This window comes from Podarcis filfolensis (assembly GCF_964270895.1).
Source record: "Podarcis filfolensis genome assembly, chromosome: 4".
Classification (NCBI taxonomy): domain Eukaryota; kingdom Metazoa; phylum Chordata; class Lepidosauria; order Squamata; family Lacertidae; genus Podarcis; species Podarcis filfolensis.
Genome location: NC_139607.1, coordinates 34,504,454 through 34,774,232, shown reverse-complemented (window position 1 = coordinate 34,774,232; position 269,779 = coordinate 34,504,454). Strand labels below are relative to the sequence as shown.

General features: G+C 41.5%; 3 protein-coding genes across 10 annotated transcripts; 1 reads left to right on the top strand and 2 right to left on the bottom strand.

Annotated features, from left to right (window-relative positions):
• Positions 1 to 2,133: 2,133 nt before the first annotated feature.
• Positions 2,134 to 23,552, bottom strand: XG (Xg glycoprotein (Xg blood group)). Of its 3 annotated transcripts, none has more exons than XM_083611113.1 (11): positions 23,390 to 23,552; positions 22,673 to 22,873; positions 10,802 to 10,840; positions 9,096 to 9,137; positions 8,678 to 8,743; positions 7,974 to 8,012; positions 6,963 to 7,031; positions 6,232 to 6,288; positions 5,365 to 5,403; positions 4,551 to 4,670; positions 2,134 to 3,487 (listed from the first exon to the last, which is right to left on the bottom strand). In XM_083611113.1, exons 2-11 carry the CDS (start codon positions 22,728 to 22,730, stop codon positions 3,471 to 3,473), a joined length of 546 nt encoding a protein of 181 aa, XP_083467239.1. In that variant the 5' UTR covers positions 22,731 to 22,873; positions 23,390 to 23,552; the 3' UTR covers positions 2,134 to 3,470. The 3 variants fall into 3 exon arrangements, with proteins under 3 accessions (XP_083467239.1, XP_083467240.1, XP_083467238.1); XM_083611114.1 differs by lacking the exon at positions 23,390 to 23,552 and adding an exon at positions 19,280 to 19,486 and having other exon boundaries at positions 22,673 to 23,121; XM_083611112.1 differs by lacking the exon at positions 23,390 to 23,552 and having other exon boundaries at positions 22,673 to 23,113.
• Positions 23,553 to 26,489: 2,937 nt separating this feature from the next.
• CD99 (CD99 molecule (Xg blood group)) lies at positions 26,490 to 59,974 on the bottom strand. 3 transcript variants are annotated; one of them, XM_083611108.1, is made up of 11 exons: positions 59,661 to 59,974; positions 45,946 to 45,978; positions 44,800 to 44,853; positions 42,600 to 42,635; positions 41,036 to 41,107; positions 40,234 to 40,287; positions 37,334 to 37,357; positions 35,521 to 35,550; positions 32,553 to 32,663; positions 32,227 to 32,280; positions 26,490 to 29,161 (listed from the first exon to the last, which is right to left on the bottom strand). In XM_083611108.1, exons 1-11 carry the CDS (start codon positions 59,722 to 59,724, stop codon positions 29,133 to 29,135), a joined length of 561 nt encoding a protein of 186 aa, XP_083467234.1. In that variant the 5' UTR covers positions 59,725 to 59,974; the 3' UTR covers positions 26,490 to 29,132. The 3 variants fall into 3 exon arrangements, with proteins under 3 accessions (XP_083467234.1, XP_083467235.1, XP_083467236.1); XM_083611109.1 differs by lacking the exon at positions 37,334 to 37,357; XM_083611110.1 differs by lacking the exons at positions 44,800 to 44,853; positions 45,946 to 45,978; positions 59,661 to 59,974 and adding an exon at positions 43,535 to 43,641.
• A 32,609-nt stretch (positions 59,975 to 92,583) lies between these two features.
• Positions 92,584 to 218,053, top strand: ZBED1 (zinc finger BED-type containing 1; the record flags this gene model as incomplete). Of its 4 annotated transcripts, XM_083610680.1 has the most annotated exons (7): positions 123,786 to 124,025; positions 147,964 to 148,071; positions 152,993 to 153,061; positions 185,822 to 185,923; positions 194,349 to 194,556; positions 206,365 to 206,572; positions 217,581 to 218,053. In XM_083610680.1, the coding sequence occupies exons 1-7, from the start codon at positions 123,911 to 123,913 to the stop codon at positions 217,767 to 217,769; spliced, it is 999 nt and encodes a 332-aa protein (XP_083466806.1). In that variant the 5' UTR covers positions 123,786 to 123,910. The 4 variants fall into 4 exon arrangements, 3 of the variants coding, with proteins under 3 accessions (XP_083466804.1, XP_083466805.1, XP_083466806.1); XR_014547226.1 differs by lacking the exons at positions 123,786 to 124,025; positions 147,964 to 148,071; positions 152,993 to 153,061; ... (2 more) ...; positions 206,365 to 206,572; positions 217,581 to 218,053 and adding exons at positions 92,584 to 93,871; positions 99,633 to 99,737; positions 100,213 to 100,370; positions 100,597 to 100,657; positions 113,139 to 113,313; XM_083610678.1 differs by lacking the exons at positions 123,786 to 124,025; positions 147,964 to 148,071; positions 152,993 to 153,061; ... (2 more) ...; positions 206,365 to 206,572; positions 217,581 to 218,053 and adding exons at positions 92,705 to 93,871; positions 129,779 to 131,918.
• Positions 218,054 to 269,779: the final 51,726 nt, after the last annotated feature.

Sequence of the window (269,779 nt, the reverse complement as noted above, 5' to 3'; positions counted from 1 at the left end):
AAAAGATTTATATGCCGCTGAAGAAAAAGCAGTGAGCACAGGGGTGCCAAGTTGAATAAAATAGGGGGATTGCAGAATCGATCACAAGACGCGCTGCGCCGCGCACACCCCATTTGAATGGCAGTGCCCATCAACTTGGGCGGGGAGCAGCCCTTCAAATAAATTTATTTTTGTTGAAAGGGCCTCGGCCCCTAGGAGTTGGCTCCTGTGGGTGTGCATAATCGATACAATACGAAACGACAATCAAAAGATTTTAGAAACAAGTCGACGTCATGAAATTATCCGAATAAGTCAAGATAGGGAGGGTTGGAGCTCCTGGACCCTTTGTTGGTTCGTCTTTTCTCATTCCCATCCCTAGTTAAATCGCTCTCCCTAGTCTTGCCTTTGGCGGGGACGGCCTCGTTAAAAATGATCGTTGTGAGTTGCTAGAGTTGGCACTCTTTAGGGTTCACGTGTTCTGCCTCTTGTATGCATCAAAGAGAGAGAGAGAGACTGCGTAACACTGAGGGGGAAGCTACGTGGATGGATGGGGAGGGCAGAGAGAAACTATGTTAGAGTATAAAAAACATAAAATACTTGATAACAAGAAGAAGGGGCCATATTGGAGTCAGTGTGGCGTAGTAGTTAGTGTGTTGGGCTAACCCTGGAGCACCAGGATTCAAATCTCTGCTCAGCCATGAGTCCCAGAGGGTGACCTTGGGCCAGTCTCTAAGTCAGTCTGCCTCTTAATCTCACTTACCTCACAGAGATGTGGGGATCAGAGGCATACCTAGCCTTCCCTGCGCCATTGGAAAGGAGATACATTGAAGTGCATGGACGGATATAAATGTCATAATAACAACCCCAAAGGTAGAGAAGAGGGGGTTAACTTTCCTCTCCCTGTCAAAAGCTTTCCTGGCTGCTGTTTGCCTTGAGGGGAGAGTGAGGTGGTTGCCTCAGCAATATATTATGGGTGTCATGAAAAGGCAGCAAAATGTTAGTTATTTAATGTAGTGTATGGCAGTATTTTTAAGCCACAGATAGGGAGAAATGTGCATGCGGTTTTTTCCTTCTGTCTCGACTGGTTGGGCTGCATTGACACAACAGTTTATTCCATTTCCCTGACATTGCACATTATATTTTAGCTTCCACATGACATAAAGGCCTTTTCTGGAAATCTAGTGGAATCTTGTGAAAATTTAGCACTCATCATCATATTAATTGGCAGTGGTGGGGTGTGTGTGTGTGTGTTTGATCTGCAAAATGGAGTGAGGGAGAAATGGTTAAATTCCCCTCCCCAGGGAATAAGGCCCAAATCTGAATTTAGATTCTCCTTCACCTCAATATGGCTGTCTTTAAGCAAAGGAAAGAATGAGGCTCCACCATGAAGCCTGGGCATATCACATACTGCAGCTCCTGAGCCGTACGCTTCATATAGTAAGGATTTTTGCTATCAGATTTCTCTTACATCTCTGCTTGTTGCCTTCAGGCAATACCTGGCCAGAGTTCCTGTGCTTACTTGAGAAAGGAATGTTAATAACCCACAATATTCAAGTGGTGTGTCTCCATGGGAACTAATTGTTAGAAGATTGCTTCCTGACACTGAGAAAGGGTTGTGGGGCACATATTTTCCCCTCCCAGATAAGAATGATGGAATCTTGGTTTGTGCATGGAAAGAAATAATAGAAAGGGTGGTTGGTTTTGAATCCAGAGAAGAACACAAAGGGCACTTCCAGACTGTCACCGTTTGACAATTTCAGGTTTCACAGTTACATTTAAACTCTCATGCAACAAACGTGTGCCCCCGCTGCTCTGAGAAGTGAGCATAACAACATTTAAAGACAATTACAGTATCTGACAAGGGCAATCTAGCCATTGCAAAATAAATTTATATAGCAAAGGAAGTACTTAAGAACATAGCAATTGAACCTTGGTATGAGAATTGGGGTGCTACAACTGCTCACCCTTTTGATGAAATATTGTAGGGTATGAACTTAAGTATCAAAACAAACAGATAAGGAACGGCTTCTAAGGCACAATGCAAACACCTGGCCTCACTTTAGATGGGCTGGGCTTGTTTATTCTGAGAATACTTTTTTGAAATATGGCTGAAGACCACACACAAAGGATTCCATTTCAGACTCTCTCTCTCTCTTTTACTTTTAATGTGCAGCATATTAATATATTTAAATACTTATTCCATTACAATAGTTCTTCATTTGGCACAATTGTTCACGTGCAGTTTAGGACAGAAAGGAAAACAACAAGAACATAATCCCCCCCCCCATAAATTCTGCAAATAATAGACAACTGATACACTAACAAAGATGGTCATGAGAAATCATTATGTATTAAAAATAGACAGAAAAGTCAGGGGTAGGGAAAAATCCCACCACCACTTTTAAATACAATATCCCTAAGCCAGAAACCCTTGAGCCCAGCTAGTTGCCTTGCGGATACTAGTAGAGTTTTTAACACTGCACAATGCACAATTCATTTTTTTTTATCATACCAGACTGAATCCAGATGGGAATGTGTATTCAGAAACATGTTTATTTGTTCATGTGGATCCACATATCTGATTGAGGGTTATTACTTGCGAGTGAAACCAATGTCTTTCATATCTCACAGATACCAATAGATTGAATTAATGAATTAAAGACTCGCTACCCTGTCCTTCCAGACAATTTACTAAAATCAGAAACCTCAAGAAAGTAACATTAGCAACCAAAATAGATCTAAAAAGCAGATTTTACTAAAAAGCAGAAGAAAATAGAATAGCCTTTGCCAAGTACTTAAGAGCATGCCACCAACAGTTAGATCTGGGGAGGTCATTCCATTGCCAGGGCAGCACAACCAAGAAAGCCTCATAGCCAGTTGTTATTCACTGAATATCTGGTGCTGGAAACTCCAAGACCAGGGTCTCCGTTATTGATTCTAATACACAGACAGGTTTATTGGGAATGCAGTTTTGTACATGCTCTGGATCTGATGCTTCATTTACTGACAAGGACATCTGCTGCTAAATAAAATATTACCAAAATACTTTAAAAATGCATTAGACTCATCCAAATAATGAGTAATGTCTGAACTGAGATAAATCACTTCATATTGCCATTACAAATATTTATTGATATTCTGATTGTCAGTGGCAAATAAACCTGCGTATTGCTCAAAGCTACCTCCAGGGTAGCGACCATGTTCCAATTACTCCCTGAGTAAAACAGAAAATATAGTTGAAAGACTTCCCCCCCCTACAAAGTATGACATTTAGAAACATTTTGTGTCATATTAATGAATAACTCTCATGTAGTTGTGTTCAATTAATTAGTCTCTAGCTTTGAAATATTGGTTAACAGTTTTCACTCAAGGAAAATGCCATATTACTGAAAACCTCAATGGGAGAATTTAAACATAAATGTAACATAGTGCGTGAGAGTTTATAGATGATCTTCTGGAGGTCAATATTTCTCAGTTGGTTTCTTGATGGTTTAGACAACTGCCCCACCTAAAATGAAAGATGTCATATCAATTTAAAATAGAGGCATGCATTACCCAAAGTGCAGTGCAATGCAAATACACTAACTAGGGAGAAAACCCCGTTGAACACAAGGGGACTTGCTTCCAAATAAAGACAAATGCAGAGGATTATGCTGCAAGCCCTTATAATTTGGTGAAATCCATGCACAGAACAGAGCCTATATGCTCAAAGGAACCATGAGTTTGTGTAACCACTGGTTTATCAAACTTTTACATGGCAATTGTATCTGCTGTGACTGCACTGGTAATTCTTCCAGTAAACCTGTCAAGTGTGCATTCCTAAACACAAGGGATATGCAGTGCTCTTTTTTTTCTTAAAAAAATGTTTAGGGGTACTCTAATTTTCCTACTCATATTGAAATACTGCCCCTCCATGCGTACCCCTGTGTCCCCTCAGAAAAAAAAGCACCGGGGATATGCAATTGTGAGCTTCCTAATTCATGTCCTTGAACACTTAATAACTTTATTTCATGTGTGTTTATGATTCCAGCCTTAATGCAGCTTAGAAATCTGGCATGATAGAAGTTGAAACCAGAAAGATTTATTCTAAATGTTAAATAGTATTTCTCAGCTGTAGTGTTTCTACTTTTGTAGAAAAGAATGCACTTTCCCCCACTCTCTTGAGTCTCTAGTTCTGGTATGGGTAATGCAGGGATTATTCTTCCCACCTCTGTTTGCTTGGAGAGTCAGATATCCCCAGTTATTCGGGAAGAGTCCAGAGTTCAATGTTAGAGCACACGCCTTGCATACCTAACATTCTGGGTTTAGGAATGTGACTCTCTGACAGTAGAGGTGGGAAATGCCTTAAAAAGAGTTGACAGAGTAAATAGTAAAAGGCTAAACTAGAGGTGGGCAGAAGGAATCTAGCAATAAATCTCTGGGTGAATTGAAGTAGATTGGCAAGAACAAAGAATCTCTAACTCATCTCTTCAGTTTTGAATTTTCATTGCAAGTGGTTTCATCCATTAGAACCATGATTATTTTTTAGTTCATCATAGCAAATATGTAACTCTTACTACAGTTATTCTTACCTCTCGGTTTAAAACAGTATCTCTTTTTCTTGTAAGCAGTGTAGCCCGCTATCGCCCCACAGGCTAACAGCACAACTGCAATCACAACAGGAGATGAAATCTGAGCTGCCGAACTATCCACTAGAGAGAAGGGGAGGAAACACATATTTCTCTTCTGAAATATACGAATATTCTGTTTTAAGTATAGAAACTGAACCAGCACACTATGGTAGTTTCACACATGTATATTTTAAAAATTATAATAATCCGTGTCAGGGTGGTCTAATATTGTTTGTTTACTTTAAGAAAGAGAGATCTGAGTAGAACTGCTCAAAATCACAATAAATGAAGCAATGACTGACTACCAGGCTTTGGGAAGGAGGTGTGAGGATCTGACAGAGTCTTAGAGCCCTCATACCTCCTTCCCAAACCCAGTATCTGCCAGTGAGGGCTGGGGGGCATCAAATGTTACCAAGGGCTACCAGAAAAGGCCGTGAGGGCCACATGCAGACCTCCCTGAATTAGAAGGGAAAGCAGCTACACAGGCCACCAACTGGAGCATGCTCTTGATCCATGTTGGGGACATAAATGGCTCCATCCACAGATAACGCCTTCACCTGACTGCTGCTTACTTCAAACCGCAACTCCAGGGGCAAATAAATGCCTGAGGCTGGGAAAGTGATTTTCAGCAGATGGGGGACCTCCAGCTACTTTTTATTTGAAATGAACATGGCCAGTTTAAGGCTGCTTTTTAAAAGCCCATTTATCGAAAAATGTACTTTGCTCCATAATATACTTCAACAATTTTTTTAAAAAAACTGTATGCTAGCCTTACCAGTGTTGCCACCTTGATTTGAAATGTGCTCGTTGCCCCCTGAAATGAGAGACAGCAACAAAAACATGATTTTGGGGGGAAGAGAAATAGAGAAATGTTAAAACCACACCAAGCTATTTAGCAAGATTTGGTTAAAAATACTCTGCTACAGTTATGCCAGTTATTAGGATGTTAGCTTAACCTTTTGTGCTTTCATTCTGTATCAGCAGTAAGAATAAGGATAATACATACTCCTCGGTCAATTACAACTTTTTGTAAACTCTTTGGCAGGACATTAATGTGGACATTAAGATGTTGCTAGGCCCCAACACAGGGACGCGGGTGGCGCTGTGGGTTAAACCACAGAGCCTAGGACTTGCTGATCAGAAGGTCGGCGGTTTGAATCCCTACGACGGGGTGAGCTCCCATTGTTCGGTCCCTGCTCCTGCCAACCTAGCAGTTCGGAAGCACGTCAACGTGCAAGTAGATAAATAGGTACCGCTCTGGCGGGAAGGTAAACAGCGTTTCTGTGTGCTGCTCTGGTTCGCCAGAAGCGGCTTAGTCATGCTGGCCACATGACCCGGAAGCTGTATGCCAGCTCCCTCGGCCAATAAAGCGAGATGAGCGCCGCAACCCCAGAGTCGGTCATGACTGGACCTAATGGTCAGGGGTCCCTTTACCTTTACCTAGGCCCCAACACAGATCAGCCTCAGCCACTAGGCTAAGGATGAGTTGAAGTCCAACAATATCTGGAAGGCCACAGTTTTCCCATCTCTAGTCTATGAATTTCTAAGAGTGCAGCTAAAATAATGCTGATGATATGTTGCTATGATATGTTGAGAGGAGGACTGTGAACCAGTGTGAAGGACCTGAATCACTCTAGGTTACCTGCTGGTCCTGGAGGTGGAGGTCTCCCATCGTTGAGATCCAAATCATTGAAATCACCTACAAATAATTAAAATTATGGTATTAGTCCTTTTCTCCAAAGTATCCTTCCCAGCTTTTGCCAGGATGAATGCTAATATTTTGCAAACATCTTTATTGGCTCAAAGGCAGTAACCTGCCTTCGGTCTATATCAACACCAGGGTTTCCCAAACTTAGGTCTCCAAATGTTTTGGACTACAACTTCCATCATCCCTAGCTAGCAGGACCAGTGGTCAAGGGTGATGGGAATTGTAGTCCAAAAACAGCTGGAGACCCAAGCTTGGGAAACCCTGATCTAGAGCTAGATATAAGAAATGAGCTAGCTTTAACCTCAAAGCATTCAGCTGGAGTCTGTTCAAAATCTACAATACTTAGCAGTCAGACAGACAGAAAATTGCTGTTCTAACAACAACAAAAATAGTACAACAATATATTTTCAAAAAGCACATATACTGTGAGATATGTGCTGTTTTTGCAGAATGACTCTGGTCTTCCCCAACCTGATCTATTCCAGATGTTTTGAACTACAACCCCCATCAGTTACCCCTCCAATAGCCTTAAGTGTGTCTCAAGACAGATCTCCTTATAATCACATCAGTCACTTTGCTCCTAAACTCAGTCATAATTATCAAAATATATAGGCAACTAATTGCTTGTTAAACAGCCTTTTGCATTTACCACAAATTATGCTTACCAGAATTAATATGGCTTCCTGGCTGTGGACGTGGACGAGGGTATGGCTGAGGGTTCGGAGGAGGACCATCTAGAAATGACAGGTACAATTTGAAGAAATGAAAAATCAAAACAAGGCATAGAAATCTTACTTGCTTGCTTTAGCTTTTGCTGGGCTTTTGTTCTAGAAATGCCTTGGTTTCCATCTTGAAAGGTTGAGCCTAACTGGTTTTACAAGGTTTCCCTTTCCTTTTTTAAAGTTTAGTTTAGTTAAAATCAGTCCTGATGATTATTCCTTTTTTAAAAGTTCACATAAATATCTGTGTTATGTTACAAAAACACAATATTGGACCATTGTGCTAAGGAAAAAAATGGCCAATTTACTTGTGTTCTGTTGATGCTTCTGTGTCGGTAGTGAGAGCACAGATGTGGTAACCACAAGAAGCTCATGCACCCATTATTCTTTGCAAATGGTATGGATGAAAAGTGCAAAACACACTAAGAAGCAAGAGTCTCAAACTTTTTCAATAGGGGATGCAACATATGAGTCTTCTGATGCAACGCATATTTAAGGCTGTAATCCTATGCACCTTGCCTGAGAATAAGGACTACTGAGCATAGTATGATTCCCAAGTAAACATTCCTAGGATTATAATATCTTGCTTGTATGGTGGTGCAAGGCCTACATACCTTCGTAAATTAACTACTCCATTTTTCTGTATTGCATCCTAAATATACCTGAAACTAGACTGAAGGTATTTTGTCAATTTTAATGTTGACCCTGATTTCGCCATCACAATGAGTTCATAAATTCATAGAATGCACATGCGAAAGGGCTAAAGTCTGATTCATAACCCTGTTAATACAGATTACATGGATTTAAATGAGTAATGCAGAATGTGTTTAGATGAATTTAAGTTAAATTAGCATTATGAGTTTAAACCCAACTAATCAGAGTTCATTGATTTGTGGATTTGGCTGAAAAAAATATGAAAAGATTACTGCAAAATGTAGGAGATGGACAAATACTTACCACCAGCACCTAGGGCATCTCCTAAGTGAAAGTCGGGATCTAAAAGAAATAAAAATATATTACAAATGGATGAGCATTATCAATGTAGATAAAATACCAGTTTTCAACAATGAATGAAAGCATTAAAATAGAAAACAAATATGAACAGTTATAACAGCCATCCCATGTCTACACCCAAACATTTCATCCCATCGTTTATAATCCATTAATTTTTCCATTATAATTTGGATATATAATGGATTCCATTAAATCCATTATAATTTTTTTAATCTAAAATTGGATAGGGATCCTACAGCCCTTCAGATATTATTGAACTTCAACTCCCATCAGCCACAGCCATCAATGGTCAGTGATGATGGGAATTGTCCTACAACATAAGGAATGCCACAGGTCCCCATTCCTTAGGCTAAAGTTTACTCTCTCTCTCTCTATATATATATATAGACACACACACACACACACACACACACACACACACACAACTACAACAGTACACAGTGTATTTCAGGGCTGATCTGATCCAGTCAGTCATGTTAAGAGAACATTTCCAAAAAAAATCTCATAATAACAGGGAAAACTTAGGATAAAACTTAGAAAAATACTAATCTAACGAATTTCCAAAACATTTATGCTTATATAACTCTAATTATCAGAAATAAACACTCTTTTTTTTTTTAGATTTTAAAAGTGAAAATAATTCTTACCATTGTTTCCGTTGCCACCTCCGTGTGGTCTAAGGTCAGGATACAGCTTAGGTCTGGAGTTGCCATCTATTAAACATTTCAAGAAGTGTATCCATGAAGAAAAACAAAATGGAAATCAGAATTAATGCTCCTTTTAAAAATCTGTATCCGGTCTTAACTATTAAATTTTAAATCTGCCTCATTAACAATGTAAATAATTCATTTCATTATTCCCTTGGCCACCTGAATGTGGTTCATATATTTTTATTTCCTTAGCAAGAGCATTGTTTTGACTTCCTTAATTTAAGGCAAGGGTCACTAGCCTTTATAGCCCATGAAACATATTTGAAGTTTTGGGAAAGTGCCTGATCACCAGACACAAAATGTCTACCACATCTAAAAGAGCATAAAAAGAGGGAGTATAATTATAGCAACTCACCCACTGAAGGCTTTTTGGTAGCTGGAGGAGGCTTTGGGGTACCTAACACGATTAAAATTAAAGTTAGTGCATCATACAGCTTATCAAAAGCAGGGGCAACTTGATATTATGTTTCTCAATCCAAGTGAGAAGATTAAGGTTGAAATTCTATACTTATTTAGCTGCAGGGCAGCACTTTCTTCTTTCACCTCAGGTGGCAAAATGGGACACACCACTCCTGACCTGTATATACGTTGCATTGTGATATACGATTGGCCTTTTCTTTCAAAGCAGGGGTTGGAAAGTCCAGACTTGAGGGCCAAATGTAGCCACCTAAGCCCCTCAGGGACTCTTCCCTGTTCCATGCCATCCTTATGCACTCTCACCTGACTGGAAGGTGTCCTTCTTGAACTGCAATACAGTGGTACCTTGGGTTAAGAACTTAATTCGTTCTGGAGGTCCGTTCTTAACCTGAAATTGTTCTTAACCTGAGATACTACTTTAGCTAATGGGGCCTCCTGCTGCCACTGCATCACCACCACACGATTTCTGTTCTCATCCTGAAGCAAAGCTCTTAACCCAAGGTACTATTTCTGGGTTAGCGGAGTCTGTAACCTATAGCGTCTGTAACCTGAAGCGTCTGTAATCCGAGGTACCACTGTAATGCCTCTTGCTTGCTGGGATGGAAGATGGAGGAGGTGTGTGTGTGTGTGTGTGTGTGTGTGTGTGTGTGTGTTAGAAACTTCTGACTTTTACATGGCTGAAATGTAGCCTGCCATGTAAGATTATCTTAAGTATTACGTTTGCCCAATTTTGCCTCAGGCCCCTTCTGCCACAGCGCCCAGGTGGTTCCCCATGCAGGAATGTGGTCCCTGGACTGAAGATGATGTTCCCACCCTTGCTTTAAAGTAGAAGGAACTCCCAATGGCCCCTCTAGATTTATATTTTGTCATCTCCCTTCTCCCAGATAGCAAGTAGCTGATGCTGGATACCCTTGATCCAATCAAGAAGAATCACACTTCATGGCTGGTAAAATTATGTTTAAAATGAAGAATTATTGGGCCAATATCCAACTGCATCTTCTGTAAATCCTCCTCCAAACTCTACTCCTGGGTAAAGAAGGTGCCATCCAGAACCCCAAACTCATTATTTGAGTTTCCTTGTGCTAAAAAAAGTTTGCTATTTAGATAGAAAGACGAGTTTCTAAAAAACAACAACCCCAAAAACAACAACAACATGTACACACAATGACATCTGTTGAAGGATTCTGGGAGGATTATGCATATGTGGTTCTCTGCATAGGTTCTTGTGTGGGAAGGAATAGCAAGGACAAATAGTTTAGGAAAAGTTAGGATATGCATAATTTACATACATGCTCCTTTGAATCCTAGATTTGGGTTTCGCTTTTGGTTGTGACCAGAAGAGGGAGATCTCCACCAAATCATATTAAACATGTTCTGCCTCTTTTTAAAATTTCTTTTAAAAATAAAAACAAGAATAAAAATAAAAATGACTAATCTTGAACTGCAGCATTTGTTTACTTCTTTTAGATCCTTTTGTTAATTGTGTGTTTTGTTTCTTCAGAAAATCTACCCAGGATTCCACATTTATTTCTGTACAATGATGTCCAGTTTTGCCATTGACTTAAGCTGAAAGAGGAGTCACTTCAGTTTGATGTGTAGATAAAAAACAAAATAATATTCAATTTTTTCCCCCAGGAATCTTACCTTTGTCAAGAGCATCCGCTAAGTCAAAGTCATCATTGCCTATCAAAAGAACACAATAATTTTGAAAGATATTGTAACAGAATGGAAAGTTTCAATCTGCCTTGTCTCCTCAGAATATCTGCCAAGGATTCTGGCCTGCTATAACAGCATGATGGCAGACGTGTAGCCTGAGCTTTATATAAAATTTGAAAGATTGTGGTTGCTCTGAGTTAAACTAGTCTGGAAGGAACCCAAAATGAACTTTCCCCTCCCCAACTTGATATTAGTAAAATTTATTTTCTATTCTGTTCCTAATGATTCCCATCATGGAATGTGCCTTCTTCCACAGCTGTTGCACTCAGGTCCCCTGGAAGATGGCATGACTGATGCAGTTGGCCCATTTGATTCAAAACAGGAACTCTCAGAAATGAAACATAATGATCTCATTTACAGAATCACACTAGCTTAATTCATCAGAATGAGCATGAAACATGTGATACAGCCTCTAGAGTCTAGAAAACAGTTTGCTGCAACTCAAAAAAGCTTGTTTACAAATTCCCAAAGTAAGCTTAATGGAAGTGTTTGAAAACAAGTATTTTGGTTTGCAGGTATTGTTTCCCTCCCAAAACAAAAAGGATGTTTTCAATGGTGCCATGATGCCAATGTGCCATCAAGATTTCTTCCTGAAGTCTTGAATTCTCTCCTCCTGTTGCATGGTGGCAAACCTCTTGAAACTAAAGGGACTTTCATAAACTGTGAATATTGGATAGTAGAAGATTATACCTGGCATCTTAAGATATGCTTAAGATATCCAATCAGGTATATTATAACTGTTTGCTCAGCACAGAGTTCAACTATGGAACTCACTCTCAGGGGAGGCAGTAATTCTGGTTTTGTCCCCATTCTCCTCTCTGCTGAACCCTACAACAGCAACACTGATACTAAGATGGAGGAAGGAAATAGTGCCACCCACTGAACTGGTTGTAGACAAGTGATGGTTGCCTGAAGGCAAACTGCAATTGTTCTACTAGACTGAAATTGTGAGGTTGTGTTCTGTTGGTGAAGCAGGCAAGCAAACAAGCAGGGATTTGAGGAGTTTCTGGGCCAGGATGGTGAAAACTGGGGGTGCCATACAAATTAGAAAGAACCGTTTAAACTTGGGCCCAAAGCAGAACTGACAAGTGCAATAGAAATGATTAATAATAATATGGATGCGGTGACATTGTTTCATTAAGACCTCTTCCTGTCTGTGCTCTAGTTAATCTGTAGTCTTTCCATCACTCTGCAAGTTAAGCAAATGAGGCATTAGGAAAGACAAAGCACTGTAGCACATAGGAAATGTGAAACGGTGAAATAATTCCACTTTAAGTGCCAATAGAACTGCAGCAGTATAAAATCTGATTGATGTATTCACATAACATTGAGGGGGAAGCAGAATCAAAATTGCTTTTAGCATAGCTACAGTTGCTGTGCAGATCAGGAGACAGCTACTAAAAAACAAACAAAACAAAGCTGCTACACTGAAAAACTTTACATTGTTTCTGATCAGAGTTGTGATGGCACTTTTTCCTAGCTTTGGTTTTTTTTTGCGATGGGGTGGGATTCTCTAGAGCCTATGCATTTATAATTCTGGATTGAATCTGAGGCTGAGTACATACCACATATTTAAAGTGCATCTTCCACCCTACAAAGAATCTTGAAAACTGTCATTTGCTTAAGGTGCTGGGAACCGTTGCTCTGTGAGAAGAAAACTACAGTCCCCATAATTATCAGATGGGGGTACTTTCAATGTATTGTGTGTATGTAGTCTTACATTCATTTTGGATCTGGAAAAATCAACAAGAAGTGACGTTTCTCATCCATTCTTACTTAATAACAATGTCTTCTGAATTGGGAAGAAGCCCAATTCAGTGACAAATTCATCTCTCCACACCACTTTTTTTTTTAATACCGTGAGTAGTTCACAGTCTCTTGGAAGTTGGACAGCCCTGCCATATATAAACAAATTTTAGATTTTAGTTGCTTTTCAGTGCCCAGCAAATGCCTGCTGTTGAGGGGAAAATGTTGATGTATCAATGTGCTAAAAGCCACACAGTGTTGTGAATAAATGTTCCGATATATTTTGTGCATGTGTGGTGAAATCACAGGGCCACAGGGTAAGAAATGGCACCTTGAGTTAAGTCAGAAAGTAGTGAACCACACTATGCATCGGGTATGTGTCAGAACCACAGTGCTTCAATAACAATCAGCCATAATAACCAACAACCATGCCAGCTCCTTAACTGTTCCTCTGAATCTGCCTCTAGAAAATATAATGTTAGGACAGTCTAATAAACTGATCTGGATGCTGAAGTAGTAAGATGTTATTGGATGCCCAAGACCCATCAGTCTTGATCAGCATGGCCAGTGATCAGTGGTGATGGGAGTTGTAGTCCAATACAGTGGCGTGCAGTGAAATTTTTCACAGGAGAATAGTTAGGGCCAGAGGCACAAGCTTGCAAGGGTAACCAATGCTCACCTTGGACATTGCAACATCCTGACACCGTGTGCATGAGCATTGTGCCCCCCTCCCTAGACTAGGCAGAAGCTTCACGAGCTTTGGGAAGGAGACACCAGAGGAACATTTAGGGGATTAGCCTAGTTCCCCTAGTCCACTGACGGCACACCACTGGTCCAATAACTTCTGGAGGACCACAGGATTCCCATACCCACCCTAGAGCATCCTTAGATTCCACTGACAAGCCATTAAATGCCTGAGGTCTGGGATCATTCAGTAAATCCCAGTGTGGTGATGCAAGGACAGATTACACTAGAAGCTGCAGGTGATGTCATCAATGTAAAAGGCCATAGGTCAGTAGTAGGCCATTTGCTTTGCATGCAAAGAAGGTCTCAGGCTCAATCCCATACCTGAATGGCATCTCCAGGTAGGGCTGAGAATGACCAGCATGTGAACCCTAGAGAGCTGCTGTCAGTGTAGACCATACTGAGCTGGATAGACCAATGGGTCTATTAAGTATAAGGTAGCTTCCAGTGCTCCTAATTCAAATGCTTGGAGTCATGCAGACAGTGAAAATGGATTGGTAAAAATAGTCCTTTTCCGATAACAACAGACAATCTCACCAAAAACATCTACTCTGTGGAACATCTGTACATACCCAAACAGCAGAGCGCCAGTTTCTTTTTATTGCACTGCTTTGTTCCAACAAATCTGTGTTGAACAGCGGATGAATATTTTGAAAAGCCAGCAATATATTCTGTCTAAAGGGAAACTCATACCCTCCAACAGTTCACCAATTACAATAGGGACGTCCCATTCCATAATGATAACTTTACTATTTATATGCCACACATCTTACTGGGTTGCCCCAGCTACTCTGAGCAGCTTCCAACATATATATTAACAAATAATAATAATTTTTTTTTAATTCCCTTCAGATGGCTCAAAGGTTGGATAACTCCACACCCTCCAACATTTCTCCAATGAAAATAGAGACATCCTTAGGAAAAGTTGGACTTTCCGGGATCAAATCAGAAACCAGGACAGTTTATTTAAATCAGGGGTGTCCCTGGAAAATTAGGACAATTGGAGGGCCTGGAAACTATCCTGAAAATCTGGCAACATGAGTAGGGTTGCTTTCTAATGACAAAAAATGGAACATGGGCAGCTTCAGTGAATGAAAAATGGGTAATCATTCTCCTCTCCAGTGATTTTTGCTCTGGAGTATCCGTATTTTAAAACTGGAGGAAATAGGATGTGATAAGTGACTTCCTGGATGACACAAGCACCTCATTACTCAGTTCCCTCTAGACACTGTTATCGAGGCAATTTGCATGGCAATCTCAATAGGTACCTCATTACTGGCTTTTGAGCGGTTCTGCAGTTGGAGTGCAGGAAAATGCAACTTTGTGAGGAAAATGGCTATGTTGACACAGAAGATAGAGGCATGCAGGGCACTCAAAGAAGAATCACACACATACATTCATGGTTTGGGGGAGCAAAGTCTATTATTAGGGCATCAATGATTTAATTCATGCTATATTGAATTTTAATATACTGTGATTAACAGCCGGAGGAGATAATGAAGCAGAAGGAAAAAAACAGAGAGCAACCACAGTCTCTCAGTATCCTTGCTGCAGTATGAAATTGTATCCTTTGTCTTATCTAAGAGTGAGAATTGCAAGGGAATATAGAAATAAATTCTGGGGAAACAGGTGGCCCTTTATGCAATATTGTCAATAAAATAATTACCTCCCACAAAAGCAAATTCAGGTAGGTTTTGAGTTTTTATAAAAGAAATGTTGTAATTTTCTGCTAAGTTCTATTTACTTGTGGAATATTATGATCTGAAGGTTTTTAAAAATAAAAAACAGTTTTGTTGATCATTGTTAATAATGGATATATATATATATATATATATATATATATATATATATGAATAGTATCCTTTATAGCACCACCAAAGTCTGCTTTGTTCATTTTGTTCAGGAGAGTCACTACAAAGAAGCAATGATAGATGATGATAGATAGATGATGATAGATAGATGATAGATAGATAGATGATAGATAGATAAGAAAAATGACATTGCAATGGGGGTATGGTGCAATCCTGCATTATTTCTCTTTCTTTCATAGCTTTATCTGTGGGCAAGCGCACACAAAAATGTCACACTTTAAAAACAGCTTCAAGCTGCACAGGTAGCAGGATCTGTGACATCACAGGTATTATCAACAGTCAAAGAACAACCAACTGCATTTCTGTTACTGAAACGTAGAATGGCAGGCCTTTGACCCTTCCTGTTTTGCGGTCTCTCCCCCACTTTAGCTCCTCATTATTTGCTTAGAAGTTACAGAAGCACAGACTTGGAAGGGACTATGGGCCTCATCAAATCCAACCTCGTATTCATGCAGGAACCTTGTAACATATCCAATCATGGAAATGGTTTCAGCTGGGTGCGTTTTCCTAAAATGAGCATGTACTACGGACAGGGAAAACAGGTTGATCAGCAGCATTGTCAACAGCCACTTAAGACAGTGGCTCATAAGCCAAGGGAAGAGAAGACAATGATAAAGAAGAGTGAAAGAGGTGGCTTATGATTCAGAGGCCATGACTAATTTCCAAGAGGATGGCAGGCACAGACTCATGAACATGTCCCTTCCTCACCAGCAGGTTGTCAACATGACTCATCATCTTGAAGCCAAGAGGTGAGATTGGCATTCATGATGACGTTTAAATGACACTTAAAGATTGGGACTTTGAGAGAAAGGTGTGGAACATGTGACTGCAGTCCTCATGTCAGCTTTTTAGTGCCCTAGATGTGTATTTGATACTGTGCTTGAAGCAGAGTCTAGTTTGGACCAAGGATAATGGATATCCAGATGTAGATAGATAATGAAATAATGTAGATAGATAATGAAATAGTTTCCAAAGCAATCAGGATACAGCAAGCAGGGCTATCAGGTATATGTGGACCTGAAACAGAGGGTTGACAGGACTTCACTGTGGAGCATGGACTATTTGGAAATAATCTAGTCCTATGTTTGGCCTTGGGGACCTGACATTTTAGGGAACGGTGGGCACTCAAGTCAAGTGCAAATCAGTAGTATCAAAAAGAAGTATTGGTAATGAGGTTTCACTACAAATAGTCCCTCAAGAGGAGATCACGGAAATCCTAAAGCAGACTATGGAGTCTGACATAGGAGCAATATACATTATTATTATTAGTCGTCGTCATCGTATAATACCACCCTTCATCCAAAGATCTCAGGGCAGTTCACAACATAAAAATACAACTGTTGAATTGAATATGTCCTATAAAATACACCATTCAATATTCAGGCTGCATTTGAAAACTGAAGTCTTACAAAGTGTCATGAACAGGCAACTCCCCGTCTAATTTTTTTGTAGAACAAGAAAGTCCACATACCAAACTTAATGAGACACTGTGGATTATCATTCTTCACCTACTCGGATGAACTTTCTTCTTCTCTGGAAGACTGTCATCCTTTCAGTCATTCATTAGTTATGTGATAAACTGAAAAGCTTGTCCAGCACACCAGTTTTCAGGCAATTATCATTCATTTCAGAAAAATTGGACTAACTTTTGTAAATTAGGACTGTTAGCATTAATGAATTAAGTTTTAATATGCATGAGTCAGAAAAACAGCTTGTTCAATAATGCTCAAGACGAAACACTAGATCAGGAGTTTCCAAGCCACCTAATAGAGCTGTATGGATAATGCACCTATATTAATACAAATATCACTTTTTTTGGCAAGAACTTGCATTCCTCTCTCTTCTCATTCTGGTAAAGACTTTCACTTGCAATTCAGAGTTTGCAAAGAGAATCTGTTCATTGCAGGCCTTGGGTTGTTTCTGCTTCCATAGTTTGTAATAGCAAAGCCATGCCTAGGCCTATAATCTTGCTGGATTTTTACTCCTGCCTCTGCCCTCTCCCTCCACTGCATGCAAAAATAAAAATGCAAACTCATGAGATTACCTACAGATGATTGGTACTATTGGAAGTCTGAACTCATTACATTATGTATTTAAAAAGCTTGTTGGTGCTTTTTTAAAAAAATGAAAATGAAAATATAGCAGTACTGATTATAATGCTAATAAGCAGCTTCCAGATTGCAGTAAAAGGGCTTGACGTTTTAAAAAAAATGCAAAATGAATATGACCAAGTTGTACAATCCTCTTTTGTAAGCATTCTTTTTACCCAAATGTGTAATTTAAAGGTCTAATAATTACAGCTGAATACACTTCCGTTAAGTAGACTTTCTAACAGAAAGAGGTGGCCACCTCAGGAAGCTGATGTTGGGTATAATGGAAAGGCAGCAAAGGGTTCTCTCCTGCCCCCTGCCCCCTTAATGTATCATTTTTATGTGTTATTGCTTGTGGGATTTTCTGCCTCAAGGTGCCAAAATAATGTGGCCAGCCTTGGGTAAGGTTCACCATGACTAGAGATAAGACATTTTGCCGCCTGAAGCAGAGCAACAAATTCTTCCTTAAGTTGCATACACACCATACATTTAAAGCACATTCTCCCCACCCCCAGCAAAAAACATGGGAACTCTAGTTTATTCCTCACAGGGCTGTAAGTCCAGCCATTTAACAAACTACAGTTCCCAGAATTCTTTTGAAGGAGGGCATTTTCTTTAAATTGTTATACATTCTTAAAATGTATGTATGCAGCCTCAGTGAAAGAAGGTTCTGGACTTACTCCCAAATATGTGTTGATGGGAGTTCAGCTTAAATTAGGGTTACCACACAACCAGAATTTCTGGAATACTGCAGCTGCAAGCAGTGTCCGGGTGGAAATCAGGAAAAAGTTCAACTACTTTTCTGTCCAGATGTTAACTTTTTCAAATATGGCAACCCCAGCTTAAATAAGACCAAATATTGTGTTTGCCGATGTGCTTCGTGATAATGTTCTGGTCCAATGAAAAAGTTAACACCACATGATACAAAGAACCACAGCTGGTTGATGTTTACATCTTAGAGCTATATAGCTGGAAAATGGCTCCTTTGTTGGAAATGAACTGCAAAATAATGAAAATAATATTTGTTGTTGTTGTTTATAATCCAAAGAAATGACCGGGCCACATCACTTATGTATATCTCTTACAGAACTGAGCATTCTAATTATTATTAATTTTAGATGCCCCTGCTCTAACCAGAGGCGGCGCTTGCTGCTCTGGCACCCGGAGCGGCACAAATACTGTGCACCCAGGGGCGGGGCCATGGGGGCGGGGTGAGCATTCCAGGGGGCACCACGGCAAGTGTCCCAGGGGGCGAGCTGCCCATGGGGGGTGTAGCGAGCCACCCATGGCGGGCTGTTTCCTGGGCGGGGGGGAGGGAGACACGCTGCTGTGCTAGCAGCCTTCCTCCCTTCCCTCTTCCTTTTGACAGCTCAGGGGAGGCTCGCCCCCCCCCCCAGAAGCAGCCCAGGAGCAGGGGGCAATGGCGTGTCACCTGCCCACACTCCCAAGCTTCCTCCAAGCTGTCAAAATGAAGGGGAGAAGGCCGCTGATAAAGTGTAGCAGCTTTGCCCCTTCCCCTGACGGCTTGGGGTAGGCTTCGGAGTCGCAGGCAGGTGGCTTACCGAATGTCACCCCCCCTCAGTGATGACACCCAGGATGGGGCCCACCACCACCTCCCTTTCCTCCACCCCTGGCTCTAACTATCATAGACATGTGTTTGAAAGTTTATTTTTCCTTATTGGAGAAATACGTACGTACCAGGGGAAATAGAAGCCTTATTAAAATCTGAATCTTCTAACCTGTTTGAATTATCTTATTCAGTCATTTTCTTTTCTAGCCATCCCCAGGATTTTATTTACTTAACAACATTTACAGACTGCTGTTCAAGTGAAGCTTATTCAGAAGGCAGCTTGCAACAACTTAAAATACTTTTTTAAAAGCTCCTACATAAAAGCTATCGTTAAAACAACAAACATGCAAACTGCATACAAGCAAAAGTAAGAAACTGCCATTACCCTTAAATGCCAAGTGGAATGAAATAATCTTCAGATGTCCACTGAAGGTGACCATAGGGCATCTTTGGGGATATTAATCCACAACTCTGGAACCAATAGAGAAAAAGACCTGCTCCTCGGGGATGATCTCAACCATCTCACCTTCCTAAAGGAGGGAAGCTGGAGCAGGCTCTTAGCTCACAAGAGCCTGAAGGCCCTGGTGGCTTCCTATGCAATTACTCCCTGATACACCCAGAATGCAGAGGTCTGTAAACAAACTGTTTGCCAATATGGATGTTTTAGATGTATTTTCACCAGCTTATGAGTGTCAAGAGATGGGGAGCTATGTTCTGTACCAGCTGTTGCTTCAGAACAATTGTCAAGAGCAGCCCAATGGGTTTAAACCAATGTGGAGATCACAGAGGTAGGAATGTGGGCAAATCTCTTCCAGCAGCAGGAGGTGGAGCTGGCAAAGTAATATGTTGCGTACGGGGCACTCTTGTCCACATCTACCATCTGATGGTTGGAAGAGCACCACCACCCACCCCAAAGTTTTAGAGAGAGAGAGAGAGAGAGAGAGAGAGAGAGAGAGAGAATCTGTATCTTTTCATCCTAGGCATAAAATGCAGGAAGGACCACATCATCAACAAATTACGAGCCTATTGGGGCTTAATGCTTCATTGACCACCCCATGCCAGATGTGAAAATAGCCACAAGGCGGGACCGGATGGACTGACTTCCAGATACTATAGATCCTTGAAGGATTGGATAGTGCAACCTCTGAAGGAAGTCTGCAATGAGATTTTGGAAGGGAAAAAGGCACCAGAATCGTGGAAAGAGGCCTACATTACACTTATACCGAAAACAGAGACTGAAAAGACTCAACTTAAAAACTACCGTCCCATATCCTTATTAAATGTGGATTACAAAAACTTTGCTGACATTTTAGCCAAGAGATTGAAAAGAGTATTGATTGAAGAGATACATAAGGACCAAGCGGGCTTTCTGCCGGGAAGACACATATCTGACAATTTGAGGAATGTAACTGACATTTTGGAAAAGCTAGATGTGGATATAAATACTAAAGCTGTTCTGATATTTGTGGACGCGAAGAAAGCCTTTGACAACATTTCTTGGAGTTTTATGAAGAAGAATCTACAGGGTATGGGGGTAGGCCAAGGTTCTGAAAACGGTATAGGTGCAATATACTCTGAACAAAAGGCCAAATTAATTGTAAATAATGTGGTTACGGAACAATTTAAGATTGAAAAAGGGACACGACAAGGATGCCCAATTTCCCCTTTACTTTTTATATCGGTCCTGGAGGTTTTGCTGAACATGATTAGAAGGGACCGGTTGGTTAAAGGTATACAGGTCGGAGCCAAACAGTATAAACTGAGAGCTTTTGCAGATGATCTAGTTTTGACGTTACAGGAGCCAGAATCTAGTACTAAAAGAGTTTTAGAACTAATTCAAGAATTTGGTCAGGTGGCAGGATTTAAATTGAATAAGACCAAAACTAAGGTTTTAGAGAAAAATATGACATTGTTTGAAAAAGAGAAATTTCAGAATGAAACAGGTCTGTCTGTGGTGAGGAAGGTGAAATATCTGGGGATTAATATGACATCTAAAAATGGGAACTTATTTAAAAATAACTATGAGAAATGCTGGTCAGAAGTGAAAAAAGATCTCGAAACATGGTCAAATTTGAAGCTTTCCTTGATGGGTCGAATAGCAGCTATAAAGATGAATGTATTGCCTAAAATGTTGTTTTTGTTTCAAACATTACAAATTGTGGACAAGATGGAATGTTTTAAGAAGTGGCAGAAAGATATTTCTAAATTTGTCTGGCAGGGCAAGAAGCCTAGGATAAAATATAAGATTTTGACTGACGCAAAAGAAAGGGGTGGCTTCGCCCTGCCAGACTTCAGACTCTATTATGAGTCAGCAGCATTCTGCTGGTTGAAAGACTGGCTGCTTCTTGAAAACACAGACATTTTGGATTTAGAAGGTTTTAACAATGTGTTTGGATGGCATGCATATTTGTGGTATGACAAGGTTAAAGCTCATAAAGCGTTTAAGAATCACATCGTTAGGAGATCTCTGTTTAATGTTTGGACTAGATATAAGGATTTACTGGAAAACAAAACCCCAAGGTGGTTGTCACCAATGGAAGCGAAAGCTCAGAAAAAACTCAATATGGAGGCCAGTTGGCCAAAATATTGGGAAATTTTGGAGCAAGAAGGAGATAGACTGAAATTGCAGAGTTTTGAGAAATTAAAAAACAAAGTCCGAGACTGGTTACATTATTTTCAGATAAGGGAGGCATACAATTTGGACAGGAAAATTGGCTTCCAGGTGGAAAAATCTAAATTAGAAACAGAAGTGCTAGAACCTAAAACTAAGATTATGTCAAAAATGTATAACTTGCTGCTGAAATGGAATACACAGGATGAAACGGTTAAGTCAGCTATGATTAAATGGGCACAAGATCTTGGACATAACATCATGTTTGCTGATTAGGAACAGTTATGGACCACAGGTATGAAATTCACGGCATGTAATGCCTTAAGAGAGAATATTATGAAAATGATATACAGGTGGTACATAACCCCAGTCAAGCTTGCAAAAATATATCATTTGCCCGATAATAAATGCTGGAAATGTAAGGAAGTGGAAGGTACATTTTTTCACCTATGGTGGACGTGCCCAAAGATCAAGGCCTTTTGGGAAATGATTTATAATGAAATGAAAAAGATATTTAAGTATACTTTCCTGAAAAAACCAGAGGCTTTCCTCTTGGGTATAGTCGGCCATTTGGTGCCAAAGAAGGACAGAATCTTTTTCATGTATGCTACAACGGCAGCAAGAATACTTATTGCAAAGCACTGGAAGACTCAAGATTTACCCACTCTGGAAGAATGGCAGATGAAGTTGATTGACTGTATGGGACTGGCAGAAATGACCGGCAGAATCCGCGACCAGGGAGAAAAGTCAGCAGAAGAAGATTGGAAGAAATTTAAGGAATATCTACAGAAATATTATAAAATTAATGAACTTTGAAAAGATGTTGGTTTGAACTTTGGTGGTCTCCAGCTGTTATGATAAAGACAATGGGGATCATAATTGTTTCTGTTACTAAATTTAAAAAAAAAAAGTTGAGTGGAAAATAAGGTGATATTTTAAAAGGAATGTTAAGAGATTAGGATTTGCTGAATTAACAAATTGAACTAGAGAACAAGAAGGGGAGGTATGAGGAAGTCAAAGAAACATGTGACTGAAAATTGTTATTGAAACTGAATTGTTTTTAATATTTTTCTTTTTCTTTTTCTTTTTGTCTTTATATAAAATTGGAAAATTTAATAAATATTCATTTAAAAAAAAAAAAAGAAAATAGCCACAAGGGCTTCTTACCTGTGACCGTGAGCAGAAAGCAACCTGCACACAAAAGGGCAGCTGCCAACTTCACCATGGCCTTGCTTGTCTTCCTTTTGTCTGAAGTGGATAAAGGAGTCACAGCTCTACAGTTCCTTTCCTTGTTTCGTTAAGAAGAAAGACCCCCACGCAGATGATGACTGTATACTCCCATGAACCGCTTGTGGTCTCGCAGGTGTCCTACCAAGAAGCCCACGTCACACGCAGGAGAAAAGGTTTGGAAGGCATCAAAAGCTGATCGCAAAGTATCTCAAACAAACACTTGGCAGCTGCATTATACAACACCCACATCTGCATCCATTCACCTATGAGCAAGAGGCATGTAGATTCAGGAAAAGGGAGGGATCAGCTGTTTGCAGCCAGTCAAAAAGCACAAATTAAGGCTTTCCCCAGTTCACCTCCCTTCCCACAGAGAAGACACTCAGCGTTCGGAAATAATTGTCATATGATTAAGCAGCCAAGCAGGGTGTGGCATAAGTATGCATTATGCTAATCCCCAGCAGAAGGAAAATGTCTGTGAAGTAAGCTCAACCAACTTGTTGTAAAATCACCAGAGAGCTGTGGGTCACATCTTTGCTTTGCAGAGAATGAGTGCAAAGCGTCAAGGAGGATCCTCTTGTTGAATTCCCCATCTGTTATTACAATAGTTCAGACAGAGAAAGGATGGAACGAAAGCCCAAACTATACACAGGCTACCTGTAAACAAGCTGTCAAAACATGTCCTGGCCATCTGTAGGTGTTGCACCGCAAGAACTTGAAAAGCTCCCTGATTGAAAGCTTGGTTCACTCAGCTGCTCATGAATCATAAGATTCAACTGGAAAAAAGGGAGCAGAGTTTCTTCACATTTTGACTAGCAGCAGAGCTTGCATGTGACAAAGCACAGAACAAGAAATAACTTGGAATTAACATGCTGCAAAACAGCAACTTAAGTTGCACATTATACAGCCAACCATTTAGTGCCAAGATGCAGGGTGATCATGTAAGATTAGTTTTGAGTAGGCATGAGTAGTTTTGGCAGGCTTATGCTTTCCGATAATGCCGCCCTCTTTAAAAGATCAACAGTGCTGAATATACTGCTGTGGAGAGTCAAGCCATGTTTGTCTTCAGTGCATTTTATGACTATATATATATATATATAGACATAAACATATAGACACCCCCACAGTCTTTCCTGCAAGGAAATCAATGCTGAGATACATATTTCTCCCCATTTTATCTTCACAGTAACCCTGCGAGGTAGGCTAGGTGGACAGATAGGACTGGCTTAAGATCATAAAGGTAGCTACAATCCAAGGCCACTAGCCATGTGTGATCACCTGGGACTCGGGCTTGGAACCAGAGGAGACTCAGTCTGCACCGGATCCTTTGCCTCAGGCATTATCTGAGGCCTGATCCTGAAGAGTCCCAGTCTGCACAGGTTCCCCTGCAACAAACACCAGCTGGGCTGAGTCAGGAGCCTGAGCCAGCCCTGGCTCCAGATGCGGGGATTACCTCATTGCCTTCAGCTGGGCCATCACTTACAGCTGCTCTACTACCAGTTTGGTCAGGGGAGGCTGAGGCGGCCCCTGGGTTTAGTAACCCACCAATGTCTCCCGCTGCAAGAGACTAAGGTCTAAGAGAAGGAGCGACCTGAGTACTCACAGGAGGAGTGCTCGCCTTCTGGCGAAACAGGGAGGTGAGTCACCAGGGGATCAGGACCAGCCACTACCCTGACAAAAAGGCTGTTGGACCTTGCCCCACGTTGCGGGAGCAACATTGCTGTATGTTAGATCCTGCCTGAGATTCTGTACCTGTCCTTGCCTGGTTTCCTGCCTTGTGTCCTGCCTTGGCCCTGTTGGACTGACTCCCAGTGGAACCTTCGGATTCTGGACAGGTCCTGGACTGCATTTCATGGGTTACCCCCGGGCCCAGCACATCATGATGGCTGCGTACTACTTTCAGGATCAGAGGAAGTATCTGTATACTACTTCAGAACCTGCATTTCTGTACACATTACTTGTCTAGAGATAGGCATTGAAAAATTCAGAGAAGGGTGGATTTCGAGGCTGATTTTGTTTTGGTTCATGTAATGTTTCAGAAAGTGTGAATTAGGGTTAGGGTATCAGCTTTGAATGTGATCTGAATCCATTTTCTTCTCCATCCCTACTCACTACTTTTTCAAACAAATGGCAGAATCCAGAACGCCCATTTTTGGCACAGGCACATTTTTGTGCATGGAGTGATGGAGAGGGGGGGAAAGGGCTGTTCCAGGATCCTCAGCCCTGGGCCTGGTCTCCCAAACTATTATCTTTCTGGGGCTCTTCTACCTGGGACACTCGTGTTGTATTGGTCAACTTGCAGTGGGCAACAGAATGAGAAAGCAGCCAGTCACAGGCAGGTATTGAAGTGTGTGCCTCTCTGATCTACAAATAGAAAATAAACTGATACTTCACAACCCAAGAGGGGACCAGAGTTTAACTAAGATTGGTGTTTATTTTGTAAATAATGAGTGTGTGCCTACTTTCCATGACTGACACAGATTCCAGATTTGGAATCAAGTTGGCATACAACCATTACTTTCGATCATAGCATAAACACAGCCCTGCTTATGTTCAGTGACAATTTTTCCTGGCTGGCAACTTGTTGCTGTTTACATCAGGGCAAGGCTTTGAGGTGAATAAAGATAGAGGAGGGAACACTGGCTTTCTTCCTTACTTCATTCATGCTCAAAGGTCAAGGAACAGGCCATGGGTTCTTTAATTACCTTCCTAAGTCACTGCGGTGAGAGAAACAACTGAAACTTTGGCAGAGCTCTCCTGATACAACCCCTCCCTAATGCTCCCTCAAAGACTGGCAAAATGGCACTAACTTCCTCAGATGCTCATGCCCACCTGTGAATCGTAAGTCCAAGGGTGTGAACAGATGGCACATGATGCCACAGACTTGCCGTAGCTATGCTAAGTCTGTTTCTGGATTAGATGCTGTAGACTTGTGAACATTGCCTTGAGCACCCATGGAAGAATTGTAGGGGGTATCAATAAAATAAGGTTATCAGTCCAGGTTGCTAAAGGGGAGAACTATATTCACTATAAACCTATGAAAAGGTGTAATAGAGCCCCATCTCTTCACCGTGGCTTTTGAAAGCTATGATGGAGGCTATACTAAGGTCCTCTTGCTTACTCCTAGCTTACTGGCATCCTTCCAAAGCTAGTCCAGATATTCACCTAATTTAAAACTAAACCAGGTCATCATCAGTTATTGTGTGCAGAGGAGGGCAACTAAGATGATCAAGGGTCTGGAAGCCAAGCCTTATGAGGAACGGTTGAAGAAGCTGGGTATTCTTAACCTAGAAAAGAGGAGACTGAGGGGAGATATGATAGCCATATTCAAATATCTAAAGTGTTGTCACATGGAAGATGAAGCAAGCTTGCTTTCTATTGCTCTTGGGGGGGGTAGGACTCAAACCAATGGCTTCAAGTTACTAGAAAGGAGATTCATACTAAATACCAGGAAGAACTTTCTGACAATAAGAGCTGTTCAACAGTGGAATGGTCTCCCTTGGGAAGTTGTGAACTCTCCTTCTTTGGAGGTTTTTAAGCAGAGTTTGGGTGGCCATCTGCCTTGGATGCTTTAGCTGAGATTCCTGCATTGCAGGGGTTTGGATGAGACGACCCTTGGTGTCCCTTCCAAGTCTACAATTCTATGTTTGTTGACAAGCCACTTATATTTTCTTGGTTTTCAATCCCAAAGCCTCTGCTAAAATCATACAGCCGTTTTGTCTAGACCCCCTTAAAAACATACAGACAAGCAAAAAAGTTTTAGGTTTTGTTGATTTTTATTTTAAAAAAAGATCACAAGTATTATGTCTTAATTACCAAATTCCTAGAAGTTCTTGCAATCTAAGGAGCCACAACACTAATTCACAACCTGTGGTCCCCCAGATGTTGCTGGACTCCAACTCCCATCAGTGCCAGCCAGAATGGCCAATAGTCAACGAAGATGGCAGTTGTAGTCCGGCAATCTCTGCAGAAGCAAAGGCCCACCATCCTTACTCTACTTGAAGTTTAGCACACTCAAACAGCTACTGTTTTAAGTCATTTTATCACATAGTACACATGAAATAAGATGGGATGAAATAAAACAATGATTTCCATTAGAAATTAATGGCCTGATTGTATGTCTGTTTATTCAGAAACAAGCCCCACTGACCTCAATATAGTTTACTTCCAAATACATATAGGAGTGCAGCCAATTTTATGCACACGTCATTGTGAAGTAAGCTGTCCTGAGTTCTATGGAGCATTAGATAAAATATGCAAAGGTGTGGGGGTAATGGGCACAAAATTCAGACTCTGCTGTTTAGGAATGACACAGAAACATCTTTAGAAATCAGCAGCATTCCAATATTAAGCTTAGCATTGCTTGTAGTTTACAAAATGATTATTTTCCTTTTTAAAAAAGTATTGCCACTTTGCAAGTTTTATTCAGTGGCACATATTGCCTCAAAATGCAATATTCTTATTAGGTTAACTGATGCACATTTGCTGTGGAGCATGTGCCTAGCTCAGTTTATAATACGATGAAGAACTGATCTTGAGTTCTGTGTGCATTAAAAATGGAAACAAATTTAAGCACCCATGCTCCACACGTGTGGCTAGCTACCATCTAGTTTCTAGTTTAAGTAAGAACATGGCATCCAATATTGTTTTGATTACGAGAGTCATGCATACAGAAATCATATTCTATGCAATAACTTTGATTTTACATTGGCACAATGCTTAGTTAGAAAGTATCTGAGTTCCAAAAAATTATGCTCATTGCATGATTTAGCTGGTTAAATTTTTGCTGTCAGCTTGTGCCAAACATTTACCACAATCTTAAAACTGAAATCATGTAGACAGGAATTTATTTAGATCCAATGAAAACAATCCATTTTCATGCTCCCAGTGACCATTATCAAGCCTTTCTGCACCTTAAGTGGAATACAGAGTGCTCAGTTCATATTATTCTGATCAATTACCTACTACTGTATTAATGGCACTTCAAGGTATGCAGCTAAAGGCATCTGCAATTGGTCAAACAAGCCTTGTTGGAAGCCATTTACTGAAAAATATAGCTAAGTGGTCACAAGAATGTCAACTTTTTTTGTAAATACGAAACAAGAGGAAGCAGGGCACTTGTGAATAATAAAGAGGTAAATCCCATAGTCAGAGGCACATGCTATCACTGAGTTTTAAATTGCAATTGCATTTGCTAAATTATTTTTTGGTATTCTTGTAGAAAACAACTCCAGCTCGGAGACAGTGGCTGGTTGAGTTATACATGATATGCTTATGCAGCTGCACAGCTTTACTGTGCCCTCCCCTTCCACCCCCAAAATTCCACACTTCATTTCAATATAATACAGTGGTACCTCAGGTTACAAACACTTCGGGTTACAAACTCTGCTAACCTGGAAGTAGTTGCTCCGGGTTGCGAACTTTGCCCCAAGATGAGAACGGAATCGCACGGCGGCAGCAGGACCCATTAGTGAAAGCCCGCCTCAGGTTAAGAACGGTTTCAGGTTAAGAACGGACCTCCAGAACGAATTAAGTTCATAACCCGAGTACCACTGTATTGTTATTTTGCATTCAAAAGGCCCCAGGTGTAACATGTATACTAGATAGGACTTGCTCTGAGTGAGAATAAGTAGCAAGGCAATGCAAATAGCACCTCCACCTCCTATGCAATCATTGTAAAGGCAAAGGTACAATTATCAGAGATGCTCCAAAAGAGACATTAGATCTTAATCACTTATTCAAAGGCAAATACATGTACATATAAAAACCTATTGCTCACATTCTAAGATGACAAAAAAAGCAAAAGCCAGGATAAGGTTATGCAGTTTTTAAATAGTTGGCGTCTCTAGGGACAAGGAAGTTTAGCCCTATGTGTAGCATAGGCCTGAAGGCTATGCTTAACTTCTATCCATTTGGCAGATGGTTGTGATATATTCTTATGGGGGACAAGTAAGGTGCTGCATTTTAGGGCATGAACATGAAGAGGGCAAACATTTATTCCATTCCCAACAACTGAGTGGCAGGTGCAGCCCACCTATTGGCATTTAACCAGTATACATTAAAATCATCTCCTCTGTTAAGGTTCTTGCCATAATGCAAAATATGAGTCTTCGGACAAAAGCAACAGTTTCCAACAAATACAAATTTGTTTTAAAGCCAGGAATCAGCAAGTATGCAACTTTGAACTTCAAAGGGTAAACCACAGATACAAGTACTTAGATTTGTTAAAACGTCCATTCTCCCTTTCAAAAGACATTTTCAACAGGACTATTTTCACTCTACTTTGCAACTTCGTTTTTTTTTTTTTTTTTTTTTGCTGCTTGAAATGTGTGGTATTTTTTCAGGGAAATACGCAGGTTCTCTGTCCAGTTTTCTGGCCTTCGCTTAATCTTAAATGATGCTACTGTTTCTGCAAAAGTGTGCGTTGAACTAAAAAGGAAAAAAGAGAAACAGATTAGAGTATTCAAAGATTACTTCCTGAAGTCAGTAAAAAAGTGTGTTTAAGTACAAAGGCTGCTGCTAAAACTTCTTACAGCCCATGCCTAAGCATGCCTATTCAAAAGCCCCAAAACAGGACCTATGGGAACTTCTTTCCTAGTAGTGAAGCATTTTGTCACCACTGCAATCTAGAAGGTGAAGGGCTTTTTGAAGATGGGCAATACATTAGTCCTCTGTCATCCTAAACCCCAAAAGCCCTGAAAGCCCTCTCAGCAGTTAACAGCCATGCACTTTGGAGATGGAGAAAAATTATCTGATCATTATGAACACAAACAAAAGAAAAAGTTGCTGTCTTGTGCTCTCTTTTATAGGAAGCTTCTTTGTTCCATGCAGCAATTCACCAGCAAAGTTAATCTTTCCTGCTTCCAGCTTGTTTCAGTTCTGTCCAAATTCTATTAAAGTTTCCCTAAAGCCAAGTCCTGCTAAGCTTTGCTTTATTGGCCTAATCTATGGACCAACAATAAGGGGCAGCTGTCAGACATCCAACATTCCACTACCATGACTACTAGCTGATTATTGTTGATACCTTTTTTGCCAATTGAAGTTGCAATACTAAACACACTTTCTAGGGAGTAAACTCCACGGGAGACAGTGGCACTTACTTCTCAGTAGACAGGCATCAGACTGTGCTGCGCACCAATTGCTTCAGCTTCAGCCTTGTAATCTTCAGGTTAAACACATATCCCTCATCATAATTCATATTCCCCTCCCTTTTTTGCTGCAACTGTTTCTTACACTTTTACTTTAGGATTACTTAGGATTCATAATTTTGATTAAGCACCAAAATACAATTAAAAAATAAAGTAGGCATGTAAGCAGGGGGCGAAAATAACCTAAAACACACATATGCATACCAGATATTTTTGTAGGACATCCCAAAAGTTGTTGAGCTATTTTTAGACAAGCCTAAGATCCAGGACAAAGTCCCCCCCCCCCAGACGTCAATTCCACCTTTGAAATCACGGTAATGTGAGAGGGAACCCAGACGTATGGCAGCCCTAATTTATGGGTGTTTCCATAATTCCATAATTTAGCAGGCTGGAGACATCTTGATATGAAAGACTTATTTAAAGGGTAGCACTCTCCACTATTTTATGCATTTTTATTTAGCTGGATGCTTATAGTGTTTAGTGGGTTCTTTTCATCACTGTAATTTTTAGAGATATTTTTGTGAGCTGATAATGTCATTGCTTTTATGCTACAAGTCACTTCATGTGCACTGCAGAGAATGAGCTAGACATCTTATAAACAAACCTGCTCCCCACCCCCATTTTATCCCTTGGTATTGAAGGGTTTCTGATGCAGTAACATCTCATTTCCGACAAAACACGTGTGTGTGTCTGTGTCCCCTGGCATGCACACATTCCAACACACACTTGTACGCAGAGCCCAACAGAAGCAGGATGGATCATCTGTCATTGTATTGGTCTAGATTACACCTGAAATGACTGTACAACGTAGGAAGACTTCAGCTGGCACTGAAAGATTAAGTCAGTGCCAGCCAAATCTCAAGAGTGGTGAGAGTTCCACTACTGGGCGGCTATGGCTGAGAAGGTAATAGTGACAAGATGGGGAAAACCTGAACTGTATGTTTCTGTTATTAAAAGTCATTCCCTGCTACTGCTGGCAAAGGTCTTAGCTCACTCACAGAGCATATGCTATTCAGGAAGTCCCAGGTCCAACCCCTTGCATCTCCAGGTATGGCTAGGAAAGATTGCCTTCTCAAACTCCAGAGCACCACCAATAGTCAGTAGCAGTAGCACATTACGCTCAACCAACCAGATCATTAATAAATGTTTCCAGCTCAATGCAATTATTTGGCAACATTTATCTTCAAAAGAAACTCTAGAAAACCTGCCATCTGAAGGTAAAGCATTGAAGAGGACTAATAAATAGCTCTTCTATCTTTTATGTACTGGCAAGCAAGTAAGATGTACAATTATTAAGGACATATTTAATGATAAGCTACACGGCAAATACCGAATGTGGCAACTCTTGCAAAACCATGGGTGGTGTTCAATGCTAGGCCTACTCAGGGTAGACCCATTGAAGTGAATGCACATGACTTAGGAACTCAAATGTGAATGGGTCTACTTTGACTAGAACTTAGCTGAAAACAACCCCACATCTTTTATTCTCTGTTTAACTATTTTGCTCTAAACAACAAATAGAGGATACAACACATTTTTAGCATTAGCTATCTTTTCCAAGATGACACATGAGATTCTACTAGCTCCGCAAATGAAACAGAGTTGGAGGTGGCAGACGAACAATTTTGGAGCCGATAATGAAGAAAACACACCCACTTAATGAGCCAAGCCCAACCTCCAAATTGAGGGCATTTAGATATGTAGGAAACTCTCTGTTTGTGCGGAGGCTGCATTCTGGGTCACTACACACATAGGTGGAGTGTGTGCAAGTCTGCCCCACCCCATTCCAACCCTGCCATGCCCACTCCAGATCTGAAAACGGCGTACAAATTGAATGTGCACAAAATGGTCAGTGCCTTTATCTCCATATGGTACAATGGTACATATGGCCAATAAATAAAGCTAATAAAAGGATTAGCAAGGAAGACAAAGTTAAGTGAAAACAAGAGTTGTTTGAAGGCATGTTAAGAAGAGAAGAAGAGTTTGGATTTGATATCCCGCTTTATCACTCCCCTTCAGGAGTCTCAAAGCGGCTAACATTCTCCTTTCCCTTCCTCCCCCACAACAAACACTCTGTGAGGTGAGTGAGGCTGAGAGACTTCAGAGAAGTGTGACTAGCCCAAAGTCACCCAGCAGCTGCATGTGGAGGAGCGGAGACGCTACCCCGGTTCCCCAGATTACGAATCTACCGCTCTTAACCACTACACCACACTGGCTCTTCAGTCCAGCCTTGGTTGTTGTCTTGATGAGAGACCATGCAGAATTCCATATATAAAGCCACTCTGAAACATCTCAAGTATGCAAAGAATCATACTCAGTTCTGTTTTCATAAAGAAGATTCCTTACCAGGTGGTTCAGAATGTGCTCCTTGTTGATTCTGCATATTAACATTTTCTTCATCTGTAGATACAAACATAATTTAGATACATTTATACTTCACATAGATAATTCAGCTCACACACATCACCTAATGCCCAGTGTGGGCGCATTTCAAACTTAAAGCCTCCAATTACACTGGGAAATACAATTCTAATACAGTCATAATGCATATTATGGAGACGCGCTCTCTCTCGTGCACGCACAAACAAGATTCCTCATGTCACTGGTTAGGCTAATAGAAACATTAAAGGCAACATATGAAAAGCAAAAAGAAACTCAATATAAAAACTTACCACTTGCTTTGAAGCAGAGCTTTTTCTTCTGGTAGGCTACAAAGCTTGACACAGCCCCAGCTACTGCTACAAGTACTGAGCTAATAATTCCAGCTAACATTCCTGGATTTTCTGTGAAAAGGTAGAAAGCAGGCTTAATCTGACCCACTTCTCAAAAGCCATATAAATAAAAATAACAGAGAAAGCATTTTTAAGAGCAATTTAATGACACCAGAGAATATGCACTTGGAAGAAATCACTGTATTCAATAGTGTTTGCTCCCTTTTCTTTAAAAGACACCCACTCACAGCTTTCAAATAATGCAAATTTTGAAATAACTGTTACATTTCATAATGTTTGTGACTGCTTGATTGTGTATTTAATACCCAGTAGTACTTCCTAAGGCAGGAAGATCTCCAGCTCCAATTACTCAGCTATTATGCTGTGAACCACCCTGAATTCTATGGACAAAGAACTGTATACAAATTTAATAAATAAAATATTTTTTTTAAAAAGCTGCATTAGAATAAATGCTAATTCTTCCATTTAAAATCCAAGCTAGATATTGTGAAATGTAGGTTTCCAACATCGATATCATTGGCTTCTAGCTGAAAAATCCATATTCTTAAAGAAGTCCATGGTGAGTTCAGGCATGGCAGAAAGGAAGAACACCCAAGTATTCAAACCAGTCATTACAGTGGTACCTCTAGATACGAACGGGATCCGTTCCGGAGCCCCGTTCGCATCTAGAGGTAAACGTAACTAGCGACGGCACGTCTGCGCACGCACGCACTGCTTTTCGCCGCTTCTGCGCATGCGCGTGATGTCATTTTGAGCGTCTGCACATGCGCAAGCGGCGAAACCCGGAAGTAACGCGCTCCGTTACTTCCGGGTTGCCGAGGAGCGCAACTCAAACACGCTCAACTCAAAGCATATTTAACCTGAGGTATGACTGTACTTCACAGGCTCACACATAAAATTATGTGTGAATTATGTATGGAAAAGATGGATACAGGTAGGTTTTTCTCTCTCACACACACCACTAGAACTCATGGACATCAACACAGCTCAATGTCAGAAGATTCAGGACAAACAGTGATGACCTCCAACTTGAATGGCCGGAAGAGAAGATAAAGACAAATTCATGGAGGATATATTTGTCACTGGCTACTAGCCACTCTGTCTCCATGGTTGGAGGCAGTATGCTTCTGAATACCATTTGCTGAAAAGTGCAGGAGGGGAGCGTTCTCTAATGCTCTCGGGATGTGCTTGGAGGCATCTCATAGGTATCTGGTTAGTCAATGTGAGAGCACAATGATGAATTAGATGGGCCACTGGCCTGATCCAGCAGAGCAATTGCTGTGTTCTTACGCTACAACTCACTGCTGTCCAATCTGCTTCCAGAGGAAGCAATGGCTCAGCGATTGTCAGATCTGATAAGGGATGCTTGCTCATGAGAAGTTTCAAGGAAGTGTATAGAAAGGAGAACAGATGGAATGAAAGGGGAACAGATGGCTAGACTTCCTCCCAGAAGTAATGACAAATCCGAGAGCTTCAGCAGAAATTTGAAGGGTCATCAATTTTCTGTTTCCTTACAAAAAGCTCAAACAATGCTCAAAGGGGGAGGGCTGAATCATATAGTGACAACAGGTTCCTGCCAACTGTGAGGAATGATAGGATGGATGCAAATCAAATTATATTTTTAAAAAAACCTAAGGCTTTTGCTTACAAACCTCACCCACCCTGTTGCCACCCACTCTTCACCAACTCCCTACCCTACCTACCCACCACGTTGCCTAAGCCCCCCTACCCAACTCACCCCAATCCCAAGCCTTTTTTAAAGAAGTGAGGAGGGGCTTCACACAATGGCTTGCTAAACCATTGTGTGAAGCACCTGTTCCCCAATGTCAAACCTCACTGCAGCCATGTTTAGTCATCATAACTGGGCTGCCTGTCACCCACACTGCTTGTTTGCTTGCCTGCCTGCCGGCTGCTCTTCACACTGGAGTTGACAGGGCCACCATAAACTGCATCATGACTACAGCTTTGCATTTTTATATATAAACAGAAAGAAATTTAAGACCATGTTATTTTGTGTATATGTGAGTCTTTTACAATGTGATTGCTTTCTCTTAAAACAAAAGTAGGATGCCTGTTGAACTCCAAAACCCATCAGAACCAGGCAGGATGGCCATCATGGGAGTCGTAGTGCAAGTTGTAGGCTGGAGAACCACATCTTGTCCATCCCTATCTTAAAGAATAGATTAATATTAAATTATCAGAATATAGTCCTACAGTTAGCAACTAAATGAATTGACGCCTCTGATAAGAGTTACATAAAGTTTTTCTATGTAAAAGAAAAAGTATTATTGTTTCAGAAAAATGAATACTATCTAGCAAACTTGAGTAGTATTCAACTAACTATTACTCAGAGTAGGCCCACTGAAATTAATGAATAGGACTAAATAAAGTCCATTAGTTTCAATGATCCTACTCTGAGTAAATGAAGCCACCCACAGGCATTTCATGTTTGCCTGATTAAATTTTACTTCCAGTCTGCCCAACAGCTATTAGATCTGTTTTGACCCATCATTGAGATTTTGCCATTTGTACTGTAATCCTAAACACTAGGAGTGGCTAACCCACATATCATATGTGGACACTAAAATGGTTTTGTGCCCCCTTCTCAACTGTAATTAAAAAAATAATAATTAGGTACATTGCATGTGAGAAGCCAACAACCCTGGGTGACTGTGATGTGTGAACATGGTCATTTTGGACTTTGCTTTAGTCAAACATTGTGCTCCCCCTTGGATATGATTTAATATCACAGTAAGATGTCATTTGTAATAGTTCTGTCCCACAACTGACCTGATGAACCAGAACACACACAGCAAGGATAAAACATATAAATCGCTGCAGCACAAAGGTTAACTTTTAGGGATGAGTTAAGAATCCAAAGTGCCATTAAAAAACCTCACAAGCTTACCTTCCGCTTTGCCACCAGAGTCCGAGCCACCTATGAAAACACTTTGTTAGAATATGCTTTGCAAACAGTAGCTCTTTATTCCCCCTTATGATGCAACTGCAGTAAAAAGTGTTCTACTTTCCAATTCAAATATTAGCAGAGTAAAAGATGGTCAGAAGGATTCTTGTATTAACAAATAAGCAGTATATGAAGGGCCAGTGCTATTACCAAGATAAATATTTACATCTAAATCTGAAGCCACTTCATATATTGTTCCTTCTTCTGCTCAATTATGAATAGCGATCAAAGGCAAGGTGCATATTATTAATCACTGAAAGATATAAATAGTGTGGTACACTTTTTCAAAGTCGGCTGCTGCTCCTTGTCAGAAATGCTTACCCAAAGGTACTCTATCACTTATCCCTAAAGGGCTTTGACTTTGGAATGATCTCTGCCTCAGGTTACCTCTGTCCCCTTCATTGTTGAGAGACAGCAACTGAAGACTTTATAGATCACACAGAACTTTCGAAATTGTTGTTGTTTCATTGCCACATCAGAAATTTCTGGGTTGGTGTTTCAATGATGGTTATTCTCTAAATATTTTAGTTTGGCTTGCATTTCATTTCCAGATGTATTTTGCTGTTTATCTTTGTGCTGGGCATGGCCTAAGACTCCCAGAAGGCAGGGCGATTCTCCCTCCCCCCTTTTTATAAGCCTTTCAGAGTTCCTTGGAAGAGATACTTAGAATATTACCTTTCAACAATTAGCTGTAACCCTTTTAGTTTCCAGATAGAAGTGCTGTACTATGAAATACTCTGGATATGAGCAGTTAAGTCAGAGGGAAATGATACACAACAACCTTCTGAGAACGCTGAATGCAATCACATAACTGCCCTTCCCAATATGTGAGTGGGAGTGGGAGTGGGAGGGAAAGAAATGTAAAAGTGTTGTTAGTGCTGCACTACTTCTGTATAAAAGTGAGATGGCAGCAGAGAGGATAGTCAGACTAGAGCCGCAATATTATTACACAGGTCTACACCAACTGTTTCTACTGCTGATGTACTGAAGATACTGTGAAAAGGTAGCAGTCTGAATTCATCTTGGTCCCTTGCTTATTGTTCTACATCTGCAGATTAACCTCACCTAATACATCCCTTGGTATCTGACCAGACATGATGGACCATCTCCTCACTCTACCTGCAGTCTTGCCAATCCTTTTGTTTGTGTTTGTTTTACCCATGACTGGCTCATCAATATCCATAGATGCGTCTTCTGTTTTTCTTATTACAGTCGTACCTTGGTTCTCAAACAGAATGTGTTCCGGAACAGTTCAAAAACCAAGGTGCGGATTCAGATTGGCTACAGGAGCGTCAGACATTCAGCTTCCAAAAATAGTTCAAAAACCAGAACACTCACTTCCAGGTTTAGATTGTTCAGGAGCCACTTTGTTTCAGGAGCCAAGGCATTTGAGATCCAAGGTATGACTGTAATCATATTTCTATCACACTGAGGTCCAGAACTACAAGCAATTGCTCTCTTGCCTTGTTTTGAGTTAGGCTATCCTTAAAATAAATTTGCTTTGATAAAAGGTATTAAGGACTGCCTGTGCAATTAAACTGGATTGTTTTCTTGTTTTTCTTTTTAGAACCTTGCGTGCCTTCAAGTAGCTCACAAACCTATGGAAAGCATATGATGAGCAGTATCACCAAGACTTGCAAGGGACTTGCAAGTTACAAGTAAAACAACAATGTAACAAGGACATGTGTGCTATAACCTACAGCAGTTGCAAAGGTCTTGCTACATGGAAAAGCAAACATTGGCACAGCTCACATACCTGAAGAAGGATTAGAAGCACGGCCTACATTAAGAAAGAAAAATTGTGCATAACAGCGTGAGAAGCAAAATCAACATAAATTATTCTTAGAAAAGTAACTGAGAAATTATGAGTAAGTTAGCTGTGCACAAAGTTAGCATCAATTAGCTGTGCATAGAACACATGCAGACATAACCAATTACAACTATGTGTTTGCACTTCTTTACTTAAAATGTAGAATAACGTTCAAACTATCAGAGTCTTCTGCATGAGCCTTGCAAAACCAGCCCCAGATCAAAACTCAAAGATTATTCAGCCATTTATCATGCTCAATCAAGGTGATTCATGCATTTATCATGCATGATCATTTAAGTGTGTCCTATCTATGAAGGACCTTCACAGGGAGTTTCAAGGAGCATGTAGACAAATCTGAGCAGTACAAGTGCCACCACTACAGACACTCACTTGTGCCATTAGTTCCTTGAATGGTTAGAACAGAAAACTAAAACTATTAAATAAAAAGTCAATGTTATTAACTGTGTTATGTTAAGAGTTTCTGTCTGGTCAGGAATGCTGAAACCGCTATTATGTACAAAGGGGTATAGAAAAGTAGATTCCCAAAGCTGTCATTTCAGGACTGGAAACTAATTCAACAGATACTGGGTCCAGGGCCAGCAGGGGAACAGATTCTTGAGTTTCATTTCTTTAAAAAGCAAGCCTTTAGTCCTTGCAGAACAAAAGTTAATAAAGCACAATGTGCAGGCAGTATACTAAGCAATTGGTTTGCAAGATATGAGCCTGCTTCCATTTTCAGTGTTTTAGCCAATAACCAAGATTGTCAAGTGCTATAAGGAAATTTAGAGTTATACATGTCCCGAGAAGACCCAGTAATAGCTTCAGAATGAAGCAGGAAGTCCTTTCTCCACAGAAGCAATTTTTGGGTGTTCCCTGGTTTGAGTGCAATTTCATTTCCCCCTCTACATTCGGACAACTGAGAAAGACTTCCTGGTTCACTCTGAAGCTGTTTTTATTCCATCGTCCCTAATAGAAAAGTGATTGTGGCTTTGAGAAAAAATTAAGAAATTCAAGAGTTTAGTGTTGCTGTGACTGAACTGTAGTTTGTCCACTCCAAAGCAAAAGGAATTTGCAAATATGAGCATTCATGCTCTTTCAACTCGGGGTTAATTTCATGCAAAAACTATTAACAATAATAATTCATCATTAGTATATTTATATTACAAAGTGGGCTTTTCATGGTAAAGAAAGCACGAGCTATATCAGCTGTGTTGCTATACTAATATTGGCGGTGGGGGCTAAGAGAAAGTAATGTATGAAAACCTGAAGCCACTTCATATAGTTGATGGTATCAAAAGCTGCTAAGAGATGAAGCAGAAGTAACAGAGTCACACACCCACTGTCTCTTTCTTGACCAGGGCAACCAAGGCTGATTCAGTTCTGAAACCAGGTCTGAAACTCAGATCGCAGCAGATCCAGGTAATCAGCCTCATCCAGGAATGCCTGCAGTGGCTCCACTACCACCTTCTCAGCCATATTTGCAAAGAAAGGGATGTTGATGATTTGCCTATAGTCACTATATTCTGCTGGATTCAGAGCAGGCTGTTTAAGAAAATATGCATCATTGTGTCTTTAAGAGTAGTGGGAGGCATGTGATTACAACAATGAGGCACTGACCACATCCGGGACCAATTCGGTCGCTCCACTCCAACTGACAGGCTCTAACCAGCACTGGCAGTATCCTGTCTACATCATCAGACCAAATTAACTGGAATCGATCCCACAACACTGGATCCAACAATGTTGTGTTATCGACATTTGGGCTGGCAATGCCACAACAGGATAGCTGGCCAACTTTATCCTCAAAGTGTTTAGCCAATTGGTTACAGAAAAGGCACCATGTGCTCCAGAGGTCCACCCTACCCCCTGGTCAGGAGTGATCAACCTCCAGACCATACAGAACAACTCTGCTGGTTGGCTTCTCAAGGATGTGATGCAGATATTGGAGTAGGATCTCTTCGCTGCCCCCACAGCTTTGTGGTAGTTCTGATTGCTCTGGAGCAAGATTTACACTGCTTATGCTCCTGTCCCCACCCAGGCAACCACAGCTGCTCAATAAACCAAGGATGTATAGTTGAGCATTTGCCATGGCTATACTTTTACAAGCTTTCTCAACTCCCAACCTGTTTTTAGACATTTCCTGTTTCAGAAATTAATTAATAGCACATTGAATAGAAATGTTACTAAAATCTTTTTTTAAAAAAGTTGTAATTAACTTACTTTCAGATGCCTGTCCCTGGAAACCATGTATTTATGCACAAAGTTTTCAGTGTCGTTGCCCCTAACCCCCACCCCCTCAGCATCGAAGGGAAACATCTGTAAGAGATGGGGAACACGTGGCCTTCTAGCCATTGTAGGACTCCAGGTCCCATCAGCCCCAAGATCAGGAATGATGGGATTGTAGTCCTATATCACCTGGAGAGATGCAAGTTCCCAAGCCCATCTCAAAATACCTACAGGTATTCTAATCAAGATGATTTCCAAGTAAAATGTTGAGTTTCTGTAAGCACCAAAGCTAAGATCACAGCACAATCCATCTTTTTAGTTTGTCCCACACACCACACCCCCAAATAAAACATTTCAACTTATTTTGGCTAGTAGAAAACTGTTAAAAATGTTTAAATTAATATTTTAAAAAGGTTTGCTTAGTTAATGCAAGTCAATCCAGCTAAATTAAATCTCAACTGATTTAGGGAAACATATTATTATTATTATTATTATTATTATTATTATTATTATTATTATTATTGGACCAGAGAACCCCCATCATAATCCCTCAGTATTATAAAAAAACACAAATGTGACATATCTAAGTATATTTATAACAGTTTGCACTAGAAACTTACCTTTTGGTGGATCGGGGGGTGCCTGACCATCATTTAAATCCAAATCACTAAAATCTTTGAAAAGAGAATATTTGTTAGAATGAAGTCTTCTAAAAACCCACAACATATATTTCCTATGGCAATCTGTACACTATGGTGTTTGTGGCACTTTTCCAGGGACCATGAATATAGCTACAATCCCAAGCATGTTTACCATGAAGAAAAGCCCACATAATTCAGCTAAGCTGGTTATGGAGAACGTGTAAGACTCACATTGAGTTGCTCAAGAGGGGCAAGTGAACAGCCATGCTAGTGCCATTTTGTGAAACATGTTGGCATCAAGCACCCATGTGCATGATGGCATCACTCTCCACCTACAGTGCCTTACATTACATATATCCTTTATAAATTTCTCCATGTCTCCTGCAAAAGGTCTGGTGCAGTAGCTCACTAAATGAGCTCTAACCAGGTTCACAAATCACTTCAAGTTCTGGTTAAAACTAAACCAGAATCAATGCTGATATAAAGCTCCATTATATTACTGCTGACAAAGGAAGGAAGTGAGAATGAGAGGGGGAAAGAGAGAGTGCATGTGCCTGCAGCCCACACCATATCCCTTAGCTATGGGTACGCCATCAGCAATGTTATATCAGCACTGAGCTGTAAATCTTGCAGATGGTGAACTATAAAGATCTGAAGATTCACCGAAGCACAGATGAAAGTTATCACCTCTCTTCTTTAATCTCATATTAGATTCTAGTTTACTGACCATAACTGATACTGTCAGGCTACGCTCTGAAGTAATATTTCTAGAGAAGCTTACCACCGGTATTGCCATGACTTCCAGGATTTGGCTGAGGTGGTGCTGGTGGTTCTGGCTTCTTGGGGTCATCAACTAACAGAGAGAGAGAGAGAGAAAGAGATAACAAACTTCAAAATATGAGAAGTAGAAAATACCTTGATAGTCTGATTTTGTAGGAATGGTATCCCATTTTCCTTGCTTCTTAGGTAGAATTATGTACTTGACAAGCCCATCCACAATGGTAAAACTTGGAATCTAGCTTAAAGCCAATACCACAGCTGTGTGTACATGACATCCTGGCATGCTCTCAGGTTATTCCATCACTTTCTTGTTCAGCAGCTTTCATACCCTCAGAAACCCATCCAAATTTAAGGAGGGGTTTGGCACAGGGCTATTAGGATCTGGGAAACCAGGGTTCAAATCTTCACTCAGCCATGGAACTGATTAGGTGATCTTGGGCCTGTCTCTCAGCAAAATGTATCTCACAGCATTGTTGTGAGAATAAAATGGGGATGGGGAGAACTATTTAGAAGACCCTAAGCTCCTTGGGGAGGAGTTGTTCCAGACCAAGCAGGATAAATAACTTCGCCTCTCTTCCCTCAAGTTTCTTTTGGTACAGGAGTAAAGGCAGCTCAATAAGCCACTGTAATATACATATTACTTCCCCGCAGTCACTAAGAATGTCACCTGCCAACTCCCCCAAATTATAAATGTATCCAGGTGAGGGATGTATAGATTACCCGCAGTGACTAAAGAATGCATACACAGAGCAAGGGAAAGGCAAACACAAACAGCATCTGTAGTGCTGGGTCAGATGCCTGAAATTGGTGCCTCAAGGTATTTTGGACTGCAACTCCCATCACCCCTAGCCAGCATGACCAATGGTCAGGGATGATGGGACTAGCATTCTTGCAACATCTGGCAAAGGTTTTTATAGTGTGCAAAGTGTGACTGTAGACTATCTTGCAGCACCATTTCCTAAAATCTGCGGAAGATGGAAAAGGCAATTCTCTGGCCGATTTTAAGTAAACTGTTTGATGCAACTGTACAGTTGGGATACTGCTTTGTCCATTATATTTGCTTATGCTGCTCAACTGGGATAGGGAAGCTCTGGCTCTTGGGCCAGTCTTGCCACATGAGGCCATTTTTTCCCCAAAACCACAGCCACCTACCTATCTGGGAGGGTGACATCAGCTGCTGAGGGAGCTGGAAGAGTTCAATTTAGCTGCAAGTGCCACTTCCTCACAGGCAAGTGGTGTGTGCAGCCAAAGCAGCAGGATTTAACTGCCACTCAACAGTTGATAAGCCGAGTTTAAATCCTGCTCAGACCCCTGCAGAAAGCAGCACTGAAATCTCAACTCATCAGCATCTTGCCGGATGCTGCTTCAAAGCACAACACAGGGCTGTTTGAAAGCCTTTTGCAAACAGCTTCACACTGCTCTTTAAAACCTTAGGTTTGCAGAGGTCTGAAGTGCTATTTGTACAAAGGACTTTCAAAGATCCTCGTGCTATTGTCTTTGAATTTGCGACTGTCTTCAAAAACAACATACAAACTAGACTTGCATGGAGTGCAGACAATACTTACCAAAGGCATCTTCCAAGTTAAAGCCATCATCATCATCTAAACAGGGAAGACAACACAGTTGTAATCTTTCTCCCAGAAATGAAATACTCCAAGTAAAACGATTTAGATTTTATTATTATTATTATTGATAATAGTAAGTGACACACACACCGGGGGGGGGGGGGCGCTTCACAATGTATGTAGAACCCTATTTAAATTGGGTACTCATGGTCAATGTCAGGGGTTGCCAATGAAATATTATAGGTTAAAATGATTGATATTTTATAAAGCAGAAAGGATGGTACTCAATAAAGTAGATTCACTAGCACGAAGATTAAAACTAGCCCAATGAGATATCCCACTGCATGTACCTTGCACTGTCCCCGAATTTGCTCTGAAGGGTTGGGGGAACTTCCAGAACAGATTTAGGGAGTACACAGGGAGGAGGGGGAGGAACACATTCTGTTGCGCAATGAGAAACTTTGGAACAGTTATTAGTACTTCATGCTTTCCCCTCTGTAAATGGTCTGGCAAGGCTATGTCCCCATGGCATGCCCTGACTCTAGGCCCAATATCTTGGAAATCACACCTCTGTTGGTGACACGTGTTCACATTCATGTACACATGTAGTCAAGGATGCATTATTTGGATGTTTGTCCTGCCCTATACGTAGCCTGAAGTGGGTTGCATTATTAGACCCTATATGCATGAATTATCAGTGTTATGGAAAGTTCACTCACACATCGGGCAAAAAACAAAGCAAAACATTGGACTAAGGCAAATTTGGCATCTACTTGTCTTGTACTCAGCAGAGCGCACTCCTCCATTGTTTCCGGAGACGGAGGGATGACAACTCATGACACACAATGCCATTTATAACCCAAACCTAGTCACGTACACTGAAAAATAAATGTATAGGAATAGCAAGTCAATGTTCTGATTACTCTTATACCCACTTTGTGTTGGCTTTTTGTTAGGTGGAATCGGCTTCTGTGTTACATCTGTTGGATCTGCCATATTAAAAACACACAGGGCTTAATATCACTTGAATGACTAGTTACCAGGGGGTAGTTGCTAGGACTGATTAGTGATTCAGCATTTTAGGTGTACACACACACAAACAAACTGGACAGAGCTGCCAAGTTAAAGCCATCATCACCTAAACAGGGAAGACAACACGGTTGTAATTTTTCTCCCAGAAATGAAATATTTCAGGTAAAACGATTTAGATTTTTAAAAAATGATAACAGTAAGTGACACACATGGGGCGGGTGTTTTCACAATGCACATAGAACCCTATTTGAATTGGGCACTCATGGGGTTGCCAATGAAATACTATAGGTTAAAATGATTGATATTTTAAAGCAGAAAGGATGGTACTCAATAAAATAGTTTCACTAGCACCAATAATAAAACTAGCCCAATGAGACTTCCCACCAGATGTACCTTGCACTGTCCCTGATTTTGCTCTGAAGCATTGGAGGAACTTTCAGAACAGATTTAGGGAGCACACCGGAGAGGGGGGCGCTCCAGCACAGCATAGTAGCTCCCTAGCAGCCCACCCACTTAATCTGCCGTAACATATGGCAACAGCAATTGTTCTTGCCTGTTTTTATCTCTCTGTTCAAAGAACTACTTGAGTAGAGTGGTTGGTCCAGGCAGGAAGGTGTTCAAGCAGCATTTGCACGTATATCTTTACCCACTGACCCCTTTTCAATTTTGTAACCAATGCTTTTATTTTTCACCCAAATGGAAGTCTGTGTTCTGCTGCAATTTCCCCTCCGTAAATAGTCTGGAAAGGCCATGTCCCCATGGCATGACCTGACTCTAGGCCCAATATCTTGGAAATCACACCTTTGATGGTGACACATGTTCACATTCATGTACACATGTAGTCAAGGATGCATTATTTGGATGTTTGTCCTGCCCTATACGTAGCCTGAAGTGGGCTGCATTATTAGACCCTATGTGCATGAATTATCAGTGTTATGGAAAGTTCGCTCACACATCGGGCAAAAAACAAAGCAAAACATTGGACTAAGGCAAATTTAGCATCTACTTGTCTTATACTCATCAGAGCACACTCCTCCATTGTTTTCTGAGACGGATGGATGACAACTCATGACATACAATGCCATTTATAACCCAAACCTAGTCATGTACACTGAAAAATAATTGTATAGGAATAGAAAATCAATGTTCTGATTACTCTTATACTCACGTTGTGTTGGCTTTTTGTTAGGTGGAATCGGCTTCTGTGTTACATCTTCAGGATCTGCCATATTAAAAACACACAGGGCTTAGTATAACTTCAATGACCAGTTACCAAAGGGGGCACTTGTTAGGACTGATTCAGCATTACACACACACACACACACACACAAACAGACAAACAAACAAACAAACTGGACAGGGCTGCACTTATTTTTGCTGGTAAGATAGTTGCTTGACTGCATTTTTATTCTTACTAGACCTCACCCAGGATGTTTTCCAAAGGGTGGGTAACATATATTCATTATTTTTAAAAATACACAAAGAAACCAGATACAAGGTGCGAGCCTTTGCTGCTCATTTGCACAATGAGTAAAGTAGAGCTGTGCCAAACCCTAAACTGGTCATCCGAAGGGGGTAGGAGGCAAAGCAAAGTTTGTGCCAAAGCAGGGGGTGGGGAATGGAAGGTAGGAATTCACTTTGGACAGTGCACATGGTCAAGCTTTAAAGACCACACCCTTGTGTGGGTGTGGGTGTGCATGGGGGGGCGTGAACTGAAAGAGCTGCTTAGGTTCCCACAAGGGATTTGTGCTAGCTCAGAATAAATGTTTTCACCTGGGTGTGGGGGGTTGAATACCAAACTATATTTGCAATTCCCATCACTTTCAAAAGCAGTTGGGCAAGAGGCTACTGCTCCCCCAGCCCATGTGCCAGCATGTCTAAAGCCCCTTAGGCTCACATAACTGAGTAGAGGTGTGCACTGACCATAAGATTTGGTTCAGCCTCAAATTCATCTGAATCCAGTGTACACCCTGGTAATTAGTTTTCCAGCTCTCTTGAATATATAGTGCTGTGCTGGTATGTTAATCACAGCTCAATCTCATGGCACTGCAGATTTTTACATTAAAGTAATTTAACATTTCCTCCCCCTCCTACCCTCAATTCTACATTATCCACCTTGTTTAAAATTATTGGGCTCTATAAATCAGGATTATCCCTCTTGATTCATCAAACTGAGATAATGCAGCATGATGCATCTGAAGCTAAGACAGGGTTAAGATCCGATTTAGACTAAAATCTACATCACAATATCATGGTTACTATAAAACCCATTAAATATTCTTAAGTTTACTTCATTAGGTTGTAGTTAACTTACCGCCAAATGCATCTGCCAAGTCAAAATCTTGTCCTGTAAAATTAAAATATTTGCTTATTTATAAATATATTTGTATGCCTCTAGTCAAAGGAAAAAATAAGTCCAGTAGCGGAAGACTCTGGGGTTACGGCATTCATCTCGCTTTACTGGCCAAGGGAGCCGGCATTTGTCTGCAGACAGCTTCCGAGTCATGTGGCCAGCATGACTAAGCCACTTCTGGTGAACCACAGCAGCACACGGAAACGCCGTTTTACCTTCCTGCCAGAGTGGTACCTATTTATCTACTTGCACTTTGACGTGCTCTCGAACTGCTAGGTTGGCAGTAGCTGGGACCGAGCAATGGGAGCTCACCCCGTTGCGGGCCCTAGGCTCTGTGATTTAGACCACAGCACTACCCACGTCCCATAGCCGCCATACATACATACAATAAAAACAACATAAATATTTAAAATCAGAGATCATCAATAGTTTCTTAATTGCTTGCACAAACTTGGTGACATAGAACTTTTTCCAGCACATGTTTAAAGGTTAAAACAAAAGGTGACTGCTAGGTCTCTGTTGGAAAAGCATTACACAGGCTCAGTTTCCTGTCACTGTTAGATTAACCTCACCCACTTGGGGAACAACCAGTGGTGGTCCTGCAGATGGTCTTAGTGATTTGGCTGGGATACAAGGCTTCAGATGGTCCTAACATGGGCCTAAGTTGTTCGGGGCTTGATAATGCATAGACCGTAAACCTGTCTTGGTAGCAGCCACTGTGGGTGTTATACAAATGGTTTTTCATGTTGTCAACCACATGCCCCCATCAGCAGTCTGGCCACCACATTCTGCACCACCTGAAGTATCTGAACCAGAATACAAATTCTCATCTTCTCCTTCCTTGTTAGCACCAATATATCCGGCAGTTTAATCTTGCCAGATGGGCTGAAGGACAGCCAATAAATTGTATGGTAAACCCAAAAACAAAACTGCAAATCTTGTGATATACGAAACCAGTGGTAATAAAGAGTCTTCCCTACGGTGTAGACCTATAAAGGGCTATTGGCCAAGACTGTGTCCAGAGGCAGTTTACCTCTAAATGCCAGGTACTGGTTTCCTTTCATATCCTGCTTGTAAGCTTCTTGGAAGCACCCACTAGAAACAGAACACTAAACTAGATGACTCCTCAGTCCGTTTCCTTAAGATTGTTTATATCTAGTTGCATAGATATGCCCTATGTCACATACAAGGGGTCACCAATGTAGCATCTGTGTATACATATGTGCCCATAGCAGCTTTCGTTGCCCCCCCCCCCGTCCCTTCCACTGAAATTAAGCTTGAAAGAAGCATTTTGTTGTAGCCAGAAGAACTGGCTGCAATGTGTGCTTAGTTGTGGTGTGTGTTGCCCGTGACAGTATCTTCAGGCTGCAAATGAATCCAAGGTTGGCAGGCTCTGCCACATGCAAAAGAACAGTCTAAGGAAAAAATGGTCACTGCAGGGCGATTATAACAAAACACAAGAGCTTGTCCAATTAACTTTTCCATTCTTCCATTTCTTAACATGATTGAAGAGGCATTACAAGCTTGCCAAACACATATCCCTCGGCATCTATCAACAGTACCCTTGTACCCCCAAACTTGTCTATTTCCCTTGGGTAGAACTATGGGTTTTCAGAAGGTTCTCAATAGCAGCGCAATAGATATGCTCCCTCAACATCACCCTGCAAAGCTGGAACAGCAGGTGCTAATGCTTTGTGACCTGAGTGATCACAATTTTCTTTAAGACAGGATGCCATCAGTCTTCTCGTACCTGCTCAGGGATTGTGTTCTCCCCAAAGCCCTGAACTTGGTGTTTAAAGGATACATGTGTCCACCCTACATGACTTCTGGGCAAGTTGTCTTTCAATCCTGCACCCAAAACTAATCCATGGATAAGTGCATGACCGCATTCATGCTGGACCTGCCCCACCCTACAGCAACTACTACTTCCAGTGTTCAATTCCACCACGCATGAGGAAAATGAAATGGAGTCTAATAATGAGATGATCCAAAAGGCAGCAGCTTCTGCTCTAGCCTTATATGGATATCGCTGGCTGTGACATATTAATGTTTTTTATTGCTGTTATTATGATAGCGATTGTTTTAAACCATTGTTTTAAATGGCTGTAAGCGGGTGTCCAAAAATATTGTGTTCTGAATGGTAGTTAATAAATCCATTAAATATAATAATATAAAGGCCTGCTGATGAAAGCAGCAGGAATCAGTACAGTGGATGGATTAACACATTATCCATTTTTATTTTCAGCCATAGACAGTCAATTAGGGTGCAGGTATGTGTGAAAAACCATTAGCATGTTGATAAGGTGCCTTGTTTTTGGTGGGTTTTCTCCTCCAACTCAAAACTAATGTTTAAAAACACATACGGTAACTTATTTCCTGTCCGGTTACCAATAGAGTTTTATCAGGAAAGAAAGTGCTGAGTGGGATGAAAGTTCTGTTCTGATATTGGCAGATATAGCTTGCTAAACAACTATAAAGTGTGACTAAACAGCTCAACACCATTCAATTAAAAATAACATGGTTCCCAACTTTTCTTAAAAAATTGAAAGAACTTCTAAAAATCAGAAAGATGGTTGTGTTCACAGAAGGATCCCTTACACCCATGGAGAAGAGTCAGGATCCAGCCCAATGAGATCAACACCAATGAAAACATTGTGCCACCTTTTCAATAAACAAAAGCAAGCGTCCATTTCAAATGACTGGAGGGGGGTAATATTTAACCTCTCCCTCCTGCCGCCTTGCATTTTGATCATTTTTATTGTTGCGATTTTCTCAGAGTTTCATTTGTCATCTGCAATCCATTTAGCAACAGAGGCACACCAAAACCACTGGGTATGGGATTTCAGAACGATGAAGTGGGGGACACCCTCCCCGCTAAAATGAATAACAGACTGGAATGCTTTTGCCATATCACCTCTGCAAAACAGCTCAATAGAGAGATCTGGACATTTGGACACCTTTAAAGCAGAGGGACTGGCATACAAGCATGACTCATATGAGAATAACTGACAGCTTGCAACAGCATGAGTCATCTCGTGCTACGCAGAAATCTGTGGGCTACCCGATGAGGCAAAAACCCTGGCAGGATGTTTACACGTGCTGCCAAGCAGCCCTTTATAATTAGCTCTGCAGCAACATACCACGAAGTTGGGAAGAGTCGACGCTGCACTGCAGATTCAAGAAAGTGTACACCACACAGACTGCTTCTATCAGCACACTGCTCCAAGCTAAAAAGCTGCTGTTGTACTAATTTTCTGTCCAAGGAAAAAGTTATCTCAAAGCCCTTTTTAAGATGCAAGGGATCAAAAATGTACTGTCCGAATAGCTTTAAGTTAGGAATTGCCAAGCTTAGGAGACAAAGCTTTTTCATAGATTCAAGTACTACAACCGCAACTGCATCTACATGCTTTCCTATGAATCTGAAATCCCATGCCTCTGCTACTTCACTTTCCCTGTTTTTAACAAGTTACCATGCTGCCAGCTGCTTTTGGGTCTACACTAGGCTCCTTCCCACCCACCAAATCACTAAACTAATCTGTGTTACTTCATTCTACTGTGTCTTTCAGCAGTTCGAATCACTGCCTTTCAGGCCTTTTTTAAAGGAGGAGCCCAGCTGGGACAAATGCTTAACTTTCCACACATACATACACACAGCAAGTTGCTCTGCAAGACCACCTTCTGGGTTGGGATCATGAAAACATATCCCCTTTTTACCAGAAATCATTCCCCCTTTGGCATGCTGGCAGTTCACTTTACTGCAGAGGGTGAGGGGCGGTGAATGTGGGGGTGAAACATTTAATCCCTTGTCCACACTGGCCTGATCCAGATTGGGGCCTCATGCTGTTTTTTTGTGTAGCGACCAGTACTAAAAGCACCTTTTTTGGGGGGGGGGAGAAGCATGATTAACTTAATGTGTCCCCCTTCCAATGATCAGTTTCTTTTCCCAATAAGGCAATAACACTAGCCAGTGAAAATTTACCCCAGGTATTTTGGGGTTGTCCTGTTTTGATCAGCATATTAATCAGCATAGTCCATTAACCCCTTTCTCCCTTCCTGCCACATCTCTAGGTAACCATTAGCTCAGCTGATATGATGGCTGGGGACACAGCCATTATCTTAAGTTACAGCCCCAGGCAATAGAGGTAAAGAATACTTACTAGCTCAGCTGTAAGACAAACTTTATATTAGATATATGGAGAAGGAATGCTGTACTTTCCAAGTGAATGTAACATCTAAGTATAAATGGCTGCTCTCCATCTCAAAATATAGATGACAATCATTTGTTTAAAGTCAAACAATGGCTGCCATGGTCCCGACTGCCCAATATCAGAAGAAAGTAGAAGTTCCATGAGTTGCTCAATGGGAAATGAAATGCTGGTCTCTTGAAATGTCTTAAATTCAGCTATTTGATGGAGGGTAAAAAGAAATGTGCAGTGTAACACATACCATACGGAATATTTTTTATGAACTAGCAGACAATATGAACTAGATGAACCAATGATCTGACTCAGTATAAGACAGCTTCTTGCACTCCTGTTGACTGTTGCCAGTGTTAGGAAAGAGATTGCAATTTGCAAAAGTGGCTAAAGGGGTCAGTAAGTACCACTGACAGATAATTAATGTGTTTGCACAACTTAAAGAGTCTCTTTGTGTGGGGAGTGGTATTTGGTGGGGGGGGGGGAATCACTGCTTTGAACTGTGAACAGCAAGTAGCCTTCCGGGCCTTGGGTTAGCTTTTCCAAAGTTAGAAGTGCCAATGCCACAGTCTGTCAGCCATGAACTTATTTTAAATAGTTTGTACATCTCCCTTCCTCCTAAGAATGTTTAACTGCCTTGGCTAGACATAAGCAGTAAGGGAGCAGCCCAGATCACCCAGAGAAGTGTACTCCAAAAGAGGAAAGGGCACCACCAAAAAGACCTTCCATGGAAAATCAATTCTCAGGCAGGGTTCTATGGAGAAGGGCACCACCTAGTCTTGAAAAGCCATGTAAGGCTTTTTATATGTCAGAACCAACACTTTGAATTGCACACAGACAGATACAGGCAGCTGATGCAGTTGACACAAAAGGAGGAGGTATACTGAGTCCTATATAAACTAACTTCTAACATAACATAGTGTAAAATGTAAGAGCCCCACTGGAACATAACCAAGGTCCACCTTACCTAACATTCTGTTCGCACAGTGGCAAATCAGAAGCATAGCACCATGAGCACTGAACACTGAACCATTACTAAATGCATTGTTGTGACTGGGTTAAGAGCATAGTACTTCTTTTGGAATACAGTTAGCTGTTCAAGAATCCTATCCTTAAGACTTTTCTGATACTTTAATGCAAGGCTAAACTTTCATAAATTAACACTTGCACCTCCCACAAAAAAATGAAGGCCATGAGGCATGCCAGACTGATTTGACTTATTCATCTGTAGAAATACTACCCAAAATTGATTGCAACCAAGACCTTGACAACAAGATTTGGGATTTCCCTTGTCTCACTGAGACTCATGATGCAATTTCCAGGTGGAAAAATCAAAACTGGAGACAGAATTACTAGAATCCAAAACTAAGAACTTGTCAAAAATGTATAACTTGCTGTTGGAATGGAATACACAGGATGAAATAGTTAAATCAGCTATGATCAAGTGGGCACAAGATATTGGTCATAACATTATGTTTGAGGACTGGGAACGGTTGTGGACCACCGGTATAAAATTTATGGCATGTAATGCCTTGAAAGAAAATATTATGAAAATGATTTATAGGTGGTACATGACTCCAGTCAAGCTCGCAAAAATTTACCACTTGTCTGATAATAAGTGTTGGAAATGTAAAGAGACTGAAGGTACATTCTTTCACCTTTGGTGGACATGCCCAAGGATCAAGGCTTTCTGGGAAATGATTTATAATGAAATGAAAAAGGTATTTAAATATACCTTTCTGAAGAAACCAGAGGCCTTTCTCCTGGGTATGGTCGGCCAATTGGTGCCAAAGAAGGACAGAACATTTTTTATGTATGCTACAACAGCAGCAAGAATACTCATTGCAAAGTATTGGAAGACACAAGATCTACCCACCGTGGAAGAATGGCAGATGAAAGTGATAGACTATATGGGACTGGCAGAAATGACTGGCAGAATTCGAGACCAGGGAAAAGAGACGGCGGAAGAAGATTGGAAGAAATTTAAGGACTATCTTAAGAAACATTGTAAAATTATTGAAGGCTAGAACGATGTTGATTCAGAAATTAAGGGGTTAAAAGCTGTAATGATTATGTGATTAAGAAAAGAAAGGCTAAAAATTATATAGAAATTAGGGGAAGGATTTGCTGAATTGACTTAATTAGAGAATGGAATACAGAAAGGGGAGGTATGAGGAGGTCGGGAAAGTAAGTTTTATGAATATAAGGGATGGAAATTATACTTGTTTTGTATGTGTTCTGTTTGGATTGTATGTATTTTTATTGTTTTTGTTTTATTGTTCTGTTTTTTTCTGTTTTATATAAATTCCTAAACCTTAATAAATATATTATAAAAAAAGAGACTCATGATGCAATACATACTTTCGTATGGAAGGGGAATAACGCTGTCTCAAATGATTACCTTCAGCCTATAGTTTCTTTCCAATTTCCCCAGTATATATTTATACTCCAATAATTTAGTAATATTGATGGGAGTGCAAAATTTTCTGCAGAAAATTGTCCATTGCAAAAGTTTTATTTATTTACTAAATTTATATACCACCCTATACCCGAAGGTCTCAGGGTGGTTCACAGAACAAAATCAGAATATAAAACCACAAAATATATAATCAAAATAAAAACAACCTAATAACCCACCTTGCAAAAAAACCTCCACATTTTAAAAGGGCATAGGATGTCAATCAAATCAACCAAAGGCCTGGTTAAAAAGGAACGTTCTTGCCTGGCGCCTAAAAGTGTATAATGAAGGTGCCAGGCGAACTTCCCTGGGGAGTGCATTCCACAGATGGGGGAGCCACTGCAGAGAAGGCCCATTCTCATGTTGCCACCCTACAGATCTCTCGAGTTAATTGGTAACAAAGAATGGGTGCCAATTGTAGATGCATTATTAGGCAAACTTGGTCATTTCAAAGGAGCTCTTTTGGGCTTTGTATACCAAATAAGGGCAAAACATGCATGCTAACTAGATCAGTATTAGGGCACCAGCAATTTTTCCACTACAAATTATTTATATTTGCACTGATTATTTTCAAGAAAACCTACACCACCATGTTGTAGTTAACAGGAATGTATCAAATAGTTTCACTTCTGTTAATGGAAGAAGCTTCCAGCCATGGAAGGAAAACAGAGGCCCAGCTATTCCACAAGTCAACAGAGTATCTTCAAATCAAATCTGTAACTGTATCACTACAATCAGTTAAGAATGCAATAGGTTCCCAATTCTATCTTGCTGGATGTTTTTTTAATCTTTACAATGTTTATTGCATTGTGTGAGTGCCCCGTCTTCCATGATGTCATGGAAGCCAAGGTTTCCCAAGTACTGACAAAATCCAGACCTTCTTAGCTTCTCCAAGAAGCTGCATCATGTGCCCTCCTCAGACAGACGCACAGAAAGATGCAGCACCTAAGATTATGCCCAGGCTTTTAACATGGCAGTCTTACCCACACTGGAGTGTGATAAAGTTTCATTCTGGGTAACACCAATGTATATCTGCAGACAGCACTTAATGCAAAGCTTGTGCTCATTGTTGACTGTAAAGCTCAGTGTTGATTGCCTCTCTCTTTATTTTCTTTCACCTGCCATCATCATCCATTGCTTCCTTCCCCCCTGGAAATGGGCTATATTCCTTGCACAAGTGGGGGAAAGGAATGAAGAGCGAGCAGGTGGACCATTTGCAATCCACAGGATAAACATACCCAGTAAACACAAAGCTGCTGGCAAAAGTTCAAGGTTTATTCAATAAGGGTTGAGGGAAACAAACATCTGGAATGAATTGCCTAACAGCTTGTCTTCCAACAAAGATGCTGTTCCTCCTTTTTGTTCTTTTGACAGCAGTTTTGTAGGGGAAGACCCTATACTTAAAGCAGCTAATGCACTGCTGTTGCCTTGTGAGCTTACAATAGCTGCATTTATGCTTTCATTTGCCTGTTCTATGGACAGGCGGCTGGATTAATTTAATTGCTGTATTTTTAGGATTTTACTACAATACATATTATTGCATGTTGCCAGTTCAGTAAAAAGGTAACGGTAAAGGGACCCCTGACTGTTTGGTCCAGTCGTGAACGACTCTGGGGTTGCGGCGCTCATCTTGCTTTACTGGCCGAGGGAGCCGGCGTACAGCTTCCGGGTCATGTGGCCAGCATGACTAAGCCGCTTCTGGCGAACCAGAGCAGCGCACGGAAACGCCATTTACCTTCCCGCCAGAGTGGTACCTATTTATCTACTTGCACTTTAACGTGCTTTCGAACTGCTAGGTGGGCAGGATGCCAGTTCAGTACTAACATATTCATACCCTGCTCCTCTTCTTTTATCCCCAGAACAATAAACATAAAATACAATAATGCTAATATTTCTGCTAAGCTGTCCTGTTTTAAACATCCCTGCACCTATAAGATCCCCACTTGCTAGCATAATTGGAACCTTATGCATAACCAGGTGGGCAATAGCTAAATGGTAAGGCAATCTCTAGTAGGACAAGCAGCTCACACAGTAATTCTATGACGTGGGGCCACAGCTCAGCGGCAGAACAAACTCTGCAGGCAAAAGCTTTCAGGTTCAATCCTTGGAGTTTCCAGGCAGGGTTGGAAATGTCCCCATTCTGAAAACTTGGGTGAGCCATTGTGGGTCAGTGTAGGCCAGGGATGGGGGAACCTCATGCGTGGGGACTAAATGCAACTCCCCAAGCCTCTCAGGACTCTCCCCAGGCCAGCCCCCAGCAGCCATGCTTGCTGTCCATTTCAAGTGCTTTTGCCTGGCTGAAATAAGTCCTTGAACCAATGCCTCTTGCTGGACTGAATGGAGAAGTGTGTGCAAAACCCAGGCATTTTGTTGCTGGAATACACCCTACTGTACGAAGGCAAGAGTCATCTCCATTGCTCTGCCTCTTTTGCCTCTGCTCCTGGCCACTGCTGGCATGCAGCCCCCAGAAGGCTGCCACGAGGGTATGAAGTCCTTGGGCTGAGAAAATTCCCCACCACTGGTGTAAGGTAAAGGTAAAGGTACCCCTGCCCGTACGGGCCAGTCTTGACAGACTCTAGGGTTGTGCGCTCATCTCACTCTAGAGGCCGGGAGCCAGCGCTGTCCGCAGACACTTCCGGGTCACGTGGCCAGCGTGACAAGCTGCATCTGGCGAGCCAGTGCAGCACACGGAAACGCTGTTTACCTTCCCGCTGGTAAGCGGTCCCTATTTATCTACTTGCACCCGGGTGTGCTTTCGAACTGCTAGGTTGGCAGGTGCTGGGACCGAGCAACGGGAGCGCACCCTGCCGCAGGGATTCGAACCGCCGACCTTTCGATCGGCAAGCCCTAGGTGCTGAGGCTTTTACCCACAGCGCCACCCGCGTCCCGCGGTATTATAGAGAGAGGTATATTCCTGTACTTAGGTTTTACCCACAGTGCCACCCGCGTCCCGCTACCACTGGTGTAGGCATAGGCAATAGATAGATGGACTAGAGCTCTGACACAGTAGAAGGCGTGCTTTCCATGTTCCTAACTGCTCCTATTAATCATTGCATTCGGTCTCCTATTAATCATTGCTTGGCCTCACTCCTAATTGGGGATTTTGCCTACAGAAGCAATAGGCAATCATCTAGGACAACTTTCACAACAGCTGCTCTCTATTCCCCCATGTTTCACTTGTAATACTGTAGCCTCATGAATAGCACAAAAAGTCTCTCAAAGTATACAGAGGAAGTGCTGCATCTTGCCTGTGCTTATGCAGCATGCACATGCACTGGCAGGTTACCAGCTGACAAATATTATTTTATACTTGCCCATTGTTGCAAGGAGAAGTGAGAAAACATTTAATTGCAAAACAATATGTGTACAAATTACTTCCCTGCCAACCTGCATACTACTGTAGGGCTCTGTTGTTTGATAGTTGGTAAGGAAATGATTAATATGCCTAACGTAAGTGAACAGTCATAACAGTTCCAGTGAGGTGGCTTGCTCAGAGTGGTACATGTCACACAGAAGTTGGATCCAAGTACAGTACTTACATGTGTGCAAGTCAGTTCTAAAATTGTTTATTGGAAAACTATAATGCTCTCTTTAGGAGCAGGAAGATGAATAGTTTGGGCCAAGAAAGACTGTAAAGTTCAAGGCAGCCATCCCAAGCATATTACCCAGATACAGGTACCATTGAAATCTAGATTTATGTCCAAATAAACTTGTTTAGGTGGTGGATAATAAACTATGGTATTAAACTTTTTTAAGGCATCTAATAGAGTAAGGATTCCCTATGTTCTCCTAACAAAAAGTAAATGCATTTTTAAAACTTGGTCCTGTCACAGAGAACTATGCTGTAGTCAAAACGTTGTGTAGCTAGCTACGCTGCCTAAAATGGGAATTTATCTGGGCCAGAATTCCAAAATGGAAAGGCATTCAAGGAAAGCTATTTCCCTGTCTGGTTAAACTTAATGCAATTAGAGCAAAACAACTGCACTGCTCAACTTGTTATACATTCAACTTCAACATCGCTCAGCTGCAATGTTCAAGGAGTGCTTTTGGTCAAGTCAGTAGAATATTTTAGACTAACCTAACTCAGTGGGTTGTTCTAAGGCTAAAACTGAACATGATGCAAAGAGGAGGAGGCGTGTGATAGAACATTTTAACCCTTTGCTCTCTGATGCTTTTTCACCTCCACTCACACAGAGTGGTGCAGCAACCCCCTCCAGCGCCTGGGGCAGACCACAGTTGCTGAGTTTGTTTAGGGCAGTCACCGACTTCAGGGATGGGAAGTGGTTCCACCCCACTGCAGCACCCGAAATGCCCAGGAACTGCTGTGCTACCTTCATGCTCTCCCGAGTCACAGAATCCAATTCCCTCCCCCCCCAACTATGCTACTGTCCACACATTGCTGCTTGTAGTTCATGGGTGTGGGGGGGAGGGAGACAGAATAAATGAAGCTAAACACAGCTCTGGGACAATTTGCAGGTGTGCAAAAGCAGTAGAATGGAAAGGGTTAAAATGTTCCCCCCTCTCCCACAGGGCATTGCAGCTTGAGAGACTACTTTAGATAACAAAAAGAAAGAAAAACATCATGTGCAGCCTGAGCAATAACCAGTGCTCTGATCTCCAAGGAAGAAAGTCCTGTTACAAATGGTTTTTAAAAAATAATGATGATGATGATGATGATGATGACAATGATGATAGAATGATATGCTGTAGAGAAGACAATTTTGTTCTTCCAGTACATCAGGGCTGCTTCAGACAAAGATAACCACTTAAGTGTGAATATATTGTCATATCTAAATAGAACCACATACAAGACCAAAACAATTGTAAGCATACAAGACCAAAACAATTGTACGCATCCTTCACCTATGGGTGTGCACATGGTTTTTTTCCAGAAACTGTGGTGATTCCGTGGGGTGGGGGGAATGTCCCCAGATGTCACCAAAGGATGGAATTCTAGCATCATGTGCATCCCCCCTCCCAATTATTGAGTCACATAAAGGGCAATTCCCATCCTCATAATAAATATCTTCCAAAGAAGTCAGCTCAAACAATGTGACTAGCAGTCACAGTTAGTCCATAACTCAGGCTTCCTCAACCTCGGCCCTCCAGATGTTTTTGGCCTACAACTCCCATGATCCCTAGCTAGCAGGATCAGTGGTCAGGGATGATGGGAATTGTAGTCTCAAAAACATCTGGAGGGCCGAGGTTGAGGAAGCCTGCCTTAACTGGACCCGTTGTATGTTAATAGTCTGCTAATAATACTGCATTTTCTATACTCGTGGAATGGTTATTCCATAGCCATGGAAAATCCTCCTTCAGTACCTCTGTCACTATTCAACAATAACATAACTAAGCCAAAAGCAGACATAGGTTGCAATCCTAAATGCACCTATTATGGAGCAAGGCCCCCTGAACTCAGTGAGTCTTCCCCCTAAGTAAACCTATATAGGGGTGCACTCTATATTGCCTTTCCCCCAGTGAAAATATACAAGTCCAAAGAATATTAGGTTGCAGTTAAGCCTACCCCATAAAAGTATAATAGATTTCAAGGCTACCTTCCTATTTGTTTAGGATGTTAATTCAGTGGCAAATAAATAAATCAGAGTCTGGCACAACCAGACAACAGGAAGAATGAATTTCCACAAACATCCTCCAGTTCACACTTTACCCTAAGTTCCCACCCAGCCACCTTCCTCAGTACCATTCGCTCTGCATTGGGATAGGCACTACCAAGTTTATAGTACCAGGTTCTTAAACAACTGGAAAAAGGCTCCACACAAAGACCTGTGGGCATGTCTAACAGGGAAGTGAAGCCAGAAAACACATACTTATCTAAGATCTTAACAGTGACATCTCTTTTGAATGTAGACATGATGCAGGCAGAATTCCCTCTCCTTTCAGAGCAAGCTTAAGGAGAATAATTCCACAATATTAGGACAACACCTGGGTAGCCAGGATTTTTGTTGGGGGGGAGAGACCTTTGTTGGGGGGAGCAGGCCTATTGCGTGGCGGGGAAAACCTCAGTTAGCTATATATTTTTATTTCTATTGATTTTGGGGGGCAGCTGCCCCTCCCTGACCCCCCTTGGCTATGTCCATGGGCTGCCCCCATACTTGAGGGGGCCAGGGCTCCCCAAGTTGATGGGCACTGCCATTCAAATGGTGTGGGTGTGCCCCACCATGTGATTGATTGGGCGGGGCAGGGTTTACCTCCCCCCCCCCCAATATTTTATTCAACCTGGCATCCCTGTGGGTGTGATCCTGTCCATGTGGCCTAAAGATAAACCATCAGCATATTCTTCTTGGAAGTGTGTCCCAGACTCTAATGTTTAATTGGGTTTTTATTATTATTATTGCCCACTATGTTTTCAGTTATTCTTATTTTATCTGCCTTGTGTCCCTATCAGGGGAAAAGGCAGGGTGTCCCTAAATACATAACAAAAACAACTTGCTTACAGCCCAATTTGGGTCAAACGCCTGTCACCCCGTTGCGATTCCCACTGCCCCCACCCCAAAAAAGAAATCCTTCTAGGATCCATTTGAGCAGTGATTTTTTTTCTGGAAAAAAATGTTTAGGGGTAGTCTCATTTGGACTCCAGAAAACCACCATTTTATAGTTCGAATCGGGAAAAATAAATGCGGTAAATGGACAAAAAGACAAAAAAACCCACAAAAAATTTAGGGGTATGCGTACCCCCAGAAAAAAAAGCCCTGCATCTGAGCCGGGGACTCTTTTGGTAAGCCGAGCCTTCGAAGAAGAGGATGTCTTCGAGGATGTGCAGAGGGGCTTCCCTTCGCCCGCTCCTCGAGGCTGGCAGCACAAAGGCGGCGGGGAGCGGCGCTGCGGCGGGCAGGGGTGGGCGTCCCTTCGGCGCCTCCCGTCGGGGCGCGGCTGCTGCTGCTCCCCTTTTCCTGCCTCTCTCCCGGAGCCTTTGTTCGAGCTGGGGGAGAGAGGGACGGGCAGCGCCCCGCGTCGAAGGCTAGAGGCGCGCGAGGGGGAAAGGGCCGAGCAGCGCTCCTTACCTCGGCCGCGTCCCGCCAGCAGCACCAGCGCGGCGAAAGGCACCAGGAGGGCGAGTCTCGTCATGGTCCCGCCGCCGTCGACAGCTGCTGCTGCCGCCCGCCGAGACTTGAGGCGAACTTCGCGGCGCTCCCAATCCCTGCTCGGGTCCTTTCCTTGTTTCTCCCCCACTCCCCTCAGAGGATGGCGCGAGCGACCCCGTTTCCCGCGAGCTCCCTTCCTCGCCCTCTCCGCTTCAGCTGCAAAACAAGCGGCCCGCAACTTGCAGCCCCGCAGCCAAAAAGGGGACTCGGACGGCGCTTGCTTCGAGACCCGCCCCCAGGAGAAGGGCGGCCAATGCGGAGTGGGCGCCGAGCGCCGGCAGCCAATGGAAGGAGAGGCGAGGGAGAGCACCGCCCACCCCGGTGGCCAGGAGAAGACACCAGCGTTGAGTCATGCCCCGAAGTAATAGGAAACCCGCGGGCAGCCGCCGGCTCGGGTGTGGCGCAGCTGGGCTTTCTTCCATCTGCGAAGGGAGCCGTGTGTGGAATCGCAGGCCTGCTGCTCAGATCACAGCGGAAGGGGCCCGGATTTGGCTAGAGATTTGGCTAAACGGAGAGTTTGGCAGGGCTGAGGTGGGCAGGCCAACGGGGTCATCTTGTGTCCGCATGTGGCGGAAGGGATGCCTGGGAGATCCCGCCGTTGGCTTTCGGAGAGGCTCGGGTTTAAATCCGCCCTTATCTCCAGAGTTCACACGCGCAGCCTGAAATGTTGGCCTGATGATAAACTTGGGAGCAGAGAACCACGTGCGCGATCTTCAGCTGGTTGTCGGAAATGCAAGATATAAATGCAATACATATGATAAGCCATTGCTTGCTCTCTGGATGTTGTGAGGGCAGGCCAGCCTTATATATGTTGTAGCCAACAGACCCATCGAATCGAATGGACATGGCTAACTTAGGGTCAATTATTTCAGTGGGTCTACACTGACCCACTCCATTTAGTTGGACACAACCCTTTGAGACAACCTAGTAGTGTTAGATCTGTGAGGGATGCTTCACACAAGCCAGACATCTTATCAAGTGAGGATGCTTGAACCTCTTCTGGCAGGTTACCTCTGGCTAATATAATAACACAGACTGCACATGCATAGATCAGAGGTGCTGTCTTAGTAAAAACAGGTATGGGGAATTTGTCCTTCAGATGCGGCTAGACCACAACCCCATCATCTCTGAGTACTGACCATTCTGACTGGGGATGATGAAAGTTACGAGTTCGGCAACACCCGGAGGGCCAAAAGTTCCCTAGCTCTGGAACAGGAAGAAAAAAAAGCTGGTCAAATTTGGTCTTAATTTATGGAGTGGTTGCTAGTGAGCATAGCAAAGTATTGTTGCCTGGTAGGCATCATGTCTTTGAATAGCACTGAGCTATTTATTTTATTTCATAAAATTTATACATCACTTGATTGTAAAAAATAAAATAAAGCCTCAGGCTATGGCCTCCCCTCTGCACAAACAAGGTGCAGATATTTTATACTATAGAAAGTTACAAATATTAAGTTCCCTCATAAATTGAACTTCAAAAATGATTATTTAGTGGTTACTCAAGGTTTGATTTCTCCAGCTCCAGGAGAACACTGGTATTATGGGTGGGTGGTGTTTTTGTTTGCGCTTAACAATTAAAATAATTCCAGAGTTATTTGTCACCAGCTAAGTTTACTGGACTGTTACACTCTGACCCAACCTTTCTCCCCTGTTGGAAAGCATTATGCAGAGATTGTGCCAGCGTTATTCAAGGATCTCCCTTTCCGTACTATGGATTTAAAACATTGTTTTGTTTGGCAAAAGGCAGGCCCATGTGTTTTATTGCCATATTATTTAATGGGTTTATTTGCCAAAATTTGTTTCCCACCCTTCCTCCCGAAGGACCGCAGGACAGCAAACACACCCACAATTAAAAATGAAAAAACTCTCTAAAACAGTTGAAACATTCTAAAACAACAACAGTTACAGTTAATATGATCATTACATACATGTCTGCCTTTCCGAAGAACAAACAGACTCTTATATCAGCTTGTTTGGGAGACCTAGGGAGGATAAGACTATCAATGACAACTAGCCATGATGGAAATGTTTTTCCTCCATAGCTGGAGACACTAATGCTTCTGAATACTAGTTGGTGGAAACCACTAAAGGGGAAGAGTTTGCTTATGCCTGAATTCTGCTCGCAGTTTTCCCACAGGAAAAAAGGAGGCTGAACTAGATGGACCATTGCCCTGATCCATCAGGCTCTACTTATGTTCGTATTGGGAGGAAAATAGAATGGGAGTTAAGTTTGTATCAGAAATGGCGAACCATGTAGTCATACACAGTGTTTAAACAGCGTGTTTCCAAAACTTGGCACAATGGAATTTAAGCCATGGAAGGAACAACTCAGCATTAACTACTGAGCTGCAATGAATCACTTGGTATGACTAAATATCACATTGTTGTCATTTGTTTTCGTCAATCTTCAGCATTTTTTTTACAGTTAATATTGTATGAAAAAAGTGCCAAGCTGTTGGTAGTTCCTGAAACAATTTTTGTTTTCTCCTATGAAACCTGGATGCATTTCTAAATCACTTTAATATTAGTCACCCTTTTCACCATCTTCTTTTTCTCTTACATCAAGGACACATTTCATTACCACATTCAGTGGTATCCTAGTCCAGAACAGTCTCAGCTAACAGATTCCTCACGAACATGTCACATGAAGCTAAGATGGGCTTTTAAGTACTGTAGCTACTTGCTTATTTGCCTGCGGTGATTAGAATCCGTTCCAGGTAACCAGGCAAGCAAACAGAAAGGGAGCTGTTTTAGTTATTGTTCAAGCCATTGATTGTGCCCACAATCAACACAAATTGTTTATTTATTTAATAAATGAATCCAAGGTAAGTTCAACTCTTTCCATACAAAATGGTCCCCAAGTTTTGGAACATCCTGTCATGCTAACTAGGCTATTCAATTGCTCAGGTCTATCTCCCTCACTCATACACCTTCATCCTCCTTCACACACCTTCTGAGACAATTGTGCTGCCATAATCAGAGTCAAAATAAACTCGTCTGCACCTGCTCTCCGTCTCCTTCCTGCAGGACCTACTCCACTGAGAGTGACTGAAAGCAGTGGTTTCCTACCCTAGAGAACTGAGATCCAGGAGGAAAGAGTCAAGCAAAGTTGCTCAGTGGTTGCATCATGGCAGCAGTAATGGCAACAGAGCTGATAAACATCCTGGAAGAATGGGGGAAGGGATTTTTGGGGGGAAGAAGGTAAAGGAAGTGCCTTTGCCATACGGGAAGAAGCATCCACTAGGGCTTTGACAACCCTTCAAAATGTCAGGAGAGAGCGGGAATGGCACAAAATATTCACAAATATGAGTGAATGGTCTTCACAACAGAAGCTGTATCCACACTAACCTGTTTGTAGCACAGAAACTGATCTTGGTATGCAGCCATCCACAACAACACTGGGCAAGTGTGGGTACACCCCACATTACCAGAATTGCATAAAACTGTTTTCTGATAGACACACTGCAGGGTAATGCAGCAATTTTTATTTCCAGAATAAAACCAGTTTCTCAAGAAGTACTTTTCAGGGGCAAAAGAAATGTGTGCAATAGATCTCTAGATTGTGTGTGGAATACACGCACAAGCTCCTGTGACTTCCTTTAAGACAGCTTTGTGTGTCTCAGAGAATCAGTTGCCCGTTAGCTCCACAGGAGATACCATATCAAATCTATACTACCTATCAGTTTTTACAATGTTCAGTATAATCTAATTTGTCAGAGCTTATCTTTGGTAAAATTCTCCACCCTGCTAAAGTTTCAGAGGGTCATTGCTATAACAGAAAAGGTCAGGTGACAATGTGGAAGCGGAGCTTCTCAGTGATAGCAGCCGCCCTCTGGAATGCTCTCCTTCAGGTAATCTGTGAGGCAAAGACAGTAGTGACCTGTAATCGTCTCTTTAAAATGTCTATATTTACCCAAGCTTTCGTGGACTCTTGACTCTTAATTTCCCATGTTTTGGATTCTGCATCGCTCAGTCTTATTTATGATATGTAGCAGCATTTTGTTTTTTATTCAGTTTTTAGAAAATGTTATTGAATGTTGTACTTTTATTGGGCAGTATTCAGCTAAATAATTCTGCTGTGGAAAAATGGGAAAATTCCAAAACAGATGGAGTGGAGGAGAAATCTTTGTGCTGACAGAATGATTTTCTTAGCACTACTCTGAATACAACCCATTGTTTTTAAGTAAACTGCCTAGAGATTTCTATTACAGTAAGTGGGATAAACGTTTTATAAATAAATCTTGTTGCAGCCAAATATTAGATTCCATGCATTGTTGGATACTCTGTGTCTGAGCCCGTCAGATGCTGATTTAAAGATTTGTAAATGTTACCTCATCATGCCAGCATAACACTTTAGGTGTCAATATGCAGACTGTGTGGCTTGGATGTGATTGCCTTCCAAGTCCTTGAACCTACATAGGCACCATTAACTTTAAGCTAGCAATTTGCCTTCTTGCTACTTGCTACATAAAGGTAAAGGTAAAGGGACCCCTGACAGTTAGGTCCAGTCGTGACCGACTCTGGGGTTGCAGCGCTCATCTCACTTTATTGGCCAAGGGAGCCAGCGTACAGCTTCTAGGTCATGTGGCCAGCATGACTAAGCCGCTTCTGGCGAACCAGAGCAGTGCACGGAAACACCATTTACCTTCCCGCTGGAGCGGTACCTATTTATCTACTTGCACTTTGACATGCTTTCAAACTGCTAGGTTGGCGGGAGCTGGGATCGAGCAACAGGAGCTCCCCCCCTCGCGGGGATTTGAACCGCCAACCTTCTGATCGGCAAATCCTAGGCTCTGTGGTTTAACCCACAGCGCCACCCGCGTCCCACTTGCTACATACACTGGTGTTAATGTGTCTTCTACAAGACCCCCAGTCTGGAGAAAGATACAATCTCCTGTTTTGCCCAGTACCTGAGCCACCTGCTCTCCTTTCATAGATAGGTATGATACCTATGTAGTGCTTCTGGCAGGCAGGACATCTAGCTGCCCATCCCATGAAAGGGTAGAAGACAAAAAAGTTATCACTTCTGTAAGATGCTCTCTGAAGCAGCAGAAGCTTCCCTTTGCAGGGAAGCACAGGCATTTTAAATCCCAAAGACTAAATTGGAAAACAGCTGTCAGGAAAAGGAAACAATACCTGTATTCTTGTCCCCAGCTTGCTTTGAACTTTAGGGATGCATACAAATTCTGGCTGTGTTGAAGTGATGTCTTTGTGGATGAGCGAGGGAGTACAAGTTTATTCTGTGAGCCAGTTTAGGGGGAAACAGACTGAAAAGGGTAGCCTTCAGCCTTCAGGAGCAAGTGTGGGTTCCCTGTCCCAGCCTTGAAGAGCACATGATGGATAAATAAAACAACAAAACAGAGTTTGGAATCCCTTTGGATGAATGTGTGTTGGCTGCCAAACAGTGCATGTTTGCTGCTGAGTGGGTGTATGTATGGAAACAACCAGCACTGAAGCCTCGGTAGTTTTACTAACTTGCTGCCAAGCTAATAGGCTGTCTGCCTATTAAATGTAGCTCTCCGACTTCTCAAACTGTTGCCAACATTGTTGTATTTTCACTTAGCAACAGCTCGTGGGGTGGGGTGGCCATGGTGTGGGACTTGAAATACTGTACTGCTTAGCTGGAGAATGGAAGAACAGCAGGAAATGATTTATCACCACACACAGAGAGAGAGAGGAAAATGACAGTATTGTTAAGTAACCATTTATTTCCTGTATTTTTCTGTTTTCATTTCCTTGACAAAGACAAAGGGGGGAAAAACTCTTTTGACTTTGAGAATTACAATTTCTGTTAAAGATGTGAAAATACATATCTACAAACAGAATTTCATTCATGTAATGGCTTGAAGCATTCCCAATTAGTTTTGGTCTTTTCCTTCAATGAAATGTGCTAGCATTACCAAATTGGCATCCTCCTTCATGCCAGTGAAACGCAGTGGATGAATGGTTTTGGATGTGGTGGAAATCTGAGTTGCGCATCTATTCCTCCCCCCCCCCCCCAGCTTCCTGAAGCTATCGAAGAGGATGTTAGATTGTGCTCCTGGTGCTCATTGCTGAAAAATAGATGTGTTGCATTAAAGCCAAATACACTGCGCAGCCAACTGGGGCAAAGCAGCAGTTGTAGTATTCCTTGGGGAATGTTCTTATCCTGATGATTGTTCAGGGTAATGTAACTCCAAGCTCAAGTGCCTTGTGAGAAGATTTTAATTTGCAGGAGTATTCCCACATGCCACTATCATGAAAACAGTTATAACATGGAAAAGGATTTAACTCTTGCAGTTTAATTTAACTCTTAATCTCAGGGCCGCGGGCTCAAGCTTTACATTGGGCCAAAAGATTACTGCATTGAAAGGGGTTGAGCTAGATGGACCTAATGGGCCCTTCCAACTCTGCAATTCTATGGAAAACAAACAAATCAGAAATGCAAGAGTAGATCAGCACATCAGTGTCTAAATGGAAAAGTAGATGTGTCTGCTTCCAATTCTGGGTGGATGATGTGATTTTATACCCTCATGACACTACAGTACCTTCCTGTTTACTGGTTTGTTTTGTTTCGTTTTCCTCTTGGGAAGATTTTTCAAACTTGTCCTTTGTGGGGGCCCATTTGCACTCCCTTTCTCTTTACCACCGTCCATTACCCACCTACCGGTGGGATACTAAGCGTCTCTGAAAATATTTGAGTAGCAGCTATTAAACACAAACACACAGACACACACATACACATAGATCCATCGACATCGCAACATAAAAGTACAATGAAGATGGCTGTGCAGTGCCAACCCTATCTCAAAGAATGCCGAGAAGAGCGGATTACATCTGCTTAGTTAAAGGTTGCAGGTGAAAGGTAAAAGATCATGTCCCACCTCTTCCTAAAGCTGCAACAGAGAATCTGTGGTCTTGCCAGGGACTGGCAGGCCATTAGTGAGTGTGTACCAGGGGCAGGGATGAGGGTGGCGCTGTGGGTTAAACCACAGAGCCTAGGACTTGCCGATCAGAAGGTCAGCGGTTCAAATCCCCATGGCAGGGTGAGCTCCCGTTGCTCGGTCCCTGCTCCTGCCCACCTAGCAGTTTGAAAGCACCTCAAAGTGCAAGTAGATAAATAGGTACCACTCCACCAGGAAGGTAAATGGTGTTTCCGTGCGCTGCTCTGGTTCGCCAGAAGTGGCTTAGTCATGCTGGCCACATGACCCGGAAGGTGTACGCCGGCTCCCTCGGCCAATAAAGCGAGATGAGCGTCGCAATCCCAGAGTCGGCCACGACTGGACCTAATGGTCAGGGGTCCCTTTACCTTTACCTTTGCCAGGGGCAGGGGCAGGGGGTCTGGAGTCCCTCTTGGGAGAGGGGGTGAGTGATTTGTGGGGAACTGTACCAGCTAGGAGGCAAGAGTCAGAGGCAGGGGAAACTTCAGCACTGGAGGGTGGAGCACAGGATGGGTCACAAGAAAAGGAGGAAGAAGCAGGTCAGGCAAGTGAAGGGCCACGTGCTTCCCCACCCTCTCCTGCTGCACTGTCTCCCAGAACCAGGAGGGAATTGAAAAGAGATGTGCAGAGAAAGTTTCCATGTAGGCTCAGTCTTGAGCTGCATGCATGCAACCTGTTGGGGGAAGGTATTTAAGCTGGTGGAAGGTGGGCAGCCCCCTGTTAGAATCACAGAGTTGGAAGGGACCCTGAGGGTCATCTAGTCCAACCCCCTGCAATGCAGGAATCTTTTGCCCAGCAGGGTCTTGAACTCACAACCCTGAGATTGAGTTGCATGGGCTACCAGCTGAGCTATCCCAGGTATTGTAACTGCTGCAACTGCTCCCTAAAGAACAGACCTGGGAATCGCTGCCTAGCCAATGGGTTGGTCTGTGTATATATCCAGAGCTGTAGAAACGACTGTTAAGGGTTATCTTTGACAATAAATAATTATCTGCCCTACGCATTCCTTGGCTGGGAACCACCCTTGACAAGTCTCCTGGATGCTGTTGGGCACATGGGCAATGGTCAGAGATGACAGGAGTTGTAGGTCAGTAAGATCTGGAGGGCACAGGATGGGGAAGATAATGCAGAATGTTGGAGGGCCAACCTGTTCTAAAGCTAATGGGGGGAAAACTGTGTTTGTCTCAAATCTTGTCGTATCCAAGGTTGTATACATGCCATACATTTAAAGCACATTCTCCCTGCCCCACTCCAAATCCTGGGAGCTGCAGTTTACTCATTCACAATGCTACAATTCCCAGCGCCCTTAACAAATTATAGTTCTCATGATTCTTGGGGGGAGGGGTGCAGCCCAAGACAGCAACGTTGCCACATCAGTTTTATGTGTGGGTTTCTTTTCATTTAAGCAAACAAAGATAAAGTGCGATCTGAAGGTTATAGAACCTTCATTTGAGTTTTTCTTGTAATGATTTTGTTGCGTTCCCCTGCCTCAAGATCATAGACGTAGCAAGGCACAAAGGACTGAATGCAAATCGCTGCATTGTTCAGCTTGAAGGAGAAATACAGCCCCATGCCTGCTGACCTTTTCTGTCCACATTACACTAGGCAGTAATGATAAGCAGTAAAGATCATTACTAAAACAACCCTGGGGCTTTCTTTTCTTTTCCACACAATTGTTACCCAAAGCAAGATAAAGTGTATAAAGAAAAATACAGATTGTGTACATTCCTGGAACATCAAACTGCTACCGAGTTTGAATAGCAAGCATAACCACAATTGTACAAAATGCTCCAGATGGCTGATCTGTGATTTTTTTAATCCATCGACTTCAGTGCGGAAACTAGCCAACCATGGTGATCAAAGTCACATTAATCTGGTCATTAGTTCATGACTCATACATATATTCTGTTATATATTTTTTATATTATCCGAAATTGTGTTTTGGAAAAAAAATGACATCAGCAGGCAGCAATGAAAAGCCATTTGAGAGAGAGAGAGAGAGAGAGAGAGAGAGAGAGAGATTTGCATTAAAAACAGATTGCTTTTTTTTCCAAGTGCTACTCAGTCTTCTGCCTATACCTTATTCCCCTTAACTCCTTTCTCAGCATGCTTGTGATAACTAGCAACCTGCCTGTCACTGTGCTTTGAAATTCTTTAGCGGAGCACAGCCCAAGGTGGGATTTCCCAAAGAAAATCTGTCCATGTTTAAGTAACTTAAAATTAATCAACAACTGTCCACCCCTTGAACCAATTTCCTCCCATTTCAGCTAAGACTGAGGTGTGGCCACCTTGTCTCAGGTGTATACGAACAACCAAGTCTTCTATCATTTCAGTTCAGTTCATTGCCCTCACAGATGTGACTCATTGGTTTTGAATTTTCCTGCCTTCTTTCTGTTCTGTACACCTCTCCCCAGCTTCTGCCAGGGTGGAGTAAGAAGGGAAACAAGCTCACTTCATACATTGCATGCTGTTCCATTCACAGAGCAACATTGTGCACTGAGTTTTCTGTGCTGTGATAGGGGAGTTTTAACTTGCGGTAAATATTAATGAAAAGCAAAATCTAGATTATATCAAGGCACAACAACCAAAGTATAATCATCTTACAGCTATACAAGTTGTCAGATTCCCGAAACTATCTTCTTTTTCTTGACAGATGTGCCAGGTTTTCAAAGACCGCTGCTCTCGTACCAGTGAAATCATGAGCAGATATGATCAGAAATGCCAAATGAAGCTGAATTTATTTATCCAGGGTTAGATTCAGGGTTAGGTTGAGTCCATGCCATTGCCAAGCAGAAGGGCTGAAGGCAGGTGGATGTCAGTACTGTTTAAAACTGTTGACAATGATGAAAAAGATTTGATCTGAAATACATACCCACGGTTGGTAAGAAAATATGATCCTGCTCTTCCCATACAAAGGACAGGATGAGGACTGATCCTGATGCCTCAGGCACATAGCAATGAACCTTTTTGAGGCTGGGAATTGCATTCACTTTTCAGCAACATTCCAAGGGCCGCATGCCTGAGGTGGGGAGGGCCAGAGGCAAATGTGGGCAATGATAAAGCTTCCTTGACATGCTCTCTGTCTATGGCCTTGTGCAGCAGATAATGGGATAGGGGTTCTTAGTGTCTCTCATCCATTTAGTTATTGTTGCACAACGTGTAGCAACGCTACATCACTTACTCTTGCAGATCAACTCTCTAAGATTTCCATCTTTGAAGCCCCATTAATTTCCTTTGAAAAAGCAAGCAAGCAAGGCTATCTTCCATACAGATATTCACGGTTTCAGACAGGGTGCATGTGATCGCCTGGCATCTGAGAAACCTGTGGCATTTTATGAAGATGCCAGCAGCATGATATTTCAAGAAGGTCTAAAAAGGAAACTTTGGAATCATTTCACATTTGTCAGTAAGCTTAATTAAATGTCACCTATCCATTGGCTCACATTATCTTTGCAAGACATCTACTTTAAAAAAACAACATTACAGGCTTTCCCACAGTACATTTTAATATATTTTTCTTGACCATTTCTTTATTCATACAATCTATATCTGATTATGTGTGTGTGCATGCACAGAACTAGTGAGATTTGTTTGTTTGTTTGTTTGTTTCATATACTGCCCTTCATCCGAAGATCACAGGGCATAAAACAACATAAAAATACAAAATGAGGACACAAAATACACAATAAAATAAAAGCAAATAAAAACCAATCACCCCCTTCCACAAGCACATTTCATTTTATTTAGTGAATGCCAAAGATAACCATAAAGAATGTACCTATGACCCAATAGACCCAATAGTGTTTTCATTGGACATACTTCATTATTTTACAGTGGTACCTCAGGTTAAGAATTTAATTTGTTCTGGAGGTCCATTCTTAACCTGAAACTGTTCTTAACCTGAGGTACCACTTTAGCTAATGGGGCCTCCCGCTGCCACTGCGTCACCACTGCACGATTTCTGTTCTCATCCTGGAGCAAAGTTCTTAACCCAAGGTACTATTTCTGGGTTAGCGGAGTCTGTAACCTGAAGCGTCTGTAACCTGAGGTACCACTGTATAGGGATTGTACGATGATGCACTATGGCAGCACAAATGAGGGCTACCAACCTTGATGTAATGTTAATTGCATGACAAATGAATATGTACATTTTAGTTATGGAAACATGAGTTACAGGGAACCCTGAGCAGCCTTGGGACAATGGGGTTATGGGAAGTGGAACCTCCCACAGTGCCATCTAAAATTCCCACTTAGAAGCTGCTATCTGCAATTCAAGGGATACCTTCGCTGGTGCCAGTGGATGCTTCCTTAGAAAAGCCAATAGAAGCTTATTATGGAAATGGTTGTCTGCATTGCAACAGGGAGAGAAGGATGTCAATTTCTCCTCTGCCTTGGGCAGACTGGTGCTGAATCTCACCTAAATACTGGTGACAGGACACTATTATCTGGGTCAACTAGGGACACAGGGCATGTCACCTGACAGAAGCAGCTCTGTCCTCTACCACCAAACGACACCACAGCCCAGCCCAGCCCAGCCCAGCCCCAAGCTCAATGGCAGGTACACTTTTCTGTGAACACTAGATGCGGGCAATACACCAGTGTACTTTCTCTATATGGAGATGAAACACTATAAAGAGAAGAAGTAGAAATTTTATTGAATATGAAGCATCTTACTTTCAGAGTTAATATAAATTATAGATGCATCTTTAGACGTAATATTAATTGACATGACATGCTACCACAACGTGGTTTATAATGAAGTCAAAAAAGATAACAAGAATACATAATACTTGCAAAATAGCAAAGTCCTTAAAATTCACATTTCCAGAACTCTTGGCAACTCATTGAATAGGAATGTACTCTGCCGCTGCAACTAATCCATTTATCTTATCAGGATTCTTTTCCAAATGCCTGTGGGAAAAGGTGTGTCTTTAACCAGCCACCTCAAGCTATAAACTTTTTCTAAGAAAATTTATGGCATTTCAACTCAAATGCAAATAAGATCCCCTACTTTCTTGCTGTGAAATGAGCAAACTCATCCAAAATGTGGGAAGAGGCGTATTGGGGTTTTTTGTTGCTATGCTGTGCATTTTTGTGTCTTTATATTAGAAGCTGCCCTGTGATTCTCAGATGAAGGGGAGTATAAAGGTAAAGGTAAAGGGACCCCTGACCGTTAAGTCCAGTTGTGGCTGACTCTGGGGTTGCGGCGCTCATCTCACTTTATTGGCTGAGGGAGCCAGCTTCCAGCTTCCGGGTCATGTGGTCAGCATGACTAAGCCGCTTCTGGCGAACCAGAGCAATGCATGGAAACGCTGTTTACCTTCCCGTCGGAGCGGGATTGAGCATGTTTCGTCATGGTTCAAACAGTGTTTAGTGCTTTCTGTGCACTCATCATTACATGAGCTTTTCTACTTCAAAAACAAAACACAAAAATGGTGAAAAACCAAGCTTCTTGTCTCATTGTTTAGAGATTTATTAGAATCCTTGCAAGTACCCAAGAGCCAAACAAAAATGACCAGATGCCGTCCACTCCACTGAGATCATTAGTAGCCAGGAGTTGAATGAAGTGCAAGCTATCCCTGTTTATTATTCTTTGCTTCCCCCTTCTGGAAACTGATAGTGCCTGACTTTGTCATCTGCACTGTTAGTTCATAACTAGTCTTCCTGCAAGTTTTGTCAGTGGTAGTTGTTTCTGTTTCAAAAATACAATCCTTTTTGGAATGCACCCATTGTCTTACATGGATATCTCCTATCAACAGTGCTAGTGCAATATTCAGCTACTGATAATTTATTATTGTGCTATGGAGGCTGATCCAGTAATGGTTAAAACCATTATTCATGAACTTTTGAGTTCATGAGCTTGGACAGTGATCCTCAATCACTAAATTGAAATTATAACCACTCTAATACATATAATAGTTTCTGACTTGCATTCCACCTCCTCTTCTTGGGGAGCTTGCAATCCACACACTTAAGCTGCAAACCTAAGCATCTGGGATGACTAAACTATAGTTCTCCGTATCCTATTGGACTACATCATCATTAACCATTGGCTGCGGTGGCTGGGGCTGATGGGAGTCCAACAACATCACAGCCATATTTGCTATGTACAGTCATACCTCATGTTACAGACGCTTCAGGTTACGTGTTTTCTGGTTGCGGACCACAGGAAACCCGGAAGTACCAGAACGGGTTATTTCCGGGTTTCGCCGCTCAGGCATGCGCAGTAACGCTAAATCACGCTGGCACCTGCGCAGACATGGCGCTTCAGGATGTGAACGCTGCGGGTTGTAGACGTGCCTCCGTCACAGATTACATCCACAACCCGAGGTTCCACTGTATATGATTTGCAATGTACATGCATACAATTTCACTATAATTCCTTTAAATTGAAGGACTTTTTGGTATCTTTAGCCATTCTAAACTAAGATAGGATGGGACTGTAAGAGTCACTTTTCTATCTGCGCTTTCTCATAAATAAACTCTGTGGGACACATTTGCATGAAAACCTAAATCAAAAATCCTGACTCAATGAGCCAGAGATTGTCCAAATGGCATGGAGCCCCTCTGAAGCAGCTAAAGAAGGCAAGATTCAGCACTTAACCATAATATCTCAAAACAAGTTGAGATATTAAGCCCATTTCAAACCATGGCTTCATATCCTGGATTTTGTTTTAAAGTAATTAGTCATAGTTTCTAGAACGCACACATACAAGTACCCTGTACTTAAGTGCTGAATCCTGGTTTGTTCAGCTGCCCACATGAAGCGAGAAATGGAGGAAGTACCCTTGAACTTGTCACCATTCCAATGTGCTCTGTTTCGAATGAACCCAATTTATGGTGTTCACACTAGTTTTTAAAGCCCAAATGACTTAAACCCCAAATATCTGAGAGACTACTTCCTTCCCTACTGACCCTCTCAGGTGTTACGCTCTTCATAGTTCCACCACCCACACAAATTTGGGTTGGAGGTGACCTGGGAAAGGTCCCTCCTCACAGAGGTGTGTCTAGTACTTTTTCACTATACAGTTTTTGTTGAATGCTGAAGACATGCCTCTTCATCCTTGCCTTTGACAACTGAGATGTGTGTTTTTTTTTCAGGACCCACCCTACTCTTGTGACTGAAAATCATTTTAACTGTTTTTAATATTGAAATTGAAATTGTGGCAACCCATCCTGGGGCCCGCAGGTGAAAGGCAGGTAACAAGTGTGGGTAATAATAACTGCAATTATATTGTCATTGTATTTGCAGTTCTAATTCTGTTTAAGAGTGTTATATAATTTTATTTTATTTTTTGTAGGGGGGAATAGTGTTTGTATGTGAAAAAACTGTTAGCTTATCAAGCCTACTCACATGCCACATCATGACAACTAACATTCATGCTTTTTAAAAAGAAATCTATGTTTTGCCCTTGGGCTAGATCTGATATTTAATTCTCAGTCTTCCTAATATCCACCACCACCCCCCCCCCAGTATTTCAGTCTAATTAAAACAACACATGAATGTTTAATCTGATTTTTAGCTAAGTAGTTCTGACACTAGAAGCCACCCCTAGAAATATGTTGCTTCCAGTCTGCTAATAAACACCAGAAAATTTATCAAAATAAGGGCTGTGTTTCACTTTGGACCCAATTAACGCACAGTGTAATGGAATACATACATCACAGCCAGCGCATTTAAAAACAACATTATTTCTGGTTGTGTGCTTGACCTTGTGCTCATTTTAATAAATGGCATATGTATGACCTTGAGACCTAATCTGCAGCAAACATATTCTCAAATCTGATTTCACAAAGAACACATGGAAAGTGGAACATCAATATTAAGGGACATTTTTTACTCGGAATGTAATGGGGAAGCATTGGTAATTAGGGTGTGGGGTGCGTATGAAGACTTTGTGAGAGAATAGTTCATTAACAGAGGCAGCTATCCAGACAAGCAAAGGGGGGAGGAGAGATATTTGAAGAAATTCAAGGAGCAGATTCTAAGGGCTGGAGCACCTGTCAGTTTCAGTTCTCCTGTTTTTCATTTTTCTATTTTCAAATTCAGTATTCTACATTTTGCAGCAAATTCATCAGCGTTTTAGTGTGAATTTTTCCTAATAGAAATAACACATTTTATATGCACATAATTTTATGTGGACACATTTTTGCACAGTTTCCCCTAATATATATGCACCAATATATTTTTACAAACACTTCCCTTAATATATGCATTTTTATTTGTAAACATTGGTTGGTTGGAGAACTACATCACAAAATTCAGATAAGTGCAGATTTTGAAGGATAGCTGTGTTTCATTCTGTTTGCTTCAGCTTTTAATGTGTACTGAATTGAATTTCTCCTCAAGCCCTACTAGTCAGTAGAAGAAGCCCATTAAAGGCAGCATCCATATGAGACTCTAACATAATTAAGACTTAAATTTGAAAGGGGGTACGGCATTTTTAAAACTGCACCGTACGAGGAGAAGGAAAGCCAATAAACTAATCCCAAGGAAACCTACAATACAACAACAGACATGAAATCATTGATGCGAGCAATGAGGGTTGAGAAAGGAGATATAGCAGGGGGAAAGCCCAAACAAACTACTTGCTGGATAACAAAACCGTTTTTGTCATTTTGTGCTCCACGAAACAGAGATGCTCATATTTAATTTTTAGATGTTTGAGAATGTATGTGGTGATTTGTGAGGCCCAATGTTTTGTTGTAAACATCTCCACGCCTGTGGAAAACTGACTGTCAGCCTAAATCTTTCCCTGATGTGCTGTTTAGTATGGTGTGCTGTTGTTTTAAACATGAGGAGGCATTCAAACAAGTGAAGCGTTTCATTCCCAGGAGGGAAATACCATGCAACTTTTATTTTTCTGAATGCCTAATTCAGCTGTCGTTTTCAGTAATTACTATAGGAATGAACAACAATATGATCAAACTTGCCTGGTATGGGTGAATGAGATAAAGCTTTTATTTTTATACTTGCATGCCACTCTTCCTCCAGGGAGTTCGGAATAACTTGCCTTGAGTTCTCAGAAGGCCTCCTATCTAGTCTGCTTAATTTAAGCCACAGAACAGTGTTTTGTGTACACTTAAAGGAATATACTTGATGTATCCCATCAAGAAAGGCTATGTTAACTGAATGCTATAGAACAACGCATCAATCACGATCAACGGGTAGATCCTGTGATGAATTCTGGTTGATCGCCACCCGCCCTCCGCTGGAGATGTTGGGAGAGGCTATTTTGATGCTGTGGGCGTGCCCACACCTGCCCACCTGCCCTGCACCCATCCCTGCCCCCTTGGGGGAAGCAGCCAGCGCCTGCCCACCCTGCACCCGGGGAAACACCTGTCTCCCACCCTGCACCCATTCCTGTCCACTCTGGGGAAGCATCCAGCACCCGTTCACCCTCCACCCATCCCTCGGTGGTAGATCACTGCCAGTTTTTATATTGGATCATGGATCACAGTCAACTTCAAGTTGGACAGGCCTGCTATAGAACTTTTAATGTATGTAAGTCACAAGCAGAGTTTGCCACTCTGGGGAAATTCCTGGAGATCAAACGTCTACATGCAGTTTTATCCCACTAAATGATAGTTAGAATTCACCGACCCAATTCCACCCCCTTCTATTTGCCTTTAAACAGCAAGTCCAGAGTGGGGAGTGGGGGGGGGTCTTCCTAGACAACCACTCATTCTCTGGGGCCATTTCTGTCATCCTCCTAAGCTTGGCATGTGACATCACATGGTGCACCGAGGCCCACTGGGGCCCGCCATGCTGTGTGATGTCATGCACACGCTGCACCAAGTTGCATCGCACCATGTGATGTCATGGGTGTGACATCATGGATGTGGGGCAGAACCTGGCACATCAGCCTGTGAGGAATCCTCAGTGAATCTTACCTTTCTTTTCCTAGCTTCCTTTCCTTAAGTTCCCCCCTTCTGACTTTATTGGAGATTAATATGGTGGAATATTTCTGATTTAGTTCATTGTTTCCCCTCTCCTTCTGCTCCCGCCTCTCTCACACACACTTGCTCACATTCAGACACCTCATTCCAATACAGCAACAATTTCTGTCAGGCTAAATTTAGACTACTTCTTCTACTCAGGAAAAATAAATAAATCAAAAATTAGTACTACTTTGTTCAAGGAGATGTGGTGCGTCAAAATTAATCTTCTGCTTTTATTATGGCAAATGATTTTTTTAAAAAAAGGTTGGGGAGGAAAGGAAGAAGCTGAAAGGATAAATATATTGTTGCAGAGAGAATGCTTTTATATAGATTATAGTACTCAATCCACTGTAATGCTTTATTAAAGTTATTTATAGACATTTCGCATTTCTCTGAAATGTAACTCTGCAAGGGTCATGGAATGTATGAGCTTTCTTTTCACCTGCTTCTGATGAAAATGGCCACTTTCAATCTCTTTGGATTAATAAAATATGCTTTTTTTATTTATGAAAACTGTAATATACATTAACCCAGAAAAAAAAATGTTTGCAGTTCAAAGGTTCTCCATTAGTAGCCCTGGAAATTGCCATTTTTTTGTTGGCCTACTGCTCTGTAGCGATGTGTTTAGTAGGTGGTGGTAGATAAATTGGTCAATTGGCCACACTGGCTGGTAGATGTGTTAGGAGTTATGATGTAGCTGAGGTTTGGTGATCACCCTTCAGCACCTTCAGACCTGAAACCTGCCTTCAAGGTCTGTGGAATTTGATTGATGGCGAGGGGATGCCTTTGGGGCCAACCTGTAACAAGCGCCTGGAGTTCTGGGACCCCAAGCGGGGCTGGAGCAGAAAGAACTCCCTTCTTTCCTGAAAGTGTGGGGCTTAAGGGAATGAGTAGAAGACCTGGCCCTTGACAGGGTTGGCTCAACCTCTGTGTGGTTCTTAGTTAGATCCCACACTTTGTTCCCTTTATGCAAATCATTTTGGGGTTTAACTGTTTAAATAAGTGTGGCCCAGCTCACTCAGCCTTTTGCATCTTGCCGCTTGTGGTCGCAAACAAGGCACCCATATCATCCATACCTTGTCAAACCATGGCTGCTAGCCTCAAACATCATAGGAGAGTTCTAGAAGATAAAGAAGGGGAAGAAAAATAATCAAACATCACTGCCTTTAACACATTTAAATGGGTGTCATTCCATGGTGGGTGATGCTGATGGAATTCTAGCCATTTCAAGTGCACTAGCATAATCCCCTAACATTGAGAGGCTGTGCTGGTGTAGTTGAGATTACACGGATGCAAAGTCGCTCACACAGAGGACTACTCACAGGGAATGGTGCCCAAATGCTGCCACTTTGAAGTAGTCTTCTTGCTCCTATTCTGACGTATGAATCTACCAGCTCCACCTGGTACGCAGGCTAAGACCCTACCTGCCCGTGGATTGTCTTGCCAGAGTGGAGCATGCTCTAGTTATCTCCCACTTGGACTACTGCAATGCGCTCTACGTGGGGCTACCTTTGAAGGTGACCTGGAAACTGCAATTAATCCAGAATGTGGCAGCTAGACTGGAGACTGGGAGTGGCTGCCGGGACCGCATAACACCGGTCCTGAGAGATCTGCATTGGCTCCCAGTACGTTTCCAAGCACAATTCAAAGTGTTGGTTCTGACCTTTAAAGCCCTAAACGGCCTCGGTCCTGTATACCTGAAGGAGCGTCTCCACCCCCATCATTTAGCCCGGACACTGAGATCCAGTGCCGAGGGCCTTCTGGCGGTTCCCTCATTGTGAGAAGTGAGGTTACAGGGAACCAGACAGAGGGCCTTCTTGGTAGTGGCGCCCACCCTGTGGAACACCCTTCCTTCAGATGTGAAGGAAATAAGCAGCTATCCTATCTTTAAAAGACATCTGAAGGCAGCCCTGTTCAGAGAAGTTTTTAATATTTAATGCTGTACTGTTTTTAACACTTGATTGGGAGCCGCCCAGAGTGGCTGGGGAAACTCAGCCAGATGGGTGAGGTATAAATAATAAATTATTATTATTATTATGAATTGCACCTCGGATCTATTTCTGCAGTTTTTATGAAGCTAGTTTTATGACGCTAGTCCTTACAGCCTCTCCTTGTGAGAGCTCTACATCTTTCATTCAGGAGCTTTATTGATATGAGGAAGCAAATTAAGATAGGTAGCTAGTTCTCCCCTTCTTTCTTATGTTTTACAGATGCATGAACTCTTTTTTGTGTATACAGGTATTTAGAAATAAGCAGTGATGCCTAGATCTCAACCTGTGCACAGACTGAGATGTTCTGAAAGGACTGATTTGGATGTTCAAAAGAAGCTGGGATTTAGAGTTGTGAGTCAGTCATGCTGTTAAATTAATTCTTCAAATGTGATGTTCAAAGCGGAAAATTGTAAATATCAGTTGCTATGTTAGAACTTATAACAAGAAAGAATATTATGGTTGTTCAGCTGTCATGCCATCATAGTTGTCAGACTCTTTTTGAGGGGAGAATGAAGTTTTACTTGTTTAATGGTGTTGCTGCTGGGTTTCATTTCCCCCCTTCTCTTTAAAATTTTGTAAGATTTTTTTAAAAAATGAAATTGTTTGTGAGGAAATCCATGTACATGTGAGCTTCATGTGCTGCTGGCTAGAGCATCCTGTTAGGCTGTTCTGGCAATTTCATTTATTACCACAGCTGCATAGTTGCCTCAGGAAATGCAGCCGTTTATGGCAATGCCATGCAGCTGTTACAACGTACAGAAGTCTTTTTGGAGGCTACTAACATTGGCACAGACACTTCCTATGAAACAAAGTCAAGCCTCACGTGCTGATTAATATGCCCTGCAGGTGACAAGTACAAGTGGTTTTTGAAACCCTTGCTGCTTCTAAATTAGCCTAAATTCATTTCTGGGCTAAAATCTGGCCACAGGTGAGATCATGTGTTTCTGCTTCTCATGTTATGATAAATCCAATTGTGTGCAAATAGGCTAGTCAGCACCCAGGAGCTTTCAGCCAACGTCCTCTTCCGCAGTGTAATTCATTGTTCAAAGTGCTTCCTTATTTGCTTCTGTGGTGCTGAACTGGTACTGAAAAAGACTGGCTCGTTGCTACCCCCTCAATTTTTGTTTCTGCCTGAATTTAAGGTCAAAGCACCCTTTGCAGTTTGCAGTGTGTGGGGATGTTCCAGAAGCTGAAGCTGTAAACATTAATTAAATCGGTCAATGCCACCTTTGAGAGTGAAGCACAACTATCACTGGCAACTCTCTAGTCCTCCTCCATTTACAATATAAATCCTACAAATAAAAAGTTCTAAGAAGAAGAAAAGCCTTGGCAGGCATATTCCTATTAATCCCATTAGGTGGAGCTATTAGATAAGTCAATCAAGGGAGGAAACTCCTACAGTCTAGAAAAATACTGTGTTTTCCTTTCAAAGATGATTCCCTTGCAATGCCATCTCTAGAATGCTTAATTTGATATGACTCCTATCTCTTTCCCATTGCCAGTTTTTCATTAGATTAATATAAAGTTACAAGGGAGCCACACTATAAAGAAGCCATTCATGTCTCCATTTTGGGAAAGATAACCACAGAAACAGCAGACCAGCTCTCATAAAAAATTCAGAAGCAAAAGAGTCAAAATAACCTTTGGCGAAAGAAAGAAAGATTATACAAACATGCCATAAGGTTATTAAAGTCATTCATAACAAGCTGATCAAGTGGGAAATTTCCGCTTTCAAATCATGCAGTGAAAACATCAAAGTAATATCTCTAATTTATCTCATCTAATGCGGTAAGAAGACATTTTTAAGGCACAAAATTGGAATCAGGTGCCCAATTATCTCACAGGAAAAGCGAATACAGAACAGCTGTTTATCTTGTCATGTAATAAGTAAAACTAAGGGAACTCTCTGTGAAATTAATATAGGTTATAAAATGAGTCAATTATTATTTTTTTGCAGAAAACACCTGGGAATTTCTTTTTTATTTGATGGGACTATGGCCAGCAACAGCGTTATATAAAAACAACAGGCAATTTGATGCACAAAAAAATCAATTGTAACTAAGGATATCAGGCTGGGCATTTCTTATGTTCCACATGTACAACATGAGACTGTTAATCTCAAGGTCATGGGTTCAAGCCCCAGGTTTGGCAAAAGATCCCTTCATTGTAGGGGATTGGACTAGTTGATCCTTGTGGTCCCTTCCAACTCTACAATTCCACGATTCTGTGTAAGGCCTGACTTTCTTAGCAACAGACCATTAACACTAGACAGTACACTGTAATTTTTGGCCCCATTGAGGTCAATGGAATATCTTCCCAGGTAAGGGTATATAGGATTTAAGACCTGAGTGTCTAGCACAAGTGAATGGGCAGAGCAGTCACAGGACCAGAGAGATTCTGTTATTATGTCACCACACTCAGGACCGAATTTAGGTTTTTTGAGGCCCTAAGCTACTGAAGGTAATGAGGCCCTTTATATGTCCAGCTGTCCTTTGTCAACAACAAGTTGTCACTGTTTTTTGTGTTGAATATATGCTATATGGTAATTTATGGACCTAATAGGTATCTAAAGCCATTTGCACATAACAAAAGATGTATTTTATCAAAGTAATTGGTGAACTGAAATACAATTAAGAAGTAGTATATTAATAGTGAAATAATTATTAAGCTCTAACTTAAAATGATTGGGGCCCCATTACCAACATCATAGGAGCCTACATAACACAAAACACTGTTGCTGTATGTAGGTTTTATTTTATTTGTATTTTATCTTATATTTTGGAAATGTACATTCAGGTTTTTTTCCCTTTAATTTTTTTGGGGGGACCCCAAGAGAGCGGGACCCTAAGCTATAGCTTGTTTAGCTTATATGTAAATCCGGCACTGACCACTCTATAACCAGATAGGGACAGATGGATGGAAAGGCTTTCTTCTGTTTTAGCACGCACAAATACACACACACACACCACTTCTTCTCCATCTCCTCCAGAGTTTGCCATCTGAGGTATGAGCCTGAAGGAGAGAACGACAGTTCTCATGGTCATGGCAATTCTAGCTTCTGAAACTGTCTGAAACTGTCCACTGAAACTGTCCACTGGTATGGAATACTGGGTATGCAATGCATCTTCTGTGCAGAAAATGAAAGATCATATTGGTTGGGGAAACATCACAGGGGCAAGCGCTACAGAGCAATTACTTAACCACCTGCTGCATTGCAATGCCCTTGTTGTAGGGATGTGTCATTTCCCCAGCACTCAGTCTGTGAGAATTAGTTGCCAGGGAAATCTTCCCCTTCTCTTCTCTACCCCAGCATAGCTGTCAACTTTCTCCTTTTCTTGCGAGGAATCCTATTCGGAATAAGGGAATTTCCCTTAAAAAAGGAAAAACGTTGACAGCTATGTACCCCAGCCCCCCAAACTTGCATGTGCTTCCCTTTCTTCTTTTTTATTTATGTACTGTTTCCATGGCTGTGCTTTTCCTCTCTCCAGCTGAAGGGTATAATTCTATTCTATTTAAGTGTTAAAGTGGATTGCCACGTAGACTAGAGAAGCTGGAAGGATCCTGAGCACCACTCCAAAGCTTCCTTGAGCACATGGGACTTACTTGCACGGTTTGACCTAAAGCAGTAGCAATCATCATTTTTTTTCTGCTGGGAGGCGACAGCTTTCCCCAGAAGCTTAGCAAACAAACATTTGAGCATGTTTGGTGAAATGGTTCGGCAATGGTTCCTAGAAGATGCTACACCTTGTTTAAAGAGAATGACTAACTTAATTTAATCACTTCAAGTGTGAGAAAAGCCTATTAGTTTTATCTTTGCTGTATGCAAATGTAACACTTTCATAATGGTTCTATTTTCAGCAGAGCTTAGTCTCTCTGGATTTAATTTAGCCTGGGTGAGAAAAATCTGATCACTTCATGACCATTGGTGTAGCTTGTTTGGGAGTGCTTTTGTTCTAATTTTCAATAGGATGAGCATTGCTCCATGTCTGTGATAATGCCTTTTGTGGACATGGATATGTTGAAAATTGCTGTCGTCCATCTGTTCCCTTGTACTCACAGTAAATACAGTCTCGGTTGCTGTGTATTTTTCTCCAGTGTCATAGATGCTATGCTTTTGAATTCCAGTTGCTGTAAATGAGCCAGTGCCAAGTCTGACTGGCTGCTGGAACTGGGCCTGTGCTCATGCCTTGTTTGTAGGCTTCAAAGAGAAGTACAGTTGCTCACTGTGAAAATAGGATGCTGGACTAGATGATCCACTGCCTTGATCCAGGTGAGCTCGTATGTGCTTATGTTCAAAGATTGTAAACCTCCAGGCAAGGCTACTGTCCTCTTTTACCTAATGGCAGAATCAAGTTCTTTGGACTTCTTTTCTTCAACTTTTCCTCCTCTGCAGAAAATATTACTTCCCTAAGGAAGCAAATGTGTGCTGTAATCCCATCCATTGGCACATAAAGGTAAAGGGACCCCTGACCGTTAGGTCCAGTCACGGACGACTCTGGGGTTGTGGCGCTCATCTCGCTTTATTGGCTGAGGGAGCCGGCGTACAGCTTCCGGGTCATGCGGCCAGCATGACTAAGCCGCTTCTGGTGAACCAGAGCAGCGCACGGAAACGCCGTTTACCTTCCCGGTGGAGCGGTACCTATTTATCTACTTGCACTTCGTGCTTTCGAACTGTTAGGTTGGCAGGAGCAGGGACCAAGCAACAGGAGCTCACCCCGTCGCGGGGATTCAAACTGCCGACCTTCTGATCGGCAAGCCCTAGGCTCTGTGGTTTAACCCACAGCACCACTTGCGTCCCCTCCATTGGCACATAAGTTATTATTATTATGGAGATGGAAGATGGAGCATGCTTGTTTTCTTCTGCTCCAGTGGGTAGGACCCAAACCCATGGATTCAAGCTACAAGAAAGGAGATTCTGACTAAACATTAGGAGGAACTTTCTGACAGTAAGAGTGTTAGACAGTGGAATGGACTCCCTCAAAAGATAATGGGCTCTCTTTCCTTGCAGGTTTTTAAGCAGAGGTTGGATCTGTCATGGATGCTTTAGCTGTGGTTCCTGCATTGCAGGGGATTAGATGGAATAACACTTGGGGTCCCTTCCAACTCTTTGATTCTATGAACAAAATATAGATTGCATGGTGTTCTATAGGTAGAAGCTAGAAGCATTTACATTAAGGTTACCAGACGTCCCCATTTCCCATGGACAGCAACTGGATTTACAAATCAGTCCCCATACAAAATCAATTGAAGTTGGAAAGTGTCCCCAGATTCATTAAAAAAAAATCTGGTAACCTTAATTTACATATAAGTAGCAGTCACTTGGTTTCCGGTGTAAAGTGTTGTTTATATCAATATTAATCAGATAGAGGCACTGTGGTGTCCAGAATGTAACTTTGCTGTTTCGGCTGATCTAGGCACTGTCTGAGGGTAGGGTAACATTTTAAAGGGACTGGTTTTTTCCTTTGGGTCCAGATGATGAAGATGTCATTGCTACATCTCAGGTAGAGGACAGGCTTTGGGGCATAGGAGCTGAAGAAACATTTTTCTCCGTCAGCTAGGAATATGTATGGATGCTATGGAGCCATGCAGATATCTATGGCAATGTCATTGGCCTGAAAGCACAGACTGCCCACAAATGCCTGGAAAGCTTCCCAGTGACTCCAAAGTTGACTTGTCATCTTAATTCAAGCGCCTCTGAATGATTTGCCTATCTACATCATGTCTATTGTCTGTGTTTTTCAGTCACTGAACATGCTCATCTGTTGTTCTGGCACATTCCCAAAGATAAGGGGAAATGAGTGCTCACCCTAAATTAGTTTAACTTTTTGAAAGATTAAAACTTTGCAGCTTCTATTTTTGGGAAATGGATATTTGTTCCTCCTCCATACTCACCTGTGTCCATTCTGATAGAGGCTACTAAATCTTCCTAATTGTTCCCTTGTTGATATACTTCTAGTTTCACCATGCTGTAAGTCAAACCTATATGCTTCCCGTATTAAGAAATTAACCTTTCTATATCTTTTGTTGCAGTCTTTTTCTCTCTCAGCCCACATCCCTAGAGCAATATTAAAATAGCAACACTGGGCTAAGTTTCAGAGCTGGCTCAAACCATACTTTCTCAACCACAATACCCCTCTGCAATATGGGTATGCTAGTGATGGCTCTTGTTTGCAGTGTATTTTTTAATGTTTACATACTCAGGGTGGGAAATGATATTATGCATGAAATTAATCTAGAGTTAGAAAGCACATGTCTTTGCTGCTACCATTTACTTTTGGGTGGACATGCCATAGCCCAGTCATAGATGTACAAAATCCTGGATTTCCAATTGTTTTATCTGGTAAAGATCACTTATCTACCAGGGAAGATTAAAAAAAACCCTTTAAAATACATGTAAATTATTATTGGAATGGCATATTAAAGATGAGGAGGTAAAATCGGTAATGATACATTGGGCTAAATATATTGGACATAATATACAGTTAGAAGAATGGGAGATGTTACAGCATGCGGTACACTTAAAGAAAATGTTATGAAAATGATGATTTATCACCAGTTAAACTGGCCAAGAAAATGTTATGAAAATGATGATTTATCACCAGTTAAACTGGCCAAAACGTATAGAACAAAAAATGAATGTTGGAAATGTAAGGAAAAGGAAGGTACTTTTTTCCATATGTGGTGGACATGTAAAGAGGTAAAAGCTTTCTGGGAAATGATATATAAAATAAGCTAAAGAAAATGTTTAAAAAAGACTTTTGTTTAAAAACCAGAAGCTTTTTTATTGGGTATAGTGGTTAGAAAGATACCGAGACAAGAGAAAAAAATTGTTCTTATATGAAACAACTGCGGCAAGAATTTTGTTAGCCCAAAGATGGAAACAACAGGAGTTACCAACAAAAGAAGAGTGGTAGAAGTTGATGGACTTTGCAGAACTGGCAAAACTGATGGGAAGAATCCAGAACCAGCGAGACCAACCATTCCAAAAGGACTGGAACAAATTTATATTATATTTAAAAGATAACTGTAAGCAATTAACATCATTAGCAGGGTTATCTGAAGATTTGTAAGATGAAACTGCTACCTATTCAAGTTGAGTAATATAATATTTTAGGTAACGACATAACAAGGATAGGAAACAAAGTGAAATGTAAAGATGCAAAGTTTAATTTTGTAAACCATCAGATGGAAAGGAGGGAAGTCTTTAGGCTCAGATGAGCCAAAGAGATAAAATAAGAGGATATGATGTTACGTAATGTGATTATATAAATAAAAATCATTTTTTATTAAAAACAACAACTTCAAAATAAGGCAAGGAGCTGTTTCAAAGTAAACCAAATAGTACCAATGGTCTGTATTTGGACAATAAATAAATAAAAATTAGTGGCCAGGGGTGCCATGCCAACTTGAATAAAATATTGGGGGAGCCCAGGTAAGCCTCACCTGGCATAATCAATCACAAGACGTGGCACATACACACCATTTGAATGGCAATGCCCACAACTTGGGGAGCCACCACCCCCTCAAATATATGCACTAGAAATTCCTTTTCAGTTTTTGTGAACCAGAAATCCTCTTCTCTGGACAAGGGGCTTCCTGAGTCATTTTGAGATATTTTTCCTTGGACTTGTAGGACTCCAAATCTCTCTACAGCACTCATCAATCACATCTCTGACTAAACTAAAAGGTGTGAGCAGCAATTGCATTGAGTGGTGCTGTTTATTCTGCAAGGACTAAAGACGTACTTTTTAAAAACATGAAAGCTCATGGTCTGGGGGTCCAACTGGAACTGGGCCCAGTGCAGCAGTACCCAATGTACCCCCTTTCAGCTGCCCTGTTTCTACTACAGTGGTACCTCCGTTACTTCTGGGTTGCCGTGGAGCACAACTTGAACGCGCTCATCCCGAAGCACATTCAACCCGAGGTATGACTGTATATGAACATATGTACTAGGGAGGGGGGGAAAGCATTATGAGTATAGGTAACTCTGTATACATGAGTTGTATATACACAAAGGCAAGCATCTCAAGAAGTAGTAAAAAATACACTGAATGGCAACATTCCAATTTTCAGCATGTCTTCATGTAGTGCTGGGGTGAAAGTGGTATCAAGTGGAAAGAAGCCCTAGTTGGTAGAACAGGGGAAAAGAACTGTTTTTTGGACAGTTCTTATTATTTTACATCTTCCATGAATGAGCTCTCACAAGTCCAAGCAAAGTAGTAAAAGTGGCATACTTTGGAATTACTGCTGTAGCCCTGGCAACTGACAATGTCCTAAATTCTGCTGTATATTTCACTTTGGCCTCTACAGGTCTTATCTGGAATAAAACTTTGAATCATGCTGAGTCAAAAGCCCAGGCTGCATTCCCTTAATACTCTGATATAACAGATTACAGAATGTTACCAAGTGTCAGCATGAAGAAAACTGGAGAGCAATGAGAAGTTACTGCTCTTATCTCGCTCTTCCTCATGTAAACATGTGGCAAAATGTCCCCAGCAAAGTGCTGTAGAAATGATTTGTGAGTTTCAGGTCTCCAGCTTGTAATACTTGAGAACCAACAGTTCATGCTTGTTGTATTGGGGGAGGGGGATAATGAATCCCTCTTATGTAAGATACACCACATCCCTAACTACAGCTTTTTCTTTTAAAAATAATAAACCAAGAAATTTCTATAAAAGTTTTATACAGGTAGTATATGACCTCACAAAAAGTAGGTACTGTTTACCAATCGAGTAAAAGGTAAAGGTAAAGGACCCCTGCATGGTTAAGTCCAGTCAAATTTGACTATAGGGTGTGGTACTCATCTCTGCTTTTGGGCCAAGGGAACTGGTGTTTGTCCACAGACAGCTTTCCAGGTCATGTGGCCAGCATGACTACATCGCTTCTGGCCCAATGGAACACAGTGACGGAAACCAGGGTGCATGGAAATGCCACATACCTTCCTGCCACAGCAATACCTATTTATCTACTTGCACTGACGTGCTTTCGAATTGCTAGGTGGGCAGGAGCTTGGACAAAGCAACGGGAGCTCACCCCATTGCGGGGATTCGAACTGCCAACCTTATGATTGGCAAGCTCGAGAGGCTCAGTGGTTTAGACAACAGTGCCACCTGCGCCCCACCAATCAGTAACAAAAGCAATTGGAGAGGGTATGTTGTGGTGGGCACTTACTGTCATATGTGGTGGGGCTGTGACGTGGTTGGTTCATTTTGGAGTATGTATAACAAGGGACATGAAGACAGTACTTTATCTAATTTCAAGGGAGACAGTCTAAGTTTGGTGTACAAAGTTTTGATTATGTACTTGTCAACAGCAGGAAGATTAGCAGCAGCAGAGGAGTGGGAAAACCTTTTATTTCAATACAAATGTAGAGATAACAGGTTCAAAAGTTAGCATTATTAGAGAAACAGATGGTGTAGGTTTGAAAGGCTAAAGGACATCCAAACATGGATGAGTTTGAAGGAATATGGTATATGCTTTTTTTGCATTTACAAATGGGATAACTGCACTTTTCCACATTGTGATGAGACATCTTTCAAGACCTCAGGCATGTATACTAGAAAATGTTTCTGAAAAAGAGACGTGGAAAATTCTTTATTATTTGCTTTTGGACCCGCTTACTTCTGTTGGCTTGGGATCTGTGATGTTCGCTGATATTCATTTCATGTGATAGTCTACTTTGCACTATTTGTAGTGAAAAATCAATGAAAAGCAACATCCCAAACTGAGCCAGCTTCATGGTTTTGTTCTTGACTTTTAAAGTCCTATACAATTTGGGGTCACAATATGTATCAAACCGCCTCCATTGTACAGACTAAGCTGATCTTTAAGAATGTGGTCATTCCACAACCAGCACACTACCACTTCATGACATGAAAGCAATTCTTCTTGGTGAAAGCACCCACTCTCTGAAATACCATCCTTTGGATAATTTGTGAGATGGAGATAGTAATAGCCATAAAAACCTCTTAGAAATGCATACATATCCCAAGCTTTCATGGTCTTTAATTTTGTTTGTTTGTATACTCCATTTCATTTGTGATACACAGTTGCATTTTCTTTTTGTCTAGTTTTCAGGAAATTTTATTGGGAGTTGTTGTTTTTATGTATACCATTTAGATACTTTTGTTAAAGTAAATGGTACAAAAACCTAAATAAATAGATAGCTTGAGGACCTCCTTGGTATACATTCTGCTTCTATGTGGCAACTGATCGCAGCGATGATGAAGATCACAGAAAAAATAATCACCATCATAACTATTCTGATGATAATAACAGCAACGGTGTCGATAACTACTGTAAGAATGTAGAAGAATGCATATTTGCATTTATAAATGCAACTGTATTCTGAAAGACTGCTTAGGCTAAGGAGAGAGGCAAGTCTATTAAAAGGCTAAAAATAAAAGTTTTACAAAATCATCTGAAAATAGAACTTTAAAAAATGTTGTGGGGAGATAATACCCAGAGAATTAATACCGACAATGTACTATTTCAGAAACTAAGAGTCTATGGTGATAGTGGATCATGAGAAATGTATTTTACCTTTAATACCAGTTCTGTGTAGACTCAGAGACGGAAAAGATTCATTGAGTTGTTTTGTCTGTGTTCCCGACTGTGTGAGAGTATGACTTCATTAACTTAAAAGGTCATTTTTCTAGGTGCTTTTGGAAGAAACTGATTTTCTGGATCCATTTCAATGGGAGTTTAGGGCTGGTTTTGGCACAGAAACTGCTTTGGTTGCCCTGTATGATGACCTCTGTTGAGAGAGAGAGAAGGGAGACATGTCCCTGTTAATTCTTCTCAACCTCTCAGTGGCTTTCAATACCATTGACCATGGTATCCTTCTGGAGCAACTGTCCAAACTAGGAGTGGGTGGCACCACTTTTCTATCGTTCCCACAGGATGTTGCCTGGGGAATGCTTTTCAGCCCCCAAGAACCTTCAGTGTGGGGTTCCGCAAGGCTCAATCCTATCCCCCATGTTTAACATCTACATAAAACCACTGAGTGGGGTTATCCAGAGGTTTGGAGTACATTATCAGCAGTATGCTGATGACACTCAGCTCTATTTCTCCTTTACATCTGCAGATGAGGCAATGGAAGTGCTGGACCAGTGTTTTGCCTCGGTAGTGGACTGGATGAGAGACAACAGACTGAAGCTCAATCCAGATAAGACTGAGGCACTGTTAGTGGGTGGTTCCCTAGACCAGATGGGTGGGAGGTCGCCTTGATTGGCTTACACTTCCTTTGAAAGAGCAAGTTCGTAGCTTGGGGGTACTCCTGGACCCTTTGGCTCAGGTGGCCTCAGTGGCCTGGAGTGCCTTCCATCAGCAACTTTATTTAAAATTTTGAATTCTCAATTCCTTTGTAAGTTCTGACTTCTAAAAACATTTCCCTTTTTAAGAAGACCTTTAAAATTCCCTACTCAGTTTTTGTCACCTTATGTTACGATTGGTTAGAGTATGGTGCTAATAGTGCCAAGGTTGCAGGTTCGATTCCCTGCATTGCAGGAGTTTGGATAAGATGCTCTTCAGGGTTGCTTCCAACTCTACAATTCTATGATTTCAGAATATAGGCAGGTGCATTACATTTAGAGAAGAGAAACACCTTTTGTCATAAATGAGAAGAAAAGCAAACAACTTAAAACATTTGGCCCTTATATTGGACAATATATATATATATATATATAGTATACCAACTTATCTGACAGGATGCATGCAGGATCAATATTTCATTTAGTTTGTTTTCCATTCAGCCTGATACAGATATACACATTTTCTTTTATTCGTTTAAACTATTATTCATGGCTCCTGACAAATTTGTCATTTTTGACTATGTATTGCTCACATTTTCTAGTCATGTGGTATATACAGGGATACATCAGAAACAACTGACATTCTGGCTCTTTGCCTTCCTCTCTATATGTAGAGCAAAAATGTCATTGTGAAGCAAAATGTATTTTATGAATAAAATATATGCCACAGACATTGCATTCTTGTCTCCCATCTGTGTGGTTCTCTCTTTCAGAGCTGAAACATAATGTTTTAATCTTGAGTTTCATACAGTGGATTCACACCGCAGAATATCTGGAATTATATCCCTTTACCATATATTGATATTGTGTTTGATCTCATTTGTGTTATCCTGACCTGGCTGCCCTCAGAAGTTTCTAGTCTTGCTTTGTGGGATGCTGGATGTTTCTGTCAAACACACAAAGTATTGTCTGAGTAGCTTAGTTGAGGATACTGACTGCTAAAGTGAAATTATTCTAGCTGTCCTTGCAAAAACCATTGTTGTAAAGGAAGCAAAAGCTTGTTATTTTGTCCTGCACTGGTCAAAGATATCTGGGAGGGGGAGGGGGAGGTGACCTGAAACAGATTGACTTCCCTAAAATTAGTTTTTTCAGCTAGTTCATTGCTTTATTTTCCTATTCTCTACAAAAAGTCATCAGAATGAATCCAATCAGGCTTTATTTATGACAGCTAGCGTCTCTGTCTTTAGATCTGTCTGCATGTGGATGATTCCATAAGTAGGGAATCTGGTAGTGCATTGGCACCCCTGAACCCCAGACCACAAGCAAATGAGCCTTTTCCAACTTAACACAGGTAAAGCTCTACTCTTATGCACACTTACTAATGGATGCAAAATAATAGGGACCCCCAAATAAATATGAATAGGTCCAGGCTGCACAAAAACTGGTATTTGGTACTTCTTCAGCCCACGCCTCAGAATAACAGTTAGGCACCATACTGAGATTTCTGTAACTGCTCCATACAGTGCCTGTTATAAGGTGATAGATAACCTGTATTGCAGCAGGTTTACTATGTGCTTTGTGGAGTATGTTTTGAGGCTTTTGTGCTGGTGCAGAGGAAATCTCAACTACAACCCAAAATGTCTTATTTACCTACCACATATTGCCTGCCTCTTAGGTACAAAAGAAGGTGGCAGCCCTAATACCTAGACTGGGCCTTTGCAGGATCAGATTTCATGGCTTTCCAATGAAGCTGCACTGAAGAACGTTAACGGAGGAGATAGACTGTGGGTTGTTGTTGTTTTTTAAAAATGTTTTTATTCAATCCTTTTTTGGGTGCATCCAGAGCTTCTGTTTTCAAGCCACAGAATCCTTCAAGCAAGTCAGTCAGGTTCAGAGTGGGACGTTACTATTCTAGGCAATAGGGGGTTGGAGGAAAAGAAAAGTGGGAAGAGAGGGGGAAGGAAAAGGGGAAGACATTAACATTTCATTCATTGATATAGTATGTGAGCTTTTGTGTCAGAGTCAGGTAAACAGGTATTTTATTTTTGTTGGGGTGGGAGAGACTAGAGGGCCCAGGAGGTGGTGGGTTGAAGCCATGCCCAGGCTCTGTCTGTGGTGTTTGAGAGAGATCCCAGATGGCTGTTCACACATGCTAGGGTGCAGTGCTTTTTTCTATTAAAAAAATGTGTCTAGGGGTACTCTCATTTTCCTGCTCATATTGAAATACTGCCCCTCAATGAGGCCAAACTTAGGTGCACAAAATGTTTAGGGACATGCGTCCCCCCAGGAAAAAAGCACTGCTAGGGAGCCATTCTCTGCCGCAGTCAACATGTGGCGACTGTGTGTGCGCGCGCGCGCCTAAACTCCACTTGCACGCACGCTCCGCATAAGTGGCAGCCTGACTGTCTCTCCTCGGCGGTCGGAGGTGGTGCCCTTTTCGCCTGCCACTCTCACCTGAGCGTGAACCCCCGTTCTGCCCCCTTGAAAGGAGAGGACAGGACTCTCCACATCTTTTTTGGGAGACCTCAGGCTTCTCAGGGGAGACGTCAGTTAAGCAGGAGGTGGGGGCATGTCCTTTGCAACCCCCCTTTCCCTCACTCCCTCAGCATTTCATACTCCCTTGTAATTACAGTCACAGCACACACACACACATACAGAGTCAATGACAGCCGAGGTTTCCCCGGCTACACTGGCGGTATGAGGGAGAGGAAGGACTAGACGAGGCGCGAGGGGCGGGCGGGAGAGTGGGAAGGAGGCGGGAAAAAGAGCGAAGGCGCGCTGCTGGGCGGAATACTAATCAGGCGGGTCTCGCGTCTGCGGCGAGCCGACTGCCTCCGCTGCAGAAGCGCGCACAGACGCACTCGGAGAAGCGCAGGCGGGGAGCACCGCGGCGGGGCGGCCAGAAGGAACTTCCAGGCGCGCGCCCTCCGCCGCTCGCGCCTCCCAGCCGCCCGCTTTCTGGCGCTGCCCTTTCATGGCTTTCCTCACGGAGCTTCCCAGGAGGAGCCTGGCTTTCCCCACCTGTCCCCATCACCACCTGCGGGCTGTCGCCTCGCCGCCGCCCAACTTTGAAGGCGCTCGCTCGGCAGCAACAGCAGCCGGCGCCCCGCGGCGCGCCGCCTCACCTCAGCCCGCCTCTGACTGAAAGGGCAGAGCATCCTTCTTCTTTCAGCCCGCCAAAACCCACCGAGGAGCCCTCCCGGCGGCGCGCGCGGGGCGCCCATGGCCGCGCCGTTGGGCGGGCTAACTTCTCGCCGCCTGCCCCCTCAGCTCCCCAGCCCCTTCGCTGCGGCCGCGGCTGCCGGAGCGGGCGAGCGCCGGCTGGTGAGAGCCCCGCGGGGTCAGTCCGTCAGCCAGTCCGCCTGCCTCTTCTCCGGGCGCCCTGACGAGGAGGCGGGAGGGAAGCCCGCTCGCCCGGCGCCTCAGCCTCGCGCCCTCGCCTCCTCAGCTTGGCACGAACCAATGCGGAGGCAGCCCAGGTTTTAGCGGGGCTCTTTCAGGCGACGGGGGGACTTCGGTGTGGAGGCTGCCGCCGCCGCCGCCGCCGCCGCCTCCTCTGCGGGAGAGGAGAGCCTGTCTGCACCGTCCTCGGCGGGCTTGTGCCTCACTTCTCCGACGCGGGCTGCCGACTGGCGAGCGAGCTCCTCGGGCGGCTCTGGCGCGGGGGTCATGCAGTCCCTCATCTCCCCGGTGACCAAGGCGATTCTGGTGGCTTTGTTCATCTTCGCCATCCTGCTCATCCTCTATGTGATCCTGTGGTACATCTGCCGCGATGTGGATTGCGACCATGGCATCTGAGCGTCGGCGGCGAGGCTGCTGGGCGAGGAAGGCTGAATAGAGGGGCGCCTTCGGGTCGCCGCACACGGATCGGGGAGGACGGCCAGGGAGGAGGGAAGACGCGAGGCGGGGAAAGGGGAGGAAAAAAAGGGCCAGGAATCGGACCCGAACCTCCCGGAGCCCCTCGAGGAAAACTGCCATCCAAGCTAGCCCGGGATTGACCTTCAGACAGAGATCAGGACGACCCGGTGAGTTTTTCCACGCATCTTGTTTACAAATGGGGGCGAGAAAAGTTCTGAAACAATCATTTCCAGCAGCAGCAAAGGTGGGTTGTTGTTTTATTGAATGGGGGGGGGGACCAAACCTTAACCATGAGAATAGCTGTCTGTCTGATCCTCCAGAAAGCACTGCAGTACCAGGCTGTTTGGGCTGCTGCTTCTCCATACAGTCATCATCACCCTAAGTGTCTGTGTGTAAGGATGGGGGGGGGGGAAGGCACGGATCCCTGGTCAGCTCTTCCTCTACTCGTGTGGTCTCCCGATGGTTTTCCTTGCGGATTTAAATCTGGAGAAAATGCGAAGTAGCCTCTTCGTGTCTGCGCGCCCCCTCTGCATCACCTTACCTGTAATTCAACAAATGGGGAGTTTGGGAGAAGGGGTGTGTGTGCTAAAGAGACATAGAAGTAGATGTCTGATCAGGAGAGGAAGCGTTGGTGGTTGCTGCTGTCTTCTTAAAAAAAAAGTAGGGTTTTAAAATGCACACAGGATCAATGTGTGATTGGGAAGGTGCGAGGCTGCGATCAAGGACTGTTAGGTTGTCTTTGCAGCCCCTAAATTGGTATGCAGGAGGTAGCTGCACTGCTAAACAGACCATAAAGGTAAGCTCGTGTGACAGAAGGAACGAACGCTTTGTGAATTCAAAAGGTGGAAAATCAAGAAAGTAATTGAAAATTAGACCTCATGTGTGCAAGATTCCAAGGGCAGAAAATATGGTTCATGGCATAAACACTTGGGAATGATTTTGCATATTATACATTTCACCTTGCATAGATTTGCATTTTGAAATACCCATTGAAGGTTTGGAGGGGGGTTTGGTGGAGTATTTACTAATTAATGGCAAAAGCATTTGAAATAGTCTTGGGGCTGGGATAAGAGGAATATATATGCATCCTTTTTAGATAATAGCTCTGCATTTAAAACAACTTCCCCACCCCCTAGCTTTTCTGATAGTGGATGAAATCCCATTCCATTAAAATAAATCAGTAGGAAATTTTGCCGTTGAATTAAGTGGGAGGCGGATTGCGCTCAATGTGTTCAATTGCAAAGCCAGTAAATGTGTGTGTTGCTATATTATAAATATCAGTAATGCTATGGGAAGTGCAGTCTGCTCTCTTCTTATATTGCCTGCACAGAGAAGACAGAATGTGGACAGCCTCATAGGAGATTAAAATGATGATGATGACAATGTATCATATTGACCTCGCTTACCCTAGCCTTCTGTAAAATAGTGGCAGGGGAGAATGTAAGACACACTGACTAGATGGAGGTGATCGAACTGAGGTGTCTTTCTGAAATGGAGAGGGGGAGGCAATAAACCTTCAGGCTGTACTGTAGACAGTAGAAGGTCTAGGAATGAGAGCAGAGACTACATGATGTATTCACCCATAATTGGTATATATGCTGTGTGAGACAGATACACTACCTCTGTCTCCCACTGCATATGCACCAATTAAGAGGGACACTATGGGGAAGGGAGACAAGAAGGAAATGGATTTTGTTTTAACCCTCCCCCCTCCATGTACTCAAAGTGCAACTCTGTGATTTGAGATGATGTTGCATTGCATTGCCTCAAGGTGACTTCCTACCCATGGAGCCTTGTTTATATAGTCTGGAAAGAGAGAGAGAGAGAGAGAGAGAGATGCCCTTCTATAGTGATATCCAGTGAATTTTGCTCCTGCTTGCATTGCACCTCAAAGATCTTCTGACATGGCTAGTTGATCAGTCTTGATGTTATTGTTAATGCACTCTACAAACTAATGTGATTACAGCAGCAATGTCATCCATGTTTACATGCCTGGCAACTATATTGCTGAATCCATTTGTTTATCATCTTCTCCTCTCTTTAGCTGAAATGCCTGCTGCTCAGGACTCTGTGAGCAAGTAAAAGGTCACAAGCAGATGTCTAAAACAACTAGACCATTTTTGCTGAAAACTATTCCCTACAACGGTAGGCTTCTTGTGCGTGAACACTATCTAAAATACCACATGATTTTCAGTAAATCTTCAACAAACAACTCTCTCTCTCTCTCTCTCTGGCATCTGAAATGTGATGCACATTTCTTAATAAATAAATAGACTAAATGGACATGCAGTTCATAGGGTTTTTCTCCTGTGCACGTTCACTTCAAAATGAATGGGAGCTACTGAAGAACATGTTGGTGTTTTTGCATTGCTCTTGTTCATTTCAATTAGGGATGTGCATAACAGATTTCTGATGTATTGTGCCTTTGGTGTTGAACCCCATTGCAGGAAGGATAGTAGGGCTAATGTATGTAGAAGAAAATATTTTTCATATATCAAGCTGTTTCACAAAGTGTAAGTTTTATTATATTTCATTTATTCTTGTGGATGAGTGGGTGTGTAAATTCATATACATGACACACGATTAAACAGCATCACATTTGTACAGGTTGTGAAACTGCAGGTTTCTATATGCAGTATGCATACCTCTTATTACTTCAGTACATGCTCAAGTCTCTTTATGTAAGTTACGCAACAGAATAAATATTTGTAACTCGCACTAACTGTACCTCAGCCCTCCAGAAATTTATAGCGTGACACTATGTATAATGAAATATAGGATTTTACTAATTAAAATTGCTGTGCATCACTTAACACCTAACTCCTAAGCAATTACTTGGAAGCAAATTCCAATTAAAATAAATAGAATTTACTGTCCAGGTAAATGCATTTAGGACCATGGTGCTATGATTTTGCAAACCCAGTTCTGTGCAATGTTTCCTTGAAAGTAAATCCATGGAACTCAGTGGGACTTACTCCTGAGTGGATCTACATTGGATCAGGCCATTACTATAAATACACAGCAACTTCAGTTTGCAAATGAATATATCACCTTATATAACTTTTGTATGTAGTAGGGGGGAAACCTCAAATGAAGTTCTGCTTTTTCTCCCTGATACGGAAATGTTGTGAGAATGTATATTTATGCCATTTTAAAGCAGCCTTTGCCAATGTGTCCTGTGATGGCTGGGGTTGATGGGAGTTACACTCCAACAGCGGCTGGAGGGCATCAGGCTGGTGAAGCCTGCTTTAAAGTCTAAGTATATAGTTGTTGCTGTCCCTGGGAACAAGCAACACTTGAGCACCAGTCTCTCTACTTTTCTCTATCATTATTGGGAAGGTGAGTTGGAATCTGGCACCAGCACTTTTTCTATTCACCCCTGACTGAACCATTAAAGAGCATGTTGTTTGAGAGAAGCATACTATTCAGGGTAGATACATTCTCATTTGCGTGCATCTTTTTTTGTAAAATACCAGATGGTGTGTGAACGACTCATGCAATGTCCACCTTATACCAGTTCCTACTTTTTGTCTGTCTTTCTTAGTATTGTATAACAGGTAGTAGCACTCCATAGTCTTAGGCAGAGAGGTCTTTCTCATCACCTATTAACCTGGTCCATTCTACTGGAGATGCCAGGGATTGCACCTGGAACTTCCTGCATGCAATGTTCTTTCCCCTGATAGGTGGGATATTATATCTTAATTGACCAGTCCTTGACATTCCACAAACAACATAAGTGATCTGCTGACATTTCTAGTTTCTGATTTCTCCCAAAGATATAGGGATAAAGTGTTGCACTTATAACAAAGAAAGCAGGGTTCAGGTACAACTTGAGCTAAGAAAGCCATGGCTCAGCTATGAAGTTCCTGAGATAACTTTGCCAGCCTTCATCTCTCAGGGGTCACCCATGCTACTGTTCAATGAGGATAGTAAGTTTCCTGTACCTGCATTAATTCTCCATTGACCACATGACATCCACCTCCAAATCCCTGCCTTTCTACACTTTCTATTCCCTCAGTCCAGATGTTCTCATACCAGGGATACTCCAAAAAAATGAGAGAGCATGAGAAAATATGGACTGAGGGAGGGAGAAGAGTGTAAAGGCAATGATTTTGAGAATATGGATAATAGATAATTAATGGAGGTACAGGAAGTTTACTATCCACATTAAACTACAATATGGATTTGCCCTCAGTCTAACCCTAATTTACAGGGTTGTAGTGACAGTAGGAGTGGGGAGCAGGAGATGCACTTAGCTCATTGGAGGAAAAGTGAGATACAAACATAATTAATTCGAGTAATTGCTAATGATGCTCTCTCTTGTCCCTATATTCTAACAACCATTACTTATAATGGAGACTTTCTTAAGGGCTAACTCCTTTCCTAACAGCTACAGGTAGCCGAGACATGAAACGTGTGTTGGTTTTCCCCATCCTGATTCAGTAAACAGAGGGAGGGAAAAGCTGTATCTGTTGATTTCCCCTCCCCTTTGTCCTGAACCTGTAAAAGGCACAGAAAGTTCAAAACAAAACAAAACCCTGGTAATTCTACAATTCTGTGGTCTGTGCATTGTGGCATGAGCTGCAAATGGAGAGAGAAATTCATTAGATAAGTGCAAAGCAATGTTAGGATTGGGAAATGCTAAAGTAAGCTTTAAAGGCAACTTTCCTAGATTTATGAATATGCAGTGCTAATAATCAGCCTGGCCTCACATGGATGGAAGAGACTTTAGAGGTCATCTAGGCTAGCTCAGTGAAGGTCCTGCCACGCCACTGGTGACTAGGGTCTATTAAAACCAGCAGCCAGAGCCAATGATATCCAGAGCTACCCTGTGACTGGTTGTAAGCAAAATAGCAGAGAAGACTGAGATTGGTGGTTCAGTGCTCCCTTTGCCCTAATGAGCCAGCCTCCACTGCCTACAGCAACCCTGTCAGATTGTTGTCAAGCCTCTGCTTAAACACCCCAAGGAAGGAGCTGCCACCATCTCCCGCAACAGCCTCCCCCACTATTGAACAGCCTTTACCCTAATGTTTAGTTCAAAACTGCTTCCCTGCCATTTCCACCCATTTAAGGTTCATTCCCTGTTCTCTGTTCACCTTTTGCATGACAGCCTGTCAGATATCTGAAGGAAGCTATCATATATTCATCTTCTCTGAAACTCTGCTGTGAGAATGATTAAAGCTTAGGCTCTGAAAATATTAAGCATTTTAGCAGGCATTTCTTGTGGATATATAGTGCTGCTGCTGCTGCTGATATACCAAACCTATGGCACATATTACTTATACATCCACCCACAACTCCACTTTGGACTAACACTAATAATCAAGTAATCAATACTCACAAATAGGAGCGTTTCATACCGGAAATGTGCCTTGCCTTTACCACTTGTGCTTAAAATAGCTAAGTACTTTAGAACTCAATTTTATCCTTCAGTTATGCTGGCAGAGGGATTATCTGTAGGATAGGGAAGAAGCACCACCACCAACAACAACAGGAGAACATGAAACATGCTGCTGTATATCTTGTATACCAGCACAAGTCTGCTGGCCTAGCAGCCAAAATGGGGCAGGGACACTGAGCATGGAGCTGATGTAAGGAAAATTCCTCCCATTCAACTCAGTGAAGAGCAAAACAAAACAAAACTTCCTGTTCCCCTACCAATCTCCTTCCTTTATGAGAGCATGTAAGATATGGTGCAAATCAGCACTCAGTTACAGCATACAGAGAGATCATAAATAAGATAACTGGTACCTAGCATAGACATATATCTTTCAGGCCTCACTCAGATCATGTACACATAGGGGAAACTCTGGTGATGGGAAACATAAAGAAGGTGCACTTTGAACAAACAGGGAGTGTTTCATTAAATTGCCTGTCTCCAGAAGAGACAGAGGGACTTGAGCACATTGCTAACACTTCTCTATCTAGGATCCTAACAGGTACTTCACCTTAGGACTCCAGACAAAAACACCAACCTGCAACTCCCACTACACTGCCACAACTGGAACTGCAAGAACAGAGCACTCCACACAGGTAAGCGAGCTGAGATGGCAGCCATCCTACAAAGTGGAATTCCTGCAACAGTTTCCCCCTCTTTCCGTATGGATGCCTTGCCTATATTGTATTGCAGTAATGCTTGGTTCCCCCAAACAGGCAGGAGCAGTCACTCTCAAAAGCAAACACTCCAATCCAGCCATTACCACTGCTGGCCAAAGATTCGTGAGGTCTTTTGCCTGACAGGAACACATCCTGGGCACACGGAGCAGAATAAGCTGTTCCTCCACACAGAGAGTTGCACTGCAGCCTACCAGGGCGAGTATGGTCTCAGTCACTTCCCTTCCCAAGGTGAAGGAGACTGAGTTCTGGCCAAAAACTCAGATACCCCACTCCCACTCCCTCTTCCTCGTCACTTCATCACAAACACCTACTGTGCACCCACATTCATGAACTCTGTGTTGCAACTGTTACATATTGCTTATTGCTCTCTGTCTTCCCTTGCTCTCCACAGACTGCTGTAAAGGACCTTCTCCCACATTGCATTCCAAGTCGACCAAGAAGGAGGCCCAACCCATCCTTGTTCCTCACTTGCACTAGACAAGCCCACTTGCACTAGACAAGCTCCTGATTCATTGCCAACGCCATGCCAGCTATGCAATACCTAGACAAGTAAGTGTCCTAATGTGGAGCTGGAGCCATGAAAGAAACAGATCCTGCCACCATCCTGCTGACCATTGTGCTGCTTTCTGAGGCACAGGAGCTCTGCTTGGATGACTGGTTGGCAACCCTCTATGTGGTTTCCCTCCCCACCCACTCCTCCTTTATTGAAATGCTGTTCAATAAAGCCTATGATTATGCCACATTCATTTTTCGGTTTTTTGTTTTCCATTGCTAGGGCATAGTGGATTGAAATGCCTTTCCCCTTAGTAGGATTGGGCTTCAGGATGGGACTGAAGGTAGGGAACTGGATGCTATCAGGTCTCAGGTGGGCAGTGGCTCTTTTGGCACTAACAGCAAAGGGTGGGCTGATATAGGACTTCCTGGGCAACCCATGTGCTCCTGGTATACACAACTGAATCTGGAAGTGGTATGTGTGTGTGAGGGGAGACGCCCCATGATGTTTCTGCCTTCTGCCTGCTGCTATGGCTGAGTGGGTTGGGAACTGCTCAGTTGTGTTTGCAACGGGAGTTTGAGTCCAGGAAGGTCTCTTTCATTTGCCTCTGACTTGACTGCTGCTGGCCAAGCAAGCAAAAAATGAGTAGAATTCTATGCTTCTATACCTCCCTGGGGGTACTTCTCTCTCCCCTCCTTCCCTTCCCTAGGAGTTACAGAGTATAGGCTTGCTCTTCCCAGCTGCAATCCTAAACATTTTCCTTCTGAGTACAAGCTTACGATTGCACTGTTACCCTTGAAGGGGGTAGGGCTCTGATTAAGCTCAGTGGCAAAACATACATTGAGCAGAGATAGAGCCTTAGTGAAGCATTTTTAATAAACCTGGACTTCTTGTTATATTGTTGGGTAAGTGTGTGGGTGTGGGTGTGTGCATTTGATGGAAGGTACAAAGCTATTAGGAGGGACTGCTGCTGCAATGGTTGGAGAAATAGGATGTTATTGACTTATTAATGGGATTAAAAAATAATGATGATGATGTTTTAGTTACCAATGAGTAAAAACAAACCTTAAAGAGGTTTTCTGTTTAAGTGTCTTTACATTCAGCTGCAAAAGAAAATGAATCAACACAATTTTCAACTTCTGAGATATTATTTTCTTAAAATGGCTTTCCAGGGGTTTGTGGTCTTCGGGGAGTGAGTACTGAAAAGACTCTAACAAAATCCTATGTCTGAAATTTCACAGATATTTTCTTAACCTTTAATACAAGCTTCTTTTTCCAATGTGTTACATTTCTAGAGTATATTTTGAAAACAAGCAATTTATATATCAATAAAATACCTACTAGTTGTAACACAAAGTAGTTTGGTTTGTTAATAATTGCTGTTTTAAGAGGGTTATACAATGCAGACTTGCGTTGGAGGAATACTGAAGCTACATTTTTGTGAAACAAACAAAAATGCTTTGAATCAGACTCTCAATGTGATACTTGTAGCATTTTAGAACTTTCAGAAATGTAACAGCTTGTTTGCCATGAGCGATGAACCAAATGAGTGGTTTCAATGAATCTGAAGGATTGTATCATATCATGGTGCTTTTAATAGATTTGTACATGTTTATAGAAGTTTATATAGGTTTTAACCTTGGCTGGAGTTTTGTGTGTATTCAGTGTTGCACAGTGCATTTTAAAGAAATCTTTAGGTAGGGAAGGAAGGAACTGAAAATCTCAGTTCCCTTAGTCTCTCATTTTTTTCCCCAAATTAAATTCAGTTAGCCATATTTCTGCAGCAATTTGATTAAAAAAATAATTCTCATGCAAATTCTTCAGTATTTGAGCACAAGTTTCTCCTGACTAATTTGTACACAGTTACGTAACCATTTTTTGTATGATATTTTTCCTAATATGTTCCTTTTTTGCACACACTTTAATATATGCATTTTTATAAGCTTTGCTTCTAGAGCTGCATCACAAAATTTAGATAAGTACAGATTTTGAAAGATACCTCATATTGTTTTGGAAAGTGTGAATTTCATAGCTTCAACTTTCCATGCAAACTGAATCAAATTTATCCCCTATCCCTACCTTTAGGAATAATTGTTGGATCTATTGAAATCATACCCAATTTACAGCCATCACAATCAATGGACTTAAATTGTAGGGTAATCCTAACCATGTCTACTCAGAAATACTATTGAATTCAGTGGTGTTTATTCCCCAATAAGTGGTGTTAGGACTGCAGTCTTAAGTTATTACTAACTTGACCATTGATTTCAGTGGGTCTGCTCTGAGAATTACTTAGTTGCATACAACTCTGAAGTACAAACTGATGTAATAAAAATTAGCAAGTATTTCTCACTGCATAGTTGGCTTTGTGTGAGTTTTATTCAATTTATGGTCTTACCTTACAATTATACACAGGTCCATTGTCTAACACATGTAAACAGCCTTCTGTGTGACTAGTAAATTCATTTTTAGCTTCACAGTGCTAATCCAAGCCCTACTGAACTGACTCCATGGCTGCAATTACCCTTGTTTGTTTTAATCAAGGTTTGTTGAACAAACCATGATGTCTTGTAGATGAACAAAGTAACTACGACTTATTTAAGCTAATTAACATTTTTTTAACCATTTTTGTCTCTGTAGCTTTTGGAGTAAGACATCAAAACAAGCCAGGATTAAGCCATGATAGAAGGTTTGGATGTAATGAGAAACTATGGTTAACATAAACTAAGATTTGTAAGCCGACTTCAAACTACGGTTTCATGTTCTGTTTTGTTGGCCATGAACAAACCATAGTTAGTTGGCATGGGTGAATTCAGATCACAGTTAAGCTAAACAAACCATGGCTTAATGTCACCTGGGAACCAGACCAGTATGTAGGAGATAAGACCTGATCTTACTTACTCTCAGTGATGTTTGTGGCACTCCAGGTGCAAGGAGATCATTTGACTGGAAATGGATCCCTTTATAAAATGGGGCTTCATTGCTCTTTTTAGATTATTTACCTGCTGCTATCTAAAAAGATTAGTCACAATATCCTCAAAAGCTCAGTTACATTTAGGAGCATAATATGTTTATCCTCATAACACTCTCTGGGATGAAGTTTTAGGTTGGTAAATTGTATTGAGACATTCTGACCTAGCAATCTTCATGACTGGAAATAATCTGGATTGCCAACATTAACTACTCTGCACCACATGACCTATACAGTGGTACCTCGGGTTAAGTAGTTAATTTGTTCTGGAGGTCTGTTCTTAACCTGAAAATGATCTTAACCTGAAGCACCACTTTAGCTAATGGGGCCTCCCGCTGCTGCTGCGCTGCCGGAGCACGATTTCTGTTCTCATCCTGAAGCAAAGTTCTTAACCCAAGGTACTATTTCTGGGTTAGCAGAGTCTGTAACCTGAAGCATCTGTAACCTGAAGCGTATGTAACCTGAGGTACCACTGTAGTTCATAGTTCATGACTTGTGAGTTAGAAGTTGTGAACCCAGAGTTCTAATATGCATAGGAGAGTGAAAGTGTGTGTGTGTGTTTTCTTCTCTGTGTGTGCCTTTTTAAAATAGGAAATCAACTATGTATACTCTTCCAGCACATTATTTTGTATTCTTACAAGCCACCTGTTGCCCTAAAATCAACCCACATTGACATCCCAAGTTTCCTATCAGCAGGTGCACTCAGCAATGTCTGCATATTTTGAATTGCATTGACGTAACATTTTCTCAAGTTGTGTTATACTTGTTTTATGTCTCCCTCTGTCACTTCTAAATCAACACTAGCAATGCAATACTATACAAGCCTGCTCAGAAGTAAGTTCCATTGAATACAATTGGTATGTGTATATAGCTAGGACTGCAGCCCAAACATTAGGCCCTAGAGCATCATAGTAATGAGAAGCTTCACAGCAGATGAGTTGAGACAGAAAGAAAGGGAACACAGTATCAGCTGAGGAGCTAGAACAAAAATAAATGCCACTGGAAAAGATACATGGAAACATTGATTTAAGAGACATACAAGAGATGGATTATGCAACAAAAAATTCTCATTATTTACTGTAGAACTATTAAAAAACAGTCATTTGAACTTTAGTTTTTATAAATTCTTTTTTTAATAGAAATTTTGTCTGAAAACAAATCTTAAGGCTGCTTCTTGGAATCTGTGATGTGTCCCTTAGATCTGTGGAAATGAATGACAAACCTAGTGCATACATAATACAGAACATGCAGTTTTTTTCTCCATTTCCACTGTAGGTCATATGTTCATTGAGCCATACATGACAAATATATTTGAGAAATAGACTAACTATACCTACAATAATAATTAAGTAAGGCCTTCATTAATCATGGTCTTTAGGGAAAATAAATTGACACAATTAGCTAACTTGTAGAGCAGATTTCTTTTAAAACCTCTTTTAATTTAATTGCACTTAGAAAGATAACGAGTTATCACTGCCACCCTTATGAGATATGTATATTGAACAAGGATTAAAACGAAGTTGACAATCAGTCGCTGTTTTAATGACTTGTTTTTATTTCATACAGTAATACCATTCTATTAAGCCTAGTGGGGATTTCAGCTAAGTGGGAGGTTAATGGAAACATGACATCAGTGAAGATAAAATACAATGCTGGGAGCATACAGAAAGACACTCACTGGCTTAACTTTACAGCTGAAATAAGTGTTAAGGAATGTGCATTTTGCCACTAATTGCCATAGCAAATCACAACTCTGCATCACCCGCTAAATAGCTGAAGGTTATGCTGAGAAGAATGGAATGGTTATCAGAGTAGATATTCTTTGTTTAAATATAAAAGGGGGCCAGTTATGAGACTGAGAAATGAGATGTTGCTCATTTGCATCCATACAAGGCTTGTAAATTTACTGCCCTTATAGTGGGTACTATAGTGAAGCTTACATTATTTAAAGCGAGAAGATATAGCTGTGGTGCTAAAACTTCCCCTAATCATTATTGACCACCAAATTATTAGATTAATAAGGATATTTTAGATACAATGCTTACTGCCTTTAACATAACCATCTGCTCAGTCTTGACATAATCCTTATCAAAGAGTCCAAGAAAGAAATGGCAGCATGTGGAACCTTAAAAACAAAAACAATAAACTAAATACCTAAATAGCTCTGAAGGCATCTCAGAACATTCAGAGTCATTAGCTTGACATGCATCTGTGCATTGCTATACCTCACTCTTTGTTTTAAGCAATGAAGATATGCTTCAACAGCACTGCAATAAACCTGCTTATGTAACAAAGTACAGTATGCAGGTTAATGCTGCTACTAGATAAGACAGTTCTGTGGTAGTGGTTGTGGTTCATTCCCCTTTATGGAAGGGGAGGAAGAATTTCTTTTCCCAGCAAAGAAGAGCTTGGCATGAAGTTACGTTACAGATATTCTTTCAGATGGAGCATCATGGGAATCATACAGTGCCTTTGAAGAATTGATTATTTATATTTGTAGGAAGGGAAACAGTTTTCTGCACTGAGACTGTTAGTTGCAAGTCAGAAATGGTGCAGATTCAGAATCCAACAGGCTCAGAGCATGTCATCAAACTGTCCTTGCCATCTGTCCTGTTTCAGGTTCCAATATAGCTAATTTTGTAATTATTAATTCTCACTCCTTTTACTTGCAGATACGTACATTCCCAGAAGTAAGTTCCATTGTGCTCAGTGAAATATGCTGTTGGGAGGCCTTTAGAGAACAATCCAGAATATACATCCACAGAATTCATAGTGCATGATCTTTGATTTTAGAAATTTCTTCATAGACTACTTCCTTGAAGCACCTAATGAGAGATTGGCTGAGTACATGGAGTAGGTCTGTGTTTTGTTTCTGAACTATAGTTGTACCCACTTGTGGCATATAATGTAGCTGACTTTGAATCCTGTGTGCTCTCCTATAGACCTGGTTGCTCAATAAGGTACTAGTTCGAATTACTACAGGGGTGGGAGACTGTGGCCCTCCCATTGTTATTGGACTCCTATCAGCCCCAGCTAGCATGGGCAGTTGTCAGGGATAAAGGAACTTGTAGCACAGCAACATCCGTAGGGCCACAGTTTCCCTGACCCTGAACTACCGGTAATAAATTGCATCTCAAGAAAGTTACATTAGTAGAACACACTAAAGCATTCAAATTCACAAGCCTCTTTTTGAAATCATTTTTAGAGTTGCTGCCCACAAATTTATAAAAATAAAGTTTGAAACATACCAATATTTATTTAGTATACTAGAATCGTGATTGGGCCAAATCATGAAAAAAAAGATTCTTTGAAGTTTTGAGCAAAATTGTCAGAGCTTTTTATTATTTAATTTGCTTGGACTGTAAATTAGAAAGCCTAAAAGTTTTAATTGCCTGCTTGTCAAAATTATGAAAAGACTGGGTTTTCTCATTCTTAACATGGGAAGACTGAAAACCTTATAAAATTTTGCAGTGTGTAATCTACATAGATTGTTGTAAATCCTGTCCAAGGCGTTTTTGAACTTGGTAGACTCTGAGGCTTATACATGCTTCATCTTCGTGGACTATCCTGATTTAACACATGCCAACTCCCCTCTTGATGTGTATGGTGCTTAAAAGTGCTTTTCACTGGCTGGATCATGCCACAAGTTCTGCCATTTTGGATATAACAGGAACTCTCATGTTGATAATTGTTGCATCATGCATAGGTAGATCTAGATTTGATCATAGGAAGATGATAAGAACATGTGATTTAAGAATCTGCTCTCTTCTCTGTGGCATCATGATTTGAATTAAACTAGTGAATGGGGTTACCCTGAGAACCAAATTATGTGCTATTCCACCATTTGAAAAGGAATAATTTCTTTGTTATACTCTGTGTATGTATGTATGTATGTATGTATGTATGTATGTATGATTACATAAGTATTACTATGACAAAGCCACAAGGACAGTTGCTAGTGTAGATTCCTTTTTTAAAATTGCCCTTTGTTATTTAGTTTGAAACTGTGAATCAGGAGTCTTGTAAGGCAACTTCGTTTTAAGAAAAACAACACTGCATTATTCATGGCCAAAAGTATCGCAGAGTATGACCTGAAGGTGTGTACGCAGTGTTAGAAACTGAGATATGAAAGCTAGGAGCTAAATGGCACCTTAAACCTAGGTTATGGGCACAACAACATAATGTCTAGGTGCACTTTTTCTAATAACAAGAATACAATGTTGAAAATGAGAGAACTGCAGCTAAAATATTATGTTCATTTTCCACATGGTCTAGTCCTTCCCCTGCTCACCCCCTAATATTCTTAAGAGGGTCTCTTCTCCAGTCTTCAGAGAGTAGCTGAAAGTGGGAAGGCAGAAAAAGCTCCTCCTTTCCTTCCACTCTGCAGTTTTAATCTGAAATCTTAGGCACAGTACTGCGCACAGAGCTCAGAAACTGCTCACACTAATGAAATTCCCTGTCACAAAATGCACCTAGAACAATGGGAGTTGTTCTTCATGTAAGGTCACCTCTACTTTGCTGAAGCTAAACAGATTTAGGTCTGGTCAGTGCTGGACGGATGACCACTTGGGAACCATATGTATTCTGCCTTGTGTTCCAAGATGGAAAAAAGGCAGGATAGAAATGTAAATGGGATGCGGAAGATGCCGTCATCTTTATGCTAGATATTTGCACTGCTGGTGCAAGCATTCTTCATAATTGTAAAGAAAAAAGTTCTACTACCAACCCCACTGCTGTTGTCCATCTTACATATTTATTTACTAGTGCAATCTGCATTGTCTTTTAGCTATTTATTTGCTTTCTTTTAGGCTGGTTTTCATATATGTGTTTCTTTCTTTGTTTATATATTGTAAGGCGCTTTGAGTTACCTTGGTAAAGAAGTAACCAATAAATACAATAAAAAAACCCCATTCGAATTCTTTCTCTGCTTGGGGTAAGTCAATATCTTCCAGCCTAAATGCCACCCTGGGCTCCTTTAGGAGGAAGATCAACATAAAAATCCAATAAGGATAATAACAACAACTAAGCTAGTATTTTATCTTGTTCTTTTTAGAATAATTTTACCACTTCCCATTTACAGATGCTTTCATAGAACAAACTGCAAAGCTGACCTACTGAAATAAAACTATGATAATTAACTTGGGCCTAATATACACATGCATGGACTAACAAGATAGAATTCTGAGGTGTTAATGTGTGGTGTGCTACTTGGGTCTGCAGGTAGGAAAATGCCATTTTAGAATGCCCTAATATTAACAAAGCAAAACTTGCCTGCAAGTACATAATTAGTACATCTGATCGAAAGGTTCCAGTCCACACCTTTGACCATTATACTGGTTTTCTATAGAGCGGAGCATCCAAAATGTGATCTTCATCTGCAGCCTCAAGTGGCACACTTTATTTTATTATCTCAGCATCCTACCATCTTATTCTGCAACAAAAAACCCCTCAATGCAATTAGAAAACCAGAAACGTTTGTATACTGTATAATGCTTCTCTCTGATGTGGTAGTTTTCCGGTCCCCCCCCCTCTTTCACATTCAGAAATGGTATCCCACCCCCAACCTGCAGGCTAAAGAGGTAGTTATTCTACCAGCTCAGCATTCCACCGTCTTATGTGTAGCCTGATACTGTTTCTTTACCATTGCTAAACAAAAAAATCAGTTTGTGGTGTTCACCAAATAATGACCAATGATATCATGCAGGATTTATCTCAACTAGCACCATGCAAGTCAGAAGCTATTTTATATATATGCAGTTGTAAATGTTTTTCTGTTTTAGTTGGCTGTTGCCTCCAGGGTTGCTCCCAACTAGCCCACACTGTACAGTTCCATATGAAGAAGACTCTAGTTTACAGTAACAGAGACATCATGGTGTGTGGGTATGGAGAGAGAGAGAGAGAGAGAGAGAGAGAGAGAGAGAGAGAGAGAGAGAATGGTACATTGCTGCTTTCCTTTACCTTTAACTTGTGAAATACCAGAGGGAATCTTCTCGCCTTCCTCCTTAATTACTTTCCAAAGGGCTCTCTGATTTGTCCAGGAACTGGCCTCTGAGCAGCCACATGTTGCAGCTGCAGCAACACACCCAACATTCCCAGCCCTGTTACCACAAATTATACAAATTATGTTTCCCGCATTTGGGTTGTTCTTCTCCTGCAGGGTGTGGCTGCTGCCACCAATTATAATATTGCAGCTCTGGGAAGATATAGTGGTGCAGTAATAAAACTGCTAGCACATTTACAAAGCTAAGCAGGGTCTGGTATGGTTTCAAATTGGAAGGGTATTGAGATTCCTGCATTGCAGGGAGCTGGACTAGATGACCCTTGTGGTCCCTTCCAACTCTATGATTCTGTGATTCTATATAGGATACTGTTTTTAATGGGAGGTGGTCTATGGTGTCAGCAATACAAGATCAAAGGACATGTGCAAAATATGGGCTAACTTATGTTTTTTTAAAAAAAATCCATAACTTTAAAAAGGAAACAGAGAGAAGGAACCTTCTCTCTTCCAGCCAACTCCCTTTCACACACACGTTCCTTGCTGGATTTGCTCAGACTATTTCTCCCTTCCTCCTCCTAAACAGATTGCCATAGTTTATATTTGGAGCTATAGGCAATAATTTTTCTTCTTCTTTCTTATTGCCCCAAAGTTTAATGTATTTCTAAGTGAGTTATGTCTAAATGAGTTTAGTGAGACTTTGGGCTTGTCCACTTCTGAGCATTAAGTAGCTGTTAATCCCCTCCCCTCCCCTTTGAATTAGAGCAGAGCAGTCCACACCCCCACACAATTGAATTAGTACATGAGGAGCAACTTCTGTCCTTCCCATTCATACAAGTAAGCATGTGGTTTTGTGGTTTTCTCCACCTTCTAATTTGTTGATTCTGTTCTTCCACTTAAGTACCACCAGCGCTTGCCTGCAGTCAGCCGCACATGCACCTTGTTCTTAAGATACTTTCCTCACCCAAGAAATGTGCAAAACCACATGAGCAATTACAAATTTACTTGTGCAGTTTTCTTGTTTGGTGCAAATCTGAGGGATCAAATTAAAAAAAGGCTTGGGTGGTATGCTGCAGAAGAAATTAAAGGAATTGTAAATTCTCGGCACAGATTTTTCAGATTGCTGCCCAATATATTTGGTGTAGAATATTTTTTTAATGCAGTTTGCTTGTGCACTATTCTGGTTTTCTGCAAATCTATGGGATCAAAAGAAAGAAAAAATCCTCCATTCAGGAGCACACTGGAAAAAAGATACAAGCGCAGTCAGAAATGAAAGCGCTGAGGAGGTAAAGGGCATAGAGAGATGAGTAGCAGAAGGTGACAACTGATCCCGAGTACGTTCCCGAGCACAATTCAAAGTGTTGGTGCTGACCTTTTAAGCCCTAAATTGCCTCGGTCCAGTATACCTGAAGGAGCGTCTCCACCCCCATCGTTCTGCCTGGACACTGAGGTCCAGTGCCAAGGGCCTTCTGGTGGTTCCCTCACTGCAAGAAGCCAAATTACAGGGAACCAGGCAGACGGCCTTCTCGATAGTGGCACCAGCCCTGTGGAATGCCATCCCACCAGATGTCAAAGAAAAAAACAACTACCAGACTTTTAGAAGACATCTGAAGGCAGCCCTGTTTAGGGAAGCTTTTAATGTTTAATAGACTATTGTATTTTAATATTCCGTTGAAAGCCGCCCAGAGTGGCTGGGAAAATAAATTATTATTATTATTATCCACCCACTCCAAAACCAATCATGTGTGATCTCCAGTGAAGTGGTTGGGCACCCAGTATCCCCCAAGGGGGAAAACCTTGAGATGATTGCTGTTGTTGTTTTGACACTAATGTAATGTGGACTATGCATATTAGAAGGGAATGCAAACAGCTGCAAATCACAGTGAACTGTGGTGTGGACAAGCCCCATCTCTTATATATATGTGCATAGAGCTGCCCCATTGTACCCTTCAATCCACGTGCCTTAATGGGCACCGGCTGCCACTGGTGCAAAGGGAGGATTGGAGGGACCAGGAAGGAGTACTTGGCCCTGGCATCCACCCCCTGCTTCAAAACAACATGAAGCTGAAGAAAATCATCCAAATCCAGCCATTATGTGGAGTGTTTGACTGGGAAAACCAGAGTTTTAAATCCCTTCTTGGTGGTGCCACTTACAAGTCTCTGTCTCAAAGCTTGGGTTATGCTGAGCATAATGTGGAATAGCTCATGTATGCTAACTTAAGCTATTTTGGGGATGGGGTAAGGCAAGGTAAATGAAATAAATGTTGAACAGGAAGGTGTTACATATGTATTTTTCTACCTATTCTTTGAAAATAACCACAAGGGTCTTAGGTTAGCCTGAAAACACCAATGAATGTAACTGCGTCCCTAAAAGTGCAAATCCTTTTGACTTAGCTAACTAACCCAAATATATAGGATGTGACACTTTCTGTATTAATCGTGGATAAATCCACTTAGGCATACAATGAATGGGTTGCTAACGAGGAAATAACACATATAGTTCTGTCTGACATTCTTCTTAGTTTATATTAAAACTATAATGAAGGTTGTTTACCACCCTAACCAACTTGTGGATATGAAGTGGATAGTAAGATTGATGAGCATAAATGATGCAGCCAACAAGTGTTTTAGTTATGCCTAAAATAAAATAAAATAAAATTGCAAGTGGCTTTAGTTTACCAAGAGCTTTCTGACTTGAAAGGTTGACTCACCACAATATTACATATGATAATCCTAATATCTGACAGTTCTAAAGATGGTGTTAAATGCTTTCTGAGGCCATTTCCTGGGTTTATTTAAGCTGAGAAGCACCTGTTATCTTTAAAAAAAAAGAAATGTCAGCCTGCTTACCTGAAGAAAATAGATAGGGTTTAAAAGAAAAAAAGCACTGAATATGAACAAAGTGAAACTTAAACTATAAGATTCGTTGTGCACTGCTCTCCTGTTGACATATCTTCTTCTATCAATGTACACAGATATTCCCATGGTGTTTGGTATAATTTTGTTTTGATATTTTGTATAAAAGCAGAAAGTGGCTGTTCAGCCGCAGGGGGACATTGATTTCAGGAAGTGTGAAGTGAGTCAATGGCTTGTATTTTATTTCTGAGATTACTAGTTGTTCAGAGATTCCATCTTTTGGAAGAGAAAACTTCGTGGTAGTATCTGTAAAAGGGTATTTTCCATGGAAGCCAGAAGGCATTTCCTGAGAACTGCATGCTAAATCTACACCCCTGTATGTTCTGCTTGCAATGCTGGAATGCTGCACCTAATTATGTGGGTGTAAGCCCCATGGAACTTGATGGGACTTACTTCTGAGTAAGCACATGAACCTCCATTATGTTAATTTTACTCAGGGTGAATATCCATAGTCTTATATTGTGGCTGTTGGCACATGCCCCAAGGAGAGGAGGGAGAGAAGACAGCTAGATGGGGGGGGGGGGTTAGGGAAAAGGACATCAGCATGAAGGACACAAGGGGAAAATAGACCCTGGTGGTGAGATGTATTTTTTTTTTATTTTTTAGTATGTAAACAGGAACAAGTGGGACCTGCACCAAAATGTTGCTGTGTCTCCTCACACCTTATTAGGAATGCTCAGCTAAACGCCATGCTGTCCTCTAGGATGCTATAAACCAATTGACACTCCCATGGCTCCTTGAGGCCACTGACTGGCTCAATCCTCATTAGCCTGTACGTGTTTAAAAATATTTTGTATTTCTAAATACCTTGGAGTTTACTAGAACATGCTTATACCTCTCTATTGTTTCTCAGTTGCCTCATTTCTGTCAACCTACAACCACCTGAGTTTGCTGGTAGGGAATGATAGCCCTCATTTAAGCATATTTTATTAATTTTATTAGATGGTGTTATGTACCAAGTTGAATAGGATCCAAAATGCAGCAGTCTGATTGGTCCTAGAACTAAAGGATCCAGAATGTAGCAGTCTGATTGGTCCACAGGAGCCACCCAATCCCACTCCAGGTGGAAGTGAATCCACAACCTGATTGGCCTACAGGAGAATCCCTGAATTAGCCAATCACGTGGGGCCCATTGTGTAAATAATGTATCAGACATTCTGGGGGAACTTCCATTCCTCCTCACCACTATGAGCTGAATAAAGGGCATGAAATCAACTCTCAACTCCTAGTATATTTCAGATAGCTTGTTCTGTCATTAAGTTAGTATTAGATTAGAGCAAATAAAAATATTTCAAATAAAGTTATTTTTTTGCATTTAGTTAAGTTTTTTATTTGGTTGTGTTGACTTACTATGACATAAAAAATAGAATATGAATGATGTGATCAACAGGCTCCATATATTAGTGATCATAGCAACTGGAAGCACAACTTGACAGCTTTACTCAATAGGCAGCTGAAAATGCACAGTAAGGTGCTGATAGCAAGCAGTGGGAGATATTTCTCAGTGCCTTTCAGGTACAGAAAAATTATTACAGGTGTTTCATAATGTAATTTTGAAACTCCTAACCAAACAAAAACCCACAGGGAATAAAAACCTTACCTACATCTTGCTGTGGAAATATGACTCCCACAATGAAAGTTTGCAGTTGTCTTCAGCACTTCCCTTATTACTGTACGTACCTAAGGGAATATAGCTTTTATGAGGCTCAAAGTGACAATCCTTTCCCAAAGAGGGCAATTACAGTATATTTTTATTTTTAGCAGACTTACACTCTAATCCTAAATATGTTTTCTGGGGATATAAGTGTGACTGATTTCTGTGTCTAAGCAAGCAAGTTTAAAATTGCAGCCAAAATATAAAATGCATCTGTTCTAAAGAAAAGGTTCTTTATATTAGCCTTTGCCTAGGTAAGGCAGCTGTTTGCAAAGCACTTACTCCAGAATGCTTAATATTGGATATTAATATTGAACATATTTCAGGTAACAGGAACAAAATAAAACAGCTTTCTCCACCCTGCCTATCCCAATGGAAGTTTACAGTGTGTGCTTATTGTAAACTTGCAATAGCACTGTGAGAAAATTTGAGATGAAAATAATTTGCGCAAGACTAAAGCTATGAAAGTGATCTTCATGATTAAATCTTGGCCTCCCCTATCCAACACAACATTCTGGTTTATGAAAGGAATGCTACCTCAGGTAATTTATCTCTTTGATAACCAGCAGCTATTGCAAGTGCTACTACCTATGTAACTCTGTTTTCCATTTAACATGGAACGTTTTGTCATATTGGAGTCATTACTGAAGCACAACCTGTAGGACTGGACATGCAGGCTTGGATATTGGAACGAGATCACAACCGCTCTTCACCTAGAGCTGCCTTTGGTGCTGGATTCACTATGTTCTTTTCATTGAGGGTGCTTCCAGAGAGGGGTTTAATATTGCAAACAGGTTGTTCATCTACTGCAAGTAGGCCATTGGCAACAGGTTTTTGTAACTTGCGTGTCAAGACCCTCAAGCCAGCCCCTGTTAAGAATAAAGAAATTCACACTGATGCAGAATTTTGGTTTAAGGTTAATGGGCAAAATTTAGGTCACAACTTTACAGTGGTACCTCGGGTTACAGACGCTTCAGGTTACAGACTGAACTTTACTTCAGAATGAGAACAGAAATTGCACGGTGGTGGCACGGCAGCATCGGGAGGCCCCATTAGTGAGGTACCCCTCAGGTTAAGAACAGTTTCAGGTTAAGAACGGACCTCCAGAACAAATTAAGTTCTTAACCTGAGGTACCACTGTATTGATTACAGCAAATGTGAGCGGTATTGGCGTAGGTATTGGCAAAAGACTATATCAGACTCCTGCCCCCTTTGCAGGAAGTCAGTAAGGGTAAACCACCAAAAGAGGGAGCTGCTTCGGGGGAATCTGCCTGCATCTCCCCCGGTGTTCCCAGAGGCCTGGCATGGCCCTAGCCCCTCAACCGGACTTCGGACAGGATCCAGGCCCCAGATTCCTTTAACAGAATACCCTTGGACAATGGAGGGGCAGGCGATGGCCGACCTCCCTCCCCCACTCATCAATAAGCCCAATGCCTAACCACCAAACCTTACAAAGTTGTGATGATTTCTAAGAGGCAGGCGAAAACCAAAAGGCTAGTGCCAATCTGCCGAATGGAAAAATTCCCAAGACGGGCAACCAACCAAAGTCCAAAGCAAGGCCAGAGGACACCTAAATCAAAGGGAGGGTGGGCGGGTGTTCGGCAGTGCAAAGCAGGTGCTTGGCACACGTTGCAGTGCCACTTTTATACCCCTCATGATCACTTCACTCAAAATGATTGGCCAATAGGCCTGGGGTGATTGTGGTGCCACCCTGGCGTGAGGTTATTGTAATGCTAACAACAGCATACCACCAGCAGTTCACATTGCAGATGCAATGACTGTTAAGCATATAAATTAATATAAGCCTTCCAGATGTCAGCCTGATAGTCCTTTCAGTGCTGCATGAACACGTTAAAAAAAATATTTCCCAGGCATTTTAATGTTAAGAGCTTTTAGTGATTTAGCTGTGCTATATTAATGTTTTGCTGCTGGTGGTTTTATTTATTTTAATTCACATGTACGTTTACTACTTGCTCTCTCTCTCTCTCTTTGGCTTTTTAAAAAAATACCTTTTGTATTTTTAGATTTTCTTGTTAACCACCCAGAGAATTTCAGTTATAGGCAAATATGCAAATACTGCAAATAAATGAATAATAAACAAACAAATGCAAAAATACACGTTGACATCAATAGGACATTTTTCGGAATGTTGATGCTTAAGCTTCTGCTGTGGTTGCAGGGTACCATCTAACATCAATCGGTGGTCCAGTTAACCATCTTCCCCACCCTAGGCATCCCTATCTAATTAATCTTCTGACTTGCTGTTTTTATTCTGGTGCTTACCATGAATGTTTTCTCTTATTTTATTTTTTTGCATATTTTGTCAGCTACTTTTTCAGCTACTTTTTAAAAAAGGAACTTGTTGGGGGAACAAACCAAGTTTCTAACACATTTGATTGGCCTTAGTAGCCTGCTATAAATGTCATTGCCAGAAGACAGACCCTTCCCCACCCCCCCATCCCCATGCAAGTTAAAGGAAGGGGGAATATCTTGTCTCCAAAATTCTGCAGAGATTGTTGCTGCTTTCTGCTTTGAAATACAGCATGAGTACAGGGTTGAGCCTCCCCTGCCCCTTCTTCATGCCAGAGAAGAGTTGAATGTTGATCCCGACTGTTGTGCAGAACTTTGAAGCCACTTGGGACACAGCGAGAGCCTTGCTGCTTTCTCAGTGACTCTAAAAGCTTGCAGTGGATGTGTGAACTTTCCGCCTATTTTTCTCTTACAGTGTGCTTGCCAGAGCGAAAGATAAGTCACCACTGACAATCTGGCAAGTGCACTTGTGGACTACTGGAAACCGAGGCTTAAATCGTTGTTGAATATTATGGAATTATTGAAAATAACCGCAGACATACAATTAAGGTCTCTTTTGTAGCATGAAAAGCCCCAAGGATACATGAGAATAGGACAACCCAATGAAAGACAAATGTTATATCTGTGTCAGCTACATTGCAACATTGGGTATAGAAACATGAAATAGCTAGTCAGGGAGCAAGGGAATATGTGCTAAGTGGTGCCATTATCCAGTGCATTGATCAGGAAAAGGATTAGGAGGTTATTTAGGGAAAAACACTGAAACCTATCAGGCCATTCCACGTAACAATAAAAAAGGCAAACAAGATAATAGCTTATAGAAGAACAAACATAGGCCATGTGAGAAGGAGCACTTCCAGCCTCACCTCCTGTGAAATTTGCAGTGCATTGATGGCTAGTACAGAAGCACACAGTGAGCGCAGAGGCCTTTGCTAATTTAAATACAATTAGATATATGTATTCGATGTAAAGCTGAAAGCTGGCAGAAGTATTGTGGTTGGGTAATCTCAAGTAAGCCATCTGTGGTTAAGTTCCTTGTGTAATGTATAAGAGCCAGGACACACTGTGGGAGTTGAGAGCCCTTCATCCAAATCTTATCGATCTACGTAAGGTTCTCAACCCCTTCATGGATCACTGCCTTGTCGTGGCGAAGGGGCTTGAATAACTCAGAGAAGCTACGAGCTATGCCGTGCAGGGCCACCCAAGACAGACAATCGACTAAACAACAACAAGGTTCTCAAATGTGATCTGGGATATATACTACATTCTTAATACCAGGCAGGACAGAATATCCATAATGCCAATTGGCCTGGAGTAACCCCCACCCTACTTTGACAGCCTGTATGTGTACCCCCCCCCCCCCGCATAGCTCAGTTGGTTAGAGTTTGGTACTGATAACGCCAAGGTTGCAGGTTCAATCCCCGTATGGGAAAGCTGCATATTCCTGCATTGCAGGGGGTTGGACTAGAGGACCCCCAGGGTGCCTTCCAACGCTATGGTTCTATGACTCACGATATATGCGTACACTGGCCTCAATTAACACTGAGCCTGCCCTGTTCTTTTCTATGCCAGGGAGTGCTCCCTATCCTTGTCGCACCGAGTACCTGTTTGTGCAGTGCATTTTCTAGCTCGTAGAAAAAACAGCAGCCCTTAGAGAGGTGAGGCTGTAGCTCCGTTGCAGAACACCAGCTTTGCAGGCAGAAAGTCGCAAGTTCGATCCCTGGCATCTCTAGGTAGAGATGATAACGTCCCCTGTCTGAAACTCTAGAGAGCAGCTGTTTTGTGGTTCCTGGAACCATGCCTTTTGAGATCCTGCTTCATGGTTCCTAGAATCATGGCTTTGTAGAAGTTTCTGTATTAACCATTACCATTGCCCATGCTTTCAACAGCTTCTCTGAACTGCAGCCAATGTGTTTGTTTAAAATAATCTTTAAAAGCATTCATTAGCATGCATTTGATAATCTGGTGAAATGATTCTGCAGAAAATAATATGCAAGATTTCCCCCTTCCCAGCAGGAGTAAATCTTTATGCCTATAAATTAAAAGAGGTTATTATGGAGCTCTCAAAGCTCTGCAAGTCCTGGGTAGCAGCAGAAGATAATTAAAAGGTGAAGGCATCAAAAATTAATTGCAAGACCTCTTTCTCCCTCAAGTGTCATAAATAAATAAATAAATAAATTAGAACTAGAAAGTGTCAAAAATTACATGGAAAAATATGTTGATGGATGCAGTGGGTGAAAAGGACATGCAGTCCCATGATATACACATTCATAGTTAGGTCCAGAGACCCCATATTCTACTACATAGCTGACAGATGTTCTCCAAATAATTGTTCCATATTCAATAAAACACAGCTTCACCTCCATCTGGACTATTATGTATATTGTTATCAGTCATCATCACACAGAATAGCTTGGCTTTCTGAATGAATAGCAACAATACCACATCTGATAGCTAAGGAAAATTTAATGGATGAATAATGTTAGGCAAGCATTTAGAGTATTTTTATTCAGGACTTGTGTGTGTGTTTTCATGCGATTTAGAAAATGGGTAAATGTTGTAGGGAGGAGTACTTCCCTTTAGAGAGCCAGACCTCCAGTCATCCTTGGCCTCTTCCAGGATACTAAAATTGCATTCCCCTTCCACCTAGTTTTCCTTTACAGTCAGCTAGCATTCTGTGTGCACTGAGCATACTCAGTCTACATTGACATGTTTGAGTTCCTACTAACCTTCAGGGTTTATCTGTGTAAGAAACTGCCCGGTCCCATTGATACCTCCCTCTTCTACATGGGTGTTGTTTGGGGTACCTTAGGACCCACACTGTTAGTTCAGTTGTGAAGACTGATGGATGTTGTACTCCAAAAACACCTGGAAGGTTGGGTTGGGTTGGGGAAGGCTGATATATCAGATATGGAGGAAATGGTTATGAATGGTTACGTCTGAACAAAAATGTTGAGTTTTGTTCTCTGAGCTAGCTACATATTGTGCAATTGCATTATTAGTTCAGATTTTTCAGTTACTGTACCATTTCCTCAGGGTGGGTGTAAACGTTTCGGTAAAGGAAGTGGTTTTACTTGAAATGAAATATATCTAGCAAATTGGAGCAAATTGGTTAATATGACACCAATGAAGCATCTTCTGAGCTGTGGCGAAGAAGAACTATATTGGTCTGCTCTTTCACCTTGATTGCTTTCTCTTTTAGTAAAATGCACCCCCCGGCAAATGTCTCTAGATATTAGATCACGCTAACCAATGTGGTGCTGCCCCAATTTTGTTGGACTGCAACTGCCTTCGTCCCAAATCATTGGCCATGATAGTTGGAGCAGCACGAAAACATCTGGAGGCACTGTGAAAGCAATAGCTGGCTTAGATAAATATTGGGCCTTATTCAACTCTCCAGTTCCATTAGTGGAAGCCAATGCAAGGATTCCTGCTGGTGCAACATGACTCCCTCCCACTCTCCCTACAGCTCCCTCCAATCTGCTCTGGCAGGTCAAGAGAAACCCCCAGAACAGCAGGCAAGAGAAGGAAAGGGGAGATCATTTCACTGGTCAAGAAGAAATGCTTGTGCTGATGGAACAATCTCCTTAGTGCTATGTTGAATTCCAACCATTGTCTTCAGGTTCAACTGCCCAAACTGATTTGGTATCATGGAATACTGTGTAAGCACCTGAGGCACAGGTCTTCAGCAAAACAACCATGTAAGCTAAAGACCCTTCTGAGCTTTGTTTGGCCATGTTTGCCAAAAGTCAAGAACCATAGGGAAGAGCAGCAGGAAAAAAATAACCCACTTTCTGGGACTAACCATCCAAAATGGACCTCAGTTGCTGAAAAAAGTGTCCCTGACCCCCAGTTTGGACACCTGTCTCAGAAGGATACAACGTTCAGTGGTACTGGAAATCACTGAGATGTCAAGGGGAATCCAAAAAGGGCACACTCCTCCCAGTGAAGATAATTTTTCAGGGCTACAGAATTAGTTTCCCTCCCAAACTCAGACAGAAAACCACATTGGAATGGTCATCCAGCAGCGCTTGGAGTTAAGGCCAGCACACACTCCAAGATATTGCTTAGAAAGGGCAAACAGTAATTGAAGTCCAGGATTGTCTTTTTAAAGAAGAAATCAGCTTGCACCACTGCCTCTTTTAACACAGCAAGGAGTACACCTTCTCTCAAAGACACATTAGTCACATTTGTGACTCAAATATTTAAACTTCCTTTGGTGGCTTTAATTAGCTGCATGGTGCAAAGATCAAGGACACATATGGTAGCCCGGCCACAAACTTCAAACTTCAAAGTAGATTGTCCACTTTCTTACGTCAAACTACTTAAAAATGTATCTATTCCAATAGGACAAGACTAGCTGCATTCATCTCAAACTCTGCTACAGTCATGGAATCTAAATTGCCATGAATGTGAATGATTGTATTTTCAAAATGTGTTACAAATTGGTCACCATTAGCTACCAAGTTATGTTTGCAATTGCTGTGTGTATGGGTTAGAGGAAGTGTTTTCCTTTAATAATAGAACAACCAAAGAGACATACCGCATGCAATGAAAAACATTCTGCAAATATACAATACCAGTTTTATAATAGAGAGTTTTTGAACAGGAAGATAATTTATTCCATATTGACCCAAACAGTCAAAATTATATTTAAAAAGTAGATCATTCTGGTGTAGAACTATGTGGAATAATAGTACTAACAAAAAGCAGGCAGAAAATGATTCCTTTGTTGCTTTATAAAAAGGGGCTTTTGCTTGTAAGTCACAGAGAAGCCTCTTTACAAAGCATTTTCTCTTAAAACCAATACAAAAGATGCTGTCAGACTTCCAGAGTCCTATGGGGGCATGGCAGTCAGTGCCTATATCACCTTTACTAAAGCAGTTGGACTGATGCATTTCCAGGTACAATTTAAAGTACTCTTTTTGGCCTTTAAAGCACTACACGAGTGTTTCTCAAACAGTGGACTTTGGGCCACCAACCTACAACACCAACCAGTCAAATAATTTATAGTTATAATAAGCCATATCTATAATATGCCAACTTTCCTAGTTTAGGAATACTATATAAGGAAGTTATTATTCTGAGTCAGCCCACTGGTCCATTTAGCTCAATATTGCTTACACCAGAGGCAAGGCATCTTTGCAGCCCAGTGGGCCAGGTTTGACAGGTGGAAGGAGACACCTGCCTGTCAGTCATGTGACATCATGGCATCAGGTGACGATGATACCTCTGAAGCCTCTGAAGCGTATTTCCAAGTTGTTTCTGATTAGCACTGAGAGATATGGCCTTTGAAGTGCATTTCCAAACAGTTGCAGGAAGAAACTGCTTAGAAATGCACTTCAAAGTGAAGGCCACACCTTTACCTGCCTTCCACCTAGCATCAACAACAGTAGTCGTTTCTATAAAGTTTGTAGGCATATAATACAAAAAGTAAAAACCAGAAAACTGGAGTTTCATGAAACTGGGCCCTCACACAGCTCCCGCCATGCATCTGAGCCCGGGGCGGGGGGCTACTAACTGACTCCCTTGAAGACCTTAGTGATCAGGCAGGTATATAAGGGATTAGGTGATTCTTGAGGTATCATGGACTCAAGTTTTTAAGGACCTTGCAAATTAATACAATAACTTTGACCCTGACCCCGTAGCATATGGGCTGCCAGTGCAAACTTTGGAGCACTGGCGTTATGTGCTAGCAACAGGCTGTCTTCATCAACAGTCCAGCCACAGCATTTTCCAGCCTCCAGACCAGGCACAAGGGTAGCCCCACATGGAGCATATCAAAACAATCAAGCCTTGAAGTTATCAGTGCATGGATTACCATGGCTAGACTATCCGTCAAAAAACAGCCATAGTTGATGCACCTGCTGTAGCGAGTGAAAGGCACTCCTAGCTGCTGAGCTTCCCGTAACCCCCTCCTGAACAGGCACCTTGCCAATCTTGTATGCATGGGAACTGGCAATCCACGGTGCTTCCATCTTCCCATGGTTCAAGCTCAGTTTATTAGTCCTCATTCAGTCCCTCACTGTGCTCATACAACAGCCTCCCCTGACTCAAATGCTATGGAGAAGCAGAGCTGTTATGTCAACAGTGTATTGATGACCATTTGCCACCAAACTCCTAGTGACTGCACCCAGTGACTACATATATATGCTTCATATATATATATATATATGGGGAGAAGATTGTACCTTGTGGCACACCATAGTGCAAAGACCATGCAGCTGGAACCCAGTCTCCCAATGCTACTTTCTGGACACAACCCTCTAGGTAGCAGAAAACCACTGTAAAACAGTGCCCCCACAGAGTTGGTACAGAAGGATACCATGGTCCATGGTATCAAAAGTTGTGGAGGTATCAAGAAGCAGAGTTGCATTCTCTCTGGCCCTCTCCTTGATACAGGTGCAGCCCTGCCTTTTTAAGAACAGTAGGCAGCACCTTGTCATACAGTGATGTATCTACCACATTCTGGACCCATCCAGTCAACCCCTCGTGACTGCTTTTCACCAGCTAGGTGAGGCAGGGGTCAAGAGAGCAGGAAGCTGGCTGCATGACTGCAAGAGTCTTGCCCACATCAATTCCTTCTATTTGTTACTAAGTCATAGATTCTACTGAATGAATGCCATGAATGTGTTGTGCTTTGAAGGATGATTTGGGTACCACAGGCACCCTTGATAGATTGAATACAGGGAATAAGAGGAGGCAAATACAATTCTTTTAACTGAAGTTCTTCTTTTCATGGGTTCTTTTAACCAAGCTTTGTCTTCCCAGGTCACCTTATCCAAGGGCAGCAGCAGCAATATATATTCTAGTCAGAGCCCTCCATGCTGGAAGATAATTGCTGTAGATGAGTTGTGAAGGAGCCCGTGAAAACATTTTAACAAGAGGTCTGACACCTTTAAGGGAGAATTGCATTAGAAACACCAGACTTAAAAATAAATACACCCTCCCTCTTGTCCTGCTTGCCTTCCAAGCAGTGGCGTAGCGTGGGGGGTGCAGGGGGGGCGGGCCGCACCGGGCGCAACATCTGGGGTTAGGGCAAATCCATGGGTTAGGGGGCGCAAATCCACGGGTTAGGGGGCGCAAATTACTTGCCTTGCCCCGGGTGCTGACAACCCACGCTACGCCACTGCTTCCAAGTTCCTACTGGGCAGAACTGCAGGCAAATTTGAATGTCAGCGTTGAAAGGTATTTTTCAATCATGCATTTAACCAGCGTTTATTTTATTTTTAAAAATCTACTAGTCTGTCTAGTACTTTTCACCGTAAGGTAGTCAGCAGCTGCTTCCTTTGAATGAGAAATGCGTATTCCAAAGCAAGTGAAAAAGGCGTTATGTTCTCTATTGTTCCACATTCCGGCAAGTGACCTCATTTCACAGCCTAGCTGGCTGAGAGCCCTATTTCAAAGCATGCAAATTCTTACTGCCGAAATTAGCGCGGGGGTAGCAATGGGAAAGTGTATGTAACCTCAGCCCCGCTGCACGCATGGTGTGGAAGGGAGGGTGTAAGGAAGGGGAGAGCGAGAGACCCGGATCGCGAGCAGAAGCGCGCACATGCCCGGAAAAGGACTTCTCCTCCTCCTCCTCTTCCGCTGGGTGTAGCTAGCGAGTGCTCTGAGCCGAGCGCTCCGGAGCCCGGGAGGCGTGTCGCCTGGGCTGCGCCTCCTCCTGCCGAGGGTGGTGACCGGCCTCCTTTCTCCTTCGAGCCGAGAAACAGCACAAGGAAGAGCCGGAGGCGGCGGCCAAAGAGCCATGTCGCTCCTCTCGCTGGCGCTGCCTGCGATACGAGTCTATTGGATCGGCTTCCGCGTCGTGTTGCACCAGCTGCTCCGCCGCCTCCTCCGACCAGGCTGGCCTTTGAAGCCAGGTTAGTAAGGGCTGCGGGTTTCTGGGGTGGAGAGGCTGGTCAAAGAAGCGCCTCGCTCAGCGCCTGCCACCTCGCCAAGTGGCGCGGGTGGCGAAAGGAAAGCGCGCGCGCGACACGAGCTCGCTTTTCTTCCGCCCGGGGCGGCGGCGGAGGCGAGGAAAGGCTTTTTCTTCCAGGGATTATCATTCTGAAAATGGGGAGCCAAGCCAAATTTTTGCTTCCGCGGAAGGAGGGCGCACCTGGGCGCCCGCTTCCGCGGGCTTTGTTTTGTCGCTGCCCGGAGGGGGATCTTCTTTTCTCGGGCCTCACATAGCAGAGCTTTGGCTCGGCCGTGTCAGTGTCCTTACCAAGCCCCACCTGCGGCTCTCGCCCCCCGGAGGCATGCAGATTTCTAGCAAATGCGTACACGCCCCCTTCCAGCCGCAAACCTGTGGCTCCTAGGTTGGACCGACCTGTTATAAGTGCATGCTGTTACAGTTGATAATACAGGTAGTAGGAACCGCGGACAGTGTCAAGGTTCGAAGCTGAATAATACCTAGTACTGTGGGCAGAAAAGGTACGTTGCAGCAGGCGAGGCGACACACCCTGGTCAAGAGGATCACATTGTCCTAGTAAGACCAATGGAAGCAGTAGGCTGTAACTTCTGAGTCAGTGTGTTTAGGCTAGGATTTGTTGGTTATCTAAAGAGAAAAAGCAGATCGTCCCTGCCTAGTGATGCATTTCAGAGTTGCAGTGTGAGGCCGCAGGATCCGGGAAACTACAGAACCTTGGATGGCCACCATCCTCTTAAAAGTAGAGAGTCCATAGCTTTTGAGTTTTCACTTTTCTATCTGTATTTTATGAAGCTGAATACAAACATGCCAATCTGTAAGTAAAGTTTTTTATGTATATTCTGTAACATATTTCAACTGTACCAAGGGGGTGGAGAACCTCTTAAGTTCTAGAATTGTTAACAGTTCAGATGTCATAATGTGTCTTCATTGGATAATGTTGCTCTGTTTTGCTCAATTTCTGATTGCTTTTCATGGTCTGCTTATTTCTTTGAAGCAGACAACAAAAATATAATAAAGTTCACAAGGTAGATGTGACTATTTTTGAGTCGGAAAGTAATGTTTTACTGTAAGAATAGTTAGGGCTAAAAATACATTGGGTTGTCATTCTTGATAGCAGTGTTTTCTTTATGACATGTTATATTAAAACTTTGCAGCTGGAGTGCAAGAACCATTCTTAATTAGTTTGTGCCTGGGTAGGTTAAACAATCCTTATTTTGAATGATGTTTCTGCCCTGATGTGGTACAATTAACCATGCTTAGGCCTGCAGAGATATGCCACATGAGGTCAGCTACTTTCACATGCTAAAGGGACACTGTGTTAAGTCTTATCTTCTGCTTCCTCCTTGCAACAGAACCAGTAGTGTTGAATTCTTCATTTAAATTAATGTTTGATATATAGGATGTAGCTTTCCTTGTGGCTTAATTGCTGACCGTGTGCATAAAAAATTTTTAGCTGTAAAAAGTTCTCACTGTATTTAACTTTTGGTTTACATTTTCAGAAATCTGTCTCATAAGTGCATTTTGATTGCATTTGATGATGCATTAAATGCATTCTGCACCTTTATTTTATATTCTAAACAGGCCGCTAACAGCACAAACCTATGTGTGTTTGTTTGGAAGCAAATCCCACTTAGTTCGTTGGGGCTTATTCAAAGTAAATACATACAGCAGGTGTAGGGAATCTTTGGACCTCCCAATGTTGCTGAATTCTAATTCGGATCATTGACCATGTTTGCTGGGGCTAATGGGAGTTGTAGTTCAGGGCTGAAGGTTCTCCACGCACACCTGGATTACATCCACACCATGCTATTAAAACACTATCATACCACTTTAGTGGTCAGGCTAATTTCTGGGAACTATAGCTCATTAAGGGTGCTGACGTCACAGAGTTGCAGTTCCCAGCACCCTTAAGAAACTACAGTTCCCATGATTCTCCATGACTGTTTAAGTGGTATAAAAGTGCTTAAAGTGTATGTGTGGGTGACCCTAGTGCACAGGATTGCAGCCTAAAGACTTCTTCCTTTTTCATCTGAAAAACATGTCTGCTGGATGTGTAATGTGTGCTTTTGTATGTTGCTTTGTACTGTCCACCATCATTAGACCTAGATATATGAGCTTTCCATGTGGTTTACTTATTGCTAAAATCTACTAGATTTTAAGGCCAAGGGCAGGCGTCGTATCCAAGTCCTAGTATCAGACTTCTGACAACGTGTTGAATTAAGGGTGAGATGGCTGTGCACAACATAAGGACCCAGGACTGACGGCAGCCCATATACTGTACTGATTATCTCATCCCCTTTCCCCACCTATTTGTGGGAATATATATCACCCAGGCAGGTTTATCAACAGATGGAAATGCTATGTTCTATGTTCTGCATTAACCCTCTTCTAGCATTTAGGCATGGGACACTGGTGGTGCTGTGGGTTAAACCACAGAGCCTAGGGCTTGCCGATCAGAAGGTTGTTGGTTCGAATCCCTGCGACGGGGTGAGTTCCCATTGCTCAGTCCCTGCTCCTGCCAACCTAGCAGTTTGAAAGCACGTCAGAGTGCAAGTAGATAAATAGGTACCACTTGGGTGGGAAGGTTTCCGTGCGCTGCTCTGGTTCGCCAGAAGCGGCTTTGTCATGCTGGCCACATGACCCGGAAGCTGTACGCCAGCTCTCTCGGCCAGTAAAGCAAGATGGTCAGGGGTCCCTTTACCTTTACCTAGCATTTAGGCAGATGGTGGAGTTGGTGGCAGCAGCTGACCAAAATAAAGACAGACTTTAATCTTTCCCCCTTCCTTCCCAAACAACCTTCTGCTAATGAAGGTTTTACAATACTAAGTTTACAAGCATCTGCCTGTATCTGTGGGGGTTGTGTTCTGGGTCAAAGGGCACGCCAGCAGAGTGTGCATAAGCCTGCCTGTTATGACCCCACCACACCCCCATTCTGCCCTCTTCTGGGTCCAAAGGGACCCATGCTTTGACAGTCGCACATCAATTGGACTTGCCTAAAATGGTTGCAACATGTATAGTGGCAGGATGAATCCAGGGAACACCTGAACTCTGAATCTATTACTTAGCAGCAGGCTTGCCACATGCCTCTGGATTATTATTTTTTAAATTATTATTGACTTAAAAATATACGGATCAAAATTCTTGTGGATTCTTCATGTATTTTTATTTATGTATTCAAAAACAATTTTTAGTCCACTTCCTCTTGCTTCCAAGCTTCTCTGTATTCCAGGAGAAGGTCTCTAGGCCTCAAACTTCTGGACGTTAGCCCTAAAACTGTGGCACTTGAAACAAAAGTAGATACTGATATGAATCTTCATATCAGTGTTTCTCTCTCTATATATGTAACAATTTGAATCTATATATGTTGCTTCATGTTTTGTTTCCCTTGTCAGTTAGGAGTTGTGAGACAACTTATTGTGGATCTTTTAAGCTGCTGTCTCTTTGGGAATGATGTGGCAGAACAAGATTGGGTCAATAATTTGGTCTGACAGTTTCAAAGCATGGGTATTAATCACAGTAAAGAATGCATCAATTTCTAAGCAGCGAGGTTTAGGTAAGAATTGCTGCTTCTTATTCAGCAGCAACTGTAATTGCAACTCTTTGAAGATTAGTTTAAACCAGCCAGGCACCTTCTTAGGCATCTTAATTTTTTCAGGATTGACTTCTTAAATATTCTTAGCTCATCTCATTAATGAACGTAAATTATGTAAATTTGAATATGTTGAGTAATTAAGTTAAATTCCAAAAATACAGATGTTTGTGGCGCATATTTGAGTGTCTTAGGGGAATGTAAAAGGAGTCAGCATCAGGATATGTAGGCAGACTCTGGTGGCCTGAAGGAGTCTGATAGGCACTCATGAAAGGGGCAGCCAAGAGACTTTCCTGGATGACCTGATACTTATTTGTTATCCCCAAGGGAATTAGTAGGGCACTAATGCAAGGATTCTAGAATTGCTTACATACGCACACACACATATATACATATATACATCACAGTTGCATAGAAAATACAGAAAGATGGCATAGAATATAAAAATCACAATGCAACAATAACAGCAGTAGAAAAAACCAACAACATACCAATAGTTGTATTTTTGTTTATTTAAATTGCAGTGTTTTCAAACACAAAACAAGACAGGAAGAGAAAGGAAGCTGAAGATCTATGGGTGGTGTGTGTTTGTGAAGTCCCACTGAAACAAATTAGATAATGTGAATTATTTAAATTCAGGCAATTGGTTTAGGGTACAAAAAACTATGCATGCAAGAGAAGAGTGTGCATATTCAGAGGTGTCTATAGCTTACAAGACTGAACAGGGCAAGCCACTTTTCTTGCTTGCTGATCTTTTAAATTGGCTTTCTTGTTCAGCTGTGGAGCAACTGCAGTGGTGGTTCTGCCTCCACAAGTTATGTGTAGCTTCTGCCCTATTTATTCAAGATTTTAAGTTGCATTAAACACAGCGTAACATTTGTTTACATATAATCTGGGGGGAAACCTAACTCCATTGACCTAAACTGGGTCCCACTCAATAAATATTCTTTTAAATTATTTGCAAGAGGATGTTGAAATCGAAAGTTACAAACAGTTTGGGTTGCTATAAAATTTGGTAATGTCTGGGGCTGTAGAAGTGCTTAATCCTACCTTATAAATAAATTCACATTTTTAAAGCCCACAAAAATGCCTGCCTGTACAGCCACACATACCTATTTTAATTAACTGTAGTGCACTGATAACCTCAAAGGGAGAGAGAGAAAAGACAACAGTCAACTAATTTACAAAAGCTCCCGTTGAGGCAATTCTTAATCACACAATTGACTGCCCACAGCGAGTATGTACAAACCTGAATTAATTAGGGCTTAAATATTGTCAAGAACTGAGATACTCACTTGCCATGGTGTCTTTCTTCCCATTGGTAAGTGTCATAAATTCCTGACCACCTGTGCTTGGATACGGGGAGGAGAGTTCCTGCAATTACATTGTGCTTTGAAATTGTTATCAGGTCTTATAGAGGTCAGCATGACATAGGTCAGCCTGCTTCTCCTTGGGTCCTCAGCTGGTGATAGACTGCACCTCTCGTAACTACTGACCATTGGCTAAATTGGCTTGGGGTAATGAGACATTTGCAGTCCAACAACATCTGGGACCCAGAGTTGAAGAACACGGAGCAACTCTTACTATCTTCTTAGGCAGAGAACATGGCAGGAAATCATCCTTGACATTTTGCTGTGCTTTGGAAGTGCTCAGAGTGCCATCAGAAACAAGGCCATGCTGGGAGATAAGCTTCCCCTCCTGCAGAGTTGGAGGAAGGAGCATATTTGTGGCAACCCAATTTTTGGTCAGCTGTCAAGGCCATCCAAAATGTTTTGTTCCCTTAGTGTTTTGTCTGCTGAAATGGCATAAGTTGCTTGCGGTAAGGAGAGGAATGCAAGCTAAAACTGAGACCTTTACACTGAGACAATGGCTCTAGTTCCACATACCATGTAACTTTTAGTTTTGGACAAGTCTTCTGTCAACACCCTGAATTTGCCATATGGTGTCCAGATACGTAGGCTGTGGTGTGTCCTACTTGCAGAGTGGGAGCCACCCTCAAACGTATTCAAATAATACTAAGTATATTGTGCTTGTTCACAAAAGCACTGATTTCTCATATTTGATCAGACCTACGCTTTCTCATTTTATGTTTGTTTGCTGCCTTTTATCAGGTGCTCATTAATGAGTGAAGAACCAAAAGGTTGGGACTGTGGCCAAGAAGCAATGGAGAATAAAAGTTTGGAAACTTCCCCGTCAGACCTAAAGTTAGTGGCCCACCCAAGAGCAAAGAGCAAAGTGTGGAAGTACTTTGGCTTTGATACCAATGCGGAAGGATGTATAATGCAGTGGAAGAAAATCTACTGCCGCATTTGCATGGCACAGATAGCCTATTCAGGAAACACGTCCAACCTCTCTTACCACCTTGAAAAGAATCATCCAGACGAGTTTTGCGAGTTTGTGAAAAGCAACACTGAGCAAATGAGGGAGGCCTTTGCCACGGCGTTTTCAAAACTGAAGCCAGAATCGTCTCAGCAGGCTGTTCAGGACACCTTAATTATGAAGGCAGGTCACAGTTACGAGAATAAAAAGCACCAAGAGCTAACATTGGCAGTGATTAGCTTAATATGTGAAGGGTTATATCCTCCTTCCATTGTGGATGAGCCAACCTTCAAGAATCTTTTAAGAACGGCCGACCCCAGATATGAACTTCCTTGTAGAAAGTATTTCTGCACAAAAGCGATTCCTGAAAAATATATGGCTGTCAGGGATGTTGTGCTAAAAGAGCTGACTGATATCCCGTGGTGCGGCATATCATCTGACATGTGGAGAAGCGGGAACCAGAACAGATCCTACGTAACACTGTCAGTTCATTTTCTCAGTAGCGGCGCTTCCAGCTGCCTGGCTGTTAATTCCCGGTGTTTAAAAACATTTGAAGTGCCCGAGGAAAACACCGCAGAGACAATTACGCGAGTACTTTATGAGATATTCATTGAATGGGGGATCAATACAAAAGTTTTTGGTGCTACAACAGATTATGGGAAAGACATTGTGAAAGCTTGCTCTCTTCTTGACATTCCAGTGCAGATGCCTTGCTTAGGGCAAACTTTTAATGCAGGTATACAGCGAGCTTTTCAGCTTCCGAAGCTGTGTGCTTTCCTGTCGAGGTGTCGGAAGCTGGTGGAATATTTTCAGCAGTCTTCAGTAGCCATGTGCATGTTGAGTGAGAAGCAGAAGCAGCAGAACACTCCGCCCTGCATGCTTGTGAGCGATCGTGTTTCCTGGTGGGGAAGCACTCTTGCCATGCTGCAGCGACTCAAGGAGCAGCAGTTCGTAATTGCCGCAGTTCTTGTGGAGGACAGCAATAATCACCACCTGATGCTGGAAGCCAATGAGTGGAATACAATTGAAGGCTTGGTGGACTTGCTCCAGCCGTTCAAACAGGTTGCCGAAATGATGTCTGCTTCCAAATACCCAACAATAAGTATGGTGAAACCTCTCCTTCACATGCTGCTGAACACAACACTAAACATCAAAGAAAATGACTTGAAAGAAATCAGCATGGCAAAGGAAGTGATAGCCAAAGAATTGTCCACAACATACCAGCATGCGCCCGATATAGACATGTTTCTCAACGTTGCAACTTTCCTGGACCCCAGGTACAAGAAACTTCCATTTCTTTCAGCGTTTGAGAGACAGCAGGTTGAAAACAGAGTAGTAGAGGACGCAAAAAGTCTCCTAGAGGAAGAAAAGGAGAACACACTGAGGCCTGAAGAAAAGTTTTTTGCGTTGTCTGAAGAGCCACCAGTGAAAAAAATGGCAATTTCCTCTATCCCTCCTCCTACTAGCGCCATCAATAACATGCTTGCAGAGATATTTTGCCAGACAGGGGGTGCTGAAGACCAAGAGGAGTGGCATGCTCAGATTATTGAGGAGCTGAGTAATTTCAAATCCCAGAAAGTTCTTGGACTAAATGAAGATCCTCTCAAGTGGTGGTCTGACAGGCTAGCTTTATTTCCTGTTTTGCCAAAGGTACTTCAGAAATACTGGTGTATTGTGGCCACAAGGGTTTTCCCTGAACGTCTCTTTGGTTCCTCTGCAAACATTGTTAGTGCTAAGAGAAATCGGTTAGCCCCGGCTCATGTAGATGAACAAATCTTTTTGTATGAGAACTCTCGCAATGGGTCAGAAGCTGAGCCAGAGGAAGAAGATGAAGGTGAATGGGGCTTGGATCAGGAGCACATCACTAGTCTAAGTGACACCACAAATGTAAACAGCAGTTTCTTTAATATGCGAGACAGTGGCTTCATGTAGAAGGAACACTTAATGGTACATTTTCAGAGAAAAGGGTGTTTGTTTTAAGCTGCCATTACCAAAAAATAGTTTCACATGAAGATAGTGTTGTAAATACCAAATGCTTGTAACATAGCTTTGTTTTATGTGTGTGTGTTGTCTTAAATCTTGAGTGCAACATGTGACTCCAAAACACAGAAGTAGGCTTGAGAGTTATTATTGAATTCAAATCCCTATTCAGGCAAAACTTTTAAACATGTTAAATGTCCTCTGTTGTTGTAATTATTGTTGCTATTGCTATTATTTATTGAATTTAGAGCCTGCCCTTCTATCTGATGGAGCTCAGTTCAGCAAACATATCCGTAGTAAAACAATATTTATTTATTTATTAAAAAGAAAAACAGCTAACATAACAACATTCAAAAAATTTACAGGTAAATTTATAGTTACAGGTAAAAAGGTTCTTTCTTCCAGGGATCCCAGGGTTGCAAAGAACAGTATCTGGGTAAACAGGAACATGGATCAAGGCAGCTTGGATAGCTCAGTTGGTTAGAGTGTGGTGCTGATAACGCCAAGGTTGCAAGTTTGATCCCCATATGGGACAGCTGCATGTTCCTGCATTGCAGGGGTTGGACTAGGTGATCCTCAGGATCCCTTCCAACTCTACATTCTATGATTTTCAGATTCCTTCTGCAAGTCAGTAATGACGGAGACAGACCCACCTCACCAGAAAGAACAATTTCGCAAATGGAAAACTACTACTGAAAAGGCCCTGTTGTAGGTCAACACCAACTAGGCAGCCCCATTGTAGAATCTGATGTGGTTGATCCTCAAGAAGGTGTTTATTTAGGTAATTGGGGCCCAAGCCATTTACGGGTTTATATACTGGCACTAACAGCTTGAAATGGGTCTGGTAACTCACTGGAAACCAGCAGCACTTTCAGGACCAGTGATGTTCTGTGTCACTTACTAGCCTAGCAGTCATGTTCTACAGCAGTCCAGACAGGTTACTAGAGCATAGGCAATTGAAGCCAGACTGTCCTAGTCCAAGAGTGGCTGTAGCTTGTGAATCGGCCTAAGCTGGACATCAGCACTCCTATCATAAGAGTCTCTTTAAAGTTGGTGATGTTTCTAAATCCAGGAATACTTTCAGACTACAAGCCTGTTCCTTCAGAGGCAGTGCAGTTCCTCCTAGAACAGGCCACACTCCTAATTTCTGGACATGGGAACCACCACACACAGCATCTCAATTTTACCAGTTTATTGCTGAGCAACAATCTCCTCATAGTAGAAGAAGAAGAGTTTGGATTTGATATCCCGCCTTTCACTCCCCTTCAGGAGTCTCAAAGCGGCTAACATTCTCCTTTCCCTTCCTCCCCCACAACAAACACTCTGTGAGGTGAGTGGGGCTGAGAGACTTCAGAGAAGTGTGACTGGCCCAAGGTCACCCAGCAGCTGCATGTGGAGGAGCGGAGACGCGAACCCGGTTCCCCAGATTACGAGACTACCGCTCTTAACCACTACACCACACTGGCTCTCCAGTACTATCTACTATGAGGAGATTGTTGCTCAGCAATAAACTGATAAAATTTACTACCCTACCTTACAGGTAGTGGAACCACTGAATATAGTACTTCCAACTCCCAGCTCATGGTCAGTGATGTCAAAAGTTGCTAAGGGGTGAAGGTGAAACAACACAGTCACTATCCCCATCTCTCTCCTGATAAAGGTAATCAAGGCTATTCTTGTGTCCAAACCAGATCTGAAACCAGATTGGAATGGATATAGATAATTTGCTTCTGCTTGCTGGCCACTACCCTCTTGGTCAACTTACCTGGGAAGGGAATATTGAGATACTGTAGATTTTCTAAAACCTTTAGAACCAGGTAGGATCTATTAAAGAAGAGTCAAACCTCTACCTATTTTAAGGTGGTGGGATTAACTTCTTCCCACAGTGAGGCCTTCTTTTAGGAATAGGACACACAAGTAAAAATTGTAACTTCTAAGCAATTACTCAGCCCTTCTGCTACAGACAGAAGTAACATGTTGAATGGTCAAGCCTAATAGATGGTTTAACTTCATTGCAGAGCTAATTTGCTGTAGGGATTTGAAGTCTTAAAAGCTTTGATCTGAACGTCCTCAAGTGTTTAAATATTTAAAGTTTTCAAGGTAAGATCAGAACACCAAGGGTTTTTATGGTTTTTTTTTTTTTTAAAGAACCTAATTTAATGGATTGCTTCAAATGTTACTCTCCCCAATAGATTAGTTTCTGTGTTGGAAGCAATATGTGTCCTCTAATATGTTAAATCAAAGATGCTCATGCTTCTATTCTTTTTTGCCCTGATGGATTGTAGTAGAGTCCTGAAACATGTACCTGAATGTGCCCTCAGAGAAAGTGTAGCATGAAATGACTCATTAAGATTTGCTGTACAGATTTGTTGTATTGCTGACGGTCACAGTAAAATATAATGGATCATGAAGTTTGCACATACACAGAAATGTTGAGCATTGTGAATTAAGGAGATGCTTGTTTAATGTCTTCTCCAGTGAACACGTTTAGGATTGGGTGACAACCTGATTCTTTACCTCACTTTCTCCCTTGAAATAAGAGTCAGTCAGTATAACACGCCAACATTGCCAGATTGACTGGTTGGCCAGTGAATGTTGGTCATGATTCAACACGAAATTCAATATAGAATTCAACATGTTTAGGCTTAGCGATTTCAGTGGACTTCAGTATGTTTACCTCTTCGCTGAATAGTTTCCTTTGTATAATATAGTACCCTCATTAAAGGTAAATTAGAGCTCCAATGGAGGCTATATATTTTATGAAATTAAAGGCTTTATTTTTTTTACCAAAGGGCATGCCGGGATGAAACAAGTTTTAACTTGTGCTTGTAAAAATCCTGGCTGGAGGGAGTGGGTGTTACTCTTACCTCCTGCTTCAGACTCCCAAGTTCTGGTTCTGGAATACAATTTTTGCCATGCCTGAACTTGCAATTGCCCTCTTCTGTAACTCTTCTGATTGAAATTCAAGGAGGATTTTTCAAATGTTTTGGAGCTTTATGTTTTGTTTCATACATGTCTAAATGTTGGCTGGATAGAGATGTCATGTTTTACATTATTTAATGTTATAAGAATGGGCTTCAGTGCGCCTTGGGGTCACACACACTCCTTCCCTTTCCTACTTTATGTGTGAGGTGTGGAGATTGAAAGCTTTCACTTTTGGTTTCAAATAAACTGCAGTTTCATATTTTGTCTGAACTTCAAAAGCTGTCTTTCATTCCAACTCTTGCTAGTTTGAAGTAAACCAGAATCAAACTGATTTCAGATGGTTTTGTTTGCTATCCGGAGGAAGGATGAACCACACATTCCTGAGGTTGGATGTAATGGGAAACTGGTTTATTCAAAACAAAATAGATGCTTTCAGTGTTCTCCCATAGGTGTGAAGGAGGAGAAGGAATGAGTAAGTGCATGAGTTCAGGTGGCTCAATCTCAACCATAGTTTTAATGTAATGTCTAAATTTGGCCAATGGTTCTTATTACTATTGAAGCAAAAATTGTCATGTATCGGTCAAAACAGTATGGCTTTAATTTGAGGATACTGATATGTCTAATGCCCATGTACGCTTAATGAGCTTAATTTTATACCACTGTTATTATAAAATTTAAGTTGGAAATGGTCTGATGGTCCTTTTTGCTGAATAGAACATAATATTTATATTGTGATGATTTAATGTGACTGACAGTTGTTTTACCTACAGATGGTTCTTGTAGAGCATTTCTTGGTAAAACTGGTGTACATAAATACATCATTTTGTTTGTATGCCGCCTTTCCATAGGTAAAACCATGCTCAAGGCAGCTTGCAACATGAATATTACAAACACAACAAAAGTGGTCATAAACAATAAAACATGAAACAGTACCCATCCAAATTGAAACAATTTCCACATAAATCACAATAAGATCTAAAATAAAGATACAAATAATAAGAATATCAATAACAGCAACAACCTCCCTGCAACAAAACCCCCGAAGCAATACCCCAACCCAAGAGTCTGTTCAGCAGCCTCAGCTTTTGTAGTTGGAGTCAATCAGGTGGAAAGGCCAGCAAGGTAGGGAGCAAGTATTCTAGGACTCACAGCCAAGATGGTGTATGGTATGAAGTGTAACCATTCATGATAACCTGGTTCCATACAGGTATGTTTCATGTTTGTCGCTTCCTGTTGAGAAACCAGTTAAATGAATTGGCCCTAGTACTTACCATGCTGTAATATGTGGGTAGTAAAACTGCATCCACAAAGTATCTCAAGTCTATTTTATGTGGCCGATGATACCTCCTGAAGCTGCCCCATTTCATTCTTCCCTCTCATGGACAGAATATATAGGTAAGATAAGATCTATAGCTTGCTGTGCCAGTTTAGTATCACAGAATTTGATGTGGCTTCAGCACAGGAGAGAGATTTTGACCACATGACTATTTAGACAATATGGAATTTCTGCCATATTGGAATTACTAAGTAGCTATCTGAGATGGCTTTAAACCTTCAATTATTTTGTAGACATAGATATATAACAATGTTCCGTAGTTCTTTTAGTTAAGCAAATCTTTTATCACTAGCTCTAGTCATATTAAGAGGAGATGAGTAGTTCTATTTTTAAAAAGTTTCTTAAGGATATTGCCAGTGCACTACACACTCTAGTGCAGTGGTTCTTAAACGTCTCTGGACCAAACTTTTTTAGAATAAAAAATTACTGGCTCCATTTATTTTTGGAAAACAAAAACAAAGAAACAACTCCTAGCAGTGCTTGATTTTGAAAGAGCATCCACATTCTGCAAATTTTGATACTATACTACACTGAAATATTTAAATGTTACTTTGATTGTCCTTGAATCTTGCCCCTATGCTTGCCATCGTCTCCAATGTGGCACACCACACCCTTTGAGAACCCCTGCTCTTGTGCTTCCCGGGCTTCTCTATATAACACAGAAAGCAAGACAGAAGAGTTCTGATATTCTATATACCCACACAAATGTTCACAGATGTTGTTGGTTTCCTTGTTGACAATGAACCTTCATGTTCTGTAGTATACCTCCTATGTTGTTGTTGTTTAGTCGTTTAGTCATGTCCGACTCTTCGTGACCCCATGGACCAGAGCACGCCAGGCACTCCTGTCTTCCACTGCCTCCCGCAGTTTGGTCAAACTCATGCTGGTAGCTTCAAGAACACTATCCAACCATCTCGTCCTCTGTCGTCCCCTTCTCCTTGTGCCCTCCATCTCTCCCAACATCAGGGTCTTTTCCAGGGAGACTTCTCTTCTCATGAGGTGGCCAAAGTATTGGAGTCTCAGCTTCAGGATCTGCCCTTCCAGTGAGCACTCAGGGCTGATTTCCTTAAGAATGGATATGTTTGATCTTCTTGCAGTCCATGGGACTCTCTCAAGAGTCTCCTCCAGCACCATAATTCAAAAGCATCAATTTTTCGGCCATCAGCCTTCTTTATGGTCCAGCTCTCACTTCCATACATCACTACTGCTAAAATACATCACTACTGGGAAAAATACCTCCTATACATGAATTTAATTCAATCAATGCAGAAGGTACTTATTTTTAAACCACTATAGTACAGAAGCACCCATTATTGTTTGACTTTACTCATGTAGACACATACAGGGCATAAATTTATGTGTGTATCAGCCATATACAGCTCAAATCAGTAGAACCTTCTGACGCAGCCTGCTGAATATGCTGTCATAGCTTGGGCATTTTTAAATATAGCTTGGCGAATCCCATTTTGGAGCATAGTTTCTAGAAAGTGATCGAAAGCAATATGTCAAAATATTTTGAACTAATAAGCCATTTAACCCATACTGTTCCCACCCCCTTCTGATTCTCAGCTGTTGCAGTGTTGATCAGCTAAAGTCATCAAGGAAGTACCCCATAAAATGGCGATATTAATCTGATTTGAACTTGCTGAATTTTAAATCCATGGAAGCTCAAGATGAAATTTAAACAGCAAATTAGACTTATGCTGTCATAAGCTATATTTGTTCCACCACACCTAAATACAGTAATCAACTTCTACCTACTATCAGTGTTATTCCAGCTACCATGACTGAAAACATGAAATGGTTGGCTATGCCTTTCCCATATCCTGTATTCTGGCCCAGGAAGTAAATTTTGTCAGAGCTGTGGTTGAACTGAAGGTATTTTCCTTTCACACAGCTGACTTCCTTTGCTAGGTGTCATTGGAAGATAGGAAACAGTCTTATATAAAGGTCTGGTCCATGTAACCATACACTGTTTACTGATGAGCTAATACGAGTCAAAGGCTTTGTTCCAACCTGGCTATCAGAAATTACTTAATTGGAGATGCTGGAGACTCAACCTGAGACCTTTTGTTCAAAGCATATGCTCATCCATTGAGCTTAGCCCCTTCAAAAGTTGTATTTCAAAAATTGTAAAAAGAAAACAAAACCCAAAACAAAACAACAATTGTTTCTACTTGCAAAGCTAATTCTGTCTTGTCTTCCTTGCCTTGTATTTTCAAGTGCTTCAAACTCTTCTTTTTTCTAAGTTCATTTCTTTTTTAAAAAAGCCTTTTTTCAGAAAAGGATTTGATTTCATTACCTAAAGAGTTGTTTCTAGAGTTCTTGGGGTGGAAGGGGCATAAATGTGACTTTTCAAAGCGAAATGGAGCATTTGAGGATAGAGATGGATAGAATGGGTTTAAGTGTAGACATTCCACTTGGCCTCATACAATGCATTTCTGGCTTTAAATTTTTTTGGTATCCAAAATAAAATTGTACATGGTTGAAATGACATGTTACTGTGATCAAAACCATCGTAAGTCCTTTCTGTTGTGTGTGATTTATTTGATGTCTTAAGCTCAGACTTAATAAACCCACAGAAAATTTTTCCTGTAATTTTTCAAACAAACAACAATGTTCATTAACATGTTTCTGGAGCTTCCTGATTGAACTATTCCATCTTCAAATTAATGTATTCAGACTAGGTGTGTTAATGGTTTCCCAATGGGGAATCAACTTAAAATATTTCTAAGTAGTACCACTTCCTCTTTCACTGCTCATTGCGCCAGTAAATGTGCTGACTTCTTTGTGTCTATATAAAATGTACTGTCCTATGTGAGGGCACAAGCTTCTGTTCCAGATTTCCATCCTACTTGAGTTGAGAGTGGTCTTCCATGGAAAAAGCAACATTCTGGAAATACTTCATCTCATGTTGTGGGCATATGTTTTCCTGGCTCTGTACCCCACTGGAGTAGTAGTTCGTTCAGAATACAGTTCCGTTACAGCCCAAGGGTTTGCAGCTGATTTTCTTCTTGCCAAAGGACCTCTACATGAACATGATGTGTCTTGCAGGCACAGGTCTGCAAGAAATGTGTGTATGTTTCAGCCAACGAAAGCCTCTCTGTGATGTGTACCTATATCAAAACATTCTCTAAAATATATACAGTGGTACCTCGGGTTACAAACACCTCTGGTTACAAACACTTTGGGTTACAGACTCTGCTAACCCGGAAGTAGTACCTTGGGTTAAGAACTTCACCTCAGGATGAGAACAGAAATCACAATCCTGCGGTGCAGCGGCAGTGGGAGGCCCCATTAGCTAAAGTGGTAACTCGAGTTAAGAACGGTTTCAGGTTAAGAACGGACCTCCGGAATGAATTAAGTTCATAACCAGAGGTACCACTGTACTTGAATTTTCTACGTTCTACAAAGAACTATGAATTTATACCCTGATCTTGAAAGATGTGCGCTTTCCCAGACTGCAATGCCCTTAATGCTGACCACTACACATGAATTTGAAGTGGAGTATCAAAAACATTTTGTGATATTGCAGGAGGAGAGGTGACTGATTAAAAATACCAGACAAGCTGGCAAGGGCGACAGGGATGGGACCCTGGAATTTCTGAACCAATTTGTAAGCTTTAGCAACTCTTTGGAACTTGTGTCAGGTTTAGCAAATATGCTACAGATGCTAGTAACGTGAAACACCCTGTCCCTCCCTGCTCTGAGCCATCGTAGTTTCCTGTCTTTTATATAACTTGTAAAGAAGCTCACCTTGGCACATATTGTAGGGACCGATCTCTTCATTTTGTGTTGTTTGGCCCCTTGAATAGTTAGGAGACGGTTTCATAAGCATGGATCAACCTTCCAACTGGGGTCTGCTGAGTAGAAGTCAGGGGAGTGATGAGTGCACCAAAATTCTTGACTCTAAAGTGCGAAGATATGAAGTGATGTAAATTAGGGAAGCCTGCTGTGTACATACAGCACATAATCAGTCCTTCAGTCTGTCATCAATATATGAGATGAGCCTGATTTTTGAAATTCTAAAAATGCAGCTTTGGAAATTCATTCCATCAGAGAACAAGGTAAAGGTAAAGGGACCCCTGACCATTAGGTCCAGTCGTGACCAACTCTGGGGTTGCGGCGCTCATCTCGCTTTATGGGCCGAGAGAGCCGGCATACAGCTTCCGGGTCATGTGGTCAGCATGACTGAACCGCTTCTGCCGAACCAGAGTAGCGCACGGAAATGCCATTTACCTTCCCGCTGGAGTGGTACCTATTTATCTACTTGCACTTTGACGTGCTTTCGAACTGCTAGGTTGGCAGGAGCAGGGACCGAGCAACGGGAGCTCACCCCGTCACAGGGATTCGAACCGCCAACCTTCTGATTGGCAAGCCCTAGGCTCTGTGGTTTAACCCATAGCGGCATAAATACAGTCTATATTATATTAAGTATATTAACAATGGAAACTAAAAACCCAAGGGTTTCCTGGTATATTATTGTGTATTACATCCTTGTGCTTTTAATTACAAAAAGGGGAATTTCCCCAGCCCTGTCATGGGGTATGCATGTTGCTGAACTACAGTACCATCATCCCTGGCTATTGACTATGCTGGTGGAGGTTGATAGAAATTGGTTGCAGGTCTTTCCCCTGCCCTACAATATACAGAAGAGCTGCTTTCCATTAGTTTCCCTGTTGTTCAGTACAATTGAAATTAGAATAGCAGTATTATAATATTAACATCTTTTTAAATGATTTCTTTTAGTAAAATTGAAAATACTGTTGGGAACTATTATTAAAATAGGAAGCAGTATCCTCTCATAATGCTGTGGTTGGTGTTCAGTGCTAGTGGCTGTTAAATCTTATAATAGATAACGGGTCTGATGCTAAGCTGTCAGGAACTGGTTGGACGCAAAGGAATGGTGGGGGGAAACCTGCTGTGTAACCTCCAAGGGAAGAAGGCTCAGAGCCCAGGGGTTGGTTGGTGGGACAAGTGGAGTGGAAAAGAGAGAAAAGACTGGGAGGAGGTGTCGGAAGCTGAAAAGTTAGCAGGGCTTCGTGAGCTGGGAGAGTCTGTGACAGAGAGCAGTCTAGAATCAGACATAAGCTGAAATGGGAGGCGGAAGGCTAAGAGGCAGAGATGAGTTAGATTTGTGAAGAGGCACAGGTGTTTCTCCTTCCTGCTGTGACAAGCTTCTGATCCCCCTGGTCTCCCAGAACCAGGAGAGTCATAAAGTGGGAGGGGCAAAGACAGGCAGACAGGCACAGTCTCCAACTGCTCGGAAAACACTATGGAGAGAAGATGGGAGGCGGGAACCTTTAGTCTTGGCAACTGCTTCATGGGTGCAAGACCTGAGTTGCTGTGCTCATTAGTCCTGACACTCCTGTGCAGATCCTATTTTGCTAATAAAGAGTTAACTCCAGCTTGCTCAGTGTGATGTACTGCTGGTTTGCTCCTGCCGTAAGATCAGTGATCCCATTGAAACAGTGCCCCTGGTGCCTGCTAATAGAAAGGAGGGGAAGTGATTTTTGCCAATTCCTCCTCCCTCCCCTGCAAAAGAATATTGACTCTAAATATTGAAAAGCCTCCCCCCATTTTTGGGGGTTAGCAGGAGCCTCCACTAGATCAAATGCTTTTATCTTTGTGGATGGGCATCTTTGGATCCAGCCCAGTGAATATTTGTTGAGTGAGTGAAGACTACATACAAAATTTACGTTGGGGAACAGTTTGAAGGCAAAGTGACATTATTGTGTTATGGTGCAGGGTTTGATTCAGACTAAGGGTGGTGTCCATCTTAGCAATTCTACTAGCACAACCACTTTGTGCTGTGCAGTGGGACTTCCACTCCACATGCCCTTAATCTGCTCTAGGTGTTTTGAGGAACCCCAGAACGTATTTAGAGAGTGTTGGGGCAAAGTGAAGGGTTCTGTTATGCTTTCAAAAGTGCTTATGCTAGTAGAAGTGTTTAGTTGGATAGCTCCCAAAGTGACTTGCACTCAAACCCCATTGAAAACAATGTAGAGAGTTAACAAGCTCCAATGAAACCAATGGGATTTATTAGCAACACCCTGTGGCTATAAAATTATTGACTAAACACTGATATTTGAAGGTTATCGCCCCCACCCATAAACCAGCTCTTTTTCCTTTCCTGCACACATTTGTTATATCAAACTTCTGATTTGTGTTTTAATGAAGGTTCACTTCCAAGTGAACTTAATCTTGATTTCTTTTTCATTCTTTCACTTTTGGAATATAATTAAAGTAGCTCTAAACTGATTGTCCAGTTCAGAAGTGAAATGATTGCCTTATCTTCAAGGGTCAAGAACTTCCAGCAGCGTCCAATCACTTTATCAGCAGTCATCTAACTCGTGGTGTTATCTGACTTTTTTAACAAAAGGCCTCATTTTCAGGGTACTTGGAAGTCCTGCTGGCTTATTCAAGATGAGGATGAAGCACACACTACCTGTTAACAGATTTTCTCTTGATTATTACTTTGCATGTCTAAGGGCTAAGACATGGTGAACTTTACATGGATGATGATGTAGCAGGTGATGAGTATTCATTGCTGGTAACTGAAATTCTAAGAATTTAGAAGGCTGACTGAAGTTGGCATATTTCCCACCTCCCCCCACCCCAGAATTGTCAAATAGGGATTCCTGCCAAACTATATTTGGGTTTTCTCTTTCTGGAAGGGAATTCTGGTTGAGCGTTTGAGCTTTCGCCATGTTCAGCAGATGAACAATTTCCAAGGTTTTCCTGTGTTAATTGTTTCTATTCATGTTGCTTACTCAATGTTACGTTGGTTACAAAGGCAGTACAGCAGAGCTTTCCAAACTCTGTGCCACGACATGTCAGTGTGTCGGCTGCGGTGTGTAGGTGTGTTGTGTGAACACTCTCTGTGCTCCTCCTCGGACTGAGAAGGGAGTGGGCAGCCTGCTGGTTTGCTAATAAAACTGAATTACTGTGTCGCGAAATGATGCATGCCTAAAAAGTGTGTCACCAACATGAAAAGCTTGGAAAGCTCAGCAATACAGTGAATTGAGTTGGGGTGTGTCAAAAGAAACCTGTTGACTCAAACAGGTATTGCAGTGAATAACTACTATTATTTTCAAAGCAGCTAAACATTTTTCGGCAGCGTACAGAGATTTTTTAAAAAAAACAAAAACAAGGCAAGCTCATAATCTAATAGAAGCAATACAGAAGGAATAAGGGATGGGAACAGAAGATGAATACAAGCAAATGCAGCTACCAGTTCTAAAATTGCTGTTCCCGTGACTGGCTGGTGAGGAAAGAGAAGGAGACGGCAGTTGGTCACAGCCTCCTCTCTCCTTGATACACACATACTTTGGAGTGGGCTCCTTGCAGATTTGGTCTCAATTCTGAGTGGTGATGTTAATCTGTAAGCTGGACAGCTGTCCTCTTAACAGCAGTGTGCAGTTTATAGGGAACAATTAAGGGATGAAAATTCTTCTGTATCAGCAACCAGACTAGCATGCAACCAGAGACCAAATTGCTGCTTTGCTGTAAACTTTAGTGTACCTATCTACCCTCTGATGCAGCCAGATGGAAATGGCTGTTGAAGGAAATGGGTTCTGGGAGAAGAAAAGCCAGTTCAGAGAACAGGTTTCTCAGTGGCAATCAGCCATAATAACTAAAAACGGGGCCTCTTATTATAGGCAGCATACGTCTGATTATCACATGCTGAGACAAAACCAGGGATGGCTATTTCTAGCACGGCCCGGTTGGGATTGTTCATGGGGCGTATAACTGGGTATTGCTGAAGGCAGAATGTTTGACTAGATGGACTTTAGGTGTCATCAAGCAATGCAGTTCTAATCGGTGGTTGTCAGCTGGAAGTGCCTTCTCCCCTTTCTCTCCTAGGAAGTGGGCGTACACCTGCTACCATCAGCCTGAGCACAGCTGGCTGGGGGACTTAAGACTGACATGACGGCTTGTTTGGGGAGCAGGGCGATGCGAAACTGCAAGGGATTTGTGGGTGGAACAGTGTATGTGCTTACTGCTGTTTTCATTTTTTTAGTCAGCTGGGAAGTGGCTGACCTAGCCAGCTGAGGAAACACACACACACACACACACACACACACACACACACACACACACAGCTGCATTTACTAGTTTACTGTATTTTCTAACACACACACCCATACCTTATTTGCATGTTGAAGCGAATCTGTGATTCAGCAGAGTTCTTGTTTCAAGTGTGCAAATTATGAACCAGGGCAGTTGTGACCATGAGTTGTGCCTTTCTTAAAACCAACAATTGTGCCCCAGAGAGCAATGATATATCAGATATTTGTCAGATAGCCAAAGGTACTTTCCTGTTTGGCCTATCCATCAACAAATACACAACTACATGGAAAATGAAAGTAACCTCAATAACAATTCAGGAGTCTTAGCTCCAAAACCCATGATAACTGGAAGAAATATTTAACTCTACAATTACCAGCTACTATACCCAGTACTGGCATTCAGACCCTGGAGAGTTGACAAAGGGTGAACATTAGCCAGCCCTGGTATAGACAGTGAGGAGAATGTGATAGGTAGGTGAATTGAACCTGCAAGGGAAGTTCTTGATCCATTGCCGTGGTTTTATTTCAAACCTCTTTCAGACTATTTTGGCTGAATTGTGACTTCAGGAAGGTAAGACTTATAGAATTTAGCTTTGCTCAGAGTTGGAATATAAAACCCCCCCCAAGCCAGCTGCTGATGCTCCATCAGTTTTGGAGCAATACAGTTCCTTTAAGTGTATGCAGGAAGCTGCTTGGAGAATTTCTTCTGTTGTTTTGCTCCTTGTATGTCAAAAATGCCAGCAGCCCCCTGCCACTTTCTTGTTCCTCTGATCTTTTGTGCTGTCGTCTAATGCAGCCCATTTTATCTGTTGTTTCAGGGCTGCTCTTGTCTGACATTACAAAGATTTCTCCCAGCTGTTTCCCCTTCCCTTGTTTCATCCTTGCCTTCAAAGGCTATATTGCTTTTTGTTGTGTACACCTGTTTGTTCAATGAGATCAGAGTCCCTCCCCCACAGAATTTAGTACAATTTATGATTTTAAACAAGTAGTATTACCAATAAAATGTATGTAGGTCTTTTTTTCTTTTACCATGTTGACCAGTTTTTCCCCATGTGTGCATGAAGCTTGTGTGTGTGTGTGTGTGTATAATCTTTACAAAACTATAAAATGCTTACAATGATCAGTAACCCAAACCATGGACTTAATGCTTCTTATATTGCCAAATCATTCTGCAATGCGAAGTAAATAAAAATTGACTGTTTTATGGAATGAAGCTGGCTTATAGAATGTGTAATGAGGCCTATTATTGTTATGCTTTTATGGTGTTATGGTGTAATTCCAGGCTAATGAAAAAGAGGGAAGCAAAATTGTTCATGTGTATGTATGTATTGTATGTATGTACCAACCTAGCAGTTCGAAAGCACGTCAAAGTGCAAGTAGATAAATAGGTACCGCGCCGGCGGGAAGGTAAACGGCGTTTCCGTGCGTTGCTCTGGTTCGCCAGAAGCGGCTTAGTCATGCTGGCCACATGACCCGGAAGCTGTACGCCAGCTCCCTTGGCCAATAAAGCAAGATGAGCGCCGCAACCCCAGAGTCGGCCACGAGTGGACCTAATGGTCAGGGGTCCCTTTACCCTTTACCTTTATGTATGTACTGTGTGGTGCTTAAATAGGATATTAATTTCTAAATCAGTATTAACCTTCCAAAACTTAGAAAATATTTTAAATTATTTTTGTTTTATTTATTAGTTTGTAAACTTTTTATACTGCCTTTTCTCCTCAGATCTCAAAGCAATGTAGATGGCAGTTACCTTATATTATTAGCATAACAATACTGTGAGGAAATTTAGGGCATTCAGTTAGATTCATGGTTTACAGTACTTAGAATGTGAACCTTGGTTTTGCACATTTACACCCAGCTTTGTGTGGACAGGTGGAGTCCCCCCAGTCCCAGGCGACCCCTGAGTGGAATAATGACTCAAGACAACATGCTATTGGATTAAAATTGGCCATAAGATTCGCCTTCTGTTGTGTGGGCAGGGCGGTCCCTCCCCCTACCTGGCTGATCCCCTGGCAACATCTCCCCAGGTGGGATTGGGCGATTGGCTGAGGTAGACAGAGACCTCCAGGTATCCAGCCTGGGGAGGGCGAAGCCAGCCCGTACTACCGGATGCCGAACTGGGATCTGGGGGCTGTGCACGACCACGCAAAAGGTGCCCCTTATTTGATGTGGTCATTCCAGCTGTTACTCATTAGGGCTTCTTTATATTGTCGACCAATATCACCAACAAATTTTGAAGTGGTTTCAGCCCTATGCTTAAAGGACAAAGGGTGTGACCCTGCTAATTCTTCTGGACCTCTCACTGGTCCTTGATACTACCAGCCATGGTATTTTGGCCCTAGGCTGTTTTTGCTATGAGGTCCCTCTTGTTCCCCTTTCTTTCCAACATCTAAATGAAGCTGCCGTGAGGGGTGCCAAACGTATGCCGATGATTCCCTTCTTTACCTTTTTTTTTTTTGACATCTGAGTTAAGTGATGCTTCGAAAGTGCTGAAATTGGTAGTGGAATGGATGAAGGACAATAAACTGAAATACAACCCTGAAGAGGAAGACACTGAGTGTAGGCGGTTCATCTACTGGAGGAGACAGTGTTCTTCCTGTTCTGGATGGGATTGCACTCCTCTCCAGGGATCAGTGTTACGCCTGGATCTAGATTTGTCACTTGAGATCCCTGTGAAAGAATGCCTTTCCTCAGCTAAGGCTGGTGTATCAGGTACAACTCGTCCTAGACTGGGATAAGCTTTGCTAGCCTTCAGATGCTGAGTACTGTAATGTGGCGTTGCCTCTGAAGCTGCAGCTATTTCAAAATAAAGCCGTATTTTCAAGCACAAGTGCTTGGACATTACCTTTAAAAGCCTGACACGATTTGGGGCTTGAATACTGAAGGATCACTTCCCTTCTCAAAGATGAAGGTGGTTATGTATTGAGGACACTTCTAGTGGTCCTCCACAGAGTTCACCCTCCTGAGGAGCAGTGAGTGGCAAACAGAAAAATGGCCTTCTCAATAGTGGCACCTTAGTTATGGAATTATCTTCTTAGGTAGCCTTGGTTTGGGACTACATTAATTTCTTAGCATCAGGTGCATGTACAAATTAGATGAGCTTAATATATTTATCAGCATACAATTTCCCCATTTTTATAAGTTTTAGTATGTATGATTTTCTTTTGGATTTCTTTTGGCACACATCACCTTTATGAATGTGTTGTAATGAGTGATGCCTAAAATACAATAAAAATAATCTGTATATGAATCTCAGCACTAGGTGGTAACTTGATAATTCTTCCAGACTTTATAAGGTTTTTTTTGAGCTGCTGCTTTTATTGTTTGTTTGTTTGTTTAATTATTATTACAGCTGATTTTTCTGCCCTTGTATTTTTTATTGTGATTTCTTTGTAAAGTGCCCTGTAAACATGGATAAAACCACTTTTTTTGTGTTTTTAATTTTATATAAGAGGAATATTTTTTTATGTGGTGGTTGGCTGCAGCAACTGTATGCTACTGGCGTTTTTCATTATGATCCATAAAATAATACCTTTGTAACTGCTGCAGGAACAATTGCCACATAACATGAAACGGCTGTAGCTGAATATTTTGTTACAATGAGTAATGTAAGCATTGTAGTAAAATAGATCTTAACCTGAATTACTTTTCTCTTTTCATGCAGTTTTTCCTCTTCAAAATGGGAATGTTGCCATAGTGACCGGAGGCACTAGAGGAATTGGTTACCATACTGTGAAGTATTTGGCAAGACTTGGCATGCACGTCATAATAGGTACTGTTGGTATTGCAATGATAAAAATATTTATTAACAATGTAATGTCATGTAATTTGATTTAATTATTAGTTACCTTTGCATCACATTATTTGCCCCAGGAGCTCCGAGTAGAATTGCAAGCCTAGCCATCACCCTCATATGTTGGTTCAGTTGAGAGATGATATTGATAACTCATAGTCTCTTCCATAGACATAAAGCAAAGTAAAATTTAGCACCAGCAGTAATGCATTGAAGTTATGGAACGTTGGCCAGGATCCTAGAGGGTTGCAACCAGTAGGGGTTACTTCTTATGCAAAACCGATTCTTTCAACACAGTTTGATTCTCCAGGTGCAAGGTTCTTGCGAGAGCTATTTGGAGAAAATAAACAACAACAATAATTGCTGTGCTTGTAGAAGGTGTTTTTGCAGGTTCTGAAGATATAGATCAGGCATAGGCAAACTCGGCCCTCCAGATGTTTTGGGGCTACAATTCCCATCACCCCGACCACTGGTCCTGTTAGCTAGGGATCATGGGAGTTGTAGTCCCAAAACATCTGGAGGGCTGAGTTTGCCTATGCCTGATATAGATGGAGTCAAAGTGAGTTCCGCTGTTAAAGTAAACGGCACCTTGTGTTCCCTGGTCATTATGGAACAAACGATAAAATTAATGCTATTGTTAATGAAGTTGGTTAAATTGGCCTGTAAACTAAGGACAAAGTTTGGAATTTTGAGTACAGTGGCAACTCTCTGACCTCTGGGTTGTTGGGTTTTTTTTGGGGGGGTGGTGGTTTGGAAGCTCATAAAAAGCATTAAGTTCAATGTTTGTCCAAATTTGAATTACATGTAGCTGAGTTCCATGGTAGCTGTGATTATAGTTTGTTTGTTTTTTAAAGCTGAAATGCCATTCATTTGCATTTCACTCTGAATGGCCTTATTTTAGTACCTTAAAATGTGCCAGTTTGTGTATTTGAAGAAATGGCTGGCCTGACTTCCATGTCTGTTTGGGTTACCTTGTCAGTAGTTAGAAAAATTTCAGTCTGTGACTTGGGTAAACAAAATGTCTCTTCTTTACTTTCTAGGCAGCATTAGGCTTGACAGCCTGTATCATCTGATAGACAATGCACTGCTTTACATGTCTTCTAAATGTTCTAATATAACTGTCCCTGCTGTGACTGCACTTCAGGAGATAAAATGTTATTTTTATTACCTTTTCCCTAGCTATGTAACACGGTAAGACTAGAAAGAGTTTGGCATTTCATCTGCACAGGGAGATCCTATGTGACTATGATAAAATATACTTGCCAAGGCTTCGTGCTACAAATAATTATAGGCACACATCTATACTCCCTCTGTTACATAAATAGTAGAGAAGGAATATGGAAAGTTTCCCACCATAATTCTTATCACCAATGAAAAATTAGTATCTGGCAAAATAAACAGTTGTTTATGTTTTACCAAGACAGCATGTTCATAGAAATAATGATTTTGAGATACTGATAACAAATCATCCTGGAAAGTACACTGAGAAAAAGGAAGACCTTTGGCTGGGTTTCCCTGCACAGATACAGTTTTGCATAGCTGAGGTTCAGATCATGGAAGATGCTACAGTGAGCAGCATTCTGAGTTTCTTGTATGAATTTCAGAATGAAAACAGGGCTCTTAGCTACCATCCATCGCTTTTTACCAGCTGATTGCTTTGAGTAAACCTCTTTACCTTGTCATTTTAGTGTTGATTTATATGTTCAACATTATTTACATTTAGCTTTTATTGTAAAGTGAGTGTTTAATCTCAGCAATTTATGAGCCTTTGAATTGCAATTTCTTTTTGCATCCCTTCACATATACGCTCCACATCAATATTTTCATCCACCACATTGGCAGCAAGTCAACCTGTAACAAAAACGTTTGTTCTTTGGCCTTTCAGAATGGTTGGTTTTCTTCTGCTTCCTTATTTGTGGAGACATTGCTTATGGACAATCCTTACTACTTTATTTTTTAGCAATATCTGGGTGAAAACGAAAAGAATTAGTTGCAACCAGTTCTGTGTGCTCAACAGAGCTCTGGGTTTGGTTTTATTTAATAGCAGCCACCTCCACCCCATGGCAAACTGCTTTTGGAATAGTGGGAACTAATTGGAATCCTGGTCTTGTCATGCAGCAAGTCCTAGCTGCTACAAAGAGCTGTGGATCTCTTGTTTACCAATAAGTATGACCGCTGAAGTTCTCCTGACCCCTGCTGCTTCCTGGTGTTAGGGAAGAGCCTGTTGCAAGGTTTTTCTTTTAACCAAGTTTCACAAACTTATTTCAAACTTTGTTTAAGAGGAGAACCCAGGCTGGTATGAACCAAACTGCGCCAGTGTAGGGGGAAAAAAAGGCTCATCATTGTCAAGGGAAACAAGGGAATTTAGTGGAGAGGGTACATTCACCTAAGATAGGGAGTTAAGGGAGTACAGTACCTGAGTCCATGGTCCATTCCTGATCTCTTATCTATCGTTAAGTGGCCAATAGCAGAATTTCTGAACTGAACTGCAGAAGCTGTGCAATTACATAGACTTAAATGCACAACAACAGCAGTAATTGAAGAAGCACCAAAACCTTCCCCTTGCAAACTGAAATATGCATGCTTGGTAAGCAATTACTTAATGTGTCTTTCCTTCTCTTGAAATCTGTGGATATATAATCTACCACCCCCTTTATGAGAGGCAATGTTACTCTGCTTGGAGTGTAGAAAGACAATTAAATTAATACAATAATGTTGTTTTTGTTTTAATTACTTATATGTGTTTTTATATCATATTTTTATCTTGTGAACTGTCCTGAGATCTTTTGATGAAGGGCTGTATATAAATCTTAATAATAATAATAATAATAATAATAATAATAATAATAATAATATAGAATTTTATGTATTCATTTTAAAATATATATGTCACCTTGAGAGTTTAACTTAACATAATATATTAATATAATAATTTAAAAGTGCAGCTTCAGCAATAATAAAGCAAAACAAATTAAAACAAAAATAACAGAGTAAGAAAATACAACAAAATTTCTAGAAGACGTGTTTAGAAATATTATTCATCTGGAACTGCATCCATATGGAAGTGCTCGGGTTTTCTTAAAATAATGAATATGCAGCATGAAATATGTTAATATGCAATATGTTGTCCAGATGAAATTAATATTATCAGGACTTAGACAAGACTCTGGAGGCTCTTAATAAGCCTGCTTGCTGTACCGCAGCTGATGGATGAGAAAGAAGATCAGATGAAATTCTTGCAGGGATTATCATAGAAGCTTCCTTCCCCCCCAGCATAGCTACATCCAGTACTATGGCACACATTGGATTTTAATTCCCTGCTGTAGAAAATCACTTAGGCTGAAAAAGTGAGGAGATTTGATCTCATGCCCATAGCTTCGTTCAATGAGAACTCCATGGATATGGCAGTTTTACTGGAGGGTTTGTTCGTTGACACTGCATCTATTTTTAGGGATTAGGCTCAAACTGAATGTTTGCGCTGTGTAACCCCAAGATTATTTCTATAGTGAAAACAAATACTGTTAAGAGTTATTTTCCCTCTTTCTTTTGTTTAACTTTCTTCCTGCTGCCCCACCCCACTCCACTGTTAAATAAAAAGAGATCAGCCAGGCAGTGCTGATATAATTGAAAAGCTGATCTAATAGATGCAGAGTCAATTGCAGACCAGTGTTCATGTCAGGAGTTTGCAGACAAAAATTGCTGTCTGTGTCTATAACTTTTAAATCCTATAAAGACTGCCCATTTGGAATGGTTACATAAGTTTTTATTTGGGAAGTTGTGTGTGTGTGGATTGCATAGGAGAAAGAAAGCTATTGTGAATGCTAGAAAATTAACCCATTACAAACTACTTTTAGAAAAAGCACAAGGAAAATGAATGTGTGTGTGTGATCTTTTTGGTCAGCTTTACATTTACCTATAGGCATTGTTGCACAGCGATCAGGACCTAAGGGATATTCTTTAAAATCTGTGGCAAGTAAAGAATGGTTGTTATGAAAGTGGAGAGACTGTGGAGTTATTAACTATCTTAGAAGAGTTCAAATTAATTTTGAAGGTTTGGCTATAGGCTTTTGTTTTGGGTTTGACATGAAATACAGAATTTGTCCTAAAAATTCAACCTGAACATTCATTTTGATAGCTCACCCTTCAGTGCAGATATTTCATTACAACGTTTTCCTGTTTTGCTAATGGTTGTAGGGACCAGCTTGATATTCAAAACTGAAATGTAGGGTTGTATCCAGAATTTATGCCAAATAATCTTTCCATATTTCTCCACACCTCTGCCTTCAAGGAAAATAGGACATATATTACTGTTCATTCTATTTCCTCCACTCCTCAGCTTGAAAATGAATGCAAAAGTTGATCATGTATTTGAACACCAGTGTATTCTGCCTTTCACTGCATTCCCTGCCCTCACCTCCCTAAAATGGATCAGAGGCTAAGCTGCTTCAAATACAGAAATGTGCCATAAATTTACAAACCAAGTTTCAGTCCTTAAGTGAGAGAAAACGCATCACATTTCTCCCTTTCTGTCTGTCATAGCTTAATTGAAAATAGATGTGTAGTTGGGCTGATATCTCATCTGAAACATGTATTTATGTTCTGAATGTGTACCAAATTTTATTCCAGTATCTCAGTGTTCAAGGGAGATGCTGTGTTTTTAAGCCAATACTGAATGGGCGATTAAGCTTTTCGCCACTAAGACCTTATTTCACTCAGCCAATAACAGAATTCTTTCTTATATTTATTGTAACTCCCCCCTCCCCTTCTCTGCTTCCTTTGCTTAAACATTTAAGAATTTCAGGTGTATATTTTTCTTTTTGCAGGATTTATTATTGCGCTTTAAGTCTGTACTCCTGACAGTTTTTCACAGTTATTTTTCTCTATCTTGATTTAATAACAGCTGGAAACAAGGAAAAAGAAGGCCAAGAAACTGTGATGAAAATAAAAGAAGAAGCTTTAAATGCAAAAGGTACTTCTATATGCCTTTCCAATCAAAATTAAAAAATCAAACCTCTTCAGCAATGTATTTTTCTCATGGGCACTTTTCAGTTCAAGGTACTGATTGTGTGGATTTTTAACAAACATGTATGTGACACTTGTCATTGAAGTGATCAATTGACCATGCACAGGGCAAGGTGATCTTGCAAGGAAACTGGTCACAAGCTGTTAAGGGCCTTAGATACTAATAGTTATGCCTTGTCAGGGCAGATCTAGATGTTAATAAATGATGGTTGTTCTGACTGGATAAGTGTAGTGACACATTCTGCCTTTCTTCTTTCCCATGCTCCAAGATCTATGTGCCAGTGCTCCTTTAAAGCAGTTCTCGCCCATCCATGAGGCGGGGTGAAGCAGCCCCCTCAGGTGGTGGAAGCGCAATAGGTGGTCCACCACTTCTGATGCTGGCAAAATGCTCCCTCTCACCAACTTTCAGTGAGAGGGAGGTATTCCAGCATACAATGTTGTCGCTCCCTGGTGTGGAGGAGACGAGTGCCAAGGCCTTGCAGAATGCCCCCCTCTTGACGAATTTTGGTGAGGGGGCGTATTCTGGCAGTGGGGGCAGGCGGGACATGGTAGGGGAGCAGGAGGTAGCACATTCCCATTTCACCTCAAGTGGCGAAATGGGACAGGCTGCCCCTGTTTTATAGTGTGCTCATGAGAGCTTGTGCAGCCCACTGATTCTCACCATAGCTGCTGTTGTTTCTAGCGACACTGAAGAAGGGAAAATGGGGCACTTTTTTTTCAGCCGGAACTCATTTCCGGCACCTCTCAGGTGGGCACCATTTGCCATTCTAAGAGAACAAGGGCGGCGTTCGTGGTGAGTTCCGGCACATTTTTTTCTTCAGAAATAGCACTGGGAAAATGCACACAGAGGCCACGTGAGAGATGATTAGGCAAGTGGGGAATTGCATGGTTCATTTGGGATATTTGCATAGATCAGTCATTGCTTTTTACTGCAAAAAGTGACACGTGGTTCACAGTTGCTTTTTCGTAAGAAGCCTGCAGACTGTAAATTAGAACAGTAGTGGGAATAGCACAGTTGATACATGTGTGTGTGTACGCAAAAACACAGTATTTGTTCATAATTAGAGTTTAACTTGGGAAACAAACCAGGGCAGATGGTTGAGAGTGGTTGTTGGCTTGCTTGCTTGCTTGCTTGTTTGTTTTAAGACCCAAAAGGGGGCATCAGCCTATGTGGCAAAGGGTATTGTTTGTGAGTAAGGCAGAGTTGACATTTAGCCTCCATTTTCTCGGAAGATGCTTTCAAACCACGAGAAGAGAATATTCCAGATGTAATGCAATGAGCACAAATATTTCTACTGTAAGATAGCAGTTATGACAAGCCGAGAGGGAACAGAACATCAGTTTGACAGTAAGCAAACCCTGATAAGATTCTCGTGAAACCTTTTAAAATAACTTGTCTAGACAATTTTTTTTAAAAAGTCTGTACCATCTAAATTTATTTGCGTAGATAATTGGCAAAGGATTAAAAGAACTGTTAGGCTTTTTAACCAGTTTCCTGGTTTCAGGTAGTATTGCAGAGCTGTGCAAAGATGCTTGTGCCACCACATTCTCCCTTCCTTTATCTACAGCGTCTTCATTTTCTTAGTATGCTAAACAAACATCTGATGAACAGTGACATGATAGCCATGTAGAGGGCAAGAGTGCAGCCTTTCAGATGTCCTGTATTGTTTATTCTTTGACTGGTCAACTCCTTCCAGGGCTGTGTATAACACTGCTTGGTCCCACAGTGAGGCTAGTTGTTCTGTGGTTCCAGAAGACTCTCTTAACTAAAGCTACCAATGAGTAAGAGGAGCTGACACGTGCAAGCCAACATCCCCAGTGAATGAAGCCATGGGCAATGCAGTCTGTAGGACTCGTCTGAGAGGTGGCAGTTTCTGATGGCTGTAGATGCATAGCCAATAGTTAAGGTTGATGGAGGCCTCTGGTCTATAGCCATATAGACCAGTTTAGTCTTGGATATGGAGCGTTGGTCCATGATCTTCTGTCACCAGAAGCTTGTTCAGGCAGCACACAGCCCAGAATGCCATCACCATCACCATTATTATGCATTCATCTGTAGTGCTACAGTTCTCATAGAGTTGTATCCAGTGCTGCAATAGTAGAGTTTCACTTGTGCAACAGTATTTTCTCTTCTTCTCCCCACACATGCCTAGAATAAGCTCCATAGTGCCCCCTGACCCACTGGAGCAGATTTGAGGGTCCGATGTGGGTTACAGAGGAGAAGAGGGGAAATTCTTGTTGCACAACATGAAGTCTACTAAGTGAACAGAGCAGCAGCATTGGTGCAACCCATAATTTTAACATTTTAATATTGTGAGACTTGTGCTAAAGTATAAAACTAAATCCAAATCTAAAGCATGTCCTTTCCATATGGCAAAGGTTTGAAATGAAAATACACTTATTAAGGCATCGTACGTGGCAGACATTTGATTCGCACGGACAAAGATTTCTATTGTGTCCTAGCTCTTTTCCTGTGGAAACAAAATGCATTGAGCACTTGTATACCTCTTGGACCACTTTATTTGCACAATTTTCCTGGAGCAACAGATCTCACCAGGAGTAACTTGCAACAAATATATATTGATTTAAGCTGGAGACTGCTTCCTTTGAGGAAGATGTATTTTTTTCAAACTATAATTAGGGTGTCTCGTAGTTTTCTCAAGAAGAACATTTTCATCAGTGCAAGGTCAGAGGGAGAAAAGGAATTACATACAGTGGTACCTCTAGTTGTGGACACGATCCGTTCTGGGGTGCTGTTTGCACCCCAAAAAGTCCTCAACTAGAGCGGCGCTTCTGCGCACGCACAGAGCGCGATAGAGCGCTTCTGCGCATGTGTGAAGCGCGCAGAACGCTTCTGTGTGTGCACGCATCGTGAAACCTGGAAGTATACACTTCCGGGTTTGCTGCGTTCGCAAGCCGCAACATGAACCTAACACAATACAAGGTATGACTGTAGTGCTTATTTTGCAAGCCTGGCTTGTGCAGGCTACTGCTTCCTTCTTTTAACAGCTGTTTCAGTACAAGGTTAATGCAGAATTAGGTATTATGATAATGCTTATTTTATTAGTTATTAGGTATCTATATATGATATTCATTACACAACCTTCTTGTCAAGATGCTTCCGATTAGCATGTCTTTATGCTTAATTTGCTACCTGAATTTTACATTTGTCTTCTTGGATCTAATTTTTGTAATTCTATTTTCAGACGGCGAAGTTCCCTTAGCAATCACTTATTCCAAGCACATCCATAATATAAGCAAGACTTTGAGTAGCATATAATATATATTCATTAATAATCTGTGTCTTGATAACCACCGAGACAAAAGCTGATTTCATGTAAAATGCATAAACCAGAAGAATCTGAATACCAGATGGAGTTGGTGTCTGAATGAGCATAGGTGGTTGCCATAGTAAATAGAAATGGTTTGGACTGGGAGACTGATACCACCCCACCCAGCAGTCTGTCATTTGAATGCCTACTACTGTTGAACAAGGGAGGAGCAAACAGAATACTATTGTGGATGGAGGACAGGTCAGCATCCCTGATCTTAAAAAACAGCAACCCAATAATACAGAATTACATTTGGATTTTAACTGAGGGGATACATGGAAGGGTTGGGCTGTGTGGGTAGTGATCTGGAATGAGTCAAGAGCTGGGAACTGGAAGTCAGGTCTGAAGAGCAAACGGGATCAGAAGAGAAACCAGAAGGCAGGATTGGAGACCAGGTCAGAAGCAAAGACTTGCTGGACCTTGTTGCTCACTGAGACAGGAAGTTCTACCATGCTGCCCAGGATGAGTCAGCCTGTGTGGCACCAGTCTGAATATTGCAGTGCCTTTGCTCATCCAATAGGGCAGTGGTCAGCAGTCCTGATAGGAGAACCATTGGGTGGGGCATGCGCATTGACAGCGACTACAGCTTCATGATGATTCTTCTAGGGAAGCAGAAGCTTGGATGAAGACCTTGCTCCTTCACTGTTGACTTCCCAGGATTGCATGAAACTGCATCAGGATTGCATGAAACTGGGTGCTTGACAAAAGAGGCTTTTAGCCTGAGCCAGCAGAGCTGCTCTTAATGCTATGTAGGTTACTACCATACATATGAGGAGAAGGTAATCAGAGCAGACCTGGAGAACTAGGCATGTCCCAGTTTTTGCTTAGCTTGCAGCAAAAGCAAGCTCCTTCAGGTCATCATCCAGGTTGTTACTGCAGGACAAGTGAACTGTTGGAGCAGGGCTTTGTAGCAATGTCACCTGGAATGGCAGTGTGACAATAACTCCAAAACTACCATTGTGACTACAACATCTCATTGCAGGGTTATAAATACACTGGCCAGGGGCTTTGGATTCCAACATGCTCCTTCACCACCACCACCACCACCACCAAAAATTTATTTATACCCCGCCCATTTGACTGGGCTTTCCCAGCCACTCTGGGCTGCTTCCAACACAATATTTAAAATACAATAAAACATCAAAGATTTAAAGTGTCCCTAAACTGGGCTGCCTTCACCACTGCAGTGGTACCTCTGGTTACGAACTTAATTCGTTCTGGAGGTCCGTTCTTAACCTGAAACTGTTCTTAACCTGAAGCACCACTTTAGCTAATGGGGCCTCCTGCTGCTGCCGCCGCACCGCCGGCGTGCGATTTCTGTTCTCATCCTGAGGTAAAGTTCTTAACCCGAGGTATTACTTCCGGGTTAGCTGAGTCTGTAACCCGAAGTGTTTGTAACCCAAGGTGTTTGTAACCCAAGGTACCACTGTAGTCTGTTTCTCCAATTAGAGACTGTTGCAAGCTAGCATTTGGTGTTATAGTAGCTTCCCCCAAAGAACCCTAATAATCATAGCTGAGAATGGTGTTGAAAAATTCAAGTTAGAGATCCCTTCCCTGACCCACAGTTTCCTTGGTGGAGGGTGTGACTGTTAATCTACACTACCATCTTAAATCAGTTTCCCCCCCTCTGTGCCAGTATGTTAGTTCACATGATACCATGACAGCCAGTCACTTAACTTTGTTTGCTTTCAGACAGTTATATATTCAGATTTTATTTTCTTCCTCTTAATAGCATCCGGTGTGTTAGATGCATTTTATAATCCAGAGTGACCAGGGCCAGATTTAGATTTGATGAGGCCCTAAGCTACTGAAAGTAATGGGGCCCTTTATATGTCCAGCTGCCCTTTGTCAACAACAAATTGTCACTGTTTTTTGTGTTGAATATATGCTATATGGTCATTTATGGACCTTATAGGTATCTAAAGCCATTTGTACATAACAAATAGGAGCCTACACAACACAAAACACTGTTGCTGTGTGTAGGTTTTATTTTATTTATTTTATATCTTATATTTTGGAAATGTACATCCAGTTTTTTTCCTTCAAATTTTTTTGGGGCCCCCAAGAGAGTGGGGCCCTAAGCTATAGCTTGTTTAGCTTATATGTAAATCTGGCACATGTGGTGCTAGAACAGTTTGTGGCAGTTGAAGATGATGCACAAAATGTGTGCTAGGTATTCAGTGAAATGCCACAGAGCCCCTCCCTGTCTTATATCTTCCCAGGAAAAGAAACAAAAACAAAATTAGATGGGGACCTTTTGTGGATCTTAAACTATGGTTTGGCTGAAGGAGGGATAGAGAGCAAACCAGAACAATTGAGAGTTGATAGTATGCATATTTATGAAAGAGAAATTCCGTTGCCCTGGCAGGCTAATTAATGTTAACTGTGGTTTAACTTTAATGAGCTTCATTACAACATTATTATAGAATTAATTATTATTTAATAACTGTTTATTGCAACAAGAAAGATAGGTTCTCATTGAGTGTTCTCATTTTCAAGTTTGATTGGTGACAGTTTTATTTTCTCCTTCCAGTCAATTCAGCTGAACTCCAGGGGAAGTAGGAGGAGGGATTTTTGTAACTATTGTAATTTTCTGTTTATAGAAGTTAGATTATCATTGTTGCCTCATTTACACATGTATGCTCATTGTATTATGTACCTGTTCTGGATATCAGTGTCTTGCTTGTACAGTACACAGCTTATGGAATTATTATTATTATTATTATTATTATTATTATTATTATTATTTCTCTCAAATCCAGGTTTCAAATCTTGGTTTAAGGCTAGGAAACCCTGGTTAAGGCTAGCAGGAAAAATATGAACTGAATAGGGTGTTTACATTGGCCTACTTGCCCATATTGCTGAGCCATGATTCCTCATCCTGGAAGTTTTGTTTAGGTTTGGCATAAAATATGAAGTTCAATGAATTTATCATCAAAGTCTGTACCAGTGTTTTGGATTCTAGTAATTTCACATCATATTTCTGGACTTCCTTTTTCTCTTTACTTATACTTTTTTGGAGGGTAAGGTGAAGCTTCTAGTATCTTGATGGGATATAATTTGCCCTGGGCTTTTCAAATAGTTATACTAGGGCATTTTGTTGTCTTGTAGTGTTGGTGACATTATCTGTCACGATTGCCTGCCTTGTTTCCCTTTCATAGCCAACATCCATGTCTGGTCCTTTATTTAGCTTTCTGTTTACTGCTGTGTTCTCCAGCAAAGATTACTATTGATTTTCACAGACCTTGGGAAAAGAGAGAGCTTTTCAGCGATTGTCACTTCAAGTGACCAATATATATATATATATATATATATATATATATATATATATATACACACACACACACACACCCTTCCAAACATTTAGCCTGACCTAGTTTTATTATTTCTTATTATTTATTTTGTTTATGAATTGCTTTCCATGAGGCATCTCTAAGCAATTTACAACATAATTACACATATGTAAACACAATTGAAAACAGTTGCATATTAAAACAGTTATGAAAACAGTAAGTATAAAAACAGTTTAAAACTGCAAATGTTAGTATCTGAATTGTTCATATTGGAACAAATGGATTTTCTTTTTTCACCATGTCATTTATCATCAGTGGTGCTACCTGGATGCAGAAAATGGAAAATGTCAAGCTTCAATAGTTCAAGTGCACATTGCAAGGAGGACCATTTGATCACAGCTGGTTATTGATTAATTCCATAAAACTCATGGCCCTTACTGTTCATATCCTAGGTAGGCATACAACTTAAATGCATGGTTAACACTGAGTTGTGCCCATAAAATTCCTAAAAAAGCTAAATGCCCCACTGATTTTGCAAGACCAGTTCTGATCACTTGCAGTTTTATGGGGTGGAGGTGCACTGTTGGATCATCACAATTATTTAGCTTTACACACACACACACACACAGAGAGAGAGAGAGAGAGAGAGAGAGAGCTTTGACCCTAGGAAGATGTGTGATAGGTTTCCAAAGCTTTATTTTTGTTGAGTATTCTCCATAGAGCTCAAGATGATTAAAAAAGCACCCAGTGGCATTCATGTCCTATGCTTCAGTTCTGAACTCAGTGGGGATTCCACCCAAGTAAATTTATGATTAGGATACCAGATACAGAACATTCTGCCTGTCACATTTCTAAGTAACTCCATCTGCTTTGCAAACATTGAGATGATGTGCACTGAATTTTGATATCGTACTTTAAAGATCCACTTGGAGAGCAAGCTGGCTGATTTTTCTATGGGAAACATATGGTAATAGTAAGAAGGAATCTGTGCACACAACAGTTGCCTTGAACTTCACATGCACTGTGGGAATTTTAATGGGTAGTTATTGTGCCTATTGAAATAATAATTCATTTTTTTTATTTTAAAAAATGAACATATTGAACATATCAAAAAAATACAAAATATTGTATTTAAAATAATATATGTGAGCTTTGTTCCGAGCATGTTCTGATTCTGATTTTAAAAATGACAGTTATTTGTGTACATAATTTTAGTTAAATATGTCGTCTGCACAATCTAGCAACAATTTTCACAACAAAAGCCTGCTGGAAGAATGGAATGGAACTTCACGACTAAAGTGAATACTATGAATGTGATAGGAGGGTGTGATATACATTTCCCTAAACAAAAAGATATTATTTTCCAAGTTCTGTTGAATTCATGTCTAGCCTTTGATAGATAGTGGCTTTTGTGAGCAAAAGAGCAGTCTTACCTTACTGGAGATAGGTCATAAAACCAGCAATATCCAGATTCCAAGTGGAATCTGCTATGATCAGTCTAGAACCAATTAGTTTTTCTCCAAAGCTCCATGCATTGCTCTTTTAATGGGACAGTGCTTGGGACGTTCAAGCCATATTTTTTCCTTGCTAGTTGGAGACGAAGGCAAGCCTAGGAAGAATCCATTCCAGCCATTTATGCTTTAATCAGCATCAGACTTGCACAGTTTGTATGCTGACAGGGTGCTTGCCTAACCTTTAGGAGAGACTCTAGAGAGCTCAAAAAGAGGATTGTGGCAGTAAGGACCGAAGGAGCTGAAATAAAATTAACCCAGAATAGAACTGATGTGCATCAGGGGGTGCTGAATCAATATGCTAAGACCCAGATCCTAAATACCTATGCCACTGGATTGAAAGAGAGAGAGAGAGCTTTGCAATATAAATAATCACGAAGGAGGAGTAGAAGAAATAATTTGGGCTGTTTAAGGTCCCTGAACACATGGAGGACAAGAATATTGTTCAGGGACATTTCTTTCTTTCTCTCTTCCCACCCACTAGCTGACAGATATTTATTTACTGAATACTGCTCAGGGAAATTTACTTCTCTCTCCCTCTCCACCCACTAGCTGACAAATATTTATTTCCTGGACGCTGAGGTTATCTGCAGAACTCTACAAGCTTAAGGCAAAAAGTGTCAGAATCTGGGAGCTGTTGATATCCTTCTCAACTTCAGAATCAAAGAAAACTTTCTGGATAAAGCTCATATGATAGGGAAAACTCATGGATGTGGGTAGGAATGTAAATATTGTGTTGGAACAATGTCACTGTTTTGAAGTTGCAAAATCCCTATCTGGTGTGGAGTGCTTTCGTTCTCCTGAAGTTATTGACCATTGCCAGATAATTCCTGTAGTTATTGATTATTGCCAGATCATTCCTGAAATACAGGGTAAGTCTTTTAAAAGAGGCCCCGTGGAACATGTGTACTCTGTATCCATGGGGCCTCTTTTTTACTCACCCTGTATTTCACATATGTTAAATTCTTTTGAGTTTGGTGAAATTCTCACAGCAGTTTAGATTATATACCTCGGGTTAAGAACTTAATTAATTCTGGAGGTCCGTTCTTAACCTGAAACTGTTCTTAACCTGAGGTACCACTTTAGCTAATGGGGCCTCCTGCTGCCGCCGCGTGATTTCTGTTCTCATCCTGAAGCAAAGTTCTTAACCCAGGGTACTATTTCTGGGTTAGCGGAGTCTGTAACCTGAAGCGTCTGTAACCTGAAGCTTCTGTAACCCGAGGTACCACTGTATCACCTAGTTGACTTGCACAATCTCTGTTTATTGTTGTAGAGATCCAGGTTCCTTCCGTCTGCCTCTTTCTGGGCTTCCTACCTATCTAGTTCCTAGGATCAGATCAACCAAATTCTCAAACTTTAAAAGAGTATTTGTTTGTTTATTATTATCATAATTAATAACAACAACAACAACTACATTTTCAAAGGACTTACACATGTTTAAAGAACTTTGCATGCATTATCTAGTTGTAATCCTTACAATGACCCCGCATGTCATGTCATGTCATTATTTATTTTATTACATTTTCCTCTTATGGGGCATTGAGAGTGTGAATTTGATATCTAACAAAATTTGATATCTAACAAACTAAACGAACCACACATAATGGTGCTTAATATGGTTCTGCTGATAGCTTTTCCATTTTATTTTTGCGGCCAAAAGTATCTGTGTTTTAATGCATAAAATCTGAGGTTGCATTGAGGCCATCACATCACACCATGCTTCTCTTTCTTTTTCTGACATGTTTGTCATCGAGCCCAGATGCCAAGTTACAGTAGCAGCTGGCTCCATGGAGATCCCTGAGGCTACAGCTGTATGAAGTTCTCCTGGTTATACTGTGGGCCAGATCACATAGATGAATAGTGAAATGCTTTGTCTCAGCAGTCCTGCCCTCTAAAAATCCCAGTTTTTCATTTCCCTTCCCTGAGGTTGAGAACCCAGATCCTCAGTTAGTGCTTTGTGGGCAAAGGGAGATGTACCGCCATCTGTTGTGGTTAAGCTTAGTGACAAAGGGGTTTTGGGGAATGGTACACAGTGAGATTTCTAAAATATTTTAGGAATCAATAGAATATACAGCACAATTGTCTCTCTTATCCATATCTGAGGGAGAAAATAAGAACATCAAAATGAACAATTGTTACAGCATTTCCTAGTGATAACGAGGCGGAGAGTCACTCAAAAGTGGAAGGTCTAGAAATGACCTGTGGTATAAAATATTTGGCAAATTGCTATTGTAGAAAATATAACCCAAGAGAGGGGTTTTGAGGGGTATTGAAAAGTCAGAAACATTCTGAGATACATGGTGGGACTTAATTTAAATGCTAATGATATAGGACTGAAGAACGTCTTGTTAGTAGTATCACTACAATTATTGCCTTCAACTTCACAAGTCTAGTTGTTTGTACCTTTTATGGTCGGGGGGGGGGGTATACAGTGGTACCTTGGGTTACATACGCTTCAGGTTACAGACTTTGCTAACCCAGAAGTAGTACCTCGGGTTAAGAACTTTGCTTCAGGATGAGAACAGACATCATGCCACCGCTGCAGCACGGCAGCAGCGGGAGGCCTCATTAGCTAAAGTGGTACTTCAGGTTAAGAACAGTTTCAGGTTAAGAACGGACCTTAAATGAACTAAGTACGTAACCAGAGGTACCACTGTATTCCTGAATATTCAGACTGCTATGGGACTCCCTTGGAAGTTAGATAAAAAATATATTGAATTTCTATAGAAAAAGAAAAATACTTCATTGACCACTAGTGACTTTAATATTGGGAGAGGGGAGATTGGGAAGATGGTTTCTTTTTTCTGTTGTGCTTGTTGTTGCTTATACAGCATTAGAATGACCGACTCTCAGTGTTCAGTGAATGGTCTGAGAACACTCAGTGCAGTTACCTTGTTGAAGCTCAGTGTGGCTCTCATCAGTGCTTAGCTTGGTGGCTACTGAGAAGCTTATGCGAGCCACTCTAACATTTCTTTTAATAACAGCAGCAAAACAACCCATAAATATAATGGATAGGATTGAACATTTTGCTAAGATGACCATTCCATCAGTGCATGCATGATGTAACCATCTACTTCCCTGATATGTTGTTTTGGGGGTTTTCTTCTAACCCCCATTAGCCATACAGGAGGAGGAGAGAGAAAACTACACTGAGCTAGTAGGACTCCTTGTGCTGTCTTCTGCTAGCACAACTGTTTAGTTGAATCCAACCCAATACCTTCTTTTGCAGGAACGGGGTTTCCTTCACAATCTGTTCTTGATTACTTCTGCCCTTTTCTGACTCCTAACAATGCAACAAACTTTTATTGTTCTCTATTTAGTCTCCCCCCCTTTTGATAGAGTTAAGTATAAAGGTGAAATAAGAATTTCAGTTCTGATCTTCATATATTTCGACAGTTTTGATTTTCATTTGGAGGAGTATACGTGGAGCAGAAATACTCTCCGTTCGTTGTGATTAAACTTGACAGAGCCTGTCCTCAAGTCATCAAATGCAGACCCACGTTTCCCAAGAGCATCTGACACTTGCAACCCGTTGGTTTCAGGGTTGTATAACTATTAGGCATTGTGAAAAGCTTTGCTTGATTTTTGTTTATTAAATAAGGCATCTCAACCCATTGTTGAACATAACATAACATAACATAACAACATAACATAACAACATAACATAACATAACACAACATAACAACATAGCATAAAACATAATAATATAATACAGTATATGCAAGCAGCGCTGTAAGCCATTGATCACTAGTCACTAGTGAAATCAAGTGTGGGGTGAACCATTTGGTTCTAGGAATACCTACCCAGTACAAACTTAAGTAGGCTTAATGCTTATTCACTGGTTCCTCTAGATCAGGCTTCCTCAAACTCGGCTCTCCAGATGTTTTGAGACTACAATTCCCATCATCCCTTGTTGGACTGCATGTGACTCGGATATTCCGGAGCACGGACTGGACACAGGGAGGCAAACGCCAATTCAGGTTTCAAGCAGAGTTTATTTGGTTCGCATATGCAAAGCAAATGGTGCAGCGCAATTCGTTCGCAATCTGCACACCCTAGTCTGGGTGCGCCCACTTCTTATAGACTATACAAACAAACAGAGAGTGAAACTTTTACATTCTTCTCTAATCGGACGCCAACATTCCGTGTTTCTCCTTTTGAAGGTTAACACTTCTTAATTTACTCATTCTTGCCTGTCTCCCTGCTTATGGCCTTGATTGTCTCATAACATTGCATGATAACTGCATGCTGGAAGTTTCTATTCCTGAGGGCCTTCACTCTGACCACTGGTCCTGCTAGCTAGAGATCACGGGAGTTGTAGGCCAAAAACATATGGAGAGCCGAGTTTGAGGAAGCCTGCTCTAGATCAGTGGGTACAGCACCACTCACATAACACAAACTACCATAGAGGCAGTGCTGCTTTTCTAGAAAAAGAAAAAGAGTTGCCGGAAATCACCATGAACTCCTCCCTCTTTCTCTTAGAATGGCAGTGGCACCTACCTGAGAGGTGCTGGAACTCAGTTCCTGTGAGTTCCCCATTGGGGGGGAAATGTTGCATAGATGGTATTAAAATTTTCAGAAGTAGGGGGTCCATGGCTTATCTTTTGAAAAACAGGGGGTCCACAGTACTTAGCTAATTGGGAGCCACTGCTCCTAATAATCACAGGAACTGTCACAACAGAATAAAATATTGGGGATTCGTAGAGGTGCAGTACACAAGATTTCCCTGCAGAGGCCAGTTTAATTTGTGGTGCAGATAGTTGCTCAAGTAGTTTAGGAGTTTGATGATGCTGAGCTTACTTTATTTTTCTAGTATTTCAGAGAGTCATAAACAGTTCACTGTGTGCATTATATGTTGGTCTTGCATGTGTATGGCTCCCAAACACATTCAAATACTGATAAATCACATTTGCAGCATAATTAGCACTGGTCTCTTGGGAAGGGAACCTAACGGAACCAACTCCAAACATACATTGTTCATTGCTATGCAGCCTCTATATATGCGAGTCATTGGATCAGATGGTGAGCTTTTGTTCTCAAAACCTGGGTGGATAAAAATCAATGATTTTTTTTTATATAAAAATATATATATAAATCAGATTTTTAAAAATTTAAATTGGATTTTTAAAAATTTAAATTGGATTTTTAAAAATTTAAATTGGATTTTTAAAATAAAATGCTTTTTGGGGAAACAATCTTTCTAAACATAGTTTTCTATTTAAGTTACAGTATAGTCCAAAGGCTATTCATCAGGAAATAAGGATTTGTTTTAAGTTTTGCATGCGTGCTAAAATTCAGTCTAAGGTGGGGTTTAACAAACATGGATACATATGCTATAATGTTATTGTTTTACTTAAATAAATAGTTTAAATTGTTATTAAGGAAATGATTATTTTTCCCTTTCCAATAAAGTACAGCAGAAATGTTGTCCAAATATAAACAGTTAACTTATTAAACCTCACAATAATTTCATAATTATCTGTCAATGTATTTCTAATAGTATAACCAAATCAGTAATTTTTTATATGGTTGCAAAAAATATTCTGAAAATTTATTATTCCAAAAATGAAAACTTCCATCTGGTTGTAAATATTAAGATTATACCAGCAAGAATGAGTCTTTCTGTAAAAAAATAGATTTAAATAAAGTCTTACTGACTAGTGATTTAAATCAAGTCTTACTGACTAGTGATTTAAATTGTGATTTAAATCGATTTGATTTAAATCAAATCCACCCTGCTCAAAACTGATTTTAAATTCCTGTTCCTGTTAAATTCCTTGGGGATGTAGCCATCTTCTTTTGTTTCCATCTATAAGACGAAGCCAAGAATTAACTTATCCAATAACTTTGCTGTAAAGACTAGCAATTTACAGATTTTAAAGATTGCTGCATGCGTGGGCTATAGTAATGCTGTATACATGGTGATTTTCATATAAGTACGTTACATTCTTGGTTAATGGCGATAGGAGTTTAGTGGTCTCAAGCTGTTTTATGCAAGTCTTTCTGTTTTGTACTCAGAACATTTCCTGATGATACCCCTCCAATGTGGCTTTTCTCCAGCCACATTTGTAGTATATTCTTAATACAATTTACTAAACCTCTCGCAATGCAGCAGCGGCCTCTTCTCCGATGCATATAGTTCACTGATAACGCAATGAAGCTGGATCAATTTTGGTTGAGGAACAGATTCCTCCTGTCAGGCTTCATGGGGACTTCTTTCTCATTCTCACATGGCTGTTTTTGTGTCACTGCCTTTAAAACTCTCTCTCCAATTCTGTGTTCTATTTTCTGCTGGAAGGTTTCCAGACATTTTGTGTCACATCACTGTTTGGCAAGTTGTGCCGGCAAAAAGGTTTTTGGTAGCCTGGCTTGGATGAGACCTTTTCAGGGCAAGAAAATGAGACGATTCTGGCAACAAATAGGAAGCAGAGAATAAATACAGGAAATAATTCATTTCCTGATAGTTGAGGAGGAATTATAGGTGCAGATGTTACAGCAAAACAGGCCAGCCTTGGCTGCATCAAGATCGCAGTTGAGAGTGCAGGGAGCTGAAAACCTCCACTCCCTAGCAGACCTGATGTGCAAAAGATCATTGTCCCCATGTGATATCATGGAAATATATGTTGGACTGTGGGTTACAACCTCCCTCATTAAATAAAGTAGCAGGTACTTGCTGAACCTCTAACATTATACAATAATACAATGTGTTGTGATCCAGCAAGCACATGGGGGCCAATTGTTCACATAGCTTGAGCTTTTGCTGATGAGTTGACCAGAGCAGTTCGTGCTGCCAAAGAGAGTTTTAAAAATTTAAAAGTCGTTTGCCTGCTTTGCATGGGGAACTGCTGTGCAATAGCTTCTTGCTTCATGAATACATATGGAACACTGTGTACCCAGTCCTCCATTCATTACTACTTCTGCCTTCTGTGCTGATCATAGAATGCTGTTGGCTGGTTATAATAGCCAAGTGAAATGGACCCTGCTAGGAGGAATCTACTAAACACACCCTTTGAGGAGGTTTTCGAGAATAAAGTTGGTCAGCTCCATAATGTTAAGATGTTTTTTAAAGTTTTTCATAATACGGTGAGATACAGAAAACTAATGCAATTAAAAACAAAACAGAAACAGCTGCAGAGAAAAAGAATGAGAAAGAAGCAGGGGCTATGATCGTTCCTGGCCAGGGCTAGCCTGACCATTGTAGTCAATGCCTTGCTGACCTTGAAATTAGATTACTGTAATGTGCTCTATGCGGGGCTGCCCTTGGGTCTGGTTCAGAAGCACCAGCTGGTGCAGATAGGAATTTCTGGCCAAGAACATGTGACACCATTGTTAAAGCAGCAGTACCGGCTGCCCACGTGCTACAGAGACAGGTTCAAGGTTCTTATATTGATTTACAAAGCCCTGAACAGCTTGGGTCCAGAATAACTCAGAGATTGCCTGAACTCTGCTCAGTTACTGAGTTCATCAGCTGGAGCAAATTTGATCATTCCCTGAGTTGGTGAGGCTCGTATGACAACAAGCCTTTGGTGTCACCAGCCCAGTCCTATGGAGCAACCTTCCAACAGAGGGTACCTTGTGTATCAACTTTTAAACATCTGCTGAATTTTCCCCTGTTCCACTAGAAAGGCAATTAAGAGTAGATCCCCCCCACAATAGTCTACTGGTGTTTGCTTTTAAATTTCTTGTTGCTTTTAACTTTTTATGGTTTGGTTTTATGTTTTTATATTGTTGTTGTTGTAAATAAAAATATGGGGTATCCAAGAGCCCATATAGAGTCCTTACATAGGTTCCCTATTGGTAGGAGAAAATAACAGAGGCCAACCAGAGAATATTTGAGAAGCAAAGCAGCTAGTAAGCTTGATCTTTATTGATCTGTTGCAACAGGGTACTCCCCTCACACGCAGGAGAGGAAAAGGACCCCCAAAAAATGCTGTGCAAGGGCTTATAAAGACTTTTGAAATTCCCATCCTCTAGATCAAGACCACCCCCAGAAACATTATGCATTCATCACAGAAGGGGTGTAACCTAAGACCACCCCTCAGATAAGGTGGTCTAAAACAGAACATTTGCATGTTGTTTTCTCCTGTCGCTTTGTTTATTTCCTGTCTGGCAGGTTACTTGATTGGATTTCTTGGGGAGCCTGGGCAGTCTTTTGTAATGATAAGGCTCACACCCTTATTCAAACACAGATTAAGACAGGATTTGTGAAGGAAGAGACAATGGGGAGGCTTTTCCATTTTGACCATGCAGAGAAACATTTACTCAGTTTAGGAATCAAAATGGTTCCAGGTTGGCTTTCCTGTGCTGATCTATGTACGTGTGGTTATGAACGTTGCCATATATCTAAGACCATAAAATTCCTATCACATTGTAAACTGCTGTGATATATCTTTATGATACATTGGTATATACACTCTTTTTATAAGTGAACAAATAAATCACCATTCACAGTTTGGTTTGCAACATGATAATTTGGATAGGGTTTAAATATTTACCTCTCCATCCTGTTATTGAGGGTTGAGACTGCATTCCAAAACATGCTGAAATGGAAGCAAGTCTGTTTAAAACCAATTGGGGGCTTATTTTCATGGAGCTACTACTTCCTGGGGAAAACAAAAGCCACAACAGTTTGTTATTTGGAGAAGAAACCTCTGACAAGAGAGGAATATGAAAAGAAAAAGGGAGGTATGCAGTGGGGAAATTATCGCCCTTTATCATTCATGAAGAGAGATGGATTTTCAGAAGTCACTGCATCATTTATTTCATGACTGTTTTGCTTGCTCTGTAAGGGTCAGAGTTCCCGTAGGTTCTTTTTTTTGCTGTATAATTATATATCTACTGTATCGTCATCCGTCATTAAAGTAGAGCATGGAAAAGCTTTGAAACTAATTCTAGAGGAGTGTCTTTACAGTGAGAGCTATACTGCGACAAAAGTGCTAAATTAATGTGTTCAGTAATGTAGACTCCACATCCCACCCCTGAAATGTCATTCCGTCTGAATTCTCTCTGCTCATTTGATGGTAGTTTTGAAGAAAAATGCAAGCTGCTCTTTTTGACTTGCATTGTTGCTGCTCTCATTCTTAAAAGGCCCTTCTGTTTGTGTTCCCTTATGCTCTTAAACTGGGGTGGAAACAAATTAAGGCTGCAGTCCTACTATACACATGGGGAGGGGAAGCAAGTTGTGCTGAAGTGAATGGGATTTACAGCATACAATTCTGCTGTGAAAGTCTTTGTTCATCAGATTTTCATGGTGGTTTGTTTTTACAAATCTGCCCCCCCCCCCAATTTCAGACAGGTTTCAGAGCTTGGGTACAAAACTGTAAATAGGGTTGCAATGCAATGGAGACCTGGATAAACAGGGTGTGTGTAACTCTATCCCCCTCATTCTGCGGTGGTGAATATGAGAAACTGCAGTGTGAGCTTTTGGACTGTCTGAGAGGGCATCTGTTTAAAAGTGTCGATACCCTTTTCATGTTAGCTTTGCAATCCTAACATGGGGTAAATCTTGAACCAAGGAATGTCTTTTTCAGCATCAGGGCACGATTAGTAAGACTGAACTTCGTTTAGCTTGAAATAGACATTTATTGTACTCAGTTTCATGTTATATTTAGGACAAGAATAATTGCTTGACTGAATTTGAGTCCACCTGGCCTTGAGTTTGGTCTCCATCTGTGGAGCACGATGGCAGGGGTTACCATTTGTTGTTCCTCCAGTACACTATCTAGAAATCAGAGAGAGACTGACTCAAAACATAGGACTTAGACCTATCTAATACATACTATGTGTGATTTCATTTTAAATCGAAGAGTCAAATTTAAAGTGACATTTAAATGCACCATTAGCAAATACTTTGGTTTTTAGATTATTATTATTATTGGTAGTAGTAGTAGTAGTAGTAGTAGTGATATGTGTGAGGGGATTATCTTCATTTGGTTTTAAGGGTTAACTCTTTCCCCTCTGGTCAGAATCTGTGTGCTACTATTTGCCTTCCGGTGGGGTTGAGGTACCAATGAAAGCTGTTCTTTTAAGACTAATAGCTCTGGTGGCCTCTAGCAAGATCATACATCAGGAGGGAACAATTAAGCCTCCTCTCATCACACACCACAGTCCCAATTTAAATTAGTTTTAATTCCTGATGACACATGGAAAAGAAACTAACCCCCCCAAAAAAAATTCTATAAGCCTCTCACAGCCCATAGATATTCAGAGTATGTTCCAAATAAGAGTAACCTCTGATTGTTCTGCTTAGAAGTACTCAATGTTGAGAATCAATCACCTCAAAAATATACCAAGCCAAAAAAACTCTGACTCGTAAGGCTATTCAGATTTAAATCACATCATTTTGAGTTCATGTACAAACAGAAGGCTATCATGGTTACCAGAAGACCATTTGCACAGTATACCTGTTTGCATATATTGATGCAATCTAAGAAAAAAGAAAGCCACTACATAATTTCTGGTGGTTAGCTTAAAACAGCAGGCAGACTTATGTCAATGGGATGTTATGTTAAGCATGCTGTATTAACTGCACATGACAGGCTTTAAATCTTGTTCTAAATAGCACTCCTTCTTATGGTCTAACCTGGTCGTTCACTAACCTTGAAGAGACAATTTTCCACTCTTGATAAAATGTTTTGAAAACTGGAGATGTGATTTTCAAGCAGTTTGGCAATCAATCAGGTTTATTGCTTGGTTCTTTCTTCACAGATACTGGCTGCTTTTATTGCTTTCTTTCACACACAGTGGGCAAATTCAAGTTATATTCTAAATAAGGAAGACTCAAGATTTCGTTTTTGGTTGAAATATCAGGCCGTGGTCTGTTCAACTCTTATTGGCTTACTGTGACAATAATTATGAATTCGTTTCAAATGAGAATAGTTGGGGGAATCTACTAACATCTTTGAAATATTTTCTTTCTGTGACTGCTCTAACCTTGTCTTTCTGTAATGTTGGATGATTTGATGAAGATCGGAAATCAGGAGTTCTCAGGGTATTGCCTGCCTGCCCATATACCATATTTTTCGCTCTATAAGACACACCAGACCACAAGACGCACCTAGTTTTTGGAGGAGGAAAACAAGAAAAAAAATATTCTGAATCTCAGAAGCCAGAACAGCAAGACGGATCGCGGCGCAGTGAAAGCAGCAATCTCTCTTGCTGTTCTGGCTTCTGGGATAGCTTTGCAGCCTGCATTCGCTCCATAAGACGCACACACATTTCCCCTTACTTTTTAGGAGGGAAAAAGTGAGTCTTATAGAGCAAAAAATACGGTAGGTCTCTTCAGTATTTCTTCAAGTGAAGGAAGCACAACATTTTGGTGGCATGTCTGTTGACCTGGGATGTGTAGCTATTGACTCTCCTTTGGGTCATAGCAAGTGGGGACTGTTATTATGAGCTCTTGTTATTATGAGCTCACCATAGTTTCTGGTTCTTTAGTAAGACCAGAATTACTCACCTTTGCACTAAGTATCAACCTGATGGCCAACACACCAATAGATGGTGCTAGGAGCCATCACTCTGGAAGCAGTTAAAGCAGGCATAGGCAAAATTGGCCCTCCAGCTGTTTTGGGACTACAACTCCCATCATCCCTAGCTAACAGGACCAGTGGTCAAGGATGATGGGAATTGTAGTCCCAAAACAGCTGGAGGGCCGAGTTTGCCTATGCCTGAGTTAAAGGCACATGCTGTGTATATTTACCTGGATATCATGTATATTTCCTGAATGTTATAACTTGTGAAGTCACTAATCTTTCACAAATGCTCAGGGCTTGGAGGAACTACATGAATGGATAACCATACTTGTGCTGTTAAGAATGGGGAAGAAATTTGTTTGTTGCATGTTTTAATGCTTAATTCACACTTCCTAAGCCAATATGAAATTCTCACTTTGCTGAGGTTTATAATGTCATTCTCCTAAGAAAATGCACATTAAAAATGCATGTATTGGGAGAGTGACACAAATATCAGTGAAAATAATGTACAAAATGCATTATAATAGGAAACATTGCTTGCCCCAAAGTATATATTAGGAGAAATGCACAGAATTTTCATGTGGAAGAATATGGGGAAAGCTTGCTACATTTCCATAGATTCAGGGTTCTATTATTAGACTTATATCCTATCCTTATGTGGTGTGGGAATCCTGTAACCCTCCAGATGGTTATGCATTCCCATTTCAACTGACCTTAACCAATGTTGCCAGTGGTCAGGGATTGTTGGAGTTGTAGCCCAACAACATCATCTTTGAGGCTACAGGTTATCCATTAACTCATAGCTATTTACATGTGGTTTCCAGGCAACTTACAGGACCAGACTTGCTTAGCCTGGAAACGATGCCTTATGAGGAACGGCTAAGGGAGCTGGGCATGTTTAGCCTGGAGAAGAGGAGGTTAAGGGGTGATATGATAGCCATGTTCAAATATATAAAAGGATGTCACATAGAGGAGGGAGAAAGGTTGTTTTCTGCTGCTCCAGAGAAGCGGACACGGAGCAATGGATCCAAACTACAAGAAAGAAGATTCCACCTAAGCATTAGGAAGAACTTCCTGACAGTAAGAGCTGTTTGACAGTGGAATTTGCTGCCAAGGAGTGTGGTGGAGTCTCCTTCTTTGGAGGTCTTTAAGCAGAGGCTTGATAACCATATGTCAGGAGTGCTCTGATGCTGTTTCCTGCTTGGCAGGGGGTTGGACTTGATGGCCCTTGTGGTCTCTTCCAACTCTATGATTCTATGATTCTATGATTCATTACCCGAAGCGGGCCATGTGCCTTTGGAGACATGGAGATGCGTTGACTCAAGCTATGAATACTCACAAGAATCCACTCATTCACTAAATCTAAAAAGAAGTTAGCCTAATGTTATGGAACAAAAATGTAATGTTCCATAATTGCAGCAGAGAGAACATTTTATTAATCTACACGCTTTTGAACAGTTTGCAATAAGGTAAACAACAACAACACCCAGTTTTGGTTCTTTGGTTTGTCAGTCACGTGTTATGGAAATAAATGTCTTGAGAGGTGCTGTTGATCCATTAAATATAACTCTTGCAGTTTATGTATAATTAGCTGTAATTTTCAGATAACTAATGCTTGTTTCATCTGTGCATTTCATTATCATGCTTTCAAACACGATGGAATTTGATTAAAGGGAGTGAGAGGAGCGAACACCACACTTAATAACAACTAAATCTATGTGGTCTCTATAAACCATGAACTCATCATGAAGTACTTTATATCCATCGTTAGGTGACACAGTATTGTTGATAACCTTTCCCCAAATTCATGGTTGAGAAAAATTGTGGTGACATCCAGTATAATGTGCTCTGGAGGGTCCATTAGCCATTTGGATTAGATTTGAGGGATGTACACTAAGCTGCCAGAGGGAAGAGATGGGGAAATAGTCTCATTGTACAAGAGAAAATCCATTAGACAAGTGCTCTGACACTGTTTGAACTCACCCTGGGTATTTCACTTATTTTTATTGGTGCATGTGTATGAATTTGCTACATATTTGTTTGGCCATTGGATAAAAATTCAGTTTGGTCATGTAGTCAAACCTGGATTGTCCTTGTTAATTTTCAGAACTGTTAGAAGCTATGTGAGTAAATTGAGCTACACGTTACTGGAATATAACAATTAATTGATAAAATGTTTTTAATGTTTTATTTTATTGATGCCTGTCGCTTTGCTATTATTCTTAAAGATTGGGTGGTTTCACAAGGCTTTCACTATCCATAGTTCTGTTCCCCAAAATGCTGTTGCAAGATTTTAAAGGAGCTTAATACATTTTCCATGCCTTTTCATACTAATCTTTTCATATTTCATTTAATAACATCAAGCAGCCAGGTGGCATTTAACGGGCGAAATCAGGAGGGGGGGAACCCTACTGCTTTTCTAATAAAGTACAGCTGATAGCTAATCTTGAAATGGATTGGATCTTTGAACATCAAACCTTTTAGCTTCCAGCATGCTGACAAAAATCTCACAAAATATAAAAACCCTGCAGTTGTTGTAATAGGTGAAGTGCTGTTATGTGCTGTACTAGTTTCAGATACTACTAGGCAACAGATTGCTTCTCTCAAAGCACTCCCTGTAAAACACTAACTTTGCACATAAAAGTGAATAATCCTTGATTTTATCAGCCTGGTAGTATCTTAAAATGTGATACCCATTACATCCGCCCCCCCCCCCCCCCAATTTCCTAGCACTGATAAAGTCTGCATTGGGTTGCAGATTGACTGAGGTCACAGAATTCTATTTCATTTATAGTTGAAAACAGATACATATCACCTCTTGTCTTACCAGTTAGATTCTGTCAGGTTGAGCAATGATGTTTCCTCAAACAGTTCACTTGCAACAAATGGTGGGGAATTTGCTCTTACCGTTATCATTTTGTATATATGTAACTTAAAAATATAAAGCTAGCTGATATAAACTTAGGAGTGTTCTTTAGCTGTGTGTTCCATTCATAAGGTGCTGTTTTGATCCTACTTGTTTTGCATGCTCTTCGGTTTGAGGATTTGCAGATTCTTAGTAATAAAGCTAGATATGCACCAATATAGAAATATATCCTTGCCGGTCCTAACTTTACTATGTTGTTATTGTTACTGTGCGGTGTGTATGTATCTTGAGACAAATCTATGGAATTGTGAAGTAATGGGGAAGGTGTGTGTGTGTGTAACTCCTTCCTCTCTACTCTAGAAAAAAATGTGTAGTACAGTGTTTGGTGAAAGAATGTGAAAGAAAAATTTAAGAAGAGGAGAATCGACAGTGGCTAAGAAGAGGAATTTTAGAAGATGTGTGCTCACACCTGGATAGCTCAGTTGGTTAGAGCATAGTGCTGTTAATGCTAAGGTTATAGGTTCAATCCCTGTATGGGAAAACCTCATATTCCTGCATTCCCTAGATGGCCCTCAGGCACCCTTGATCCATTGCAGGAAGATCAGCAAGGATGTGAAATTTCACGTATACATGAACCAACTCAGGAGTGAATAGGGGGATAAGGACAGACTGCAAAAAGCTTGTAGGGTGCTCATAGGACCATAAGGACAGAAAAGTTGCCTTGTTGGATGCCCTTCCTATATTCTCTCTTCCAAATACCAGGTATTTGGTTTCATGAATCATGTCATCCTTGGTCTTTCAGATAACTGGTTCAATTGATGCAAGCAGCAGATACACAGGCATGAATTTTGCTAGCATCTGGATCAAGCCTTTTAAAAATACTTCACAATTATGTGCAAAGCATGTGCAGCTCTGACTGAGATGACACTAGGAATTGTGATGGTGTGCTGAGAAAGCAGGACATGGCTGTTATTCTTACAGATTTCTTAGGAAAATGTGACTACTAGTCTGAGAAAAGGAAATAAAAAAGAGGTGACGAGAACACTTTGTATTAGTAAATTAGAAACAAGCTTGAAATTAAAATGAGGAAAATTAACTCATTACATTAGACCTTAGTGGCCTTGCTGGCTAATGCAGATTATTAGACACATAAAATGCTTTGACATTAGGCCACAGTTTATCTGAAGGTAAGAAGCTAAAAGAGTGGAGAGCTGTAGCAATTGGAGGGGGGATAGTTAATGTGGTGGGTTTCAGATGTTGTTGGACTACAATTCCCATCATTGCTGATCATTGGCCAAGATGACGTAGGTTCTGCGACTAGTGTTACACTTCAAAGAGAAAAAGTTACAATGTTTTTAGCTGGTTGAATGGTTCCATTCCTCTCAGATTTATTTTATTGTTGATTGGTATTGCAATTGTTCTTACAACTGTAAATTTCTTTGAAGAGCACACTTTCAGTCACCAAGCTCACTGATTGACCTAGGTGAGCAGACCGACCCACAAATCTCACAAAGTTGTGAGATGCAAGGAGGTTATGTATGCTATCCTGAACTCTTTGGAAGAAAGGTGGCATTTGATTAAAAAAAATGAAAGTAGTTGCATTAGCGAGTATAATATTTGCAAATAGAAATTGTTTACTTCTGTGCTAATTAGGTTGAGTTTACTTGTGTGTGTGCATGAACTTAATGAGGCAATTAATATTTTCTTTCCCTCAACCCACCTCTTTGGAAACTGCTCTTTAAGCTCCTCAAAGTTTAAAATTCAGCTTGTTCTGCAGAGGGACTGATGTTAAGTATTGCTGTCTTCCTATACTGTTTACAGTATGAGAGTGGGTCATACACGTGCTAAAGAGGTTTCTACTTCTCTCTTTGAGGGCTATCAAAGGGCTAGGATCACTTCCTTTTTGCTGTTAGGATTGTTGTGCATTTAATACTTAATAGGTGTTGCTAGGTCCCAATTTACTTCCATTTTACTATTTTCACAGTTGTTATAATAATAACAATGGGATTATTTATTTATTTATTTATTGTGCACCTTGGAGGCTGGTACTGCAAGGTGGGATAGAAAGTAAAATGGGTTATTTTTGTTGGCAGCAATGTTATAAAAAACTTTGTTTGGTTATTTTTGTTAACAGCAAAATGTCTAGAGAATAGCTGTGTTCGTATTGTTTGTTGTTATATTCAATTGTAAATTCAAACTTAATTCTATTGTGTTTTATGTTCATTTAGTACAGTATATGAATCTGGGACCAGAATAAGCTTCATTTCATTCAGCTGTGGCACATCAGCAAAGTAGTATTCCAACATCTGTGGTTAAAAAAATAAATGCTTTAAATAGCTGTTTGTCACAAAGGGCAAAGGTGGGGGGAGGGCAGAGCTGTTTGCTTAGGGAAGGAGACTGCAGTTCTTTCCAAAAATGGGGAAAGAAAAAACTTGTGAACATTTACCATCTCCTTCACGACTCACAGAACAGCTTAACATCATGAGATTTGCCATCATGAGATTCGTAGTACATATATGCAGTAGTGTGTCTCTTATAGATAACTCCTCCTGAGGGGACGGCAGACCCCCAGTACCTCCGAGCATCTCCCAGTAGGTACATCTCTGGAATGGCATGTCCCTTCACTCCAGAGTGCCCCTCTGCGACACTTCTCATATGAAAAGTGCACACAAGTCTTCTGGTATCACACAGCAAGAAGATAGAGACATCCGTAGATCTAAACTACATTTTATTCACAATATATACAGAGAGTCCATAATCACATCTGTGTTCTCCAAACTCTGGCAGAAAACAAAAAACATACAGCAAAAGCGAAAGTACATTCCAATAACATTCTCAGATGGAAGAGATAAGACAGTTCTCCATTCCCACACTCTTCTCAGACATCTCATGTGATTTATACTAATCATACTAGCCAGCATCAGCTTACGTAAAATCCTAACAGCTCACTATATAATTCTAGAGACCTGGGTTCTTGAGAGGTACTTTTTAGAAACAGTTTAATGTGTGAAGCACTACAGTTATTTTAACATATTTCCCTGTAATACCATCTCACATTCAATTCTTTAAGGTGTACACTGGATGCCTTAATTCTGCAGTTAAAAGTGTAAATTATGAATGTGGAACATGTATGCAGTAGTGTGTCTCTTATAGATAAACTCAGCTTGAAAGGAATTGCTGCAACTCCCTATTGAGCAGTAGACTCAGACTTGCAGCTAAAGATTATGTACACTCCTACCTGGATTCATTAAGAATCCCCAGCGTTGCTCCCTGTAAATGAAACAATGTCTTCATCTGTCCCTGGCTATTTATCTTCCACTTAACTGAATGATTTGGGCTTCCCTGGATGCCTTTCCGTTTGTACTAAATGCCTCAGAATCCTCTTGTCATGGCAGCTTGGATTTCCAACACTAAGTATATTGTTTGCTTTTTGCTTTAAGTAAATAAACATTAATAAAACAAATGTAACTATGTGGACTCTCTCTCTCTCCCTCTCTCCAGTTGTACCTTGGAAGTCAAACGGAATCTGTTCTGGAAGTCCGTTTGACTTCCAAAATGTTCGGAAACCAAAGCAAAGCTTCTGATTGACTACAGGAAGCTCCTGCAGCCAATCGGAAGCCGTGGAAGCCCCGTCGGACATTCCAAAAATAGTTTGCAAACTGGAACAGTCACTTTCGTTTGCAGCGTTCGGGAGCCAAAACGTTTGAGAACTAAGCTGTTCAAAAACCAGGGTATGACTGTATATATATTCAAAACCAAGCCTGAAATTTTATTCTTGTAGTATAAGCGTTGAAGAAATGTTATCTCCTGCAGCCTTCTATCTTAGATTATTGAACTCCTGTGCCTGTTGTTAGTGATAGTTCTTCCAAGCCATTAATTCTCTTTGCAGTACCTCTGCATGCCAGCCACAGCTTTGTGCAATGTAAGTCTGAGAGCTGACGTTTTTGAAAAGTTGCCCTCTGCTGCCTCTACTTTGTTTCATGGTTTCAGTTTAATTTCTGTGTACAGGGAACTGGGCTTTTGAGTGCCGTGGTCTGATTCTGTTTTCATTATGTGATGATTTGAAAGATGAACTCATTCAGATATTTTTAAAAGACCAAATAGCTTTCATTAAACACAGATAGAGGAACCAAATATTTTTCTGGGAGTTATGTAAAAGTTCAGAGTTTGAAAGGGAGATAACCTGACAGCAACTGTGGAAACAGAATTTGTTTGGTAGGAAAAGATAGGGGACGGCCGATCTTATTTCTGTAACATCAGCTTTCACCTCTTAAAGATCTTATGAAAAGTATAAAGCCAACCCTGCAAGAAATTAAGAAATGCTGCAGCCTAATAGTTCTGACCAGTCATTACAAGGTGTGCTGCATATAGTGCCTTGAGGTTTGCCTCTCCTTAAAAGATGGGTTTGATGCCTTTCCTGCTTCCCATGTCATTTTCGTCTAGCCTCATGATCAGGGCATCAGGGGTGGGATGGTGGGGCTGTCACTGCAGTGTGTGACACCAGACACTGGCCATTTCGTTAGTAATAGCTGCTTTTTTCCTTCTTACATGAGCTTGCAGTTTATAGAGATCGCCAGGAAGACAACTCTGTTTTGTTGTGCTCACAAAAGTTTCAGTGTTACCTGCCCAAAATAAAGCGCCTGTGATGAAATGAACTGTTGTACCTCAGAGGTATTCAAACATGCCTCACAAACTTAGTCCATAGAACAAAAACAAATACAATGTAAGAATATTAGGCTGCATCCAACACTAGTGCTCCACAGGTGCATCAGACTTCTGCTTGCTCAAGGGAACTTTCCCCTCCGCTACCTTGCACCCTTAAAATCCACTCCAGATTTTAAATCCTACCTACTTTCCCCAATTTGTCACTATAAAACAGATGCATTCAATGGACTTCGGTGGGAAGAATTTATCAGGATGTCCTTAATATGTAATTCATAGTGCCTGTAAGATGGGGAGGGGGAAGGGGAAAGGAAGGTAAATCCCTAGATAGTCTGTCTATCTTTCTATCGTATCAGATATATATCTGAGCTCTCCTGGACTCAGCTAAATTGGTAAAGAAAAAGCAATGTATATGTGTTCTATGTGCAATACTGTATAACATTGTGCCACCCGATGGAGCTGTGGAGTCCTGTTTTTATCTACCTGTTTAAATGAAACGCTTCTTTGATGTGTCTAGATCCAGCCCCTCTTTTGTTGTAGATAAACAAGGGTTTGTTGGCTCCCCGTGGCAACAATAAATATACTACAGTCCTATGCATATGCAACTGATTCATCAATGTCACATCTTTGAGCCTCAATGCTCCTCAGTTGTTAAATGATGATTCTGTGCACTAGAGTACTGAGACAACTTGGAGTTCATTAGAATTGTTAGTGTAAATTTTTTATATATATAAAAAAGAAAGATATATCCCACTATGGCTGGCCAGTTATAGAGTTTTGTGTTAGAATCCCTGTAGTATCACAGTTATTCTTCAAAATTTGGATTGCTCCACATTTTGTGATGTAGCTCTCCAGCCAAAATATGTGGGAAAACAGTGTGTATTAGTGGAAATAGCATAAAAGTGGAATAACCATGTACAAAAACATGTATTAGGAGAAATATGCATGAAAGTGTATGTGAATTTTTATGTTTTTGTTTTTTTTAATGAACTGACACTGTAAGGGAGTGAATTTAAGGTTGCAAAAATGAGAAATTGATGATTATATGCAGAATAGCACTATGGGGCACATCTTATCAGTGCAATGATTTCTCTTAGGGCATTGAAACACAGCCCCCCCAAAAAAAACTATTCCGGGGCTTATTCCAATCATCTGGAATAGATTTGGGGATGGAGGAGGCATGCACAGGGTGAGGAGAAGGGGAATCTCCCTTTCACAAGTGGAAATTGTTATGCTTATGCAATAATTTAGCCAAATACTACCCTGTGAAACCAAAATTATCATATTAATGTGTTCCTATACTCCAGTGGAGTTACCTTGTCCTCTCATCTCTTGTATAGGCACCAAAGGTCTTTCATTGGCAGATGGCTGTGTGTGTTAGCTCTGTTGTTGGGTATTACCAACATATTGCACAATGCAGTTCCATAAGCACTGTGACTAATCTATCAACAAAAAAGACACTTGATAATCCTTTGCTGTATCCTGACACATTCCTCACCTACATAACTTATTTGCAACCTTACAAACTTTGCAAAAAGAATATGCATACTAAAATAGAATCGAGATTACTGAGCAGTTCTCTAAACAGTCTATTTGCTCTTTTGCATTTCCTGTCTACAACAGTTGCTTAGTAAATGTTATGGGATTAAGAACCTCTTTGAGGATTGCATTGCAATAATGTGGTGCTTTACTGACAGCTAGTTTGAAGGCAGTGATCTATTTATTAGGTGAGAACCCCATGATCTAAGGTGGAAGAAGTTGAATGGCTGAAACAGTGAAGGTTAACAGATTGTACCGTTTGGTTTCTTTTACAGTTTTTCAATGAAATATTTTCACAAAGTAATTTAAACTATATGTGAGGTAGAAAGTCAATGTAACCTAAAAATTGAACTGATTCCTCCCCTCAAGACTAGCCTCTCTTTTTTTCCTTTTCCTTTTCTACATAAAGCTGCTCTTCAATCCTAGCTGGTATTTAATATTATCGTGTGTTTGACATGGATTAGCATATGCAAGTAGACGTGGGTGTTTTAGGTGGCAAACCCAATTTATTCCTTTTCCTTTTGAAACAGAAAGCTTTCAAATAAAACTGGAAAATCTTGTTTTGTAATAGCTTGACAAGTAATCTCCTTAAAAGTTTGACATGGCTACCAAATTCAGAAATAAATAGGGTGATAAACATGCAGAAAATTATGGCTGTTGTTGACATGGCGGCTTTCGCTACAGCTGCAAAGTTATTTGATAAATGGGTCTTGTTTAAACATGAGCACTTGGGTACGGAAGCAACACCATGCTGACCAGGTCTCAGGTCTTATAAATTTGGCTGCTGAGCCAAATATAAGAAAGCTGAGGACCTCGGCATTCACTGTATTTTTGGGATGGTAATTCTTGTGCACTATCCCTTCCACTTTTAAAAATCTTTGCTTTCCGAAAGAAAGACATCACTTGTATTTCCTGAGCTGTTTTCTGCTTTTACCTTGCAGTTCCTTCCCAGGGAAATGCACATTAAGTATCAAAATGGCCCCATGAAATGGGAAGGGAGATTGGATGATTTTCACATGGCAGGGAATTTTATTTTATTTTTTAAAAGCTGACAGAAGGTTTTCTTTGTATTTTGAAACCTCAAAAAAGACTGTCATGGATGTTGGATATTGTGCTTCAGTAGAATGCTGAATCCCGCAAATAGGGAGGTGATGCACAGTAGGACAAAACTGGTTAGAAGTTGCAGGACCATGGACAGCTCCCAGTGAATTGCTGTGACAAAGGTTGGGAACATGCTGAAGCCTTTGAGGTCTCCATCACCTGACCACTTCTTATAGGCTCTATCCCTTGTGGAGAGCCTTAAGAGGGCAATCCCTCTGGCCTGAAGATAGTCACTTTGCCTCCATTCCATAGCCTTCCTCCTGGGACCACCTTTGTCCCAAGCCATGCTACGAACAGCAGCATATCTGGATTTTTCCCACCATTGTATATTTCATTGTTGCAAAGGCAAGGATGGTGCCTCAAAATGGTGCTAAGGATTTGGTCTTTTTAAAATCATTATACTGAGCTTAGTATTCCAGGAATAGCAGCAGTATATTCAGGGGAGAATATATATTTAAAATATGTTTCTTCTAAATCACTAAAAAGCCAAATGCCTTTCAGAAAAAAGCCATTGTCAAGGATAATCATCAGGAACCAGGTTCACTTATCAAGTCAAATGTTGAATTATTTTCACTTAAGTGCTTGTGCAGAATGATGTTTTCAACCAAAACATAGGTCCTTTAAAAAAGAAAAAGAAAAGTACAGTACTTTATAATAACTGTATTTGAAAAAAGATTGATTTATTAGTACAGTTTTCTGGCTGTGCCTCTTCCTTTACTTCTCTTAGTTTTTTAGGGTTTTTTGCGCTTCCCCTCCCTTTTTTCTTCATTTGATTGTTGTCAATCACAGGAAAAATTCCCTGTGGCACCGTTCTGCAGCCTTACTCAGAAACCTATTCCATTCTGCACACTTTCTTGAGAGCAAGTTGTACATAGATTTTGCCGCATCATACAAACCTTGAGAATCTAAACTCTTTGCTTCCCCTCAGTATCTGACAAAGTTGTAACCGTGCAGCTTTTCTTGAGCATGTTACCTAGGTAGAATTACAAAAGCATATCAGCACAGAGGAAAGAAAAGCAGGTGCATTTGTTGTTGCCTGCTTTCATGTCTGAATAGAACTGATTTTCGAAAGAACAGAGGATAATTTGCCAGCATGTATTGCGAGAGTTTCCATATTTAGATTTTAATGTTATCAGCTCTTGTTTTTTAGTTTCTCTTTTTTTGAGAGGGGGATGGGAATCCAATTTGGAGCATAGTCAGAATTGCTATTACTAGGTATTTTGAAGACTAATGGGCAGCTTTATTGAAGCTGCTATGCATAAATTGGACTGAATGTTTATATGGTAAAAAAGTATGATTTGAATTTGTTCGTATTCTGTGATTTCTCTTGTTTTCTTTGCCCAGAACTGCTACACATTCAAAAATCTTGTGATAGCTATTTGTATATTGATAAGGAAAAGAATAAGACACCGGCTACATTAGTAATGGCTAATTTAGATCTGATCCCATTTTTAACTGTCAGTTTTGAAGCCTGCTTACTCTGAAGTAAATCCCAAAGAGTTTACTTGGCATAAACTAGCCATGGTTATGCATGATTAAGCATTTACCTGGGGGGGGGGGGAGCTTTACAGAGCTCGATATATATATATAGGATTCCACTGTAAGTCTGACTGATATCCACAAGGAAAACCTATGGGATAACTTAATGTGAAGGTGGGACTTTAAAGGGTATCCAGATTGTGTCCCAAAAGATTTATCTTTTGGTAAGCATATTTATGATCGTGTGTCTAATTCTGACACACAATCTATTATAATTGTTATAATTATAGTCCCCCCATTAGCTCTGTACCTATTAATCCTACCCTCCCTCCAAGGGACTTGGACCTCTATGCATATTCCATGTTTATCCTTGCAACAACCATGTGAGGTAGGTCAGGTTGGCTGGGAGGTGTTGGTTGGCCTATGTACAACATAATCAGAGGCGATGAGTTGTGATTTTCAAGACAGTAGTGTATGTCAGATACCAGAGTCTGCAAATGCAGAAAATAGGCAGCTCTATCTGTAACAAGTATCAGTGTGCTGAAGGCATTTTATATTCTGTTATGCAGTGATGTTTATTGCATGTTGATCTACAGCTGAACACAAAACGTCATTTAAATCTCTCCAAGATAAAACATATAGGCCTACAATATTTATAAATGTTTTTACTTGCAACCACTTCCCATGTAAGTGTCTCTACTTATTTTGTGCAGGTGTCTAAGAGAGGCTGGGTGAAAATATTTCCAAGCCCTCCTAAAGAAATAAAATAAAAGTCCAGTGTTTTCAGGCTACTTCTAATGGTGCATCCTGACTGGTACATTTCATGTTGCTTCACATTTGTCCTTGCTGTCCAGGAATTTTGGCTTTGAGATTCCCCCCTGAATATACAGTTGCTATTCCTGGAATACTAAGCTCAGTATAAGGATTTTTCTTAGTAATGCTTAGTAATGCTGATTTTGGCTAATTGCACTTATACATCTGTGAACATGAGGCCACTGAAATCAGTTTCCTAAGAAGGGGAGGGTAGGTTTGATATGGCATTGTAAATATGCATGTTTCTGGCATTGTGGTCAGATATCCCTTCTGCTGACATACCGTATTTTGCCATCTATAGGACACCCCCGTGTATAAGACAGACACCCCCATTTTAGGGGACTCATTTAGGAAAATGGGGAGAGATGGCCTGGTGCAAAGTGAGCTATTGCATTTTTTCTTAAATGATCCACTAAAGAAAAACCTTTTTAAAAAAAGTCTGTCCAGACTCCTAAAACAAAAAGTGGAGCACAAATATCAAAAATATGTTTCTCATGTTATATTGTTAGTAGATTGTGTGGAAACACTGCTGGTCTACAAATAACTTAAAGGTCAAGTTGCAGGCTCTCAAACCCAGTATGAATACTTTTGTTTTTCACTTAATTGATTTGGACATTGTTTTTCTTTTCCCTCTTTCAGTGGAGTTTTTATACTGTGATTTGGCTTCCATGAAGTCCATACATCAATTTGTTCAAGCATTTAAAGCAAAGAATTACCCACTTCATGTCCTGATCAATAATGGTAAGTTTTCTTAAAAGTTGCTTTTTGGATGAGTGCTCACCTATTGGGATCCATAGCATTGTTGTATATTTTACTCCCTTCACTTAGCAAAAGAACGGTTTCAGTGGGCACAAAGTTCTTGAACCTGAGAATTTTGTCCCCTGGCTTCTAAGCTAAAGGAATTGTTTGTGCAAGAACCTGATGTGCAACAGCAGTGGCAAAGGGCTGACTTGATATCAGGAATTGTTAGGAAGCATCCAGTATCAAATTGTCTTTATAGTCTCTGGCAGTCTTCCTAACTACATGTTTTAGACTACAGCTCTCACCAACCTCAGCCAGCATGACCAATGCTCAGGGATTATGGGAGTTGCATTAGTCCAAGCACACCATAAGCCAAGAGAACCACCATAACAATCAAGGGATGGAGCAACCATTCAGCATTTCTTGCCTACTGAGCATGCCCAGTCCTAACTGGGCTAGAACGTGGGGTTTGAGAAAAGGGATTCCCCTTAAGACTTCTAGTACTACTGTAGACCTAGGGGTTCACCCAGATCTGCTGATAATTTCTTTTGGGGCATGAATGCTGCCATTTTGGCTATATATATATATATTAATAGTATTGTATTGGTATCTAGGAAGTTTTCACATTCTAGACTGCTCCTTGGGGCAGAACAGTAACTGCTCCAGATTATACCCCAGGTGATAGGTGGCAGTAGAGGGAATGTTAATGGGAATAACAAGGGACAGAAAATGCTCCCCAGGAAAAGGAATGGGCTTCCTAAGTTGATAGAAGCCGGGGTGAAAAAGTTATAAATAATTCATATAAGCATCCAGGTAGCAGTAGGGGAACAGGAGAGCTTGAAGGAAAGAGCTTCAGTTGGGCACATGGATTATTTTCTTCTTTTCGTTTGCCTACCTAACAATAGATCCAATTCTGGCTGAGGAGGGAAGGAGGAGGATAAGTGACTGTCTGTCAAGTTTAAGCCATGAAGCTCCCTTGGGAGAATTTAACAAAAGAAAAGAGAGGGTGAAGAATTGAAATAAGTTTTGATTCAGTCTGACTTTTATGTAGTTGGGTGTCTTGCTTGTTTTCTGGAAAAGGGAATTGGGTTCAATAGAATAAAGAGGAAAAAGGAGGAAAGCCAAATGTTTCAAAGGCTTGCCAGTGTTTCCACACCTCAAATAGTGTCAGTAATGAAATTCATGTCCTATTGCCAATGCTGAACATAAATTGTTGGTAGGAGATGAGATTCTGTGCCACATGAAAGTTATTCACTGGGCTTCTTCTGATAGACTTGTTCAGTTGTGGCAGGATGTTTAACCAGAACCTAATCCTTCAGAAATCATGTAGCATTTTCTGTCTTTGGCATCAGTTTAAGATGTATTCCATTTTCATTTTGTACCACTGGTAGAGTAAGTCTAGGCCAGTCCTTTCTCTTCTATTAAATACGACTTTTTTTTTAAAAAAGCATAGACTTAATAACTAGTAGCATGTAACACTAAGCACTCCAGTTCTGATCTCTCTGGTTGACGAACTCCTTGTGAGACGAACGTCTTGGCTCCCGAATGCTGCAAACCCGAAAGTGAGTGTTCCAGTTTGCGAATGTTCTTTTGGAACCCAAACATCCGGTGCAGCTTCTGTGGCTTCCGATTGGCCGCAGGAGCTTCCTGCAGCCAATCGGAAGCCGTGCCTTGGTTCCAAATGTTTTGGAAGTCGAACAAACTTCCGGAACGGATTCTGTTTGGTTTCCAAGGTACTACTGTATAGGAATAGCCTGCTGGATCAGGCCAATGGCCCATCTAGTCCAGCATCCTGTTCTCACAGATGATCAATTGTCACTTTACAGACCACCTTTTTTAGGAGAAATATTCCATTTTGTTTTATTTTAATAACTAAAATATGGTCATTATTTCAGCTAGATTTTTTTTTTGGGGGGGTGGTTGATATGCTGTTAGTTAATTTGATAGAATGTTGATGAAAACCAGAATAATTTTAATCCCCAGAAGGACTAATTTGGGCAAAAACATACGGGCAAAAATAAATTGCGTACAGATTAATCCAATAATGGCTGAACTGGCAGCTGCAATTATGGCACGGGGGTGGGGTGGGGGTGTGGATCATGATTCATTAGCTTGGCTTCAGTGGGAAAAGCCTGCTCATGTGAATAAGCTCCGAGGCAATGATGTTCTCAACTTCTGCAGAATTTCTTGTAAATGCCACACAAGACATGAATATTTGCAAGCATGATGGGTTGATTTAAGGGCAGGGGTGTAGGTTCCTATATCTCCATGTCTGTTCCATTTAGTTTAACTGAGGACCTGAAGATTTGTTGAGCACACTTTAAATTAATATTCTCACGACAAAATATGTCAGGCAAAAGTGTACAGTTTCACAGAAAGGTCAAGTCTTCCCTTTTTAGGCTTTCATTTTGCTTCACAGGCACTATTCTTCACAATGCACAATGTTCATGTGCACTGGTTACATTTTCAAAGCAAATGTGTAAAAAAAAGTACAGAATAAATTGTTAGTTTAGGTTAAAAAACAACTTGGTTTTTTATTTCACCATGAATAGCAGGAGAAAATGTATTTTATTTCTCCTTGATTTAATAAGTAAATTAGCACAAGTACTGCTCCTAAGTTCAGCTGCCATTACCGCCATTAAGGTACCAAAGGAGAGAACATGGTGATTTAATAGTGCCAGAAGAAAAAGAGCTGCAGACTGCGTGAGAAATGTATGCATACTGTGAGCCCTTTTATTTATTTTTTGAAACTTCAGACTCCCTTTCTTATTTAATGCAAGGTATTGTACAAAACAAATATTAAAACCTAGCTGAATGGAAAATAGCAATATATAAACTTTTTTTCTTTTTTTTTAAGGATGGCTGAATAGGCAAGCAAAGTAGTCTGTTGCCAAAGGTCTTGCTGTTAAAAGCATGGAAAAGGACAACATTCCTCCTCCGTTGCCCCAGTTAGGAAATCCTTGTGTGGGGCTAAAATCAAATCAAATCAAATCAATACTGCTCTGCTGAGAGATGTTAAGTGCATTCCCTCAAGATTCTCAGCATTTTACTCTGCCAGACTTTTCAAGGACACAAGTCTGCTTCTGTTTTTCACTTTGCAATTTTCTGGTGTATGTACATATAAATTCCATATTTGTATCTGTGGAGGGTTGCATGACTTCACATGCTGGGCTACCTTTCCAACCTTTCCAGGTTGAGTTAAATGGTCTGAAGGGTGGTTGTAAATGCATTAGACTGATTGCACCTGCAATCCTCTCCGCGGTCATGAACACTGCACCATCTCCATAGATGCAAATTAAGAACACCTGAAGAGGACTATTACGCCCATGGTGTTTGGGAGAACCCTGCTAGATGGCAGGCCATGACTCTTGCACAACATTTGCATTAAAATTGTGAGAACTCTTTGGCTATCAACATTTTTTCCCCCTCCGTCAGATCTGGCAGATGCTCAACATTTTAATATGTTGGGCTTCATACAGTTGCTGTCGGGTTGCTAATAAAATGCAGAAACAGCCGTTTTGTGTGTTACAAGTAGGGATGGTGGAGGATTTCAGTTTGGAGCAAACTTTTCTGGTTAGTATCTGACATACCATGCTCAGATCTGAACATAGTCATGTGGGTTAGATTGCACACCTATGAACATTTCCAAGTATGGACTCTTCCAGTTTACAGTTTTAGGGGTGTCTCCCCCCGCCCCCAGGCATTTTGAGGGCTTCAATTTATTTCTCACCTAATGAAGAACATATCTAGGTGACTTACACGCACAATTTACAGTGCAATCTTAAATGGAACTAGTAGGGGTGAGTGCAAAATGGTGGATTGTCCACCATCTCTAAAGCTTTACTGACTTATATGCCTGCACAGGCAGGTGGTTCTATAAGGGCATCCTCCCCCCTCCCCCATGCATGGATCTTTTTCTAGTTCTTTAGTTCTCTCATCCCACCCGCCTTGATTCCAATGGAAGATAATTAGTTGTGCCATCTCCAGTCTGACATAGGTGGCTGGTGTGATCCTGGCAGTGGCGAAGCTGCATGCTCCAGCACTGGGGGCGGAGAGCAGATGGGGGCGTGGCTGGCACACATTCCAGGGGTGTGGCGTGCGTCCCGGGGCATGACATGCGTCCTGGGGGCATGGTGTGCCACTCACGGGGGTGTGATGCCCAGTGTGGTGGGGGGATGTGTGGAGTGTGTCGGGGGGCGGTGTGATGGTACTCCCCTCCCCGATGGTGCCGGCAGTGGTGCGCTTCCCCCGTCCCCCTGTTCCTCCGCCAGTGGATCCTGGAGCCCCTTGGATGAATGTAAGGGCCTTGGATCCATTAAGTTTGAAGCCTCCTCTGTCCTGTCCCTAGAACACTCTGTGTTGGGGCTTAATATGGGCCACTGCTGACAAAAGAACCACTAACTGTAGCCCTACACTCACAAATGTTATCCATGAAAATAGAGGAAGCTTCTATTACAGATGCGCAGTTCGTAGGAGGCAGGAAGTCTCCTCTTCTCTTTCCTAAGCCCCTCAAACTAGAGGATTTGGGGGGTTAGGATTGCTGTTGTTTTGTGTTAATTTCTATTATTAAACTTTAAAATTCAGAAGAGATATTGTCTTTGGGCCCTTCCTTTGCCATCTAGTTGCCTAGTTGTACTGCAAACTTCTGTCTGAGAAATAGATTTACTTGTTGTTATGATGATATATGATTGCTTTGAATGAGAAATTGCTGCTCATAATCCATCTCTCTTCCTCTTCCACCCACCTACAAATATCTACAATTAGGCCTATCAGCTAATTTATGTTAATGGCAATTGTTGTAAAACATTTTTTTTTAAAATCTTGGAACTGAATTTTTCCTCTCCAGAAATTAAGCTTTGTTTGCTTTGTCTCAAAATCAGGCTTTATTGTTCGAGTGACTGGATACATAAATTCGTTTAATTAAAGTCATGGACACATACACAATGTAAACCCTAGAAAGTTTGTTGGCATCAGCTTGTATTGGATTGAATATTTTTATCCAAGATTTAGCTACTAATTAAGAAAGTTACTATTTTCAGTGCAAATATGAACTTCATAGCAGGATGTCATTAGACTTTTTGGTCACTATACTCTTAGTTGTATTATTCAGTAACTTTCACCCTCTTCTAGAAATAATGGACTGACGTTTGACAGGATCTAGTCCACGTTTTATGGTTCACCAGGGTGGATAATATTTATACTATTATTTGTTTGTTGTTTTATCTGAAGTATTTTAAAGCTGCCTTTCAGACCAACCAACTCTTTGAAGGTGGCTTACATAAAAGCTTACAATTTTAGTTTACATACTTCTGTGTATCAAAATGCATAGAGCCATCCTGCAACCAGACTGATCTTTTCTTGTTGCATTTCCAAGCAAAACCTCAACAGTATCACATACAATGGTACCTCAGGTTAAGTACTTCATTCGTTCTGGAGGTCAGTACTTATCCTGAAACTGTTCTTAACCTGAAGCACCACTTTAGCTAATGGGGCCTTCTGCTGCCACCGCGCCGCCGGAGCACGATTTTTGTTCTCATCCTGAAGCAAAGTTATTAACCTGAAGCACTATTTCTGGTTTAGCAGAGTCTGTAACCTGCAGCGTATGTAACCTTCAGCGTATGTAATCTGAGGTACCACTGTACCTCACTTTTTATTTAACAAAGAAAGTAGGTGGTTTTACTTCCATTGTTTCTCTTCATTCGCCTCCCCCCTTGGTATAAATTGTTTCCAACTGAAGCTTTCCAATGTTCCATGCACTTAAATGCTCTCTCTCTCTCCAGTGTGGATTCCCTCGTATATCATAAGGTTTCCCTTTCTGTGTTTAGTTTCCCAAGAGCAATCCCCATTAAAAACAGTGGGATATAGCAGAGTAAACATGCATAGGAATGGGCTGTTAATCTGTGGATTTGTTAAACTCTTAACCTGGGGCAAATCTGGGAGTGGTAATACATGTACACACATAATCCCCCTCCTTTGAAAATGTAATTTGCATTGGAAGAAAGAAAGAAAAAACGTTGACCCTATTGCAAAAACACGCTTAATATTAGTTTGGCCTTAAGTGTGGTGATGAGGTATCTGTGAATAAGGCAAAGTAGGGACAATTTATCAGAGATAAGGGGCAGATTTTTCCAGTTTGTTTTAAGATTTTGAATTCTAGAATGTTGCTTTGCAAATATTTTTTCCCTCAGTACCTGGAACATTCTCCTCTCTGATGTTGGAGCTCTATTATTTTTCTTGCCACCCTTTCCTGCTTCTGTAAGACAGCACACATCACCTGTGTATCTGAGCTAAACCATAGGGTGGTTTGAGTGTGAGTTTAATGGCCTAGTTCATGCAAAACCCAAAGCCAAACCATGGCTAAGTGTGACCACAACAGTGTGCAGGAAAAAACCGTGGTAACTACAGCTTGTGAGACAAATCACAAGCATCTGGTTTACATGTAACACTAAGCCAAACCATGGTTTAGCTTAGGGTCGTGTGGCAGAATCAGAAGCAGAAAATCACCAAAGTGACTGTAATTTTCCTGTAAGGGTTTGGCTTTACATTACATTTCACTGGGTCTTGGTGAAATCTTGGTTTATTGCAGTTAATTTTTTCCTGTGTTTGACCTGGCTGAGCCATTCCTGCCTCCTTCCCAAAAGACATCTTCATTCAGAGCTAATTCAAGTACATAATTCAGACTGGATCTTGCTGAATGTCAGAGTTAATGTGCAATTATATGGATTGCCTCAGCATCTTGATATCTACTTGCATGTACACTAATAGGAGATCAGAAATTGCTAAACAAAATATGCATTGGCACACACTGTACAGATTATTCATAAACGCGCTTGCTGCTGCTTTACTTTTTCTATTGATGTCTGTTTAATCAAAGGCTTTTGAAACCAAGCTCGCGAAACTAAATTAGTAAATTGCATATAAATGACAGTCCTATCAAAACAGAGAGGGCTGGGGTTTTTTAATAATAAAAAGTGTCACTAACATTCTGTCTGCTGCCAATCCTTGTTGCTGAACTTGCTGCTATGTGCTATCAGACACTAGGGAACATTAGGAATCCAAAGGCAATTAGCAGTGAAATCTATTCAAAAAGTAGTTGATTTGTCAGAGTTCTCTTATGAAAAGTTTAGCAAAAGAATTTTTAGAGTGGGCAAAAGATGAAAGTGCACCATGTTCTTGGCAACAAATAGTTTCACAGTTATTGGCAGTAGAAAAATAGAACAGCTTTTGTTGCTCAAGTTCACCCCTTTAGGACCCATGAGTAAAGCTGAGGACATGTTTGGATGCTAGAAAATCAATAGTCTACAACTTTTAGTGCCTGGTGAATGTTGTGTAGTTAATAATTTAAAAAGGGGAAGTTGTTCTTCCAAGGCTTTTCCTTTTATCTGAAAGCAGGTCTCTGTGTATGTATGTTTGCTTTATTTCCTTCATTTCCTTCTAGTGCTCAGCAGGTTTAAAATAGCACAAACATACATTTCAGGAAATATTTTTTGGGGAAGCAGTTGTATCTCTTTGGAGACTAAAGACTGTTGGAGATGGCAAGAAAAATATACAAATAGTGATTTATCTGGGTGGGGGTGGGGGTGTCGGAGAACATGATGAATGTGTCTACAGCATAAAGTCAGAGAGAAACAATAGCCAAAGTTATTGTGCCAAGAGGACTGAATGAACCAAGTGTGCAAAATGTATACAGTACAGTAGAGGCAAAGCAGGCTTTTGCCGCCTCTAGGAATCTTTGAGCTGAGCTAGCTCAGGGCCAGTTCCCAAGGCAGAAATGAGGTGGGACAAGGTCTTTCTCCATTGTGCAATGCAAAAACAATTCAGTAGTGAGAAAGCAATCAAACAACTACTTTGCTACTCGCTCAGTACATCTGCTTTTCCTGGGCTTTGTTTTTGGTCATGTGAATGAACTGTCCGTGAAGGTGCTGCATCCAAGGTGGAAGAAAGCAGGGCATGATGCATTACTTGCATGATGGCACTTCCTCATTTCATCTTCTTCTGGAAATGGAGTTGCTTGGAATTCCTTATTTATTTATTTTTGAAGGAGCTCATTTTTTTAGCAAGTACTAAGAAGTTTATAAGCTTATATATATGTATATAAACACACACACACACACACACACACACACACAAATGGATGAATTCAGGTAGGGTTTTTAAAAAATAATTATTTATTAAATTTATATACCACCCTTTGTGTAGTGGTGTTAAATATTTCATATTTATGAATAAGTAGTTTGTTAAGGGTGTTGTAGTTTTGTGACTGGTAAGCTACAGTTTCCATGTTTCTTTGAGGGGAATTATGTGCTTTCAAATGTACGATGTGTACAAATGTGCGATGTGTAGCATGTGGTCCATTCACCACAAGCAGGCTCCTGTAAACCACAAACTTTACCTGCACTCTTTCTTTTCTTTTTAAACTTCACAGCTGCAGTGATGCTGGTGCCTGAAAGGAAAACAGAGGATGGGTTTGAGGAACACTTTGGTATTAACTACATGGGACACTTCTTGTTGACTAACCTTCTCTTGGAAACACTGAAGCAATCAGGAACCCACAGCCACAATGCTCGAATTGTCACTCTCTCATCAGCTACCCATTATGTAGCAGAATTACGTCTTAATGATCTGCAAAGCAGGTATATTAAAATAAAATGAAAAACTTCACTGTACCTCAAGTTTACAAAAAATTGAAACCAGAATCAATTTAGCTCGTTTGCCTTGTATGTCCAGACTTATTTATTTCATATTTGTATCCCATTCCCTCCCTACAAGGAGTTTTGGGAGAATGCAGGACGGGACAACTTTGAAAAGTCTCTTGCCTTTATGAGCATGAATTTTGGGTTCTGCACATCAAAGCATTTGCTCCCAGTACCAGCCTATTCCTCCTTCTAACATACACACCTTGGAATGCACTGTAATAACATACGAGGGCTGCAGTATTTAGTTGGGTGAAACATTGTCCTGCTTAATCAGGAATCAGAATTTTTTAAAATAAAAAAATGATTTGAAATAATTATTTTTAAGAGAAACACTTATGAAGACTCCAGATGGCAACCACCATCTTAAGGGACATTCTGTTTTGTGTGTGCGCAGGGGGTAATACCTCCACAAAGGTGTTGGCTGGGCTCTTCACCTTTCAGGGATGCTGTGTTTGCACCCGTGCTGAACAAGGGGTTGAGGTCCAAAGTCCCTTCCAGCCCCATGATTCCATAAATTCATGCTCTAAAACACACACAAAATGACTTTTTCTTTAGGACAAGATTTCTTATATGCAAATTAATTCAAGTTTAGTTGGCTTGATTTATTGATTACACAAATCAACATTTCTCTAATTGTGTGACAAACTTCTAAGTTAACCTCTGGAAAGGGGGAGGTGTGGGAGGGTTTGCTAGGCAGAAGTCCTCATCCACAGCTGGAAATGATGCCCTTGTGGCATGCCGAGGGCCATCATTTCCTTCTGGGGAGCATGGGATTCGCAGTGTCCTCTACATCCAAATTCATCAAGCCATGCAAAAGAAGAAACTACAATTTTCTGCTCCTCAATATTTCCCAGATTCTCTGTTGCCCAAGATGCTACCCTTGCACAGTTTTCAGATGACAGCAAAGGCAAGTAGGGAGGAAAACATTGTAGAAGGGCCACAGCTCAGTGGCTAGCATCTGCTTTGCATGCAGAAGGTCTCAGGTTCAATTCCTGGCAACTCCAGGAATGTTCCCTGCCAGAAATCCTGGACAGCTGCTACCAGTCAGTAGACAATTCTGAGCAAGAGGCTCCTGGCTGTTTGGATTCCCAACCTACACAGAGTCTAGCACTTCTCCACTGACTGTCAGTTTCTCTCATCAGTTTTGCTCTCCAATTGGCAATATCCCCCTTCAATACTCTTGCCAGTTGGCAGTCATTTTGGCATGTGTTGGATATCATTTATTCTATTTAAATGTTGCCAGATTTCTGTTCATCCACCTGCCTGCTCCTTAACCCTTTTCATTGGGTTAATCTGTTCTTCCTTTGCTCTGTTTTAGGAGAATCATGGAGGGGGAATTTATAGGTCTCTAATCCCAGCCCCTGCTTATTATGCAGGAAATGCAGAGCTTAGAGCTGTGCCATATACCCTATTGCCAAGCCATTTTTCTACCCAGCCGTTCCTTTTGCATTGCTAGAACTGTGTTGTCTTCTTTACTGGCATGGTGTGACTTTGGTTTTTTTTTAAAAAAAAATATTTATTAAGGTTTTAAGGGTTACAAAAAACAAAAGTAAAAACACCATATTATAAAAAAAAAAAGAAAAACAGAAAAATACAAACAATTAAAAAAAAACAGCAAATCTTCTCATAACTTATCTTTCATTTGCTTGTTTCCTTGACCTCCTCACACCTCCCTTTTTTGTATTCTAGTTCGATTAGCTATTTCAGCAAATCCTTTCCATCTTTTCCAGTTTTTGTCCTGTAATTTATCTTAATATTAATGTAACTTTACTTTCCCTCCTTTCACCAATTAACAGTCTGTTTTTTTCTAAACCTTTGTAACATTTCTGCTAAAACCACTTAACTTCATTCCAACATCCTTCTAACATTCATTAATTTTACAATGTTTCTGTGGATAGTCTTTAAATTTCTTCCAATCTTCCTCCACCAACTCTTCTCCCTGGTCACGGATTCTGCCAGTCATTTCTGCCAGTTCCATGTAGTCCATCACCTTCATCTGCCATTCTTCCTGGGTGGGTAGATCTTGTGTCTTCCAGTACTTTGCAATAAGTATTCTTGCTGCTGTTGTAGCATACATAAAGAAAGTTCTATCCTTCTTTAGCACCAGTTGGCCGACCATGCCCAGGAGAAAGGCCTCTGGTTTCTTCAGAAAGGTATATTTAAATACCTTTTTCATTTCAATGTAGATCATCTCCCAGAAAGCCTTAATCCTTGGGCATGTCCACCAAAGGTGAAAGAATGTACCTTCAGTCTCTTTGCATTTCCAACATTTGTTATCGGGCAAATGATAAATCTTTGCAAGCTTGACTGGTGTCATGTACCACCTGTAGATCATTTTCATTATATTTTCTCTTAAGGCATTGCATGCCGTGAACTTCATACCTGTGGTCCATAACTGTTCCCAGTCAGCCATCATAATATTATGTCCAACATCTTGTGCCCATTTAATCATAGCTGATGTCACCATTTCATCCTGAGTATTCCATTTCAACAGCAAGTTATACATTCTTGACAAGTTCTTAATTTTAGGATCTAACAGTTCTGTTTCCAATTTTGATTTTTCTACCTGGAAACCAATTTTTTTGTCCAAATTATATGCTTCCATTATTTGATAATAATGAAGCCAATCTCGCACTCTATTTTTTAATTTTTCAAAACTCTGAAGTTTTAATCTGTCTCCCTCTTGTTCCAAAGTTTCCCAATATTTCGGCCATTTGGCCTCCATATTGAGCTTTTTCTGAGCCTTCGCTTCCATTGGTGACAGCCACCTTGGGGTTTTGTTTTCAAGCAAGTCCTTATATCTTATCCAGACATTAAACAGTGCTTTCCTGACAATATGGTTTTTAAACGCTTTATGTGCTTTCTGCGTCTCCTGTGTATATAATTGTTTAAAATACCTCTGGAAGCACTTTCTGATCTCCATTGGATTCTGTATATTTTTTCCTTCCACTTCCAGATTTGTAATAGTATTAAGTTTTTGTCTTTTTTTCATTTGCCAAGCCAGCAGTTTTCCACATCTGTTTGCCGATTCAAATGTCTGGCATGGTGTGACTTTGGAGACTGATACTAGTTGCTAAATTCAAAATCCTCAAAACAACAACAAACCTCTGGTTACGTGAAACATATTCAATAAACACACAAGACGTAACCGGCTTGGTCCATATAACTCTACTCTGTAAAAGTTGCTGCTTACAGCAGCTACTACTATGCTATAAGATCCTGTGATATCATATATGAGTTTGTACTACTGATGAAGCCCAGGACGGCAAAACAAGGCTAATATTCCGGAAATCCTTGTCTTAGACTCTGTGAAAGGATTCTGTGCAACTGTAACAACCTTTCGTGTGGATTGTTGGACTCTATGAACAGACAGGTGGAATAGACACTTACACATACATGGACCTTACGCATAAACTGATTAGAGAATGAACTGATCCACTGTGTCTTCTGCTTTTTCCTTGAACTTTATGAGCTACTTCTGTTAAAATCTACAATTTAATACAATGAATAGTATACTTTATTTATTTAAACGTACAGCCGGTCATGTCTTGTGTGTCTATTGAAAGTCAACATCCTGACAAACTTGGATGGATTAAAGGAGCTAATAAGTCATGTCAGGGTAATGTCTTTTTAGGTATAAGAATGGAATGCATATGTTGTCGTCTTCTCTTCCATGGCAGCTTGTTGGAACAGCCTCTGTGTTTCTACTAATGTAACCCAAGGCAAATTATGAAAGTCACAGAGTATGAACCTAGTTATATTGTGCAATGCAATACTACCTTCTTGGTAGTGGCACCCTCCCTGTGGAACACCCTCCGTCCAGATGTCAAGGAGATAAAGAACTCTGCAACTTTTAGAAGACATCTGTATTGGGAAGTTTTTAATATTTGATGCCTTATTATGTTTTATATATTCTGTAAGTCGTCCAGAGTGGCTGGGGAAGCCCAGCCAGATGGGCAGGGTATAAATAATAAAATCACCACCATCAGCTAAACTTTGGTTTTGTATAGCACATCCTTGCATTGTGAGAACTCATTCTGTTTCACAAGCCTTTTGCATGTGAGCTACACATTACCAAGGCCACATCCTCCTTTGCTGATCTGTATTTGCATACTTCATCAGAAGGTGCTTTTTAAGAAGTACAAATCCAAAGCTCACTTGGATATATGGAGCAGGTTTTTTTTTTTGAATCCTGGCTTGCTTACACACAGTGTCAGTGAGAGATGCATAGGCTTAATTTAGGGGTGCCATTTGGAGAGGGTGGAAGGGTAGTGAACTCCCTCTTCTCCTGGTATTTCAGGACTCGTGAGTATTCCTTTGGGTCACTTACAGCTTTGGTTACTTAGAAGTATTTATTTTTATACTGTCTTTTGACCCTGAGATGGCTTCCAAGGAGGCTCATTTCTCTCCCCCCTGCTTAAAAATCTTGGGAACTGTAGTTTATCCCCCCCCCCACAGAGTTTCCAATACCTTCAACAAACTACAGTTTCCAGGATTCTCTGGGGGGTTCTTTAACTGTATGCTGGGTATGCAGCCACGGTTTGCAAAACAAAGCACCACAAAACCAACTTTTAAAATAATCAAAGAGCAGCGTTAAAGCTTTTACATCAAAAACCATTTCAGGACAGGTAGACCAAGAATTGTTTTCGTCTTTCCTATTCACCTGGAGGTGTTCAGGAATAGCAGGCTGCTGCCACAGGAAAAGAACCACCCTGTCCTGCATTCCCATGAAATGCAATTCTTTTGTTTTGGTGGTGGGACATCTGACAGGGTCTTGGAAGATAACAAAAAGTAAACACAACAAATACCTTTAAGATTCATAACTTCTTAGCAATTTAATCTTGGATATATCTCAAGAACAGGTTTCTGTACAGTGCTGTGACTCATCTTCCCCCATTCCCTTTGCAACACATACTACTGAAACCTGTAATGGTGCTCTGGTTTCCTCCTTAAGAGTTTTGGCTTAGCAAATTTCTTAAATGACATTTCAACAAAAGTCTCGTTTTAGCATGCAGTGTTTTGATAGCCTTTCTTCTGTGTTCTCCTCTGAAATTGCATGGACACGAGAGAGCATAATGTAGGTATAATCATGCCAGCTAGAATTTCTCCTGAATGGGCAGCTGTCTTTTCCTGCCTGTTACAAAAGTACTTCAAGAGAGGAACTTTAATTTGCATTCCGGGCCTCCATATCTTTGAAATATCCCCCTCTTTTGTGGGGAAAACAGAAAGCAGCAGCATCTCCTTAAGATCCTCATTATAAAGCCCTTGGAGAGCAGTTGGACCAAACAGGAGGCCCACATTTTGTTAGTGAAATATTGTATGAAAAGTGGTTTAAACAGCTCTTTCCTTATATGTTGACTGTAAAATAGAGCATTGCACCTGCATTTGCTTATAGTGCTTGTTAGTAACTTCAGTAAACACAATAAGGTATTTTAAGAGTAGCCATTACATTACTAAATATTAATCTAGCTCACTTGTTTTCCTGTCTTCCACCGCTCGTGATTACCATTGTTACAGGTGAAATTGCCTTTAGACAAATGGCTGTAATGATTCCAGCCCACATATGCAACAGAAGTCTAGGCAGTAATTTCATCCCGAACTTACCTTTTTGCCTGAATATTTATTGTGGTGCTGTCAGTATAACAGCATGATAGATTAGGAGGTTTTGCATTAAAATGATTCTTAAGTAAAGTAGACATGAATATGTTGAACGAGCCCCTGCAGGACCTTTTTAAAGCTTCTGAAGCTTTCTTTGTTTCTTGGATACTTCATTTCAGAAGTTTTAGATCTTTGGAAAATTCAAATAGTGAATACTATAATCCTGTTTGTTCTATGGAATTCATTCCTGTCAATGTCCATTTAAAGATTATGTGTGTTTACAGTTATGATAACCTCCATTTGTTTTCCAGTCAATAAATGTGAGTTGCATTTATCGACTGTTACTGGCAGTGATGTGGGTTTTCCATAGAATTTTGAAATGCAACAATATTCCCTTGAAGTTTAGGGTAATTTGCATTGGGTAATTTTCACTGGAGAATTTTCAGGTTTTGAGAGTTATCCAATTTAGTTTGCGTATTTTACTTGTATTTAGTAAACAAAGCTAAAATTGTTGAAACTGCTAGGCTTGCCCAGTAATATATTTGCAGATTAACTTATTTTTCCATGTAAAAATTAAAACACTGGGGATTTTTCTGCCCTTCGTCATTTATTACTGATCTTGAGTATTGGACCCTAGTTCTCAGTCAGGTCCACTTTAAGTTATCAGGTAAAATAAGCACAGATACCACACACTGGCTAACATAAGCAATACATTTTGTATGCTATTTTCTAGGCAAGATTTGTCTAAAAACTTTTTTGATGGAAATACTGTTGTGGTTTGATTTTTCAGATTGTTTGATTTTCTTTATTTTGCTTGCTCTGGGATGTATTTCCATGAGGAGAGGGTTGCAGACCACATCAGTTTGGGTGACATGCTGATTCAAACCATGGCTTAGCTCACAGCAGTGAAGCAGACGGAGGACCACAGGAGGAGCATCATGGTGACAACATCCTCTCCAGAAGCCCACACACTTCCTTATTATAATAATTTAATAATAATAATAATTTATTATTTATGCCCCACCCATCTGGCTGGACTTCCCCAGCCACTCTGTGCGGCTTCCCAAAAAATTATTAAAATACTGTACTACATCAAACATTAAAAGCCTCCCTAAACAGATGTCTTCTAAAAGTCTGGTAGTTGTTCTCTTTGACATCTGGTGGGAGGGCGTTCCACAGGGAGGGCGCCACTACTGAGAAGGCCCTCTGCCTGGTTCCCTGTAACTTGGCTTCTCGCAGTGAGGGAACCGCCAGAAGGCCCTCGGTGCTGGACTATTTGCACAAAGCCATGGTTTGCCTTGGTGCCCCGTTTCTCTGACTGTGTTCTGTGGAACCCTGGGGTTCTGCAAAGCAGTACAAGGGGTTCTGCAATTTTTAAAAAATGTAATGGTGGAGAAGCATGCACAGTGTGTGATTTCCACTGAGTTGCAGCCATTGAGATTAAATGCCCTTCCTCTTCTTCCCTTCCTTTCCAAGAGCTAAATCAGTGGTGCCCAGTGTGGGCAGGGCAGTGTTGGGTACCTGGCTTCCCAACCCTGTGCTTTGCTTTTCGTTATTGAAAGGGTGTGTGTGTGTGTGAGGCAGCAGGGAACTTACTTTTGCCATTGCCTTATCCCTCCATCTCTTTGTAGTTATCAGTAACACACTGCATTGGGAAACACAGGAAGCAACACCCTGCCCACACCGTACCTCTACTGGGTTAAATTGGCTGTTGAATCACTTGTCATGGGAATTCTTTGTCCCCCTCTTAGTGCCTTCCATTGAGCTGCAGCCTGCAAGCAAGGGTTCAAAATGCTACTCCTTTTAACACTGACAGACGCTAGGGGAGTATTGGCTTTGTCCTCATCTGGGAAGTATCTGGGCAGCCCTTTCTACATACCGAGGGTTAAAGACATTCTGTGTTGGGAATGAAGGCTCTTTATGAGGCAAAAAAATAGTTGTCCAAGTTTCCTATATCATCTGAAGGCAGCCCTGTTTAGGGAAGCTTTTAATGTTTGATGCATTACTGTATTTTAATATTTTGTTGGAAGCCGCCCAAAGTGGCTGGGGAGGCCTGGCCAGATGGATGGGGTATAAATTATCATCATCATCATCATCATCATCATCATCAACATCCTTCTCAGAGCACCTGCATCTTTTCGCTCTTCTCATTTCTGCCTTACTTCTAGTGTTAGCCAGGCTGTGTTTCCCAGGTTGTTTAATTAGGTCCACAGTCTCGTCAACAGTGAGTTGATTTATGACCAATTTAGGGGCAGCTTGATGGTGAGAGAAGAAAAAGAAGATGGACAGGAACAACCCCCCCCCAAAAAAATCAGAATGTTCCTTCCACACTGTCTCTTCAGTACCCTACTGTGCTGCTGCTACAGTTTGTTTGTATTGCATAAAGAGTTTAAGGGGTCAAAGGGTTGTATGAACAGAAACTTTAAAAGTTTTATAATTTTAAAAGGATAAAAGCCATAAAAAAAGCATACAGAAGTAGTCACCAGAAGGTTAAGATGGCGGCTGTGAGGCTGATTAGCTCTTTGGGGTAATTTACAAGGCTGGCTTCATAACATTTTACAGTGTTGCTCGCTGGGGATAATCGGAGCATGTAAACAACCTTGCTCTCAGCAGAAAAGAGGAAAAGTGGCCAGCAGTCAGCCCCCATGTTACAGTTAAAACAGAGTTTTAAAAGAATTTTAAAAAGGAATCTGTGGAGCTCTAATAAGCGCATCTTACCTCAGCGCCATCTTGACCGAAAACCCTTTGTTACAACTCATGATTTGTCTCTAACACTGACAGAGATAAGGACTCTTTCTGGTCAGAGCCAAAGCCTAAAGGATAACAAGCAAAGCAAAGGCTACTCCCATCAGTGGCTATCAGCAGCAGAGTTTTTCAAAGTCTCAAGAGTTGATGCTTCTAAAAGTTGCAGCTCTGACTGGCTCCTCCAATGATCAACTCCATTCCCCCTGTATATATTTCTGCAAGCATTCTGCTATATTTTTGTTTAAAGTGAAGGGTTCCAGCACTAAAAAAAAAAAGCTAGAGAAGCACTGTCTCAGTATTGTATGCAAACAAAGTCAGTATGTTTGGAGAGCTTTCTGTTGAGGGCTTCATTCCATAGAAGGATGCCTCTGAATATCAGTTGCTGGAAATCCCGGGTAGACTGAGTGCTGTGGTCCTGAAGTCCTGCTTGCCTGCTCCCCACAAGAATGTAGCTGGCCACTGTGAAAACAGGATGCTGGACAGACGAGCCATTGGCACATTCCAGCAGACTATTCTTAAGGAGAAAAGATTCATATTTGACTGTGTTTTTGCCCTATATATCTGCTGCCGGTTAGAAATAAGTGTCTAGACAGCTTTAATAAACACTAGTTTGCTGGCTGCTCACCAACTGTTAGAGAAATCTTGGCAACATATATAGACGCTAATATCTCTAGACTTATTGCCAGAGACATGTGCTGCCTGCCTGCCTGCCTTTCACCCTGTTGTCTTTCATATTGTGTGTGTGTGTGTGTGTGTGTGTGTGTGTGTGTGTGTCAGCCATACATATATACACACACTCATGTGCATGTAAAGATCAAGATTCAGAGCATCCACTGTGTTTTAAGGAAAGAAGCAAAATAGCTAAAGGAGGATGATAAATGGAAAAGACGCCGCTTATGAGCATATTTAGTATTTCAACCATAGTTTATAGATAGTCCTGCAGCAAAATGTGTGAAAAACTTACCTAAATCAATAGAAAGTCATCATCTATAGTTGCACACAGGACTGAATCCAGTTGTTGAAAATCTGCAGTTTCTTGTGAGCACTGGACTCTTGATGTAATCATGAAGCTCTATCCTGCCGGGAAGATCAGTCTTATTCAGGCATCCTTGAAAATTGGAAATTCCACCTCAGGGAGGGCACAGAGATTAGCATTCCAGCTCTAACCTGTCTACCATCCTCAATGCCTTCAAGCAAGAAGCCTGTTTCTACCCATTTAGGCTCTTCAGCTTACAGATGGTGATGGGAATTGGGAAGCTAGCATTATCATCTTTGTGTGTGGAATTTCCATTTTATAATAATGTCTTTGATAGGACTACCTTATCTCAATTAATAGGCCAGACATTCAATCTAAAAGGATGATTTTTTAAAAAGGAATAGTGCATCAGTCTTGCACATAATGGCAAACTGGCCACTGAGCATTATGCTAGAAATTACGCAAATAATTTCCACATTCCATGCAACTAAAAACCTGGTTACCAGCTAAAGGACTGAATATATCTATGGCTGTCTGGGGTTTTTTTCCTTAGCTTAGACAACAGCGATGTTTTACAAGCATAAGGCACAAATCATTAAGAAAGCTTTATGAGTTCTAGAGTGCTTCTGTTTTCCTCACCAAGTGCTGAAGCCAAGGTGTATTGCAGCATTTTACATGCGGCCTTTTGTTAGAAGTCACGTTAAGGTATGCAGAATAACAGTGCTTTTGTTGAAACATTTAGCAATCTGCCTACGCCTGAGTACATTCTTAATATACTGCTGTGCCCCCTAGACAGATTAACACCTTGGAAATTGGAGGGAGGTAGATTGGGAAAGGAAGTGCCAGGGTTTTTGATGTGTAGAATATACAAGTGGTTTGTGGCAGCCAGGAAATCCTGGCTTCTGGCAACATTGAGGTTAATTATAGCTGTCTTTTGTGAGCTGTGCACAATTATGTGTCTCTGAAGAATGAGCCCTAACAAGAAGGCAGGGTAGAGGGAAAAAAAGGCCTCCAGGAACCTAGAAGTGACATCAAGTAGCCACTTGACGTATTATTCTGACCTTGTGTCAATCAATATGTGTCATTCTCCCCTTCAGGTGTAGTGCATTTGTCAGCAGTTTAAAAAAAAAATGAATAAAAGAACATGGCACAAAAGGAACAGAAGTTGAAGCATAGGCCTTGGTAGGCTCATGTTGTCCTCTCTCTTTCTCTCTCCACACAGCGCATACCATCTTGTGCTCAACTGAGCATGAATTTGCAGTAAAGTGGTACCTCGGGTTACAGACGCTTCAGGTTTCAGACGCTTTAGGTTACAGACTCCGCTAACCCAGAAATAGTACCTCGGGTTAAGAACTTTGCTTCAGGATAAGTACAGAAATCATGCTCAGGCGGCACGGCAGCAGTGAGAGGTCCCATTAGCTAAAGTGGTACCTCAGGTTAAGAACAGTTTCAGGTTAAGAACGGACCTCCAGAACGAATTAAGTTCTTAACCTGAGGCACCACTGTATTTGGAGCACAACCTAAGTTGCTGTTGCAGCCAGAAACAGGAGGTCTTGTCATGTTCTGGAATAAGGTGTAACCCTTAAAATGTAGTACAGCCAGAAACTGAACAGTGTTAGAGGAGTAACTGATCCAGAGGTTTGGGGGGGAAGCTATTTTCCCCTGCAACACCTCCAAAGTTCTACCATTCGACCCCAAAACAGGTATTAGCATTTCATATCTAGAGAGAATTGAAGCCAAGCTCTTTCATTGTTCAAGTCCTGTGCTTTAATCGTGCAAGTGAGAGAATGGGCTGTGATCACAAAAGCGCACTTGAGCTTCTTGCTAGTGTGTCTGTACTATGTATCTTTTTGTTAATATGCGGCTGTTAAAATTTGCAGGTAATTTTACACTGTCCAGTTAACTTTTCCATATTCTGAAGGCTCTTTGTCTCACACTTTCATGTTTGTTTTCCATTTTATTCAAGCCATATTTAGTTTTCAATGCTAATACAGTAAAGTGCAACAGTTCTTTCTTGTGAGATTTGTGAAGCAGAGGCTGCCTATTTTTAACCTCTATAAATGTAATAAGAGACTTCCGGAAGTCACAGGAAATCACACATATGGTGTTCTGAGATTCATAATTTAATTCTCCCAAGGGAGAACAATACCAGTCGGGTGCCAACACTACAGTTTATATTAACAGGCAGGTTTATCTAAAGCACTTTCCATAAATGACACAATGAAATCTACTGAAATAATCACTTTGGCTACTGCAAGCAATGTGTTTTGAGATGATAAGCCCATTTGAGGGCCATTTTGTCGTATTGCTGCTTCTCTTACCCACTTCTCTATAATTTATTAAAACTTGAAACCAATCATGTGTCCTATAGCACACAGTTACCTTCAGAGAATTAATTCGCTTCTGTGTTTCTCCACCCCGTGTAGTTGCTTGTATTCACCCCATGGAGCCTACGCCCAAAGCAAACTTGCCCTTGTTCTGTTTGCCTACCAACTACAACATCTCCTAACAGCAGAAGGGAGCCACGTGACTGTTAATGTTGTAGATCCCGGAGTAGTGAATACTGATCTCTACCAAAATGTCTGCTGGGCAGCGAAAATGGTCAAGTGGATGACAGGCTGGCTTCTCTTAAAGGTACCTGGGGGTATTGTCAGAGTGTCATTTTGTGATGAGGTCTCCTGTGCATGGCTAAAGATCTATTCAGTATTGCTAGTGGCTCACAAATTTTTCATCTCTTCTTGTTGTGTTCTTCCTGTGCTGCTAATATGAATCAGAAACACCTCTGCCTTAGGAAGTTAATATTGCACACAGGTGGCCAGCTGGCAGACCAGCTAGTCCCCAGCTGGTTTTACACTTGCCCAGACCTGCCAGGTCAGACTTGGCGCTCACATGATGCTGCACACCCAGGCAACACATCTTTGGCCAATAGCTTCACACAAGGTGCTGCTTCTACGTTAGCTATCCAGCTTCCAGCTCCAGTCACATAAGGCTCCAGGGACATTTCTCCCTTTGGTCATGAAAGGTTGAATACAGGCCTCAAGGACTGCCTCTTTCCATTGGAACCTACCCAGAATCAGATCATCTTCTGAGACCCTTCTTCATGTGCCACTTCCCTGCTGTTTGCACTAGTGCAACGTTCTTACTTTAATCCCACCTTTGTGAATTTTAGAATGAAAGGGCATGGTTGGGATAACAAACTGTTGTACAGTTTATAAGTCTGACATGTACAGTATCTCACAATGTGAAAAGCATGGCAGACTTCTCCAAAGGCCTTTGGTCAAACCCTCAGAGGTAAATTCCACTAAGTTCTGCATGGCTTACTCACAGGTTAATAGGACTGTAGTCTGAATTCAGTGGGTAGTAGTCAACTAAGTTTTACTCCAACTTAGACCCATTCAAATTAATTAACATGATTCAGATAGGTCAATTAATTTCAGTAGGTCTACTTTGGGTAAAACTTAGTTTCCGACCACCCAGTTAACATGATGCTACACATCTACTTTTAGATAAAATTGCAGAAATAGTTACAAAGGGGAAATATGTGTTTGTCTTTCATATATATTTGAAAGAATTTACTGAAATAAAGTTGTGTTACACTAAAATCTTCCCTAATGTTGGATTAGTGCCTAGATTGTTCACACTTGGCAGGTGGATTTAAAACTTTGATAAGAATATACAACCAGTATGGTGAAGTGTTTATAATCTGAAATAGTGTATAAAACCAAATTCTTAATACAATAAAACCATTCATTGGAAATACCTGATAATACTGTTTAAAAATACTACCTTAAAAGAAAAAGTGAATTGTTTACAATACACCCAGGGGGTGGGGGGCACATTTCTGAAGGGGAAAAAATTGTTTTATGACTTAAATATAGATTGTTTTTTTCTAGTGTGATTTGCATCCAGTGGCATATTCTTCCAGTGGCAGTTAATGCAAAACAAAAAACAAAAAACATTCAGCCTGGACCCACCATAAGCAAGTAGATTGGAATCTGTCAATGTGATTCTAGTAGGCTGAATTAAATTGTGCCCTTTGTGCTTTCAAGTATTTTTCTTTTATTCTGGTCAGATAAGCTCCATGTCCTGGCCTGATTTTGGAGAGTCCTGTTGCAGCCCTCTGGGAAATAATTGGCCACTGATCTACTGTAACGGCGGCTGTGATCTGTTAACCCTTCACAGAATTACTGATCTATGCATGTGCCCCCTGATGTAAATCCATGCTGAAATTCAAAAACAATGAGAATGCTGAATCACAGTGCATATGTGAACTGTCAGGAAGTAAATGCTGCACTGAACTGAAACATAGGTTTCTTAAAAGTGCCCAGCATTGGCTGTAATCTCTCATTCCCTTTCCATTGCCATCAACAGCCTGTAGGCTTCTTTCTTTCTTTCTTTCTTTCTTTCTTTCTTTCTTTGGAAATGTCTGTCTTTATGTAATGCTCTGAGGTTCAGTCTCCAAGGAATTAGGCAAGTAGGCAGCCTTTCTCCAGCAAAAAACAACAACTATAGCACACACCCTTTTTTTTACCAGCCATTTTGGCCCATGTAAACTTCTCATTTAGAAAGAGACACTGAGATGAAATGTGCTTGAGAAGAAAATGTGTGCATTTGCTTACTGCATTGTTATGGTATTACAGAGCAACCTTGGTGGAAGACATGTAGCATTTAGTTCTCCATGAAGTAAAAATGTTTACAGCAGAGTACTGGGATACATTTGCTCACTCTCCTAAGCTGAGATTTCCACTTTTTTATTATGTACTAAGGATCCTCCAGCCACAGGTTTGGGTTCCAATTCCAAATGACCTGTATACTCCTTCCTGCTTCAAAAGCTTCTTCTTGGTGTCTTCCAGTGGCTTCTTGTCTCTCCTCCAGTTTGCCATCCACTTTCCTATCAAACTCAAAACACAACCCCTTTCCATCCCCAAGTGGACTTCCCACACGTGTATCCTATCCCTGTCTCTGTGGTCCTTTCAGATGCCTCCTTGACATCTTCCCTTTAATCCCAAGCATTTCCCTTGGAAAGTCAGGGCACTGTTTTGTATAGCAGTTTCCAGGAGCTGGCTCAAAGCATTCTAACCCATGATCCATGTACCTCACCATTAGGGACTTTTGTAGCCCATAACACTACATATAGGAATGTGAGCTATCATCCTGATCTTCCTTGCCAATATCATCTTTTTTAAAAAAAAAAAGAGAGAGAAAGTGAGAGAGAGGATCTTACCGCACATGTAGTTACTGCGCTGAAGAATGACAATGCTCTGAAGAATGACAATGCTTTGAGAAATTTGGCAGGTTACAAAAAATTCCCACTTCTACCTATTATTTGTCACTGTCAGCAAAGTGCAAGCAGTAGACAAGAAACGTTGCAATTATCTCCCAGTTAATACTCTTCCAAGTCAAAAAGAGGGCAGGGGCTATGGCACTTCTGACAAGCAATTAACTAGCCTTCATTCCAACACCCCAGGGCGGGGCTGAGAGGGGGACCTTCTAGCGATTCTTTAACGATAGAAATTATAGTCCCAGGATGTGAAAGACAGCAGCAGTCTTTCCTTTAAGACAGCATTTTAAAAGATGGACAGGGGAGTGGGAGCATGTGTGGTCCTTTCCGCTGCAGCCTCCATGTTGTAAAATTCCACAGAGGCATTAAAATAATACATTGGTGGGGGGAGAGCCAGCCGTTGTTCACAAATGCAGTCTTATGTTTATATTTCAAGTATTCTGCAAGGTGTCAACAGGTCTCTTCCCAAGGCTGGGTGGTTTTCTAAGAAACAATTAGAAATGGACGAGCAAAAAAATAATTCCAGAAGTGGGCATGGTTTTGAATAAAAGCCCTGGTTCTTGTCCAAAGAAGATAATGGAGGAAGTACTTTCCAGCTATTTGAGACTGCTGTCCTATACTCACTTGAAGTCAACAGGACTTCTGATTAGTCAGGTATAGGATCACACTGTAAGGTTACCTCTGAAGAAGGCCTTTTGAACCTACAGTAAGGCTAACTGAGCACAGTGGGACTTCCTTCTGCATAAACATGTTGGGCTATAGATCGCCTCTGTGCCTTCTGCAAACACAGAGACAAGCTCTCGAGAATAACAGTTATCCAAATGTATTGATTCTCGTGTATAGCTCCATCTCCCCCTTACTCTGTTCCAATGATGTTGCTTATGATTTACCTATCTTAACATATTAGATGAAGGACACACACCATAGAAAACTTGATATGGAATATCTGAACACACTTAAAATTGCTTAGGTTGTCCTACAGCCTGAACTATTTTATATACAGTCGTAACTTGGATCCCAAACGCCCTGGAACTCGGATGTTTTGGCTCCCAAACGCCGCAAACCCAGAAGTGATTATTCCGGTTTGCGAATGTTCTTTTGGAACCTGAACGTGCAACAAGGCTTCCGTGGCTTCCGATTGGCTGCAGGACTTTCCTACAGCCAATCAGAAGCAGCAATTTGGTTTTCGAACGTTTTAAGTCGAACAGACTTCTGGAATGGTTTCTGTTCGACTTCCAAGGTACGACTGTATTGTTGTTGTTGTTTGTTTGTTTGTTTTCATGATGCACCTCTATTTTTAAGGCTGCAGAGCACGATGTAGGGCTGACTTACAAGAAAACATGTGTAGGTTTGCACTGCAAGAGAAGTGTTTTTACAATTGTCTCATTAATGAATTGTTAAATGGATTGTACATAAATTTTGCTTTTATAGTTGCCCTGAAGGAAGAGTCATAAGACTTGCAATGTGCTAGACTCATAAATCACCCCTTTCCTCCATTTCTTTTTGCTTGCTTTCACTTGGTTTCCAACACCTCTTGCATTGTTCCTTCTCTGGATCAATTAAAGCCCAGTTAACTTGTTTGCATCACTTGAGCAAGTTTAAAAATCTGTACCATGGAATGTGTATAGATTAGTGTTTACTGATCTCAAAACAAAGAGCATTCTGGAATTCTTGTGTCTGAAATAATAGGCTTCCATTGCTTTATGGTGCCATACATAGCCTTAATTAGTGGCTTTCTCCTAAAATTAGCAATATTCAGTAGCAGTGTGTAGGGCAAGGCAGAGCCACCCTCCTCACTCCTCCTTCACTGCTTACCTGGACTGGGAAGGGAAGGGAAAGTCAGCAAGGAGGTTAAGACTACATGGATGAAGCAGATGGAGCACTGGATTAGCAACAGTGCTTGTGCCACTGATCCAACAAGCCACCTTGCCACTGCCCTGCTCTGTCCTGCTGTCAGCCTGTTCTAGGCAAGGAGCAGCAACACTGGTGTCAGAAGTGTGGCTTCATAGATCTACCACACATGCCACTGCTGAAAATAGTCTAGAAGGCATGCGTTCTTGGTAACAAAGCTGCAAATTAATGGTGATTGCTCCTATTTTGATTAAGCAATGAAATACAATGAAGCAGAAAAATGTTATTTTTAAAAATATTCTGAAACAGAAATCTGAATTGCCACATGTTCTTCAATTTTACTCTTAAGTACCTACACAATACAAGTCAAATAACAAACACATCTCTTATTAGCCTTAAGTGCTTTTTGTCACAACAGCACTATGGAAATGCATCATTCTTGTCTAGGTTTTTAATATTTTTCTTTTGCTTCTCAGTGTTTTTAGGACCTTCCTTTCACCCACACTTGAGTTGATTGTTTAAAACAGCCAATGTACAACTTACTTGAAGTGATGAGAGCACAGGTTTAGCAAGCGGGAAATAATTAAAGCAATTTATCTCACTGAGTGATGCAGCCTGTTCAGTTTGAATAAAAATTAACTTAATTTTATTTTCCTCCATCTGTGCTCCAGGCCTAAGGCTTTGCAAAGTTCACAAACAATTGTAATCCTCTTAGTGAGCGCATGTTTAAGAACCAAAAGGTCAGCCATCTTTCATTCATTCATCAAAGTTATTGTACAATTAAAGAAAAGCAAATAGCTGTTTTAAGTTTTGCTTTCAAAGGGTGCTGATCAGACTAAGGCCCTATGAATTCCTCCAAAGGCTTAAAGCTCATCCACACTTCCTCTTGTCACGCTGCTTTCCCTAGAGGAAAACCACTCTTTAGTGCTGAAACAGAGCAAACCGGAGGAGACCAGGGGGAAGGAGAGCTGGTCACTGCAGGAGAGAGAGACAGCTTGGCTCCCTCACCAGCCTGACTTATCACTGCCTCTTAGCCCCACTCTTCTCCAGCCTCCGCTTCTGCATCTGATTCTGAACTGCTCTCTGCCACAGACTCTTCCTGCTCACTAAACCCTGTTGCTTCTTTAGCTTCCGACACCTCCTCCTCCCCCTTATCTGCTCCCTCTTCAATTTCTGTTCACTCATCCTCATCCCAGCACCACTCCCCTGGCTCTGAGCCTTCTTCCTTTAGGGATTCCCCAGCTGGCACCTCCCTCCACTCTTCTGCATCCAGCCAGTCCTTGACACCGAGCATGCTCAGTGGCCATGGAATGCTGAGAAGAGAAAACATAAAACTGTGGGGGCAGGGCAGGTTTTCTGGAAATGGCATGACTGGCTGGAACCCTGCACTACAACATTTTGGTGCAGGTTCTACTTCTACACTAGTATTTGCATTCTTTGTACACTATAGAGTGTCCTTCATTATTATTATTATTTTTGCAGATATAGCCAAAGTACCTTTTTAATATGCTGCAATTTACATCTAAACCATCTTCTGCTGCTTTATTAGTAGGGAAGAAGGGAGGGGGGAACCATATCTGCATTATTTATTAGATCTGCAGCAAATGCTAGTCCTTTAGGAGCAGGCAAAACATTTGGAGGCTGTGTAGCTTATTAGGAGAAAATGCCTTTATGCATGTAGTTAATCTAGTGGCTTTTAAAAATAGTTCATTAGTGTAAATGACCAATATATACAATTTTTTTTTTTAGTTGATATCAACTTGAGCACTACAATAGTTGCCCTTCTAGGATTGGGGTAGAAATAAAGGAGAGAAGCTGTGCTGATATTACTAATCAATGCTTTTTTAAAATTAAAAATGCTATTCCTCCTTTTTTTAAGAAAAGATATAGGTGTGATTTTTCTAAATTCATATTGTCTTGTTTGTGGTATATTCCTATAACATCTTAAAGATAAAGGTTTTAAAATTGGTAACAAAGCTATCTTTTCATGGATGATTGCCATTTGGATTGTCTGCAAAGGAAAGATAGGCACAGAAAGAAACCTGGACAATCTAGTCTTTTGTAATCACTTCTCCTTTAAAGGTTCGTTGTTGAATGAAGCTTCTCTAGATGAACAATGCAAGTAACCTTGAGACTAATCATATGCGGGACAAACCTTTTTATGGAGAACCAGTAGTTTATCAAATTTCTCTTGGGTCTTCTGGTACATCCCAGAAGCAGAAGGATGAACACGGAGGATTTTAAAGGAAATAAATAAATAGAAAAACAGAAAACAGGAAGCTGAGAGAGAGAGAGAAATTATCTACAATGTTTTGAGAGACAAATGGCCTGCAGATTGCTGTGCCGTATTGTCTGTCATTTTCTGTTGACTGTGTACTCTTGTCTTTACTTAACCATTATGACATTTGCACAACATACAAAATGACTTAAAAAAAAACACTTCTTGTGTCTTGAGCGTTCAAAGATGCTTAGTCTTTGATAGCGTATAACAATACAATGTGTGCAAGCAGCATGTCTCGGCAAGGGACATAGTTTTGTAAAGCAGAAAGAAAACACACCACTTTTCATAATAAATGCATTTATAGCTACGTGTTATGTGTGCCCAGTATCATCTCTGTGGTCTTCAGTCTTCAAAGAGTCTGCCTAAAGATTTTCATAGCTTTCCATGCCACTGAGTTTCTTTCATCCTGCCCCAGTTGCTATAGTGATTCATCTTTCATTGGTCCCCCTCCATCCCCAGGGCTGGAAAAGGTTATCAATAAGATAGGCTTAGGTAATTAGTTTTCACAGGAGTAGGAATTAGACCCATGTGGGCATGTACTGTGTCTTGGATTATGTTAGTCTGCAGTGTCCTGTAAATAAACAGGGCACCAACTCAGCTCTGGAAACAGATTGTAATACTTGCTCACACCTTTCACATAAAAATTATGTTTTGTCTGAACATTTCAGAAGGACAGGAGTTAAAACATTCAAACAGAAGTATCATAAGCTCAAGATGAATCTACACAAGCCAGGTTATCATAGCAATTTCCAGAAAGGGAGCCACGCTAATCCATTGCAGCAAGGAATTGTGTTGCTTATTTACAGAAGTTTCACATGATCACAATGCCCATATCACCCCAGTGCTTGCTGAGAATTGCAAAACACACCTGCCTGATGTAACATCCAGTTGTTGAAACTGGTGACATAAAGATTGTTCATGCACTTCAGTCTTTAGTTCCAAGTAAGACCCCCACAGTTGTGTCAAGGTCTAAGCCAAAGGCGTGAGAGAGGAATCTTCTTGTCATGTGTGCTTGAATCAGTTGGTTCAGGATCTGTGTTTGATGTGGGCTGTTGCTGAGCCTATACAAGAGGAAATCCTTAAAGGAAACAGTAGTTAAGGAGCTCATTTTTGGATTGGACCATGTGATATTCGTTCCACATTTTTGAAGCTGTTAGTAGTGTTCAGCAAGGCTCAATTTTCTATGTGGTGGGATTTATCATCCGAATGAAACCTGCTGGTGGAGAGGAGATTGTCCATAGCTTTGTTCTGTATTTAAGCAGTACTTTTGGGTGTTTGGAATTTGTGAATAAGGGGAAGCAAGCTAAAATTAAATCCCAAACAATACCAAAATAATGTTTGTTGGACGCCAAGTGCTCTAAGAAAAGTAAGTTTTCCTGTAGTTGTCTGGCCGTTTGTTGCTCAGTAAAAAGTGATATGAGGTGAATATGTTTCACACAAGAGGCTGGTTTTGACCTTTAAAATCCTTGATAGTTGGGATTTGTAGATCTCGGAAATGCCTTAGATTAACTCCCACCTTCCTTCAAGATTGCTGGGTAAAACCCTGCTTGAAATCCCATCAGGAGATCAAGATGGTGGCAGTGGAAGAGGAAGGCCTTTTCTGTAGGAGCCTCAAGGCTCAGAAATGAGGACCGAGAGGAGCAATATTAAACATAACTCTGTAATATTCAGAGATCAGTGCTTCTGAATTTGTTACTGTAACTGTTTTTAGAGGGTCTGTAGATTTAATTTTTTTCCATTTCTATCCTGAAAAAGCAGAATATGCATCTGATGATGGCCCACCATTTTGGTATGGATATTTTTATTTTAGGAGTATAGTCACATTTGCAAGCTGCCTCAGATGGTAGGGGAGGTCAGGTAACACCTTTTAAGTACAGTCTCAGTGTGTTTAGGTTCCTTGTTTTCCCTGATGAAACGAGGCAATTATTGAAAAATAGGGGATCAGTGGGATCAGTAATATATGAGGCTGGGGCTGGGGGATCCAAATCTGTGATTAAAAATTTAAAACTTTGTAAGAATGTTTTTGTAAAGCCTAGGATAGGAAGTAAATCTGTAAAATGTGGGACAAATTATATGAATACAAAATGTTGCTTTTTGTTTGTTTGACACGTACCAGTTTTCTCTTTGACAGCACAGCACTTTGATGATGATGATTTGTGTCAAGTGAAATCCTCTCGTTTACCTTGCTGTGCTGGATTAAGCCTCACAATCTTCATTTGCTATCACCCTGGTTGTTGTGGTCTCTGGCTCATAGCATGTTACTCAACAGAATGCATTATATACACACATACATACAACTTGCACCTTCATCTGCTTGTGGCAGATTAAAGGACATTTCATCCTGGTAAAATGAGTAATTACACTAGAGATTTCAATATTGCTGCTTGCTTTCAGTAATGCATTAATTCTGCTGCTGAGAAAGGAACAACTTGCCATTTCTGTGTAATGCTGCTGTATTGAGATTGAAAATCCTTGGATCAAACCCACGGCAGTGAATAAACCACCGTTTCAAAATCCCTGTAGGCATGCTATGACCTCAAGCTCTACCCATGTACAACTGTAAGCAAAATGCCAGAAGCTGACATTTGCAAAGAGATTAATGATTTTGAAAAACTTCGTGTTGGTTTAGCCAGCTTGGATCACCTGAAATAACCTGATATTCAGACGCTGTGATATTTTGCCCCACAGCCTAATGAATATGAAAGTGTTACAGGTAGGACATCCTGAAGCTTAAGGTGAAATAACAGTGATACTCACATCCAGATTGCTCATTCTCCAATAAAATGACCCTGTCCCAGATTTTAAATACCCTGTCTCAGATTCCTTAAATTTCGGGCCTACCGTCTTTCCTCCCTTTCTCTTCTTATCTCTTCCTTCCCTGCTTCTGTATACCGAAATGGAGCAAGACATGCCATTTTACTTCCACATTTTTCAAACTTACTGCAGTGGCTTGAAAAAAAAACATGGTATACAACCCAGTTCCTTACCGGGAGTAGCAATATGTGAATGGGAGAGGACGTTGTGTATGCAGGGGACAGTGGATCACCAGGAGAATAGGTTGCTAATGTATTTCTAATGATGTTGTAATTAACAAGATTATACAATTAATTTGCAGTTGGGGAAAGAAGAAAGCTTAAATCAGGTCTCACAAAATTAACTCAGGATTATATAATTTTGAGGACAGATGTCTAAACATCACCTTGAAGCACAAGATGTATCTTTCTACATTTGCAAACTTGACAAGTTTGATTCTCATTGGTCTCTCCCAACAAAATATGTGTGTGTGTGTGTGTGTGTGTGTGTGTGTGTGTATACACACAAACAATGGTGATAAATCCAGTGCTGTTTTTTCTAGAAAAACCAGTGCTGGTACTCACCATGAAGTTAATACAGTAAGTGCCACACTTTTTAACAACAACAAAAAGAGGTGCCAGTACTGTGTATCCTTCCCCCTGAGGGGTGAGCACTGGTGATAATTATTGATATATCAAGATTTCTCCTCATAGAATGATAGTTTCCAGAGTTCCTTGGTCAGAGTGCTGAGGAATGGGGGCATAACTAGTTCTTGTATTGTTTTGTAAACAGATGCTCTGTCTAGTAAAAACAGTAATAGAATCTGTGTTGCCATGTCAGGTCCTAAAACTGAAAGAACTAGGTGGTTTCTAAGCAACAAAGAACCCCCATACCTCTCCCCCCCACACACAATTATAGAGGGGAGTGGTGAAGACAAGCTAAAGGCAGAGATGTGATACATTTATCTTTGCTTAAAGTCCTTGAGAGACAGTACTTCCACGTAATCTGCCCATGGGGATCGTTCTGTTCATTGTGGTGTTATATTTGTCAAATGTTACTACACTATGTAACTTGACAATTGCCTCTTGTTCATAGAATAACTAGCTCATAGACCACTTTTAGCAAGTCTTGAGGGAAGAAAACTTGCCCTCAGTGACACACAGTCTCTCGCCATCCTCTCTCGCTCTCTCTCCACCCCCACTCCCTCTATCTCTGCCTCTCACCCCACCAACTCCACCTAAACCAAATATATTAAAGAACTGGGTTTCCTTATAGAACATAACCTCTCCCCCCCAATCCACCTACCAATTAGCCAGTGCTTGAAATATGTCTTGGAAGTAAGTTCATGCTCATGTCTTGATGAACCTTATTCTGTGCATTCCTGTTCTACTTGATTGATTGATTGATTGATTGATTGATTGATTTCTAATCCACAGAGCCCAGAAGAGGGTGCATCCACATCAATCTATGCAGCAGTTTCACCAGAGTTGGAAGGCATTGGCGCCTGCTATCTTTGCAACGAGCAAAGGACAAAATCTGTGGACGTCTCCTATGATGAGGAGTTGCAGAAAAGACTCTGGACAGAAAGTTGCAGACTTGTTGGGATCCCTGATACAGCACCGTAGGAGGGCTCGGAAAATAGCCACAGTTTGCTGTGTGAATGCAATACGTCCCACCGGCCTCTGTTGTGCGGCATCACTCATACTTCCAGAATTCACTGTTCAGTCACGCCAGCAAATAAGAACTCTGTTCGAGCTACCAGTCTGCTAGTGGTGGTGGCGGCAGTGGTGGTGATGGGCAAGAGGTTCCCATCCAGAATTGTGTGTACGGTGGTTTTTGAACTTGACCATCCATTTTGTAATCATGATGTTTCAGTCTGTGATTAAATATATATATATCTTTAACCTTATGTAGAATTAGGGGTTTTCTTTCACACAGAGACGGCGAACCGCCAAGTCCCCCAGTTGTTGCTGGACTAACACTTCCATCTTCCCTGACCAATGGCCATGCTGGCTGGAGCTGATGAGAGTTATAGTCCAAAAATTCATGGAGAGCCACAGGTTCCCCACCCCTGCTGCAATATCTGTAAAAAGGTACTGTTTTGTGAGGCTGAAACATATTCAACTTAAGGCAAGCTCTTCAAAGCTCTAGTGTAGGCATTTTGTGTGCCTTTCAGCAACTTGCAGAAGCTGGAGTTTCTTTCCTTTGTGCTGACCTACGACAGGGCCTTTTCAGTAGTGGTTTCTTATTTGCGGAATGCCCTTTCTGGTGAGGTGGGTCTGTCTCCATCATTATTGACTTTCACAAGGAATCTGAAAATCATAGAATTGTAGAGTCAGAAGGGACCCTGAGGATCATCTAGTCCAATTCCCTGCAATGCAGAAATATGCAGCTGTCCCATACAGGAATCGAACCTGCAACCTTGGAGTTATCAGCACCATGCTTTAACCAACTCAGCTATCCATGTGTATACAATGCTATGTATGATTAAGAATAGCTTAGGACTCTTGCCATGTTTTAGATAGCTGACCATTTAACTTGACCAAGCTGTTACATAAAATCATAGAAGATTCTATGCCCGAAGAGTCTAAGAATGATCATCTGTACTTCATTTCATGCCCACATAGGCCAGGATCCAGAGGTACTCAAGATCTAGAGGCACCCAAGGTCTTGAGCATGCCCAGATGAGTTTATTTTTTAAAATTTGATGGACGGAATCATCATGCTATATCACAAACATACCTCCCCTTGGCCACACACACAGATAGTTGTGATCTTCTTTAGATTGTTGTAATAATTGTACTCTATGAGTAGCTTGTAGCAGTAAAAGGGGTGTCATATTCCAGAACAATTCATCCAAGAAATGCAAGAATCTATGAACATGGGAGAGGTTTCTTGGGATGGAAGATATGTAAAACAAAGAACAGTGTGCAGAAAAAAAGCTTCCGATTTTCTTAGAGGAATAGTTTGCTATTCCATCTCCAGGTGCATTGCACCTTCAGATTTGAAAAATGGAAACTTTTTAAAGAAGGATTTCTAGTTGTCCACATGACTGCCCTTTGCAAAATATCTGCTCCCGTTTCAAGATAGAAGGTAACATTACTTGCACCATGCATTTAGAAATCATAAGTAAAACACATGGGAAAATATGCTCCAACTTCAGGGCTCTTTTACAGGCTTTACAATGGGAGTACAGTATGTGTGTGTAATCTCATCTTCTGTCCATCCTTTAAAACTGTACAGGTCTGTGTGTGTTGGCTTTGCAGAAAGGGTTAGGGTGATGAGGATAGGAGAGAACTGAACTGCACTTGATTTGGGGGTTGTTTGTGTTTGTGTGTTTTCCTGGGCCCCCCCGACTAGGTATTTTTCTGGTGAGTGCATTTTGCAACACAGTGTGAATGCAAAAAAAATAGTGCATTAGTGGGGGATTTCTGTTGGCCTGTACATTTATCCTTCCACTTTATGAGTTGCTCTGCAGTGCTTCCCCAATGTAATTCCATTATTGCCATCAGGAGGGGCACTCTGGCACTACAGGTAAAAACAGCAACCCTCACAGATCATTTGTGGTATGAAGAGTTACAGGATCTCAGCAGGGAGGTATGGGGGCATGTCCTGATTGGGAATGAAGGTGTACGTCCATACCAAATCTTCTGCATGCCCAAACAGTTTTGAAAGCAGAATCACATATAACCATCCCAGTTTCATCATGAGCACAAATGGTGAATGCACAAAGAAAATGGTATCTGGAGGTGCCTGCAGTGCCAGAACTTGATTGCTCCTCTCCATGTTTCACTCTGCCAATGAACAGATCTGGGGCAATAATCAGGATGGCAGCAACCCTGTGGAAAACCACTCCTCTGAAAGGATTTGCTTTGGGGAGAAATCCTTCATTGGTGCCAGTGAGGAAGTACCCTTCCCTACAGATCACAGAAGGAGAGAAAAGGGTTAAATGTCCCCTCCATGTCTGCTATGATCTAATAGTTTTACTTTCTCTTCCCCCAGCCCCCAGATGATGCTATTTGCATTTAAAAATAGCCGCATGTTAAATGCAAAGATGCATTTAAGGTTGCATACGTAGAATGACAGTTCCCAGAAGGAATTGCCAGAAGGCCAATTTAAATCTGTAATGTAAATACACCCTTAGACACGGATATCTCTTTACCGTTATTTTGCTTTATGTTAAACTGAACTTTCTGCTGTTCATTAAGCGAAAGGAACACGAATGAATGTAAGAATGTAAGAAAATGTGATGAATGACTGAACTGTGGTTGAGTCATTCTACAGTTTCTCCAATTCATTTAGTATATGAACACTGCTATTTTACAACCACAGCAGACAGTTCATAAATTGGCAACATAAGGTGTTTTTTTAATAGGTTCTGAGTTGAGTTAGTACTATAAAACATCGCCTACGTTTCAGCTGTTTCATCTGTAACTGTGATAGGGTTACCCTTGCTTTGGCTTAATAAGGAAGCTTAGTGTCATGTTGTCTGCCTTTTCCTAGGTGTTGTAGAAGAAGAAGAAGAGTTTGGATTTGATATCCCACCCTTCACTCCCTTTAAGGAGTCTCAAAGTGGCTAACATTCTCCTTTCCCTTCCTCCCCCACAACAAACACTCTGTGAGGTGAGTGGGGCTGAGAGACTTCAAAGAAGTGTGACTAGCTCAAAGTCACCCAGCAGCTGCATGTGGAGGAGCAGAGACGCTACCCCGGTTCCCCAGATTACGAGACTACCACTCTTAACCACTACACCACACTGGCTCTCTCTACTATGGTTGTAGTGCCATAGATGGGTGGAAGGAGTGAATTTGCTATGAAGATTCACTAGGGAAACATACATGGCTAACTGAATGTTGTTGTGGCAGATCAGCTGTAGCCATGAAGGGTCTACTGAGCCAGGAAGGATCAGAAATATAAAAGATCTGCATGAATACCAAGGAATAGATGGATGAGTGAGCAATAGCTGCATCCAAAAGGGGAGAAAATGATGAAAGAATAGTAAAAACTTTAATACAGCTTTTCAAACCTGATGCTTTCTAGATGTTGCATTCCTCACTTCCAGCCAGCACAGCCTGTGGCATGGTACAGTGGTACCTCGGGTTACCGACTCTTCAGGTTACAGACGCTTCAAGTTACAGACTCCGCTAACTCAGAAATAGTACCTTGGGTTAAGAACTTTGCTTCAGGATGAGAACAGAAATGGTGGGGGGGCGGCGCGGCAGCAGTGGGAGGCCCCATTAGCTAAAGTGGTACCTCAGGTTAAAAACAGTTTCAGGTTAAGAACAGACCTCCAGAACGAATTAAGTTCTTAACCCGAAGTACCACTGTATTATGGGAGTTGTATTATAGTACCAGCAACATCTGGCGGGTACCAGGTTAGGACAAACTACTTTAATATACTGCCCGAATGAGACATTTATCACATTGCAAAATCTGCAGCTGTTTTTGTTTTGTTTTTTGTCACGGCACCTACAGTCCTGGACATTTGTGTTAATGTCACCCAGTTCTTGTTGTCTTTATTGGCTTGAGCACCTGAATTATTCTAAAATTCATCCTGATACCCCGCTGCCCCCAAGAAACAAAAAGTAAGGAGACTCCTGAGCTCTTAGAAATCTGATTCCTATCAAATAATGGTTAACATTTGGTACGAATGTTTATAGCTGATCTGAAACAGAGAGAAGCTCACAAGAAGATGAAAAATCCAAGAAGGGCATTTTGGTACATCTTTAGAGGCCAGCAGGGACACTTCCACCTTTTAAAGTGCTTGGCTTAGCATCACGTCTCAGGAGGAAAGTTAGCTCATTTGTTACCTGCATTATAAAGTGACGTTTCTAGGTGTGCGTTTTGTTTTGTGGGGAGGGTTGCTAAGGATACACTTTCTAGTGTATATGATCTGTCTTGACATAAGAATTTAAGAAGAGTTCTGTTGGATCAGGCCAAGGACAATGTCATGTTCTTATAATGATCAGCCAGATACCGATGAGAAACTCACAAGGAGGACATGAGCGCTCTACTCACTTGCGATTTCCGCCATTTGCAATACTGGTGGTAGAATGAAGCCAATGTTGCTAGTTAGCCACTGTTAGACTTATCCTCCATATCTGAACCCCCTTTTTAAAGCCATCCAAATTGATGGCCATCCTGTGGTCACAAATTAGACTCAGGGTTGGAAGAAGTAATTTCTTTGGCCTGTCCTGAAACTTCCAAAACTCAGGTCCATTGGGTGGCTCCAAGTTCTGGTATGAGAGGGGGAGAAACACTTCTCCCTATCTGCTTGCTCTGTACCCAGGTCCACCAGCTTGGTCCTGGGACCATAGATGCCCAGAGCCGCGAACACCATGGGTGCCTGACATCAGCATGCCCACGGTGCATGTGTCCGGTGTTAGCATGCCTCACATCAGCACACCCTGCGACCCTAGCACAAAAAATTGTGGGTGCCCGACCCCTTAATGGGGAATGTTGTGTGGGGCAGGAGCCCCCAGCTCCCACCCCATCTGGCACCTATGTCTGTACCTAGCATAATTTTACACACCGCTATTACATCACCTCCCTCACTTCACTTTTCTTTAAACTAAAAAGCCTCAGATGTGAAGCTTTTCCTCATAGGGGAATCCTGCTCCTCCGCCGCCGCAGCTGTTTACTCCAAGCACAAGCTAGGACAGCATGTGCTGATTTTTCTGCACAGCTCCTTGTGGATGCAGTGCCTGCTCACGGTTGTGAGCCTGCAGGCATGTTCTCATGGCCATGGAGGGCACATTCAAACATGGGTAGAGAATCCTTTTCTCCAGATTGAAAACTGGGGTGGGGTGTGTGTGTGGAACAGTGTGAACTGGTTCTGTGAGTCACTTAGTTTTCCATGCTAGTAAATGATGTAGCACATCCCCTGATTTGGTACTTGAGCACCACCTTTACTTAGCATTATCCAGAAGTGCTAATGTGAGCCGATCATTCACAATATTTGTATGAGAAATAATATGTGTGTGAGAGACCTGTTGAATCAGCAGAGCAACTCCTGACTGGGTATAAGAAGACCTTGACCAAGAGTCTGGCAAGAACAAATACTGAACATTTGGTTCAAACAGTCCATAACCATACCCTTCTCCAACAAGCCCTTTCCTCTTCATGGATTCTATCCTGCCTACTTGACAGTTCCTCTCATTTTGGTCCTTTGCTTGGGAGTATTTAGTTGTTCATTCCTCCCGTCCTTATGTCTTGGATCCATGGTCCTCTGGTACCAGATCCTCTGGCACTGACTCCCTTCTTGGTTCATAAGTTCCTAGATCCTGATTCCATCTTCAATGCCCAACCATTGACTGCTGCGTCTGTTGGCCTGAACTCTGCCTGCAAGCATTTCACAGATTTTTATGTAGTAAATGTGTTCTTAAGCAGGCATCACAGTCGAATGAAGCAACAGCCAGGTTTCTCTAAATGGATGTGTTTCAGCAAGAAAACGAAAGAGGAGTAGAAGCTGAATACAGCGTATTTTCTCTTGCCTAGTAACCTTAATGTGCTTCTTTGGTGCCATTCACAAATGCATTTTAACAGTATTATATTCATAAGATTTATAGAAAAAGAACACTCCAAAACAAATTTGTTTTTTGTTTTTACCTTTGCTTTGTCTTACCCTTTGTTACCTTTCACAGCAACCAGGTTCCCAGCACATTGTGCTAGCAGGTTCCTTTCCTTCTATTATTAAAGTAGCTACTAGTCTCCATGGATTTCTTTGCTTGTTCCACATACACTGCCCTACAACTTTTGCTTCCATTCCTGTCCCTGTTCTAGCAATGGTTTGGCTAGCTGTTCTCCCCATTGTTCTCCACTTTATCCAGTAAACATAGGCTCCATTCACATACATCTTAAACCATGGTTTCAGACTGTGGCTTGTTAACGAATTTTAGTTACAACAAACCACCGTTCCCTGTTTTCTGGCATTAGGTGGAATTGTGGTTTGTTCTAAAGTAAAAGCAGGTTTCACTTTTATGTCTCATAAGGAGAGAAGAGGAAACATCTGAAGCTCAGAGTCACCGCAGCTCATTCTCAATAGGTGGTCATTTGAACCAAGCCATAGTTTAACTATAGTGTAGCAGAATAGCATATCTGAATGCTCTGCCATGTATAAAGTCTATGTCCATAGAAAACTAGAATATTAGGAAAACTCTTCACTCACCAAGCTAGAGAAGCTCCATCAAACAAAAAGCCAAATTACTCAAAAGCTGAATAGAATGCTATCTGTCAACTGTGTGCTGTTCCCAGCCAAAACTTACAGAGACAGCTGTGAAAGTTTGTTGGAAGTAAGATTGCATTGGCACACTTCCCCTGTTTCCCATTTGTTTGTACAATGAACATGGTTCTGGTAGCTTGCAAATTTCTAAGTATGCCCTCCACATTGGTAGCTGGTGCCAGCTGGGAATCATCCATGCAGACTTATCTCCACTGGGCTGGTAGTACCAAGGCAACCTACAAGCATAAACAGTGTGTTGCAAATTTGAAACAACAAACAAGAACCCATCTCTTCTTATTCTGTAGAGAGAGTCTGTATTTGCCAACTGCGTAGAACAATTCTTCCAGGTAGGAGTTCAAAGACAGCATGGCAGTTCTGAAGAAAGCATTCTTTTCTGCTACTGTGGTGTGCAGTCCTCTGAAATAAGTTCTTTTCCACAGTGGTTTGGACTAAGGCATTGGCTCAACATCACATTGGCTGCTGTTCTGCTTTTCTGGTTCAGTCATTATCATGTAGCTCTCTTCATAGATGCATCCTATTTATATTAAGTAAACAGTCAGCTGACCCATAACTCTTTCCTATGGTTCATCATGCTGTCTCTTCTGTAAATAGCAGATACAGAGATCTGTAAAGCTAGAGGATAGAAAGGTCAGTGATCCAAAGCTTAATCGGAGGCAGAGCATAACATCCTTGCTTCATTTGTTCCACTACCGCTCTGTGGAACACAAGTTACATAGCCACAGACTGAAGGCAATGGCCGCATGAGAAATGGTCTCAGATACCCGGGTTGAACTTTCCCCTTTACACTAGCACATTGTTTCTAACTTTATGCACCCATATTTTGACACAGAAAGAAATGCTGCCTTCTCCCCAATGTAATTTCACAGAGCGGTTTATTAACCTCTAATTATATTCCTGATTTTGTGGAACATCATTAGAGTCACATTACACGTTTCCAGGCATTCTGTGGATACCTCATGCATACCTGCAAAGCAGATGCTAAGACTTCATTCCACTATGCACATGAACTGATGGGATGGGGAGAAAAGAGAATGTAATGATTCCCACATCATGTACATGTGGAAAAAACAAGTGTATACTTAATGATATGGGGTGTACAATGCATTGTGCACATTAAATTTGTAACATATACAGGTTTGTTGGTTTGTTACCATGTTTAGTTTTTAAGTAGCATAGAAATAATACCTTCTGTTTTTGTCATATGTGGCATGCACCTCTGGAAGCTAAATCAGCTGTATAATAATGTTGCTACCCTGAAATTTTCAGCTTCAAACCTATGAATAGCTTAAATGCTGTGGCTTCACGTTTCCCATTGGTTGTATAAGTTGACCTTTTGCTTAATTACTTTAGAATCATGCTATTCTGCAGCAAGAGGGCAACACACCATGGCAGCAAGAAGTGATGAAATTCCTGTGGGTTTTCTTATTCCCCCACCCAGTCTCCCTGGGTGCCCCAAAACATGCTGGGAAGTTCTGCTGCTGGTCTTTTCTTGAGAAGAAAACAGAAGCAGGAGAACTTCTCAGTATGTTTCAAGCCCACATTTGTTCATTCCCTAAAAAAACTATTTGCCCTTTGAACAAAACCTAGGACACCCACTGAACTATGATCCCTTCCCGCATGTAACAGGCTCGCTGGCAACATTGCATATGGGTTTGCTTCTCTAGAAGTGACACAGAGCACTTGGGCTTTCAAAGAGCTTTTTGATAAGGTATGTCACAAAAGAGATCTTAAACTTAGCAGTAACAGAAGAAGAGTAGTGGTGGTCCTCTTGTAGATCAGGAATTGGTTAGAGCAGGAAGGAGAGAGCAGGAATAAATGGCCAGTTCTCCAGATGAAGGGAGTTAGAATGTGGAGTTCCACCAAGGATCAGTCCTGGGACCTATGCTTTTGAACTTGTTCATGAACAAGGCATAGAAGTGGAATATTAAATCTGTTTATTGGTAATGCAATCCCACTTAGAATCAGCCATGCGACCATTTTTTAAAAAAGCTTTTGCTTTCATGGTAGACTGACGGTACCTTGGTAAAAACAGATGTGTTATATCCTTTAGCATATGTGCTTCTGTGCATGGTTGGGAGCACCACATGGAAGAAATCAGCTCAAAAAGCAAAGCAATGCTATAGAAATCTTGAGGTCTTACAAGATAAGTGAAATCCTGTTCCAGTGCAGTATGGTAGATAAAAGAGCTGAACTTGAAGGACTTAGCTTAAACTAACACCTCTATTATGGATTCGTTGTGTTGTCTTCTGTGGCATTTGCAGTAGGGGAATTGGCTATTTATGTACAGTGGTACCTTGGGTTAAGTACATAATTCATTCTGGAGGTCTGTTCTTAACCTGAAACTGTTATTAACCTGAAGCACCACTTTAGCTAATGGGGCCTCCCACTGCTGCCAGAGCACAATTTCTGTTCTCATCCTGAAGCAAAGTTCTTAACCCAAGGTACTATTTCTGGGTTAGCGGAGTCTGAAACCTGAAGCGTATGTAACCTGAAGCATATGTAACCCGAGGTACCACTGTATTACATTTAGATCTGGGGTGGGGAACCTTTTTGGCCCAGGGAGCCAGTTCTTAATTTCCCCCACCCTCAAGGGCCACAGTTTTGATACACGAATGGAACCACCTTCCTGCCAATCATCTGGCATGACAACGATATCAGGCAATTTACAGAGATATTGAGCCTTTGGGAAGTGCTGAAGAGTCTTTACTCCTTCCCCAATGCCGTTGGACTCCAATCCCATCAGCCCCTGCCAGGAATGCCAACAGTCAGGGATGATAGTAGTCATATGGTGGATCTCTGCTTCCCCATCCTTAGCTCTTCCACAGTTGAAATGGTAAGTCATTAAGGGGAGGAGATTTTTGTTTGTTTGAGCCAACTGCAAAGCACCAGGTGCACTGATGGCGCTGTGTGAATGAATAAACAGACAGACCTTCTGTCCTCAAAGTAAGGGAGATAAATGAACCCAAATGTGCTCATTATTATCTCTGCTTATGATGTGCTGTACTGACGCTACTCAAGGAAGCCTGTGCAAAGGAGGCTGCGGTTTGAATGCATACTTCTGACTGCCTGAATGTTTTGAATGCTGTCCCAATATTTGGATAAATGTGGCGGCGGAGGCACCACAGCAATGGGATCAGACGTCATTTATCATCGAGACAGAAACAAGCTTGAGAGAAGCGAGCCTTAACCACTGAAGTATTTGCTTCTACATTTTCTCTCCTCCCCCTACCCCTGGCCATTTATTTTCCTATTGCTTTTGAGCAGTCGTTCCTCCATGGATAATGTTTGCAAATGAAAGCAGTCTTGGCATGAAAAAGTCAAGAGGCAGAGATAACATTGCTGCCACAAAGGTTACCAGGGAGAGTTAGATCACAGCCGTGATTAGCTCTCTTGGCAAAGGGAAACACGCAGGACTCCGTAGGCAAAGGAGGCTGTTTGTTATTTGCATATGCTTGATTATATGCAATGTTACAAAGAAAATGAAAGGGTCTGGCACTGCTAGAAGAAAATTAGAGTGTGATTACTTTATGTTAATAGAAAACTTTCTTTTTTCTTGGAGGCTCTTTGGTGCCATATGCTAGAAATGCGGCGGATGTGTTAACTACAGAGAAATGAGCACATTTCTTCTTCCAGTTCTGATTTGAAAAACAACCGAAAACTAGTTATTCCAACAGATGCTCATCCGTATTGAGATATATGCGCTTCAGAAAAACTGCTTTATGTAACAACCTAATTTTTAATAGAATCCATTTGTTTGCCTTCTGAAGTTATGGCTTTTTCAACAGACTGCTTCACCCAATTGGAATGAAGAAAACATTCCATTTACTGTGGCAAATGACATTTTGAAAAGCATGCAGGGTGGGGTATACTAATACTGATTTGTCTTCTGCAGGATTTTGCCTTAAAGTGTTTCTGTTGCCAAACACGCCGTCTGTAGAATAAGCAAGGCATTTTTTCAGCTGGAACTCACCAGAACTTAGTTCTGGTACCTATCAGGTGGGTGCCATTGCCATTCTAAGAGAACAAGGGAGGTGTTCATGCTGATTTCTGGCACCTCTTTCTCTAGAAAAATAGCACGTCCAGGAAAACTACCCAGCATGTCTATTGCAATAACTTGGCTCACTCAGGGTTGAACTTGACATGGCATTATTCATGTACTTAGCCATTCCATGGATGATTTTTAAAAAAATAATAATAAGATATTGAGGCATGGTCTTGATCCAACTTTCTTTTCCCATGCCTTTTATTTATTTTTCCAAAATCAGCTCCACAAGGGCTAAAGATATAAATAACATAAAGAGTTCTTATGCATAGCTACCAGTGATTATGATAAAGGTTTCAAGATATAATATACTTCTTAGCCACAAAAATCTGCAGAGAAGAAGTCACAGGAATCAGAACTTGGAAAACTCTCTTTGGTGCCACTCCAGACACATCAGTTTTACTCCAAACCTCAGAAAGTCATTGGGAGGGGGGGAGAGAGAAAAGAAAATTACAGCTGATTACAACATTGGATGTACAGAAGATGAATGGGAGCTATCAATTTGAGGTGGGTTATGAATACATTTAATAATACACCAAAAGGCAAATCTGAACCTGGGTGAGGGAATTTAGGAAGCTTTGTATGCAATACATCATTATTATTATAGCTGCACATTCATAATGTGAGCTGAAAGAGACACAAAAATGCAGTAGGTGAGGATTTGTGGAGCACAAGGTCAAATCTCCAGTGGAAGCTCTTCCACTTGGGTGATGGAGGCATTGCACCATCAGCTTCAATCTGCCTTTCCTCAATCCCTCCATAAACAAACCCCTGTGTTGCAATATAGACAAGCTGAACAAAATAACACAACACGATGGCCAATAACAATGTCACTAAACACTATTCATAGACTAATACAAATGATCAGAAATGCAACCAAAGTCTCTAAATCTTCTTCACCAGTAGCGGTAGAATGATTCAAAAGTTTGATATTTACATAATCTGTCACCAAATGTCACCGGAACAGAGTTTCCGGATAACCAATCTGTTTCGTTCAATGCTTCATGGAGGCACCTTTAGTTGAACATTTTATTTCCCTGCCTCACTGACTTCTTACTTAAGACAGGTCTAGGGTTGGCCTTGCCTATGAGCTTCCTCCTTCTGAATCTCAGTGTTGGGCCTGCTGAGCTCACCAGGGAAGAGAATGAGGTCAAAACTAGAACACACTATACCTTCTAAGCACATTTGAAGCATTTTCTCCCCCTCGAAGTATTCTGGGCCCTGAAGTTTACCACTCCTTGGAGTTACAATTCCTTGGATCCTTAAACTACAGTGCCCAGAATTCTTTGAGGGGAGAAATGTGCTTTGAATGTGCTTCAAAGGTAAGGGTAACTTGCAACTTACGCTTATTTTACTTACATGATTGCAGTTTTGGGTGGGTGGATGGGTGGGAATAAATAAATAATCTGAAAGTGGAGGAAACCCAATCTCCATTTATTTCCCAAGCACCTGTGCAAAGCTGAAATCCCAGGCTTACCCGGCTTTGGGAAAGCAGTGGGAGGGCTCTGGCAGCATCCCAGAGTAGTCACGCTGTCTTCCCCAAACTGGGCAAGTGCTTACCAGGCTTTGGGAAGGAGGTGGGAGGACCACAGGACCATGCTGCCTTCCCATAGCCAAGCAAGCAGACCTCCACATTACAGGGGTCCTGGCTTTATGTGTTTTTGTGTAAACATGTGGTCCCCCAGAACCCAATCCTCAAGTAAGATAGTTTAGTAGCACCCTAGAGACCAACTAAGTTTGTTCTAGGTATGAGCTTTCGTGTGCATGCACACTTCCTCAGATACTCAGTGTGCATGCACATGAAAGCTCATACCTAGATCAAACTTAGTTGGTCTCTGAGCTGCTACTAGACTATTTTTTAATTTGTTTAGTTTTTTAAATTTTTTAAATTATTTCAACTGCGCCAGACCAACATGGCTACCTACCTGAACCTCAAGTAAGATGTGAACTACCTGTGCATGCAGCCAGAGTTGGCTGTACCTGAAAATGGCTCTGGCTCTACCGCTGTTGGGCTACCCATCTTCTGCCCTAGACTTGCTCTTCTGACTAGTTGTAGCTTGCCAGATCCTGAGCAGATGCGAAGCAGCAATGGGACTCTAACCTTGTAGGGCAGCGGCTTGTAGGGCAAGATGCGAAGCAGCAATGGGACTCTAACCTTGTAGGGCAGCGGCTTGTAGAGCTTGTAGGGCAGCGGCTGAAGAAGGAACAAAAAGGGTTTTCTTGTGTGAGTTTCTTGTGGCTGATTAGCTGCTTTCTCTGTGCAAAGGTCAGAGGGGGCAGGGCTTCTGTTGAGGTAGGTGATTAGCTGTGGGAGGAGCTTGTCAGAGCTTGTAGGGCAGCGGCTGAAGAAGGAACAAAAAGGGTTTTCTTGTGTGAGTTTCTTGTGGCTGATTAGCTGCTTTCTCTGTGCAAAGGTCAGAGGGGGCAGGGCTTCTGTTGAGGTAGGTGATTAGCTGTGGGAGGAGCTTGTCAGAGCTTGTAGGGCAGCGGCTGAAGAAGGAACAAAAAGGGTTTTCTTGTGTGAGTTTCTTGTGGCTGATTAGCTGCTTTCTCTGTGCAAAGGTCAGAGGGGGCAGGGCTTCTGTTGAGGTAGGTGATTAGCTGTGGGAGGAGCTTGTCAGAGCTTGTAGGGCAGCAGCTGAAGAAGGAACAAAAAGGGTTTTCTTGTGTGAGTTTCTTGTGGCTGATTAGCTGCTTTCTCTGTGCAAAGGTCAGAGGGGGCAGGGCTTCTGTTGAGGTAGGTGATTAGCTGTGGGAGGAGCTTGTCAGAGCTTGTAGGGCAGCAGCTGAAGAAGGAACAAAAAGGGTTTTCTTGTGTGAGTTTCTTGTGGCTGATTAGCTGCTTTCTCTGTGCAAAGGTCAGAGGGGGCAGGGCTTCTGTTGAGGTAGGTGATTAGCTGTGGGAGGAGCTTGTCAGAGCTTGTAGGGCAGCAGCTGAAGAAGGAACAAAAAGGGTTTTCTTGTGTGAGTTTCTTGTGGCTGATTAGCTGCTTTCTCTGTGCAAAGGTCAGAGGGGGCAGGGCTTCTGTTGAGGTAGGTGATTAGCTGTGGGAGGAGCTTGTCAGAGCTTGTAGGGCAGCAGCTGAAGAAGGAACAAAAAGGGTTTTCTTGTGTGAGTTTCTTGTGGCTGATTAGCTGCTTTCTCTGTGCAAAGGTCAGAGGGGGCAGGGCTTCTGTTGAGGTAGGTGATTAGCTGTGGGAGGAGCTTGTCAGAGCTTGTAGGGCAGCAGCTGAAGAAGGAACAAAAAGGGTTTTCTTGTGTGAGTTTCTTGTGGCTGATTAGCTGCTTTCTCTGTGCAAAGGTCAGAGGGGGCAGGGCTTCTGTTGAGGTAGGTGATTAGCTGTGGGAGGAGCTTGTCAGAGCTTGTAGGGCAGCGGCTGAAGAAGGAACAAAAAGGGTTTTCTTGTGTGAGTTTCTTGTGGCTGATTAGCTGCTTTCTCTGTGCAAAGGTCAGAGGGGGCAGGGCTTCTGTTGAGGTAGGTGATTAGCTGTGGGAGGAGCTTGTCAGAGCTTGTAGGGCAGCAGCTGAAGAAGGAACAAAAAGGGTTTTCTTGTGTGAGTTTCTTGTGGCTGATTAGCTGCTTTCTCTGTGCAAAGGTCAGAGGGGGCAGGGCTTCTGTTGAGGTAGGTGATTAGCTGTGGGAGGAGCTTGTCAGAGCTTGTAGGGCAGCAGCTGAAGAAGGAACAAAAAGGGTTTTCTTGTGTGAGTTTCTTGTGGCTGATTAGCTGCTTTCTCTGTGCAAAGGTCAGAGGGGGCAGGGCTTCTGTTGAGGTAGGTGATTAGCTGTGGGAGGAGCTTGTCAGAGCTTGTAGGGCAGCGGCTGAAGAAGGAACAAAAAGGGTTTTCTTGTGTGAGTTTCTTGTGGCTGATTAGCTGCTTTCTCTGTGCAAAGGTCAGAGGGGGCAGGGCTTCTGTTGAGGTAGGTGATTAGCTGTGGGAGGAGCTTGTCAGAGCTTGTAGGGCAGCGGCTGAAGAAGGAACAAAAAGGGTTTTCTTGTGTGAGTTTCTTGTGGCTGATTAGCTGCTTTCTCTGTGCAAAGGTCAGAGGGGGCAGGGCTTCTGTTGAGGTAGGTGATTAGCTGTGGGAGGAGCTTGTCAGAGCTTGTAGGGCAGCGGCTGAAGAAGGAACAAAAAGGGTTTTCTTGTGTGAGTTTCTTGTGGCTGATTAGCTGCTTTCTCTGTGCAAAGGTCAGAGGGGGCAGGGCTTCTGTTGAGGTAGGTGATTAGCTGTGGGAGGAGCTTGTCAGAGCTTGTAGGGCAGCAGCTGAAGAAGGAACAAAAAGGGTTTTCTTGTGTGAGTTTCTTGTGGCTGATTAGCTGCTTTCTCTGTGCAAAGGTCAGAGGGGGCAGGGCTTCTGTTGAGGTAGGTGATTAGCTGTGGGAGGAGCTTGTCAGAGCTTGTAGGGCAGCAGCTGAAGAAGGAACAAAAAGGGTTTTCTTGTGTGAGTTTCTTGTGGCTGATTAGCTGCTTTCTCTGTGCAAAGGTCAGAGGGGGCAGGGCTTCTGTTGAGGTAGGTGATTAGCTGTGGGAGGAGCTTGTCAGAGCTTGTAGGGCAGCAGCTGAAGAAGGAACAAAAAGGGATTTCTTGTGTGAGTTTCTTGTGGCTGATTAGCTGCTTTCTCTGTGCAAAGGTCAGAGGGGGCAGGGCTTCTGTTGAGGTAGGTGATTAGCTGTGGGAGGAGCTTGTCAGAGCTTGTAGGGCAGCAGCTGAAGAAGGAACAAAAAGGGTTTTCTTGTGTGAGTTTCTTGTGGCTGATTAGCTGCTTTCTCTGTGCAAAGGTCAGAGGGGGCAGGGCTTCTGTTGAGGTAGGTGATTAGCTGTGGGAGGAGCTTGTCAGAGCTTGTAGGGCAGCAGCTGAAGAAGGAACAAAAAGGGTTTTCTTGTGTGAGTTTCTTGTGGCTGATTAGCTGCTTTCTCTGTGCAAAGGTCAGAGGGGGCAGGGCTTCTGTTGAGGTAGGTGATTAGCTGTGGGAGGAGCTTGTCAGAGCTTGTAGGGCAGCAGCTGAAGAAGGAACAAAAAGGGTTTTCTTGTGTGAGTTTCTTGTGGCTGATTAGCTGCTTTCTCTGTGCAAAGGTCAGAGGGGGCAGGGCTTCTGTTGAGGTAGGTGATTAGCTGTGGGAGGAGCTTGTCAGAGCTTGTAGGGCAGCGGCGCGCGCCTAGCGGCGCGCGCAGTTTGATCCATCTTTTAGATTTAGGAGAGCTAGTCTCAAACGTTTGTTGGGGGAGATATAGGTTTATTTGGGGGGATTTATTTGTCCTGTCTTCACGCTTTTTATGATGGAGGACCGCTGTAGTCACCCCCAACGACACCTTCTCAAGATGGAGGGTGAGGGAACAGCTGCAGTCGCCTGTGGTTCCTGCGCAATGTTTGCCATCTTGCCAAAGGTTGCAGGCAGCTTTACCTGCAGCAATTGCATGTTGATTGCCCTCTTAAAAGACAAAGTCCAGCAACTGGAGGAACGTGTAGCTACGCTCCAAAGAATTAGAGAGCTGGAGCTCTTCTTGGAAGCAACAGAGCACACCGTCTCCACCAAGGAGGAGACAGGGGACTCCCCTGAGAAGGAGGCTAGTTCACCAACACAGGAGCCAGATATATGGAGAAACGTGACTCAAAGAAGTAGGAGGCCCAGGGTTCGCTCTGATTGTTTAGAAATACGCAATCGCTTTGAGGTCCTTTCCCCTAGCATGGAAGACGAAGAGCAGACTCCATTTGAGGATCTCTCCCTCATTACAGTCGATCAGGTATATGAAGACGAGCAGCAAAGGCAGTCCTCAGGGAATGTGCAGGCGACCTTGGAACGGACAGCTCACGGAAGAACCCCGACCAGACCTAAGAGGAGGCGTGTAGTGGTGATAGGGGATTCCCTACTGAGGGGAACAGAAGCAGTGATCTGTGGGCCTGACAAGATGTCTCGGGAAGTGTGCTGTCTCCCCGGGGCTAAGATCCAAGATGTAACTGAACGACTGCAAGGAATCATAAAACCCACTGACAAATACCCCTTCCTCTTGGTTCATGTGGGAACCAATGACACTGCAAGCAATAGCCTCCAGAAGATCAAAAGAGATTACGAGGCTCTGGGCAGGAAATTGAAGCAATTAAATGCACAAATTGTCATCTCATCTGTCCTCCCAGTTGAACGACGTGGCCCAGGGAGAGAGGGAAATATAGTGGAAGTGAACAACTGGCTTCGCAAATGGTGTAAACAGGAACGGTTTGGATTCTTAGATCACGGAATGCAGTTTCTTGAAGATGGACTTCTGGCAAGCGATGGGCTGCACCTCACAACGGTTGGGAGGAATGTTTTTGCAAAAAATCTCAGAAACCTCATCAGGAGGGCTTTAAACTGACTAATGTGGGGGAGGGAGACAGTGCTCCTGAAGGTAGGAGTCTATCAATTGATGAAGATGATCATCCAAATGTCATAGACCGAATGGAGCAAACAGCACGCAGACCTAGTGGTGGGAGGAAAAAATCCTTAAATAAGAGACACGGGGGAATGATTAATGGACTTCAATGTCTGTACACTAATGCGCAAAGTATGGGAAATAAACAAGATGAGCTTGAGCTCTTGGTACAGCAAACTAAATATGACATAATAGGAATCACTGAAACCTGGTGGGATAAGTCCCACGATTGGAATGTAATAATGGAGGGATACAATCTATTTCAGAGAAACAGACCAGACAAGAAAGGAGGAGGAGTGGCGTTATATGTCAGGGATGTGTATACCTGTGAAGAGATCCAAGATTTAGAACCTCAAAGCCAAAGTGAGAGCATTTGGGTCAAAATTAAGGGAGAGAAGAATAACAGTGACCTCATTGTGGGAGTTTACTATAGATCCCCAAGCCAAACGGAGGACATAGATGATGCCTTCCTGGAACAGATGGCCAAGCATGCAAAAGGAAGGGAGATAGTAGTAATGGGGGACTTCAATTACCCGGATATTTGTTGGATGTCAAACTCAGCCAAGAGCATAAGGTCAAACAGTTTCCTCACTGGCCTTGCAGACAACTTCATTGTCCAGAAAGTGGGAGAAGCAACAAGAGGAACAGCCATTTTAGATCTGGTCCTAACCAATGTTGATGACCTAGTTAGTGGGGTAGAAGTGGAAGGATCATTAGGCGCGAGTGATCATGCTCTTCTGAAGTTTACTATACAGCGGAAAGGAGCAGCCAAGCATACTAGGACTCAATTTCTCGACTTTAAGAAAGCCGACTTCATAAAACTTAGGGAAGTGCTTGGTGAGATCCCATGGACAGTAATACTAAAAGGAAAGGGAGTTCATGATGGCTGGGAGTTTGTTAAGAGGGAGATAGTAAAAGCACAACTTCAGGCAATACCAATGAGACGGAAACATGGAAGGTGCCTAAAGAAGCCAGGGTGGCTATCTAAAGAACTTTTAACTGAGTTAAGATTAAAAAAGGATGTGTACAAAAAATGGAAAAGGGGGGAAACCACCAAAGAGGAATTCAAACAAATAGCCAGCACGTGTAGACACAAAGTCAGAAAAGCTAAAGCACAGAATGAACTCAGGCTTGCTAGAGAGGTTAAAAGCAACAAAAAAGGCTTTTATGGGTATGTTCGTAGCAAAAGGAAGAACAAAGAAACAGTGGGGTCACTCAGAGGAGAAGATGGTGAAATGCAAACAGGGGACACAGAAAGGGCTGAACTCCTCAATGCCTTCTTTGCCTCAGTCTTCTCCGATAAAGAAAACAATGCCCGACCTGAAGAATTTGGAGCAAATGATTCAGCAGAGGAAACACAGCCCAGAATAACTAAGGAGATAGTACAAGAATACTTGGCTAGTCTAGATGTATTCAAGTCTCCAGGGCCAGATGAACTGCATCCAAGAGTATTAAAAGAACTGGCAGATGTGATCTCAGAACCACTGGCAGTCATCTTTGAGAATTCCTGGAGAACAGGCGAAGTCCCGGCAGACTGGAGGAGGGCAAATGTTGTCCCTATTTTCAAAAAGGGGAAAAGAGAGGACCCAAATAATTACCGCCCAGTCAGTCTGACATCAATACCAGGGAAGATTCTGGAGCAGATCATTAAGCAAACAGTCTGTGAGCACCTAGAAAGGAATGCTGTGATCACCAATAGTCAGCATGGATTTCTGAAAAATAAGTCATGTCAGACTAACCTGATCTCGTTTTTTGACAGAATTACAAGCCTGGTAGATGAAGGGAATGCAGTGGATGTAGCCTACCTTGATTTCAGCAAGGCATTTGACAAGGTGCCCCATGATATTCTTGTAAAGAAGCTGGTAAAATGCGGTCTTGACTATGCTACCACTCAGTGGATTTGTAACTGGCTGACTGACCGAACCCAAAGGGTGCTCATCAATGGTTCCTCTTCATCCTGGAGAAGAGTGACTAGTGGGGTGCCACAGGGTTCTGTCTTGGGCCCGGTCTTATTCAACATCTTTATCAACGACTTGGATGATGGACTCAAGGGCATCCTGATCAAATTTGCAGATGACACCAAACTGGGAGGGGTGGCTAACACCCCAGAGGACAGGATCACACTTCAAAACGACCTTGACAGATTAGAGAACTGGGCCAAAACAAACAAGATGAATTTTAACAGGGAGAAATGTAAAGTATTGCACTTGGGCAAAAAAAATGAGAGGCACAAATACAAGATGGGTGACACCTGGCTTGAGAGCAGTACATGTGAAAAGGATCTAGGAGTCTTGGTTGACCACAAACTTGACATGAGCCAACAGTGTGACGCGGCAGCTAAAAAAGCCAATGCAATTCTGGGCTGCATCAATAGGAGTATAGCATCTAGATCAAGGGAAGTAATAGTGCCACTGTATTCTGCTCTGGTCAGACCTCACCTGGAGTACTGTGTCCAGTTCTGGGCACCACAGTTCAAGAAGGACATTGACAAACTGGAACGTGTCCAGAGGAGGGCAACCAAAATGGTCAAAGGCCTGGAAACGATGCCTTATGAGGAACGGCTAAGGGAGCTGGGCATGTTTAGCCTGGAGAAGAGGAGGTTAAGGGGTGATATGATAGCCATGTTCAAATATATAAAAGGATGTCACATAGAGGAGGGAGAAAGGTTGTTTTCTGCTGCTCCAGAGAAGCGGACACGGAGCAATGGATCCAAACTACAAGAAAGAAGATTCCACCTAAACATTAGGAAGAACTTCCTGACAGTAAGAGCTGTTCGACAGTGGAATTTGCTGCCAAGGAGTGTGGTGGAGTCTCCTTCTTTGGAGGTCTTTAAGCAGAGGCTTGACAACCATATGTCAGGAGTGCTCTGATGGTGTTTCCTGCTTGGCAGGGGGTTGGACTCGATGGCCCTTGTGGTCTCTTCCAACTCTATGATTCTATGATTCTATGATTCTTCAGGTACATATTTCAGAGCTCCTAGAAGGTGCGATCTCAGAGGTAGCCAACATGGTGACCTCCAGATGTTTAAAGGCTATATTTCCCATCAGCCCTGGCAAGCATGACCAAAGGACAAGAATGATGGGAATTGTGACCCATAACATCTGAAGGACACCACATTGCCAATCTCTGCTCTACTGGGAATGTTTGTATTATTCATTACATTTTCCTGCCAGGAGCTCAGGGTGGTGCACCTGGTTCTTCCTGTCTCCATTTTATCCTCACAATGCCCCTGGGAGGTAGGTTAGGCTGAGAAACTGTGCCTGGCCCCAAGGTCACCCAGTGAGTTTTATTCATCAAGTGTCTGGTTAGGTCTAACTAGCTCATGAAGTGTCTAGCTAACAGCAAACACGTAACCCCACATATCTGCTGACACCCACTCTGCCTCATTAGCTTGGTTTCTTCAGGAGGCTGCTAGGATAATGAGGAGGGAGAGAGCAATGTTCTTGGAGGGTGGGGGAATGTCTTCTGATAAACTTTGGCTCAGCTCTGCTCAGAAAAGGAACAGGGAATTATTGACAGTGAGTATCCCTGCACAGCTAGTCCCTAGCCAACCCTTCCCCTCCCAACATACACTGTTCTGAAATGAGTAGACTAGCCTGCAAGACTGGCTCCCTCAACCACAGAGAGAGAAGAAAATTAATAAGACAACACAGAGAATCCTAAATCACATGAGCCGAAAGATATTTTTTTAAAAGTGTTCTGCAGGAGAAAAATCTGAATTTCTTCAGAGAGAATATTTGACTGAAAAGATGATGGTGTTCGTGAAAAGGAGATAGAGAAAGAAATCAGTTTTATTTTCTGTTGCATTTCTTACAACCATCTATACAATTCAATTTACAAAAAGGTGTGCGGCCCAGAATGTAAATCAGACATTTCTATCCAAATAGAGAAACAAAAGATTCCCCCCTTGCCACCTCCCAATTTTGCACCAGCAGTATTAAATGGCAACTTCATAGGCACTCCATACTGCAGGAATGGGGAAACCTGTGGCCTTCCAGATGTTGCTGGACTACAAATCACATCATCCTTCACTACTGGAACATGCTGGACCTCATGGGAGTTAGAGTCCAACAACATCTGGAGGGCACCATGTTGGAACAGCAACTTACTGGAACAGGCACACATGCATGGTGCCTTCTGTCAAAAATTGGATCTTGGCTTTGGGAGGGCACAGCAGGAGTACTGAGTGTACTGGGATGGCTCAGAGCTGATTCCATGCTATTTGCATGGAACCTAATTGGATTCTAGATACCTGGTGTTGCTCTACTGTATTGCAAGAGTTGTAGGAACCTGGAACCTTGATTATTAGGGGACTCCATAGTTCTAACTCAAAGGCTCTCTGACCGTTTGTTATGCCATTTTAGCTAGAGAGATATGAAGACACCCACCCATTTCTGTCACTGCAGCTAAAGCAAGCCTTTAGAATCAGGCAGTTGATTATGTAATGGAAGCTGAGCTGTTTTTAATAATACCCGTTCTAATTTTAGACAGAGATACCTTGCCTGGCACTGGGGAAGAGGCCACCGTTGTCCATTTATTCTGCCAGCTCTTGAAAGAGCTGACCACCAGGACTAGCTCTCAAAAAATCCCTTGGTGTTCCTTATTCTCTTGGGACCACAATGTAAAAAAAAGCTACCCTCTTAGGTTCTTGAAGCCCATTCTCCTACGGCTGTATCTCATTAACGGATTCACAGCATAGCAGGCAGAAGAACTGTGGAGGGATAGAATAGCACCCCACAATGCAGCCATTCTCATCTAGCAACAAAAGCTGTCTGAAGAGACGAGTCATCTTAAAAGGTCCATGCTCAAGAAGAATGAGGAGTCGAGCCCAGCTCTATTGTGAGGCTCCTTTCTCTTTTCATGTGTATGTTCTCAAGCCTGCTGGGACGTTTTATTTTATTTTATTTGCAAGGATGTCTTGGGATTTCCACAAAGCACACTGTGTTCCTTTTGCGGGCAAATGAGCCACATACCTAGCATTTTGCTTCTGTCAAATAACAAGTGCCTCTGTGTTTATATTCCAGTCATGTTCCTTTTTTTGCCTGAGCTGCTCTGCCCATCCTCACAGGGCAGGAAGATGCTTGCAGCCCTTGTCTCTGAGAGTCAGAGATATATCACAGACAAGGGAGCAGAAAGCCGGAACTAAAAACAAACCGACAGACAGGTGCGTGCACACATAGTCCGCATACATTTAAAGCACACGGCTCCAGTGGGTCATGGGAACTGTAGTTTACCCTCACAGAGTTACAATTAACAAACTACAGTTCCCAGGATTCTTTGTGGGGATGTGCTTTAAATATATGGTGACAGCAATTGCCTCATTATCCAATTCTGTCATTGGCACGCCAGTTTGTGAATAGGGATGGAAGGATCAGTCAATTTCTTTCATTTTCTCACTTTTCCAATCTTAAACTCAGTTCTGCACATTTTCCAGCAATTAGCATTAAAAAAAAAGTCCTCATGCAAATTCGTCCACATTTTAGTGTGATTCCCCCCCCCCAATAAACACTTTTTTATATGAAGTTTAAAGCAATACACACATTTTCACAAGCAATTTCCCAAATCCATTTTTACACGTGCTTCCCTCTAATCTATGCATTTTCATAAATGTTACTCGGTTGAAGAACTGCCTCACAACATTCGGATAAGTGCACATTTCGAAGGATAGCTGTATTGTGTGTCAATCCCCAAAACCCACCCCATGGAAATAAAGATGGAGACAGTGGAGACAGAATTAAGTTTAAAGGTTATTGGGCAAATTTAGGCCAAAACTTTATTAATTACACAAGTGTGACTGGTATTGGCTTAGGCATTGGTATAAGACTATATCTGGCTCCTGCCCACCCAGCAGGAAGCCTCCGAAGGATAAACAACCAGCAGGGGGAGCTCCATCAATTGTTATTGACTGGTGCTCACCCCTGGGGTTCCCAGGGGTCCTGGCTTGGCCCGGAAGGAGGTGGCGGCAGGAACTTGACAGAATGGCATTGACTGGATTGGTGATGTGGAGAGAGGGAGAGAACCACGTTGCTTTACTTTCCTTGCTGTCCCCTCCTGTTTTGTTTTTAGAAAGCTGTGGAAGAACCATGATTTAACTAAGAATGGGGGCAGTGGTGTAGTGGAACACTGGCTACGGGCAGGGACAAAGCACTGCCAGTTGGACTTTAAGGGTTGTATCTACCAAAATTGTCCCATTCACACAAGGACTTGTGCAATGCAGCTTCTCTTCCCTCTCTCTCTCTCTCCATGTGATTTCAGTGGACATAAACACAAGTAAGTTTGTAGTGGATTGTGGCTACCATGTTGTGGATTTTAGGAGGAATTGCTACCACTGTGGCAAAGGGTCCCATTTATGACTTGCCTTCTCATTAAAGAAAAGTTTTGGCCGACTTTTGGAGCCAGGCATTTAATAAAAAATAAAGCTGAAGTGGTTGGGAATCAACTCTCATGGCTACCATATGCCCAAATGATCATGTGATCTAGGAGGCATCAAATTATCCTGGAACCACAGATAAAGGTAAAGGGACCCCTGACCATTAGGTCCAGTCGTGACTGACTCTGGGGTTGCGGTGCTTATCTCGCTTTATTGGCCGAGGGAGCCGGCGTACAGCTTCCGGGTCATGTGGCCAGCATGACTAAGCCGCTTCTGGCGAACCAGAGCAGCGCACGGAAATGCCGTTTACCTTCCCGCCAGAGCGGTACCTATTTATCTACTTGCACTTTTGATGTGCTTTCGAACTGCTAGGTTGGCAGGAGCAGGGACCGAACAATGGGAGCTCACCCTGTCACGGGGATTCGAACTGCCAACCTTCTGATCGACAAGTCCTAGGCTCTGTGGTTTAACCCACAGCGTCACCCGCGTCCCTGGAACCACAGATACTTCATATTTAATCCAGCAATCGGGCACTGATACCCCAAAGTGAGAACTATTGGAATGGAATTGTGAGTCCTTTGGAAAGGTTGGGTGGGAGGAAAAAGAGAATAAATCTTAACCTTCACAATGCATGAAGACAGTAGCTCATTAGAGCAGAAGCTGCTTCATAATGCACCAACTCAAAGAAAACCTGCCACTTGGAATTACAATTCTTCTTTGCAAGAAAAGCACTTGCTGAACTCTCAGTTCCAGAGAGTTACGAACAGCTCATCCTTGTCAAAGCAGCGAAAATCTCAGGGTCTGGAGCTGCCAGACACAGACTGTAATTTGCTCACTTATACAAATCGAGGAGAGGAGCCAGAGAACAAAACCGCTGCAGATAGGCATGGAGGCAATGGAACTTGACAGGCTACTTGCAGACACCTGCTGCACCTAGGCTGGCGTGTGAGAGAGTCCTTCAAAATAGCATTGATATGAAAACCTGACATAGTTGATCTTTACAATACCAGGGCCTAGTTCAGATGTAATGACTAAGTGGTGACTTGAAACAAGCCAGGATCAAAACTATGGGTGTAATGGGACTCTGTGGATAGTTCCAAGGCAATTGTGGATGTTTTTGAACTCTTCTTCCTCTTGCAAACTACAAAGTACAATTACAGATTTAAAGAGAAATCCAAAAGCCAGGGAGGAAAGGAAAGTGGAGGCAAATAATTCAGCTTTTCCTTTGCCCTGCCAGTTTGATGTTGGCAAGGCAATAATCATGGAGTAGGTTTGTTTCTTTTCCTGTTTCAGGTTTCTTTAAATAAACAAAAAAATTCCCATTAGAATTATTGGGAGGGAAATAAACTCTAGGGCTGGCACTGTTAGCCCCCCTGTTCATGTGTCAGGGAAATGGGAAAGCCGTGGATTTGGATGCATAGCAACTCCCCCCCCCACACACACCTTCTCATTTAACGTCAACCATGCTGCTGGGTACATCTTGTTAGAATGAATTCTGTTGTGTTTACTATGTGCTGTGTGGGTGGCCCTGAGTTCTCTTACTGAATGAAGCTGAACATTGGAAGGTTCAGAACAGACAACTAATCCAGAATGCAGCAGCTAGACTGGTGACTGGGAGTGGCCGCCGAGACCATATAACACCTGCTCTGAAAGACCTACATTGGCTCCCAGTACATTTCTGAGCACAATTCAAAGTGTTGGTGCTGACCTTTAAAGTCCTAAATGGCCTCAGCCCAGTATACCTGAAGGAGCATCTCCACCCCCATTGTTCAGCCCGGACTCTGAGGTCCAGTGCCGAGGGTCTTCTGGCGGTTCCCTCACTGCGAGAAGTGAGATTACAGGGAACCAGGCAGAGGGCCTTCTCGGTAATGGCACCCACCCTGTGGAACACCCTCCCATCAGATGTCAAGGAAATAAACAACTGACTTTTAGAAGACATCTGAAGGCAGTCCTGTTTAGGGAAGTTTTTAATATTTTGATGTTTTATCATGTTTTTAATATTCTGTTGGGAGCTGCCCAGAGTGGCTGGGGAAACCCAGCCAGATGGGAGGAGTATAAATAAAAAACAATCATCATTATTATTTTCCCCATGCATGACATAGTTAAACTATAGAATTCATTCCTGTAAGATGCACTGATAGTCAACAACTTGGATGGCTTTAAAGGGGATTAGACATGGAATGTAAGTATATCAATAGCTCCTAGCCATGATAGCCATTCTGAGAAACAGTTGCTGGGAATCTCAACAGCCAGTTGCTCTTGAGTTTGCTGTTGCACTCCAGTCTGGCTTGCAGACTTCCTGTAGGGATCTGGTTGGCCACTGTGAGAGCAGGTTGCTGGGCAAGTTGAGTCTCTAGTCTGATCTAGCATGTCAAAACTCCATCATCAGGGAGGAATGAGTTGTGGACATTTCTGCAGCTTCATGAAGGGGCCATCAGATACCCAACGGATGCTATGGCCCCTGGAGCTATAGAATTACATTTTTAAATGACTGTCTAAAAGCCAAGGAATTCCTTTTGTAAGATAAATGTCATATCTACAGGATATGTATGTATCTAGAGATAGGATCACTACAATCTTTTCCTCAAATACAGCTTAAAAGTAACTTCTCCGTGGTTGTAAGGCTGAGGTGAGCACTGGGATTTTGAAATCCATACAGGCTGAAACGTAATAAAAATAGAAGCAAACAATATTTCAGGGAAATTAATAGAAACTGGGACACTGCAATCTAAGGGAACACGGTTTGGGGCATTTTAGCAGAAATGGCAAGTGCTTTTAAAGTCCCCACACATCACCTCCTTGACATTCCATTTCCTTTCATTTCCATCTGGCCTTCAGATTTGATCAGGGGAAAAAATCATCTCTTGCTGGCATATTGAATAACAGAGACTTTATGTTGCCCTAATCAGGACTTCACAGAAATGTCATAACTGTTACCCACACTTCTTGTAAAGTGCAGAGGTGTGTGTGGTGGTGTTGTTTTTTTTTTTAATCCAATCAAAACTGTACTGCTTTGGAAAGGACTGAGAAATTTCTGTGGAAGCAGAATTCAGAGAATAATGTTTTTTTAAGCCCTCCTGATTTCAGATACTGTGTGGATAGATTTATGTCTGGGAGAAGAAGGGGCAAGCTCTGTTACATCTCATGTTTTCCCTGGCAATTAGAAATGATCCCCAGGCTTATTTAAATGAACTCATATGCCCTGATTTGGCACAACACAATCCTTCTGCCACCACATTTGATAGCCAGAGAAGGATCATGTGTATGATAAAAGCAGCACCTTGTTTTCAAGGAGGCAACCTTCTTTACTTCTGGCATTAACATTATAAGGCAGTAAAAGAAAGACATATATTAAATATGTTGCATAAAGCATGTGTTAACATTCACCCATAATTCACAGGAAAGTGATGCATTATCTTGGAATAGCTTTCAGAGCTTAGACCAGGAAGCAGGGAACTCTTGCAAGATCAAACCTTCAGATGGGCTACAAGTTCAGTGTAAGGTAATATTAAACCCACCTCCTAGTTTCGGCATTTCTTGTTTTGTTCTCTTGTTTTATATTGTTATAATGTGAGTGATTTATCAAATTGGGAGATGGGGAAAAGTAGAGGGGAATCCAATTTCCTTCCAGCAGACTTGGGGGGGGGGGATTGCTCTGATTCCTAGTTATGGTCTCCAATAGTGGCCACAAGCCAAATTGGGAGGGGGAAGGAATAAAGAACCACCAAAAATGCATTGATCCATCAAATCTCTTGATAAGTCTGCATGACAGACAAGAACTTCTTTATTCCAGTGGCTTTTCCAGTTCCAGGTTTTTCTTTAATAATACAAGCTTTATAGATTTCAGAAATAACGTTGAGATATTGGTTTATTTTGTAGTTCACTTTGTATGCATCTTGTCTGTCATGATGGTCATTAATCTTCTATGCAACTCTATTAAACACAATTAAATAGAAATAATCAGGACCCTTTGAAAAACTAGCTACAGTTGCATGTTTGCATACGCATGTTAGCCTGAGTTCCTGTGTCCAGGTGCTGGTGGTGTTCGATTAGTGTTCTGCCAAAGCCTGTACTTTCTCCAAAGTTTTATTCCCCTGCAAAAGAGACTAGCATTTTTTATTCTTTTATTTTGCTGCTTTCTGGGGCACATTAGAATTTCTTTAGAGTTTCAGCCAGTAAGGATTGGGCTTATGTTATCATTGCATGGTGATTGTAGGTGGTCTCTTGCATTTTTCCTTCTGTTAAACATTCCCTAGCAGCCTTCCTAGCTGCTTGTAGTTCCTGATCCAAAAATAAAAAAGATGGGAGAAGTTAATCCATGGCATCTTCCCCACAGCCTTAATTGAAGACATTGGAAGCCAGGAAGGTTGGTGACTAAGCACCAGAGATGAGAGCTGTCACCCAAAATTTTGCAATAATGTCATCTGAAATTCTGGGCAAGCCCGTACACATTTCAGAGCAGCACATTTGCCATGACTGGACCAGCAAAAGCACTTACCATGTCACGGTCAATGAAAGCTTTTCACTCCAGAACTGCATTTCACACACGGTCTGCTATAACAGAAGCAATTTGTCTATCAGTGTACCTAGATAGTTGTAATCTGTGCTTCTGAAACAGAGGTGCAGCTATGTAACACCGAGCACTGCTTTGGGCCACTAAATCTGTGTCCTTCCATACAATCATGATGACCTCACAAACTTCCTTTGTTACATTTTGGTTGTGGAGCAACAGATTAATCTCTGCTTTTGTTCTATGATTCTCTCCCCCACCCCCCACCCCACTGTTAGCCTGAGTGTTTTTGCAGCAGTATACGATTAATAAGATTTTCTCTCTGGAGGTTTCCAGAGAGGTTAAAATTTTGGTTTTATTAGATGATCTTGATAAGAATATTTGCCATTCCTTTATCTTGTGACCCCCTACAATGTTCTTGTACTGAAGGGTACCATAACTATCAACACATTACACACTTGTTCTGTGCTTTTTACAAGCACAACTCTGATCCTTTTGCTTTGATGATCTTCTAACAGAAGCCCTCTAACCAATTACTACTATTACTATTTCAAATTTCTATCCTGCTCTTCCTCCCAAAGCAGCCCAAGGCAGTAAACAATATAGTCCAACAATACCTGTTGACCCCAATGCAAAGAATATGATCTTAGTTCCTTATATGATGGTCTTTCCATCAAGTAAACATGATAAAACTTCTTGAATAATTTCAGCAGATTGTGCTAGCTTCCCAAGCTCAGTAACTAAGGTAGATTTTCGGAGTGTAGCATCAGACGTTGCTAATGACCAAGGAACTGGTCCAAGTGGATGGTCCAGATGTCTGTTTCACAAATTATGAATTTATGCAATAAAAACCATCTGTCCAAGCAGGGCTCTGTCAGCTTTCCACATTAGTTTCTTCAGCAACAACATTGCATGCATATAATAACCACACAATAACCACTAACCACATTACAACTATACACACACACACACACACACACACATATACACACACACACACATATATATAGTTGTAATGTGGTTATTGTGTCATTCCATTTTTGTGGGGGTCTCTGACAATATTTTCCCCAGAAACTTTCACTAAGAACTATTTCCACCCTGCTTCCCCCCCCCCCCCAGTAAGGTTTGTCCTTACAGGAAAACAGCTGTGCCTAACTTTTGTAAATTTGGCAGCCTTTATCCCCATAGATGGTGTGACCAGTTTGCACCCAATTTTGGCAGGAAATAAAAAGTAGATACTTTTTTTTATTAAAATAATACCTTTTAAAGGTTCACTGCATTAAAATCACTGAATGGATCTACCTGAAGTTTGGCAGGCTTAAGCCAAACAAACTCCCTTGCATGTCAATTTCATCCACTTATGTGAAAAGGAGGGGGGAGTTATGACCATTGTTAGATTCCCCAGTACAGTAAACGTGAGGGGGAAAGAGCTTGAAATTTAACAGATCAGAGCTGGACCTCTGATAACCAAACAAATTGGAATGAACACAGAGCAGATCCAAAATAGACTGGGCTGCTTCCAAAGGCTATATAGAAAGAAAGCAAATCTGGTGGTTGGTGCCCTGACCAGCCGACACGCTGCGTGGTTACATTAATGGCCTTCAATCAATGAGTGTAGTGATCCCTTGAAACAAAGCTTCAGATGCAGTGCAGATGCTGCTAAGGCTGACATCTGCAAAGTGTGTGCTTATACTATTTAACAGCAAATTCTCACAACTTTAGCATTATAGCTTTAAACCTGTCACTGTGCTTCCAGGCTAGTTCTACATCTATAGCATACATTCCTTGATCATAGAGTGCATGTATTGCATCCAGACACAGTGAATCTTTAATTTGGACATCCTGACAAAGCAGCTTAGACACAATAGACATTGACATTGCAGCAGCAGCAACTGTATAGAGGCACCGAACAATATCAGACATCACATTAACATCCCTTGCTACCTGTATGTTAAATCTAGTCCAACATGTACAACAGTTTAAGCAACAGATGGTAACAACCAACCATTTTTGGACCCACAGAATATTGACAGTATCAAGTTCCTCCAATTCTTAAAAAAAATTAAAATTTTAATTTCTCCCATCTATCTCTAAAGTATGTAAAGTATGCACATTCTCAAGCAAAAGAGCAGACATTTGGAAAGGAAGAGTAAGAAGTATTGTTCATTTGCATTTTCTAATCCTATAGCAGACGCTTGAACAATTATTTCTGAGGGAGCATGATAATAGCTGGTGTCCACTGAGAACAAAACTCATGTTGATTTTAATGAAGCTGGATTGCACCCATCGTTTTACAGCTGGCTATCATCACAAGGAAATGAATCTCTTGTGCATAAAGAACTTCCAAGTAATAAAGTGCTCTCCGCTCATAATTAACCAGTGGAGCCTATTAATTTGATCAAGAAGGGATGAATGGGAAGTGAGGCTGGTTATGGCCACTCTTATGAACCACTTAAGCCTATCACAGAAACTGGTTTAAGGAAATGAAGTGGTGGCACAAACGGTACCACCGTTGTTATTGTGACAGCTAAAGGTAAAGGGACCCCTGACCGTTAGGTCCGGTCGGGGACGACTCTGGGGTTGTGGCGCTCGTCTCTCTTTAATGGCCAAGGGAGCCAGCGTACAGCTTCTGGGTCATGTGGCCAGCATGACTAGGCCGCTTCTTGCGAACCAGAGCAGCATACAAAAACGCTGTTTACCTTCCCGCTGGAGCAGTACCTATTTATCTACTTGCACTTTGACGTGCTTTCGAACTGCTAGGTTGGCAGGAGCTGGGACAGAGCAATGGGAGCTCACCCCGTTGCAGGGATTCAAACCGCTGACCTTCTGATCAGCAAGTCCTAGGCTCTGTGGTTTAGACCACAGCGCCACCCACGTCCTATATCGTGACAGCTACTTTGTTTTTTTTTTAAATATATATTTATTAGAATTTTACAACACATAAAAACCAAACAAATCCACAAAGGAAAACAAAAAAAAAGAAAACCAGAAAAAACCAAAAAATACACACTTAATCAAGGAAAAAAAAGAAAACCAAAGAATACACACTTAATCAAAGAAAAAAGAGAAAAAGAATCCACTTTTAAATTTCAAGGTTCTATAACCCTCTTTCCTGACCTCCTCACATCTCCCTTTTTTGCGTTCCTCTTTATTCCATCAAATTCAGCAAATTCTAACTCTCTTTCATATCTCATTTATAATTATATACTCCCACTTGTTATATCTCTAATTTCCCCTATTTTCTTTTTTTTTAAAAAAAAACCTTTTTTTTTCATAACTCTTTTATCTATATCCCAAATGCCGTGTTGCCTTTAGATCCCACATCATTTTAACATTCAAACAATTTACAGTGTTTCTGTAGATAGTCCTTGAACTTTTTCCAATCCTCTTCCATCAATTCTTCTCCCAGGTCTCGGATTCTGCCGGTCATTTCTGCCATCTCCATATAGTCTATCACTTGCGTCTGCCATTCTTCCACGGTGGGCAGATCTTGTGTCTTCCAATATTTAGCAAGGAGTATTCTTGCTGCTGCTGTTGCGTACATAAAAAATGTTCTATCTTTCTTTGGCACCAATTGGCCGACTATGCCCAAAAGAAAGGCCTCTGGTTTCCGTGACAGCTACTTTGGGGCAAATTCTGTGCCACTTCAGTAGTGCTAAGTTCCCGTCTTCTCTGCCCACTGACCATCATTGATAGGGCTGGTGGGATTTGGAGTAAGGAACAGACAAATTTGTCTGTTTTGGCCCTCTAGGTTTCTCATTTTTTCCAAGAATAAATTCAGTTCACATTTCCACAGCAATTTGCATTTTTAAAAGATCCTTCATGCAAATTTCTCCTAATAAGCATACTTCTGTATGGCCTGACTAATATATACATCAGTGCAAGGAATTTCCCCTAAGGTGATTTATAATTGTGTATTATTCTCATTAACATATGCACCTTTATGCACACAATACCCCTAATATACACATTATTTCTTGCTGGAGAATTGCATGGCAAAATTCAGAGAGGTGTGAATCTTGATGGATAACTATTGGTTCAAGTAGTGAATTTGGTAGCTTCTCATTAAAATGTGGACAGTGCCAAATATCTCCTCAAACCCTAGTTGTAATCCAGCTCTATTTGTATAATGACAGGTTCTCCCTTAGTCTAGAATTTTGGCAATTGAGACAGAGTTACAGAGTTACCGTGTCTACTGTTGCTTAGAAGTTGTAACTAAAAAGTAGTATTACATCTAAGTAATGCATCATATAATGTGTGCTGAGTAGAAAGTATCAGATCAACTTTTAGCTTCAAAACAAAGCAGGCAAGTGCTACGCACTCCTTTTGACTTTCTACAAACTGCACAGTTCCAGCTTGAAAGCAGCGCAGGGGGCAGAAAACCTGGAGCAACTGCAACTTATTTTGGTTACTTTCAGTAGCATTAAAGATCCTGGTTCACAGGTTCTAGCTCTGTATATTAATCTGGCTCTCTGCTCTTAATTTCAGCAAAATTAGAAATAGTATCAGATTTCCAGCATGGAGCTATAATGTACCCAAAGGGCTGTAACTTGGAGTTGGTATGTACAGGATGATTCACCATTCTAACTGGTAAGATTTTATTTTTCTGCCCTCCATCTGTTGGTCTCCCTTTAAAATTTGAATGAGGATCATGCGGTTATGCAAAATGCACCGAGCAATTTCACAGATAAATATGCAATTATGCAAAATGGCAAAAACTCAAAGCCCTATTCTTCAAACAAGGTGGGAGATGTTTTCACTTGATCATAATATTTTCTACTGATAGAATGAACAAAGGCAGGCATGGTACACATTTTCTTCTGATGTCTATCAGCGTGCGCTGGAAACATAGATCCTAAGATTCTTAGTCCAGTAGTGCTCCATAAGCTTTCTTGCTGTAGCCAATAAAATAATCCAGAACATACATCCATAATATAAAAATATATAATATAAAAAAGACTGTGTCAATGTCACAGAGCATGCTGGTCACAGTCCAAAGTTAGAGTTAACTCTTAAATAGCAAAAACACAATCTCCACAAACTTGGCTGAGTGTCACATCTAATGAGGCCTTATTCATGGGTTTTCTTCCACGAAATCAATTGTCATGACTAAAGGTCCCCACCTTCACAGCTGCCTATGTCTCCTCCTCTCCAGGGCTTTTCCCAAGCAAATGGAGACTGTGCCTGTGTGCAACCAATCTCTCCTCTGCCCTTTTCATGCCACTCCTGGTTCTGCGAGACAGTGGAGAGAGGAGCTTGTCACAGCAGGAATGGGAGACTTCCATGACACTTTACTAGTCCAACTCATCTCTGTCTCTTAACCTCCCTCCTCCAACTCTCCAGCTCCAGCTTCTGATTTTTGAATCTCTGCCACAGACTGTACCATCTCACTAAGCCCTGTTACCCCTTCAGCTTCAGATACCTCTTCTTCCCAGTCTTTCCCCTCTGACCACTCATCTTTGTCCCACCACCAATTCCTGAGTTCTGAGCCTTCTTCCCTTGCTGGTTTCCCAGTTGGTTCTTCCCGCCATTCTTCTGTGTCCAACCAGTCCATGACAGCCAAGTTCCTGAGCATTAAAACACACCCTGAGCATCTCTGACAGCTCCAGTTCCAATATTCTATTGCCATTTTAAAATCCAATTTGCAAACATCCATAATGTAAGAGAGAAAAGTTGCCAGAGACACCAACAAACTCAAATCCATCTTGCTTTCAGATTAAACCTCTGAATCACCACAACAATTTATAGCAATTTTATCTAACTCATTGTTCCTGGGGTGTGTTGGTTTTTTTATAGCAGCCAGCACATAGAGGGTCACACTGTGTGTTACAAAGCTATTACTGCCACTCAAAAGAAACTGAACCATTTCTGCCGGGGTGTGCCTGCTTGCTTGTGTTAACAAAGGTTTCAGAGACAGATCTCTTGGATCTCTATATAAGGACAGGCAAACAGAAAATGAGTAGGACCTTGTGGAGCAGCCATCCAAGACTTCAGAGGACATCCCTTGGAAGCACAGCTCAATAAAGCAATTTCTTAAGGAAACTGGTCAGATAACTAGCTCTAAAATGCTCTGTTATCAAGAGGGGACACCAATGGGGAAATATGTTTCTAGTTAATTGTAGGTCCCTTCTGAAAGTTGCTACACAACGGTCCTAGTTAAAAAATAAAGTTCCATTCTTTATTGAGTGCATTACATTGGAACCTGGTACAGTGGTACCTCGGATTAAGAACTTGATTCATTCTGGAGGTCCGTTCTTAACCTGAAACTGTTCTTAACCTGAAGCACCACTTTAGCTAATGGGGCCTCCCACTGCTGCTGCGCCGCTGCTGCACAATTTCTGTTCTCATCCTGAAGCAAAGTTCTTAACCCGAGGTACTATTTCTGGGTTAGTGGAGTCTGTAACCTGAAGAGTCTGTAACCTGAAGCGTCTGTAACCCAAGGTACCACTGTATTTGCCTCAGTTCCCCTGAAAGCAAACCTCACAAATTTGCCAAAGGTGTCGATAGTGTCATTTTGCAGTTTAGCCACTCTGCCTGTTGCCATTCTGTTATGTTGAAGAAAGAGAATGAGATGGTTCATATAATTCTCTTCATGTCTTGAAAGGCATAGAGGGCTCTGCCCCCATTATTATGAACCCTTGACAGCCATTACATCCAATACACACGTGTTGAGTGGCTCCACATCATAGGAGCAAACTCCTAGGGGCCAAGGTCGCTTCCCTCCATTAAAATATTTGAGGGAGCTGCTCCCCAAGTTGATGGGCATTGGCCTTCAAATGGTGTGTGCAGGGCTGGATTTAGGTTTGATGAGGCCCTAAGCTACTGAAGGTAATGGGGCCCTCGATATGTCCAAATTGTCTCTGTTTTTTGTGTTGAATATATGCTATATGGTAATTTATGGACCTAATAGGTATCTAAAACCATATAGAAATGAGCAAACCAGTGATATTTTAGGGAGTAGGCTAGCAGGCGGGGCCCATTACTTGCATCACAGGAGCCTATACAGCAGAAAACTGTATGTTGGTTTTATTTTATTTGTTTTTTATCTTATATTTTGGAATTGTACATCCAGTTTTTTCCCTTTAATTTTTTTTGGGGGCCCCCAAGGGAGTGGGGCCCTAAGCTATAGCTTGTTTCGCTTATATGTAAATCCTGCACTGGGTGTGTGTACCGTGTCTTGTGATAAATAATGCAGGCAGGAGCTGACCTGGGGCCCCCAATGTTTTATTCAAGTTGGCAGCCGTTCTGCACACAGAGAATAACTGGGATCCCTCTTTGTGTGCAGAAGCTCTAGTGCAAGGGGAAAACCTTTTTGGATCTGGGGGCTACATGTTTATTGGGCCACCTCCCCCCCCCACTTGAGTAAGACATACTCCTATCAGCTTTCCTGTTCATGAATTTTACATCCAGCAAAGGAAGAACAGGAAGCTCACTTCAAGCTCCTGAGTTATCCTTTGAAGCCCCTCCCATTCCCACCCCACCCCATTGATGTCAGGCGTGGGGCAAGTGTGTTGCTTCCCCCAAACCAGCCTCTTGGTTAAAATGGGGTGATCCAGCAGGCCAGTTTGACCCATGGACTGCAGGTTTCCCACCCTATTCTAGGGCATACTGTTTGCATTTCTTAGTATAGAAGAAATCGACATCAGTACATGAGTATTATGATGGTGATTTATTCCTGTCCTTCACCCTAGAGTCCCAGGGTGAGTCATAACAATTTAAAATACAGCATTAAAAGCAGTCCAAAATGAATTGCAATATAAGAATAATAATTTATTATTTATACCCCGCCCATCTGGCTGGGTTTCCCCAGCCACTTTGGGCAGCTTCCAACAAAAGATTAAAAATACATTAAAACATCGGTCATTAAAAACTTCCCTAAACAGGGCTGCCTTCAGATGTCTTCTAAAAGTCAGGTAGTTGTTTATTTCCTTGACATCTGGTGGGAGGGCGTTCCACAGGGTGGGCACCACTACCAAGAGGGCCATCTGCCTGGTTCCCTGTAACTTTGCTTCTTGCAGTGAGGGAACCACCAGAAGGCCCTTGGTGCTGGACCTCAGTGTCCGGGTTGAACAATGGGGGTGGAGACACTCCTTCAGGTATACAATTACAGGAAGAGGGTGGATTGTAAAATCATACATTTCAGATGATTAAGCTAAAGAGGTGCATCTCCAGCATTCAGTGAAAACTGTGTCGTGAATGTGCCCGGTGCATCTCTGTGGGGAGGGAATTCCACAACTTAGTGGCTGCCACAGAGAATGCTCCTTCCTGGGCCACCACCGCCACCCTGGAGTTTCTAAGCACAGTGGAGCTATCAAGAGGACACCCAAAAGAGAAGGAGGTGGTCTTTCAGATAACTGAGGCATAATTCATTTAACACTTTCAACCCTAATATGTGCACCCTGAATTGGAACCCAAATGAACTGGCAACCAATGCAGCTGTTTTAAAACAGGGGTTATATGAGAGTTAAATGGAACGCCAGGCAGAAGTCTGGCCACTGCATTTGGACCACTGCATGGAGAAAGGTCATTTCAATGCTCCCAGTGGTGTGTGGTGTGTCCTCTTTGAAATTCCCTGTTTGGTAGTGTGTCCTCTAAGTCTTCATGATACCATAGAAAATAAGTAGTCACTTTAACCACCCTTGGGGCATTCTTGGGCCCAAAGAACATTTGAAACCATGCTTAGTCGCAGAAATGTTGCAGAGAAAACAATTGCTGATTTTTGTGACGTTTTCAACAGGAAAATCTTTCCTGTTTCTGAATTTTTACATTCTCACACCTGTTGCTGGTGAAGCAAATATGTTATTCTTTCTCTTGGTCTCTATCGGCAGAACCATAGGATGAAGTTCTGTCAACCCAGTAAACACAAAAGCTCCCTCAGAAACAGCCAACCATCGAATTTACTCAGCATCATCTGATAACTCTATGGAACAAGTGATCAATATTAATCAGCCTCACAGTGCCACGGCTAGTGATGGTTAATGGGCTGATAATGCCATCCTTGTAGCCAAAATCCCATCAGGGACCAGACAGCTGGAGCTGAAGGAGAAAACTTATCAGATCTGGCAGTAGACAGTTTTGCAGGCTAAAATTAGCCTTGGACAATTCAGAGAAAGGACTAATTGTTTGTGACTGCTAGATTCCTGCTAGTGGCAAAGGTTTATTGTAGCACAGATCTTGTCTGGATACAAAAGCAAGGGGGAGAAGGGGGGGGACAAACCCCAAGGAGAGAAAGAAAAGGATAGCTTAAAATCCCTAAAGGAGCTGGTAGTAAGAGCACAACTAGAGTGCAATATTAAGACAGAGATGGAAAAGCTTATTTTGTGGCTGGTACAATTTGATCCAAAAGACTCAAAAATTTAAATACTGCAAATTCATCATGTCCTACATGACTGCTAGCGGGGTCAAAACCTATTGCTGCAGAATATCCATTTGAGAAAAGGCTGACCGTCCACTCTGCTGGTAAAAAGAAGGGATTTACTAGGGGACTAAAGATTCTTAACGCAACTGGGATTTCAGTCAGAGTCATGCCCTTCAGGGCTTATGATAAGAGGTGTGTGTGTGTGTGTGTGTGTGTGTGTGTACAATAACATATATACCTCCCTTAGTTAGCTTTCATTTGTAAGAGTCATATTGATCATCTTTATTCTCTAACTTTGCAACCAATGCTTTTTGAAAGCAACCTTGCCCCAATACTTTCTCAATGCATTATAGCATCACCACAGGACATGCATAACGAGGAAGAAGAAGAAGAAGAAGAAGAAGAAGAAGAAGAAGAAGAAGAAGAAGAAGAAAGGAGAAGTTATATTCACAATCACCCAGACTTATTGCCAGATTGCATTATGCAGTGGTCAGTCAGTCTTAAGTATTGACCGACTTTGAATATTGATGTTTTAGCAGAGGTAGTCCTCAGCATGCCACATCCCATGTTGTATAGTTGTTGAAACGCTGTCCAATCTGTTGGACTGCTAAGGCAAATATGGAAACTATATATGGCAAACTATATATGGCAAATAATAATAATAATATATTTCTTCTCCCTGCTATTCGAGAATGAAACTCTCTGAAGAAATCCTTCTATTATATATTTATCTATCCTGTAGGACTGCGTGCGGGGGCAGGGGGGGTGTCTGCCACTCTCTTCTGTTACTTACAATGCTGTGCCTATTTAACCTTTGTTGTGGACCTACTGTCTCCAGCAAAAACAAAAACTGTACTAGATCACACACTTAAGCATAAATAATTTGAGATGATCAATAGCCAAACTGCCAGAGTATATTGGCTTGGCTTCTTTATCATTCATTATTGAATTTACTGCTTGCAATATTCATAAAGCATACCCAAAGAGTAGGATTGTAGGACTTAATTTGTATCTGCAATGCCTTTTAGTGTGGCCACTTATGCACCACCAAATGTTATCACCAGAAAAGAGGACAAAGAGGAGACATGAAATCTGCTTATGCTAGTTTATATGCAGAGGTACGCGGGTGGCGCTGTGGGTTAAACCACAGAGCCTAGGACTTGCTGATCAGAAGGTTGCCAGTTCAAATCCCCATGACGGGGTGAGCTCCCGTTGCTCAGTCCCTGCTCCTGCCAACCTAGCAGTTTGAAAGCACGTCAAAGTGTAAGTAGATAAATAGGTCCCTGGCAGGAAGGTAAACGGCATTTCCGTGTGTTGCTCTGGTTCGCCAGAAGCAGCTTAGTCATGCTGGCCACAGCTTGGCCAATAAAGCGAGATGAGCGCTGCAACCCCAGAGTCGGTCATGACTGGACCTAATGGTCAGGGGTCCCTTTACCTGTACCTTTACAGATGTAGAAATAATTACTGTAATTTAAACTGCAATAATAATAAATAAATAATAATAATCTCACCATAATGGGAAAGACAGCTTGTGTGCTGTTGTCTAGGGGCTAACTGTTGATGGGCTTCAAGGCCTTTGCTCTCCCTTCTTGGACCAGAGAGTTCTTCAAACAGTAGTCTGTCCTCTGATAACCCTTCATATAGAGAACCATCCTCTGTAGCAGATGACAAATGGCCACCCTAATGACTATTAGCACCTCCTTATTAAGTAGACCTGGGGTAAAAGTTGTAAGAAGAAGATGCATTGTAGATTTGGATGAAGTTGGTGTTTGTGGTGTCAACAAAGCCTATTCTCTCAGAAGCAATTACTAGCTTCTGTGTAGAAAAGGTATTGTCTCTTACTGCAAAACAACGTGTACAAAAATATCATTAAATCTGTCAGTGGCTCCACACACCCTCATTTATCCACTGATTTCCTTCCACGCCCACCTTGCCAGTTCTTGGTATTATATACCTAGAGATGTAATATGCTGGTGAGCAAACAATTGTTGGAAATGATTGGGTTTTTGCACAGTTCTAATCTTGTAATAGGATAAACTTCACATAAAAAGAATTTATAATCTTGTTGTTTTGTTGGCGGGGGATGTAAAAGTTAAAGAAACTTTCTTGTTCTGAGTTTAAAATCTGAGCAGCCTGTGATCAAATGTTAGTAGTTATAAATGGATGGAAAAATAGAGCACAAAGATTATGGTTCCCCCCCTCCCCCCAAGCCATAAAGATATAGGGGTACTGAGCCTATGAATACAACCAATAAAATCAATTACTGGAGACTCAAAACATGTATAGCAGCAAATCTGTTGCATATTTGCATGTCACACTCAGCATAGAGATTGCACCCTCTCACTGCTGCCTGAGGAATTTCTAATCGTTCTATTAGTGTGCAACCAGGGTGGAGATTGTGTGGTTCTCCAGAAACCTCTGATGAGCCACAGGTTTACCAGACCTGATTTTTGCAAACCAAGGATGAATCAATCTGTCCATTTTGAAATGTACTGAAGCAAAGAACTCACTTAGAAACTTAAATGTGTTTTGTTGTTTTTTACAAGCCTTCTAGGCTTACTATTGTGCCAGGAGATGTAGGAATGTATTTGCATAAATGAATCTTGCATTTCCCCCCTCCCCCGCTTCTTACACATTTTTGCTGGTTTTCTTATTTAGCTTTTAATTGCTATGTATACTCTGCTTTCCTTAAAATATGTTTTGTTTTGCTTTTTACTTTTTAATTATAGCTATGTGCCTTGAGTTCTCCCCTCTGCCTACACCATATCACTGCTTTCATCCATGATTAGAAGATTTTGATGCTCCATTAATGTTAGGATTCTTTTTATAACAGGGTTATGGCATTCTGAAACGCCCATTGGTGGGCGTGTAAGGAGATTTTGGACCTTTGGGTGTTTAAGAAACACACAGGGTGCAGGTTGGAAAGCTGGAGAGGGAAAACAATTTTCCCCAACCCCCAATCCTATGACGCACACTCATGGATCACTTTGGTTGCTGCTGCCATTACATTTAAAAACAATAGTAGTTTCCCCTTTAAAAAAGGATTGCAAACACAAAGAAGAAAAGAGGAGAAATACTAACAAAGAAAACTTTTTCTCACTGTACTAGGTTTTTAAGAAAGCCACACAGATAAAGCTGCAATAAAACAGATAAAATCACTTGTGGTGGCTTGGATTAAGGAACGCCTTGACATTGTTCTTACTAAATTGACCCAATGTGAGAGAAATGCATAGGTACATCAAACAAATGTATCTTATCTTGCGGTAATGTTCTAAGCTGCACATCAATAATATGCCCTCATTTTCTCAGCACTATCATGTTAGTGACATAAAGAGCTAATTAAAGAATGTAATGAAAAGCTTTTCTTGTTGTTGGGTCTGTTTGCTTTTTGCTTCAGATGCAGCTCCACTTAGATATAGCATGCCATCTGAAAAATAAACCTTACAGCAAAAGGTTTCTTAATAGACACTTTATTACAAAAAGACTGAGGAAAATACATTACTAGTAATGGTTTTCTTGGGGCTGCCACTTATGGATATGAGAGTTTCAGCAGGAATCCACTCCTAGGCAAATGAGATGTTCTGTGTACACAAAAGAGTCTTAGAAAAGCAAAGCAAAAGGACTATAGGTGGCTATAGCATGTACACTCTCCACTGGACGTAGGTGGCGCTGTGGTCTAAACCACTGAGCCTCTTGGGCTTGCCGATCAGAAGGTTGGTGGTTCGAATCCCAATGACAGGGTGAGCTCCCGTTGCTTTGTCCCAGCTCCTGCCAACCTAGCAGTTTGAAAACATACCAGTGCAAGTAGATAAATAGTTACTGCTGCTGCAGGAAGGTAAACAGCGTTTCTGTGCACTCTGGTTTCCGTCACAGTGTCCTGTTGTGCCAGAAGCGATTTAGTCAGGCTGGCCACATGACCTGGAAAGCTGTCTATGGACAAATGCCGTCTCCCTCAGCCTGAAAGCGAGATGAGTGGTGCAACCCCATAGTCGCCTTTGACTGGACTTAACCATCCTTTACCTTTTTACTCTCCACCAAAACAGATTTATAGTTAATATATTTGATCTACACATACATTCTTCTCATTTAAAAATATTCAATTCTTCTCCCCAGATGATTACTAATATTCTTTAATATCTAAGACATAGTTTTACTGAGATCCTATTATTTATGACAACAATAAACTAGGTCAAAAGGTAAAAAGGCAAACATTTGCTGCGGCAAAGTTAGCTGTGCAAAAGATTACTAGAAAAAGAGTGAGTCATGCATGAGTGAAAAAAGCTGAAGGGATGAGGGTGAATTAAACTTTTTTAAAAAATAAAAACACATCTCATGGGTCATGTACCGCATTACCCTCTTAAAGATCTAGTCAGGTTTTACTGAGAACCAATGAGAACTAAGGTGACCAGCCCAGGGGCAGTTTCATGACTGGGCAGGGATTTGAAATGGTTGCAAGATAGAAAGCAGTGACCCAGCACATGGTAAACCGAGTCACCAGGAGCATGAATGTCCCACTTTTTACACACTTAAAGCAACTTCATTATTAGAGAAAGGGGAGTGTGCTGTGGCAGCTGAATGCAGGATGTTCAAGATAATGTCACCTGCAACTTCATTGGTTTCAGAGAGGCTGTCTTTCTTTAACAAGACAGTCGTTTGCAAATTGACACTTAATTTATCTCACATGACGGGACTTTGTATAAGATCAGGGAGGCCAGTGATCCACTTTATTATGCTGGTTCATGAAAGATACTACACCAGTGTTCCTTGGCGTGATCTCTCAGTGCAGAAAATCTTCCTTCCTATCCTCTGTCTTTCCCTGCCCCCCCCCTTTTTGGACTTGCTACTCCCATGAAAAATTGGTTAAATGCCATGGATGTGATAATTCGCTGATTAAATTTAGCCTTGAAGGGAGATGAATTAATGGGGCTTTAATTGAAGTATTCTAAACTATAAAGAATTCTAAAGAAACCCAATCAGCTCCTTTTCACATGACACCATAATAAGAACAAAAAAAAGGGAGAGTCATCCCCCTAAATTAATGACCTTTAAGTAGAAAATTAAAAGGACATTCATCTTCTCACAGAAAAATAATCATTGTAGTGCAGAGTTATTGAGCAAAATACAGCAGCTGGTAACTTAATGCCAATAACTGGCATATGAAAGGAAGGCAATTAAAATGATTGTGTGTGCGTGTAGGTCATTATTCGCTTCCCCACTGGATTCCACACTCTCCCACTTACACATGTAGTTTTCCATGTATCTATGGAGTTCCTTCCCACCCGCCACACTTCCACCAGGGCAATCTCCTTCCACAGAGAGTTGCATTCAATTTCACTCAAACCAGAAATTGCTATATTTCCCACCTTTAGAATGGCAGCGCGTAGGCTTAAGAATCCAAGAAATTGCTTTGCTGCCATGGAATTGAGCCGTTCACCAGAAGCAATGACTTTCTATGAGGGAAGAAGGTACAGTCATTGTAGAAAACGGCCCTATAAATAATCATGTGATAAGCAAGAGAGAAAAAACACACCCCCAAGTGTAATTATATATTTTTTTAAGCTCTATTTATTTATTTAAAAAGGTAAACAATTATAATGTATCAAAAAATGCAATAAATGCTGTAACTGAACATATATAATACAAACAAATTTTAACCACAGAATAATTGTACCCGAGTCCCAAGATGTCACTGGGCTCAGGAGTAGAGTAGCAGGCTGAGGCAGATGAGGATGGGGAACGGGAGGATGACATGGAGAGAACAGAGGCTGGATGGAAGTGGGCAGTTCTGTCTCACAATATATGGTGGCCTCCACTGGGGATATAGGACTCTCATCTCCCCTATTCCCTCCTTGGCAGGGGAGCACAGCAATGGAATCCAGGGTGGGTGTCAGTGAACCACCAAGGGTTGGGAAACTGGGGTCAGAAGAGGAGGGCAGAGGCTGGTCACCCAGGACCCACCAACATTCAAATTGCTGGGAAGGCACATCTTTTCAGACACGTTGTATGTCTGCATGCTCAGCAGTCTCACAAGGCATGAAAGTCTTGTGAATGGATGTACCTTGCCCTGTCTTTAAGAACTTGGTGTGTGGGTGTGCCAACCCATTGGGACAACTGCACTGCTTCTCTACAGTGCTGAACCCCTCACCCTGGTCTTGTCCTCCTTAAACTTGGACTGCTGCTCCTAACACAGCCGACCTCAACTTTCCTGTCATGGAGCCTAGATATAGCAGCTTCTGAAGGCATTACATCTTGCTGAGCCTGTAAGTCTTCCCTCCCTCAATAAAGATCTCTTCCTTACACTCAAGTAAGATCCTCTGTCATCACGGTCTGAGCAGGAGCTCAGACAAAAATGGCTGAAAATATAGGCATTTATGTTCATGTATCCAACTGTCATCCAGCTGTAAACATGACAATCTTTCAGATTATTATGCCCTCAAATAGTCTGCAGTGCCAGATATTATACTTTGGCTGTTGTCAAAGCCAAAGTGACCTAATATTTCACTTTTGAATCCTTTACAATTAGAACAGACAATTGTCCTTATAACTGAGCATCCCCAGCTGTATGCCAGCTCGGAACAGCTGGATGTTGAAGGACAGAGCACCCAGCTGTCAGGTTTTATGGATATGTACTTGGGAAATCTGTTTAGACTGTGTGGAGAGTTGAAACCTATTGGTTTTGACAGAAAAATACTGCTAGTAGGCACTGTGGAGGCAAGCCCAGGGCAAAGTCTGTACGAAGGGACAATCTGAAATAGAGAAGAGGCAAGTTACAAAGGGGATATGCACTCCTACTAGGAAGTAAACAAATAATTGAATAAAGCCAGCGCTTTTTAACACAGAGGAGGAGAGCAGAAATCTGAACATGGAGGTTACAACTTGTTACAATGCAAAAAAGCCAGGGTGGTCAGGTATCTAGGAGAGCAACTGGGCACGTGCCAATGTGCCAATAACTGACTATGCAGAATTGCTTCTGTTTTTTGGGGGAGATAAAGTAGCCAAGTAATTTGATTATTTAATTAATTGCTATACTACTTAATACAGTGGTACCTCGGGTTAAGAACTTAATTCGTTCTGGAGGTCCGTTCTTAACCTGAAACTGTTCTTGACCTAAGGTACCACTTTAGCTAATGGGGCCTCCTGCTGCTGCTGCGCCACCACCACACGATTTCTGTTCTCATACTGAAGCAAAGTTCTTAACGCGAGGTACTATTTCTGGGTTAGTGGAGTCTGTAACCTGAAGCGTCTGTAACCTGAGGTACCACTGTATATTAAAAACATATCTAAGCAGTGTGCTGAAGCAGCAAGAGACAAACAAAACATTACAAAAATACACCATTACATATAAAAATGTTACACCAGCACAAAGTTACTAATATATAAAAATCAACATCAATTAATCTTCCCTCGGGCACCCCACCACCCTCAACCTCTGGGTTCTCAACCAGGGCACAAACATACTCTCAGCTTACCCATGAATATCTCACAATGAGAAGAGTTCCTGGAAGCAGCGGATATCACTTTAGTGTCTCATTCTAGACTTGCTTTTTCTGGGCAGTCCCAAAGTGGATGGTACTGCTCACAGCTGTGTCCCATTCAGCTGCACTCACAACACCTAGATCCAGGTACGGCAGATTTGTTGAGTTTCACAGGTGGACAAGAGGATGGGGAAGGGGGGGGCTCCACTCGTAGCTGTTTCTTCACCCTTTGTCCTCTTCTTCTCCTCCTCCAGCTGCTACAAAGTAGCTATGAAGTGCACTGAAACCCCAAGCCTTCATTACTGCAGAGTTTCCCACTAGCGTCTGAGGTTTCACTGTGAAATTCCAAATCCTATTCAGCCTAATTCTATACATCATAAGCAAGACCTAGAAGTGAGTTACAAGTATGAAGTAAATTACAAAATACATAAACACACATAATTAAAATACACAATAAAACAATCCCACCAAAACAAGTGTGCAATAAAACAAGCACATTAGAATAGCACAACAATTAGAAATATAAAAAAAAACCACAATCACAACAATTAAGAGAGGATGTTCAGGTCAGGAGATCAGGGGAATATTTGTCTAAACAAGTGGGTCTTAGAGAGCCGGTGGAATGCCAATACTGATGGGAGGGAGAGCATTCCACAACTTTGAGACCACCAGTGAAAAACCTCCATTGCCTATTTGTATAGTATTATAGTTTCATGTTGTCTGGGTACCAAGCAAGCTTCACCCATGCAGAACATCCTGCCTCAAGAACAGTGAATCACAGTTTACATAAAACTGCAGATTCTAGCCTTGTGCTAAGAATAATCCAGTTGCTCCCTTTATCTGGATGGCCGCAAATAGCTTTTGCCCTCTGAATATTTTCTAGTCTGCTGGAATCCTCCAAGGCCTGGCTTTCTTCTACTCCACTGAAAATTCAGCAATGAGAAAAATGTCACTAGCAACACGGCGCACCACCTGGCCTGTGAGGAATGTACTGGGCTTTGACATGCTATGTCCTCTTTCTGGGTGCTGCTGTGGGAAAAGAAATCACCACACACTTCACTTAACTTCACCAGGATATCCATTTTATAAAATGTGGAAGAAGTCCACCACTCCAGCCTCAATCCTTGTTCTTCTGAAATGGGTTCAGCTTCTTTCTGAACCCGTGCTGGCTGACCACAGTAACTACTAGTAAATTCTGTTTACCCAATAATGCTGGTTCACATAACCCTCAAAGAGAAATAAAGGTATGCAAGAAATACAATTTCTTTCACTGTAGTGGTGAGAGGATCCAACCAAGTCTTTATTTTACAGGGTTTTAAGAGAAAATTCATGTTCAGAAAAATTGAGAATTCAGCTTCAGCTGTAAAACAAAAATACTAGAAGTCAGACTCATCCAGTGATACCGACTGACAGCAGGTTCAGGCAATAAAAAAAGGGGGAGGAGTGCTTCATATAACACATATAGCACCATCACAAAGCATGATGTTTTAAAAGAGCCCCCTCTCCTAATACTAGAATGCTGGCTCACCTGATGAAAATGACTGACATCAGATTAAGGTAAAGAGAGAGAGAAGTACTTTGTATAATGCTGCATATAGCATCGTCCATGTACATGGTTCTAGAAGGTAGGTCCCTGCCTCAAGAGGTTTTCAGTCATGAAAACAGGTTCAGCAGAGACAAGAAGAGGATGTGAAGAGAAATTGTCATTGCTAACATTATCAGTTGATTCACATACCAAATTTCCCACAAGTAAGTCTGTGCTCAAAGTAGTTCACAGGAAAATCAAAGTCTAAATACAATAAAAATACCCCAAAACACATTAAACATCACTGCATCATAATACTAAAATAATAATAAATGCTCACTCGCTATATACAAATATTTGACTAAACATAAAAAAGCTAAAGGGACCCCTGACCATTAGGTCCAGTCGTGACTGACTCTGGGGTTGCAGCGCTCATCTTGCTTTATTGGCCAAGGGAGCCGGCGTACAGTTTCCGGGTCATGTGGCCAGCATGACTAAGCCATTTCTGGCGAACCAGAGCAGCGCACAGAAACACCGTTTACCTTCCCGCCGGAGCGGTACCTATTATCTACTTGCACTTTGACTTGCTTTCGAACTGCTAGGTTGGCAGGAGCAGGGACCGAGCAACGGGAGCTCACCCCGTCACGGGGATTCAAACTGGCGACCTTCTGATCAGCAAGTCATAGGCTCTATGGTTTAACCCACAGCGCCACCCACATCCCTTGACTAAACATACCGTTTACTAAAAGCTCAAGTCAAAATATCCATGAAGCAACTCTCTTCTGAAGGGTTGGTAGGTGGAACAACACAGGTGAAACGAATCACCACCTGATGGCAACCACAGAGTCTCTCCCCCCTCACACTGGAAGCTGAAGAAAAGCAGGAAGAAAAGTGATTATTTCGAATGCACAAATTAACTTAGCTGCAAGGGGATATGGGGACAGGGTGACGGTGGTATTTATTTATGTATTAAGTTATTTTTATACTGCCTAAAACTAGCGCTCTAAAACTAAAAGCAGCAGTGCAGCAAATATTTTAAACACTGGCCAGTAATGCCAAAGGCTTCACAGGAAAGGTGGGTTACGAATGTATAATTAACTCGATATTTAATAATTCTCCATAATCTGGATTTATGCCTGTCATGGCCCTCATAACTTTGAGTTCTAAGATAACTCTGAATTCAGCTTCTAAATCCCACACACACGCACACCGTTTGGCAACACCTAAACCCTGATCCCGGCCTCACTGCTTCATCCTGTTTCTATGCATATAGATTCTCCCCATCCCAACCAACACCCCCTCCCCTTGCCAGTCACATTGGACTCCCACATTGGAGCTCTATATTTATCCTGTACTTTTTTGTCCTTGAATTGTGCCTACTTAGGAAAAGTATATCAGTATTAAGGTTGTCAGACTCAGGCAATTGCGCAAATGCAAGAGATTTATTTAAATTTAAAGACAAGTGGATGTTATCCTCGTTGACATTAATGGCCTGGCACAGCTTCATAAATCAGGAAAGAACAAAATGGTGTAATCTTTGTGGGGTGTTTTTGGCTATAGTGGTCCACAGATGATAGATAGATAGATAGATAGATAGATAGATAGATAGATAGATAGATAGATAGATGATGATAGATAGATAGATAGATAGATAGATAGATAGATGATAGATAGATAGATGATAGATAGATAGATAGATAGAGATAGTTAGCTAGATAGATAGATGATAGATGAAAGAGAGTAGGTGAAAGGGGGAGCCATTACTGGAGCTGCTGCTCTCACAGCTGTTTCAAGAGCAAGGACAGAGAAGGAGGTAGGTGGGGTGTTAATAGGAGATTAAATGTGGCTGGGAGGGGACTGTAGAGTATGGCTGTTATATGGTGATGTGAAGCATGTTTTGGGCCAATCACCTCCAGCAACACCACCAGTAGTAGTTCTATGCCCATGAATCTTTTCATGGGTGCAACTATGGTCTCTGGGGTGGGCATGGCACCCCACACCAGTGGAGATTGCTCTAACCTAACTCCAACCAAGCAGCAGATCTGGGTTAGAATTGCTTTCTAAGACTCCAGGGCACCAATTATCTTTCTCTGCTCTGGGGCTAAGTGAGCTTTTTCCAGGAGATAAATATCTCTAGGTTAATGCAGAGAGAACATTATAAAAATCCTGGAATATAACAGAACCACCATGAGATAAATGCCACACAAGTTACTGTATGTCTGCATAAAAACTGTTTTGTTTGTTAGTAGTTACATTTGAGAGAAGCCTGGATTATATATTTTCATTTAACTAATCTTTCATTTTAGAGAGAAATGGTGAATAGCATTGAATCACATGTGGTGAATTTTTGTAGATCCTTTTTTTTGAAGTAGGAATCAGGCAAGTTCTTATAGCCCTCCCTATGTTGTGCATTGTGGCTAATGCCTACAATGACATGCACATCAATACAAACAGAGCATTTCGACATTTCTGACTGAAAACTAGCCCTGAGGGAGTTCAATTCCAGGGTTTAGTAGCCTTTCAAAGGTTAAGTCAGAGACTACCCACATGTCTACTGCACAGAAATTTCATTTAGCATAAAGGAGTACAGTTTTTGGTGAGGTCTCCATATCCATCACACTGCTGGAATATCACTTCCAAAATTGCTCCAGGGTTCTAGGGGGTATTTTTTCAAAGTGCCGTGAAAAGTGTTGTAAAATAAATCTTGAAATGATTCACAGTACTGCCTCCAGCAGGCAGGAAAAAGACGACGACAACCACTCCCCTAAAATTACATGATTTTGATCCCTGGAAGAAGTGTGCAATGTTCTGATTTTATCATATCCAATTTTTAGCATCTTCAGAAACAATGCGCAGCAAGAATGATTCAGTGCTGCTCCAGGCATCCTTTTGCTTATGCAAACTCCAGCTGAAAGGATGATGAAGCTACTCTATAATAAAATACAGCATGCGAAATTGAAATGGAGGGTCTTCTTCATTGCCCTTTTATTTATTCATTTTGTCCTCTAAGCTGTATTAATCACTCCACTGCGCAATCTTAAACTTGTCTAAGCAGAAGTAACTCCCCTGAGGTCAAGAAGATTTGCTACCAGGTAAGTGTAGGGACGTGGGTGGTGCTGTGGGTTAAAACACAGAGGCTAGGGCTTGTCGATCAGAAGGTCGGCAGTTTGAATCCCCCCAATGGGGTGAGCTCCTGTTGCCTGGTCCCTGCTCCTGCCAACCTAGCAGTTTGAAAGCATGAAGTGCAAGTAGATAAATAGGTACCGCTCTGGTGGGAAGGTAAACGGCATTTCTGTGTGCTGCTCTGGTTCGCCAGAAGCGGCTTAGTCATGCTGGCCACATGACCTGGAAGCTGTACGTCGGCTCTCTCGGCCAGTAAAGTGAGATGAGTGCTGCAACCCCAGAGTCGTCTGTGACTGGACCTAACGGTCAGGGGTCCCTTTACCTTTACCTTTAAGTGTGCATAGGATAGGAGCCCCCGCCTGGATATTATACTGATACAACAGACACAGAAGTGCATCGCCACTTTCATACCATTTCCCAATAGAAAGGGCATTTTGGGGAGGACGGGTGACAATGGAATTTATGAGTGGTATTAAACTTAATTTGATTCAGAGTAGACTCATTGAAATGACTAAACATGTAATTAGGGTCATTAATAGCAACTCTGAGTAAAACCAAATTGGCTATCACCCATTATGTCCTGAACCGTTGAAGTTATTGAATGTGTAAATGTTTCATATGGTGATCAGTCACATTTGCCACTGTGATTCTCATTTAACAGAAGTTTCTTTAAAATAACCTCAAAGAACTTAGAACTGCATTGTGGGTTTGGGACCCCATGCTCAAAAAATGCTCACAAACAGGGCATGGACATTGCAGTCATCTCTTCTTGCCTGCTACCAGCATTAAATAATTGAAAATGCTACCTCTGAACGACCTTTTCTCTTCTTTTTTAAATAACTAATTGCCATGGCTAGACCCCTCTTCCTAAGGCACATGTAAGTGTCTATACATCAAGGATAGCAAATGTACTGCCCTCCACTTGTTGATGGACTCCATAGGATAACTCCCATGGCACTGAACAGTAGCCTCCCATGACTGCTTTCTGAAATGGCCGTGGAGGTAGGAGAGGAATCACTGAAGCACAGTTCTTCCGACCCCCACCTCCCTGAGATGCTCCTGAAGGATACCATGGTCAACAATATCAATAGCCACTAGGAGATCAAGGAGAAGAAGCTGTGTCACACTTCCCCTAGTCTCTCTCCCAGTGAATGTCATCAACGGGGGTGACCAAGGCAGTTTCCATGAAGCCAGAATCCTGAAGCCAGACTGACATGGATCCATGTAATGTTGGACTGCATTACTGATATAGGTAAAACTATCGAATTATCATCATGGGAAAAATTGTGGAAAGAGAGTTGGAAATTTACGGCTTGTGAAGCGATAAGGGGAAATTTAATAAAGATGCTTTACAGATGGTATTTAACACCAACCAAAATATGTAAAATGTATAAAACAAAATCAAATCTGTGTTGGAGGTGTAACAAAGCAGAGGGGACACTCACTGTTAAGAAAACAGAAGCTTTTTTATTGGGGATACTAGACAAATATATTGCCAGAGAAAATAAGAAAATATTCCTTTCTGCCACAGGAGCGGCAAGAACACTAATTGCCAAAAATTGGAAAAAAGAAATAACCCTGACAAAAAAAGAATGGAAAAACAAATTATTTGATTATATTGAATTGGCCAGATTGACAGAGGCAATTAGGGGTCAAACCAAGCAAAAATTCCAAAAAGAATGGGTAACATACAGAGAATATCATAAAAAGCAGTGCCCTTAAATTAATACTTGGACTTGTTTCGCTTAACTTCTGCAAAATAATTTATGGTACTTAAGTTAAAAACAGAAAGAAAAAGGAGTAATAATGAACTAAAAAGGAGACAGTTTACCAAAAACGATAAAAGAACCGTGTTGAGGATGAAGGAAGTCAATTGGAAGAAAAGAAGAACCGAAATATGGTGGGTGTGGGTGGGTGTGTATATATATATATATATATATATATATATATATATATATATATATATATATGAGTGTGTGTGTGTGTGTGTACACACACACACACACTCTCACACACAAATATATATAATTGACTATTTGTTTTGTATAAGTTTTTGTACGTTATCATGTTTTATTTGTACTTTTTGTTTTGTTTTATGTCTTGCTGTTGTTTGTTTCTCTTTTGATTCTGTATTATTATTTTCTTGTTCAGTTTGACAAGTGTGTGTGTATGTGTTGTAAATAAACTGAATAAAAAAATTAAAAAAACAAGTAATGTTGGACTGCAACTCCAATCATCTCTGACCATTTGCTGTTCTTGCTGGGGTTGATGGGAGTTGCAGTCCAACAACATCAGGTAGGGGGGGGCAGGTTGGAGAAGCTTGCTTTAAAGAGTTCACATTCAATCACTGTTCATTTGTTGCCTCCTTGTATGTGTGCCGGTCCTTTCTAAAACCCATTATTTCCAGCTCCTGGTGTTTGAATGAATGCTAAACACGTATTTCTTTTTCTAGCACATAAAGAATCGACTAGCATTTGCTAGCATCTGCAGGCCTTAATTTTTAAAAGGAGACTTTAAAAAATGACTACAAAAGAGCATTCTCTCAAGAATAAGTGGTTGGACTACGAGGCAATGTTTCTCCA

What these genes read in the sequence shown, in the direction of transcription:
- CD99 (XM_083611108.1), bottom strand. Translation starts at nt 59,724, where the DNA reads ATGACGAGACTCGCCCTCCTGGTGCCTTTCGCCGCGCTGGTGCTGCTG. An exon ending in GCTGGCGGGACGCGGCCGAG is followed by an intron (nt 45,979 to 59,660) that starts GTAAGGAGCGCT and finishes TTAATTTTACAG; the next exon opens with GACAAGATTTTGACTTGGCA. An exon ending in ACCCCCCGATCCACCAAAAG is followed by an intron (nt 37,358 to 40,233) that starts GTAAGTTTCTAG and finishes TTCTTAATGTAG; the next exon opens with GCCGTGCTTCTAATCCTTCT.
- XG (XM_083611113.1), bottom strand. Translation starts at nt 22,730, where the DNA reads ATGGTGAAGTTGGCAGCTGCCCTTTTGTGTGCAGGTTGCTTTCTGCTC. An exon ending in AGGTGGCAACGGAAACAATG is followed by an intron (nt 8,013 to 8,677) that starts GTAAGAATTATT and finishes TATTTCTTTTAG; the next exon opens with ATCCCGACTTTCACTTAGGA. An exon ending in AAATCAAGGTGGCAACACTG is followed by an intron (nt 4,671 to 5,364) that starts GTAAGGCTAGCA and finishes CCTTCTCTCTAG; the next exon opens with TGGATAGTTCGGCAGCTCAG.